We start from the raw sequence: 243,793 nt of genomic DNA, 5'->3' as shown, positions 1-243,793 counted from the left end.
GATTTGGCCGCGGAAAGAATCCCGTCCTTTCGGCGGCGTGATTTGGCCGCGGAAAGGGCGTCGGAGGATCCCGGATCCAATCCCGGCTCTGCCCCCTTCCCTGCCGGGTGACCTCGGGGACCTCACTCCTCTGTGCCTCAGTTCCCTCATCTGCGAAATGGGGAAAGAGTACCTCTTCAGGGAGGCGGCGTGGCTCAGTGGAAAGAGTCCGGGCTTTGGAGTCAGAGGTTGCGGGTTCGAATCCCCGGCTCCGCCAGTTGTCAGCTGTGTGACTTTGGGCAAGTCGCTTCACTTCTCTGGGCCTCAGTTACCTCATCTGGAAAATGGGGATTAAGACTGTGAGCCCCCCATGGGACAACCTGATCACCTTGGAACCTCCCCAGCGCTTAGAACAGTGCTTTGTACATAGTAAGCGCTTAATAAATGCCATTATTATTATTATTATTATTATTATTCTCCCTCCTACTTAGAATGTGAACCCCCTGTTGGGCCGGATTATCCTGTAGGACCCCAGCACTGTTTACAGTGCCGAGGAAGCGGCGTGGCTCAGTGGGAAGAGCCCGGGCTTTGGAGTCAGAGGTCGTGGGTTCAAATCCCGGCTCCGCCACTCGTCAGCTGGGTGACTCTGGGCGAGTCACTTCACTTCTCTGTGCCTCAGTTACCTCATCTGGGAAATGGGGATTAAGACTGTGAGCCCCCCATGGGACAACCTGATCACCTTGTAACCTCCCCAGTGCTTAGAACAATGCTTTGCACATAGTAAGCGCTTAACAAATACTATCATTATTATTATTATTATTATTATTATTATTATTATTATTAAGTAGAAACTCCTCACTACTGGCCCTACATCTCCTCTTGCCAACTTTCTTCCTCTAACAGGTCAGCTGCCTTCGCTTGTCAATCAGTCAATCAATCAATCGTATTGATTGCACATAGTAAGCGCTTAATAAATGCTATCATTATTGTGATGTCACTTCTGCACCTCAGTTCCCTCATCTGTAAAATGGGGATGAAGACTGTGAGCCCCCCGTGGGACAACCTGATCACCTTGTAACCTCCCCAGCGCTTAGAACAGTGCCTTGCAGATAGTAAGCGCTTCATAAATGCTATCATTATTATTATGTCACTTCACTTCTCTGCACCTCAGTTCCCTCATCTGTAAAATGGGGATGAAGACTGCGAGCCCCCCCCATGGGACGACCTGATCACCTTGTAACCTCCCCAGCGCTTAGAACAGTGCTTGGCACGTAGTAAGCGCTTAACAAATGCCATTATTATTATTATTATTATTAGCACACAGTGAGCGCTTTCATTCTACTTGTTCTGACTGTGAGCCCACTGTCGGGTAGGGACTGTCTCTATATGTTGCCAATTTGTACTTCCCAAGCGCTTAGTACAGTGCTCTGCACACAGTAAGCGCTTAATAAATACGATTGATGATGATGACTTTTGACACCCCTCCACGTGTTTTGTTTTGTCGTCCGTCTCCCCCCTTTAGACTGTGAGCCCGTTGTCCTGCAGGGATTGTCTCTATTTGTTCCTGAATTGTACTTCCCAAGCGCTTAGTACAGTGCTCTGCACACAGTAAATACGGTTGAATGAACGAAAGTAGGGCCCGTCTCCATATGTTGCCGATTTGTTCTTCCTAACCGCCTCGTACAGCGCTCTGCACACAGTAGGCGCTCAATAAATACGGCTGAATGAGTGCAAGTGGGGCCCGTCCCTATATGTTGCTGACTTATACTTCCCAAGCACTTAGTACAGTGCCCTGTGGGGCGGCTCGGTGGAAAGAGCCCGGACTTGGGAGTCCGAGGTCGTGAGTTCTAATCCCGCCTCCGCCACTTGTCAGCTGGGTGACTTCGGGCAAGTCACTTCACTTCTCTGGGCCTCGGTTCCCTCATCTGGAAAATGGGGATGAAGACTGGGAGCCCCACGCGGGACAGCCCGATCACCTTGTATCTATCCCAGCGCTTAGAATGGTGCTCGGCACATAGTAAGCGCTTAAGAAATGCCATCATCATCATCAGTTGTATTTATTGAGCGCTTACTGTGTGCAGAGCACTGTACTAAGCGCCTGGGAAGTACAAATTGGCAACGTATAGAGACGGTCCCTACCCAGCAGTGGGCTCACAGTCTAAAAATCATCATCATCATCACAGTAATTGCTCAATAAATACGGTTGAATGAATGAATGAAGAAAGTACCACGTGCTGTGTGCTGCTGTGTGACCTTGGCCAAGTCACTTTACTTCCCTGGGCCTCATTTCCCTCATCTGGAAAATGGGGATGAAGACCGTGAGCCCCCCGTGGGACAACCTGATGGCCTTGTATCCAGCCCAGCGCTTAGAACAGTGCTCGGCACTTAGTAAGCGCTTACCAAATACCATCATCATCATCACAGTAATTGCTCTATAGATACGGTCGAATGAATGAATGAAGAAAGTACCACGTGCTGTGTGCTGCTGTGTGACCTTGGTCAAGTCACTTTACATCCCTGGGCCTCATTTCCCTCATCTGGAAAATGGGGATGAAGACCGTGAGCCCCCCGTGGGACAACCTGATCGCCTTGTATCCAGCCCAGCGCTTAGAACAGTGCGCGGCACTTAGTAAGCGCTTACCAAATGCCATCATCATCATCACAGTAATTGCTCAATAAATACGGTTGAATGAATGAATGAAGAAAGTACCACGTGCTGTGTGCTGCTGTGTGACCCTGGCCAAGTCACTTTACTTCCCTGGGCCTCATTTCCCTCATCTGGAAAATGGGGATGAAGACCGTGAGCCCCCCGTGGGACAACCTGATGGCCTTGTATCCAGCCCAGCGCTTAGAACAGTGCTCGGCACTTAGTAAGCGCTTACCAAATACCATCATCATTATTATTATTAGTACCAGTACCATTATTATTATTCTTGAGAAGCAGCGGGGCTCAGTGGAAAGAGCCCAGGCTTGGGAGTCAGAGGTCATGGGTTCAAATCCCAGCTCCGCCACTTGTTTATTTTTAAATGGCATTTATTAAGCGCTTACTATGCGCCAAGCACTGTTCTAAGCGCTGGAGAGGATACAAGGTGATCAGGTGGGCCCACGGGGGGCTCACGGTCTTCATCCCCATTTTACAGATGAGGGAACTGAGACACAGAGAAGTGAAATGACTTGCCCAAGGTCACCCAGCTGACAATTGGCAGGGCCGGGATTTGAACCCGTGACCTCTGACTCCCAAGCCCGGGCTCTTTCCATTGAGCCACGCCGCTTCTCTTGTCAGCTGGGTGACTTTGGGCAAGTCACTTCACTTCTCTGGGCCTCCGTGACCTCATCTGGAAAATGAGGATGAAGAGCGTGAGCCCCCCGCGGGACCACCCGATCACCTTGTAATAATAATAATAATAATGATAATAATAATAGCATTTATTAAGCACTTACTATGTGCAAAGCACTGTTCTAAGCGCTGGGGAGTTTACAAGGTGATCAGGTTGTCCCATGGGGGGCTCACAGTCTTCATCCCCATTTTCCAGATGAGGTCACTGAGGCCCAGAGAATAAGAATAAGAATAATGATGGCATTTATTAAGCACTTACTATGTGCCAAGCACTGTTCTAAGCACTGGGGTGGTTACAAGGTGATCAGGTTGTCCCACGGGGGGCTCACAGTCTTCATCCCCATTTTCCAGATGAGGTCACTGAGGCCCAGAGAAGTGAAGTGACTTGCCCAAAGTCACACAGGTGCCAAATTGGCAGAGCCGGGATTTGAACCCATGACCTCTGACTCCAAAGCCCGGGCTCTTTCCACTGAGCCACACTCCTTCTCTTGTCAGCTGAGTGACTTTGGGCAAGTCACTTCCCTGGGCCTCCGTTCAACTTGGCCTTCCCAAGCGCTCAGTACAGTGCTCTGCACACAGTAAGCGCTCAATAAATATGAATGAATGAATGAATGACCTCATCTGGAAAATGAGGATGAAGAGCATGAGCCCCCCGCGGGACCACCCGACCGCCTTGTAACCTCCCCAGCGCTTAGAACGGTGCTTGGCACATTGTAAGCGCTTAATAAATGCCATCGTTATTATTATTATGTGCTTAGAACGGTGCTTGGCGCATTGTAAGCACTTAATAAATGCCATCAGTATTATTATGTGCTTAGAACAGTGCTTGGCACGTCGTAAGCGCTTAATAAATGCCATCCTTATTATTATTATGCGCTTAGAACGGCACTTGGCATGTCGTAAGCGCCTAATAAATGCCATCGTTATTATTTTTATGTGCTTAGAACGGTGCTTGGCACGTCGTAAGCGCTTAATAAATGCCATCGTTATTATCATTATGCGCTTAGAACGCCGCTTGGCACGTCATAAGTGCTTAATAAATGCCGTTGTTATTATTATGCACTTAGAACGGTGCTTGGCACATCGTAAGCGCTTAATAAATGCCATCGTTATTATCATTATGCGCTTAGAACGGTGCTTGGCACGTCATAAGCGCTTAATAAATGCCATCGTTATTATTACTATGCGCTTGGAATGGTGCTTGGCACATCGTAAGCGCTTAATAAATGCCATCGTTATTATTATTATGTGCTTAGAACGGCGCTTGGCACATCGTAAGTGCTTAATAAATGCCATTGCGATTATTACTATGTGCTTAGAACGGCGCTTGGCACATCGTAAGTGCTTAATAAATGCCATCGTTATTATTATTATGCACTTGGAATGGTGCTTGGCACATTGTAAGCGCTTAATAAATGCCATCGTTATTATCATTATGCGCTTAGAACGGCGCTTGGCACGTCGGAAGCGCTTAATAAATGCCACCGTTATTATTATTATGTGCTTAGAATGGTGCTTGGCACATCATAAGCGCTTAGTAAATGGCATTGTTATTAGTATTATGCGCTTAGTACGGTGCTTGGCACATTGTAAGCGCTTAATAAATGCCATCGTTATTATTATTATGCACTTGGAATGGTGCTTGGCACATCGTAAGCGCTTAATAAATGCCATCGTTATTATTATTATGTGCTTAGAATGGTGCATGGCACATCGTAAGCGCTTAATAAATGCCATCGTTATTATCATTATGGGCTTAGAACGGCGCTTGGCGCGTCGTTAGCGCTTAAGAAATGCCATCGTTATTATTATTATGAGCTTAGAACGGCGCTTGGCACGTCATAAGTGCTTAAGAAATGCCATTGTTATTATTATTATGCGCTTAGAACGGCGCTTGGCACGTCATAAGTGCTTAAGAAGTGCCATCGTTATTATTATTATGTGCTTAGCACTCTGCTTGGTGTGTCATAAGCGCTTAATATATGCCATCGTTATTATTATTATGTGCTTAGAACGGTGCTTGGCACGTCGGAAGCACATAATAAATGCCATCGTTATTATTATTCTGAGCTTAGAACGGCGCTTGGCACATTGTAAGCGCTTAGGAAATGCCATTGTTATTATCATTATGCGCTTAGAACGGCGCTTGGCACATCGTAAGCGCTTAATAAATGCCATTGTTATTATTATTATGTGCTTAGAATGGTGCTTGGCACATCGTAAGCGCTTAAGAAATGCCATCGTTATTATTATTATGTGTTTAGAACGGCGCTTGGCACGTCGTAAGCGCTTAAGAAATGCCATCGTTATTATTATTATGCGCTTAGAACGGCGCTTGGCACGTCGGAAGCGCTTAATAAATGCCATCGTTATTATTATTATGTGTTTAGAACAGCGCTTGGCACGTCGTAAGCGCTAAAGAAATGCCATCGTTATTATCATTATGCGCTTAGATCGGCGCTTGGCGCGTCGGAAGCGCGTAATAAATGCCGTCGTTATTATTATTATTCCCATAAAAAATGCCGAATATAGCCAAGGGCCAAAAGCGGGACTCAGTCTTTTTTTTTGCGTGTGCGTTTTCCCGTCCCGTGTCCTTTCAGGGGATCGAGGGGCCCGTTCCCATGGCGGCAGCGGCCAACTGTACTCCTCCGGGCTTGGCATGTTGGAATCGCTTAATAAATGCCATCGTTATTATTATTATTATTATGCGCTTAGAACGGCGCTTGGCACATCGTAAGCGCTTAATAAATGCCATCGTTATTAGTATTATGTGTTTAGAATGGTGCTTGGCACATCGTAAGTGCTTAATAAATGCCATCGTTATTATCATTATGTGCTTAGAACGGCGCTTGGCGCCTCGTAAGCGCTTAAGAAATGCCATTGTTATTATTATTATGCGCTTAGAACGGCACTTGGCACGTCAGAAGCGCTTAATAAATGCCATCGTTATTATTATTATGTGCTTAGAATGGTGCTTGGCACATCATAAGCGCTTAGTAAATGGCATCGTTATTAGTATTATGCGCTTAGTACGGTGCTTGGCACATTGTAAGCGCTTAATAAATGCCATCGTTATTATTATTATGCACTTGGAATGGTGCTTGGCACATCGTAAGCGCTTAATAAATGCCATCGTTATTATCATTATGCACTTAGAACGGCGCTTGACGCGTCGTAAGCGCTTAAGAAATGCCATCGTTATTATCATTATGCGCTTAGAACGGCGCTTGGCACATCATAAGCGCTTAATAAATGCCATCGTTATTATCATTATGCGCTTAGAACGGCGCTTGGCACGTCGGAAGCGCTTAAGAAATGCCATCATTATTATTATTATTATTATGTGTTTAGAACGGCGCTTGGCACGTTGTAAGTGCTTAATAAATGCCATCGTTATTATCATTATGCGCTTAGAACGGCGCTTGGCACGTCGGAAGCGCTTAATAAATGCCATCGTTATTATTATTATGTGTTTAGAACAGCGCTTGGCACGTCGTAAGTGCTTAAGAAATGCCATCATTATTATCGTTATGTGTTTAGAACGGCGCTTGGCGCGTCGTAAGCGCTTAATAAATGCCATCATTATTATTATTATTCCCATAAAAAATGCCGAAGATAGCCAAGGGCCAAAAGTGGGACTCAGTCTTTTTTTTTTTGCGTGTGTGTTTTCCCGTCCCGTGTCCTTTCAGGGGATCGAGGGGCCCGTTCCCATGGCGGCAGCGGCCAACTGTACTCCTCCGGGATCTTTAGACGTGCAGCAGCCCGGCTTTTCCAAGATTATCCTGGGAACGAAACTGGAGGATAAGTACCTGTGCTCCGCCTGCAAGAACATCCTGCGGAGACCGTTCCAAGCCCAGTGCGGCCACCGCTACTGCTCCTACTGTCTCAGCAGCATCATAAGGTATCGATCTTTACTCTATTTATTTATTTTACTTGTACATATCTATTCTATTTCTTTTATTTTGTTAGTCTGTTTGGTTTTGTTCTCTGTCTTCCCCTTTTAGACTCTTTACTGTATTTATTTATTTATTTATTTTACTTGTCCCTATCTATTCTATTTCTTTTATTTTGTTAGTCTGTTTGGTTTTGTTTCTCTGTCTTCCCCTTTTAGACTCTTTACTCTATTTATTTATTTATTTATTTTACTTGTCCCTATCTGTTCTATTTCTTTTATTTTGTTAGTCTGGTTTTGTTCTCTGTCTTCCCCTTTTAGACTCTTTACTCTTTATTTATTTATTTATTTATTTTACTTGTCCCTATCTATTCTATTTCTTTTATTTTGTTAGTCTGTTTGGTTTTGTTTCTCTGTCTTCCCCTTTTAGACTCTTTACTCTATTTATTTATTTATTTATTTTACTTGTCCCTATCTATTCTATTTCTTTTATTTTGTTAGTCTGTTTGGTTTTGTTCTCTGTCTTCCCCTTTTAGACTCTTTACTCTATTTATTTATTTATTTATTTTACTTGTCCCTATCTATTCTATTTCTTTTATTTTGTTAGTCTGTTTGGTTTTGTTCTCTGTCTTCCCCTTTTAGACTCTTTACTCTATTTATTTATTTATTTATTTTACTTGTCCCTATCTATTCTATTTCTTTTATTTTGTTAGTCTGTTTGGTTTTGTTTCTCTGTCTTCCCCTTTTAGACTCTTTACTCTATTTATTTATTTATTTATTTTACTTGTCCCTATCTATTCTATTTCTTTTATTTTGTTAGTCTGTTTGGTTTTGTTTCTCTGTCTTCCCCTTTTAGACTCTTTACTCTATTTATTTATTTATTTATTTTACTTGTCCCTATCTATTCTATTTCTTTTATTTTGTTAGTCTGTTTGGTTTTGTTCTCTGTCTTCCCCTTTTAGACTCTTTACTGTATTTATTTATTTATTTATTTTACTTGTCCCTATCTCTTCTATTTCTTTTATTTTGTTAGTCTTTTTGGTTTTGTTCTCTGTCTTCCCCTTTTAGACTCTTTACTCCTCTATTTATTTATTTATTCATTTTACTTGTCCCTATCTATTCTATTTCTTTTATTTTGTTAGTCTGTTTGGTTTTGTTCTCTGTCTCCCCCTTTTAGACCGTGAGCCCACTCTTGGGTCTAGATGTTGCCAATTTGTACTTCCCAAGCGCTCTGCGCATAGTAAGCGCTCAATAAATACGATTGATGATGACGACGATCTGTATATATGTATATATGTCTGTACATCTTTATTACTTTATTTTACGGGGACATATTTAGTTTATTTGGTTTCTATGTCTTGTTTTGTCGTCCGTCTCCCCCTTCTAGACTGCAAGCCCGCTGTTGGGTAGGGACCGTCCCTCTATGTTGCCGACTTGTACTTCCCAAGCGCTTAGTACAGTGCTCTGCACACAGTAAGCACTCAATAAATACGATTGAATGAATGAATGAGACCGCTGTTGGGTAGGGACCATCTCTCTATGTTGCCGACTTGTACTTCCCAAGCGCTTACTACAATGCTGTGCACAGAGTAAGCGATCAATAAATATGAATGAATGAATGAATGAGCCCGCTGTTGGGTAGGGACCGTCTCTATATGTTGCCGACTTGTACTTCCCAAGCGCTCGGTACAGTGCTCTGCACACAGTAAGCGCTCAATACATACGATTGAATGAATGAATGAATGAGCCCGCTGTTGGGTAGGGACCGTCTCTCTATGTTGGCAACGTGGCCTTCCCAAGCGCTTAGTACAGTGCTCTGCACACAGTAAGCGCTCAATAAATACGATTGAATGAATGAATGAGCCCGCTGTTGGGTAGGGACCGTCTCTAGATGTTGCCGACTTGGACTTCCCAAGCGCTTAGTCCAGTGCGCTGAACACAGTAAGCACTCAATAAATACGATTGAATGAATGAATGAATGAATGAATGAGCCCACTCTTGGGTAGGGACCATCTCTCTGTGTTGCCGACTTGTACTTCCCAAGCGTTCGGCACAGTGCTCTGCACACAGTAAGCGCTCAATAAATACGATTGAATGAGTGAATGAATGAGCCCGCTGTTGGGTAGGGACCGTCTCTCTATGTTGCCGATGTGGACTTTCCAAGCGATCAGTCCAGTGCTCTGCACACAATAAGCGCTCAATAAATACGATTGAATGAATGAATGAATAAGCCCACCGTTGGGTAGGGACCGTCTCTCTATGTTGCCAACGTGGACTTCCTAAGCACTCAGTCCAGTGCTCTGCACACAGTAAGCGCTCAATAAATACGACTGAATGAATGAAGGAATCTGGGTTTTTAACCCCCCGGGTCCACACGTGAGAAGCAGCGTGGCTCAGTGGAAAGAACCCGGGCTTGGGCGTCAGAGGTCGTGGGTTCAAATCCCGGCTCCGCCCCTTGTCAGCTGGGTGACTTTGGGCGAGTCACTTCACTTCTCTGTTCCTCAGTGACCTCATCTGGAAAATGGGGATGAAGACTGTGAGCCCCCCATGGGACAACCTGATCACCTTGTAACTTCCCCAGCGCTTAGAACAGTGCTGTGCACATAGTAAGCGCTTAATAAATGCCATCATTATTATTATTAAAATGGGGGTGAAGACTGGGAGCCCCCCGTGGGACCTCCTGATCACCTTATAACCTCCCCAGCGCTTAGAACAGTGCTTTGCACGTAGTAAGCGCTTAATAAATGCCATCGTTGTTATTATTAAAATGGGGATGAAGACTGTGAGCCCCCCGTGGGACCACCTGCTCACCTTATAACCTCCCCAGCGCTTAGAACAGTGCTTTGCACATAGTAAGCGCTTAATAAATGCCATCATTATTATTATTATTATTATTATTGGCAAGGGCACGAACTTTGGAGTCAGAGGTCGCGGGTTCTAATCCCGGCTCCGCCACGTGTCTGCTCTGTGGCCTTGGGCAAATCACTTCTCCGTGCCTCAGTTACCTCGTCTGGAAAATGGGGATGAGCCCCGTGCGGGACAGGGACCGTGTCCAACCTGATTGCCTTGTATTCATTCATTCAGTCATATTTGTTGAGTGCTTACTGTGCGCCGAGCACTGGACTGAGCGCCTGGAAAGTACAATTCAGCACCAAAGAGAGACAGTCCCTGCCCACAGTGGGCTCACAGTCTAGAAGGGGGGAGACAATATAAAAATAAGTAAACGGGCATCGATAGCATCAATATAAATAGAATTATAGATTCGTTCACTCATTCATTCAATCGTATTTATTCATTCATTCACTCAGTCGTATTTATTGAGCACTTACTGTGTGCAGAGCACTGTACTAAGCGCTTGGGAAGTCCAAGTTGGCAACATCTAGAGACGGTCCCTACCCAACAACGGGCTCACGGTCTAGAAGGGGGAGACAGACAACAAAACAAAACATGTGGATGTCCGAACAAATAGAATTAAAGCTAAATGCACAGCATTAGCAAAATAAATAAAATAGTAACTATGTATAAGTAAAATAAATAGAGTCATAAATCTGTACAAACATATTTCCAGGTGCTGTGGGGAGGGGAAGGACGTAAGGTGGGAGGGATGGGGAGGAGGAAAGGAAAAAGGGAGAGAGGAAAAAGGAAAAAGAATATTATAAATTGTTTCTATTAACTCCCGTCTCCTCTAGACTGTAAGCTCACTGTGGGCAGGGAACTTGTCTGCCAAGTGTGTCGTATCATCCTTTCCCGAGCGCTTAGTACAGCGCTCTGCACACATTAAGCGCTAAATAAAACACCCCAGACGGTCCATTGGGGGTGAAGGGTTTCTTAACGGCGCTGAAGAAATCTGAGATTGCCTTTTTGAGCAAAAACTTTCCGGAGGAACGGACTTAGGATGCATCTACAGGACATTCATTCATTCATTCCTATTTATTGAGCGCTTACCGAGTGCAGAGCACTGTACTAAGCGCTTGGGAAATCCACATTGGACAGAATCCGCTCGTACAGGCTCACGACTAGGGGAAGTTGGTGATCTCTGTGGGCCGTGGAAACGCGAGCGAGAAAATGGCTATATTTGAAAGCGTTGCTTGCTCTGTTAGAGGTCAGAGTCGTTTCTGAGGGCGTTTTTCCCACCTGGGATTAGGTACACAGTAGGCGCTCAATAAATACAATGGATGATGATCGGGGATTCGTAGTTTTGGTCGAAGTTAAATGGGGATGAAGACCGTGAGCCCCCCGTGGGCCAACCTGATCGCCTTGTAACCTCCCCAGTGCTTCGAACAGTGCTTTGCACATAGTAAGCATTTAATAAATGCCATCATCATCATCATTTATAAGCGCTTAGTACAGTGCTCCGCACATAGTAAGCGCTCAATAAATACGATGGATTGATTGATTGAAGTTGACGTGGCACGGGGGAAAAAGCCCCCGAGGAGCGGCGGCTGCGTGCGTCCGATTCTCCGGACGCTCACGGGGGTTCCTCTCTAGCGTCGAAGAAGATTCGGCGCTTAGAACAGTGTGCTTTGCACATAGTAAGCGCTTAACAAACACCATTATTATTATTATTATTATTTAGGCTTAAACTCCTGGTTTGTGATGCCCTGTGTGACACAACTGTATATATGTGTGTATATATGTATATATACATACATATATATGTGTGTATATATATGTACATATGTATGTGTGTATATATGTTTGTACATATTTATTACTCTATTTATTTATTTTACTTGTACATATCTATTCTATTTATTTTATTTTGTTAGTCTGTTTGGTTTTGTTCTCCGTCTCCCCCTTTTAGACTGGGAGCCCACTGTTGGGTAGGGACCGTCTCTAGATGTTGCCAACTTGTACTTCCCAAGCGCTTAGTCCAGTGCTGCGCACATAGTAAGCGCTCAATAAATACTATTGATGATGATGGAGATGACAACCACAGTGGCGGAAACCACCGGACGGACTTGCGTCGTCGGGCAGACGGCCCCTAATTCCCTAGAAGAGTCGTAGCCATAGCGCAGGGAAGAAAGAACAGTGCTTTACACATAGTAAGCGCTTAATAAATGCTATTAAAAAAAAAAAAAAAGAAAGAAACACACGTCCCGGCGGAGCCGGGTGTATATGGAAGGGGCTGCTTGGTATTATTATTATTATCGTTATTATTATTACTGCGTTTGTTAACGTTTGAGAAGCAGCGTGGCTCCGGGGAAAGAGCCCGGGCTTTGGAGTCAGAGGTCAGGGGTTCAAATCCCGGCTCCACCAGTTGCCAGCTGTGTGACCTTGGGCAAATCACTTAACTTCTCTGTGCCTCAGTTACCTCATCTGTAAAACGGGGGTTAAGACTGTGAGCCCACCGTGGGACAACCTTTTAGACTGTGAGCCCACTGTTGGGTAGGGACTGTCTCTATATGTTGCCAGCTTGTACCTCCCAAGCGCTTAGTACAGTGCTCTGCACACAGTAAGCGCTCAAGAAATACGATTGATGATGATGTTAAGCGCTTAGTAAGTGTCAAGCACCGTTCCAAGCCCGGGGTCGATGCAGGATAATCCGGTTGGACGCAATCCCTGTCCAAGAGGGAGAACGATATTTGTTCATTCAGTCGTATTTACCGAGCACTTCCAGTGTGCAGAGCACTGTACTGAGCGCTCGGGAGAGTACGATATAACAAGAAACCAGACACATTCCCTGCCCACGGTGAGCTTCCAGTGGTATTTGTTTAAACGCTTACTACTAGGTGCTGAGCATTGTCGTAAGCACTGAGAAATCGTCATGACCGAACTCCTTAAAATCAGCCTATTTCCCGGGTGCTTTCGTAAATCTGTAAATTCAGCTATTTACCGAGCGTGCCGAAATCCGTAAGATCCTCCTGTTTCCGGACCGCTTTCGGAAATCCGTCAAGTCGTCCTCTTTACCGAGCGCTCGTAAATCCCTAAGGCCGTAATGCCCGAGCGCTTCCGTAACTTTTTAAAACCAGCCCATTTACTGAGCGGTCTCGGAAATCCCTAAGATCAGCCCGCTTGCTGAACGCTTTCATAAATCCGTCAAGTCGTCCTGTTTACTGAGCGCTCTCGTAAGTGTTTTGTTGTCCGTCTCCCTCTTCCGGCCCGTGAGCCCGTTGTTGGGTAGGGACCGCCCCTATATGTTGCCGACTTGGACTTCCCAAGCGCTCAGTACAGTGCTCTGCACACAGTAAGCGCTCAATAAATGCGATTGAATTTGCCCCAGACTGAGCCCCTTCCTTCCTCTCCCCCTCATCCCCCTCTCCATCCCCCCCATCTTACCTCCTTCCCTTCCCTACAGCACCTGTATATATGTATATATGTTTGTACAGATTTATTACCCTATTTATTTATTTTACTTGTACATATCTATTCTATTTATTTTATTTTGTTAGTATGTTTGGTTTTGTTTCTCTGGCTCCCCCTTTTAGACTGTGAGCCCACTGGTGGGTAGGGACTGTCTCTATATGTTGCCAATTTGTACTTCCCAAGCGCTTAGTACAGTGCTCTGCGCTCAATAAATACGATTGATGATGATTGAATGAATGAATGAATGAATAAAAAAAGTCACCAGATTCCTTGTGATGGACAGGTTCCATACTAAACGTTTTTCTTCTCTCTCTCCCTTTCTTTTTCTCTTTTTCTCTCTCTCTCTCTGAGCTCTGGGCCTCAGAATTGTGCTGCTTGCGTTCAGGAGGGAATATTCGAAGAAGGCGTCTCGATTTTAGAAAGCAGCTCGGTAAGTACAACAGCCTTAAGCCCCGTTTTTCAGATGAGGTAACTGAGGCACAGAGAGGTGCCGTGACTTGCCCAGGGTCACCCAGCAGACAAGTGGCAGAGCTGGGATTAGAACCGGGTCCTTCTGGCGCCCAGCCCCGAGCTCTGTTCTTTAGGCCCATAAACAGGCCCACCTGTATATATGTTTGTACATATTTATTACTCTATTTATTTATTTTACTTGTACATATCTATTCTATTTATTTTATTTTGTTAGTATGTTTGGTTTTGTTCTCTGTCTCCCCCTTTTAGACTGTGAGCCCACTGTTGGGTATGGACTGTCTCTATATGTTGCCAACTTGTACTTCCCAAGCGCTTAGTACAGTGCTCTGCACATAGTAAGCGCTCAGTAAATACGATTGATGATGATATGTTTGTACATATTTATTACTCTATTTATTTATTTATTTGTGCATATCTATTCTATTTATTTTATTTTGTTAGTATGTTTGGTTTTGTTCTGTCTCCCCTTTTAGACTGTGAGCCCACTGTTGGGTAGGGACTGTCTCTATATGTTGCCAACTTGTACTTCCCAAGCGCTTAGTACAGTGCTCTGCACATAGTAAGCGCTCAATAAATGCGATTGATGATGATGATGATGATAAACCTGCTGTGCGCCCATGGTGTGTGGTTTTATTTTGTTAGTATGTTTGGTTTTGTTGTCTGTCTCCCCCTTTTAGACTGTGAGCCCACTGTTGGGTAGGGGCCGTCTCTATATGTTGCCAATTTGTACTTCCCAAGTGCTTAGTACAGTGCTCTGCACATAGTAAGCGCTCAATAAATATGATTGATGATGATGATATGTTTGTACATATTTATTACTCTATTTATTTATTTTATTTGTACATATCTATTCTATTTTGTTTTGTTAGTATGTTTGGTTTTGTTCTCCGTCTCCCCCTTTTAGACTGGGAGCCCACTGTTGGGTAGGGACTGTCTCTAGATGTTGCCAATTTGTACTTCCCAAGCGCTTAGTACAGTGCTGTGCACATAGTAAGCGCTCAATAAATACGATTGATGATGATATGTTTGTACATATTTATTACTCTATTTATTTATTTATTTTATTTGTACATATCTATTCTATTTATTTTATTTTGTTAGTATGTTTGGTTTTGTTCTCTGTCTCCCCCTTTTAGACTGTGAGCCCACTGTTGGGTAGGGACCGTCTCTAGATGTTGCCAATTTGTACTTCCCAAGCGCTTAGTACAGTGCTCTGCACACAGTAAGCGCTCAATAAATACGATTGATGATGATGATGATGATGATAAACCTGCTGTGCGCCCATGGTGTGTGGTTTTATTTTGTTAGTATGTTTGGTTTTGTTCTCTATCTCCCCCTTTTAGACTGGGAGCCCACTGTTGTGTAGGGACTGTCTCTAGATGTTGCCAGTTTGTACTTCCCAAGCGCTTGGTACAGTGATCTGCACGTAGTAAGCGCTCAATAAATACGATTGATGATGATGATATGTTTGTACATATTTATTACTCTATTTATTTATTTATTTATTTTATTTGTACATATCTATTCTATTTATTTTATTTTGTTAGTATGTTTGGTTTTGTTCTCTGTCTCCCCCTTTTAGACTGTGGGCCCACTGTTGGGTAGGGACTGTCTCTATATGTTGCCAACTTGTACTTCCCAAGCGCTTAGTCCAGTGCTCTGCACATAGTAAGTGCTCAATAAATACGATTGATGATGATGATAAACCTGCTGTGCGCCCATGGTGTGTGGTTTTATTTTGTTAGTATGTTTGGTTTTGTTCTCTGTCTCCCCCTTTTAGACTGTGAGCCCACTGTTGGGTAGAGACTGTCTCTAGATGTTGCCAACTTGGACTTCCCAAGCGCTTAGTACAGTGCTCTGCCCACAGTAAGCACTCAATAAATGCGATTGATGATGATGCCCGCAAGAATTTGGAAACGATCCGCAGGTGGTTTGGAGTCCTCTGTGGTTGGAAAGACCCCGGGGTGTCGACACCATCATCATCATCATCATCATCAATCGTATTTATTGAGCGCTTACTGTGTGCAGAGCACTGTACTAAGCGCTTGGGAAGTACAAATTGGCAACATCTAGAGACAGTCCCTACCCAACAGTGGGCTCATGGTCTACAAGGGGGAGACAGAGAACAAAACCAAACATACTAACGAAATAAAATAAATAGAATAGATATGTACAAGTAAAATAAATAGAGTAATAAATACGTACAGACATATATACATATATACAGGTGCTGTGGGGAAGGGAAGGAGGTAAGATGGCGGGGATGGAGAGGGGGACGAGGGGGAGAGGAAGAGTCTCCATCCATCCGGCGAGTTTTGCTTCCCGTCGCTCGCACAATCTCCCCGATCCGACGAAAGCCGCAGAACGGGATTCCTGGCGGGGCGGGCGGGGTGGGGAAGCCGCCCGCGTCGCGCGTTGAAACCGAAGTCAATCGTATTTATTGAGCGCTTACTATGTGCAGAGCACTGCACTGAGCGCTTGGGAAGTACAAATTGGCACCATAGAGAGACGGTCCCTACCCAACAGTGGGCTCACAGTCTAAAAGGGGGAACGTGTCTGCTAATCCTGCCATACCGCGCCCTTCCCGAGCGCTTAAAAGCGCTCATAGTAAGCGCTCAGTAAAGATCACTGATGGATGGATTTAATGAGAGAGGCTGTGGGGAAGAGTGCTTTTAGACTGTGAGCCCACTGTTGGGTAGGGACCGTCTCTATATGTTGCCAATTTGTACTTCCCAAGCGCTTAGTACAGTGCTCTGCACCTAGTAAGCGCTCAATAAATACGATTGATGATGATGATGATGGCTTAGGGCCGGCCTTTGCAAGCTGTTTGAACGGTGTTTCCTCTCCCCTCTCTTCTCTTTTCCCCCTCTCCTTCACTTCTCCCTGTGTAGTCATTCAGTCGTACTTATTGAGCGCTTACCGTGTGCAGAGCACTGTACTGAGCGCTTGGGAAGTACATCAGAGGAGGTCGAGGCGAGTCAGATTTTGGAGTCGTCCCCACAGATCCCGTAATTTTGGAAGCTTCTCTAAGGGCGAGACGGAAGGGACTCGGGACTGAGCCCTTAGACGGCAGCCGGAATGGGAAGAGCGCTTAGAACGGTGCTTTGCACATAGTCAGCGCTTAATAAATGCCATTGTTATTATTAGAAGAGGAGGACCAGGGCCGACTGTGACAGGGAAACTGAGGTAAAACGGACTCCAGACTGTAAGCCCGTGGGTGGCAAAATGGGGCGACGGCTATTTCGGTTGCATCGTACCCTCCCAAGTGCTTAGTAGCGCTTGGCTGCTTCCTCGAGGAAGCTCGGCGTGAAGAGCGCGGGCTTGGGAGTCCGAGGTCATGGGTTCGAATCCCCGCTGAGCCACTCGTCAGCTGTGTGACCTGGGGCAAGCCACTTCGCTTCTCTGGGCCTCAGTGACCTCCTCTGGAAAATGGGGATGAAGACTGTGAGCCCCCCGTGGGACAACCTGATCACCGTGTATCCTCCCCAGCGCTTAGAACAGTGCTTTGCACATCGTAGTGCTTAAATATTATATAATAATTATGATAATTAGTAGTAGTAGAAGTAGTACAGTGCTCTGCGCATGGTAAGCACCCGATAAACACGACTCATTGATCAAACGTGACTGCCAACTCTTTTATATCGTCCTGTCCCAAACGCTTAGTCCAGTGTTCTGCACACGGTAAGCGCTCAATAAATACGACTCATTGATCGACCGTGACTGCCAACTCTTTTATATCGTCCTCTCCCAAACGCTTAGTCCAGTGCTCTGCGCACGGTAAGCGCTCAATAAATTCAGTCGATGGGTCGGGTTTCCAGGTGCCGAGACTGGGCCTCAGGGTCAAAGGCCCCTGGTCATTTATTCATTCGTTCAGTCGTATTTATTGAGCGCTTACTGTGTGCAGAGCGCCGGACTAAGCGCTTGGGAAGTCCAAGCCGGCAACATCTAGAGACGGTCCCGACCCGACAGCGGGCTCACGGTCTGGAAGGGGGAGACGGACGACACAACAAGGAAACATGTGGACGGGTGTCAAGTCGTCAGAATAAATGGAATTAGAGCTTAATGCACGTCATTAGGAAAATAGGAGCGGAGGGTGCGGGCTGGGCCGGAGAAGGAGGGAAGGGAGGTGAGGTGGGAGGGGGCGACGGGATGGACGGGATTGAAGCCGAGGGTGAGGAGTTTTTTCCCGACGCGGAGGTTGACAGGCTCGAGGAAGGCGAGGACAGAGTCCGATTTTGGCAAGATTTGGCAAGAAGCCGGTCCCCTCGCTGACCTGGGGAAGAGTGTGTTCTCAGCGAGGCGGGAACGGGATTGCAGGAGGTCATCACCATCATCAGTCGTATTTATTGAGCGCTTACTGGGTGCAGAGCACTGGACTAAGCGCTGGGGAAGTCCAAGTTGGTAACATATAGCGACAGTCCCTACCCAGCAGTGGGCTCACAGTCTAGAAGGGGGAGACAGAGAACAAAACCAAGCATGCTAATAAATAGAATAGATATGTACAAGTAAAATAAATAGAGTAATAAATCTGTACAAACATATATACAGGTGCTGTGGGGAAGGGAAGGAGGTAGGATGGGGGGGATGGAGAGGGGGACGAGGCCGAAGGGGGTTGCGCGAAGGGCATGGCTCTCGGAAGAGCTGGGAGAGGGAGGTGTCCGAAGCGGGATTGAGGCCCGCGTTCCGAACCAGAATGCCCCCAGCCTGGTCCCCATCCCTCCCGAGACCCCTCGCCTAGAGTTTTCCCTGCTGATTCTGAGCTTCGTCTTTCCTCGACTACCGCCAGACCGCCGGCCCTTTGTCTTCTATCTGTCGGTCGATCCTATTTACTATCCCCCCCCTCCATCCCCCCCATCTTACCTCCTTCCCTTCCCCACAGCACCTGTATATAGTTTGTACAGATTTATTACTCTATTTTATTTGTATCTATTCTATTTTGTGAGTATGTTTGGTTTTGTTCTCCGTCTCCCCCTTTTAGACCGTGAGCCCACTGTTGGGCGGGGACCGTCTCTATATGTTGCCAGTTTGTACTTCCCAAGCGCTCGGTACAGTGCTCTGCACATAGTAAGCGCTCAATAAATACGATTGATGATGATGATGATGATTTACTGAGCGTACAGCGCCCGCCAGTCTCCTCCGGGCAGCCCCCTCGTTAGCACGCTCAGAAACCCAACAGGGACCGCAGCTACCAACTATGCTACATCATACTCTCCCAAGTGCTCCATGCAGTGCTCGGCGCACACGGACGGACGGAGTCGACGAAGGGGAGCGGGGGAACTTTCCGGTTTTCTAATCCTGCCCAAGGCAGGACCTCGTCTGTAAAATGGGGATTAAGACCACGAGCCCCCCGTGGGACAACCTGATCACCTTGTAACCTCCCCAGCGCTTAGAACAGTGCTTTGCACATAGTAAGCGCTTACCAAATACCATCATTATTATTATTATTATTAGCCCGCGGCCATTTGAGGTCGCGGGTAAACGGCTCTGTTCCTAAAGAACAATTCAAGATGGTTTCCTTTGTCCCAAGGGAACGGTTGCACTTCCTCGATGGGAAAATGCTTTCTGACGACGTCCGATTCACCCCGGACTGTGTCCGGGTTGGTAGTGATCGCATCCCGTTTTGTTCCTTTCTGTTGGAAGTCTGCGCGGCAGGTGTGTCTTCCCGAGGTTGCGGCTGGGCCCGGACAACAGCGGCTCCGTATCGTTCCCCGTCCGGCTGATGGACGCCCTCCACGCTTTACCGCGCCTCTAATCCCACTGTTGGGCTCTTCCAGTTGAATTTCCGCGAATTCAGCTCGCTTTTCCGTAATAATAATAACGATGGCATCTGTGAAGCGCTTACTACGTGCAGAGCACTGTTCTGAGTGCTGGGGTGGATGCGAGGTGATCAGGTTGTCCAACGTGGGGCTCCCAGTCTTCATCCCCATTTTCCAGATGAGGGAACTGAGGCTCAGAGAAGTGAAGTGACTTGCCCACGGTCACACAGCAGACATGCGGCGGAGCTGGGATTCGAACCCGTGACCTCGGACTCCAGAGCCCGGGCTCTTTCCACTGAGCCACGCTGCTTCTATAATAATGGTATTTGTTAACCGCTTACTATGTGCGAAGCGCTGTCCTAAGCGCTGGGGGGGGGGGGGGACGAGACGATCAAGTTGTCCCACGTGGGGCTCACATCTTCACCCCCGTTTTGCAGATGAGGGAACTGAGGCTCTGAGAAGTTAAGTGACTTGCCCAGGGTCACGCAACAGACGTGTGGCAGAGGCGGGATTCGAACCCATGACCTCTGACTCCAAAGCCCGGGCTCTTTCCACTGAGCCACGCTGCTTCTATAATAATGGTATTTGTTAACCGCTTACTATGTGTGAAGCGCTGTTCTAAGCGCTGGGGGGGGGGGACGAGACGATCAAGTTGTCCCACGTGGGGCTCACATCTTCACCCCCATTTAACGGATGAGGGAACTGAGGCTCTGAGAAGTTAAGTGACTTGCCCAGGGTCGCACAACAGACGTGTGGCAGAGGCGGGATTCGAACCCATGACCTCTGACTCCCAAGCCCGGGCTCTTTCCACTGAGCCACGCTGCTTCTATAATAATGGTATTTGTTAACCGCTTACTATGTGCGAAGCGCTGTCCTAAGCGCTGGGGGGGGGGGGGACGAGACGATCAAGTTGTCCCACGTGGGGCTCACATCTTCACCCCCATTTTACGGATGAGGGAACTGAGGCTCTGAGAAGTTAAGTGACTTGCCCAGGGTCACACAACAGATGTGTGGCAGAGGCGGGATTCGAACCCATGACCTCTGACTCCAAAGCCCGGGCTCTTTCCACTGAGCCACGCTGCTTCTATAATAATGGTATTTGTTAACCGCTTACTATGTGCGAAGCACTGTTCTAAGCGCTGGGGGGGGACGAGACGATCAAGTTGTCCCACGTGGGGCTCACATCTTCACCCCCATTTTACGGATGAGGGAACTGAGGCTCTGAGAAGTTAAGTGACTTGCCCAGGGTCGCACAACAGACGTGTGGCAGAGGCGGGATTCGAACCCATGACCTCGGACTCCAAAGCCCGGGCTCTTTCCACTGAGCCACGCTGCTTCTATAATAATGGTATTTGTTAACCGCTTACTATGTGCGAAGCGCTGTTCTAAGCGCTGGGGGGGGGGGACGAGACGATCAAGTTGTCCCACGTGGGGCTCACATCTTCACCCCCATTTAACGGATGAGGGAACTGAGGCTCTGAGAAGTTAAGTGACTTGCCCAGGGTCGCACAACAGACGTGTGGCAGAGGCGGGATTCGAACCCATGACCTCTGACTCCAAAGCCCGGGCTCTTTCCACTGAGCCACGCTGCTTCTATAATAATGGTATTTGTTAACCGCTTACTATGTGCGAAGCGCTGTCCTAAGCGCTGGGGGGGGGGACGAGACGATCAAGTTGTCCCACGTGGGGCTCACATCTTCACCCCCGTTTTGCAGATGAGGAAACTGAGGCTCTGAGAAGTTAAGTGACTTGCCCAGGGTCGCACAACAGACGTGTGGCAGAGGCGGGATTCGAACCCATGACCTCTGACTCCAAAGCCCGGGCTCTTTCCACTGAGCCACGCTGCTTCTATAATAATGGTATTTGTTAACCGCTTACTATGTGCGAAGCGCTGTCCTAAGCGCTGGGGGGGGGGGACGAGACGATCAAGTTGTCCCACGTGGGGCTCACATCTTCACCCCCATTTTACGGATGAGGGAACTGAGGCTCTGAGAAGTTAAGTGACTTGCCCAGGGTCGCACAACAGACATGTGGCAGAGGCGGGATTCGAACCCATGACCTCTGACTCCAAAGCCCGGGCTCTTTCCACTGAGCCACGCTGCTTCTATAATAATGGTATTTGTTAACCGCTTACTATGTGCGAAGCGCTGTCCTAAGCGCTGGGGGGGGGGGGACGAGACGATCAAGTTGTCCCACGTGGGGCTCACATCTTCACCCCCATTTTACGGATGAGGGAACTGAGGCTCTGAGAAGTTAAGTGACTTGCCCAGGGTCGCGCAACAGACGTGTGGCAGAGGCGGGATTCGAACCCATGACCTCTGACTCCAAAGCCCGGGCTCTTTCCACTGAGCCACGCTGCTTCTATAATAATGGTATTTGTTAACCGCTTACTATGTGCGAAGCGCTGTCCTAAGCGCTGGGGGGGGGGGACGAGACGATCAAGTTGTCCCACGTGGGGCTCACATCTTCACCCCCATTTTGCAGATGAGGGAACTGAGGAAGTTAAGTGACTTGCCCAGGGTCACGCAACAGACGTGTGGCAGAGGCGGGATTCGAACCCATGACCTCGGACTCCAAAGCCCGTGTTCTCGCCACTGAGCTACGCTGCTTCCATCCCAAGTCTTGGATTTCACCGGGGCGGCTCTGCCCAGGCCCAAGAAAGCTTTCCTACCGGAAAGCGGCATGCAGGGCATCCCGACGGGCATGGCGGTCCATGAATTAGTGCTCCGGGAAGAGTTTCGCGCCAAGGCCTTGGGAGAACGCGGCAGAATTATGGCCTAGCGGGAAGCGCCCGAGCCCCAGGTGATCGCGGGCGAGTCACTTAGCTCCTCTGGGCCTCGGTTTCCCCGTTTGTGAAAATGGGGATTCAGTACCTCTTGTCCTTCCAACTTGGACCGGGAGGCCCGAGCGGGCCGGGGATGAACTGGCGATCGGCCCCGGCGCTTAGTACAGTGCTCGGCCCGCCGCTTAACGAATACCGCGGTCCTCGTCGTGCCCCTCTCCCGCGTGGTCGGGCCCGGGGTCGCTGGCGGGACCACGAGGGAGGGAAGCACGATGGTGACCGCGGTATTTGTTAAGCCGCGTGGTCGCTAAAGCGGATGACAGTTAAGCGGAAGACATAATAATAATAATAATAATAATAATAATAATAATAATGATAATAATGGCATTTGTTAAGCGCTTACTATGATTACTTGTCCATATCTATTCTATTTATTTTATTTTGTTAGTATGTTTGGTTATAATGATAATAATAATGGCATTTGTTAAGCGCTTACTATGATTACTTGTCCATATCTATTCTATTTATTTTATTTTGTTAGTATGTTTGGTTATAATGATAATAATAATGGCATTTGTTAAGCGCTTACTATGATTACTTGTCCATATCTGTTCTATTTATTTTATTTTGTTAGTATGTTTGGTTATAATGATAATAATAATGGCATTTGTTAAGCGCTTACCATGATTACTTGTCCATATCTATTCTATTTATTTTATTTTGTTAGTATGTTTGGTTATAATAATAATAATAATGGCATTTGTTAAGCGCTTACTATGATTACTTGTCCATATCTATTCTATTTATTTTATTTTGTTAGTATGTTTGGTTATAATAATAATAATAATGGCATTTGTTAAGCGCTTACTATGATTACTTGTCCATATCTATTCTATTTATTTTATTTTGTTAGTATGTTTGGTTATAATAATAATAATAATGGCATTTGTTAAGCGCTTACCATGATTACTTGTCCATATCTATTCTATTTATTTTATTTTGTTAGTATGTTTGGTTATAATAATAATAATAATGGCATTTGTTAAGCGCTTACCATGATTACTTGTCCATATCTATTCTATTTATTTTATTTTGTTAGTATGTTTGGTTATAATAATAATAATAATGGCATTTGTTAAGCGCTTACCATGATTACTTGTCCATATCTGTTCTATTTATTTTATTTTGTTAGTATGTTTGGTTATAATAATAATAATAATGGCATTTGTTAAGCGCTTACTATGATTACTTGTCCATATCTATTCTATTTATTTTATTTTGTTAGTATGTTTGGTTATAATGATAATAATAATGGCATTTGTTAAGCGCTTACCATGATTACTTGTCCATATCTATTCTATTTATTTTATTTTGTTAGTATGTTTGGTTATAATGATAATAATAATGGCATTTGTTAAGCGCTTACTATGATTACTTGTCCATATCTATTCTATTTATTTTATTTTGTTAGTATGTTTGGTTATAATAATAATAATAATGGCATTTGTTAAGCGCGTACCATGATTACTTGTCCATATCTATTCTATTTATTTTATTTTGTTAGTATGTTTGGTTATAATGATAATAATAATGGCATTTGTTAAGCGCTTACTATGATTACTTGTCCATATCTATTCTATTTATTTTATTTTGTTAGTATGTTTGGTTATAATAATAATAATAATGGCATTTGTTAAGCGCTTACCATGATTACTTGTCCATATCTATTCTATTTATTTTATTTTGTTAGTATGTTTGGTTATAATAATAATAATAATGGCATTTGTTAAGCGCGTACTATGATTACTTGTCCATATCCATTCTATTTATTTTATTTTGTTAGTATGTTTGGTTATAATGATAATAATAATGGCATTTGTTAAGCGCTTACTATGATTACTTGTCCATATCTGTTCTATTTATTTTATTTTGTTAGTATGTTTGGTTATAATAATAATAATAATGGCATTTGTTAAGCGCTTACCATGATTACTTGTCCATATCTGTTCTATTTATTTTATTTTGTTAGCATGTTTGGTTTTGTTCTCTGTCTCCCCCTTTTAGACTGTGAGCCCACTGTTGGGTAGGGACCGTCTCTCAACGTTGCCAACTTGTACTTCCCAAGCGCTTAGTACAGCGCCCTGCACATAGGAAGCGCTCAATAAATACGATTGATGATGATGCAAAGCACTGTTGTAAGCACTGAAGGGCTAAAGAGTTGCGCGAACATAAACCCTAGGTGGTAGAGCCCCGCGTGGGACAACCCGATTACATTGTGTCCATCCCAGCGCTACGCATATAGTAAGCACTGAAATTATTATTATTATTATTAGAAAAGCGATGACGTGCGGAGATCAGAAGTGGATTGGGGAAGGCCTCCGCTGTGAATGAGGCGCCGTTCTGATGGGAGAAATCCTTGGCCTTCTGACTCCGGCGGAGGCCGGCCGGCCCGTGCCCCGTCTCGGAGCGGCCCCGAGGACCGATGTGGCGAGAGAGAAAGGAGAGCAGGGATTTGAGGGGAAGGGAGTGGATCAATCAATCAATCAATCAATCGTATTTATTGAGCGCTTACTATGTGCAGAGCACCGTACTAAGCGCTTGGAAAGTACAAATTGGCAACACATAGAGACAGTCCCTACCCAACAGTGGGCTCACAGTCTAAAAGGGGGAGACAGAGAACAGAACCAAACATACCAACAAAATAAAATAAATAGGATAGAAATGTGGAGCGGATTTGGGGGGCGACCTCGTTGGGACCCCGGAGTCACAGGCGCTGCCCCTTCCACCCCTTCCCGACAAACTCCGCACGGTGGAAAGGCGGCCCGGCAAAGATTGAGGGGAAAGCGGGCCGAAACCGAATCCTCAAACGGTATTCTGCACGCAGTAAGTGCTCGGTAAATAGGATCGGCCGACAGATAGAAGACAAAGGGCCGCAATTCAAAGGAGAAAACAAAAAAGACGCTACATTAAAAGCCGGATAAACGGCTCTCGGAACGGAAGAGCCGTCGTCCGTCGGTCACTGATCGAGCACGTGCCGTGTGCGCTTGGGAGAGTACGCTCCGAAAGAGATCGTAGACGTAATCCCCGCTCACAGGGAGCTTAGTCCGTAGGGGAAGACCGATATTAAAATCAATCTCAGAGAAGAGAAATGGGAAAGTGTGAGGTTGCCAATCAGTCAGCGGTACTTTGGGAGATGGTATTTTTCCACGCGTCCTTCCCAGTTATTGTGTGAAGCTCTCGAGAGCCGGGAGTGTATCCTTTCCTCCAACCGCCCGTTCCCAAATACCCCGTACGCCGCCGTCGGAGTGGAAGAAAAGCGATAAGGAACTAGTTACTCCCTGATTCACCTATTTAGAAAGTCCCCCGTCGGAAGCTGGAGTCCGAGATCTTGACTATCTCTTTTTTTCTTTCTCCCCAGGCTTTTCCGGATAACGCTGCCCGGAGAGAGGTAGAAAGCCTGCCGGCCTTCTGTGTCAACGATGGATGTGCGTGGAAGGGGACCATCAAGGAATATGAGGTAAATCCGTCAGTCGGTGAGGTAAAGTTTGGAATGCTCTCTGGTCTTGGCTCCGGCTGTGGCTTCTTGAAGTGGGATGTGAAGATTGTGTTGTTGCCCAGTCCCGCTTTAAGGAAAATTTGCCTCTTTGATCGCTCCGTGACGGACTTGAGCCGTTTTTTCTGACGCCGCGCCTCGGTATGGCCGAACGGGCTCCGGCGGCCGGGAGAACGTCCGCAGATTCCCTAGCGCGGGCGGAGTGGGCCTCAGGCCTCCCCCATTTTCCCTACGGAGAGCTCACCTCCTCCAGGAGGCCTTCCCGCACTCAGCCCCCTCCTCCCCATCCCCCCCTTACCTCCTTCCCCTCCCCACAGCCCCCTTCATACTCTCCTATTTCTCCTATCCCGTAGTGTGTTCTAATGTCTGCCTCCCCCTTATAATAATAATAATATTTATTATTATTAATAATAGTATTAATAATTACATTATTATTAATGTAATAATAATGGCATTTGTTAAGCGCTTACTATATATATATATGTATGTATATATGTTTGGACGGATTTATTCCTCTATTTTATTTGCACGTGTTTGCTTATATTTATTTGTACATTTGTTTATTTGTACTTTGTAATTTGTATTCATTTGTACATATTTATTCTGTCTATTATCTTTTGTTAATATGTTTTGTTGTCTGCCTCCCCCTTCTAGACCGTGAGCCCGCTGTTGGGTAGGGAGCGTCTCTGTACGTTGCCAACTTGGACTTCCCAAGCGCTTAGTACAGTGCTCTGCACACCGCAAGCGCTCAATAAATACCACTGAATGAATCCCCCCCCCTTACCTCCTTCCCCTCCCCATAGCACCTGTGTATATATATTTGTACGTATTTATTACTCTATTTTATTTGTACATCTTTATTTTATTTTGTTAATATGTTTCGTTGTCTGTCTCCCCCTTCCAGACTGTGAGCCCGCTGTCGGGTAGGGACCGTCTCTAGACGTTGCCAACTTGGACTTCCCAAGCGCTTAGTCCAGTGCTCTGCACACAGTAAGCGCTCAATAAATACGATTGAATGAATGAATGAATAGTGGGTGTTCACGCTGTGAAAACTCATCTTCTGGCGGAGAATCTTCGCATCTCAAGTCCCGGGTGACTCGGAAGAGTCGGGGAAATGAGGGTTTAAGGGAAGCCCTCATGGAGGAGGTGTGATTTGAAAAAAAAAAGCTTTCGGAATAGGGAAGGTGGTGGACTGGGAGATGGGAAAGAGGAGGGAATGCCGCGCCGGACGGAGGAGGAGGGAGGAGACCGGCGTAGGAGGAGCGGAGCGCGCGGGCCGCGTCGAGGTCGGCGAGGGATTTGTGTGATGCCGAAGTGGATGGACGCCACGTTTGACCTCCTTACGCTCGCCGTGGGCAGGGACTGTGCTTATCGTTGGACTCTCCTAAGCGCTTAGTACAGCGCTCGGCAGACAGTAAGCGCTCAATAAATACGACGGGCAGATCAGTTGGCGTTTGGGAACGGCTGGTGCCAGGAGTAGCTTTTCCCCGTGCGCCTTCGGAGTCCCGTCTCTCCTAGACCTCAGGTTGTTGCCGGCCGTGGGAAAGGAAATCATCAGTCGTATTTATTGAGCGCTTACTGTGTGCAGAGCACCGTACTGAGCGCTTGGGAAGTACAAATTGGGCATTTATTGAGCGCTTACTATGTGCAGAGCACTGTGAAAAGCGCTGGGGAATTTGCAAGGTGATCGGGTTGGCCCACGTGGGGCTCGCAGTCTTCATCCCCATTTTCCAGACGAGGGAACCGAGGCCCAGAGAAGTTAAGGGACTTGCCCAAAGTCACACAGCCGACGAGTGGTGGAGCCGGGATTTGAACCCGTGACCCGTGGAATCAGTCCAGAACTTCTGGGAAAGGCAGCCGAAAGCACAGCTGATAGCTTGGATATTCGCCGAGCGTTTTAGGATCGTTTAGGATCGTTTTTGGGATCTCCTAGACTGTGAGCCCGCTGTTGGCTAGGGACCGTCTCTATACGCTGCCAACTTGGACTTCCCAAGCGCCTAGTACAGTGCTCTGCACACAGTAAGCGCTCAATAAATACGATTGAGCGCATGAGGGAATGAATTGGGAATCGCCCAATTCCGCAGCCGCCCCGGAATTCTGATCCCCGGCTGCCCTTTGGACCGCAGATGGCAATCCCAGGTGGGCTTTCTGAGGGCAGCGGGGCTCAATGGAAAGAGCCCGGGCTTGGGAGCCGGAGGTCGTGGGTTCGAATCCCGGCTCCGCCGCTTGTCAGCTGGGCGACTTTGGGCAAGTCACAGCTACCCTGGGCCTCCGTTCCCTCATCTGGAAAATGGGGATTAAGATTGTGAGCCCCACATGGGACAACCTAGTCACCTTGTATCCTCCCCAGCGCTTAGAACAGTGCTTGGCATATAGTAAGCGCTTAACAAATACCAAAATTATTATTATTACTATTATTATTATCTTCCAATCAAGATTTGGAAGATATTTATTACTCTATTCATTTATTTATTTATTTATTTTACTTGTACATTTCTATCCTACTTATTTTATTTTGTTGGTATGTTTGGTTCTGTTCTCTGTCTCCCGCTTTTAGACTGTGAGCCCACTGGTGGGTAGGGACTGTCTCTATGTGATGCCAATTTGTACTTCCCAAGCGCTTAGTACAGTGCTCTGCACATAGTAAGCGCTCAATAAATACGACTGATTGATTGATTGATTGATTTGTCGCAGGGAGTATGTCCCAACTGCTCTCACCTCTGCCTCACAAATGCTTTTCAGTTGGGCATCACTTAAGCGTTTTGCTAGTCTCCCCAACCCCAAAACGCTTTCGTAAAACCCTTCATACTCTCCTATTTTTCCTATTCCGTAGTGTGTTCTAATGTCCGTCTCCCCCTTATAATAATAATAATATTTATTAATAATAATAATTATTATTAATATTATTATTAATGTAATAATAATAATGGCATTTGTTAAGCGCTTACTATGTGCCAAGCACTGTTCTGAGCGCTGGGCGGGGGATACAAGGCGATCAGGTTGTCCCACGTGGGGCTCGCAATCGGAATCCCCATTTTACAGATGAGGGAACTGAGGCTCAGAGAAGTGAAGTGACTTGCCCAAGTTCACACAGCAGACATGTGGCGGAGCCGGGATTCGAACCCATGACCTCTGACTCCCAAGCCCGGGCTCTTTCCACTGAGCCACGCTGCTTCTCTTTAGATTGTAAGCCCCCCGTGGGCCGGGATTGCGTCTACTAAAGGCAGTGCTCTGCTCATATTAGGTATCCAGTAAATACCATTGACTGATTGACAACTGGGTAATAATAATAATATAATAATAATAACAACTAATATCATTATCAATAATAATATGATATTATTATTATCATAATAATAATATATCACATTATATTATAATATATTATATTATTATTATTTTATTAATAATAATAGTAATAATGATGGTGGCATTTGTTAAGCGCTTACCATGTGCAAAGCACTGTTCTAAGCGCTGGGCGGGGGATCCAAGGCGATCAGGTTGTCCCACGTGGGGCTCGCAATCGTAATCCCCATTTTACAGATGAGGTAACTGAGGCTCAGAAGTGAAGTGACTTGCCCAAGTTCAATCAATCAATCAATCGTATTTATTGAGCGCTTACCGTGTGCAGAGCACTGGACTAAGCGCTTGGGAAGTACAAGTTGGCAACATATAGAGACAGTCATCATCATCATCATCAATCGTATTTATTGAGCGCTTACTACGTGCAGAGCACTGGACTAAGCGCTTGGGAAGTACAAGTTGGCAACATATAGAGACATCATCATCATCGTCAATCGTATTTATTGAGCGCTTACCGTGTGCAGAGCACTGTACTAACCGCTTGGGAAGTACTAGTTGGCAACATATAGAGACAGTCCCTACCCAACAGTGGGCTCACAGTCTAAAAGAGGGAGACAGAGAACAAAACCAAACATACTCACAAAATAAAATAAATACTAACAAAATAAAATAAATAGAATAGACATGTGGCAGAGCCGGGATTCGAACCCATGACCTCTGGCTCCCAAGCCCGGGCTCTTTCCACTGAGCCACGCTGCTTCTCTATAGATTGTAAGCCCCGTCGTGGGCCGGGATTGCGTCTACTAAAGGCAGTGCTCTGCTCATATTAGGTATCCAGTAAATACCATTGACTGATTGACAACTGGGTAATAATAATAATACAATAATAATAACTAATATCATTATCAATAATAATATGATATTATTATCATCATCATAATAATATATCATATTATATTATAATACATTATATTATTATTATATTATTATTAATAATAGTAATAATGATGATGGCATTTGTTAAGCGCTTACTATGTGCAAAGCACTGTTCTAAGCCCTGGGCGGGGGATCCAAGGCGATCAGGTTGTCCCACGTGGGGCTCGCAATCGTAATCCCCATTTTACAGATGAGGTAACTGAGGCTCAGAAGTGAAGTGACTTGCCCAAGTTCAATCAATCAATCAATCGTATTTATTGAGCGCTTACCGTGTGCAGAGCACTGGACTAAGCGCTTGGGAAGTACAAGTTGGCAACATATAGAGACAGTCATCATCATCATCATCAATCGTATTTATTGAGCGCTTACTACGTGCAGAGCACTGGACTAAGCGCTTGGGAAGTACAAGTTGGCAACATATAGAGACATCATCATCATCGTCAATCGTATTTATTGAGCGCTTACCGTGTGCAGAGCACTGTACTAACCGCTTGGGAAGTACTAGTTGGCAACATATAGAGACAGTCCCTACCCAACAGTGGGCTCACAGTCTAAAAGAGGGAGACAGAGAACAAAACCAAACATACTCACAAAATAAAATAAATACTAACAAAATAAAATAAATAGAATAGACATGTGGCAGAGCCGGGATTCGAACCCATGACCTCTGGTTCCCAAGCCCGGGCTCTTTCCACTGAGCCGCGCTGCTTCTCTATAGATTGTAAGCCCCCCCATGGGCCGGGATTACGTCTACTAAAGGCAGTGCTCTGCTCATATTAGGCATCCAGTAAATACCATTGACTGATTGACAACTGGGTAACAATAATAATAATAATATAATAATAACTAATATTATTATCAATAATAATATGATATTATTATTATCATAATAATAATGATGATGGCATTTGTTAAGCACTTACTAAGTGCAAAGCACTGTTCTAAGCGCCGGGGAGGATACGAGGTGATCAGGTTGTCCCCCGTGGGGCTCACGGTCTTCATCCCCATTTTCCAGATGAGGTCACTGAGGCCCAGTGAAGTGACTTCAATCAATCAATCAATCGTATTTATTGAGCGCTTACAGTGTGCAGAGCACTGTCCTAAGCGCTTGGGAAGTCCAAGTTGGCAACATATAGAGACGGTCCCTACCCAACAGTGGGCTCCCAGTCTAGGAGAAATAAGTAGAAATAAGAAATAAGTAGAAGTTTTCAGAGGTCATGGGTTCAAATCCCTGCTCCGCCACTTGTCAGCTCTGTGACTTTGGGAAAGTCACTTCACTTTCTCTGCGCCTCAGTTCCCTCTTCTGGAAAATGGGGATGAAGACTGTGAGCCCCCCCCCCCGCCCCGTGGGACAACCTGATTACCTTGCAACCTCCCCAGCGCTTAGAACAGTGCTTTGCACGTAGTAAGCACTTGATAAATGCCATTATTATTATTATTATCATTATATCCTGTGGTCAGGCCGCTTTGATCACCTTGCAACCTCCCCAGCACTTAGAACAGGGCTTTGCACATAGTAAGCGCTTAATAAATGCCATTATTATTATTATTATTATTATTATTATTATTATTATTGTATCCTACGGTCAGGCCGCTTTAATCACCTTGCAACCTCCCCAGCGCTTAGAACAGGGCTTTGCACGTAGTAAGCACTTAATAAATGCCATTATTATTATTATTATCATTATATCCTACGGTCAGGCCGCTTTGATCACCTTGCAACCTCCCCAGCGCTTAGGACAGGGCTTTGTGCGTAGTAAGTGCTTGATAAATGCCATTATTATTATTATTATTATCATTATATCCTGCGGTCAGGCCGCTTTGATCACCTTGCAGCCTCCCCAGTGCTTAGGACAGGGCTTTGCGCGTAGTAAGCGCTTAATAAATGCCATTATTATTATTATTATCATTATATCCTACGGTCAGGCCGCTTTGATCACCTTGCAACCTCCCCAGCACTTAGAACAGGGATTTGCGCGTAGTAAGCGCTTAATAAGTGCCATCATTATTATTATTCTTATCGTTATATCCTACGGTCAGGCCGCTTTGATCACCTTGCAACCTCCCCAGCGCTTAGGACAGGGCTTTGCACATAGTAAGCGCTTAATAAATGCCATTATTATTATCATTATATCCTACGGTCAGGCCACTTTGATCACTTTGCAACCTCCCCGGCGCTTAGAACAGGGCTTTGCGCATAGTAAGCGCTTGATAAACGCCATTATTATTATTATTATTATTATATCCTACGGTCAGGCCGCTTTGATCACCTTGCAACCTCCCCAGCGCTTAGAACAGGGCTTTGCACGTAGTAAGCGCTTAATCATCATCATCATCATCAATCGTATTTATTAATAAATGCCATTATTATTATTATTATTATTATTATTATCATTATATCCTACGGTCAGGCCGCTTTGATCACCTTGCACCCTCCCCAGCGCTTAGAACAGGGCTTTGCATGTAGTAAGCGCTTGATAAATGCCATTATTATTATTCTTATCCTTATATCCTACGGTCAGGCCGCTTTAATCACCTTGCAACCTCCCCAGCTTTTAGAACAGGGCTTTGCGCGTAGTAAGCGCTTAATCATCATCATCATCATCAATCGTATTTATTAATAAATGCCATTATTATTATTATTATTATCATTATATCCTACGGTCAGGCCACTTTGATCACCTTGCAACCTCCCCAGCGCTTAGAACAGGGCTTTGCGCGTAGTAAGCGCTTAATAAATGCCATTATTATTATTATTATCATTATATCCTACAGTCAGGCCGCTTTGATCACCTTGCAACCTCCCCAGCTTTTAGAACAGGGCTTTGCGCGTAGTAAGCGCTTAATAAATGCCACGATTATTATTATTCTTATCGTTATATCCTACGGTCAGGCCGCTTTGATCACCTTGCAACCTCCCCAGCGCTTAGAACAGGGCTCTGCACGTAGTAAGCGCTTAATAAATGCCATTATTATTATTATTATCATTATATCCTACGGTCAGGCCGCTTTGATCACCTTGCAACCTCCCCAGCACTTAGAACAGGGCTTTGCGTGTCGTAAGCGCTTAATAAATGCCATTATTATTATTATTATTATCATTATATCCTACAGTCAGGCCGCTTTGATCACCTTGCAACCTCCCCGGCGCTTAGAACAGGGCTTTGCGCGTAGTAAGCGCTTGATAAATGCCATTATTATTATTATTATATCCTACGGTCAGGCCGCTTTGATCACCTTGCAACCTCCCCAGCGCTTAGAACAGGGCTTTGCGCGTCGTAAGCGCTTAATAAATGCCATTATTATTATTATTATTATCATTATATCCTACAGTCAGGCCGCTTTGATCACCTTGCAACCTCCCCAGTGCTTAGGACAGGGCTTTGCGTGTAGTAAGTGCTTGATAAATGCCATTATTATTATTATTATTATCATTATATCCTACGGTCAGGCCGCTTTGATCACCTTGCAACCTCCCCAGCGCTTAGAACAGGGCTTTGCACGTAGTAAGCGCTTAATAAATGCCATCATCATTATTATTATTATCATTATATCCTACAGGCAGCTTTAATCACCTTGCAACCTCCCCAGCGCTTAGAACAGGGCTTTGCACGTAGTAAGCGCTTAATAAATGCCATTATTATTATTATTATCATTATATCCTGCAGTCAGGCCGCTTTAATCACCTTGCAACCTCCCCAGCGCTTAGGACAGGGCTTTGTGTGTAGTAAGCGCTTAATAAATGCCATTATTATTATTATTATCATTATATCCTTCGGTCAGGCCGCTTTAATCACCTTGCAACCTCCCCAGCGCTTAGAACAGGGCTCTGCACGTAGTAAGTGCTTAATAAATGCCATTATTATTATTATTATCATTATATCCTACGGTCAGGCCACTTTGATCACCTTGCAACCTCCCCAGCGCTTAGAAACAGGGCTTTGCGCGTAGTAAGCGCTTGATAAAGGCCACGATTATTATTATTCTTATCGTTATATCCTACGGTCAGGCCGCTTTGATCACCTTGCAACCTCCCCAGCGCTTAGAACAGGGCTTTGCGCGTAGTAAGCGCTTAATAAATGCCATTATTATTATTATTATCATTATATCCTACAGTCAGGCCGCTTTGATCACCTTGCAACCTCCCCAGCTTTTAGAACAGGGCTTTGCGCGTAGTAAGCGCTTAATAAATGCCACGATTATTATTATTCTTATCGTTATATCCTACGGTCAGGCCGCTTTGATCACCTTGCAACCTCCCCAGCGCTTAGAACAGGGCTCTGCACGTAGTAAGCGCTTAATAAATGCCATTATTATTATTATTATCATTATATCCTACGGTCAGGTCGCTTTGATCATCTTGCAACCTCCCCAGCACTTAGGGCAGGGCTTTGCGTGTCGTAAGCGCTTAATAAATGCCATTATTATTATTATTATTATCATTATATTCTACGGTCAGGCCGCTTTGATCACCTTGCAACCTCCCCAGCGCTTAGAACAGGGCTTTGCGCGTAGTAAGCTCTTAATAAATGCCACAATTATTATTATTCTTATCGTTATATCCTACGGTCAGGCCGCTTTGATCACCTTGCAACCTCCCCAGCGCTTAGGGCAGGGCTTTGCACGTAGTAAGCGCTTAATAAATGCCATTATTATTATTATTATTATTATTACGGTCAGGCCGCTTTGATCACCTTGCAACCTCCCCAGCGCTTAGAACAGTGATTTGCACGTAGTAAGCGCTTAATAAATGCCATTATTATTATTATTATTATTGCGGTCAGGCCGCTTTGATCACCTTGCAACCTCCCCGGCGCTTAGAACAGTGATTTGCACGTAGTAAGCACTTAATAAATGCCATTATTATTATTATTATATCCTACAGTCAGGCCGCTTTGATCACCTTGCAACCTCCCCAGCGCTTAGGGCAGGGCTCTGCGCGTAGTAAGCGCTTAATAAATGCCACGATTATGATTATTCTTATGGTTATATCCCCCGGTCAGGCCTCTTGGGAACATTTGACGAGCTCTCTCGGCCGGCCCCGGCGGGCGCGGTGGAAAGTCCCTCATTTTATCGTGCGATTCGCCAGCGGCCGCGGAAAGCACCTAGAAGACAGTCATTCTTTGTTATTTTGAAAAGGGCAGAATGTATTTCTGGAGGGACTCTTGTCTGGCCGCCCTTTGGCGGTGAGCGATAAATAAACCTCCTCCGGAGCTTCGAAAATGAGTAAGGCCGGAGGGATAAGCAAGAAACGAAACCCCCTCCCTCCCACTGCGGGTGGAAAAAACCCCAAAATTAGCCTGCTTCCTGTCATTTCTCAATGTTTTCATCATCATCATCATCATCAACCTTTACTTGTCCATATCTATTCTATTTATTTTATTTTGTTCGTATGTTTGGTTTTGTTCTCCGTCTCCCCCTTTTAGACCGTGAGCCCGCCGTTGGGTAGGGACCGTCTCTATACGTTGCCAACTTGTACTTCCCAAGCGCTTAGTACAGTGCTCTGCACGTAGGAAGCGCTCAATAAATACGATTGATGATGATGATGATGATCAGTCGTATTTATTGAGCGCTTACTATAATAATAATAATAATAATGATGGCATTTGTTAAGCGCTTACTATGTGCAAAGCACTGTTCTAAGCGCTGGGGGGGATACAAGGTGATCAGGTTGTCCCACGGGGGGCTCACAGTCTTAATCCCCATTTTCCAGATGAGGGAACTGAGGCCCAGAGGAGTGAAGTGACTTGCCCAAGGTCACACAGCAGACATGTGGAGAGCACTGGACTATGTGCAGAGCACTGGACTAAGCGCTTGGGAAGTACAAAGTGGCAACATATAGAGACGGTCCCTACCCAACAGTGGGCTCAGGCTTCAGAATACATTGCTACCACCGCTACTACTACTAATCAATCAATCAATCAATCAATCGTATTTATTGAGCGCTTACTATGTGCAGAGCACTGGACTAAGCGCTTGGGAAGTACAAATTGGCAACATATAGAGACGGTCCCTACCCAACAGCGGGCTCAGGCTTCAGAATGCATTGCTACCACCGCTACTACTACTACTACTGCTAATCAATCAATCAATCAGTCGTATTTATTGAGCGCTTACTATGTGCAGAGCACTGGACTAAGCGCTTGGGAAGTACAAATTGGCAACATATAGAGACAGTCCCTACCCGACAGTGGGCTCAGGCTTCAGAATGCATTGCTACCACCACTACTACTACTACCACCAATCAATCAATCAATCAGTCGTATTTATTGAGCACTTACTATCATCATCATCATCATCAATCGTATTTATTGAGCGCTTACTACGTGCAGAGCACTGGACTAAGCGCTTGGGAAGTACAAATTGGCAACATATAGAGACGGGCCCTACCCAACAGTGGGCTCAGGCTTCAGAATACATTGCTACCACCGCTACTACTACTACTGCTAATCCATCAATCAATCAATTGTATTTATTGAGCGCTTACTATGTGCAGAGCACTGGACTAAGCGCTTGGGAAGTACAAATTGGCAACATATAGAGACGGTCCCTACCCAACAGTGGGCTCAGGCTTCAGAATGCATTGCTACCACCACTACTACTACTACTACCAATCAATCAATCAATCAGTCGTATTTATTGAGCACTTACTATCATCATCATCATCAATCGTATTTATTGAGCACTTACTATGTGCAGAGCACTGGACTAAGCGCTTGGGAAGTACAAATTGGCAACATCTAGAGACGGTCCCTACCCAACAGTGGGCTCAGGCTTCAGAATACATTGCTACCACCGCTACTACTACTACTACCAATCAATCAATCAATCAGTCGTATTTATTGAGCACTTACTATGTGCAGAGCACTGGACTAAGCGCTTGGGAAGTACAAATTGGCAACATATAGAGACGGGCCCTACCCAACAGTGGGCTCAGGCTTCAGAATACATTGCTACCACCGCTACTACTACTACTACTGCTAATCAATCAATCAATCAATCAATCGTATTTATTGAGCACTTACTATCATCATCATCATCATCAATCGTATTTATTGAGCGCTTACTACGTGCAGAGCACTGGACTAAGCGCTTGGGAAGTACAAATTGGCAACATCTAGAGACAGGCCCTACCCAACAGCGGGCTCACAGGCTAAAAGGGGGAGACAGAGAATAAAACCAAACATACTAACAAAATAAAATAAAATAAATATACTAATAATGATGATGGCATTTATTAAGCGCTTACTATGCGCGAAGCACTGTTCTAAGCGCTGGCGGGGGGGATACAAGGTGATCAGGTTGTCCCTCGGGGGGCTCATTCATTCATTCATTCAATCATATTTATTGAGCGCTTACTGTGTGCAGAGCACTGTACTAAGCGCTTGGAAGTACACGTCGGCAACATATAGAGACGGTCCCTACCCAACAACGGCAGTGTACTAAGCGCTGGGGAGAGTACAAAACAACAGAGTCAGTGGACGCGTTACCTGCCAGTCAGTCAATCGTATTTATTGAGCGCTTACTGTGTGCAGAGCACTGTACTGAGCGCTTGGAAAGTACACGTCGGCAACATATAGAGACGGTCCCTACCCAACGACGGCAGTGTAGTAAGCGCTGGGGAGAGTACAAAACAACAGAGTCGGTGGACGCGTTACCTGCCAGTCAGTCAATTGCATTTATTGAGCGCTTACTGTGTGCAGAGCACTGTACTAAGCGCTTGGGAGAGTCCGATATAACAGACACATTCCCTGCCCACAACGAGCTCACAGCCTCGAGAGGGAGACAGGCATTAATAGCGTATAATATTAATTATACGATGGATTGACTGATCAATAAATTATAGCTCTGTACTTAATAATAGTCTCCGTCCCCATTTTCCAGATGAGGGAACCGAGGCTCAGAGATGTGGAGTGACTTGGCCAAAGTCGCCCAGCCGACAAGCGGCAGAGGTGGAATTTGAACCCATGACTTTGGCCTCCAAATAATAATAATAATAATGGCATTTGTTAAGCGCTTACTGTGTGCGAAGCACTGTTCTAAGCGCTGGGGAGGTTCCAAGGTGATCAGGTTGGCCCTCGGGGGGCTCGCAGTCTTCGTCCCCATTTTCCAGATGAGGGAACTGAGGCACAGAGAAGTGACTTGGCCAAAGTCACCCAGCTGACAAGTGGCGGAGCCGGGATTTGAACCCATGACCTCGGCCTCCAAATAATAATAATAACAATAATGGCATTTGTTCAGCGCTTACTATGTGCGAAGCACTGTCCTAAGCGCTGGGGAGGTTCCAAGGTGATCGGGTTGGCCCTCGGGGGGCTCACAGCCTTCGTCCCCATTTTCCAGATGAGGGAACTGAGGCACAGAGAAGTGACTTGGCCAAAGTCACCCAGCTGACAAGTGGCGGAGCCGGGATTTGAACCCATGACCTCGGCCTCCCAATAATAATAATAACAATAATGGCATTTGTTCAGCGCTTACTGTGTGCGAAGCACTGTTCTAAGCGCTGGGGGGGGATACAAGGTGATCAGGTTGTCCCACGGGGGGCTCCCAGTCTTCACCCCCATTTTCCAGAGGAGGTCACTGAGGCCCAGAGAAGTGAAGTGGCTTGCCCAAGGTCACAGAGCCCTCCCCGAGCGCTTAGTCCAGTGCTCCGCACACAGTGGGCGCTCCATCGATTCGACTGGATGAAGGAAGGAGGGAACTGAGGGCCGGAGAGGCGCCTTTTCCGAGCGCTCAGTACTACTAGCCCTTCATTTCGTTCAGTCCTATTTATTGAGCGCTGACTGTGTGCAGAGCACTGTACTAAGCGCTTGGGAAGTCCAAGTTGGCAACATATAGGGACGGTCCCTACCCGATGGCGGGCTCGCGGTCTAGTCACTTGCTGGGCGTCCTGGGGCGTCTCACGTATACGCTGATGTGGATAAGAAGCAGCGTGGGAAGAGCCCGGGCTTTGGAGTCCGAGGTCATGGGTTCGAATCCCGGCTCCGCCACTTGTCAGCTGGGTGACCTTGGGGAAGTCACTTCACTTCTCTGGGCCTCAGTGACCTCATCTGGAAAATGGGATGAAGACTGGGAGCCCCCCCCGTGGGACCACCTAATCCCCTTGTAACCCCCCCCAGCGCTTAGAACAGTGCTTGGCACATAGTAAGCGCTTAATAAATGCCATTATTATTATTGTTATTATTATTATTCTCTGGGCCTCAGTGACCTCATCTGGAAAATGGGGATGAAGACTGGGAGCCCCCCGTGGGACCACCTGATCACCTTGGGACCTCCCCAGCGCTTAGAACAGTGCTTTGCACGTAGTAAGCACTTAATAAATGCCATTATTATTATTATTATTATTATTATTATTCTCTGGGCCTCAGTGACCTCATCTGGAAAATGGGGATTAAGACTGTGAGCCCCACATGGGACCACCTGATCACCTTGTAACCTCCCCTGCTCTTAGAACAGTGCTTTGCACATAGTAAGCGCTTAATAAATGCCATCATTATTATTATTATTATTCTCTGGGCCTCGGTTCCCTCATCTGGAAAATGGGGATGAAGACTGTGAGCCCCCCGTGGGCCCACCCGGTCACCTTGTAACCTCCCCTGTGCTTAGAATGGCGCTTTGCACATAGTAAGCGCTTAATAAATGCCATCATCATTATTATTATTATTCTCTGGGCCTCGGATCCCTCATCTGGAAAATGGGGATGAAGACTGTGAGCCCCCCGTGGGCCCACCCGATCACCTTGTAACCTCCCCTGCGCTTAGAACAGTGCTTGGCACATAGTAAGCGCTTAATAAATGCCATTATTATTATTACTATTATTCTCTGGGCCTCGGTTCCCTCATCTGGAAAATGGGGATGAAGACTGTGAGCCCCCCGTGGGCCCACCCGATCACCTTGTAACCTCCCCTGCGCTTAGAACAGTGCTTGGCACATAGTAAGCGCTTAATAAATGCCATTTTTATTATTATTCTCCGGGCCTCGGTTCCCTCATCTGGCAAATGGGGATGAAGACCGTGAGGCGCCCCGTGGAACGACCTGATCATCTTGTAACCTCCCCTGCGCTTAGAACAGTGCTTGGCACATAGTAAGCGCTTAATAAATGCCATCGTGATTATTATTTTCCCGGCCACAGCGGTCCCCCAAAGACCGGGGACATGGTGGCGTCCATCTCATCACCCTGTCCTCTTTCTGGAGACCCCCTGGACAGAAAGCCGGAGGGGCCGGAGCTAACGACATCCCACCCACGGTGCCCTTTGGGAGACGAGGCCTCCACGAAGTGGACGCGCCTGCCGTCCACTCTGGTATTTATTCAGTTCCTTCAGTTGTATTTATTGAGCGCTTACTGTGTGCAGAGCACTGTACTAAGCGCTTGGGAAGTCCAAGTTGGCAACCTATAGAGACGGTCCCTACCCAACAGCGGGCTCACAGTCGAGAGGAAGAGTGTTTGGCCTTTCATCCATTCATTCCATCGTATTTATTGAGCGCTTCCTGTGTGCAGAGCACTGTACTGAGCGCTTGGGAAGTCCAAGTTGGCAACATATAGAGACGGTCCCTACCCAACAATGGGCTCATGGTCTAGAAGGGGGCTCACAGATTGGAAGACAGGGCTTCCTTTTTCATTCAGTCGTATTTATTGAGCGCTTGCTGTGTGCAGAGCACTGTACTAAGCGCTTGGGAAGTCCAAGTTGGCAACATATAGAGACGGTCCCTACCCAACAATGGGCTCATGGTCTAGAAGGGGGCTCACAGATTGGAAGACAGGGCTTCCTTTTTCATTCAGTCGTATTTATTGAGCGCTTACTGTGTGCAGAGCACTGTACTAAGCGCTTGGATAGTCCAAGTCGGCAACATATAGAGACGGTCCCTACCCAACAACGGGCTCACGGTCTAGAAGGGGGCTCACAGATTGGAAGACAGGGTCTCCTTTTTCATTCAATCGTATTTATTGAGCGCTTGCTGTGTGCAGAGCACTGTACTAAGCGCTTAGAAGGTACAATTCGGCAACAGATAGAGACGGTCCCTACCCAACAACGGGCTCACACTCTAAAAGGGGGTCACAGTCTAGAATAATAATAATGATGGCATTCGTAGCGCTCGGTACAGTGCTCTGCACACAATAAGCGCTCAATCAATCTGATTGAATGAATGAATGAACGTAGTATCCATTCAGTTGTATTTATTGAGCGCTTACTGCGTGCAGAGCACTGGACTGAGCGCTTGTATTTAACCCAGTGCTTAGTACTGCGAGGGACACACAGTGCGTGCTTAACAAATGCTCCAGTTGTTAGTAGGATCGCGGCCTCAAATAGAAGGATAGGACGGGGTAGGATAGGAGGAACTTTTTGAATCTGATATTTTCCCTATTTTTTATTGTGGCGTTTGCTAAGCGCTTACTATGTGTTAAGCGCTGTTCTACGCATTGGGGTCGATACAAGATAATCGGGTTGGACACGGTCACAAAACATTTTAGGCAGATGCAGGCCCCCCAACCTTACCTCCTCCCCGTCCCCACAGCACCTGCATATATGTCTTTTAGACATACCAAGAAAATAAAATAAATAGAATAGATACGTACAAGTAAAATAAAAAAAATAAATAAATAGAGTAATAAATATGTACAAACATACGTTGCTTTTAGATTGTGAGCCCACTGTTGGGTAGGGACCGTCTCTATAGGTTGCCAACTTGGACTTCCCAAGCGCTCAGTCCAGTGCTCTGCACTCAGTAAGCGCCCAATAAATACGATTGATGATATATGTTTGTACGGATTTATTCTATTTATTTGTACATATTCGTTCTATTTATTTTATTTTGTGAATACGTTTTGTTCTCCGTCTCCCCCTTCTAGACTGTGAGCCCCTTGTCGGGTGGGGGCCGTCTCTAGATGTTGCCCACTTGGACTTCCCAAGCGCTCAGTACAGTGTTCAGCACACAGTAAGCGCTCAATAAATACGATTGATGATATATGTTTGTACGGATTTATTCTATTTATTTGTACATATTCATTCTATTTATTTTATTTTGTGAATACGTTTTGTTCTGTTCTCCGTCTCCCCCTTCTCTACTGTGAGCCCCTTGTCGGGTGGGTGCCGTCTCTAGATGTTGCCCACTTGGACTTACCAAGCGCTCAGTACAGTGCTCAGCACACAGTAAGCGCTCAATAAATACAATTGATGATATATGTTTCTACGGATTTATTCTATTTATTTGTACATATTCGTTCTATTTATTTTATTTTGTGAATACGTTTTGTTCTCCGTCTCCCCCTTCTAGACTGTGAGCCCCTTGTCGGGTGGGGGCCGTCTCTAGATGTTGCCCACTTGGACTTCCCAAGCGCTTAGTCCAGTGCTCAGCACACAGTAAGCGCCCAATAAATACGATTGATGATATATGTTTCTACGGATTTATTCTATTTATTTGTACATATTCGTTCTATTTATTTTATTTTGTGAATACGTTTTGTTCTCCGTCTCCCCCTCCTAGACTGTGAGCCCCTTGTCGGGTGGGGGCCGTCTCTAGATGTTGCCCACTTGGACTTCCCAAGCGCTTAGTCCAGTGCTCAGCACACAGTAAGCGCCCAATAAATACGATTGATGATATATGTTTCTACGGATTTATTCTATTTATTTGTACATATTCGTTCTATTTATTTTATTTTGTGAATACGTTTTGTTCTCCGTCTCCCCCTTCTAGACTGTGAGCCCCTTGTCGGGTGGGGGCCGTCTCTAGATGTTGCCCACTTGGACTTCCCAAGCGCTCAGTCCAGTGCTCTGCACTCAGTAAGCGCTCAATAAATACGATTGAATGAATGAATAAATACGATTGAATGAATGAATGAATAAATAAATAAATAAATGAATAAATGTTAAGTGCTTACTCTGTGCCACACACTGTTCCAAGCACTGGGGTGATCAGGTTGTCCCATGCGGGGGCTCGCAGTCTTAATCCCCATTTTGCAGACGAGGTAACCGAGGCCCAGAGAAGTGAAGTGACCCGCCCGAAGTCACCCAGCTGCCAAGCGGCGGAGGCGGGATTTGAACCCAGGACCTCCGGTTCCCAAGCCCGGGCTCTTTCCGCTACATCCTGCTGTTTCGTCTCCTTCTTACGGATCTGTTCTCTTAATCCTCAGCGCTCTGGCCCGGGTTCTTCGCTCCTCCCGACCTAAACTTTGTACCGTCCTTCCTTCCTGCCTCTCCCTCCTGTATCCCAAATTCATCCTCCCGCCTCCTTCCCTGCCTGGAATTCTCTCCCGCTTCCAACCCGCCCCGACTCACCCTCCCCGTAATAATAATAATAATAATAATGATGGCATCCATTAAGCGCTTACTACGTGCCAAGCACTGATCCAAGCGCTGGGGAGGTTACAAGAAGCAGCGTGGCTCGGTGGAAAGAGCCCGGGCTTTGGAGCCAGAGGTCATGGGTTCAAATCCCAGCTCTGCCCATTGTCAGCTGGGTGACTTTGGGCAGGTCACTTAATGTCTCTGTGCCTCAGTTCCCCGTGGGCCAACCTGATCACCTTGTAACCTCCCCAGCGCTTAGAACAGTGCTTTGCACATAGTAAGCGCTTAACAAATGCCATTATTATTATTATTATTATCATCAGGTGGTCCCACGGGGGGCTCGCAGTCTTAACCCCCCAGTTTACAGACGAGGGAACTTTTTCATTTCAAGGAGACGAGATCCCAACAAGGATTCGTGGGAAATGAAAACACTTTTTCACTTCAAGGAGACAAGATTTCGTGTTTTCATTTGCCGCGGCTCCTTGTCGGGGCGGTCATTCCCGCTTTGAAGATGGCTCCGAGGACTTGCAGCTTTCTTTCCCACGAAGGAACAAAATGCGAGTGGCAGGATCACAACCCCACCGGGGTTGCCAGCCTGTACTTCCCGAGCGCTTAGTACAGTGCTCTGCGCGCAGTAAGCGCTCAATAAATACGCCTGATTGATTGATTGTGAATGCACCCCGGGCAGCAGGGCAGGAAATCAGGAACAGACGCATCCCATCCCACACAAGACCGAGACTTAAAATGATGATCAGTGATCAGTCGTATTTATTGAGCGCTTACTACGTGCAGAGCACTGGACTAAGCGCTTAAAATGTCTACTCTGCGCTGAGCGCCGGGGCCGATGCAGCACGGCCAGATCGAACCGCAGAGAAGTCGCGCGGCTCAGCGGAAAGAGTCACGGGTTCAAATCCCGGCACCGCCCACTGTCAAGTCACTTCACTTCTCCGGGCCTCAGTGACCTCATCTGGCAAATGGGGATGAAGACGGTGAGCCCCCCCCGTGGGACAACCTGATCACCTTGCAACCTCTCCAGCGCTTAGAACGGTGCTTGGCACATAGTAAGCGCTTAATAAATGCCATCATTATTATTATTATTATTATCCCCCATCCCTCACGGGGCTCACCAACGGAGGGAGGAGCGGTATTTCATCCCCATTTTACAGACGAACGGCATCTACTACGTGCCCGGCCCTCTGAGGACGCACGTAGTAGAACCCAGGTCTCAATCCGTCGTATTTATTGAGCACTTACCCGGTGCAGAGCGCTGGACTAAGCGCCCGGGCGAGTACGGTGGCAACATATGCTTATTTAATTAGGTTTGTAATATTTATGTAATAATTATGTAATATTATGTTTAATATTTATCACTCTATTTATTTATTTATTTTGCTTGTCCATATCTATTCTATTTATTTTTTTTTGTTAGTATGTTTGGTTTTGTTCTCTGTCTCCCCCCCTTTTAGACTGTGAGCCCACTACATGCGAAGCACTGTTCTAAGCGCTAGGGAGGTTACAAGGTGATCACGTTGCCCCACGGGGGGCTCCCAGTCTTCATCCCCATTTTGCAGATGGGGAACTGAGGCCCAGAGAAGTGAAATGACTTGCCCCAAGTCACCCAGCCGACAAGTGGCGGAGCCGGGATTTGAACCCACCACCTCGGACTCCAAAGCCCGGGCTCTTTCCACTGAGCCACGCTGCTTCTAATAATAATGATGGCATTTATTAAGCGCTTACTATGTGCAAAGCACCGTTCTAAGCGCTGGGGAGGTTACAAGGTGATCAGGTTGGCCCACGGGGAACTCATAGTCTTCATCCCCATTTTACAGATGAGGGAACTGAGGCCCAGAGAAGTGAAATGACTCGCCCCAAGTCACCCAGCTGACAAGTGGCGGAGCCGGGATTTGAACCCACCACCTCGGACTCCAAAGCCTGGGCTCTTTCCACTGAGCCACGCTGCTTCTAATGATAATGATGGCATTTATTAAGCGCTTACTATGTGCAAAGCACCGTTCTAAGCGCTGGGGAGGTTACAAGGTGATCAGGTTGGCCCACGGGGAACTCACAGTCTTCATCCCCATTTTACAGATGAGGGAACTGAGGCCCAGAGAAGTGAAATGACTCGCCCCAAGTCACCCAGCTGACAAGTGGCGGAGCCGGGATTTGAACCCACCACCTCGGACTCCAAAGCCCGGGCCCTTTCCACTGAGCCACGCTGCTTCTAATGATAATGATGGCATTTATTAAGCGCTTACTATGTGCAAAGCACCGTTCTAAGCGCTGGGGAGGTTACAAGGCGATCAGGTTGTCCCACGTGGGGCTCACGGTCTTCATCCCCATTTTCCAGATGAGGGAACTGAGGCCCAGAGAAGTGAAATGACTTGCCCCAAGTCACCCAGCTGACAAGTGGTGGAGCCAGGATTTGAACCCACAACCTCGGACTCCAAAGCCCAGGCTCTTTCCACTGAGCCACGCTGCTTCTAATAATAATGATGGCATTTATTAAGCGTTTACTATGTGCAAGCACCGTTCTAAGCTCTGGGGAGGTTACAAGGCGATCAGGTTGTCCCTCATGGGGCTCACAGTCTTCATCCCCATTTTACAGATGAGGGAACTGAGGCCCAGAGAAGTGAAGTGACTTGCCCCAAGTCACCCAGCTGACAAGTGGCGGAGCCGGGATTTGAACCCACCACCTCGGACTCCAAAGCCCGGACTCTTTCCACTGAGCCACGCTGCTTCTAATAATAGTGATGGCATTTATTAAGCGCTTACTATGTGCGAAGCACCGTTCTAAGTGCTGGGGAGGTTACAAGGTGATCAGGTTGGCCCACGGGGGGCTCCCAGTCTTCATCCCCATTTTACAGATGAGGGAACTGAGGCCCAGAGAAGTGAAGTGACTTGCCCCAAGTCACCCAGCTGACAAGTGGCGGAGCCGGGATTTGAACCCACCACCTCGGACTCCAAAGCCCGGGCTCTTTCCACTGAGCCACGCTGCTTCTAATGATAATGATGGCATTTATTAAGCGCTTACTATGTGCAAAGCACCGTTCTAAGCGCTGGGGAGGTTACAAGGCGATCAGATTGTCCCATGTGGGGCTCACGGTCTTCATCCCCATTTTCCAGATGAGGGAACTGAGGCCCAGAGAAGTGAAATGACTTGCCCCAAGTCACCCAGCTGACAAGTGGCGGAGCCAGGATTTGAACCCACTACCTCGGACTCCAAAGCCTGGGTTCTTTCCACTGAGCCACGCTGCTTCTAATAATAATGATGGCATTTATTAAGCGCTTACTGTGTGTGAAGCACCGTTCTAAGCGTTGGGGAGGTTACAAGGTGATCAGGCTTTCCCTTGGGGGGGCTCACAGTCTTCATCCCCATTTTACAGATGAGGGAACTGAGGCCCAGAGAAGTGAAATGACTTGCCCCAAGTCACCCAGCCGACAAGTGGCGGAGCCGGGATTTGAACCCACGACCTCGGACTCCAAAGCCCGGGCCCTTTCCACTGAGCCACGCTGCTTCTAATAATAATGATGGCGTTTATTAAGCGCTTACTATGTGCGAAGCACCGTTCTAAGCGCTGGGGAGGTTACAAGGTGATCAGGTTGGCCCACGGGGGGCTCCCAGTCTTCATCCCCATTTTGCAGACGAGGGAACTGAGGCCCAGAGAAGTGAAATGACTTGCCCCAAGTCACCCAGCCGACAAGTAGCGAAGCCGGGATTTGAACCCACCACCTCGGACTCCAAAGCCCGGGCTCTTTCCACTGAGCCACGCTGCTTCTAATAATAATGATGGCATTTATTAAGCGCTTACTATGTGCAAAGCACCGTTCTAAGCGCTGGGGAGGTTACAAGGTGATCAGGTTGGCCCACGGGGGACTCACAGTCTTCATCCCCATTTTACAGATGAGGGAATTGAGGCCCAGAGAAGTGAAATGACTCGCCCCAAGTCACCCAGCCGACAAGTGGCGGAGCCGGGATTTGAACCCACGACCTCGGACTCCAAAGCCCGGGCTCTTTCCCCTGAGCCACGCGGCTCCTTCCCTGCCTCATTTTAGACTGTGAGCCCACTGTTGGGTAGGGACCGTCTCTATATGTTGCCAATTTGTACTTCCCAAGCGCTTAGTACAGTGCTCTGCACGTAGTAAGCGCTCAATAAATACGATTGATGATAATTTGAGGCTCACGGTCTAATTGAGGGGAGAGCGGGGGTTGAATCCCCATTTTCCAGATGAGGAAACTGGGGGCGTAGAGAAATGAAGGGAGTCGCCCAAGGTCACACGGCGCTCAAGTGGCGGAGGCGGGATTGGAACCCAGGTCCTTCGCACTCCCGAGCCCGTGCTCTAGCCACGAGGCCGCATGCTATTTGTTAAACGTCCTGCCAGGCCGTCATAGCGGGGAAGCAGCGTGGCCCAGTGGAAAGAGCCCGGGCTTTGGAGTCCGAGGTCGCGGGTTCAAATCCCGCCTCCGCCACTCGTCAGCTGGGTGACTTTGGGCAAGTCCCTTCACTTCTCTGGGCCTCATCTGGAAAATGGGGATGAAGGCTGTGAACCCCCCGCGGGACAACCTGATCACCTTGTAACCTCCCCAGCGCTTAGGACAGCGCTTGGCGCATAGTAAGCGCCGACGGGGTCGGCGCCTGGGCTTTAGTTTCCCGTAAACCATCATGGGAATGAATTAACTTTCGAAAAGATACAGCGCTAAGCGCTTAGTACAGCGCTCTGCACATAGTAAGCGCTCAATAAATACGATTGATGACGATAAGCTCCCTGGACTGTAAGCTCGCTGTGGGCAGGGAATGTGTGTGTTTATTGTGGTGCTGTGCTCTCCCGGGTGCTTTGCACATGGGAAGCGCTCAATAAATACCACTGATTCTCTATTTATTTATTTCTTTTGCTTGTCCATATCTATTCTATTTATTTTATTTTGTGAGTATGTTTGGTTTTGTTCTCTGTCTCCCCCTTTTAGACTGTGAGCCCGCTGTTGGGTAGGGACGGTCTCTATATGTTGCCAATTTGGACTTCCCAAGCGCTTAGTACAGTGCTCTGCACATAGTAAGCGCTCAATAAATACGATTGATTGATTGATTGATTGATTGCTCTGCACATAGTAAGCGCTCAATAAATACGATTGATGACGATAAGCTCCCTGGACTGTAAGCTCGCTGTGGGCAGGGAATGTGTGCGTTTATTGTGGTGCTGTGCTCTCCCGGGCGCTTTGCACATGGGAAGCGCTCAATAAATACCACTGATTCTCTATTTATTTATTTCTTTTACTTGTCCCTATCTATTCGATTTATTTTATTTTGTTAGTATGTTTGGTTTTGTTCTCTGTCTCCCCCTTTTAGACTGTGAGCCCACTGTTGGGTAGGGACTGTCTCTGTATGTTGCCAATTTGGACTTCCCAAGCGCCTAGTACAGTGCTCTGCACATAGTAAGCGCTCAATAAATCCGATTGATGATGATGATGAATGAATGATTGGAGGGCAGGTCTTGGATTGCACTTTCCCAAGCGCGCAGTACAGTGCTCTGCGTACGGGAAGCGCTCAGTAAATAGTGAGAGGCAGCTGCAGTGGAAGCAGCGCGGCTCAGCGGAAAGAGCCCGGGCTTGGGAGCCCGAGGTCATGGGTTCAAATCCCGGCTCCGCCGCTTGTCAGCTGTGTGACTTGGGGCAAGTCACTTCTCTGGGCCTCGGTTGCCTCGTCTGCAAAATGGGGATGAAGACTGGGAGCCCCCCATAGGCCAACCTGATCACCTTGTATCCTCCCCAGCGCTTAGAACAGTGCTTGGCACATAGTGAGCGCTTAACAAATACCAAAATTATTATTATTATTATTATCATCAGCAGCAAACAGGGATGGACAGAGCAGTGACCTCATCTGTAAAATGGGGATTAAGATTGTGAGCCCCCCGTGGGCCAACCTGATCACCTTGTATCCTCCCCAGCGCTTAGAACAGTGCTTGGCACATAGTGAGTGCTTAACAAATGCCACAATTATTATTATTATTATTATTATCATCATCAGCAAACAGGGGTGGACAGAGCAGTTCCCTCATCTGTAAAATGGGGATTAAGACTGTGAGCCCCCCGTGGGCCAACCTGATCACCTTGTATCCTCCCCAGCGCTTAGAACAGTGCTTTGCACATAGTGAGTGCTTAACAAATACCAAAATAATAATAATAATAATAATTATTATTATTATTATCATCAGTAAACAGGAATGGACAGAGCAGTTAACTCATCTGTAAAATGGGGATTAAGATCATGAGCCCCCCGTGGGCCAACCTGATCACCTTGTATCCTCCCCAGCGCTTAGAACAGTGCTTTGCACATAGAAAGCGCTTAACAAATACCAAAATTATTATTATTATTATTATTATTATTATTATTATTATTATTATCAGTAAACAGGGATGGACAGAGCAGTTACCTCATCTGTAAAATGGGAATTAAGGTTGTGATCCCCCCGTGGGCCAACCTGATCACCTTGTATCCTCCCCAGCGCTTAGAACAGTGCTTTGCACATAGTGAGTGCTTAATACCAAAATCATTATTATTATTATTATTATTATTATTATTAGCATCAGTAAACAGGGATGGACAGAGCAGTTCCCTCATCTGTAAAATGGGAATTAAGATTGTGAGCCCCCCGTGGGCCAACCTCATCACCTTGTATCCTCCCCAGCGCTTAGTACAGTGCTTGGCACATAGTAAGCGCTTAACAAATACCACAATTATTATTATTATTATTATTATCATCAATAAACAGGGACGGACAGAGCAATGGCTGAGAGGCAAAGAGAGGGACAGGAGGTGCGCGTTTGTTGTGTTGAGAAGCAGCGTGGCTCAGCGGGAAGAGCCCGGGCTTGGGAGTCAGAGGGCGTGGGTTCTAATCCCGCCTCCGCCGCTCGTCTGCCGTGTGACCTTGGGCGAGTCACTTCACTTCTCTGGGCCTCAGTTCCCTCATCTGGAAAAGGGGGATGAAGACCGTGGGACCACCTGATTACCTTGTATCCACCCCGGCGCTTAGTACACTCCATCCCCCCCCATCTTACCTCCTTCCCTTCCCCACTGCACCTGTATATATGTTTGTTCATATTTATTACTCTATTTATTTTACTTGTCCATATCTATTCTATTTATTTTATTTTGTTAATATGTTTGGTTTTGTTCTCTGTCTCCCCCTTTTAGACTGTGAGCCTGCTGTTGGGTAGGGACTGTCTCTGTATGTTGCCAATTTGGACTTCCCAAGCGCTTAGTACAGTGCTCTGCACCTAGTAAGCGCTCAATAAATCCGATTGATGATGATGATGAATGAATGATTGGAGGGCAGGGCTTGGATTGCACTTTCCCAAGCGCGCAGTACAGTGCTCTGCGTACGGGAAGCGCTCAGTAAATACTGAGAGGCAGCTGCAGTGGAAGCAGCGCGGCTCAGCGGAAAGAGCCCGGGCTTGGGAGCCCGAGGTCATGGGTTCAAATCCCGGCTCCGCCGCTTGTCAGCTGTGTGACTTGGGGCAAGTCACTTCTCTGGGCCTCAGTTGCCTTGTCTGCAAAATGGGGATGAAGACTGGGAGCCCCCCATGGGACAACCTGATTACCTTGTATCCTCCCCAGCGCTTAGAACAGTGCTTTGCACATAGAGAGCGCTTAACAAATACCAAAATTATTATTATCATTATCAATCAATCAATCGTATTTATTGAGCGCTTACTGTGTGCAGAGCACTGGACTAAGCGCTTGGGAAGTCCAAGTTGGCAACGTCTAGAGGCGGTCCCTACCCACCAGTGGGCTCACAGGCTAGAAGGGGGAGACAGACAACAAAACCAAACATATTAACAAAATAAAATAAATAGAATAGATATGTTTTGTTGGTCCACATGTTTTGTTTTGTCGTCCGTCTCCCCCTTCTAATAATAATAATAATAATAATGAGGGCATTTATTAAGCGCTTACTATGTGCAAAGCACTGTTCGAAGCGCTGGGGAGATGCAAGGTGATGAGGTTGTCCCCAGGGGGCTCACAGCCAATCCCCATTTTATAGATGAGGGAACCGAGGCCCAGAGAATAATAATAATAATAATAATAATGATGACATTATTAAGCGCTTACCATGTGCAAAGCGCTGGGGAGGTTACAAGGTGATCAGGTTGGCCCACGGGGGGCTCACAGTCTCAATCCCCATTTTACAGATGAGGGAACCGAGGCCCAGAGAATAATAATAGTAATAATAATGATGGCATTTATTAAGCACTTACCACGTGCAAAGCACTGTTCTAAGCGTTGGGGAGGTTACAAGGCAATCAGGTTGTCCCGGGGGGGCTCACGGTCTCAATTACCATTTTACAGATGAGGGAACCGAGGCCCAGAGAATAAAATAATAATGATGACATTTATTAAGCACTTACTATGTGCAAAACACCGTTCTAAGCGCTGGGGAGGTTACAAGGTGATCAGGTTGGCCCACGGAGGGCTCACAGTCTCAATCCCCATTTTACAGATGAGGGAACTGAGGCCCAGAGAATAATAATAATAATAATAACATTTATTAAGCGCTTACTATGTGCAAAGCACTGTTCTAAGCGCTGGGTAGGGTACAAGGTGATCAGGTTGTCCCATGTGGGGCTCACAGTCTCAATCCCCATTTTACAGATGAGGGAACTGAGGCCCAGAGAATAATAATAATAATAATAATGATGGCATTTGTTAAGCGCTTACTATGTGCAAAGCACTGTTCTAAGCGCTGGGTAGGGTACAAGGTGATCAGGTTGTCCCATGTGGGGCTCACAGTCTCAATCCCCATTTTACAGATGAGGGAACCGAGGCCCAGAGAATAATAATAATAATAATAATGATGGCATTTGTTAAGCGCTTACTATGTGCAAAGCACTGTTCTAAGCGCTGGGGAGGGTACAAGGTGATCAGGTTGTCCCATGTGGGGCTCACAGTCTCAATCCCCATTTTACAGATGAGGGAACCGAAGCCCAGAGAATAATAATAATAATAATGATGGCATTTGTTAAGCGCTTACTATGTGCAAAGCACTGTTCTAAGCGCTGGGGAGGGTACAAGGTGATCAGGTTGTCCCATGTGGGGCTCACAGTCTCAATCCCCATTTTACAGATGAGGGAACCGAGGCCCAGAGAATAATAATAATAATAATAATGGCATTTATTAAGCGCTTACCATGTGCAAAGCACTGTTCTAAGCGCTGGGGAGGTTACAAGGTGATGAGGTTGGCCCACGGAGGGCTCACAGTCACAATCCCCATTTTCCAGATGAGGGAACTGAGGCCCGGAGAAGCGAAGTGACTCGCCCAAAGTCACCCAGCTGACAATTGGCGGAGCCGGGATTTGAACCCAGGACCCCCGACTCCAGAGCCCGTTGTCGGGTAGGGACCGTCTCCAGAGGTCGCCGGCTCGGACTTCCCAAGCGCTCAGTCCAGCGCTCTGCACACAGTGAGCGCTCAATAAGTGCGATGGAGGGAATGAACGAACGATCCCTGGTTTCTTCTCTTGGCAGGCCCACGATGAGACCTGCCCCCGGTTCCCCTTGACGTGCGAAGGCTGCGGGAAAAAGAAAATTCCGCGAGAGAAGGTAAATTGGGCTTTGGTCCGGAGTAGGGATTGGCGGGGACGGTGGCCGACCGATAGGCGAGAAGCCGCGGGGCTCAGTGGAAAACAGCCCGGGCTTTGGAGTCCGAGGTCCTGGGTTCAAATCCCGCCTCCGCCAACTGTCAGCCGGGTGGCTTTGGGCAAAGTCACTTCAATTATATGTATATATGTTTGTATGTATTTATTACTCTATTTGGGGAAAATTCACTTAAATTATATGTATATACGTTTGTATGTATTTATTACTCTATTTGGGGCAAATTCACTTAAATTATATGTATATACATATATATACATATATATACAGCGGGATTCTTTGGGCAAAGTCACTTCAATTATATGTATATACGTTTGTATGTATTTATTACTCTATTTGGGGAAAATTCACTTAAATTATATGTATATACGTTTGTATGTATTTATTACTCTATTTGGGGCAAATTCACTTAAATTATATGTATATACATATATATACATATATATACAGCGGGATACTTTGGGCAAAGTCACTTCAATTATATGTATATACGTTTGTATGTATTTATTACTCTATCTGGGGCAAATTCACTTAAATGACGTGTTTGTATGTTTGTACGTATTACTCTATTTTATTTGTACACGTTTCTTCTATTTATTTTATTTTGTTAATACGTTTTGTTCTCAGTCTCCCCCTTCTAGACCGTGAGCCCGCTGTCGGGTAGGGACCGTCTCTATGTGTTGCCAATTTGTACTTCCCAAGCGCTTAGTCCAGTGCTCTGCACATAGTAAGCGCTCAATAAATATGATTGAATGAATGAATGAATAATAATAATGATGGCAATCGTTAAGCGCTTACTATGTGCCAAGCACTGTTCTAAGCGCTGGGGAGGATACAATGTGATCAAGTTGTCCCACGCGGGGCTCACAGTCTTAATCCCCATTTTTACAGATGAGGTAACCGAGGCTCAGAGAAGTGAAGTGACTTGCCCAAGGTCACACAGCAGACTTGTGGCGGAGCCGGGATTCGAACCCATGACCTCTGACTCCAAAGCCCGGGCTCTTTCCACTGAGCCACGCTGCTTCTCTAATTTTATTCTCTCTGCTTCTCTATTTTATTTGTACACGTTTATTCTATTTATTTTATTTTGTTAATACGTTTTGTTTTGTTCTCAGTCTCCCCCTTCTAGACCGTGAGCCCGCTGTCGGGTAGGGACCGTCTCTAGGTGTTGCCAACTTGGACTTCCCAAGCGCTTAGTCCAGTGCTCTGCACACAGTAAGCGCTCAATAAATACGATTGAATGAATGAATGAATGAATAATAATAATGATGGCATTTGTTAAGCGCTTACTATGTGCCAAGCACTGTTCTAAGCGCTGGGGGGGATACAGTGTGATCGAGTTGTCCCACGTGGGGCTCACAGTCTTAATCCCCATTTTTACAGATGAGGTAACCGAGGCTCAGAGAAGTGAAGTGACTTGCCCAAGGTCACACAGCAGACTTGTGGTGCAGCCGGGATTCAAACCCATGACCTCTGAATCCAAAGCCCGGGCTCTTTCCGTTCCCCGTGCCCGTTCCCTCATCTGTAAAATGGGGATGAAGACTGTGAGCCCCCCGTGGGCCAACCTGATCTCCTTGTAACCTCTCCAGCGCTTAGAACAGTGCCTTGCACATAGTAAATGCTTAATAAATGCCATCGTTATTATTATTATTTAAGGAAGTCCAGAGGTCCCTGAAATTTCTATAGTTCCTCTCCTCCGAGGAGCTCCGAGGTCTAAATAATAATAGTGATTATGATAACTGTGGTATTTATGTGGTCAGTGCTTACTATATGTTGCCAACTTGTACTTCCCAAGCGCTTAGTGCAGTGCTCTGCACACAGTAAGCGCTCAATAAATACGATTGAATGAATGAATTAATGAATGAAATTCTCCATGCCTGTTACCTCATCTGTAAAATGGGGATGAAGACTGTGAGCCCCCCGTGGGCCAACCTGATCACCTTGTAACCTCTCCAGCGCTTAGAACAGTGCCTTGCACATAGTAAGCGCTTAATAAATGCCATCGTTATTATTATTATTTAAGGAAGTCCAGAGGTCCCTGAAATTTCTATAGTTCCTCTCCTCCGAGGAGCTCCAAGGTCTAAATAATAATAGTGATTACGATAACTGTGGTATTTATGTGTTCAGTGCTGTGCTATATGTTGCCTACTTGTACTTCCCAAGCACTTAGTACAGTGCTCTGCACACAGTAAGCGCTCAATAAATACGATTGAATGAATGAATGAATGAATGAATTAAATTCTCCGTGCCCGTTCCCTCATCTGTAAAATGGGGATGAAGACTGTGAGCCCACCGTGGGCCAACCTGATCACCTTGTAACCTCTCCAGCGCTTAGAACAGTGCCTTGCACATAGTAAGCGCTTAATAAATGCCATCGTTATTATTATTATTTAAGGAAATCCAGAGGTCCCTGAAATTTCTATAGTTCCTCTCCTCCGAGGAGCTCCGAGGTCTAAATAATAATAGTGATTCTGATAACTGTGGTATTTATGTGGTCAGTGCTGTACTATATGTTGCCGACTTGTACTTCCCAAGCGCTTAGTACAGTGCCCTGCACACAGTAAGCGCTCAATAAATACGATTGAATGAATGAATGAATGAAATTCTCCATGCCTGTTCCCTCATCTGTAAAATGGGGATTAAGACTGTGAGCCTCCCGTGGGCCAACCTGATCACCTTGTAACCTCCCCAGCGCTTAGAACAGTGCCTTGCACATAGTAAGCGCTTAATAAATGCCATCGTTATTATTATTATTTAAGGAAGTCCAGAGGTCCCTGAATTTCTATAGTTCCTCTCCTCCGAGGAGCTCCGAGGTCTAAATAATAATAGTGATTATGATAACTGTGGTATTTATGTGGTCAGTGCTGTACTATATGTTGCCGACTTGTACTTCCCAAGCGCTTAGTACAGTGCCCTGCACACAGTAAGCGCTCAATAAATACGATTGAATGAATGAATGAATGAAATTCTCCATGCCTGTTCCCTCATCTGTAAAATGGGGATTAAGACTGTGAGCCTCCCGTGGGCCAACCTGATCACCTTGTAACCTCTCCAGCGCTTAGAACAGTGCCTTGCACATAGTAAGCGCTTAATAAATGTCATCGTTATTATTATTATTTAAGGAAGTCCAGTGGTTCCTAAATTAATACAGTTCCTCTCCTCCGAGGAGCTCCGAGGTCTAAATAATAATAGTGATTATGATAACTGTGGTATTTGTTATGTGGTCAGTGCTGTGCTATATGTTGCCAACTTGTACTTCCCAAGCGCTTAGTACAGTGCCCTGCACACAGTAAGCACTCAATAAATACGACTGAATGGATGAATGAATGAATGAAATTCTCTGTGCCTCAGTTCCCTCATCTGTAAAATGGAGATGAAGACTGTGAGCCCCCCATGGGCCAACCCGATCACCTTGTAACCTCCCCAGCGCTTAGAACCGTGCTTTGCACATAGTAAGCGCTTAATAAATGCCATCGTTATTATGATTTAAGGAAGTTCAGCGATCCCTGAATTTCTCTAGTTCCTCTCCTCTGAGGAGCTCTGAGGTCTAAATAATAATAGTGATTATGATAACTGTGGTATTTGTTATGTGGTCAGCGCTGTGCTGTATGTTGCCAACTTGTACTTCCCAAGCGCTTAGTACAGTGCTCTGCACACAGTAAGCGCTCAATAAATACGATTGAATGAATGAATGAATACTAAGCACTGGGGTAGATACACTCCGGTGATAATAATAAATACAGTGCTCTGCACACAGTAAGCGCTCAATAAATACGATTGAATGAATGAATGAATACTAAGCACTGGGGTAGATACACTCCGGTGATAATAATAAATACAGTGCTCTGCACACAGTAAGCGCTCAATAAATACGGTTGAATGAATGAATGAATACTAAGCACTGGGGTAGATGCACTCCGGTGATAATAATAAATACAGTGCTCTGCACACAGTAAGCGCTCAATAAATACGATTGAATGAATGAATGAATACTAAGCCCTGGGGTAGATAGACTACAGTAATAATAATAAATACAGTGCTCTGCACACAGTAAGCGCTCAATAAATATGATTGAATGAATGAATGAATACTAAGCACTGGGGTAGATACGCTACGGTAATAATAATAAACATGATGGTATTTGTAAAACGCTTACTATGTGCCAAGCACTTCTCTGGGCCTCAGTGACCTCATCTGGAAAATGGGGATGAAGACTGTGAGCCCCCTGTGAGACCACCCAATCACTTGTAACCTCCCCAGCGCTTAGAACAGTGCTTTGCACATAGTAAGCGCTTAATAAATGCCATCATTATTATGATTTAAGGAAGTCCAGCGATCCCTGAATTTCTATAGTTCCTCTCCTCTGAGGAGCTGCAAGGTCTAAATAATAATAGCGATTATGATAACTGTGGTATTTGTTATGTGGTCAGCGCTGTACTATATGTTGCCAACTTGTACTTCCCAAGCGCTTAGGACAGTGCTCTGCACACAGTAAGCGCTCAATAAATACGACTGATTGATTGATTTCCAACCCAGTTACCTTAATAGTAATAACGATGGCATTTGTTAAGCGCTTACTATGTGCCAAGCACTGTTCTAAGCGCTGGGGAGGATACAGTGCTCCCCCTTCTAGACTGTGAGCCCACTGTTGGGTAGGGACAGTCTCTCTATGCTGCCAACTAGGACTTCCCTAGCGCTTAGTACAGTGCTCTGCACACAGTAAGCGCTCAATAAATACGATTGAATGAATGAATGAATGAATGGGATCAGGTTGTCCCACGTGGGGCTCACGGTCTTCATCCCCATTTTACAGATGAGGTAACTGAGGCACAGAGAATAACAAGAATAATGATGGCATTTATTAAGCGCTTACTATGTGCAGAGCACTGTTCTAAGCGCTGGGGAGGTTACAAGGTGATCAGGTTGTCCCACGGAGGGATCACAGTCAATCCCCATTTTCCAGACGAGGTCACTGAGGCCCCGAGAAGTGAAGCGACTCGCCCAAGGTCACCCAGCTGCCAAGCGGCGGAGCCGGGATTTGAACCCACGCCCTCTGACTTCCCACTGAGCCGCGCTGCTCCACCCCAGCGCTTAGAACAGTGCTTGGCACATAGTAAGCGCTTAACCGAAACCGTAATTCCCATCCACGGTCCTCAGGTCGGCCCCGGGCCCCGGCCTCTGTGGGAATTCCAGGTCTGGAATCCACAGATGAGGAACCCGTGGTCCAGAGAAGTGAAGCGGCTCGCCCAAGGTCACACAACAGGCGCGTGGCGGCGGAGCCAGGATTGGAACCCGGATCCTCCAACTCCCGGGCCCGGGCTCCTTCCACTAGGCCGCACTGCTCTGAGCGCGTGTTGCTTCTTCATTCATTCATTCATTCAGTCATTCATTCAGTCAGTCGTATTTATTGAGCGCTTACTGTGTGCAGAGCACTGTACTGAGCGCTTGGGAAGTCCAAGTCAGCAACCTATAGAGACGGTCCCTACCCAACGGCGGGTTCACAGTCCACTTCCCAACAAGCGCTTAGTCCAGTGCTCTGCACACAGTAAGCGCTCAATAAGTACGATTGATTGATTGATTAACAAAATAAAATAAATATATACAATATTTAAATATCTTTAAATTTCTGTAAATATCCGCTCGTGTCAGGTCAAATCGTCAAGGCAGGAGCATAGCGCACTCAACTGTTTTTCTCCACGGCCTTCCAAGGAATCCACACGCCCCATTCATTCATCCAGTCGTATTTATTGAGCGCTTACTGTGTGCAGAGCACTGTACTAGGCGCTTGGGAAGTCCAAGTTGGCAACATTTAGAGACGGTCCGTACCCAACAGCGGGCTCACGGTCTAGAAGGGGGAGACCGACAACAAAACATATTAACCAAATAAAATAAATCGAATAAATAGGTACAATATTTAAATATCTTTAAATTTCTTTAAATATCTGCTCGTGTCAGGTTAAATCATCAAGGCAGGAGCATATCGCACTCAACTGTTTTTCTCCACGGCCTTCCAAGGAATCCACACGCCTCATTCATTCATCCAGTCGTATTTATTGAGCGCTTACTGTGTGCAGAGCACTGTACTAGGCGCTTGGGAAGTCCAGTTGGCAACCTATAGAGACGGTCCGTACCCAACAGCGGGCTCACAGTCTAGAAGGGGGAGACAGACGACAAAATAAGTAGTGAATCAGAATGTTTATATGCTAAAAACGTCTCGCTGCATGGTATTTATTGAGTGCTTACTGTGTGCAGAGCACTGTACTGAGCGCTTGGGAAGTCCAAGTTGGCAACATATAGAGACGGTCCCTATCCGACAGCGGGCTCACGGTCTAGAGAGGGAGACAGATCTAGAAGGGGGAGACAGACAACAAGTAGTGAATCAGAATGTTTATATGCTGAAAACGTCTCGCTCCATGGTATTTATTGAGCGCTTATTGTGTGCAGAGCACTGTACTGAGCGCTTGGGAAATACCTGTCAGCAATCTATAGAGATGGTCCCTACCCAACAATGGGCTCACAGTCTAGAAGGGGGAGACAGACGACAAAACAAGTAGTGAATCAGGACATTTATATGCTGAAAACGTCTCGCTCCATGGTATTTATTGAGCGTTTACTGTGTGCAGAGCACTGTACTGAGCGCTTGGGAAGTACTCGTCGGCAACCTATAGAGACGGTCCCTACCCAGCGACGGGCTCACAGTCTAGAAGGGGGAGACGGACAACAAAACAAGTAGTGAATCAGAACGTTTATATGCCGAAAACGTCTCGCTGCATGGTATTTATTGAGCGCTTACTGTGTGCAGAGCACTGTACTGAGCGCTTGGGAAGTCCAAGTTGGCAACATCTAGAGACGGTCCCTACCCAGCAACGGGCTCACAGTCTAGAAGGGGGAGACAGACGACAAAACAAGTAGTGAATCAGGGCATTTATATGCTGAAAACGTCTCGGTCCATGGTATTTATTGAGCGCTTATTGTGTGCAGAGCACTGTACTAAGCGCTTGGGAAGTCCAAGCTGGCAACCTATAGAGACGGTCTGTACCCAACGACGGGCTCACAGCCTAGAAGGGGGAGACGGACAACAAAACAAGTAGTGAATCAGAACGTTTATATGCCAAAAACGGCTCACTCCATGGTATTTATTGAGCGCTTACTGTGTGCAGAGCAGTGTACTGAGCGCTCGGGAAGTACCCGTCGGCAACCTATAGCGATGGTCCCTACCCAACAACGGGCTCACAGCCTAGAAGGGGGAGACAGACGACAAAACAAGTAGTGAATCAGAATGTTTATATGCCAAAAACGTCTCGCTGCATGGTATTTATTGAGCGCTTACTGTGTGCAGAGCACTGTACTGAGCGCTTGGGAAGTACCCGTTGGCAACCTATAGAGACGGTCCCTACCCAGCAACAGGCTCACAGTCTAGAACGGGGAGACGGACAACAAAACAAGTAGTGAATCAGAACGTTTATATGCTGAAAACGTCTTGCTCCATGATATTTATTGAGCGCTTACTGTGTGCAGAGCACTGTACTGAGCGCTTGGAAAGTCCAAGTTGGCAACCTATAGAGGCGGTCCCTACCCAACGATGGGCTCACAGCCTAGAAGGGGGAGATGGACGACAAAACAAGTAGTGAATCAGAACGTTTATATGCCGAAAACGTCTCGCTGCATGGTATTTATTGAGCGCTTATTGTGTGCAGAGCACTGTACTGAGCGCTTGGGAAGTACCCGTCGGCAACCTATAGAGACGGTCCCTACCCAACAATGGGCTCACAGTCTAGAAAGGGGAGACAGACAACAAAACAAGTAGTGAATCAGGACATTTATATGCTGAAAACGTCTCGCTCCATGGTATTTATTGAGCGCTTATTGTGTGCAGAGCAGTGTACTGAGCGCTTGGGAAGTACCCGTTGGCAACCTATAGAGACGGTCCCTACCCAGCAACAGGCTCACAGTCTAGAACGGGGAGACAGACAACAAAACAAGTAGCGAATCAGAACATTTATATGCCGAAAACGTCTCGCTCCGTGGTATTTATTGAGCGCTTACTGTGTGCAGAGCAGTGTACTGAGCGCTTGGGAAGTACCCGTCGGCAACCTATAGAGATGGTCCCTACCCAGCAACGGGCTCAGTCTAGAAGGAGGAGACGGACAACAAAACAAGTAGTGAATCAGGACATTTATATGCTGAAAACGTCTCGCTCCATGGTATTTATTGAGCGCTTACTGTGTGCAGAGCACTGTACTGAGCGCTTGGGAAGTACTCGTCGGCAACCTATAGAGACGGTCCCTACCCAACGACGGGCTCACAGTCTAGAAGGGGGAGACAGACAACAAAACAAGTAGTGAATCAGGACATTTATATGCTGAAAACGTCTCGGTCCGTGGTATTTATTGAGCGCTTATTGTGTGCAGAGCACTGTACTAAGCGCTTGGGAAGTCCAAGTTGGCAACCTATAGAGACGGTCTGTACCCAACGACGGGCTCACAGCCTAGAAGGGGGAGACGGACAACAAAACAAGTAGTGAATCAGAACGTTTATATGCTGAAAATGTCTCACTCCATGGTATTTATTGAGCGCCTACTGTGTGCTCTGTACTAAGCGTTTGGGAGAGTACGATAGCCTAGATCGCCGCTTTCCCTTCCTTCGAGAAGCTAAGAGTCGAGCCGGGAAGACAAGCAGTGATAGAACTAAAACTAGGGAGAGGGACATTGAATGTGGCTCAGTGGAAAGAGCCCGGGCTTTGGAGTCCGAGGTCACGGGTTCAAATCCCGGCTCTGCCAATTGTCAGCTGGGTGACTTGGGGCAAGTCACTTCACTTCTCTGGGCCTCAGTTATCTGTAAAATAGGGAGTAAGACCGTGATGGGACAACGTGATCTCCTTGTAACCTCCCCAGCGCTCAGAACAGTGCTTTGTACATGGTAAGCGCTTAATAAATGCCCTCATTATTATTATTATTATTATTATTATTTATTATTATTATTATTAACACCTTGGAAGCTGAGTGGGATAGTAGAAAGAGCATTGGGCCCGGGAATCAGGAGACCTGGCTTCTGAGCTCCGTTCTACCGCTTCCTGCTGCTGTTGTCCTTAGACCAGTCACTTCATCATCATCATCATCATCATCAATCGTATTTATTGAGCGCTTACTGTGTGCAGAGCACTGGACTAAGCGCTTGGGAAGTACAAATTTTGGCAACATCTAGAGACAGTCCCTACCCAACAGTGGGCTCACAGTCGAAAAGGGGGAGACAGAACCAAACATACTAACAGAATAAAATAAATAACCTCTCTGTGGCTCGGTTTCTCTGGAATAATCCGGAACAATCGCTCCGGGTCCTTTTAAAATGCTGTCACCGGAAGCATGCAACAAGAGGAATCTAAAATAAAATTGGGATTAAATACGTGTTCTCCCTCCCCTTTAATCCGTGAGCCTCATGTAGCACAGGGATTGTGTCTCGTGGGCTTATTTCATTATCTACGCCGCGCATAGTACAGTGCTTGGCACCTAGAAAGCACTTTATAAATACCACAGTTATGATTAATATTATTTTAAGGAAATGTACATAAATGCCGAGTGGCCGGGGAGTGTGTGTACGGACTTCTCTCGTTCTCCCAAAAGTCGCAATTGGGGAGTAAAACCCGGGTATAAAATCCTTTCTTAGCCCATCAACCCCATCATGGGGTCATTCCCGGCCGATAACCCGGAGAAGTCTTCTCGGGAACAATCCGGAACAATCGCTCCGGGTCCTTTTAAAATGCTGTCACTGGAAGCATTCAACAAGAGGACTCTAAAATAAAATTGGGATTAAATGCGTGTTCTCCCTCCCCTTTCATCCGTGAGCCCCAGGTAGGACAGGGATTGTGTCCCATGAGCTTATTACATTATCTACGCCGCGCATAGTACAGTGCTTGGCACCTAGAAAGCACTTTATAAATACCACAGTTATGATTAATATTATTTTAAGGAAATGTACGTAAATGCCGAGGGGCCGGGGAGTGTGTGTACGGACTTCTCTCGTTCTCCCAAAAGTCGCGATCGGGGAGTAAAACCCGGGTATAAAATCCTTTCTTAGCCCATCAACCCCATCATGGGGTCATTCCCGGCCGATAACCCGGAGAAGTCTTCTCGGGAACAATCCGGAACAATCGCTCCGGGTCCTTTTAAAGTACTGTCACTGGAAGCATTCAACAAGAGGACTCTAAAATAAAATTGGGATTAAATACGTGTTCTCCCTCCCCTTTAATCCGTGAGCCTCATGAGCACAGGGATTGTGTCTCATGAGCTTATTTCATTATCTACGCCGCGCATAGTACAGTGCTTGGCACCTAGAAAGCACTTTATAAATACCACAGTTATGATTAATATTATTTTAAGGAAATGTACATAAATGCCGAGTGGCCGGGGAGTGTGTGTACGGACTTCTCTCGTTCTCCCAAAAGTCGCAATCGGGGAGTAAAACCCGGGTATAAAATCCTTTCTTAGACCATCATGGGGTCATTCCCGGCTGATAACCCGGAGAAGTCTTCTCGGGAACAATCCAGAACAATCGCTCCGGGTCCTTTTAAAATGCTGTCACCGGAAGCATGCAACAAGAGGAATCTAAAATAAAATTGGGATTAAATGCGTGTTCTCCCTCCCCTTTAATCTGTGAGCCCCATGTAGGACAGGGATTGTGTCCCGTGAGCTTATTACATTATCTACGCCGCGCATAGTACAGTGCTTGGCACCTAGAAAGCACTTTATAAATACCACAGTTATGATTAATATTATTTTAAGGAAATGTACGTAAATGCCGAGGGGCCGGGGAGTGTGTGTACGGACTTCTCTCGTTCTCCCAAAAATCGCAATCGGGGAGTAAAACCCGGGTATAAAATCCTTTCTTAGACCATCAACCCCATCATGGGGTCATTCCCGGCTGATAACCCGGAGAAGTCTTCTCGGGAACAATCCGGAATAATCGCTCCGGGTCCTTTTAAAGTACTGTCATTGGAAGCATTCAACAAGAGGAATCTAAAATAAAATTGGGATTAAATGCGTGTTCTCCCTCCCCTTTAATCCGTGAGCCCCATGTAGGACAGGGATTGTGTCTCGTGGGCTTATTTCATTATCTACGCCGTGCATAGTACAGTGCTTGGCACCTAGAAAGCACTTTATAAATACCACAGTTATGATTAATATTATTTTAAGGAAATGTACATAAATGCCGAGGGGCCGGGGAGTGTGTGTATGGACTTCTCTCGTTCTCCCGAAAGTCGCAATTGGGGAGTAAAACCCTGGTATAAAATCCTTTCTTAGGCCATCAACCCCATCATAGGGTCATTCCCGGCCGATAACCCGGAGAAGTCTTCTCGGGAACAATCCGGAACAATCGCTCCGGGTCCTTTTAAAATGCTGTCACTGGAAGCATTCAACAAGAGGAATGTAAAATAAAATTGGGATTAAATGCGTGTTCTCCCTCCCCTTTCATCCGTGAGCCCCAGGTAGGACAGGGATTGTGTCCCATGAGCTTATTACATTATCTACGCCGCGCATAGTACAGTGCTTGGCACCTAGAAAGCACTTTATAAATACCACAGTTATGATTAATATTATTTTAAGGAAATGTACGTAAATGCCGAGGGGCCGGGGAGTGTGTGTACGGACTTCTCTCGTTCTCCCAAAAGTCGCGATCGGGGAGTAAAACCCGGGTATAAAATCCTTTCTTAGACCATCAACCCCATCATGGGGTCATTCCCGGCCGATAACCCGGAGCAGTGTTCTCGGGAACAATCCGGAACAATCGCTCCGGGTCCTTTTAAAGTACTGTCACCGGAAGCATTCAACAAGAGGAATCTAAAATAAAATTGGGATTAAATGCGTGTTCTCCCTCCCCTTTCATCCGTGAGCCCCATGTGGGACAGGGATTTTGTCCCATGAGTTTATTACATTATCTACGCCGCGCATAGTACGGTGCTTGGCACCTAGAAAGCACTTTATAAATACCACAGTTATGATTAATATCATTTTAAGGATATGTATGTAAATGCCGGCGCGGGCCGGGAATGTGTGTACGGACTTCTCTCATTCTCCCAAAAATCGCAATCGGGGAGTAAAACCCGGGTATAAAATCCTTTCTTAGACCATCAACCCCATCATGGGGTCACGCCCGGCCGATCACCCGGAGAAGTCTTCTTGGGGCTCCCTCCAGGTTCGCGGCTGTAATTCATTCAGTCGTATTTATTGAGCGCTTACGGTGTGCAGAGCACTGTACTAAGCGCTTGGGAAGTCCAAGTCGGCAACGTATAGAGACGGTCCCTACCCAAAGTGGATTCACGGTCTAGAAGTCCGTAATCCAGACTCTCAACTTCCGAGTCGCGTGAAAAATATTAAAAAGCAAATTATTAAGTCGCCTTCGCGTAGCCGGCAGACTCGAGGGCCAGGGAGCGGGCGAGTCGGATTTCCCGGACCCCGGCGCAAAGGAGGATTTAGAACTGCCCACTTCCCGGCGAATTATCCCTTCCTGCCTCGTCTGGGACCGAGGGAGGGGAGCGGGAACGGCGGGATGGAGCCAAGCCGGTGACCGGCCGCGTGCCCGTCGTGTTGACTTTCTCTTCCTTCAGTTTCAGGACCACGTAAAGACGTGCGGCAAATGCAGAATTCCCTGCAAGTTTCAGGTGGTCGGCTGCCCTGAAATGGTAAGGGGGATTTTCGGGCCGGAACTAGCCGAGGAGGGCGTCCGGAACGATCGCTCCGGGTCCTTTTAAAATGCCCTCGTTGGAAGCGTTCAACAAGAGGAATCTAAAATAATAATAATGATAATATTTGTGAAGCGCTGGGACAGATTGTCCCACGTGGGGCTCACGGTCTTAATCCCCATTATACAGATGAGGTAACTGAGGCCCAGAGAAGTGAAGTGGCTCGCCCACGGTCACACAGCAGACGGGCGGCGGAGGCGGGATTAGAACCCACGTCCTCTGACTCCCAAGCTCGCGCTCTCTCCGCTAAGCCACTTGAGCCCCCCGTGGGACCACCTGATCACCTTGTAACCTCCCCGGCGCTTAGAACAGTGCTTTGCACATAGTAAGCGCTTAATAAATTCCATCATTATTATTATTATTATTATTATTATTCTCTCCTTTAGGACCCCGGACTGAGACCAATCATAAATTGATTTCTGATTTTAATCGTGGGAAGCAGCCTATTTGCCGGGCCTGGGATTCAGGTCCTGGGTTCTGATTCTGACTTTACGGGGCCTGTGGACCGGGTCCAACTTGATTAGCTTGTATCTACCCCTGCGCTTAGTACAGTGCCCGGCACGTAGTAAGCGCTTGAAGCAACTTGGTCTGATGGAAAGAGCACAGGCCCGGGAGTCGGAGGATTCATTCATTCATTCATTCAGTCGTATTTATTGAGCGCTTACCGTGTGCAGAGCACTGTACTAACCGCTTGGGAAGTACAAGTTGGCAACATATTCATTCATTCAATCGTATTTATTGAGCGCTTACCGTGTGCAGAGCACTGTACTAAGCGCTTGGGAAGTACAAGTTGGCAACATATTCATTCATTCAATCGTATTTATTGAGCGCTTACCGTGTGCAGAGCACTGTACTAAGCGCTTGGGAAGTACAAGTTGGCAACATATTCATTCATTCAATCTTATTTATTGAGCGCTTACTGTGTGCAGAGCACTGTACTAAGCGCTTGGGAAGTACAAGTTGGCAACATATCCATTCATTCAATCGTATTTATTGAGCGCTTACTGTGTGCAGAGCACTGTACTAAGCGCTTGGGAAGTACAGGTTGGCAACATATAGAGACGGTCCCTACCCAACAGTGGGCTCCCGGTCTAGAAGGGGGAGACAGACAACAAGACAAAGCATATTAACAAAATAAACTAAATAGAATAAATATGTACAATTAAAATAAATAAATAACTATCTTTAACAAAATATATAGAATAAATATGTACAATTAAAATAAATAACTATCTTTAACAAAATATATAGAATAAATATGTACAAATAAAATAAATAATTGAATGAATAAATATCCCTGTTCTGCCAGTTGCTCGCCATGTGACAATTTCTCTGGGCCTCAAGTAGCTCATCTGTAAAATGGAGATTAAATCTACCACCCTTCCCTCTGAGCCCTATTTGGGACAGGGACTGTGTCCAACCCGACTGGCATGAATAGCCCCGTTCTAGACTGTGAGCCCACTGTTGGGTCGGGACCGTCTCTATATGTTGCCAACTTGGACTTCCCAAGCGCTTAGTACAGTGCTCTGCACACAGTAAGCGCTCAATAAATCCAATTGATTGATTGATTGAATAGCCACCCAGTTTTAGAACACTGCTGGACACGTAGAAAGCACGTAGAAAGCTGCTTTAGAGAAGCAGCGTGGCTCAGTGGAAAGAGCCCGGGCTTTGGAGTCAGAGGTCATGGGTTCGAATCCCGACTCCACCACATGTCTGCTGTGTGATCTTGGGCAAGTCACTTAACTTCTCTGGGCCTCAGTTACCTCACCTGTAAAATGGGGATTAAGACTGTGAGCCCCACATGGGACAACCTGTTCACCCTGTATCCTCCCCAGCGCTTAGAACAGTGCTTTGCACATAGTAAGCGCTTAACAAATGCCAATTATTATTATTATTATTATTAAAATAATCGTTTAAAAAAGCGCAAAACAAAAAACCAGGAACCATACAACAGAAAATGTAAAACCGTAACTTTTTTTTTGGAGGTAGGAATCAGTAATAATAATAATAATAATAATGGCATTTATTAAGTGCTTACTATGTGCAAAGCACTGTTCTAAGCACTGGGGAGGTTACAAGGTGATCAGGTGGTCCCAGGGTGGGGCTCACAGTCTTAATCCCCATTTTCCAGATGAGGTCACTGAGGCCCAGAGAAGTGAAGTGACTTGCCCAAAGTCACACAGCTGACAAGCGGCGGGACCGGGATTTGAACCCGTGACCTCTGACTCCAAAGCCACACTGCTTCTCTGGTAAAGCCAGGAGATTCAATAAGGAAGATACCCCTCGCCCCAGAACCTCTTTTTCCGTCTGTTTTCCAAACTTGTCACAGAATTCCCTGAGGGATAAGTTCGGAAACCTCTCACCGTCCCTTTACAGTTTGTACTGAGCAAGTCTCTGAAACGGAAAAGGATGTCCCCTTCAAAAATGAAAGGCGGTTTCCCTGGAAGAAATGAAAAGTGCCAAATCTGGTTACGTTCCAAGGAAGAACTTCCGCTGGGCATCCGGATCTCTTCATTGGAATTTTCCTAGCCACTAACTCTTTTGACGGGCTTTATTTCTGGGGGGAAAATGGGCCTAAAATGACCTTAAAATGACCGGCACTTATATACACGTGCCTGATTTATTTATATTAATGTCGGTCTCCCCGCTCCAGGCCGTGAGCTCGTCGTGGGCAGGGAACGTGGCTCCCAAGCGCTTACTACAGTGCAGTAGACGCTCAATAAGTAGGATTGATTGACTGATTAAAGGGCCCGTTGTTGCCTGCTGTCCTCCTGAGCGCTTAGTACAGGGCTTTGGCCCGCAGTAAGCGCTCAGGAAATACTTTAGAGAAGCAGCGTGGCTCAGTGGAAAGAGCAAGGGCTTTGGAGTCAGAGGTCATGGGTTCAAATGCCGACTCCGCCACCGGTCAGCTGTGTGACCTTGGGCAAGTCGCTTCACTTCCCCGGGCCTCAGTGACCTCGTCTGGAAAATGGGGATGAAGACTGGGAGCCCCCAGTGGGACAACCTGATCACCTTGTAACTTCCCCAGCGCTTAGGACAGTGCTTGGCACATAGTAAGCGCTTAATAAATGCCATCATTATTATTATTATTATTACTACTTCTGATTGTTTGGGATCAGAGGCCCGACTTGGGAGCCGAAGACCCCACGGGCCGGAAAAGGGGATCAACTCTCGGGTTACTCTGTGTTTCCTCGGCGAGGACGGTATCTGTGAAGCGCTTACTACGCGCCAAGCACCGTCCTCCGCGCCGGGGTAGAGACAGGCTGGTTGGACGCAGTCCTGTCCCACGGGGGGCTCACGGGCTTAATCCCCATTTTACAGATGAGGGAACTGAGGCCCAGAGAGGCGAAGCGACTTGCCCTGGGTCACCCAGCAGACAAGGCTGGGATTAGAACTCGGGTCCTTCTGAATCCCAGGCCGGGGCTGTACCCACTAGGCTTGGGAATGTTAAAAATAAAGCCAAAAGGGGTGAGCAACTTCTCCGACCGGGCAGTTTGCATCCCAAAATTCCAGTTCAATCCCCGTTCTCCCTCCTGCTTGGCTTTCGAGGAGGACAGGGATTCTGTCCGAACGGCCGCTCTTGCGTCCATCCACCGTGCTCAGAACAGGGCTTGACGCGGAATACGCGCTAATGACGATAGTAGTCGGTGAGCCCACTGTTGGGTAGGGACTGTCTCTATATGTTGCCAACTTCATCATCATCATCAATCGTATTTATTGAGCGCTTACTATGTGCAGAGCACTGTACTAAGCGCTTGGGAAGTACAGATTGGCAAGATATAGAGACAGTCCCTACCCAACAGTGGGCTCACAGTCTAAAAGGGGGAGGCAGCGAACAGAACCAAACATACTAACAAAATAAAATAAATAGAATAGATATGTACAAGTAAAATAAATCAATAAATAGAGCAATAAATTCATTCCCTCGTATTTATTGAGCGCTTACTGTGTGCACGGCACTGGTCCTTCCCAAGCGCTTAGGACAGGGCTCTGCACACAGTCAGCGCTCAATAAATACGATTGATGATGATGAGGAGGAGGATAGTAATAATAATGATGGCATTTGTTAAGCGCCAGAGAAGCAGCGGGGCTCAGTGGAGAAGAGCGTGGGCTTTGGAGCCAGAAGTCGTGGGTTCGAATCCCAGCTCTGCCACATGTCAATAAATACAATTGATTGACTGATAAATGAATGAATGAACGAATGAATGGAAGAGGAATAAATTTATCCCCATTTCCCCGCCGTTTGTACATATCTATTCTATTTTGTACATATCTATCTTCTTGTATAAGCTCATCCAGCAAGCGGCCTCAGAGGATGGGGGCAGGGGCGGTGGAGCGATTAGCCCTGTATATATGGATATATGTTTGTACGTATTTATTACTCTATTTATTTATCTATTTATTTTATTTGTACATATCTATTCTATTTATCTTATTTTGTTAGTATGTTTGGTTTTGTTCCGTCTCCCCCTTTTAGACTGTGAGCCCACTGTTGGGTAGGGACTGTCTCTATGTGTTGCCAATTTGTACTTCCCAAGAGCTTAGTCCAGTGCTCTGCACATAGTAAGCGCTCAATAAATACGATTGATGATGATGATGTCTGCTGCGTGACCTTGGGCAAGTCGCGTAACTTCTCGGAGCCTCAGTCCCCTCATCTGTAAAATGGGGATGAAGACTGTGGGACAATGTAATCACCTTGTAGCCCCCCCAGCGCTTAGAACAGTGTTTCAATTTGTACTTCCCAAGCGCTTAGTAATAATAATAATAATAATAATAATAATAATAATAATGGCATTTATTAAGCGCTTACTATGTGCAAAGCACTGTTCTAAGCGCTGGGGGGATACAAGGTAATCAGGTTGTCCCACATGGGGCTCACAGTCTTAATCCGCATTTTCCAGATCAAGGAACTGAGGCCCAGAGAAGTTAAGTGACTTGCCCAACGTCACCCAGCTGACAAGTGGTGGAGCTGGGATTAGAACCCATGACCTCTGACTCCTAATAATAATAATAATAATAATACATTTATTAAGCACTTATGTGCAAAGCACTGTTCTAAGCGCTGGGGGATACGAGGTAATCAGGTTGTCCCACATGGGGCTCACAGTTTTAATCCACATTTTCCAGATCAAGGAACTGAGGCCCAGAGAAGTTAAGTGACTTGCCCAACGTCACCCAGCTGACAAGTGGTGGAGCTGGGATTAGAACCCATGACCTCTGACTCCTAATAATAATAATAATAATAATAATAATGGCATTGATTAAGTGCTTACTATGTGCAAAGCACTGTTCTAAGCGCTGGGGAGGCTGCAAGATGATCAGGTTCTCCCACAGGGGGCTCACAGTCTTCATCCCCATTCAACAGATGAGGTAACTGAGGCACAGAGAAGTGAAGTGACTTGCCCAGCGTCACACAGCTAACAAGCGGTGGGGCCAGAATTAGAACCCATGACCTCTGACTCCTAATAATAATAATAATAATAATAATAATAATGATAATAATGGCATTTATTAAGTGCTTACTATGTGCAAAGCACTGTTCTAAGCGCTGGGGAGGCTGCAAGATGATCAGGTTCTCCCACAGGGGGCTCACAGTCTTCATCCCCATTCTACAGATGAGGTAACTGAGGCACAGAGAAGTGAAGTGACTTGCCCAGCGTCACCCAGCTAACAAGCGGTGGGGCCAGAATTAGAACCCATGACCTCTGACTCCTAATAATAATAATAATAATAATAATAATGGCATTTATTAAGTGCTTACTATGTGCAAAGCACTGTTCTAAGCGCTGGGGAGGCTGCAAGATGATTGGGTTGTCCCACAGGGGGCTCACAGTCTTCATCCCCATTCTACAGATGAGGTAACTGAGGCACAGAGAAGTGAAGTGACTTGCCCAGCGTCACACAGCCAACAAGCGGTGGGGCCAGAATTAGAACCCATGACCTCTGACTCCTAATAATAATAATAATAATGATAATAATGGCATTTATTAAGTGCTTACTATGTGCAAAGCACTGTTCTAAGCGCTGGGGAGGCTGCAAGATGATCAGGTTGTCCCACAGGGGGCTCACAGTCTTCATCCCCATTCTACAGATGAGGTAACTGAGGCACAGAGAAGTGAAGTGACTTGCCCAGCGTCACACAGCCAACAAGCGGTGGGGCCAGAATTAGAACCCATGACCTCTGACTCCTAATAATAATAATAATAATAATAATAATGGCATTTATTAAGTGCTTACTATGTGCAAAGCACTGTTCTAAGCACTGGGGAGGCTGCAAGATGATCAGGTTGTCCCACAGGGGGCTCACAGTCTTCATCCCCATTCTACAGATGAGGTAACTGAGGCACAGAGAAGTGAAGTGACTTGCCCAGCGTCACACAGCCAACAAGCGGTGGGGCCAGAATTAGAACCCATGACCTCTGACTCCTAATAATAATGGCATTGATTAAGTGCTTACTATGTGCTTTCAGCGCTGGGAACGTCGCAAGTCTTCTAGACTGTGAGCCCACTGTTGGGTAGGGACTGTCTCTATATGTTGCCAACCTGTACTTCCCAAGCGCTTAGTACAGTGCTCTGCACACAGTAAGCCCTCAATACGATTACGGTGCCCTGCACATAGTGAGCGCTCAATAAATGCGATTGATGATGATGATGATGATGCAAAGCACCGTTCTAAGCGCTGGGAACGTTGCAAGTCTTCTAGACTGTGAGCCCACTGTTGGGTAGGGACCGTCTCCATATGTTGCCAACCTGTACTTCCCAAGCGCTTAGTACAGTGCTCTGCACACAGTAAGCCCTCAATACGATTACGGTGCCCTGCACATAGTGAGCGCTCAATAAATATGATTGATGATGATGATGATGATGCAAAGCACCGTTCTAAGCGCTGGGAACGTCGCAAGTCTTCTAGACTGTGAGCCCACTGTTGGGTAGGGACCGTCTCCATATGTTGCCAACCTGTACTTCCCAAGCGCTTAGTACAGTGCTCTGCACACAGTAAGCCCTCAATACGATTACGGTGCCCTGCACATAGTGAGCGCTCAATAAATGCGATTGATGATGATGATGACGATGCAAAGCAGTGTTCTGAGCGCCGGAGCGCTTTACTCCGACTAATAATCCCCCCCGTGGCCCTCCCGTCTCCCGTAGGTGGAGAACGAGAAGCTGCAGGAGCACGAGAGTCAGTGGGTGGCCCGACACCTCTGCATGCTGCTGAGCTACGTCCTGGAGACCGAGGCCCGGCACGGGAATGGCGGGAATGTCCCGGGGCCGGGCGACGGGAACGTCCCGTTGACCATCTCCTTCTCCGGCGGGCCCGGGCCGGCCCCCTCCGCCGAGCTCCTGCACAGGTGCGAAGCCCTGCAGAGGAAAACCGTCACCTTCGAGAACATCGTCTGCGTGTTGAACCGCGAGGTAGAGCGGGTCTCCGTGACAGCCGAGGCCTGCAGCCGGCAGCACCGACTGGACCAGGAGAAAATCGAAGCGCTTAGTTCCAAGGTCTGTAGCGTCGGCATTCCCGTCGGGAATCGGCTGGTCCGCGGGCGTCCTCTCCCTGGCAGCCCTCCTGCCGCTCTTCAGGGAAGCCGCCTCGGTGGCCCCGGCTTTCCCCCGTGGGACTCTCCTCTCCCATATTAAATGGTTTCCGTCCCTCGCGGTTTTCCTCCGGCTGTCCCGTCGTGCCGAGTGGATTATCCTCATCTGGAGCCGAGTGGAAGCTCGGAGAGGGGAAGCGGGGCCCGCGTTGGGGGGGACGTTGGTTTCTTCCTCTTTTCGATTTTCCTCGTCCTGGGGCGCCGAGCTGGGAGAAGCGTCCTCCGGAAGCCGCCCCCGGTTGAACGGGGACTGCGGTTGGGCCCCCACTCCTCCGAGGAGCCCCGTCTTCCGTGGGGGCTCAATCTGTACTTCCCAAGCGCTTAGTACAGTGCTCTGCACGTAGTAAGCGCTCAAGAAATACGATTGATTGATTGATTGGGGGGCGGGCTGTCGTGACCGTGTCTAACCAACCGTCAGGTCCAGCAGCTGGAAAGGAGCATCGGGTTGAAAGACTTGGCCATGGCCGACATGCAGCAGCAGATCCACGACATGGAGGCGTCCACGTACGACGGCATCTTCATCTGGAAGATTACCGACTTTGCCAGGAAACGCCAGGAGGCTCTTGCCGGCCGCTCTCCCGCCATCTTCTCCCCAGGTCGGAATCGAGAAATGGGCCCCCCGCGCTTCCGTCCCCCTTCCCGGGAATCCCCGGGAATCCCTCGCGTGGGCCTGGAGAGTGTGGCTGCTGAGATGGATCAAGCGGAGGGGCCGGGAATGAGCTGTTTTGCCAATCCGTCCATCGGCAGTACTTACCGAGCGCACTTCCGTCCCCCTTCCCGGGAATCCCCGGGAATCCCTCGCGTGGGCCTGGAGAGTGTGGATGCTGAGATGGATAAAGCGGAGGGGCCGGGAATGAGCTGTTTTGCCAATCCGTCCATCGGCGGTACTTACCGAGCGCCTACCGTGTACGGAGCACCGTACTGAGCGCTTGGGAGATCGCGGTACGGCAGAGTCGGGGGACGCGTTCCCTCCCCTGCTGGAGTTTACGGTCTAGAGGGGGAGGCCGGCGTGACTATAAACAAATATTCATTTATTTAGCGTGGCTCAGTGGAAAGAGCCCGGGCTTTGGAGTCAGAGGCCACGGGTTCAAATCCCGGCCCCGCCGCTCGTCAGCTGGGTGACTTTGGGCCGGTCCCTTCACTTCTCTGGGCCTCAGTTGCCTCGTCTGGAAAATGGGGAGGAAGACCGTGAGCCCCCCGTGGGACAACCCGATCACCTTGTAACCTCCCCAGCGCTAAGAATGGTGCTTTGCACGTAGTAAGCGCTTAATAGATATTATTTAAAAAAGAAAATAAATTACAGATGTGGCAGAAGGGCGGTGGGACGGAGGGAGGGGTGAGTGTCGAGTGTCTGAAGGGGACAGGTACGAGGGTGTAGAAGACAGAAGAGAGAGGGATTGGGGGAAAAGAGGTTTAATTGAGGAAGGGCTCACGGAGGAGTGGGATTTCAGGAAGGCTTGGAATGTAGGGAGGGTGGTGGTCTGTTGGATATGGAGGGGGAGGGAATTCCAGGCCAGAAGGAGGGCGTAGAAAAAGCCATCCCACTTTGTTTCGGGAGGGAAAAAGGGCTGATTCAGACTTGGCGTTCGCCTCTGCATCATCATCATCATCAATCGTATTTATTGAGCGCTTACTATGTGCAGAGCACTGTACTGAGCGCTTGGGAAGTCCAAATTGGCAACATCTAGAGCCAGTCCCGACCCAACAGTGGGCTCACAGTCTAAAAGGAGGAGACAGAGAACAAAACCAAACGTACTAACAAAATAAAATAAATAGGATAGATATGTACAAGTAAAGTAAATAAATAGAGTAATAAATATGTACAAACATATATACATATTTAGAGGTGCTGTGGGGAAGGGAAGGAGGTAAGATGGGGGGATGGCGAGGGGGACGAGGGGGAGAGGAAGGAAGGGGCTCAGTCTGGGAAGGCCTCCTGGAGGAGGTGAGCTCTCAGCAGGGCCTTGAAGGACTTTTTTGCACTTTTTTTAATCTTTTAATAGTAGTTGTTAAGCGCTTACAACGTGCCGGACGCTGTACTGAGACTGTGGGCCCCCCGTGGGACCACCTGATCACCTTGTGACCTCCCCAGCGCTTAGAACAGTGCTTTGCACATAGTAAGCGCTTAATAAATGCCATCCTCATCACTGGGATAGATTCAAGATCATCGGGGTGGCCATAGTCCGTGTCCCACATGGGGCTCACAGTCTTCATCCCATCCCCGTTTTCCAGGTGAAGTCACTGAGCCCCAGAGAGGTGGAGTGACTTGCCCGAGGTCACCCAGCAGAGAAGTGGCAGAACCGAGATTAGAACCCAGGTCTTCTAATTCCCAGGCCTGGGCTCTTTCCACTAAGCCACGCTGCTTTCATTCGTTCAATTCAATCCTATTTATTGAGCGCTTACTGTGTGCAGAGCACTGTACTAAGCGCTGGGGAAGTCCAAGTTGGCAACATCTAGAGACGGTCCCAACCCAACAGTGGGCTCGCAGTCTAGAAGGGGGAGGCGGGATTAGCAGACAGGTTCCCTGCCCGTAATGAGCTTACAGTCTAGAAGGGGAGACAGCCGTTAATATGAATAAACAATTTATAAGATAACGATTTAAAGATACGTAGGGAAGTGCTGCAGGGGTGGGGAGAATATCAAGTGTCCAAAGGTCGCAGATCGAAGTGCATAGATGACGCGGAAGAGAGAGCGAGCCAGGGAAGAGAGGGCTTAATTGGGGAAGGCTTCCTGGAGGAGGCGGGAAGTCGGTAATGCTCTGGAGGTGGAGAGGGAGGTCTACCGTATATGGAGGGGGTGGGAGTGGGAAAGGGGTTGGTGAGGAGCCCACTGTTGGGTAGGGACTGTATATGTTGCCAATTTGTACTTCCCAAGCGCTTAGTACAGTGCTCTGCACATAGTAAGCGCTCAATAAATACGATTGATGATGAGGAGGAGGAGGAGACGGGCGAGATGGGGGCACAGCGAGTAAACTGGCACGAGAGGAGCGGAGTGGGTGCGGGCCGGGCTGGAGTAGGAGATTAGCGAGGGGAGGTAGAAGGGGGCGAGATGTTTGAGGGCTTTCAAGCCGACGGGTAAGGGTAAGCTCGCTCTCTTCCTCCCTTCAAGGCCCTGCTGAGAGCTCACCTCCTCCAGGAGGCCTTCCCAGACTGAGCCCCTTCCTTCCTCTCCCCCTCGTCCCCCTCTCCATCCCCCCCATCTTCCCTCCTTCCCTTCCCCACAGCACCTGTATCCATGTATATATGTTTGTACATATTTATTACTCTATTTATCTTACTTGTACCTATCTATTCTATTTATTTTATTTTGTTAGTATGTTTGGTTCTGTTCTCTGTCTCCCCCTTTTAGACTGTGAGCCCACTGTTGGGTCGGGACCGTCTCTATGTGTTGCCAATTTGTACTTCCCAAGCGCTCAGTACAGTGCTCGGCACATAGGAAGCGCTCAATAAATACGATTGAGTTTCTGTGATGCCGGGCTAAATGGGCAGCCACTGGAGGTTCTCGAGGAGTGGGGGAGACGTGAGCTGAACGTTTTTGTTGCTAAATGATTCGGGTAGCAGAATCATTGCAGCGGGGAGAGACAGGAGGCCGGGAGGTCAGCGAGGAGGCGGTAGTTGGGGCGGCGGGGTAGGAAAATGCTCGAAATCGGTGTGGTGGCCGTTCGGATGGGGAGGAAAGACCGGATTTGAGCAACGTTGCGAAGGCAGAACTGAAGGGATTCGACGGCAGACTGGATACGGGGGTGGAAAGGGAGAGCTGAATCGAGGACAGTGCCCAGGTTGTGGGTCTGAGAGACAGGGAAGAGAGTGGTGTAGTCTACAGCGATGGAAAAGAGAGGAGGGGGACAGGGCTTGGGTGGGAAGATAAAGAAGTTCAGTTTGGGACGTGGTTAATTTCAGCTGCCCGCAGGACATCCAAGTAGGGATCATCATCGTCATCATCATCATCATCAATCGTATTTATTGAGCGCTTACTATGTGCAGAGCGCTGGACTAAGCTCTTGGGAAGTACAAATTGGCAACATATATAGAGACAGTCCCTACCCAACCGTGGGCTCACAGTCTAAAAGGGGGAGGCAGAGACCAAACATACTAACAAAATACAATAAATAGAATAGATATGTACAAATAAATAGAGTAAAAAAAATATGCACAAACATATATCCATATATCCAGGTGCTGTGGGGAAGGGAGGGAGGGAAGATGGGGGGATGGAGAGGGGGACGAGGAAGGAAGGGGCTCAGTCTGGGAAGGGATGTCTTGAAGGCAGGAGGAAAGGCACCGAGGAGGAAGCGTTCCGTAAACTGACCGACAAACGACAGTCTTCGTTAATCTTAAACCTTTTCCCGGGTCTCCGGAAAGCAACCCGTTCTTCCAAACACGAGGATCCCAGGCAGCAGTGCAGCAGCCCAACTCGGCTATGGAGTTGGGAGGAGAGGCCAGAGAAGCAGTGGGGTCTAGCGGGTAGAGCTCGGGCCTAAAGAACTTGGGTTCTAATCCCCGTTCCTCCCCTGGTCCGCTGCGTGACCTTGGGCGAGCCACCTTCATTTCTCTAGTAGGCCTCAGTGACCTCGTCTGTAAAATGGGGTTTAAATGCGTTTGGGGTTTAAACGGGCCGCTGCTTCCCACCTGGAAGACTGACGCTTTCCGCCTCCAAACCAACCCTTTCAGCCCCGACCGTAAGGAGAGGAATGAACAAATCCTAGTTGTCGATGGCAACCAGCGGGGAAACAAACTGTCCGCCCTTGCGGGAAGAGCAAACTCCCGATAAGATGTGGCCTTCAGGATTTGACTCCCCAGTTTAAAAATTCCAATTTAAAAATTCCCAAGTCCTTCAGGGGAAGGATAATAATAATAATGACATTTGTTAAGCGCTTACTGTGTGCAAAGCACTGTTCTAAGCGCTGGGGAGGGGAAACAAGGCAATGAGGTCGTCCCACGTGGGGCTCACGGTCTTCACCCCCATTTTACAGATGAGGGAGCTGAGGCTCGGAGAAGTTAAGTGACTTACCCGAGGTCACACAGCTGACGTGTGGCAGAGCCGGGATTCGAACCCATGATCTCTGACTCCAAAGCCCGGGCTCTTTCCACTGAGTCACGCTGCTTCTCCAGGATGACAAATCCGTTCAGGGGAGAGGTAGATAGTTACTGTCAGGACTAATACCTGCAATGCCTGTCTATGTGTTTTAATAATAATAATAATAATGGCATTTGTTAAGCGCTCACTATGTGCAAAGCACTGTTCTAAGCGCTGGGGAGGTTACAAGATGATCAGATTGTCCCACGGGGGGCTCACGGTCTTCATCCCCATTTTCCAGATGAGGGAACTGAGGCCCAGAGAAGTGAGGTTGTTGTTGTTGTTGTCCTCTCCCAAGCGCTTGGTACAGTGATCATCATCATCATCGATCGTATTTATTGAGTGCTCACTATGTGCAGAGCACTGTACTAAGCGCTCGGGAAGTACAAATTGGCAACATCTAGAGACAGTCCCTACCCAAGAGTGGGCTCACAGTCTAAAAGGGGAAGACAGAGAACAAAACCAAACATACCAACAGAATAAAATAAATAGAATAGATATGGACAGTGATCTGCACGCGGTCAGCGCTCAGTAAATCATCATCATCATCATCAGTCGTATTTATTGAGCGCTTACTATGTGCAGAGCACTGTACTAAGCGCTTGGGAAGTACAAATTGGCAACATATAGAGACAGTCCCTGCCCAACAGTGGGCTCACAGTCTAAAAGGGGAAGACAGAGAACAAAACCAAACATACTAACAGAATAAAATAAATAGAATAGATATGGACAGTGATCTGCACGCTGTCAGCGCTCAGTAAATCATCATCATCATCATCAGTCGTATTTATTGAGCGCTTACTATGTGCAGAGCACTGTACTAAGCGCTTGGGAAGTACAAATTGGCAACATATAGAGACAGTCCCTGCCCAACAGTGGGCTCACAGTCTAAAAGGGGAAGACAGAGAACAAAACCAAACATACTAACAGAATAAAATAAATAGAATAGATATGGACAGTGATCTGCACGCGGGCAGCGCTCAGTAAATCATCATCATCATCATCAATCGTATTTATTGAGCGCTTACTATGTGCAGAGCACTGTACTAAGCGCTCGGGAAGTACAAACTGGCAACATCTAGAGACAGTCCCTACCCAAGAGTGGGCTCACAGTCTAAAAGGGGAAGACAGAGAACAAAACCAAACATACTAACAGAATAAAATAAATAGAATAGATATGGACAGTGATCTGCACGCGGGCAGCGCTCAGTAAATCATCATCATCATCATCAATCGTATTTATTGAGCGCTTACTATGTGCAGAGCACTGTACTAAGCACTTGGGAAGTACAAATTGGCAACATATAGAGACAGTCCCTGCCCAAGAGTGGGCTCACAGTCTAAAAAGGGAAGACAGAGAACAAAACCAAACATACTAACAGAATAAAATAAATAGAATAGATATGGACAGTGATCTGCACGCGGTCAGCGCTCAGTAAATCATCATCATCATCATCAATCGTATTTATTGAGCGCTTACTATGTGCAGAGCACTGTACTAAGCGCTCGGGAAGTACAGATTGGCAACATCTAGAGACAGTCCCTGCCCAACAGTGGGCTCACAGTCTAAAAGGGGAAGACAGAGAACAAAACCAAACATACTAACAGAATAAAATAAATAGAATAGATATGGACAGTGATCTGCACGCGGGCAGCGCTCAGTAAATCATCATCATCATCATCAATCGTATTTATTGAGCGCTTACTATGTGCAGAGCACTGTACTAAGCGCTCGGGAAGTACAAATTGGCAACATCTAGAGACAGTCCCTACCCAAGAGTGGGCTCACAGTCTAAAAGGGGAAGACAGAGAACAAAACCAAACATACTAACAGAATAAAATAAATAGAATAGATATGGACAAGTAAAATACGACCGGTCGCTGAGTGGTCCAGCCTAGGCTCCGGCCCGCTCTCAGGGTTTCCGGAGAAACGAAAGCCCGGTCGGAGCTGAGATGGAGCCAACGCCAATCCTAGGGGAATAAAGTCCGGCTTGCTTCCTCCCTACCCGCTCTCCGAGTTTCGCACGGGTACAAACGCTTAGTACAGTGCTCTGCACACAGTAGGCGCTCAATAAATACGATTGAACGAATGAATTTATGTTTTTTTCCCGCCCCTCCCCGTTCCCGTAGCCTTCTACACGAGCAAGTACGGCTATAAGATGTGTCTGCGGATTTATCTCAACGGGGACGGCACCGGCCGGGGGACTCACCTCTCTCTGTTTTTCGTGGTGATGAAAGGACCAAACGACGCGTTACTCCGCTGGCCCTTCAACCAGAAGGTAAGCCCCCCGCGACGAGGGACCCCGCGGCTCCGGACCCTCCGTCGGTCATTCGTTCAGTCGTATTTATTGAGCGCCTACTGCGCGCGGAGCGCCGCACGGAGCGCTTGGGAGAGGGCGGGACGGCGGAGTCGGAAGACGCGATCCTTGCCCACAAGGAGCTTCGGTTTACGGGGGGACCTCAGAGGCCGTGGCATTCAAATAGATTAGTTAGAGTTCAATTTATTCTATTTTTTATTTTGTTAATTAGTTTTGTTTTTTATTATTAAGCGCTTACTATAATAATAATAACGATGATGGCATTTGTTAAGCGCTTACTATGTGCAAAGCGCCGTTCTAAGCACCGGGGAGCTTACAAGGTGATGAGGTTGTCCCACGGGGCGGCTCACGGTCTTCACCCCCATTTTCCAGATGAGGGAAGTGACTTGCCCAAAGTCCCCCAGCTGCCAAGTGGCGGAGCTGGGATTCGAACCCGTGACCGCTGACTCCAAAGCCCGGGCTCTTGCCACTGAGCCACTTTTGTGCTCGTTCTCCCCCCCCTTCTAGACCGTGAGCCCGCTGTTGGGTAGGGACCGTCTCTATATGTTGCCAATTTGGACTTCTCAAGCGCTTAGTACAGTGCTCTGCACACAGTGAGCGCTCAATAAATACGATTGGATGAATGAATGAATGAGAAGAGGGAATACAGCTTTCCCCTGGGAACGTGCGGTTTCTCTTTTCATCTGTAAAATGGGGATGAAGACTGTGAGCCCCATGTGGGCCAACCTGATCACCTTGTAACCTCCCCAGCGCTTAGAACAGTGCTTGGCACATAGTAAGCGCTTAATAAATGCCATCATTATTATTATTATTTCTCAGGACACAACAACATTAATGGCAATCTAAAACTGAAAACCCAAAGTGCAGTCCTCAACAAATTCCACTCGTCAGCGGCTCCCAAACAGAAACTCATCCATTGACGAGCACCGTCTTTGGCAGATCATTCATTCATTCAGTCGTATTTATTGAGCGCTTACTGTGTGCAGAGCACTGGACTAAGCGTTTGATCAATCAAAACGTAAGCCATTAAATCAAGATAATAAAAACGATAACGATGGTATTTGTTAAGCGCTTACTATGTGCAGAGCGCTGGGGAGGTGACAAGGTCATCAGGTTGGCCCACGGAGGGCTCCCAGTTTTAACCCCGTTTTCCAGATGAGGTCACTGAGGCCCAGAGAAGTTACGTGACTTGCCCCAAGTCACACAGCTGACAAGCGGCGGAGCCGGGATTTGAACCCAGGACCTCGGACTCCAAATCCCGGGCTCTTTCCACTGAGCCACGCTGCTTCACTATCCTACCCGGCTTTGTGGCTTTTATTTTTCACCCTGTTCCTTCTTTTTATTCCACTTGTGTCCCACCCAGCCAGGAAATCCACGTTTCTTCTCCCCTTCCCTGTTCTAATAATAATAATGACGATGATGGTATTTGCTAGACTCTCAGCCCGTTGTTGGGCAGGGACCGTCTCTATATGTTGCCAACTTGGACTTCCCAAGCGCTCAGTACAGTGCTCTGCACACAGTAAGCGCTCAATAAATATGAATGAATGAATGCTAAGCGCTTACTATGTGCCACGGCTCCAGTGTAAGATTGTTGTGGGCGGGGAATGTGTCCATTTATTGTTACATTGTAATAATAATAATAATAATGACGCTATTTGTTAAGCGCTTACTATGTGCCAAGCACTGTTCTAAGTGCTGGGGGAGATACAAGGTGATCAGGTTGTCCCACAGGGGGCTCCCAGTCTTCATCCCCATTTTCCAGATGAGGGAACTGAGGCCCAGAGGAGTGACGTGACTTGCCCAGCGTCCCACAGCTGGCAAGTGACGGAGCCGGGATTAGAACCCACGGCCTCTGACGTCCGAGCCCGGGCTCTTTCCACTGAGCCACGCCGATTCTGTTCTGTTTCGGGTCAAAACTCGCGTGAATATAAAGATATTCCTTCAATCGTATTTACTGAGCGCTTACTGCATGCAGAGCACTGTACTAAGCGCTTGGGAAGTCCAAGTCGGCAACATATAGAGACGGTCCCCACCGGACGACGGGCTCGCAGTCTAGAAGGGGGAGACAGAAGACAAAACAAAACAAGTAGACAGGTGTCAATACCCAGCGCTTAGAACAGTGCTTTGCACATAGTAAGCGCTTAATAAATGCCATCATCGTCATCATCATCAATACCATCAGAATAAATAGAATTATGGCTATATACACATCATGAATAAAAATAAATAGAATAGTAATCTTTATATCTGCCCTAAACCTCAACATCCCTACTAGGTTAGGGCCGTCGGAGAAATTGTAGAAGGGATCATCATCATCATCAATCGTATTTATTGAGCGCTTACTATGTGCAGAGCACTGTACTAAGCGCTTGGGAAGTACAAATTGGCAACATATAGAGACAGTCCCTGCACTGTACTAAGCGCTTGGGAAGTACAAATTGGCAACATATAGAGACGGTCCCTGCCCAACAGTGGGCTCACAGTCTAAAAGGGGGAGACAGAGAACAAACCAAACATACTAACAAAATAAAATAAAGGGATAATAATAATAATAATAATAATGGCATTTATTAAGCGCTTACTATGTGCACAGCACTGTTCTAAGCACTGAGGAGGTTACAAGGTGATCAGGTTGCCCCACGGGGGGCTCACAGTCCTAATCCCCATTTTCCAGATGAGGGAACTGAGGCCCAGAGAAGTTAAGTAACTTGCCCAAAGTCACCCAGCCGACAATTGGCAGAGGCAGGATTTGAACCCACGACCCCTGACTCCAAAGCCCGGGCTCTTTCCGCTGAGCCACGCTGCTTCCCAGGGATCTGGAGAGGCGTGGGCTTCCGGTTTGGGAAAAGCCCGGAGAACGACTCGTTTTTCTGGATGGCAGGCATGGACTGCCCGTGAGCCCGTTGTTGGGTAGGGACCGTCTCTATAGGTTGCCGATTTGTCCTTCCCAAGCGCTTAGTACAGTGCTCTGCGCACAGCGAGCGCTCAATAAATAGGATTGAATGAATAGAAGGATTTAGGCCTGGTACGGCAGTAGGAGGAAGAGGGGAGGGAGAGATGGAAACGGATCACGTGGTGGGGGTGGGCGTAAATAATGATACTATTTGTTAAGCGCTTACTATGTGCCAAGCACTGTACTAAGCGCTGGGGTCGATAGACGATGATTAGAGAAGTAGCACAGCCCGGGAGTCAGAAGGACCCGGGTTCAGATCCCGGCACGTAGCAAGTCCTTAACAAATACCACAATTATTATTATAATTCATTCATTCATTCATTCATTCGTATTTATTGAGCGCTTACTGTGTGCAGAGCACTGGACTAAGCGCTTGGGAAGTCCAAGTTGGCATAATTGCCGAAGTGCTTACTGTGAAGCAGCGTGGCTCAGTGGAAAGCGCCCGGGCTTCGGAGTCAGAGGTCACGGGTTCAAATCCCGGCTCCGCCGCTCGTCTGCTGGGTGACCTTGGGCAAGTCACTTCACTTCCCTGGGCCTCAGTCACCTCATCTGGAAAACGGGGATTAGGACCGCGTCCAACCCGATCGTGGGCCTGGGTTCTAATGCCGCTCGTCTGCTGGGTGACCTTGGGCAAGTCACTTAACTTCTCTCGTGGCTCAGTGAAAGAGCCCGGGGGCTTTGGAGTCCAAGGTCGTGGGTTCAAATCCCGGCTCCGCCAATTGTCAGCTGGGTGACTTTGGGCAAGTCACTTCACTTCTCTGGGCCTCAGTTCCCTCATCTGGAAAATGGGGATTAAGACTGTGAGCCCCCCTGTGGGACAACCTGATCACCTTGTAACCTCCCCAGCGCTTACAACGGTGCTTTGCACATAGTAAGCGCCTAATAAATGCCATTTTTATTATTACTATTATTACCTGTGTCAGCTAAAAGATAAAATCCTTTATCTCCGTGACACCACGGAGAAAGAAGCGTGGCTCAGTGGCTTTGGAGTCAGAGGTCGTGGGTTCAAATCCTGGCAAATCCCGACTTGGGGCAAGTCACTTCACTTCTCTGGGCCTCAGTTCCCTCATCTGGAAAATGGGGATTAAAACCATGAGCCTCACAGGGGACAACCTGAGCACCTTGTAACCTCCCCAGCGCTTAGAACAGTGCTTGGCACATAGTAAGCGCTTAATAAATGCCATCGTTATTATTATTATTATAAAATGAGTCTGGATTGCGCCCAGGAGAACGTACAAGTTCGTGGCGGCATCCGTTGGAGGTGTCGTAGAGGTGGCTGGGAAGCAGCAGGGGCCTGGGACTCAGAGGTTCTGAGTTCTAATCCCGGCTCCGCCACTTCCCTGCCGATTGACCTTGGCCAAGTCACTTCTCTGTACCTCACCTGCACGATGGGGAATAACCCTCCTCCCTCCGGCTTTGGAGTCAGAGGTCGTGGGTTCAAATCCCGGCTCCGCCACTTGTCAGCCGTGTGACTTGGGGCAAGCCACTTCACTTCTCTGGGCCTCAGTTCCCTCAACTGTAAAATGGGGATTAAGACCGTGAGCCCCACGTGGGACAACCCGATCACCTTGTAACCTCTCCAGCGCTTAGAACAGTGCTTTGCACACAGTAAGCGCTTAATAAATGCCATCATTATTATTATTATTCTCTGGGCCTCAGTGACCTCATCTGTAAAATGGGGATGAAGACTGTGAGCCCCCCGTGGGACAACCTGATCGCCTTGTAACCTCCCCAGCGCTTACAACAGTGCTTGCACATAGTAAGCGCTTAATAAATGCCATTATTATTATTATTGTAACCTCCCCAGCGCTTAGAACAGTGCTTTGCACTTAGTAAGTGCTTAATAAATGCCATCATTATTATTATTATTATTCTCTGGGCCTCAGTGACCTCATCTGTAAAATGGGGATTAAGACCGTGAGCCCCACGTGGGACAACCCGATCACCTTGTAACCTCCCCAGCGCTTACAACAGTGCCTGCACATAGTAAGCACTTGATAAATGCCATTATTATTATTATTATTGTAACCTCCCCAGTGCTTTGCATATTATAAGCGCTTAATAAATGCCATCATCATTATTATTATTCTCTGGGCCTCAGTGACCTCATCTGTAAAATGGGGATGAAGACCGTGAGCCCCCCGTGGGCCAACCCGATCACCTTGTAACCTCCCCAGCGCCTACAACAGTAGTTGCACATAGTAAGCGCTTGATAAATGCCATTATTATTATTATTATTGTAACCTCCCCAGCGCTTAGAACAGTGCTTTGCACTTAGTAAGCGCTTAATAAATGCCATCATTATTATTATTATTCTCTGGGCCTCAGTGACCTCATCTGTAAAATGGGGATGAAGACCGTGAGCCCCCCGTGGGACAACCCGATCGCCTTGTAACCTCCCCAGCGCTTACAACAGTGCTTGCACATAGTAAGCGCTTAATAAATGCCATTATTATTATTATTGTAACCTCCCCAGCGCTTAGAACAGTGCTTTGCACACAGTAAGCGCTTAATAAATGCCATCATTATTATTATTATTCTCTGGGCCTCAGTGACCTCATCTGTAAAATGGGGATGAAGACCGTGAGCCCCCCGTGGGACAACCCGATCGCCTTGTAACCTCCCCAGCGCTTACAACAGTGCTTGCACATAGTAAGCGCTTAATAAATGCCATTATTATTATTATTGTAACCTCCCCAGCGCTTAGAACAGTGCTTTGCACTTAGTAAGTGCTTAATAAATGCCATCATTATTATTATTATTATTCTCTGGGCCTTAGTGACCTCATCTGTAAAATGGGGATTAAGACCGTGAGCCCCACGTGGGACAACCCGATCACCTTGTAACCTCCCCAGCGCTTACAACAGTGCCTGCACATAGTAAGCACTTGATAAATGCCATTATTATTATTATTATTGTAACCTCCCCAGTGCTTTGCATATTATAAGCGCTTAATAAATGCCATCATCATTATTATTATTCTCTGGGCCTCAGTGACCTCATCTGTAAAATGGGGATGAAGACCGTGAGCCCCCCGTGGGCCAACCCGATCACCTTGTAACCTCCCCAGCGCCTACAACAGTAGTTGCACATAGTAAGCACTTAATAAATGCCATTATTATTATTATTATTATTGTAACCTCCCCAGCGCTTAGAACAGTGCTTTGCACTTAGTAAGCGCTTAATAAATGCCATCATCATTATTATTATTCTCTGTGCCTAGTTCCCTCATCCGGAAAATGGGGATTAAGATTGTGAGCCTCACATGGGACAACCCGATCGCCTCGTATCCTCCCCGGCGCTTAGAACAGTGCTTTGCACATAGTAAGCGCTTAACAAATGCCATCTTCATCATTATTATTATTATTATTACTTAGACCGTGAGCCCCATGTGGGACAGGGACTGCTTCGAACTAGTACGTTTGGTTTTGTTCTCCGTCTCCCCCCTTTTAGACTGTGAGCCCACTGGTGGGTAGGGGCCGTCTCTAGACGTTGCCAATTTGGACTTCCCGAGCGCTCAGTACAGTGCTCTGCACATAGTAAGCGCTCAATAAATACGATCGATGATGATGATGATGATGATGATGAACTGGATTATTTCATATCTTCCTGAGGGCTTCGAACAGCCCCTAATTAGGGCTTAACAAGTGCTGTAACAATAATGATAATTTTTTAACAAGTGCCGTAATAACAGTGATGATAATGAGGAAAAAAACCCCCACACCTCAGTGTGTGAGCCCTCGTGGTCGTGATGGCCTGCAAAGAGGCTCCCTAATAGCCTCGGGCTACATCCCGCGTGGACGGTAGCCACGTCTAGGAGCTGGGAAACGGCAACCCGAAAGACGGCCGGGCCTTCCCGGACCTGCCCAGCCGAGAGAAGGGCTGGGCGGTATTTATTTTACTTGTACCTACCTATCCTATTTATTTTATTTTGTCAGTATATTTGGTTTTGTTCTCTGTCTCCCCCTTTTAGACTGGGAGCCCGCTCTCCCCCTTCATCCCCCTCTCCATCCCCCCATCTTACCTCCTTCCCTACCCCAAAACACCTGTATATATGTATATATGTTTGTACATATTTATTACTCTATTTATTTTACTTGTACATACCTATCCTATTTATTTTATTTTGTTAGTATGTTTGGTTTTGTTCTCTGTCTCCCCCTTTTAGACTGTGAGCCCACTCTCCCCCTCATCCCCCTCTCCATCCCATCTTACCTCCTTCCCTACCCCAAAACACCTGTATATATGTATATATGTTTGTACATATTTATTACTCTATTTATTTATTTTACTTGTACATACCTATCCTATTTATTTTATTTTGTCAGTATGTTTGGTTTTGTTCTCTGTCTCCCCCTTTTAGACTGGGAGCCCGCTCTCCCCCTTCATCCCCCTCTCCATCCCCCCATCTTACCTCCTTCCCTACCCCAAAACACCTGTATATATGTATATATGTTTGTACATATTTATTACTCTATTTATTTATTTTACTTGTACATACCTATCCTATTTATTTTATTTTGTTAGTATGTTTGGTTTTGTTCTCTGTCTCCCCCTTTTAGACTGTGAGCCCGCTCTCCCCCTCATCCCCCTCTCCATCCCCCCATCTTACCTCCTTCCCTACCCCAAAACACCTGTATATATGGATATATGTTTGTAGATATTTATTACTCTATTTATTTATTTATTTATTTTACTTGTACATACCTATCCTATTTATTTTATTTTGTCAGTATGTTTGGTTTTGTTCTCTGTCTCCCCCTTTTAGACTTTGAGCCCACTCTCCGCCTCGTCCCCCTCTCCATCCCCCCATCTTACCTCCTTCCCTACCCCAAAACACCTGTATATATGTATATATGTTTGTACATATTTATTACTCTATTTATTTATTTTACTTGTACATACCTATCCTATTTATTTTATTTTGTCAGTCTGTTTGGTTTTGTTCTCCGTCTCCCCCTTTTAGACTGTGAGCCCACTGTTGGGTAGGAACTGCCTCTATACGTTGCCAATTTGTACTTCCCAAGCACTTAGTCCAGTGCTCCGCACATAGTAAGCGCTCAATAAATACGATTGATGATGATGATGATGATGATGTTGGGTAGGGACTGTCTATATATGTTGCCAATTTGTACTTCCCAAGCGCTTAGTCCAGTGCTCTGCACATAGTAAGCGCTCAATAAATACGATTGATGATGATGATGATGTTGGGTAGGGACTGCCTCTATATGTTGCCAATTTGGGCTTCCCAAGCGCTTAGTCCAGTGCTCCGCACATAGTAAGCGCTCAATAAATACGATTGACGATGATGACGATCGGTGGGCGGAATGAGGGCGACGTTTCGATTTTTTGTTCGATGGATTAGGTTTTGTTTCGATTTTGGCTGGACGACTTGACACCCGTCCGCGTGTCCGGTTCTGTCGTCCGTCTCCCCCTTCTAGACCGTGAGCCCGTTGTTGGGTAGGGACTGTCTCTATACGTTGCCAATTTGGACTTCCCAAGCGCTTAGTCCAGTGCTCTGCACATAGTAAGCGCTCAATAAATACGATTGATGATGATCGGTGGGCGGAATGAGGGCGACGTTTCGATTTTTTGTTCGATGGATTAGGTTTTGTTTCGATTTTGGCTGGACGACTTGACACCCGTCCGCGTGTCCGGTTCTGTCGTCCGTCTCCCCCTTCTAGACCGTGAGCCCGTTGTTGGGTAGGGACTGTCTCTATACGTTGCCAATTTGGACTTCCCAAGCGCTTAGTCCAGTGCTCCGCACATAGTAAGCGCTCAATAAATACGACTGACGATGATGACGATCGGTGGGCGGAATGAGGGCGACGTTTCGATTTTTTGTTCGATGGATTTTGTTTCGATTTTGGCTGGACGACTTGACACCCGTCCGCGTGTCCGGTTCCGTCGTCCGTCTCCCCCTTCTAGACCGTGAGCCCCTCGTTGGGCGGGGACCGGCTCTACAGGCCGCCGACCTGGACTTCCCAAGCGCTCAGTCCAGTGCCGTGCCCGCAGTAAGCGCTCAATAAATACGATCGGAGGAACGAATGACTTTTCCCCCCCCGCCTTCTCCCCGCAGGTGACCCTGATGCTGCTGGATCAGAACAACAGAGAGCACGTCATCGACGCGTTCAGGCCGGACGTGAGCTCGTCGTCCTTCCAGAGGCCCGTCGGCGACATGAACATCGCCAGCGGCTGTCCCCTCTTCTGCCCCGTCTCCAAAATGGAGTCCAAGAACTCGTACGTGCGCGACGACGCCATCTTCGTCAAGGCCATCGTCGACCTGACGGGCCTCTGACGGGAGCCCGGGGCCGGTCCGCTTCAGAAACGGCTCAGACGGGGCCCCGGCCGAGGCCGGAGGGCACGCTCCGGGGCCTCGGGGGGCTGGGCGGGGGAAGAGCCCTCGGCCCCCGCACCGGGAGAGGGGGTGGACGGAGAGGATGGATGACCTTAGGAGCGCAGACTCCGGCCGCCGGTCCCCGCGCGGTGCCGAGGAAGGGCTCCGTCGCCCGCCGGCTCCGGTCCTCGGAGGACTCGGATGGGGAGCCGGGCGACGGCGAGACGGAGGAGATTTCTCCGCAGGGGCCGCTCGGCGAGCCATCCGCGGCCCCTCCCGGGAAGACGCGGGAGCGGAAGGAAGCCGGGAGGACGGCTGTCCGCTGCCGGTGGCGGGAAGGACTCGTTCTTCTCTTTCTTCCCCCCTTTCAGGCCCGCTCCGGTCCGTCGGCCGCCCCGGACTCCGGGCGGGAAAGCCGGTTGGCGTTCGGTTCCAGAGAACCGCCTGGCCCCGTTACCGCCGTGGGCAGTAGGAAGTAGAGCGAGACGACTGAGGCGTCGGGGCTTTTTTGGCTTGGGTTTTTCTAAGGAAGTCCGGCCCGTTCGTGGGCGGGGCGAACCCGGCGGCGGTCAGCTCTGTTCCTCCTCGGGGGCTCCGGCCCGCTCTGGTGTCGGCCTAGGCGTCTTTGTGGGGGTAGGGAGGAGGAGCGTTCCGCACCGGACCGTCCCGGGATCCTCGTGCGGTGGGCCCGGGGACAGAGACCCTCCCTCTCGCCCACCGGGAAGAACCGGGGGCCGGTACTCGACGTGAATCCACCGTGGCGGCGGCGACTGGGCCGGCCCCAGGCCCGCGGGGAGAAAGACGAGGCCCCGAGAGTCTTCAGTTCTTCATCCCCGAGCCCCTCGATGGGCACGGGACCCTCGGATTGGCGTCTTCTTCCACCCAAGGGCCGGGAGAGCCGGCCACGGTCGCCCATCGGGCGCCCGGGGGGACCCCCGGAGTCCTCGCCGGACCGAGGAGCGGGGTTTCCTGTGGCACGGAGCGGGCCTCGGACCCCTCCCCGAGTACAGAACTTCCCCGCCTGTCTGCGGAAGCAGGAAGGAAGGGCTCAGGGCCGGGAATTCCCCCCGCTACCCCGCTGCTCTTTCCCTCTTTTCCCCTTCCCAAATCTGAACTCGATCCCAGAGAGTGCCTTAAAAGGAGCAAACCGTGGAGGCCGAAAGCCCCGGGCCTCCCTCCTCCGTGGGAAGCCCTCCTCATCACCTGCAGAGAGTTGAAGCGTCGGGAACACCCGTAGTTGGGAAAGCACCTGGATTGCCTCCGAAGTAGGTCGTCCCTGGGACTCCTGGCTTCTTTTTGGACCCAGCAACTTCCAGAGGCCCGTGGCTGCTAGGCGGGAGAGCGGAATCGCGAATCGGGCCTGTTCCGGGCCCAGGCGAACACGGGGAAATCCAGGGGGGCGGCCGGATTCGAGGGACGGGGCCGAAGACGGCGGACAAGGACGGGCGGACGGCGGGCCGGGAGGGTGATCTGGAGCCCCGGTTGCCCGCGCTCCCCGCTCCGAGGATCCCACGGCTCGGCTTGAGCTCCCGTCTCAGGCCGAATTCCCCGTGGCTCAAAGGAAGTCCCGGGTGGGTGTTTTGGGGGGACGAATGGGAATCGGAGCCCGTGTGCGCGCACCCGGGAAGCAGCCCGGTGTCCGCGCTCACCTTCCGACCGCTCCACTCTGTAGCATTAAAAAAAACCATCACCACCGCGCTCTCCTTTTCCTCGTGGGTGTCACCGGACCATGGAAGCACCCAACGTGTGGCCCGGGGCGGCTTAGGAACGGATCGTTCCTTCTCACCTGAAGCGGGTGGGGAAGAAACGGACGCCCTGTCCCTGCCTGAGCAGGTTTTGGGGAAGGAAAAGAGTGAGAGAGAAGTGTGAGTGTGCGTGTGTTTCGGGGGTGACACCGGAGAGGGCAGGAAGCGAACGCTTCCTCGGGTGGCAGGGCCATCCGATAGCGGGTAAACTGAGCCACATCCCGGGTGAGGTGTCTCGCGGGCATCCGGAGCCCCCGTTTCCGTTACGGGGCCGAGACCGTAGAGGCGCTTGAGGTGGGTTTTATTCAGTGAGGTTGTGAGAAACCGACACTCCGAGGCACTAGAAGGGGGTACATGCAGCGTGATTGCCACGTGGGCCCCTGGGGGCCCAGCCGAAAGGAGCAAAGGAGAGGGATGGTTCCCCCCCATCGCCCGCACCCCGCTTCCCCGAGGAGGCCAGTGCCCATCTAACAGGAAAACCAGGCAGAGGGCAGCCGGCTGGTGGTCAGAATAAGTTAGGGAGCGAGGAAGGGCGGGTAAAGTCCGACATAGAGGGGTAAGGGCTCCCTCCCGGCGGGGCGTGAAGGCAACGGGGGTGTCGTGAACACACACACACGCAAGAAAAACGAACTAGAAGTTCCGGATTTCCTTGTCCGCGACCCCGGGATCTGGGAGCAGAAAAAGGCCCGAACATCCACTGCCGCGCTCTCGCTCGGAGAGACGGCGCAGACGCCCGGGCCGGGCTTCAAAAACGATCCCGTCAAAGGAGGGCGCGGGCTTCTCCCCCGGTTCGGCGGGGACGGCGGTCTCTTTCGAGATCCGGGAAACGGCGAAACGCGGAGCGTCGAGCTCCGTCGGTGTCGCGGGCGGAACCGAGGTGAAAGGGAGCCCCACCGTCCGAGTGGTTTCTTCTCCGGTGTCACGGACGGAACCGAGGTGAAAGGAAGCCCCACCGTCCGAGTGGTTTCTTCTCCGGTGTCACGGACGGAACCGAGGTGAAAGGAAGCCCCACCGTCCGAGTGGTTTCTTCTCCCGTGGGGCTACGCTTCCACCGCCGATGGACGATTGGGACACTCGTGCCGCGCTAAGGGACGTGAGGCCGTCCACTTTCCCGCCTCCCTCGGACCAGACGAGCTTTGGGGAACCTCCAAGACGAGACACGGACGGGAAACCCACCCGCGCTCCGGCCCGTCTTCCGAGGTCAGGAGGGAGGGGACGGGGGCGGCAGTTTCTGAAAGCAAAACCCTTCGCGGCGACCCCGGCGCGGAGGTCGGAAGGCGCGTCTCCGAAGGCCCGGCGGGTTACGGTCCGGCCACCTTCCGAGGGGCCGCGGGTCTCCCGGAGGAAGCGGGCGAGCCCCGGCCCGGCGCGTCCGCTCCACGCCCCCGCTCCCGGGCCTTCAGGAGCCGCTCGGAAACGAGGGAGAGGCCGGATCCGGCGGCGGGGAAGGAGCCAGGAGCCAGGAGAAGAGGGGCCCGGGGGCCCGGGGGCGCGGCGGCCGGCCCACGCGCACCACGCGGGGGGAGCGCCAGGCCTTGATGGTGCCGTCGTCGCTGGCGCTCAGCAGGAGCTCCTGGTCCGCGGGGCTGAAGGCCACCGAGTTGACCACGTCGTCGTGCTGGAGTTTGGCCAGGCAGATGTCGTAGTGGCGGTCCCAGACGTAGCCGTGCCGGTCCTCCGCGCCGCTGCCGGCCGGACGGGACGAGGGGGGTCAGGCCCGCGGCCCTTCCCCCCGGGAGCCCCCGGGCCCGACGGCGGAGCGGGGCGGGGGACGGCTCCAACGCCCCCCCCCCACCGCGCCCTATCTACTGGGCGCCCGCGTCGGACACCGCGGCGGGGCTCCGTGGAAAGAGCCCGGGCTTTGGGGCCGTTCGTTCATTCCTATTTATCGAGCGCTTACGGTGTGCAGAGCGCCGGACTAAGCGCTTGGGAAGCACAGGTTGGCAGAGGTCGGGGGCTCCGTCAACTGTCGGCCGCGTGACTTTGGGCAAGTCGCTTCACCTCCCTGTGCCTCGGTGACCTCGTCTGGAACACGGGGATTAAAACTGGGAGCCCCCCGTGGGGACAACCTGATGACCTTGTAATAATAATAATAATTAAGCGCTTACTATGTGCCGAGCACTCTTCCAAGTGCCGGGGAGATCCAAGGTGATCAGGCTGTCCCGCGGGGGGCTCACGGTCTTCATCCCCATTTTACGGATGAGGGAACTGAGGCCCAGAGAAGTGACTTGCCCGAAGTCACCCAGCTGACAATTGGCGGAGCCGGGATTGGAACCCATGACCTCTGGCTCCAAAGCCCGGGCTCTTTCCACTGAGCCACGTGACCTCCCTGGCGCTTAGAGCAGTGCTCCGCACATAGTAAGCACTTAAGAAATGCCGTCGTTATTATTATTCCTGTAAAGCGCTGGTGGAAACACTCATGCCCTGCCCCCAGGGGGGTTACCCTCTATCGGTCAGACGGAAGGCTGGGGGAGTAGACTGGCCGACGGCGTTTATCGAGCCCTCCCCGTGGGCAGAGCGCTGTACTAAGTGGTTGGGAAAGGAGAATGGCACTGGATCAGTTATTAGTAATAATAATAATGATGGCATTTGTTCATCATCATCAATCGCATTTATTGAGCGCTTACTATGTGCAGAGCACTGTACTAAGCGCTTAGAGCTTACTATGTGCAGAGCACCGTTCTAAGCGCTGGGGGGGATACAAGGTGATCAAGTTGCCCCAAGTGGGGCTCACGGTCTTAACCCCCATTTTACAGCTGAGGGAACTGAGGCTCGGAGAAGTTAAGTGACTTGCCCAAGGTCACACAGCAGACATGTGGCGGAGTTGGGATTCGAACCCATGACCTCTGACCCCAAAGCCCGGGCTCTTTCCACTAAGCGCTTACTACGTGCCAAGCACTGTTCTAAGCACTGGGGGGGTTACAAGGTGATCGGGTCGTCCCACGGGGGGGCTCACAGTCTTCGCCCCCATTTTCCAGATGAGGGAACTGAGGCTCCGAGAAGTTAAGTGACTTGCCCAAGGCCACACAGCAGACATGTGGCGGAGTTGGGATTCGAACCCATGACCTCTGACCCCAAAGCCCGTGCTCTTTCCACTAAGCGCTTACTACGTGCCAAGCACTGTTCTAAGCACCGGGGAGGTTACAAGGTGATCGGGTCGTCCCACGGGGGGGCTCACAGTCTTCGCCCCCATTTTCCAGATGAGGGAACTGAGGCCCAGAGAAGTTAAATGACCTGCCCGAAGTCACCCAGCTAAGTGGGGGAGTCGGGATTTGAACCCGTGACTTCTGACTCCAAAGCCCGGGCTCTTTCCACTGAGCCCCGCTGCTTCTCTAGAAGTTGGCCAACCTCCCTCCCGTTCCCCTCGAGTGGGCACGGGGGCAGCCAGGGAAGGGAGCCGACCGGCCGATGGCATTTATTGGGCGCTCCCCGTGGGCAGAGCTCTGTACTAAGTGGTTGGGAAAGGAGAACGGCACTGGATCCGCTGGCCAACTTCCCTCCCGTACGCCTCGAGTGGGCACGGGGGCAGCCAGGGAAGGGAGCTGACCGGCCGATGGCATTTATTGGGCGCTCCCCGTGGGCTGAGCGCTGTACTAAGTGGTTGGGAAAGGAGAACGGCACTGGATCCGCTGGCCAACTTCCCTCCCGTACCCCTCGAGTGGGCACGGGGGCAGCCAGGGAAGGGAGCTGACCGGCCGATGGCATTTATTGGGCGCTCACCGTGGGCACAGCGCTGTACTAAGTGGTTGGGAAAGGAGAACGGCACTGGATCCGCTGGCCAACCTCCCTCCCGTTCCCCTCGAGTGGGCACGGGGGCCGCCAGGGAAGGGAGCCGACCGGCCGATGGCATTTATTGGGCGCTCCCCGTGGGCAGAGCGCTGTACTAAGTGGTTGGGAAAGGAGAAGGGCACTGGATCCGCTGGCCAACTTCCCTCCCGTTCCCCTCGAGTGGGCACCGGGGCCGGTCTGAGGCGCGGCCCCTTGGGCCTACCTGGCGACGAAGTCCCTGCTGACGTCGAGGAAGATGAAGAAGCACTCGTCATTGGGGGTGTAGGCCCGGTGGGCCCTCAGAGCCCGCTTCACCTCCCGCATGGTCTTCAGGTCGAACACGTGCAGGTCGATCTCCTCGGCGATGGGCGGCGGGTGCATCGGGTCGGACACCACCGACCCGCCGGGCCAGGACCGGCTGTTGACGTACAGGTACCTTGGGGCGGAGCCGCGGGGGATTCGGTGACGGGCGGGCGGGCGGGCCGGCGGGCCGGGGGGCGCCCGGCCCCCTCCCCCGGGGGCCCGGCTGGCGGGGTCGGGGTGGGCCGGGGGGGAGCCCTACCTCTGGTCGGGCGACAGGCCCATCCCGATGATGTGCCCGTGCACGTCGATCACGTGGTCCAGGGAGTCGAAAAACTCGTCGGACCGCCGCTCCTCTCCGAGGACCGGCCCTGCCGTGGTCATCTGGTGGGGCAGGATCTGTTTGATCCCTGGGGGGGGGGGAGGAGGAGGGGGAGGAGAGGTGGGGTGGGATCTCCTCTGACCCCCAGGGAGGAGGAGGAGGAGGAGGAGAGGTGGGGTGGGATCTCCTCTGATCCCCAGAGAGGAAGAGGAGGAGAGGTGGGGTGGGATCTCTGACCCCCAGAGAGGAGGAGGAGGAGGAGGAGGAGGAGGAGAGGTGGGATAGGATCTCCTCTGACCCCCAGAGAGGAGGAGGAGGAGGAGGAGGAGGAGGAGAGGTGGGATAGGATCTCCTCTGACCCCCAGAGAGGAGGAGGAGGAGGAGGAGGGGTGGGGTGGGATCCTCTGACCCCAAGAGAGGAGGAGGAGGAGAAGGAGGAGAGGTGGGGTGGGATCTCCTTTGAACACCCAGAGAGGAGGAGGAGGAGGAGGAGGGCGAGGAGAGGTGGGATCTCCTCTGACCCCCAGAGAGGAGGAGGAGGAGGAGGAGGAGGAGGAGGAGAGGTGGGGTGGGATCTCCTCTGACCCCCAGAGAGGAGGAGGAGGAGAGGTGGGGTGGGATCTCTGACCCCTAGAGAGGAGGAGGAGGAGGAGGAGAGGTGGGATGGGATCTCCTCTGACCCCCAGAGAGGAGGAGGAGGAGAGGTGGGGTGGGATCTCCTCTGATCCCCAGAGAGGAGGAGGAGGAGAGGTGGGATGGGATCTCCTCTGACCCCCAGAGAGGAGGAGGAGGAGGAAGAGGAGAGGTGGGGTGGGTTCTCCTCTGACCCCCAGAGAGGAGGAGGAGGAGGAGGAGGAGGAGGAGAGGTGGGGTGGGATCCTCTGACCCCAAGAGAGGAGGAGGAGGATGAGGAGAGGTGGGTTGGGATGTCCTCTGACCCCCTGAAAAGAGGAGGAGAGGTGGGGTGGGATCTCCTCTGACCCCCCCAGAGACGAAGAGGAGGAGGAGGAGAGGTGGGGTGGGATCTCCTTGACCCCCAGAGAGGGGGAGAGGTGGGGTGGGATTCCCTGACCCCCAGAGAGGAGGAGGAGAGGTGGGGTGGGATCTCCTCTGACTCCCAGAGACGAAGAGGAAGAGGAGAGGTGGGGTGGGATCTCCTTGACCCCCAGAGAGGAGGAGGAGGAGAGGTGGGGTGGGTTCTCCTTTGATCCCCAGAGCGGAGGAGGAGGAGAGGTGGGATGGGATCTCTGACCCCCAGAGAGGAGGAGGAGGAGGAGGAGAGGTGGGGTGGGATCTCTGACCCCCAGAGAGGAGGAGGAGGAGGAGAGGTGGGGTGGGATCTCTGACCCCCAGAGAGGAGGAGGAGGAGGAGAGGTGGGGTAGGATCTCCTCTGACCCCCAGAGAGGAGGAGGAGGAGAGGTGGGGTAGGATCTCCTCTGACCCCCAGAGAGGAGGAGGAGGAGGAGGAGGAGGAGGAAGTGGGGGAGAAGAAGTGGGGGGGTGGGGGGGGAACGATGTTTGACTCTTGAGGAGAAGTGGGGCAGGATCTGCTGGACCCCTGAGGAGGAAGGTGAGGAGGAGGAGGAGGAAAAATGGTGCAGGACTGCAGATCCCTCTCTCCAGGAGGGTTGGAAGGCCAGAAAATAATAATAATAATAATAATAATGATGGCATTTATTAAGCGCTTACTATGTGCAAAGCAGTGTTCTAAGCGCTGGGGTAGATACAAGGTAATCAAGTTGTCCCACGTGGGGCTCACAGACTTAATCCCCATTTTACAGATGAGGTCACTGAGGCCCAGAGAAGCGAAGTGACCTGCCCAAAGTCACCCAGCTGACAAGTGGTGGAGCCGGGATTTGAACCCGCGACCTCAGACTCCCAAGCCCGGGCTCTTTCCACTGAGCCACGCTGCTTCTCAGAGTGGCCTAGTGGGAAGAGCCCAGGCCTGCAAATCAGGAGACCCGGGTAGTGGTAATTAATAATAATAATAATGATAATAATAATAATGGTATTTGTTAATCCAATCAAATCCCAGCTCTGCCACTTATCTGCTGTAACTTGGGGAAGCAGCGTGGCCCAGTGGAAAGAACCCGGGCTTTGGAGTCAGAGGTCCTGGGTTCAAATCCCCGCTCTGCCAAGTGTCAGCTGTGTGACTTGGGGCAAGTCACTTCACTTCTCTGTGCCTCCGTTCGCTCATCTGGAAAATGGGGATGAAGACCGGGAGCCCCAAGTGGGACAACCCGATCACCTTGTATCCTCCCCAGCGCATAGAACAGTGCTTGGCACAGAGTAAACGCTTAATAAAATAATAATAATAATAATAATGGCATTTGTTAAGCGCCATTTGTTAAAATGCCATTATTATTAACTTCTCCAGGCCTCAGTTCCCTCATCGGCGAAACGACGGGTCGAAACCTGTTCTCCCTCCCCCGTTGGCTGTGAGCCCCGTGTGGCCCCCGATGCTTTTATCTCCCGGTGCTTGGCACATAGTGAGAGCTTACCAAATGCCTCAATTACTATTATTATCATCATCATCATCATTATCATCGGAGGGCGTCTCTGGGCTTCCCCCGAGTCAGCCCAGCAGGAACCGCGAGTCTCCTTTTCATTTTAATTTCCCCGAAGGGAACCGCGAGTCTTCTTTTCATTTTAATTTCCCTGAAGGCGAAGGAAAATCCCCGTGTGGTGGGAAGCGCGCCCCTCGGGCCATGTGGGACGCTTTTTAAATAATATAATAATAATGATGGCATTTATTAAGCGCTTACTATGTGCAAAGCACTGTTCTAAGCGCTGGGGAGGTTACAAGGTGACCAGGTTGTCCCACAGGGGGCTCCCAGTCTTAATCCCCATTGGACAGATGAGGTAACTGAGGCCCAGAGAAGTGAAGTGACTCGCCCAAAGTCACCCAGCTGGCAACTGGATTCGAACCCATGACCTCCGACTCCAAAGCCCGGGCTCTTTTCCACTGAGCCGCGCTGCCTTATTGCTCCTTCCCCACCGCCCCGTTAGCTCGAGGAGCCCCCACCCGAGCCCCTGACCCTCCGGGGCCGCTCTACGTCTCCATCCTCCAGCAGAGTCCAAGACCACCCAGCCGAGCCCACCCCTCCAGCCTGGTCCCCCCCTTCTAGCCCGTGAGCCCGCTGAGGACGGGGATCGTCACCAATCGTATTTATTGAGCGCTTACTGTGTGCGGAGCACTGGGCTAAGCGCTTGGGAAGTACAAGTTGGCAACACATAGAGACAGTCCCTACCCAACAGTGGGAGCCCCTTCTTTCCTCTCCCCCTCGTCCCCCTCTCCATCCCCCCCATCTTACCTCCTTCCCTTCCCCACAGCACCTGTATATATGTATATATGGTTGTACATATTTATTACTCTATTTATTTATTTATTTTACTTGTACATTTCTATCCTACTTATTTTATTTTGTTGGTATGTTTGGTTCTGTTCTCTGTCTCCCCCTTTTAGACTGTGAGCCCACTGTTGGGTAGGGACTGTCTCTACGTGATGCCAATTTGTACTTCCCGAGCGCTTAGTACAGTGCTCTGCCCATAGTAAGCGCTCAATAAATACGATTGATTGATTGATTGATTGATTGATTGGGAAGTACAAGTTGGCAACACATAGAGACAGTCCCTACCCAACAGTGGGAGCCCCTTCTTTCCTCTCCCCCTCGTCCCCCTCTCCATCCCCCCCATCTTACCTCCTTCCCTTCCCCACAGCACCTGTATATATGTCTATATGGTTGTACATATTTATTACTCTATTTATTTATTTATTTATTTATTTATTTTACCTGTACATTTCTATCCTACTTATTTTATTTCGTTGGTCTGTTTGGTTCTGTTCTCTGTCTCCCCCTTTTAGACTGTGAGCCCACTGTTGGGTAGGGACTGTCTCTATGTGATGCCAATTTGTACTTCCCAAGCGCTTAGTACAGTGCTCTGCACATAGTAAGCGCTCAATAAATACGATTGATTGATTGATGGATTGAGACAGAGAACAAAACCAAACCTATTAACAAAATAAAATAGAATAGATATGTACAAGTAAAATATATAGAGTAATAAATATGTACATACATATATACAGCGGATGGTCTCTCTCTGTTGCTAAGTTGCACCACCCAACCGAGCCCGCCCCTCCGGCGCGGTCCCCCCTTCTGGGCCACAGATGAAGCACTGACTCTCCGTTTCGCAGAGGAGGAAACTGAGGCACAGAGAAGTTAAGTGACCGGCCCCGAAGTCACCCAACGGACAGAACCGGGCTAGAATCCGGGTCCTCCAACTCCCAGTCCTGGGATCTCTCCATTGAGCCACGGGGCTTCCTTTTAATTATATTAACGCCCGTCTCCCCCTCCGGACTGTAAGCTCACTGTGGGCGGGGAACTTGTCTGCCAATTCTACTGTATCGTACTCACACAGTAGGCGCTCAATAAATGCCACCGATGGCCTGAAAGCCACAGCCGGACTCACTTTTGACCCACTTTCCGGGTTTCCTCGGGCTCCCCTTCTCGCTCAATAAATACGATTGATGATGATGATGATATGTTGCCAACTTGGCCTTCCCAAGCGCTTAGTACAGTGTTCTGCACACAGTAAGCGCTCAATAAATACGATTGATTGACTGATTGATGTATATATATATTTGTACGGATTTATTACTCTATTTTACTTGTACATATCTATTCTACTTATTTTATTTTGTTAATATGTTTGGTTTTGTTCTCTGTCTCCCCCTTCTAGCCTGTGAGCCCACTGTTGGGTAGGGACCGCCTCGATATGTTGCCAACTTGGACTTCCCAAGCGCTTAGTACAGTGCTCTGCACACGGTAAGCGCTCAATAAATACGATTGATTGATTGATTGATTGACTTTTCCCTTCGGACAGCCTAGAGGGTCTGTCCGCCTCAGTCTCTCCTCCAAAATGCAATTCTGACACTAGAGAAGCAGCGTGGCCCGGGCTTGGGAGTCAGAGGTCACGGGTTCAAATGCCGGCTCCGCCGCTTGTCAGCTGTGTGACTTTGGGCGAGTCACTTCACTTCTCCGGGCCTCAGTTCCCCCATCTGGAAAATGGGAAAATGGGGATGAAGACTGTGAGCCCCCCCGTGGGACCACCTGATCACCTGGGAACCTCCCCAGTGCTTAGAACAGGGCTTTGCACAGAGTAAGCGTTTAACAAATGCCATCATCGTTATTATTAAATGACCGGGAACGGGGGATTGATCAAGACTTAATTGCCTCGAGCCCCTGGAGTTTCCATCCCTCAGGCCCCAGTTCGTTCACTCATTCATTCAGTCGTGTTTATTGAGCGCTTACTGTGTGCAGAGCACTGTACTGAGCGCTTGGGAAGTCCAAGTCGGCAACATCTAGAGACGGTCCCTTCCCAACAACGGGCTCGCGGTCTAGAAGCGGGAGACAGGCGACAAAACATGGAGACATCCAAGTAGGCTCTGGATTTTCCCGCCTCCACTTTCTTTTTTTCCTCCTCCAAGCAGCTTTTTCCCTTCCTGTGGCGGGATCACTGAGGGCAGTAACATTTTTTTTTTTAAAACCAAAGATTTACCGAGTGCTTACTGTGCGCAGAGCACTGTACTAAGCGCTAGGCACAAAGAGTTGGTGGACGTCTTCCCTGCCCACAAGGAGCTTACGGTCTAGAGAAGCAGCGTGGCTCAGTGGAAAGGGCCCGGGCGTGGGAATCGGAGGTCGTGGGTTCAAATCCCGACTCCGCCACCTGTCAGCTGTGTGACTTTGGGCGAGCCACTTCATTGTGCCTCAGTGACCTCATCTGTAAAACGGGGATGAAGACCGTGGGCCCCCCGTGGGACAACTTGATTACCTTTGTATCCCCCCCAGCGCTTAGAATAGCGCTTACCAAATACCATTATTATTACTATTTTACTTGTACATATCTATTCTATTTATTTTATTTTGTTAGTATGTTTGGTTTTGTTCTCTGTCTCCCCCTTTTAGACTGTGAGCCCACTGTTGGGTAGGGACTGTATATGTTGCCAATTTGTACTTCCCAAGCGCTTAGTACAGTGCTCTGCACATAGTAAGCGCTCAATAAATGCGATTGATGATTGATGATGATCTAAATTCGAACACCAAAATGACAGCGGTCTTCAAATTCAATCCATCAATCGTATTTATCGAGGGTGTACTATGTGCAGAGCACTGTACTAAGCGCTTGGGAGAGTACAGCAGAATTAGTAGGTACGTTCCCTGCCCATAACGGGCTTACGGTTTAGAGGGGGAGACAGACGTCAATAAATTCCAATTGACTCTTCCCTCCAAAATGAAATCAAACTTTGGACAGCCTAAAAGGGGTCAAATTTCTCGTTATATTTGTGGCTCAGTGGAAAGAGCCCGGGCTTTGGAGTCGGAGGTCACGGGTTCAAATCCCGGCTCCGCCACTTGTCAGCTGTGGGACTTTGGTCAAGTCACTTCACTGGGCCTCAGTTCCCTCATCTGCAAAATGGGGATGAAGCCTGTGAGCCCCCCGTGGGACGACCTGATCGCCTTGTATCCTCCCCAGCACTTAGACCAGTGCTCTGCACATAGTTAGGCGCTTAACAAATGCCATCATCATCATCATTATTATTATTATTATTATCTGTACCTTTTATTCACCCCCTACTAGCCCGTTGTTGGGTAGGGACCGTCTCGATACGTTGCCGACCTGCATTTCCCAAGCGCTTAGTACAGTGCTCTGCACACAGTAAGCGCTCAATAAATACGATTGAATCAATGAATGAATGAATGTCCATATCCGTCTCCCCTTCTAGACTGTGAGCTCTACACTGGACTGGACAACCCTTCATTCATTCATTCAATCGTATTTACTGAGCGCTTACTGTGTGCAGAGCGCTGTACTAAGCGCTTGGGAAGTACACCGCTGCTTTAATTCTAAGCAAGTTGGCGATTCATTAGACTAGCAGCGTGGCTCAGTGGGAAGAGCCCGGGCTTGGGAGTCGGAGGTCATGGGTTCGAATCCCGGCTCCGCCACACATCTGCTGGGTGACTTTGGGCAAGTCACTTCACTTCCCTGGGCCTCCGTGACCTCATCTGGAAAATGGGGATGAAGACTGTGCGCCCCCCGGGGGGAACCATTGGATCACCTTGTAACCTCCCCAGCGCTTAGAGCAGTGCTTTGCACATAGTAAGTGCTTAATAAATGCCATCATTATTATTATGGTTATTATTAGACCATCATCCGATATTAACTTTTCTCTGCCTTCTTCTGGGCCCGCTTATTCTCAGTAAAATGAGATTCCCCCTGGTCTATCGAGGCATCTTTTAAAAAAAAAATGGTATTTAGTTAAGCGCTTACTATGTGCCCATCACCGCGCTAAGCACTGGGATAGATACAAGCTAATCAGGTTGGACCCAGTCCCCGCCTCACATGGGGGTCACCATCTTAATCCCCACTTTGGGCAGGTCACTTCACTTCTCTGGGCCTCAGTGACCTCATCTGGAAAATGGGGATGAAGACCGTGAGCCCCCCTCCGTGGGACAACCGGATCACCTCGTAACCTCCCCGGCGCTTAGAACGGTGCTTGGCACATAGTAAGCGCTTAATAAATGCCATTATTATTATTATTATTACTTTACAGAGGAGGTAACCGAGGCACAGAGGAGTGATTTACCCAAGGTGACACCCAGCGGGCAAGAGGCGGAGCCGGAATCCGAACCCAGGTCCTCTGACTCAGGCTCCTTCCATTAGCCCGCGTTGCTGCCCAAGGTTTCATCCAGCGCTTTGAACAGTGCTTTGCACATAGTAAGTGCTTAATAAATGCCGTCATTATTATTATAATCTGCAATATATCTACGAGGACGACTCCCCCTGCCCAACTTTTCCGTTATTTCATCCACGGTGTCCTGGCTTTTCCAATTCCTCCTCTTCCTAAACCTCACGTGCGACTAGCGTCCAGCGGGCTCCCGGAGCCCCCCCGACTCAGACCATCTTGGAGGACGCCTCCGTGAAGCCCTCCCTGCTCCCGCCGCCCCCGCCCCCTTCCAAATCCGCTGGCCGGTTGGGCTCTCCCGTTGGTATCGAGGCCCGATGCGGCCGGTATCCGATCCATTCCCCGCCGTGCTGTCCTCCGCTTCCGGAGCCGCCATCCCGAAGCGTTCCCCGGACGGGGGAAGAGTGCTCCGGGGACACCCGGGAGTGCCGGGAAAACCTTCGTGGCCCAGTTTTGGAAATCGCCGCTGGGCCGCCTCCCGCGGGGCCGCTCGGGCCCCCCATCCCGCCATCTCCATGAAGCCCGTAAGGTAAGCCCCCCGTGGGACCACCTGATCCCCCTGTAACCTCCCCAGCAGCGTGGCTCAGTGGAAGGAGCCCGGGCTTTAGAGTCGGAGGTCATGGGTTCGAATCCCGGCTCCTCCACGTGTCTGCTGTGTGACCTTGGGCAAGTCACTTTAACTTCTTTGAGCCTCAGTTCCCTCATCTGTAAAATGGGGATTAAGACTGTGAGCCCCACGTGGGACAACTTGATCACACCGTATCCCCCCCGGCGCTTAGAACAGGGCTTTGCACATAGTGAGCGCTTAACAAACGTCATCGTATTTTAGAGAAGCAGTGCGGCTCAGTGGAAAGAGCCCGGGCTTTGGAGTCAGAGGTCATGGGTTCGAATCCCGGCTCCTCCACGTGTCTGCTGTGTGACCTCGGGCAAGTCACTTAACTTCTCTGAGCCTCAGTTCCTTCATCTGCAAAATGGGGATTAAGACTGTGAGCCCCACGTGGGCCAACCAGATCACCTTGTATCCCCCCAGTGCTTAGAACAGTGAGCTTAGAACAGCTCACCTCCTCCAGGAGGCCTTCCCAGACTGAGCCCCTTCTTTCCTCTCCCCCTCGTCCCCCTCTCCATCCCCCCGTCTTACCTCCTTCCCTTCCCCACAGCACCTGTATAGATGGATATATGGTTGTACATATTTATTACTCTATTTATTTATTTATTTATTTATTTTACTTGTACATTTCTATCCTACTTATTTCATTTTGTTGGTCTGTTTGGTTCTGTTCTCTGTCTCCCCCTTTTAGACTGTGAGCCCACTGTTGGGTAGGGACTGTCTCTACGTGATGCCAATTTGTACTTCCCAAGCGCTTAGTACAGTGCTCTGCACGTAGTAAGCGCTCAATAAATACGATTGATTGATTGATTGAACAGTGCTTTGCACATAGTAAGCGCTTAACAAATGCCGTCATTATTATTATTGTTATTAGAACGGTGCTTGGCGCGTAGAAAGCGCTTAATAAACGCCGTTATTATTATTATTATTATTTTACGGAGGAGGCAACCGAGGCACAGAGGAGTGACTTACCCAAGGTGACACCCAGCGGGCGAGAGGCGGAGCCGGAATCGGAACCCAGGTCCTCCGATTCCCAGGCCCGGGCTCTTCCCGTCGGCCCGCGTCGCCGCCCAGGGTTTCGTCGGCAGGTGCTCCGAGAGGACGACGGCCCCCGCCCCGGCTTTTCCGTTATTTCACCCCCGGCCCGCCGGAGAGCTGGGAACCCTGGGCGGGCAGCCCCGGGGAACCAAAGCCGGGCCCTTGGGGGGCCTTATCCACCGATTCCGCAGCGGTCCGCGGGTCGCCCTCCCTCCCTCCCGATCCAATCCCCAGGTTCTGGAGCTGGGCGGCGAGCGGGGGGTCCCCCGAGTCCCGTGGCCTTACCTATCTGGTGCGGGGAATAGGTGAGGCAGCCAGTGGTGAAGATCAGATATTTCTTCTCGGCCTCCCGCTCGGCGGCGGGGGGCTTAGTCCTGCCCCTGGCCAGCAGCTCCGCCACTCGGCTCTCCAGCTCCTGCTCGCCGAGGAGGGGCCTCCCGCGCCCCTCCAGGAGGTCGTCCAAGAAGCGCCGCAGCCCCTCGGCCCCCGCGGGGAGCTTGGGCCGGCCCCCCTCCTCGTCGTCGTCGTCGTCGTCGTCGTCGCCCAGGTCGAAGACGCGGCAGGGCCCGGCGGCGGCCCGCTGCTCCCCGTAGTCCAGGAGGAGGTCGGGGGAGTCGTGGCGGCCGCAGTCGGCCACCATCACCGTGCGGATCGTGCTGGCGTTCAGGTTCTGGATCTTGAACAGCCGCTTCACCACGTTCACGTTCTCCGACTCGACGCCCTGCGGCCACGGGGACGGGCGCTGGACCCCCGGGGGGGAGGCCGGCCCGCGCCCGCCCGGGCCCCGACCCCGACCCGCCGGGGTGAGGGGAGGGTGGCCCCCGTGGGCCCCAAGACGACAAATGGGGGCCCGGCCCGGCTCCCCGCCTCACCTGGAAGGCGTTGTTGAGCCACAGCACGGAGCAAGACGTGATGTGGCCGATGCGGTGCAGGTTCCCGGAGATCAGGTTGGTTTCATTGAGCCAGCAGCCGAACACGTCGTAGGGCTTGTTCCGCACCCGGGACAGGAGGGTAAAGTTGTCTGCGGAGGAGGGACGGAGGGAGAGAGGGGAGTCGGCGGGACCGGCGGCGGCGGCGGGGGGACGGCGCCCGAGAGGGAGCCCTCTGCCCCCTTTCGATGCCCACTTCCCCCTGAATCGGGGCCCGTGGGGCCCGGCGTGGGCGCCGACTCCGTGAGCCCGTTTCGACCCCGCGAGCCCGCTGTCGGGTAGGGACCGTCTCTGTACGTTGCCGACCTGCACTTCCCAAGCGCTCAGTCCAGTGCTCTGCACACGGTAAGCGCTCAGTAAATACGACCGAATGAATGGATGAACTCTGAGGCCGGAGAGGACGGGGGGGAGGCTACCGCCCCTTCCCCGCCTTGAGCCAGCAGTAGCAGTAATAATAATAATAATAATAATAACGATGATGATGATGATGGGATTTGTTTAGCACTTACTATGTGCCAAGCACTGTTCGAAGGTGATCAGGTTGGCCCACGGGGGGCTCACAGTCTTCATCCCCATTTTAATAATAATAATGATGATGGCATTTATTAAGCGCTTGCTTGTGCCAGGCACTGTTCTAAGCGCTGGGGGGGGATACAAGGTGATCAGGTTGGCCCACGTGGGGCTCCCATTCTTGATCCCCATTTTAATAATAATAATGATGGCATTTATTAAGCACTTACTATGTGCCAAGCACTGTTCTAAGCGCTGGGGGAGATACAAAGTGATCAGGTTGGCCCACGGGGGGCTCACAGTCTTGATCCCCATTTTAATAATAATAATGATGGCATTTATTAAGCGCTTACTATGTGCCAAGCACTGTTCTAAGCGCTGGGGGAGATACAAAGTGATCAGGTTGGCCCACGGGGGGTTCACAGTCTTGATCTCCATTTTAATAATAATAATGATGGCATTTATTAAGCGCTTCCTATAATAATAATAATAATAATGATGGCATTTATTAAGCGCTTACTATGTGCAAAGCAGTGTTCTAAGCGCTGGGGTAGATACAAGGTAATCAAGTTGTCCCACGTGGGGCTCACAGACTTAATCCCCATTTTACAGATGAGGTCACTGAGGCCCAGAGAAGCGAAGTGACCTGCCCAAAGTCACCCAGCTGACAACTGGCGGAGCCGGGATTTGAACCCATGACCTCTGTCTCCCAAGCCCGGGCTCTTTCCACTGAGCCACGCTGCTTCTCTGCTTCTGCTTCTTACAGATGAGGGAACGGAGGCCCAGAGAAGTGAAGTGACCTGCCCCAAGTCACCCAGCCGGCAAGTTGCGGAGTCGGGATTAGAACCCACGACCTCTGTCTCCCAAGCCCGGGCTCCTTCCACTGAGCCACGCTGCTTCTTGTGCGCAACACCGTACTAAGCGCCGGAGCAAACACACCCAGGTCAAAAGCAGCCACGGTCATTCATTCCTTCATTCAATCGTATTTATTGAGCGCTTACTGTGTGCAGAGCACTGTACTAAGCGCTCGATCCCGGTCTTTGGGTGGTCGCGGCAGTGCCCGGTTCCGGCTTCAGTGAGGAAGAATCGATCAATCAATCGTATTTATTGAGCGCTTACTGTGTGCAGAGCACTGGACTAAGCGCTTGGGAAGTCCAAGTTGGCAACATATAGAGACGGTTCCTACCCAACAGTGGGATCACAGTCGAAAAGGGGGAGACGGACAACAAAACCAAACATGCTAACCAAATAAAATAAATAGAATAGATATGTACAAATAAAATAAATAGAGTAATAAATATGTACAAACATATATACATATATACTTCCCACTGACGCCTTCTCACGTCCTCCTAGCCACCGGTCTGGGCGACCCGGCCCCTCTCTGCGCACTCCCGCGTGTTTCGTGTTTTGTTCCGACGACTTTTTTTTTTACTCTATTTATTTATTTTATTTGTACCTATCTATTCTATTTATTTTATTTTGTCAGTATGTTTGGTTTTGTTCTCCGTCTCCCCCTTTTAGACTGTGAGCCCACTGTTGGGTAGGGACTGTCTCTACATGTTGCCAATTTGTACTGCCCAAGCGCTTAGTACAGTGCTCTGCACACAGTAAGCGCTCAATAAATACGATTGATGATGATGATGATGACTTGACACCTGTCCACATGTTTGGTTTCCTTGTCCCTCTCCCCCTTCTAGACTGCGAGCCCGCTGTTGGGTAGGGACCGTCTCTATGGGTTGCCGACTTGGACTTCCCAAGCGCTTAGTCCAGTGCTCTGCACCCAGTAAGCGCTCAATAAATACGACTGGATGTATTAATGATGGCATTTGTTCAGCACTTACTATGTGCAGAGCACTGTTCTAAGCGCCGGGGAGGGGAAGCGAGGTAATGAGGTTGGCCCATGCGGGGCTCACGGTCTTAATCCCCGTTTTACAGATGAGGTGACTGAGGCTCAGGGAAGTTAAGTGACTTACCCAAGGTCACACAGCAGACACGGGGCAGAGCCGGGATTCGAACCTATGATCTCGGACTTCAAAGCCCGGGCTCTTTCCACTGAGCCATGCTGCTTCTCCCTGTATGATGTATGTATGTATGTATGTATGAATGTATGAATGTATGAATGTGTGATGCCCGCTGGCCACGCCTGTCTCCGGTCTCCCCCAGGTTGGCACCCGGGCAGGTGAGTGTACTACCCTGTCCAGGCGTCCAATAAATACACCCGACTGACGAACGTTCCCCGGGGGTTCCAGGCCCGCGCTGCGGAGCCCCCCGCGGGGCCATAAGGCGGGAAGGCCCCATCCTTCCCCACTGATTCCGCATCCTCCACCCTGGTTCTGTGCCATAATAAGGGCATTTATGAAGCGCTTACTATGTGCAAAGCACTGTTCTAAGCGCCGGGGAGGTTACGGCGTGATCAGGTCTTATTTCCCATTTTCCAGATGAAGGAACTGAGGCCCGGAGAAGTGAAGTGACTCGCCCAGAGTTACACAGATGACAGATGGCGGACAGAGAAGCAGCACGGCTCGGTGGAAAGGGCCCGGGCTTTGGAGTCGGAGGTCACGGGTTCCAATCCCGGCTCCGCCAATTGCCAGCTGGGCAAGTCCCTTCTCTGGGCCTCAGTTCCCTCATCTGTGAAATGGGGATTAAGGCTGTGAGCCCCGTGTGGGACAACCTGAGCACCTTGTGACCTCCCCAGCGCTTAGAAGAGTGCCTCGCACATAGTAAGCGCTTAATAAATGCTATCATTAAATGAACCCCCGACCTCTGACTCCGAAGCCCGGGCTCTTTCCACTGAGCCAGGCCGCTCCCACGGCTCACCGGCGCTTAGAGTAGTGCTTTGCACATAGTAAGCGCTTAAATACCAAAATGATCATTCTTCTTCCGCGCAGGGAACCCGGAACGGCCCCGGCCCACCCCAGGATCTCCCTCCTTTCCCCTTGTCCGTCCCCGGCGCCCGGCCCGGGGGGCTCACCCAGGCTGATGACCGCGATCTCTCCCGAAGAGGAGTTGTGGGGTCCCACGAAGACCCCGGACACGAGGAGCAGCGTGTCGTCCCGGTTGAACTGGGAGAACTGGGTGTAGCTCCAGTTGTAGGGTCGCATGTTGGAGCTGTGCAGCAGGGAGATGGCCAGGTCATTGTCCCAGATCTGCGGGAGGAGGAGGAAAGAGCGGCCCAGGGAGCGTCGCCGCGGCGGAAAACCCGCCTCCCGGACCACCTGGAATTCAGCCGGTCCCAGGGGAGGATTAAGGAGGGGGGAAAAGCTGATTAAGAAGGGGGGAGAAGCTAATTAAGAAGGGGGAAAAGCTAAAGAGAACACTCCCCGTTCGGAGGGCGAGGCCGACCGATCGTATTCACCGAGCTCTTACGGCGTGCGTCCCTCTAGGTCGCCAACTTGTACCTCCCAAGCGCTCTGCACGCGGTAAGCGCTCAACAAATACGGTTGAACGAATGCGGAGCACTGTTCTAAGCGCTCGCGAGAGTCCAATGTATCAGAGTTGGTGGACACGTTCCCTGCCCACAGCCAACTTACAGTCTAGAGGGGGAGACGGACATTAAGGTAAAGAAGATAGGACGTTGGGATCATCATCATCCATCGTATTTATTGAGCGCTTACTATGTGCAGAGCACTGTACTAAGCGCTTGGGAGGTACAAATTGGCAACACATAGAGACGGTCCCTACCCAACAGCGGGCTCACAGTCTAAAAACGGAGGAGCGGCGTGGCTCAGCGGAAAGAGCCCGGGCTTGGCAGCCGGAGGACGTGGGTTCTAATCCCGGCCCTGCCACTTGGCTCCTGGGTGACCTTGGGCAAGTCACTTAACTTCACTGTACCTCGGTTGCCTCGTCTGTAAAATGGGGATGATAATAATGACGATGGTATTTGTTAAGCACTTACTATGTGCCAAGCACCGTTCTAAGCGCTGGGGAGGTTACAAGGTGATCAGGTTGTCCTACGGGGGGCTCACAGTTTTAATCCCCATTTTACAGATGAGGGAACTGAGGCCCAGAGAAGTGAAGTGACTTGCCCGAAGTCACACAGCCGACAAGTGGCGGAGCCGGGATTCGAACCCATGACCTTTGATTCCAAAGTGCAGGCTCTTTCCACTGAGCCACGCTGCTTCTGTGAGCCCCATGTGGGACAACCTGATCACCCTGTGTCTATCCCGGCGCTTAGAACAGTGCTCGGCACGCAGTAAGCGCTTAACAAATGCCATCGTTATTACTATCGTTGTTCTCCGTGACTCAGTGACCGCACCTGTAAAACGGGGATGAAGACCGTGAGCCCCACGTGGGCCAACCTGATTACTCTGTATCGACCCCAGCGCTCAGAACAGTGCTCGGCACATAGTAAGCGCTTAACAGACACCGTCGTCATCAACGATGAATTACGGCTATGGACGTAAGGGTTGTGAGGCTGCAGGAGGGATGAATAAAAAAGGGCGCGAATCCAAGCGCGAGAGTGACGCAGGAGGGAGCGGGAGAAGAATAAATGACGGTTCAGTCGGGGAAGGCCAGGGGCGACTGCGGCGATGGAAGTCGTCTCGGGCCGGCTGAAGTTACCCCTTTCGTTGTCCTCTCCCAATCAATCAATCAATCAATCGTATTTATTGAGCGCTTACTGTGTGCAGAGCACTGTACTAAGCGCTTGGGAAGTACAAGCTGGCAACATCTAGAGACGGTCCCTCCCCAACAGCGGGCTCACAGTCTAGAAGGGGGAGACAGAGAACAAAACCAAACATACTACCAAAATAAAATAAAATAAAGCGCTTAGTACAGTGCTCTGAACATAGTAAACGCTCAGCAAGTACCACTGACTGTAAAAGTATTAGCTTCAAGGACAGGCGTTGATGCCCGACTGTTTATAAAGAGACGCTGCCGATTACACCGTTGTTCCGGGCCCCGCTCTGGAGAAGCAGCGTGGCTCAGCGGAAAGAGCCCGGGCTTTGGAGTCAGAGGTCATGGGTTCAAATCCCGGCTCTGCCAACTGTCGGCTGGGTGACCTTGGGCAGGTCACTTCGCTTCTCTGGGCCTCAGTTACCTCATCTGTGAACTGGGGGTTAAAACTGTGAGCTCCCTGTGGGACTTGATCACCTTGTAACCTCCCCCAGCGCTTAGAACGGTGCTTGGCACATAGTAAGCGCTTAACAAATGCCATCATCATCCTCTGGTGACCTACTAGGGAGTGTCGAATTAAAAACTGGTTCTAATGAAGAGCCTCTGGGGTCCGCGTGAACGGCGGGAGGGTGGGTGAAGCGGTGCTGGGGGGCTCGGGGGGCGTCACGTCTGTTGGGCAGGAGTTACCAGAGGGCTGGGCAGGACCTCCGGACCCCTGGCCCACGGCATCCACGGAGGCGGGATCGGCTAGCTGGACGCCCGGGCCTGGAATGCCCCCAATCCCTCTGCCCACCCGCCAAGCTCGCTCTCTTCCTCCCTTCAAGGCCCTGCTGAGAGCTCACCTCCTCCAGGAGGCCTTCCCAGGCTGAGCCCCTTCCTTCCTCTCCCCCTCGTCCCCCTCTCCATCCCCCGTGTCTTACCTCCTTCCCTTCCCCACAGCACCTGTATATATGGATATATGTTTGTACAGATTTATTACCCTATTTATTTATTTATTTTACTTGTACCTATCTATTCTATTTATTTTATTTTGTTAGTATGTTTGGTTTTGTTCTCTGTCTCCCCCTTTTAGACTGTGAGCCCACTGTCGGGTAGGGACCGTCTCTAGATGTTGCCAATTTGTACTTCCCAAGCGCTTAGTACAGTGCTCTGCACATAGTAAGCGCTCAATAAATACGATTGATGACGATGATATATGTTTGTACATATTCATTACCCTATTTATTTATTTTACTTGTACCTATCTATTTTATTTTGTTAGTATGTTTGGTTTTGTTCTCCGTCTTCCCCTTTTAGACTGTGAGCCCACTGTTGGGTAGGGACCGTCTCTAGATGTTGCCAGTTTTTACTTCCCAAGCGCTTAGTACAGTGCTCTGCACATAGTAAGCGCTCAATAAATACGATTGATGACGATGATATATGTTTGTACATATTTACTACCCTATTTATTTATTTTACTTGTACCTATCCTATTTATTTTATTTTGTTAGTATGTTTGGTTTTGTTCTCTGTCTTCCCCTTTTAGACTGTGAGCCCAACGTTGGGTAGGGATGTCTCTGTATGTTGCCAATTTGTACTTCCCAAGCGCGTAGTACAGTGCTCTGCACATAGTAAGCGCTCAATAAATACGATTGATGACGATGATATATGTTTGTACATATTTATTACCCTATTTATTTATTTTACTTGTACCTATGTATTCTATTTATTTTATTTTGTTCGTATGTTTGGTTTCGTTCTCCGTCTCCCCCTTTTAGACTGTGAGCCCACTGTTGGGTAGGGACTGTCTCTAGATGTTGCCAATTTGTACTTCCCAAGTGCTTAGTACAGTGCTCTGCACATAGTAAGCGCTCAATAAATACGATTGATGATGATGATATATGTTTGTACATATTTATTACCCTATTTATTTTACTTGTACCTATCTATTCTATTTATTTTATTTTGTTAGTATGTTTGGTTTTGTTCTCCGTCTCCCCCTTTTAGACTGTGAGCCCACTGTTGGGTAGGGACTGTCTCTAGATGTTGCCAATTTGTACTTCCCAAGCGCTTAGTACAGTGCTCTGCACATAGTAAGCGCTCAATAAATACGATTGATGATGATGATATATGTATGTTTGGTTTGTTCTCCGTCTCCCCCTTTAAGACTGTGAGCCCACTGTTGGGTAGGGACTGTCTCTAGATGTTGCCAATTTGTACTTCCCAAGCGCTTAGTACAGTGCTCTGCACGTAGTAAGCGCTCAATAAATACGATTGATGGTGATGACGCCAGAAAGGCCCCTCGGGGAGGATGAAGTGCGATTCTTAGAGCTAAGGGGGGGCGGCAGGTGAGTTTGATGGGAAAACGTCGGGGTGACACTTAGGCCGGAACCTCAAATCGCTCCCGGAGAGGGCGGGAGTGATCGCCGGCGGGGCCCGGGATTCTCCTGTTGGTCGTTAGTTAGCAGGAAGGCCCATCAATCGTATTTATCATCAATTTATCATCAATCGTACTTATTGAGCGCTTACTATGTGCAGAGCACTGTACTAAGCGCTTAACACTGTACTAAGCCCAGTGGCAAGACCACAGGCTTGGGGGTCGGAGGACGTGGGTTCAAACCCCGGCTCCGCCAATTGTCAGCTGGGTGACTTTGGGCAAGTCACTTCACTTCCCTGGGCCTCAGTTTCCTCATCTGGGAAATGGGGATGAAGACTGTAAGCCCCCCGTGGGACAACCTGATCACCTTGGAACCTCCCCAGCGCTTAGAACAGAGCTTTGCACGTAGTGAGCACTTAATAAATGCCATTATTATTATTATTATTTGAGGTTCTCTACAGAGAAGCAGTGTGGGTCAGTGGAAAGAGCCTGGGCTCTGGAGTCAGAGGTCATGGGTTCGAATCCCCGGCTCCGCCAATTGTCAGCTGTGTGACTTTGGGCAAGTCGCTTCACTTCTCTGGGCCTCAGTGACCTCATCTGGAAAATGGGGATGAAAACTGTGAGGCCCCCGTGGGACAACTTGATCACCTTGTAACCTCCCCAGCACTTAGAACAGTGCTTTGCACCTAGTAAGCACTTAATACATGCCATTATAATTGTTATTATTATTATTATTGGCAAGACCACAGGCTTGGGAGTCAGAGGACGTGGGTTCAAATCCCAGCTCTGCCAATTGTCAGCGGTGTGACTTTGGGCAAGTCACTTCACTTCTCTGGGCCTCAGTTTCCTCATCTGGAAAATGGGGATGAAGACTGTGAGCCCCCTTGGGACAACCTGATCACCTTGGAACCTCCCCAGCGCTTAGAACAGTGCTTTGCACCCAGTAAGCACTTAATAAATGCCATTATTATTATTATTATTATTATTATTATTGTTATTTGAGGTTCTCTACAGAGAAGCAGCCTGCCTCAGTGGAAAGAGCCCGGACTCCGGAGTCAGAGGTCGGGGGTTCAAACCCCGGCTCCACCAATTGTCAGCTGTGTGACTTTGGGCAAGTCACTTCACTTCTCTGGCCCTCAGTGACCTCATCTGGAAAACGGGGATGAAGACTGGGAGCCCCTCGTGGGACAACCTGTTCACCTTGTAACCTCCCCAGCGCTTAGAACAGTGCTTTGCACCTAGTAAGCGCTTAACAAATACCATCATTATTATTATTATTAGTGGCAAGACCGCAGGCTTGGGAGTCAGAGGATGTGGGTTCTAATCCCGGCTCCGCCACTCGTCTGTTGGGTGACCCTGGGTGAGTCGCTTCACTTCTCTGTGCCTCAGTTACCTCAATCGGTAAAATGGGGATTAAGACGGAGCCCCACGGGGGACAACCTGATCACCTTGTATCTACTCCACTGCTCAAAACAGTGCTTGGCACATAGTGAGCACCTACCAAATACCGTAATTATTCTCATTACGGTTCGCTTTGAACAGTGCTTTGCACCTAGTAAGCGCTTAACAAATACCATCATTATTATTATTATTAGTGGCAAGACCGCAGGCTTGGGAGTCAGAGGACGTGGGTTCTAATCCCAGCTCCGCCACTCGTCTGCTGGGTGACCCTGGGTGAGTCACTTCACTTCTCTGTGCCTCAGTTACCTCATCGGTAAAATGGGAATTAAGATTGTGAGCCCCATGGGGGACAACCTGATCACCTTGTATCTACTCCACTGCTCAAAACAGTGCTGGGCACATAGTAAGCACCTACCAAATACCGTAATTATTATCATTGAGGTTTTCATCCGATTTCTCCGGAAGTAAAAGCTCTCAGGACGGCGAGCGGCTCCTCTTCAGCAGGGAGGGCTGCCACCCTCCTTCCCTCCTTCCCTGACTTGGCCTTTGGGAACAAAGCCCAGCGGAAAGATCCCCGGCCCGGCCTTCTCATCCCGACTCCGTCACTTCATCATCATCATCGATCGTATTTATTGAGCGCTTACCGTGTGCAGAGCACTGGACTAAGCGCTCGGGAAGTCCAAGTTGGCAACATATAGAGACGGTCCCTACCCAACTGTGGGCTCACAGTCTAGAAGGTCTAGCACTTGTCTGCTGTGTGGCCTTGGGTGGGTCACTCCCCTTCTCTGTGCTCCGGTCCCCTCACCTGCAAAATGAGGATTCAATCCCCGTTCTCCCTTCTCAAACTGTGAACCCGATTAATTTGCAGGGAGGGAACGTTTCTGCTAATTCTGTTGGATTGGGCTCCGCAGCGTGGAAACAGCCTGGGCTTTGGAGTCTGAGGTCAGGGGTTCAAATCCCGGCTCCGCCAACTGTCAGCTGGGTGACTTTGGGCAAGTCACTTCACTTCTCTGGGCCTCAGTGACCTCATTTGGAAAATGGGGATTAAGACTGTGAGCCCCCCGTGGGACAACCTGATCACCTTGTAACCGCCCCAGTGCTTAAAACAGTGCTTTACACATAGTAAGCACTTAATAAATGCCATTATTATTATTATTATTATTATTATTATTATTATTATTTGAGGTTCTCTACAGAGAAGCAGCGTGGCTCAGTGGAAAGAGCCCGGGCTTTGGAGTCAGAGGTCATGGGTGCAAATCCCGGCTCCGCCAACTGTCAGCTGGGTGACTCTGGGCAAGTCATTTCACTTCTTTGGGCCTCAGTGACCTCATTTGGAAAATGGGGATTAATAATAATGTTAATAATAATGTTGGCATTTGTTAAGCGCTTACTATGTGCAAAGCACTGTTCTAAGCGCTTGGGGGGATGCAAAGTGATCAGGTTGTCCCACGTGGGGCTCACAGTCTTAATCCCCATTTTACAGATGAGGTAACTGAGGCTCAGAGAAGTTAAGTGACTTGCCCAAGGTCACACGGCAGACACGTGGCGGAGCCGGGATTCGAACCCATGACCTCTGACTCCAAAGCCCGTGCCCTTTCCACTGAGCCACACTGCTTCTCGATTAAGACTGTGAGCCCCCCGTGGGACCACCTGATCACCTTGTAACCTCCCCAGCGCTTAGAACAGTGCCTTGCACATAGTAAGCGCTTAATAAATGCCATTATTATTATTATTATTATTATTATTATTATTTGAGATTCTCTACAGAGAAGCAGCATGGCTCAGTGAAAAGAGCCCGGGCTTTGGAGTCAGAGGTCAGGGGTGCAAATCCCAGCTCCGCCAACTATCAGCTGGGTGACTTTGGGCAAGTCACTTCACTTCTCTGGGCCTCAGTGACCTCATTTGGAAAATGGGGATGAAAACTGTGAGCCCCCCGTGGGACAACCTGATCACCTTGTAACCTCCCCAGCGCTTAGAACAGTGCTTTACACATAGCAAGCACTTAATAAATGCCATTATTATTATTATTTGAGATTCTCTACAGAGAAGCAGCATGGCTCAGTGAAAAGAGCCCGGGCTTTGGGGTTAGAGGTCATGGGTTCAAATCCCGGCTCCGCCAACTATCAGCTGGGTGACTTTGGGCAAGTCACTTCACTTCTCTGGTCCTCAGTTCCCTCATTTGGAAAATGGGGATGAAAACTGTGAGCCCCCCATGGGACCACATGATCACCTTGTAACCTCCCCAGTGCTTAGAACAGGGCTTGCACATAGTAAGCGCTTAACAAATACCTTTATTATTATTATTATTATTAATGCAATGCTCTGCATGTAGTAAGCACTCGATAAATACAATCGACTGACTATCTACCCAGCACTTTGTACAGTTCTTGGCACACGGTAAGCGCTTAATCCTACAATAATTATCGTTATTATTAGAAACCCTACCTCCGAGCCCATTTTACTGAGCGCTTACTGTTGGGTAGGGACCGTCTCTATGTGTTGCCAATTTGTACTTCCCAAGCGCTTAGTACAGTGCTCTGCACATAGTAAGCGCTCAATAAATACGATTGATTGATTGATTGATTACTACGTGCAGAGCGCGCGGGAGAGGACAACACAACCGAACCGGCAGACACGTTCCCTGCCCACAACTAGCAGCGTGGCTCAGTGGAAAAGAGCCCGGGCTTTGGAGTCCGAGGTCACGGGTTCCAATCCCGGCTCTGCCAATTGTCAGCTGTGTGACTTTGGGCAAGTCACTTCACTTCTCTGGGCCTCAGTTACTTCATCAGTAAAATGGGGATGAAGACTGTGAGCCCCATGTGGGACAACCTGATCACCTTGTAGCCTCCCCAGCGCTTAGAACAGTGCTTTGCACATAGTAAGCGCTTAATAAATGCCATTATAAAAAACAAACAAAAAAAAAAAAAACTAGCTTACGCTCTGGAATGGGAGACACTAATATAAATAATTTATTTCCAGCGGCCCCCAAGTGGGGACTGGATCGGACCACATCCTCTCCGTCCGGAGGCGAACCTCTTCTTCCCCAGAATCTTCCGGTCAAAAGGGGGAAGTTTGAAGTCTCCGGATGACACGAGCCGGGAGATTCCCGGCCCGCAGGACAACGGGTTCTGATGCGATCGGTTGGATGCCTGCCGCCTTGTCGACCGGAGGGAATATAGCGGAGGGATCAAGCGGAGGTGCCAATTTGTACTTCCCAAGCGCTTAGTACAGTGCTCTGCACATAGTAAGCGCTCAGTAAATACGACTGATGATGATTGATGATGATCAGGGTACGAGTTCAGGGGAGAGCAGCCGAGAGGGAAGTTGGTGAGCTCCCTGAAGCTCTCCCATGAGCTCTTGGGAGCGGGTGTAAACTGCCCCCGTAGACTACAATAATAATAATAATGGCATTTGTTAAGCGCTTACTATGTGCAAAGCACTGTTCTAAGCGCTGGGGCGGGATACAAGGTGATCAGGTTGTCCCACGTGGGGCTTCCAGTCTTCATCCCCATTTTACAGATGAGGGAACTGAGGCTCAGAGAAGTGAAGCGACCCAAGGTCACCCAGCTGAGGTGTGGCGGAGCTGGGATTCGAACCCATGACCTCGGACTCCCAAGCCCGGGCTCTTTCCACTGAGCCACGCTGCTTTTCTATAAGCTCTTTTTGGGCAGGGATGGGTCTCCCAATTGAAGCAGTATTCATTCATTCATTCAGTTGTATTTACTGAGCGCTTACTGTGCGCAGAGCACTGTACTGAGCGCTTGGGAAGTACAAGTTGGCAACATATAGAGACGGTCCCTACCCAACAGCGGGCTCACAAGCAGCATGGCTTGGTGGCTACGGCCCGGGCCTGGGAGACAGGGGAGATCACGGGTTCTCATCTGGCTCCAAAACCTGTCTGCTGTGTGACCTTGGGCAAGTCGCTTCGCTTCTCTGCGCCTCGCTTCCCTCGTCTGGAAAACGGGGATGAAGACCGTGAGCCCTGTGAGGGACAGGGACCGTGACCAACCCGATTATAATAATAATAATGATGGCATTTATTAAGCGCTTACTACGTGCAAAGCACTATTCTAAGCGCTGGGGAGGTTACAAGGTGATCAGGTTGTCCCTCAGAGGGCTTACAGTCAATCCCCATTTTCCAGATGAGGGAACTGGGGCCCGGAGAAGTGAAGTGACTTGCCCAAAGTTACACGGCTGACAATCGGCGGAGCCGGGATTTGAACCCATGACCTCTGACTCCCAAGCCTGGGCTCCAAATTGATTTTGGAGCAAACTAAGCCAAAGCGGTCTTTGGAAGGCCAAATGACCTGGGTGTATGTATATATGTTTGTACGTACTTATTACTCTATTTTACCTGTACATATTTATTCTATCTATTCTATCTTCCCCACAACACCCGTATATATGTTTGTACATATTTATTACTCTATTTATTTTACTTGTACATATCTATTCTATTTATTTTATTTTGTTAGTACGTTCGGTTTTGTTCTCCGTCTCCCCCTTTTAGACTGTGAGCCCACTGTTGGGTAGGGACTGTCTCTATACGTTGCCAATTTGTACTTCCCAAGCGCCTAGTACAGTGCTCTGCACACAGTAAGCGCTCAATACGATTGATGATGATGATGACCTTGCTTTATTTATTTATTTATTTATTTTACTTGTACATTTCTATCCTATTTATTTTATTTTGTTAGTATGTTCGGTTTTGTTCTCCGTCTCCCCCTTTTAGACTGTGAGCCCGCTGTTGGGTAGGGACCGTCTCTATACGTTGCCAATTTGTACTTCCCAAGCGCCTAGTACAGTGCTCTGCACACAGTAAGCGCTCAATACGATTGATGATGATGATGACCTTGCTTTGTTTATTTATTTATTTATTTATTTATTTTACTTGTACATATCTGTCCTATTTATTTTATTTTGTTGGTATGTTTGGTTCTGTTCTCTGTCTCCCCCTTTTAGACTGTGAGCCCGCCGTTGGGTAGGGACTGTCTCTATGTGTTGCCAATTTGTACTTCCCAAGCGCTTAGTACAGTGCTCTGCACATAGTAAGCGCTCAATAAATACGATTGATTGATTGATTGATTAACAGATGCCGTAACTGTTATTATTACAGTGCTGCGGACGCTGTGAGCGCCCGGTAAATCCCACCGACTGACTCGCTCGACTGACCGAGGTGATTTGGGGGAAGAGGGCAGAGGGGTCCCGGCGGGGAGGGGGCTTCGCGCCTTCGCCTGCCGCGGTCCCGGGGGGGGTGAGGAGCGCCCGTCTCACCTTGACGGTACAGTCCTTGGAGCAGGAAGCGAAGAGGAGGCCCTTTCGGGAGAAGCTGAGGTGCAGCACCTGGTCGCTGTGTTCCCTCAGGGTCTGGACTTCTACGCAGGGGATGGTGTCGGCGAGCCTCCGGAATTCCTCGTACCAGGAGACGGCAGCTGGGATACACCCAATCCCGCCGGTGACACGGGCGGACCGGCCGGGGGCCACGGGGCCTGCCAACCTTCCCTCCGGACAAACCGAGGAGAAGCTCCGGGCCGAGGGCGGGGAACCAATTCCGGGCGCAAGCGGGAGGAACGGGAAGCTCGTCCGAAGCGATTCGACGGGAGGCCCAAGAGGCGGCGAGCCCGGCTACTAATCCGGCCCCCGCCACTTGCCTGCTGGGTGACCTCGGCCGAGTCCCTTCCCTCTCCTGGACCGCGGCTTCCGAACGGGATTAAAGATCCGCCGTCTTTCCCTTTGAGGCCGGGAGCCCCACGTGGGACGGGGACCGCGTTCGGGTTGATGATCCCAAGCCGGGGCTTAGCCCTGAATTAGTGCTCAACGGATACCAGCGGGGCTCAGCGGGAAGAGCCCGGGCTCGGGAGTCAGAGGTCATGGGTTCAAAGCCCGGCTCCGCCAATTAATAATAATAATGGCATCTGTTAAGCGCTTACTATGTGCAGAGCACTGTTCTAAGCGCTGGGTGGGGGGGGTTACAAGGTGATCAAGTTGTCCCACGTGGGGCTCACGGTCTTAATCCCCATTTTACAGCTGAGGCTCAGAGAAGTGAAGTGACTTGCCCAAGGTCACACAGCAGACGTGTGGCGGAGTCGGGATTTGAACCCCCGACCTCCGACTCCAAAGCCCGGGCTTTTCCCGCTGAGCCACGCTGCCTCTCCAATTGTCAGCTGGGCGACCTTTGGGCAGGTCACTTCACTTCTCTGGGCCTCAGCTCCCTCACCTGTAAAATGGGGAAGACGACTGCGAGCCCCCCTGTGGGACCACCTGATCACCCTGTAACCTCCCCAGCGCTTACAACAGTGCTTCGCGCGTAGTAAGCGCTTAACGAATGTCACCGACAGTAATTATCGGTACTTTTAGACTGTGAGCCCACTGTTGGGTAGGGACTGTCTCTATGTGTTGCCAATTTGTACTTCCCAAGCGCTTAGTACAGTGCTCTGCACATAGTAAGCGCTCAATAAATACGATTGATTGATTGATTAATTATAATGATGAAAATAATGAGTGAAGCGTTACCCAGGTTGCCGCGCTGAGCTAGTTGGGCCCCATGCTCTGTTTCTCCGCGTCCATCCTCTCCAGACCCTACCCCGGGCCGACTTCTTGAGCCGGGTTCCCCCCCCCCCGGGTCCGTTTCGATCTTTTCATTCTTCACCGCCTCCCCTCGGGGATCTCAAAGCCCTCCGTACTGAGTTCTACTCTTCAATCAATCCATCAATCAATCGTATTTATTGAGCGCTTACTACGTGCAGAGCACTGCACAGCTTCTTCGGCGGCCCCCAGATCGACGGGACTGGGGGGGTCTGCCCAAGAGACAGTGGCCGGGCGGGGAAGGGAGGCTACAGAGCCGGAGTTTTGGGTGCCCAGTACGGAGAGGGTGAGGGGCAGAGACCCGACCTCTCCTCTCTCCTCCACCATCTAAGGCTGCCCCTCGCTGGGAACCCGTGACCCTTGACCTCCCGGCGTTCCCCCCCTGGAAATCCGGTCCTCCCAGAAGGGGCGGCGAGGTCTCGGAAGCGCGGCCCGCCCGGACTTTTCCAGCCGAAGCGACCCGGCCTCGAGGAAAGAGCCCGGGCCTAGGAGTCGGATGGATCTGGGTTCCAATCCCGACTCCGCCACCTGTGTGCTGGGTGACCTTGGGCAAGTGGCCTCGCTTCTCTGGGTCTTGGTTATTTCATCTGTAAAATAGGGATTGAGGCCTTCCCACACTGAGCCCCTTCCTTCCTCTCCCCCTCGTCCCCCTCTCCATGCCCCCCATCTTACCTCCTTCCCTTCCCCACAGCACCTGTATAGATGTTTGTACGTATTTATTACTCTATTGATTTTATTTGTACATATCTATTCTATTTATTTTATTTTGTTAGTACGTTTGGTTTTGTTCTCTGTCTCCCCCTTTTAGACTGTGAGCCCACTGTTGGGTAGGGACCGTCTCCATATGTTGCCAATTTGTACTTCCCAAGCGCTTAGTACAGTGCTCTGCACATAGTAAGCGCTCAACAAATACGACTGATGATGATGATGATGTGGGACGGGGACTGGGTCCCACCTGATAATACTCATTTTGGTATTTGTTAAGCACTTACTATGTGCCAAGCACTGTTCTAAGCGCTGGGGGAGACACAAGGTAATCAGGTTGTCCCACGTGGGGCTCCCGGTCTTAATCCCCATTTTCCAGATGAGGTCACTGAGGCCCAGAGAAGTGTAGTGACTTGCCCTGGGTCCCACCTAATAATACTCATTTTGGTATTTGTTAAGCGCTTACTATGTGCCAAGCACTGTTCTAAGCGCTGGGGGAGACACAAGGTAATCAGGTTGTCCCACGTGGGGCTCCCGGTCTTAATCCCCATTTTCCAGATGAGGTCACTGAGGCCCAGAGAAGTGAAGTGACTTGCCCTGGGTCCCACCTAATAATACTCATTTTGGTATTTTTTAAGCGCTTACTATGTGCCAAGCACTGTTCTAAGCGCTGGGGGAGACACAAGGTAATCAGGTTGTCCCACGTGGGGCTCCCGGTCTTAATCCCCATTTTCCAGATGAGGTCACTGAGGCCCAGAGAAGTGTAGTGACTTGCCCTGGGTCCCACCTAATAATACTCATTTTGGTATTTGTTAAGCGCTTACTATGTGCCAAGCACTGTTCTAAGCGCTGGGGGAGACACAAGGTAATCAGGTTGTCCCACGTGGGGCTCCCGGTCTTAATCCCCATTTTCCAGATGAGGTCACTGAGGCCCAGAGAAGTGAAGTGACTTGCCCTGGGTCCCACCTAATAATACTCATTTTGGTATTTTTTAAGCGCTTACTATGTGCCAAGCACTGTTCTAAGCGCTGGGGGAGACACAAGGTAATCAGGTTGTCCCACGTGGGGCTCCCGGTCTTAATCCCCATTTTCCAGATGAGGTCACTGAGGCCCAGAGAAGTGTAGTGACTTGCCCTGGGTCCCACCTAATAATACTCATTTTGGTATTTGTTAAGCGCTTACTATGTGCCAAGCACTGTTCTAAGCGCTGGGGGAGACACAAGGTAATCAGGTTGTCCCACGTGGGGCTCCCGGTCTTAATCCCCATTTTCCAGATGAGGTCACTGAGGCCCAGAGAAGTGAAGTGACTTGCCCTGGGTCCCACCTAATAATACTCATTTTGGTATTTTTTAAGCGCTTACTATGTGCCAAGCACTGTTCTAAGCGCTGGGGGAGACACAAGGTAATCAGGTTGTCCCACGTGGGGCTCCCGGTCTTAATCCCCATTTTCCAGATGAGGTCACTGAGGCCCAGAGAAGTGTAGTGACTTGCCCTGGGTCCCACCTAATAATACTCATTTTGGCATTTTTTAAGCGCTTACTATGTGCCAAGCACTGTTCTAAGCGCTGGGGGAGACACAAGGTAATCAGGTTGTCCCACCTGGGGCTCCCGGTCTTCATCCCCATTTTCCAGATGAGGTCACTGAGGCCCAGAGAAGTGACGTGACTTGCCCAAAGTTACACAGCTGACAACTGGCAGAGCCAGGGTTTGAACCCATGGCCTCCGACTCCAGAGCCCGGGCTCTTTTCACTGAGCCACGCTGCTTCTCTGTAGATAACCTCAAATAATAATAATAATAATAATAATGGCATTTATTAAGTGCTTACTACATGCAAAGCACTGTTGTAAGCGCTGGGGAGGTTCCAAGGTGATCAGGTTGTCCCACGTGGGCTCCCGGTCTTAATCCCCATTTTCCAGATGAGGTCACTGAGGCCCAGAGAAGTGCAGTGACTTGCCCTGGGTCCCACCTAACAATACTCATTTTGGTATTTGTTAAGCGCTTACTATGTGCCAAGCACTGTTCTAAGCGCTGGGGGAGACGCAAGGTAATCAGGTTGTCCCACCTGGGGCTCCCGGTCTTAATCCCCATTTTCCAGATGAGGTCACTGAGGCCCAGAGAAGTGAAGTGACTTGCCCTGGGTCCCACCTAATAATACTCATTTTGGTATTTGTTAAGCGCTTACTATGTGCCAAGCACTGTTCTAAGCACTGGGTAATCAGGTTGTCCCACCTGGGGCTCCCGGTCTTCATCCCCATTTTCCAGGTGAGGTCACTGAGGCCCAGAGAAGTGACGTGACTTGCCCAAAGTCACCCAGCTGTGTGAGCCCACTGTCTTTTAGACTGTGAGCCCACTGTTGGGTAGGGACCGTCTCTATATGTTGCCAATTTGTACTTCCCAAGCGCTTAGTACAGTGCTCTGCACATAGTAAGCGCTCAATAAATACGATTGATTGATTGACTGAGGAGTGGCGGAGCCGGGATTCGACCCCCCGCCCCCCGACTCCCAAGCCCGCGCTCTTCCCACTGAGCCAACCCCCCGGGGGTCGGCCCGCGGGGAAGTGCCGACGCGATTTGGGGGCCCCTCGCCCCCCGACTGACCCGGATGGCGGGGCACGTGCCGGTCCACGCGGTAGTAGCGGTAGAAGAGCGTCTTCCAGAGGAACTCGTCGCGGGCCACGGCCTGCCACTGGCGGCAAACCAGGCCGGCGGCCAGTACGTCGGCGTGGCCCAGGTTCAGGAAGATTTGGTAGAGCAGGCTGTCGGGAAGCAGGGCCGGGGCGCCCGCTTCATCCATCCTGGCTCATTCTGGCCCGGGGCCGCTCCCGGATCGCCGCCGCCGTCTCCGTCTCCCTGCCGGACACAACGCCCGCTCTCAGTAACGTCCCCGGCCCGGAGGGAGCCCGCGGTCCACCTCCGGCGGGCTCGGCGGCGGGGACCGGCTCATCATCATCAATCGTATTTATGGAGCGCTTACTATGTGCGGAGCACCGGACTAAGCGCTTGGGAAGTCCAAATTGGCAACATAGAGAGACGGTCCCTACCCACCAGTGGGCTCACGGTCTAAAAGGGGGAGACAAGAGAACAAAACCGAACGTACTAACAAAATAAAATAGAATAGATATGGACAAATAAATAGAGTAATAAATATGTACAAACATATATCCATATATACAGGTGCTGTGGGGAAGGGAAGGAGGTAAGATGGGGGGGATGGAGGGGGGGACGAGGGGGAGAGGAAGGAAGGGGCTCAGTCTGGGAAGGCCTCCTGGAGGAGGTGAGCTCTCAGCAGGGCCTTGAAGGGAGGAAGAGAGCCAGCTTGGCGGATGGGCAGAGGGATTGGGGGCATTCCAGGCCCTGGGGAGGATCAATCAATCAATCAATCAATCGTATTTATTGAGCGCTTACTATGTGCAGAGCACTGTACTAAGCGCTTGGGAAGTACAAATTGGCATCACATAGAGACAGTCCCTACCCAACAGTGGGCTCACAGTCTAAAAGGGGGAGACAGAGAACAGAACCAAACGTACCAACAAAATAAAATAAGTAGGATAGAAATGTACAAGTAAAATAAATAAATAAATAAATAGAGTAATAAATACGTACAACCATATATCCATATATACAGGTGCTGTGGGGAAGGGAAGGAGGTAAGACGGGGGGATGGAGAGGGGGGCGAGGGGGAGAGGAAGGAAGGGGCTCAGTCTGGGAAGGCCTCCTGGAGGAGGTGAGCTCTCAGCAGGGCCTTGAAGGGAGGAAGAGAGCTAGCTTGGTGGAGGGGCAGAGGGATTGGGGGCATTCCAGGCCCTGGGGAGGATCAATCAATCAATCAATCAATCGTATTTATTGAGCGCTTACTATGTGCAGAGCACTGTACTAAGTGCTTGGGAAGTACAAATTGGCATCACATAGAGACAGTCCCTACCCAACAGTGGGCTCACAGTCTAAAAGGGGGAGACAGAGAACAGAACCAAACGTACCAACAAAATAAAATAAGTAGGATAGAAATGTACAAGTAAAATAAATAAATAAATAAATAGAGTAATAAATACGTACAACCATATATCCATATATACAGGTGCTGTGGGGAAGGGAAGGAGGTAAGACGGGGGGATGGAGAGGGGGACGAGGGGGAAAGGAAAGAAGGGGCTCAGTCTGGGAAGGCCTCCTGGAGGAGGTGAGCTCTCAGCAGGGCCTTGAAGGGAGGAAGAGAGAGAGCTTGGCGGATGGGCAGAGGGATTGGGGGCATTCCAGGCCCGGGGGATGACGTGGGCCGGGGGTCGACGGCGGGACAGGCGAGAGCGAGGTACGGGGAGGAGATCAGCGGCGGAGGAGCGGAGGGTGCGGGCTGCGATGGAGAAGGACAGAAGGGAGGTGAGGTGATGGAGAGCCTTGAAGCCCAGGGTGAGGAGTTTCTGCCTGATGCGCAGATTGATTGGGAGCCACTGGAGACTTTTGAGGAGGGGAGTGATATGCCCAGAGCGTTTCTGGACAAAGATAATCCGGGCAGCGGCGTGAAGTATGGATTGAAGTGGAGAGAGACACGAGGATGGGAGATCAGAGAGAAGGCTGATGCAGTAGTCCAGGCGGGATAGGATGAGAGCTTGAAAGAGCAGGGGAGCGGTTGGGATGGAGAGGAAAGGGCGGATCTTGGCGATGTTGCGGAGCTGAGACCGGCAGGTTTTCGTCACGAGTGGGAGGACTTGGGGGGCAGCGCGACAGAGTCCCGACTTTCCCTCCAAACCAGCCCCCCGCTCCCTGCCTGCAGTGCGCTTGAAACGGGGGACGGGGTTGGGGTAGCCCAACAGGAAAGGGCAGAGACCCCCGAGCATGGTTTGGATACCCCCACCGCGATGGCCGAGAGAGAAGCGGCGGGGCCTCGGTGACAAGGGCCCAGGCTTGGGAGTCGGGGGTTCCCGGCTCCGCCACGGGTCAGCCCGGTGACTTTGGGCCAGGCGCTTCTCCGGGCCTCAGTTTGCCTCCTCTGGAAAATGGGGGCTGAAGACTGCGAAGGCCCACGTGGGATGACCGGATGACCCTGTATCTCCCCCAGCGCTTAGAACAGTGCTTTGCACAGTCAGAGCTTAGCAAATACCATTATTATTAGTAGTACAAGCGCTTAGTACAGTGCTCTGCACATAGTAAGCGATCAATAAATACGACTGATGATTATGATTATTACAATAAAAGAGAGACAATCCCTGCCCACAGCGGGCTCACCGTCAAGAACGGCGCTTAGAACAGTGTGCTGGGCACATAGTAAGCGCCTAACAAATGCCATCATCACCATCATCATCGCCAGGACTTCAGGTCTCCTCCATCCCTCGCCCCAACCCAGGCCCTTCACCAGTCACTTAATAATAATAATAATAATAATAATAATGATGGCATTTGTTAAGCGCTTACTATGTGCAAAGCACTGTTCTAAGCGCTGGGGGGATACGATGGGATCAGGTTGTCCCACGTGGGGCTCACAGTCTTAATCCTCATTTTACAGACGAGGGAACTGAGGCTCAGAGAAGTTAAGTGACTTGCCCAAGGTCACACAGCAGACATGCGGCAGAGTCGGGATTCGAACCCATGACCTCTGACTCCAGAGCCCGGGCTCTTTCCACTGAGCCTCAGTGACCTCAAATGTAAAATGGGGATTAAGACTGTGAGCCCCCCATGGGACAACGTGATCACCTTGTAGCCTCCCCAGCGCTCAGAACAGTGCTTTGCACATAGTAAGCGCTTACGGTGCTCTGCACACAGTGAGCGCTCAATAAATACGATTGATGATGATGATAAATGTCATTATTATTATATTATTATTCACTGGCTCTTCCCGTGAATAAGAAAAACCACCGCAATCTCGCATCTCGCGTTACCTACCGACACCCATTTTTTTAATGCTATTTGTTAAGTGCATATTATGTGGCAGGCACTGTACTAAGCGCTGGAGCAGATACGAGCTATTCCGGTTGGACAGAACCAAGGGCCCACAGGTGTCTCGGTTCCCTCATCTGTAAAATGGGGATTCTTGGACACGAGGAGGCACAGAGAAGTGAAATGACTCGACTAAGGTCACCCAGGGGTCCATCAATTAGTCTACACTGCTTCCTTTTCTCTTCAACTAAACACCCAATCCCCATGACACCCAATATTCAAACCTTATGATACTGACTGACCGCTGCTTGAGCCCGTTGTTGGGTAGGGACCGTCTCTATATGTTGCCAACTTGTACTTCCCAAGCGCTTAGTACAGTGCTCTGCACACAGTCAGCGCTCAGTAAATACGACTGAATGAATGAATGAAAAATGACTACGACTATGAGCCCTTTGTGGGACACGGACTGTGTCCGACTTTGTATCTACCCCGGCGTTCAATACAGTGCCTGGCACTGTAGCTAATAACAATAATAATAATGATGATGGCATTTATTAAGCGCTTACTACATGCAAAGCACTGTTCTAAGTGCTGGGGAACTTGCAAGGTGATCAGGTTGCCCTATGGGGGGGCTCCCAGTCAATCCCCATTTTCCAGATGAGGGAACTGAGGCCCAGAGAAGTGACTTGCCCAAAGTCCCACAGCTGATAATTGGCGGAGCTGGGATTTGAACCCACGACCTCTGACTCCAAAGCCCGCTGCTTCTCTGAGCTAGGGACATAGTAGGTGCTTAATACTATAAAAATAATAGTGGGCACTCGATAAACACCAGGATTGTTTCTGAAAATCTTCTAAGGCCTCTCTTTTTTATGGTATTTGTTAAGTGCTTATTATGTGCCAGGCACTGTACTAAGCGCTGGGGTGCTTACAAGCAAGTTGGGACACAGTCCTTATCCCGCAAAGGGTTTAGAGTTTTAAGCCCCATTTTGCAGACGAGGTACACAGAGAAGTGATGCGACACACCCACGGTCACACAGCAGACGAGTGGCGGCGTCGGGATTAATAATAATAATAATAATGTTGGTATTAAGTGCTTACTATGTGCCAAGCCCTGTTCTAATCAATCAATCAATCGTATTTATTGAGCGCTTACTGTGTGCAGAGCACTGTACTAAGCGCTTGGGAAGTCCAAGTTGGCAACATCTAGAGACAGTCCCTACCCAACAGTGGGCTCACAGTCTAAAAGGGGGAGACAGAGAACAAAACCAAACATATTAACAAAATAAAATAAATAGAATAGATATGTACAAGTAAAATAGAGTAATAAATATGTACAAACATATCATCATCAATCGTATTTATTGAGCACTTAGTATGTGCAGAGCACTGTACTAAGCGCTTGGGAAGTCCAAATTGGCAACATATAGAGACGGTCCCTACCCAACAGTGGGCTCACCGTCTCGAAGGGGGAGACAGAGAACAGAACCAAACATATTAACAAAATAAAATAAATAGAATAGATATGTACAAGTAAAATAAATAAAAAGAGTAATAAATATGTACAAACATATATCCATATATACAGGTGCTGTGGGGAAGGGAAGGAGGTAAGATGGGGGGGAATGGAGAGTCCCTTTCAGACTGTGAGCCCACTGTTGGGTAGGGACCGTCTCTATATGTTGCCAACTTGTGCTTCCCAAGCGCTTAGTACAGTGCTCTGCACACAGTAAGCGCCCAATAAATACGATCGATGATGATGATGGAGAGGGGGACGAGGGGGAAGGGGGAGATACAAGGTAATCCGGTGGTCCCATATGGGGCTCACAGTCTTCATCCCCATTTCCCAGACGAGGGAACTGAGGCCCAGCGAATAATAATAACACTGTTGGTATTTGTTAGCGAAGCAGCATGGCTTAATGGAAAGAGCCTGGGCTTTGGAGTCAGAGGTCACGGGTTCAAATCCCAGCTCCACCAACTGTCAGCTGGGTGACTCTGGGCAAGTCGCTTCGCTTCTCTGGGCCTCGGTTCCCTCATCTGTAAAATGGGGATGAAGACCGTGAGCCCCACGTGGGACAACCTGATCACCTTGTATCCCCCCCCAGCGCGTAGAACAGTGCTCTGCACATAGTAAGCGCTTAACAAGTACCATCATCGTCATTAAGCGCTTACTATGTGCCAAGCACTGTTCTAAGCACTGGAAGTGACTCGTCCAGGGTCACTCGGCTGACAAGTGAGCCAGGAGCGGAACCGCCGACCTCTGGCACCCAAGCCGGGGCTCTTTCCACTGAACCGCGCCGCCTCTCTTCCCGTCCGATCCCTTTCTCACCTCGGGATCCAGGGGTTATGGAAGCGGAAAAACGGGATCGGGGGCGGCCTGGCCCTGCGGAGGGAAAGAGCTATTGTTACCGGAGGAGACGAGCTGGCAGGAAAACCCCCCTCGTGCCCCTCGGCCTGGTGACCTTCCAAACACGCTTGGAACCAGGCCTCGAGACGCGTCTCGCTCCCGACACCGTCCCCACGGTGACGTTTTTCCGCCACCATTTTCTCGAGCTCCGGACGGCTTTTCCCACGTGACAGTCTATTCCTCGATGGGATTGATCGAGTGCTTCCGATGTGCGGAATACTGTACTGATCATTTTATTCCGTTAGGATGTTTGGTTTGGTTCTCTGTCCCCCCCTTCTAGACTGTGAGCCCACTGTGGGGTAGGGACCGTCTCCATATGTTGCCTACTTGGACTTCCCGAGCGCTTAGGACAGTGCTCTGCACACAGTAAGCGCTCAATAAATACAATTGATTGACTGATAAATGAATGAATGAATGAATGAATGGAAGAGGAATAAATTTATCCCCATTTCCCCGCCGTTTGTACATATCTATTCTATTTGTACATATCTATTCTATTTATTTTGTACCTATCTATTCTATTTATTTTATTTTGTTAGTATGTTTGGTTTTGTCCTCTGTCTCTCCCTTTTAGACTGTGAGCCCGCTGTTGGGTGGGGACTGTCTCTATATGTTGCCAATTTGTACTTCCCAAGCGCTTAGTACAGTGCTCTGCATGCAGTCAGCGCTCAATAAATATGATTGATTGATTGATTGATTGACTTCCCAAGCGCTTAGTACAGTGCTCTGCACACAGTAGGCGCTCAATAAATGCGACTGATGATGATGATGATAATAATCATGCTGGCATTTGTTAAGCGCTCACCGTTCTAAGCGCTGAGGGGATACGAGGTGAGCAGGTTGTCCCACGTGGAGCTCACGGTCTTCACCCCCATTTTACAGATGAGGGAACTGAGGCGCAGAGAAGTGGCTTGCCCAGTCACACGGCTGGCAATCGGCAGAGCTGGGATTTGAACCCATGACCTCGCTCTTTCCACCGAGCCGCGCTGCTTCTCTGCGGAATACTGCGCTAAATGCTTTTGGGAGAGGACAACACGGCACGGTTAGCCGGCGGATTCCCTGCCCGCAACGGACTTACGGTCCAGACTTGACCGCGAGCCCACTCTTCTACAATAACAACGTTGGCATTTGTTAGGCGCTTACTATGTGCAAAGCGCTGTTCTAAGCGCTGGGGGGGGGGGATACAAAGTGATCAGATTGTCCCATGTGGGGTTCACGGTCTTAATCCCCATTTTACAGATGAGGCAACTGAGGCTCAGAGAAGAAAAGTGACTTGCCCAAGGTCACACAGCAGACATGTGGCGGAGTCGGCATTCGAACCCATGACCTCTGACTCCAAAGCCCGGGCTCTTTCCACTGAGCCACGCTGCTTCTCGACTTCTTCTATAATAATAATAATAATAATAATGTTGGCATTTGTTAAGCGCTTACTATGTGCAGAGCACTGTTCTAAGCGCTGGGGGTGGATACAAGGTGATCAAGTTGTCCCACATGGGGCTCACAGTCTTAATCCCCATTTTACAGATGAGGGAACTGAGGCTCAGAGAAGTTAAGAGACTTGCCCAAGGTCACACAGCAGACATGTGGCGGAGTCGGGATTCGAACCCATGACCTCTGACTCCAAAGCCCGGGCTCTTTCCACTGAGCCACACTGCTTCCCAAGACTGTGGGCTTCTAGACTGTGAGCCCACTGTTGGGTAGGGACCATCTCTATACATTGCCAACTTGGACTTCCCAAGCGCTTAGTACAGTGCTCTTCACACTGTAAGCGCTCAATAAATACGACTGAATGAATGAATGGACAGGGAGATGGATCACCACCACAATTATTATTTCTTGCCGTGCACAACCAGGAGAAACTCTACAATCCAATCGGTAATTACCCGGCGTCCCGACCTATTTTTTGAGGTGATTGGGTGACCGAGGCCAGTCTCTACCGGTAAAAATGGGAATTTCCTGGGAATTCCTGGGAATTAGGAGATAAAAACCAACCCTGTCTTCCCGAACCGGAGCAAACAAGTTACTGGGGGAAGAGAAGTTCTCTCACGCTGTTTCGTCTACAGTGTGGCCTAGAGGGAAGAGTCCGGATATGGGCGTCAGGAGTCCCGGGGCTGCCGAGTGACCCTGGATAAGTCACCTAACTTCTCTGGGCCTCGGTTTCCTCAACTAATGATGATTCTGGTTAAGCCGTTACTATGTGCCAAGCACCGCACACGGACGGGGGCAGGTCACTTCACTTCTCTGTGCCTCAGTGACCTCACCTGTAAAACGGGGATGAAGACTGTGAGCCCCACGTGGGACAACCTGATCACCCTGTATTCCCTCCCCAGCGCTTAGAACAGTGCTTGGCACATAGTAAGCGCTTAACAAATACCATTATTATTATTATTAGATACAGGATGATAAAGTTGGACACAACGTCGCGGGGAAGATTTCTCCTTCTCCCTTAGAGTACAAGCCCCATGAGGTCCAGGGACTTTGTCCACTGAAATCATCCTATACCAACCACAGTGTTTAGCACAGTGCTTTTGTAAGTGCTTAATCCCATCTCTTTTTTCTTTTTTCGTATTCGTTAAGCGCTTCCCATGTGCCAGGCACTGTTCTAAGCGCTGGAGTAGATACGAAGCAGCGTGGCTCAGTGGAAAGAGCCCGGGCTTTGGAGTCGGAGGTCATGGGTTCAAATCCCGGCTCTGCCAATTGTCAGCTGGGTGACTTGGGGCAAGTCACTCCTCTGGGCCTCAGTGACCTCATCTGAAAAATGGGGATTAAGACTGTGAGCCCCCCGTGGGACCACCTGATCACCTTGTCACCTCCCCAGCGCTTCGCATGTAGTAATGATAGTGATGGCATTTATTAAGCACTTACTATGTACAAAGCAATACTATCATTATTATTATTATTATTATTATTACTACAATAAAGAGGGACAATCCCTGCCCACAACAGGCTCACAGTCTAGAACAGTGCTTAGAACAGGGTGCTTTGCACACAGCAAGCGCCTAACAAATACCATCATTATTATTATTATTATCATCATTATTATTACAATTAAGAGAGACAATCCCTGACCACAACAGGCTCACAGTCCAGAACAGCGCTGGGAGCCGGGTGCTTTGCACATAGTAAGCGCTTAACAAATACCATTATTATTATTATTATTATTACTATTAACCTTATTATTACAATTAAGAGAGCCAATCCCTGCCCACAACAGGCTCACAGTCCAGAACAGCGCTTAGAACAGGGTGTTTTGAACATAGAAAGAGCTTCACAAATACCATCATTATTATTATTATTATTACTATTACTATTAAGAGAGACAATCCCTGTCCACAACAGGCTCGCAGTCCAGAACAGCGCTTAGAACAGGGTGCTTTGAACATAGAAAGCGCTTCACAAATACCATTATTATTATTATTACTATTACCATTATTATTACAATTAAGAGAGACAATCCCTACCCACAACAGGCTCGCAATCCAGAACAGCGCTTAGAACTGGGTGCTTTGCACATAGTAAGCGCTTAACAAATACCATTATTATTACTATTACCATTATTATTACAATTAAGAGAGACAATCCCTACCCACAACAGGCTCACAATCCAGAACAGCGCTTAGAACAGGGTGCTTTGCACATAGTAAGCGCTTAACAATACCATTACTACCATTATTATCATTCTTATTACAATTAAGAGAAACAATCCCTGCCCACAACAGGCTCACAGTCCAGAACAGCGCTTAGAACCGGGTGCTCTGAACATAGAAAGCGCTTAATACCATTATTATTATTATTATTACTATTATCATTATTATTACAATTAAGAGAGACAATCCCTGCCCACAACAGGCTCGCAGTCCAGAACAGCGCTTAGAACAGGGCGCTTTGAACTAGGAAAGCGCTTAACACAACTTGTACTTCCCAAGCGCTTAGTACAGTGCTCTGCACACAGTAAGTGCTCAATAAATACGACTGATTGACTGATTAACAAAAACCATTATTATTATTACTATTATCATTATTATTACAATTAAGAGAGACAATCCCCGCCCACAACAGGCCCACAGTCCAGAACAGCACTTAGAACAGGGTGCTTTGAATTAGGAAAGCGCTTAACAAATACCACTATTATTATTATTATCACGATCATCATCATCAATCGTATTTACTGAGCGCTTACTATGTGCACAGCACTGTACTAAGCGCTTGGGAAGTACAAATTGGCAACATACAGAGACAGTCCCTACCCAACAGTGGGCTCACAGTCTAAAAGGGGGAGACAGAGAACAAAACCAAACATACTAACAAAATAGAATAAATAGAATAGATATGCACAAGTAAAATAAATAAATATTGTAATAAATATGTACAAATGTATATACATATATATATATATATACATATATTATTACAATTAAGAGAGACAATCCCTGCCCACAACAGGCGCACAGTCCAGAACAGCGCTTAGAACCGGGTGCTTGGCCCACAGCAAGCGCTCAACCAATACTTCTCTGGGCCTCAGTGACCTCACCTGTAAAATGGGTAGGGACTGTCTCTATGTGTTGCCAATTTGTACTTCCCAAGCGCTTAGTACAGTGCTCTGCACATAGTAAGCGCTCAATAAATACGATTGATTGATTGATTGATAAAATGGGGATTAAGACGATGAGCCCCCCGTGGGACAACCTGATCACCCTGTATCCTCCCCAGCGCTTAGAACTGTGCTTTGCACATGGTAAGCGTTTAACAAATGCCAATTATTATTATTACCACGATTATTATTAGGTACCACCCTTATTATTACTAATACCATTATTATTATTAGAAGGGGAGGGGAGGAGACAGACAACACAACCAGGAGCCAGGCCATCGGAAGCCAGAGAATTCTAGCTATGGACGCATCATTCCCAAGCGCTTAGTCCAGTGCTCTGCACACAGGAGGCGCTCAATAAATAGGAGTGAATGAATTTATTGAATGAATGATTAGTGAATGAATGAAATCAATACAGTAATAAAGGTGGGGGGAGGGGGAAGGGCAGAGGGGGGAGGAGGGGAGGAAAAAGGGGGTGTTGGGGGGGTGTCAGTGCGGTGACAGAGTGGCTACTTACTGGACAGGGGACCCCCCAAGGGGGCGGTGAGGACGCCTGGGCCCTGGCCCCGCCACCTTCCCGAAAACCCCCTTCCGCTCGGCCGGCCGCTCTTTCCCCCGCCGCCACTTCCGCGTCTCTATGGTCCTCGGCCGCCCGGCTCCGCGGCGCCCCCTACCGGCCGCGTCCTCAAATCCCACCGGCAACCGCTAGAGGGCAGCGCCTGCCCCGGGCGATTTCAATCAATCAATCATATTTATTGAGCGCTTACTGCGTGCACAGCACTGTACTAAGCGCTTGGGAAGTACAAATTGGCAACATCTAGAGACGGTCCCTACCCAACAGCGGGCTCACAGTCTAAAACGGGGAGAGAGAGGACAAAACCAAACATACTAACAAAATACAATAAATAGAATAGATCATCATCATCATCATCAATCGTATTTATTGAGCGCTTACTATGTGCAGAGCACTGGACTAAGCGCTTGGGAAGTACAAATTGGCAACATCTAGAGACAGTCCCTACCCAACAGCGGGCTCACAGTCTAAAAGGGGGAGACAGAGGACAAAACCAAACATACTAACAAAATACAATAAATAGAATAGATCATCATCATCATCATCAATCGTATTTATTGAGCGCTTACTATGTGCAGAGCACTGGACTAAGCTCTTGGGAAGTACAAATTGGCAACATATAGAGACAGTCCCTACCCAACAGTGGGCTCACAGTCTAAAAGGGGGAGACAGAACAAAACCAAATATACTAACAAAATAAAATAAATAGAATAGATATGTACAAATAAAATAAATAAATAGAGTAATAAATATGTACAAACATATATACATATATACAGGGCTAATCGCTCCACCGCCCCTGCCCCCATCCTCTGAGGCCGCTTGCTGGATGAGCTTATACAAGAAGATAGATATGTACAAAATAGATAGAATAGATATGTACAAATAGAATAGATATGTACAAACGGCGGGGAAATGGGGATAAATTTATTCCTCTTCCATTCATTCATTCATTCATTCATTTATCAGTCAATCAATTGTATTAATTGAGCTCTTACTGTGTGCAGAGCACTGTCCTAAGCGCTCGGGAAGTCCAAGTTGGCAACATATAGAGACGGTCCCTACCCAACAGTGGGCTCACAGTCGAGAAGGGGGAGACAGAGAACAAAAACAAATTAACAAAATAAAATAAATAGAATAGGTATGTGCAAGTAAAATAGAGTAATAAATACGTAAAAACATATATACATATATAATGATGGCGTTGATTAAGCGCTTATTGTGGGCCAAGCACTGTTCTAAGCGCTGGGGAGGTTACAAGGAGATCAGGTTGTTCCATGGTGGGGGGCTCACAGTCTTCATCCCCATTTTCCGGTAACTCATTCATTCATTCATCCAGTCATTTATTCATTCATTTATCCAGTAACTCATTCATTCAGTCATTCATCCATCCATTTATCCAGTAACTCATTGAAGATGATGATATTTGTTAAGCGCTTACTATGTGCAAAGCACTGTTCTAAATGCTGGGGAGGTTACAGGGTGATCAGGTTGTCCCACGGGGGGCTCACAGTTTTAATCCCCATTTTACAGATGAGGTAACGGGGGCACAGAGAAGTTAAGTGACTTGCCCAAAGTCACACAGCTGACAGTTGGCGGAGTCGGGATTTGAACCCATGACCTCTGACTCCAAAGCCTGGGATCCTTCCATTGAGCCACGCTGCTTCTCATTCATTCATTCATCCATCCATTCATTTATCCAGTAACTCATTCATTCATCCACCCATTCATTCATTTATCCAGTAACTCATTCATTCATCCACCCATTCATTCATTTATCCGGTAACTCATTCATTCACTGTCATTCATCCATCCAGTCATTCATTCATTCATCCAGTCATTCGTTAATTCATCCAGTATTCATCCATTCATCCAGTCAGTCTCCCCCTTTTAGACTGTGAGCCCACTGTTGGGTAGGGACTGTCTCTATATGTTGCCAACTTGTACTTCCCAAGCGCTTAGTACAGTGCTCTGCACACGGTAAGCGCTCAATAAATACGATTGAACGAATGAATGAGTCAGAGGTCATAGGTTCTAATCCCCCCTCCGCCGCTTGTCAGCTGGGTGACTGGGCAAGTCATTTAACCTCTCTGTGCCTAAATGACCTCATCTGTAAAAATTGGGATTAAGACTGTGAGCCCCACATGGGACAACCGATCACCTTGTAACCTCCCCAGCGCTTAGAACAGTACTTTGCACATAGTAAGTGCTTAATAAATGCCATTATTACTATTATTCTCTGGGCCTCAATTACCTCACCTGGAAAATGGGGATTAAGACCGTGAGCTCCCTATGGGACAACCTGATCACCTCGTAACCTCCCCAGCGCTTAGAACAGTGCTTTGCACATACTAAGCGCTTAATAAATGCCATTATTATTATTATTCTCTGGGCCTCAGTTACCTCACCTGTAAAATGGGGATTAGGACCGTGAGCCCCACATGGGACAACCTGATTACCCTGTACCTCCCCCAGCGCTTAGAATAGTGCCTTTGCACATAGTAAGTGCTTAGTAAATGCCATTATTATTATTATTCTCTGGGCCTCAGTTACCTCACTAGGAAAATGGGGATTAAGACTTTGATCCCCCCGTGGGACAACTACCTTGTATCTCCCTCATCGCTTAGAACAGTGCTTTGCGCATAGTAAGCGCTTAATAAATGCCATTATTATTATTATTATTCTCTGGACCTCAGTTACCTCACCTGGAAAGTGGGGATTAAGACCGTGAGCCCCACGTAGGCCAGCCTGATTACCTTGTGCCTCCCCCAGCGCTTAGAACAGTGCTTGGCACCTAGTAAGCGCTTAATAAATGCCATTATAATTATTATTATTATTCTCTGGGCCTCAGTTACCTCACCTGGAAAATGGGAATTAAGACCGTGAGCCCCACGTGGGACAAACTGATTACCTTGTACACCCCTCAGCGCTTAGAACAGTGCTTTGCACATAGTAAACGCTTAACAAATGCCATTATTATTATTATTACTATTTGTATGGGCCGCGTGCCAAGCCTCTCCCGGCCCACGTGACCCCTGGTAAAGTGACGTGCGCAACCCACCTCAGCGCCTCACCCAGACCACGTGACCACCTGGCGGAGTGACGTGCGCAAACCCGCCCGGTCCCTCCCAGCCATTCCCGGACCACGTGACCCCCAGTAGAGTGACGTGTGCCTCTCCCTCAGCTCCTCCCCGCTCCGCCAGGACCACGTGACCCCAGGGTAGCGTGACGTGCGCACCGTCCCTCTGCTCCCCGGCCCACGTGACCCCCCTGTTAGTGTGACGTGTGCAACTCCCTCGGCTCCTCCCTTCCCCGCCCGGACCACGTGACCCCCGGGTGACGTGACGTGCGCACCGCCCCTCTGCTCCCGGCCCACGTGATCCCTTGGTAGAGTGACGTGTGCAGCCTTCCCCTGCTTTTCTCCTCCATCTTTGGCCTAGGTGACCTTTCTCTGTAAGGGTGAAGGTTTCATTGTCTTTTCAGGGCCCAGGTGTGTCCCGAAGAACTAAACGAACCCTGGGCAGCACCCCTCTCCTTCCCATAAACCCTCCCAACCCTGTCGCAGAAAAGTCACCCTTTGTTGTCCGCCAGCGGACTTGGCATGACTGACTCCATTCCCCTGTTGGGTAGTGTTGTCCGCTAGCGGACTTGACGTGACTGACTCCATTTTGTGTATGCTGACAGCCATATATACGTTTATACAGGAGCTGGTGTTGTGCCGAGAATCAGCGAGTGAGACCCAGGTAGAAATTTAGAAGTGGATTTTATTAGCGCGCGACTGCAAGGGGCCAGGGACCCAGATCAAGCAGCCCTGATCCCATTCTCACTGTGTCTTTTATTCAGTTACAGCAACATGGGAGGGAGCATTTAGGAATTTCAGGAATCCAATTAGGACCAACAGGATGCTGTAAATTCTGTTTTTACTGCCTTGCAAAGGTTGTTGTTATCTGCCATATGGCCTTGTATAAATAGGTGTGTAAATTCTGTTATCTTCTGTTGTCACTGTCTTGTCAGGATGTCATCTGACCTACGACCTTACATAGATAAGTGTTACTTGTTTAATGGCCTTGAAGGCATCTGTTGCAGACAATACAAAAAGGAGTTGTTCTCTCAGCCTGCACAAAATGGAGTCAGTCATGTCAAGTCCACTAGTGGACAACAGGGATGGCTTTTGTCAGGCAGGTCAGGGTGGGGGAGGCCTTTGTTAGGCAGGTTTTGTGGCGAGAAGTTTTGGCGGGCATTCTTCTTCCATGAAGAAGGGTGTACAAAGGGATGGGAGGAAGGGATGGGAAAACAAAATGGATATCAGACAAACCCGATCACAACACTGGGAACACCGTGAGCCCGTGGAAAGACCGGGTGGGGGATGCCAAATGGGTAGCTCGGAAGCAGAGGCCGAATGACGTGCTCTCTAGGTGTAAAAAGAGAAGGGAAATCTAGTCAAAAATGCCCTACCGCTCTCTAACTTCATCTTGATCATAAGCTGTAGCCTTTGATTTTGTGTCTCACCTGCTGATGACATTGTGAGACCCTAGAGGACCAGGGACTATACACCTAATTTCCACCCGTGTATTGTTCCTCAGCGTTTAGCACAGCGCTATGTACGCGCTTAAATGCTATTCCTGCTAGTACTGTGTGCGCGCGCAGGATGCTACCCCATCGGTCTGTGAAAGTGGAGGGGCAGGGGCAGCGTGGCTTAGTGGAAAGAGCTAGACTGTGAGCCCACTGTCGGGTAGGGACCGCCTCTATATGTTGCCAGCTTGTACTTCCCAAGCGCTTAGTACAGTGCTGTGCACACAGTAAGTGCTCAATAAACACGATTGAATGAATGAATGAATGACAGTAACCCTCCATTTTGTGCAAGCCGAGAGAACAGCTCCTTTTTGTATTTTACGCAAGGCTCAGCAACAGATGTCTTCAAGGCCAGTAACAAGTAACAAGCAGCTATGCAAGGCCATAGGGCAGATAACAACAACCTGCACAAGGCAGTGAGAACGGAGCATAATGAGAATTTGTAACATCCTGTCCGTCCTAATCGGATTCCTGAAATTCCCAAATGCTCCGCTCCCATGTTGCTGTAACTCAATAAAAGACACAGTGAGAATGGGATCGGGGCTGCTTGTCACTCGTACCTCTCCCGGGAGGTGAACGGGCTGGTAGCCACTTTCCTTCTTTACTGCTCTATCTGAACTCACGTCTCCGAGTCATTTTTCCTATCTGCGTCACCACCCTGGGTACAAGAACCCTGCGGCCGATTTACACCGAGTTAACCTATTTTGCACCCTACTTGTCGACAACAGTAGGGACCGTCTCTATATGTTGCCGACTTGTACTTCCCAAGCACTTGGTCCAGTGCTCTGCACACAGTAAGCACTCAATAAATACGATTGAATGAATGAATGAATACCGGCAGTAACCCTTCACCTGTATATACGTTTATACAGATTTACTACTCTATTTATTTTACTTGTACATATTTACTAGTCTATTTATTTTGTACATGATGTGCATCTAGCTTTACTTCTATTTATTCTGACGACTTGACACCTGTCCACGTGTTTTGTTTTGTCGTCTGTCTCCCCCTTCTAGACTGTGAGCCCGTTGTTGGGTAGGGACTGTCTCTATATCAATCAATCAGTCGTATTTATTGAGTGCTCTATATGTTCTATATGCTGTATATGTTGCTGACTTGTACTTCCCAAGTGCTTAGTACAGTGCTATGCACACAATAAATACGATTGAATGAATGAATAAATGAATTTTGTGCAGGCCGAGAGCAACTCCTTTTCGTATTTATGCAAGGCTCAACAACAGGATGTCTTCAAGGCCAATAACAAGTAACACCTATCCATGCAAGGTCGTAGAGCGGATAACAACCTCCTGCACAAGACAGTGAGAACGGAGAGTAATGAGAATCCATAACATCCTGTCGGTCCTAATTGGATCCCTGAAATTCCCGTTGCTCGCCCCCGCGTTGCTGTAACTCAATAAAAGAGACAGTGGGAACGGGATCGGGGCTGCTCGCCACTCGTACCTCTCGGGAAGTGAAGGGGCTGGTAGTCAACCTTCCTCCTTTCCTGCTCCATCCGAACTCACGTCTCCGAGTCGTTTTTTCCCATCCGCGAAATCGAGCCCTGCGGCCCATTTACACTGGTTAACCTATTTTGCACCCCACACAAAAACAAGGTCACCCTTTCAACACGTTGGAAATTGCTCCGAATTCCTGATTTCTCAACTGGGTGTGTGTTGTGCAATGTGTATCTCAATAATAAACGTGAGGCAACTGAACAGGGCAGGGCTCCTGTCTGGTGAAAGACGGGGGAATTCAGGAAGGGGTTGATTGTGAGAAACCAAGGGACTAGAAGGCCCGGGGGTTTGGAAACTTTCTCGAGGGTGAAAGGACCGGAGACCCAAAGAACACTTCACCGTCATCAGCATCATCGATCGTATTTATTGAGCGCTTACTATGTGCAGAGCACTGTACTAAGCGCTTGGGAAGTCCAAATTGGCAACATCTAGAGACGGTCCCTACCCAACGGTGGGCTCACAGTCTGAAAGGGGGAGACAGAGAACAAAACCAAACATACTAACAAAATAAAATAAATAGAATAGATATGTACAAGTAAAATAAATAAATAAATAGAGTAATAAATATGTACAAACATATATACAGGTCATCAGCATCATCAACTGGTAGTATTTATTGAGCGCTTACTACGGATAGAGCACCGTACTAAGCACTTGGGAGAATCCAGTACGGCAGAGTTGGCACCTTCAGACAATCCTAGCGCGGCTCAGTGGAAAGAGCACGGGCTTGAGAGTCAGAGGTAGTGGGTTCAAATTCCGCTCTGCCAATTGTCAGCTTTGTGACTTCGGGCGAGTCACTTCTCTGTGCCTCAGTTACCTCATCTGTAAAATGGGGGTGAAGACTGTGAGCCCCATGTGGGACAACCCGATTACCCCCAGTGCTTAGAACAGTGCTTGGCACATAGTAAGCGTTTAACAAATACCAAAATCATTATTATTATTAATGGTGATTCTTTTTTTTCTCTAGATTGGAAGCAGTCAATTGTATTTATTGAGGGCTTACTGCCATTCGCTCATTCAATCATATTTATTAAGCGCTTACTGTGCTAAGCGCTTGGGAGAGTACAACAATAAACAGGCAGATTCCCCACCCACAATGAGCTTACAGTCTAGACGAGCTTACAGACTAGAAACAATGTGTGCAGAGCTTTGTACTAAGCGCTCAGGAAAGTACAATATAACAACATAACAGACACAGTCCTTGCCCACAATGAGCTTACAGTCTAGAGGGGGAGACAGACATTAATATAAATAAATAAAATTACAGATGTGTACCTAAGCACAGTGCCTGACACACAGTAGGTGCTTAACACATAATTATAAGTGTTGTGGGGCTGGGAGGGGGGATGAGCACCACACTAAGCGCTTGAGAAGGTAAAATATAACATAGAACAATATTCCCGCTCACTAGTTATTGGAGATGTCAGTGCTTAGAACAGTGCTTTGCACATAGTAAGCGCTTAACAAATACCATTATTATTATTATTATTATGTACTTTTAATAAAATTTTGGTGTGTGGAGACTGATCATCTGTCAGATCAATCGTATTTATTGAGCGCTTACTGTGTGCAGAACACTGTACTAAGCGCTTGGGAAGTCCAAGTTGGCAACATATAGAGACGGTCCCTACCCGACAGCGGGCTCACAGTCTAGAAGGGGGAGACAGAGAACAAAACAAAACATATTAACAGAATAAAATCAATAGAATAGATATGTACAAGTAAAATAAATAAAAAGACATGAAGAGGAAGGGAATTCTAGGCCAGAGGCAGTTTGGATGAAGAGAAAAGGGCCATCAATCAATTGCTAGTATTTATTGAATACCTACTCTGTACTCTTCTAAGGGGTTTGAGAATACAATGCGGTTGTTGGACGGGATCCTTGCATACAAGGAACTTACAAAATAAATTTACAAAGGAAATTACACGTCAGTGAGGCAACAGAACAGGAGGATATGTACATAACTAACTAAAGAAGCAGCCGTGGCTCAGTGGAGAGAGCCCGGGCTTTGGAGTCAGAGGTCACGGGTTCGAATCCTAGCCGCGCCAATTGTCAGCTGTGTGACTTTGGGCAAGTCGCTTCACTTCCCTGGGCCTCAGTTCCCTCATCTGGCAAATGGGGATGAAGACTGTGAGCCCCCCCCCGTGGGGCAACCTGATCACCTTGTTACCTCCCCAGCGCTTAGAACAGTGCTTTGCACATAGTAAGCGCTTAACAAATGCAATCATCGTCGTTATTATTATCATTAAGTCCCTGGGGATTCATTCATTCATTCAATAGTATTTAGTAAACGCTTCCTGTGTGCAGAGGACTGTACTAAGCGCTTGGGAAAGTACGATGCAACAATAAACAGCGACAATCCCTGCCCACAAGGAGCTCGCAGTCTAGCTTTGGAGCCCCTCATGGGACAACCTGATCACCTTGTCACCTCCCCAGCGCTTAGAACAGTGCTTTGCACATAGTAAGTGCTTAATAAATGCCATTATTATTATTATTAGAGGGGGGACAACCTGATCACCTTGTAACCTCCCCAGCACTTAGAACCATGCTTTGCACATAGTAAGGGCTTAATAAATGCCATCATTATTATTATTATTATTATTAGAGGGGGGACAACCTGATCACCTTGTAACCTCCCCAGCACTTAGAACCGTGCTTTGCACATAGTAAGCGCTTAATAAATGCCATCATTATTATTATTAGAGCGGGGACAACCTGATCACCTTGTAACCTCCCCAGCACTTAGAACAGTGCTTTGCACATAGTAAGCGCTTAATAAATGCCATTATTATTATTATTATTATTATTAGAGGGGGGACAACCTGATCACCTTGTAACCTCCCCAGCACTTAGAACCGTGCTTTGCACATAGTAAGCGCTTAATAAATGCCATCATTATTATTATTATTATTATTAGAGGGGGGACAACCTGATCACCTTGTAACCTCCCCAGCACTTAGAACAGTGCTTTGCACCTAGTAAGTGCTTAATAAATGCCATCACTATTATTATTATTATTATTAGAGGGGGGACAACCTGATCACCTTGTAACCTACCCAGCACTTAGAACAGTGCTTTGCACATAGTAAGCGCTTAATAAAGGCCATCATTATTATTATCATTAGAGGGGGACAACCTGATCACCTTGTAACCTCCCCAGCACTTAGAACAGTGCTTTGCACATAGTAAGCGCTTAATAAATGCCATCATTATTATTATTAGAGGGGGGACAACCTGATCACCTTGTAACCTCCCCAGCACTTAGAACAGTGCTTTGCACATAGTAAGCGCTTAATAAATGCCATCATTATTATTATTATTAGAGGGGGGACAACCTGATCACCTTGTAACCTGCCCAGCACTTAGACAGTGCTTTGCACATAGTAAGGGCTTAATAAATGCCATCATTATTATTATTATTAGAGGGGGGACAACCTGATCACCTTGTAACCTCCCCAGCACTTAGAACAGTGCTTTGCACATAGTAAGCGCTTAATAAATGCCATCATTATTATTATTAGAGGGGGGACAACCTGATCACCTTGTAACCTCCCCAGCACTTAGAACAGTGCTTTGCACATAGTAAGCGCTTAATAAATGCCATCATTATTATTATTATTAGAGGGGGGACAACCTGATCACCTTGTAACCTGCCCAGCACTTAGACAGTGCTTTGCACATAGTAAGGGCTTAATAAATGCCATCATTATTATTATTATTAGAGGGGGGACAACCTGATCACCTTGTCACCTCCCCAGCACTTAGACAGTGCTTTGCACATAGTAAGTGCTTAATAAATGCCATCATTATTATTATTATTAGAGGGGGGACAACCTGATCACCTTGTAACCTGCCCAGCACTTAGACAGTGCTTTGCACATAGTAAGGGCTTAATAAATGCCATCATTATTATTATTATTAGAGGGGGGACAACCTGATCACCTTGTAACCTCCCCAGCACTTAGACGGTGCTTTGCACATAGTAAGCGCTTAATAAATGCCATCATTATTATTATTATTAGAGGGGGGGACAACCTGATCACCTTGTAACCTCCCCAGCACTTAGACAGTGCTTTGCACATAGTAAGCGCTTAGTAAATGCCATCATTATTATTATTATTAGAGGGGGGACAACCTGATCACCTTGTAACCTCCCCAGCACTTAGACAGTGCTTTGCACATAGTAAGCACTTAATAAATGCCATCATTATTATTATTATTAGAGGGGGGACAACCTGATCACCTTGTAACCTGCCCAGCACTTAGACAGTGCTTTGCACATAGTAAGCGCTTAATAAATGCCATTATTATTATTATTATTATTATTAGAGGGGGGAGAGGGGATGCTCGGTGATAATTGGGTCAGGGGCTCAGACAGCTGACCCCTCCCCGGATCCGGCTCAGTCACAAGGTGGACCTTGGGTCTTCATGGGCGGGCGGAAGCGGCCTCCGTGATTCGGGTTGTTCTGGGGGACGGCCAGCCCGTGGGCCTTGAATCTTATCTGTTGGTTGGCGTGAGTCCGCGACTCAGTGACCCTCCAGTCCTCCCGACCTCCTGGACGCTCAGGCCCAGGGACTCGGAGCCATGCGGCAGGCCGGAGCCGCCGTGATCCTCGCCCTCCTCCTCGCGCCCGGATCTCCAGGCCAGAGGCAGAGGAAGCGTCCCCAGCCCAAGGCTCCCCTGGACGACGTCCGAGGGCAGGACCCCTTCGACCTTCAACAGGTCTGTGGGGCCGAAGCCCGGAGTGGGGGGCTATTTTAGGGGCTCCCGGGGGCGAGCGGGGAAGGAAGCCGGCAGAGATCGGTCCTCGGGCCGGCCAAGGCCGTCGGGCGACAGGGAGTGGCGACTCCAAACGGAGCTCCGAGAGGGCAGGGGGGCCCAGCTGTCAGCCCACTGTTGAGTAGGGACTGTCTCTATATGTTGCCAATTTGTACTTCCCAAGCGCTTAGTCCGGTGCTCTGCACATAGTAAGCGCTCAATAAATACGATTGATGATGATGATGATGAGGATGATGGAGACTTCGGCTTAAATCTCCGTGAACGAGCTACGGTAACACCCAGAAGGTTTAGCTTTCTGATCCCCCCCATCTTACCTCCTTCCCTTCCCCACAGCACCTGTATATCTGTTTGTACATATTTATTACTCTATTTATTTATTTATTTTACTTGTACATATCTATTCTATTTATTTTATTTGGTTAGTATGTTTGGTTTTGTTCTCTGTCTCCCCCTTCTAGACTGTGAGCCCACTGTTGGGTAGGGACTGTCTCTATGTGTTGCCAATTTGTACTTCCCAAGCGCTTAGTACAGTGCTCTGCACATAGTAAGCGCTCAATAAATACGATTGATGATGACGATGATGTCAGGGATTGGGGATTCCAGCTCCACCTTGGCCCAGTTAGCAGATCTGAGGATTGAGGGGGGGACTGGGTGGGGAGACTGAGGCAGAAGCGCACGCGCTGCGAGGGGATGGAAATGATCTGATTTTGGTCCGGCCTTCTCCGCTCCCTTTCTGGAAAGTCCAAGGGAGCCCCAAGCCCAGTGGAAAGAGCCCGGGCTTTGGAGTCAGAGGTCACTGGTTCGAATCCCGGCTCCGCCAGTCGTCAGCTGTGTGACTTCGCTTCTCCAGGCCTCCGTTCCCTCTTCTGTGAAATGGGGATGAAGACTGTGAGCCCCCCGTGGGACAAACTGATCACCTTGCATTCAATCAATCAATCGTATTTATTGAGTGCTTACTGTGTGCAGAGCACTGTACTAAGCGCTTGGGAAGTACAAGGTGGCAACGTCTAGAGACGGTCCCTACCCAACAGTGGGCTCACAGTCTAGAAGGGGGAGACAGAGAACAAAACAAAACACATTAACAAAATAAAAGCAATAGAATAGATATGTATTCATTCATTCGTTCATTCATTCAATCGTATTTATTGAGCGCTTACGGTGTGCAGAGCACTGGACTAAGCGCTTGGGAAGTACAAGGTGGCAACATATAGAGACGGTCCCTACCCAACAGTGGGCTCGCAGTCTAGAAGGGGGAGACAGAGAACAAAACAAAACACATTAACAAAATAAAATCAATAGAATAGATATGTATTCATTCATTCATTAATTCATTCAATCGCATTTATTGAGCGCTTACTGCGTGCAGAGCACTGTACTAAGCGCTTGGGAAGTACAAGGTGGCAACATATAGAGACGGTCCCTACCCAACAGTGGGCTCACAGTCTAGAAGGGGGAGACAGAGAACAAAACAAAACGCATTAACAAAATAAAATCAATAGAATAGATATCTATTCATTCATTCATTCAATCGTATTTATTGAGCGCTTACTGTGTGCAGAGCACTGTACTAAGCGCTTGGGAAGTACAAGGTGGCAACATATAGAGACGGTCCCTACCCAACAGCGGGCTCACAGTCTAGAAGGGGGAGACAGAGAACAAAACAAAGCACATTAACAAAATAAAATCAGTAGAATAGATATGTATTCATTCATTCATTCAATCGTATTTATTGAGTGCTTACTGTGTGCAGAGCACTGTACTAAGCGCTTGGGAAGTACAAGTTGGAAACGTATAGAGACGGTCCCTACCTAACCTCCCCAGCGCTTAGAACAGTGCTTTGCACATAGTAAGCGCTTAATAAATGCCATCATCCTCATCAATAAGAACAACGACGACTGTGGAATTGGTTAAATTGCACAAGCACTGTGCTAAGCGCTGGGATAGAATGACGTGGTGGTTAGAGAAAGGATCTGGGAGACAGAATAATAATATAATAATAATTATAGCATTTATTAAGCGCTTACTATGTGCAAAGCACTGTTCTAAGCGCTGGGGAGGTTACAAGGTGATCGGGTTGTCCCCTGGGGGGCTCACAGTCTTCATCCCCATTTGACAGATGAGGGAACCGAGGCCCAGAGAAGTGAAGTGACTTGCCCAAAGTCACCCAGCTGACAACTGGCGGAGCCGGAATTGGAACCCGTGACCTCAGACTCCAAAGCCCGGGCTCTTTCCACTGAGCCACACTGCTTCTCTAGGCAATAGGTTCCAATCCCAGCTCCGCCATTGTCTGCTGTGTGACCGTGGGCAAGTCACTTCACTTCTCTGGGCCTCAGTGAGCTCATCTATAAAATGGGGATTGAGACTGTGAGCTCCTCGGGGAACGGGGACTGTATCCAACCTGATTTGCTTGTATCCACCCCAGCGCTTAGAACAGTGGCCGGCACATGATAGGCGCTCAGCAAGTACCATAATCATTATCACTATTATTATTAATCGGTCACAGTTCCTGTCTCATCTGGCGGAGCTGGCAGGGAGGACGGGCATTGGATTCCCGTTTGTTATCATCATCATCAATCATCGATCGTATCTATTGAGCGCTTACTATGTGCAGAGCACTGTACTAAGCGCTTGGGAAGTCCAAATTGGCAACGTATAGAGACAGTCCCTACCCAACAGTGGGCTCACAGTCTAAAAGGGGGAGACAGAGAACAAAACCAAACATACTAACAAAATAAAATAAATAGAATAGATATGTACAAATAAAATAAATAAATAGAGTAATAAATATGTACAAACATATATACATATATACAGGTGCTGTGGGGAACAGAACATTTGTTCTGTTGTCCGTCTCCCCCTTCTAGACCGTGAGCCCGTTGTTGGGTAGGGACCGTCTCTCTATGTTACCCACTTGTACCTCCCAAGCGCTTAGTACAGTGCTCTGCACTCATTAAGCGCTCAATAAATACGATTGAATGAATGATTGAATTCCCATTTCGCGGACGAGGAAACTGCAGCCCAGGAAAGCCAAGTGACTCGCCCGAGGTCACAAGTCAGGCAAGCGATGGAGCTGGATTTGAACCCAGACCTCCTGACTCCCGGCTCTGGGCTCTTTTTTCCCAAGGTAGGGTCTGCGGCTCCAACCTGTACTTCCCAGGAAGTTTTCCCAGCTCCTCACCTTCCCAAGTTGGGGGCTGGAGATCGTAAACCTCTGTTTTCCTCCCAAATCTGGGAATCTGTGGCATGCCGTGGGGTGGGACGCATAGCAATTTATTTCTTTCTATCGATGTCGGTCTTCCTTTCTAGACTGTAAGATCGCTGTGGGTAGGGAATGTGTCTGTTTATTGTCATGTTGTACTCTCCCAGGCGCTTAGTACTTACTGTGTGCGGAACACTGTACTAAGCGCTTGGGAGAGGACACTACAACAAGAAGCAGACACATTCTCTGCCCGCAGTGAGCTACAGTTTAGAGGTGGGGAGACGGACATTAATATAAATAAATAGAGAAACAGCGTGGCTCGGTGGAAAGAGCCCGGGCTTTGGAGTCAGAGGTCGTGGGTTCAAATCCCGGCGCCACCACTTGTCAGCTGGGTGGCTTTGGGCAAGTCACTTAACTTCTCTGGCCTCAGCGACCTCATCTGGAAAATGGGGATGAAGACTGTGAGCCGCCCCCGTGGGACAACCTGATCACCTTGTAACCTCCCCAGCGCTTAGAACAGTGCTTTGCACATAGTAAGCGCTTAACAAATGCCATCATTATTATTATTATTATGTTGTACTCTCTCAGGCGCTTAGTACAGTGCTCTGCACACAGTAAGCACTCAATAAATATAATTGAATATCGAATGAACGGGGAGGCAACATGGCGTGATGGAAGTCGGACGTCCTGGGTTCTAGTCCCGGCACTGACACCCGTTCCCTCTGTGGCCTTGGCAAGCCACTTAACCGCCCCATGCCTCAGTTTCCCCAGCTGTAAATTGGGGATGATCATATTTGAATCCTACCTCGAGGGATGTTGTGGGAAGTAATGATATAGTGGATGGAGTCTTGGGCCCAGGAATCGGGAGGTCATGGGTTCTAACCCCGTCTCTGCCACTTGTCCGCGGTGTGACCTTGGGCGAGTCACTTCACTTCTCCGGGCCTCAGTGACCTCATCTGGAAAATGGGGATTGAGACTGTGAGCCCCCACCCCCCCCCACCCCCGTGGGACAACCTGAATATTGAATGAACGGGGAGGCAACATGGCGTGATGGAAGTCGAACGTCCTGGGTTCTAGTCCTGGCACTGCCACCCGTTCCCTCTGTGGCCTTGGCAAGCCACTTAACCGCCCCATGCCTCAGTTTCCCCAGCTGCAAATTGGGGATGATAATATTTGAATCCTACCTCGAGGGATGTTGTAGGACGTAATGATATAGTGGATGGCATCTTGGGCCCAGGAATCAGGAGGTCATGGGTTCTAATCCCGTCTCTGCCACTTGTCCGCGGTGTGACCTTGGGCGAGTCACTTCACTTCTCCGGGCCTCAGTGACCTCATCTGGAAAATGGGGATTGAGACTGTGAGCCCCACGGGGGACAGGCACTGCGTCCAAACCGATTTGCTTGCATCCACCCCAGCACTTAGTACAGTGCCTGGCACATAGTGAGTGCTTTACGAATACCATAATGATTATAATTATGATCATTATTGTATTATGTATTATTATGTATTATTGTATAATTATAATGATTATAATTATAATCATTATTATTAATAATGTAAGCTGCTTTGGTAATAAAAGCACCAAACAGAAACACAGGTATTATAATTTCCCTAGACTGTGAACTCGGGTAGGGAATGCGTCTGTTTATTGTCAAATTGTACTCATTCATTTATTCAATCGGATTTATTGAGCACTTACTGTGTGCAAGGCACTGTGCTAAGCACTTTGGAGAGGGCAATACAACAACCAACAGACCCAGGTAGACATGTACGTTTACTTGTACTCTCCCAAGAGCTTAGTACAGTGCTGTGCACACCGTGAGCGCAGATTGAATCCATTCAATCGGATTTATCGAGCGCTTACCGGGTGCAGAGCACTGTATTAAGCGCTTGGGAGAAGCAGCGTGGCTCGGTGGAAAGAGCCCGGGCTTGGGAGTCAGAGGTCGTGGGTTCTAATCCCGACTCCGCCGCTTGTCGGCTGTGTGACTTTGGGCCAGTCACGTGGCTTCTCTGGGCCTCAGTTCCCCCATCTGGAAAATGGGGATTAAGACCGTGAGCCCCACGTGGGACCACCTGATCACCTTCTATCCCCCCCCTCCAGCGCTTAGAACGGTGCTTCGCACCTAGTAAGCGCTTAAGCAGAGAAGCAGCGTGGCTCAGTGGAAAGAGCACGGGCTTTGGAGTCAGAGGTCATGGGTTCGAATCCCAACTCCACAACACGTCTGCTGTGTGATCTTGGGCAAGTCACTTAACTTCTCTGGGCCTCAGTTACCTCATCTGTAAAATGGGGATTAAGACTGTGAGCCCCACGTGGGACAACCTGATCACCCTGTGCACATAGTAAGTGCTTAATAAATGTCATCATTATCCAGCACTTAGAACAGTGCTTTGCACATAGTAAGCGCTTAACAAATGCCAATTATTATTATTAACAAATCATCATCATCATCATCAATCGTGTTTGTTGAGCGCTTACTGTGTGCAGAGCACTGTACTGAGCGCTTGGGAAGTACAAGTTGGCAACATATAGAGACAGTCCCTACCCAGCAGTGGGCTCACAGTCTAATTGTTATTATTATTGCAATATAACAATAAACAGACACATTCCCACCACGATCAGCGCAGGTATGTTGCCACCTTGTACTTCCCGAGCGCTCAGTACAGTGCTCTGCACACAGTAAGCGCGCAATAAATACGATCGAATGAGAGGTAGGGAGGCGGGCCTCATTATCATCATCATCAATCGTATTTATTGAGCGCTTACTGTGTGCAGAGCACTGTACTAAGCGCTTGGGAAGTACAAATCGGCAACATACAGAGACCCAACAGTGGGCTCACAGTCTAAAAGGGGGCGGGGGGGGGGGGAGTTAGCTTCAAAATCCCTCTTAGCTACAAAATCATTAGCTTCAAAATCCCTCCTGCGGCATCCATGCTCTCGGGGGAGAATCAATCAATCAATCAATCGTATTTATTGAGCGCTTACTATGTGCAGAGCACTGTACTGAGCGCTTGGGAAGTCCAAATTGGCAACACATAGAGACAGTCCCTACCCAACAGTGGGCTCACAGTCTAAAAGGGGGAGACAGAGAACAGAACCAAACATACCAACAAAATAAAATAAGTAGGATAGAAATGTACAAGTAAAATAAATAAATAATAAATAGAGTAATAAATATGTACAACCATATATACATATATACAGGTGCTGTGGGGAAGGGAAGGAGGTAAGACGGGGGGGATGGAGAGGGGGACGAGGGGGAGAGGAAAGAAGGGGCTCAGTCTGGGAAGGCCTCCTGGAGGAGGTGAGCTCTCAGCAGGGCCTTGAAGGGAGGAAGAGAGCGAGCTTGGCGGATGGGCAGGGAGAAGGAAGGGAAAGGACTTTCCCTCCTGGAGCGCTCAGCTTGGACGGAATAATTAATATTTATATAATTAACATAGAGAAGCAGCGTGGCTCAGTGGAAAGAGCACAGGCTATGGAGTCAGAGGTCATGGGTTCGAGTCCCGGCTCCGCCACACGTCTGCTGTGTGACCTTGGGCAAATCACTTAACTTCTCCTAGCCTCAGTTACCTCATCTGTAAAATGGGGATGATGACTGTGAGCCCCACGTGGGACAACCTGATCACCTTGTATCCCCCCCCCCAGCGCTTAGAACAGTGCTTGGCACATAGTAAGCGCTTAACAAATGCCATCCTTATTATTTACGGCGGATGGTTGGGCGACTGGCCCGAAAGCGCCCCGGAGGAGCCCACGGCTTCCGCTTCAGTTCACAGGGACTTGGTTCCTGGTCGGCATGGCCTCCGAATGCGGCTACCTGAGGGACCACAGCCATCAGCTGGAGGCCACAGCCCTGCACGCGGAGGCCGTGGACCGGTCTTTGGCCTTCGGCACCTTCCGTAAACTGTGAGTGGCCCTTCCCCGGCCCCTCCGGGGTCGGCGGGAAGACCCCCAAGCATCCCCCATTGACCGCGCCGGGCCGGTCCCACTCGTACCTCAGACCTGGGCTAAAGCGGCGGGGGGGGGGGGGTCTTCCCGCCCCCAGGACGGTGTGTATATATGTATATATATTTGTACATATTTATTACTCTATTTATTTGTACATCTCTATTCTATTTTATTTTGCAGTACGTTTGGTTTTGTCTCCCCCTTTTCGACCGTGAGCCCACTGTTGGGTAGGGACCGTCTCTATCGGTTGCCAGTTTGTACTTCCCAAGCGCTTAGTACGGTGCTCTGCACACAGTAAGCGCTCAATAAATACGATTGATGATGGTGATAATGAGGCCTGCCTCCCTACCTCTCATTCGATCGTATTTATTGAGCGCTGACTGTGTGCAGATCACTGTACTGAGCGCTCCGGAAGTACGAGCTGACAACATACCTGCGTTGATCTTGGTGAGAATGTGTCTGTTTATTGTTAATAAACAGCAATAATGATAACAATTAGACTGTGAGCCCACTGCTGGGTAGGGACTGTCTCTATCAGTTGCCAATTTGTACTTCCCAAGCGCTTAGTACAGTGCTCTGCACACAGTAAGCGCTCAATAAATACGATTGATGATGGTGATAATGAGGCCTGCCTCCCTACCTCTCATTCGATCGTATTTATTGAGCGCTGACTGTGTGCAGATCACCGTACTGAGCGCTCGGGAAGTACGAGTTGGCAACGTACCCGCGTTGATCTTGGTGGGAATGTGTCTGTTTATTGTTATATTGCAATAATGATAACAATTAGACTGTGAGCCCACTGCTGGGTAGGGACTGTCTCTATAGGTTGCCAACTTGTACTTTCCAAGCGCTTAGTACGGTGTTCTGCACACAGCAAGCGCTCAATAAATACGATTGATGATGATGGTGATGATGATGATGATGATGAAAAGGCCCGCCCCGAGAGTCCTTCAGCTGGCCACGGGATCCAACCCCCTGCCTCCCTTCCCCTAACCACCTTCCCCGCGCCCCGTGAGGAAGTTTTGGGTGCCCTTGGGTCAGCCTGGCGCCCGGGGGCTTTTGTCGGGGGGCCGTCCCCTCCCAAAGCCCCCGGCCGGGAAGCCACGACGCAGGAAACTGAGGCACGTCTCCCCCGTCTCCGCCCAGCGACGGGATCTGCTGGAACGTTAAACAGTGGTACGGCCCGACGAAGACCAACGCGAGGTTCCTCCTGAGAGGTGAGGGAGCTGACAGGAAGTTTCTTTTTATTTTTCGCAGCACGGCCTCGTGGATAGGGCCTTGGGAGTCGGAAGTTCTGATCCCGGCCCCGCCACCTGTCCGCTCTGTGACCTTGGGAAAGTCACTTCACATCCCCGGGCCTCGGTGACCTCATCTAGAGAAGCAGCGTGGCTCAATGGAAAGAGGCTTTGGGGTCAGAGGTCATGGGTTCAAAGCCCGGCCCTGCCAGCTGTCAGCTGTGTGACTTGGGGCAAATCACTTAACTTCTCTGGGCCTCAGTTCCCTCATCGGTGAAATGGGGATTAAAACTGTGAGCCCTCCATGGGACAACCTGATCACCTTGTAACCTCCCCAGTGCTTAGAACAGTGCTTTGCACATAGTAAGCGCTTAATAAATACCATCATTACTATTATCTGGATAATGGGGATTAAGATCGTGAGCCCCAGACTGAGCCCCCTTTTCCCTCTCCTCCTCCCCATCCCCCCCGCCCTACCTCCTTCCCCTCCCTACAGCACTTTTATATATATTTGTACAGATTTATTACTCTATTTATTTTACTTGTACGTATTTACTATTCTCTTTATTTTGTTAATGATGTGCATCTAGCTTTAATTCTACCTGTCCTGACGATTTTGACACCTGTCTCCATGTTTTCTTTTGTTCATTCAATCGTATTTATTGTCTGTCTCCCCCTTCTAGACTGGGAGCCCACTGTTGGGTAGGGACCGTCTCTATATGCTGCCGACTTGTACGTCCCAAGCGCTTAGTACAGTGCTCTGCACACAGTAAGCGCTCAATAAATACAACTGAATGAATGAACAGGGACTGTGTCCAACCTGATTAGGTTGTATCTACCCCAAAGCTTAGAACAGTGCTTAACACAGAGAAAGAACTCAGCGCTTAGTACAGTGTTCTGCACACAGTAAGCGCTCAGTAAATACGATTGAATGAATGAATGAACAAGTAACCATCATTATTTTTATCAACTCTGTCGTCGTGGACTTTCCCAAGTGTTTAGTACAGTGATCTGCACCCCGTAAGAGCTTAATAAAGACCATTGATTGAGAGAGAGAATGAGAGTTGGCAGTTAATTTCCCCTGACATGAAACTTCTTTTTTAAAATTTATTTATATGGCAGTTGTTAATTGTTTATGATGTGCCAGGCACTGTAATAATCATAATAAAAAAATTTGGTATTCGTTAAGCGCTTACTGCGTGCCAAGCACTGTTCTAAGCGCTGGGGGAGATACCAGGTCATCAGGTTGTCCCACAGGGGACTCACGGTCTTCATCCCCCTTTTCCAGATGAGGGAACTGAGGCCCAGAGAAGGGAAGTGACTTGTCCAAAGTCACACAGCTGACAAGCGGCGGAGCTGGGATTTGAACCCATGACCTCTGACTCCCAAGCCCGGGCTCTTTCCGCTGAGCCGCGACTGTACTAAGCGCTAGGGCAGATACAAGATACAAGGGTCACAGTCTATATTGGAGGGAGGAGGATTTAACCTCCATTTTACAGATGAGGTAACTGAGGCACAGAGAATTGAAGTCAATTGTGTCCTATTTTTTATGGTATTTTTGAAGCGCTTACTCTGTTCCAGGCACCGTATCAAGCGCTGTGGTAGAAAGAGAAGCAGCGTGGCTTAGCGGAAAGAGCCCGGGCTTGGGAGTCAGAGGTCGTGGGTTCGAATCCCGGCTCCGCCGCTGGTCAGCTGTGTGACTCTGGGCAAGTCACTTCTCTGTGCCTCAGTTACCTCATCTGTAAAATGGGGATCAAGGCTGTGGGACAACCTGATTACCTTGTGTAATAATGATGGCATTTATTAAGCACTTACTATGTGCCAAGCACTGTTCTAAGGGCTGGGGAGGTTACGAGGTGATCAGGTTGTTCCCTGGGGGGCTCACAGTCTTCATCCCCATTTTCCAGATGAGGGAACTGAGGCCCAGAGAAGTGAAGTGACTTGCCCAAAGTCACACAGCTGACAAGCGGCGGAGCTGGGATAGCACAGTGCTCTGCACGAAGTCTGTACCCAATAAATACGTTTGAATGAGTGAGTCAAAGATATTACTTTAAAAAGAACCTGGAAAACTTTTGTTTTGAAAAATAGAGAAATGCTTCTGAATCTACACAGAGAGAACAGTATCTGTCTCCCCCAGAATTCATTCATTCAATCATATTTATTGAGTGCTTACTGTGTGCAGAGCACTGTACTAAGCGCTTGGGAAGTACAAGTTGGCAACATACAGAGATGGTCCCTACTCAACAGCGGGCTTACAGTCTAGAAGCACTTGGAACAGTGCTTGGCACATAGTAAGTGCTTAACAGATACCATGATTATTATTATTATTTTTATTATTATTATTACAAGCTAATTGGGTTGTTTGCAGTCCCTGTCCCACACGAGGCTCACAGTTTTAATCCCCAATTTCCAGTTGAGGTAACTGAGGCCCAGAGAAGTGAAGGGGGTAACGGACGACAAAACAAAACACGTGAACGGGTGTCAAGTCGTCAGAACAAATAGAATTAATGCTAGATGCACATCATTAACAAAATAGAATAGGAAATATGTACAAGTAAAATAAATAGAGTGATAAATCTGTACAAACATATATACAGGTGCTGTGGGGAGGGGAAGGAGGGAGGGAGGAGGAGAAGAAAAAGGGGGCTCAGTCTGGGAAGGCCTCTTGGAGGAGGTGAGCTCTCAGTAGGGCTCTGAAGGGAGGAAGAGAGCTAGTTTGGCGGATGGGCAGAGGGATTGAATGAAATTCTGGGCCAGAGGTAAGATGTGGGCCGGGGGTTGATGGCGGGACGGGTGAGAATGAGGCCCAGTGAGGAGGTTAGCGGCGGAGGAGAAGCGGAGGGTGCGGGCTGGGATGGAGAAGGAGAGAAGGGAGGGGAGGTAGGAGGGGGCGAGGGAATGGAGAGTCTTGAAGCCGAGGGTGAGGAGTTTTTGCTCGAGGCGTAGGTTGACTGGAAGCCACTGGAGATTTTTGAGGAGGGGAGTAACCTGCCCAGAGCGTTTCTGCACAAAGATGATCCGGGCAGCAGTATGAAGTATAGACGGAAGTGAAGAGAGACAGGAAACAATACGTCCAGTCAGCCGCTACTGCTGGATGGAGAGGGCTCCATAATAATAATAATGATGGTATTTGTTAAGCGCTTACTATGTGCAAAGCACTGTTCTAAGCGCCGGGGAGGTTACAAGGTGATCCCCACGGGGGACTCCCGGCTCCCACGACCCGGCGTGCGGTGTGGCCTAACCTCCGAGCCCACGGCTCTGCCCCGCTTCCTGGTCGGGGGGCTCGGGGGGAGGCACTGGTGGGATCCTGAGCTCTCTCCGCGTGCCCGCCGTCTCCGCTCGCTCCAAGGTGGGCGAGGGGCCGCACGCCTTTTGAGCTGACGGTGGGCTCGTCTCCGCAGGCCGCGGCTCCGGTGGCTCCGTGGACCTCGTGGTGGGAGAGACGGATTACTCCCAGTACGCCATCCTGTACTTCCAGAAGCAGAGGAGACTCTCCATCAAGCTGTATGGTGAGCCCCCGGGAAGAGGGCCAGGCTGGGGAACGGAATCAATCAATCAATCAATCAATCAATCAATCAATCGTATTTATTGAGCGCTTACTATGTGCAGAGCACTGTACTAAGCGCTTGGGAAGTACAAATTGGCATCACATAGAGACAGTCCCTACCCAACAGTGGGCTCACAGTCTACAAGGGGGAGACAGAGAACAGAACCAAACATACCAACAAAATAAAATAAGTAGGATAGAAATGTACAAGTAAAATAAATCAGTTCACGCCTTTCTTGCCTAATAGATTTATTTCTCTTATAGTCTGTCTTCCCCTCTATTCAATCGTATTTATTGAGCGCGTACTGTGTGCTAAGCGCTTGGAAAGTACAATTCGGCGAGAGAGAGGGACAATCCCTACCCAACAACGGGCTCGCGGTCTAGAAGGGGGAGACAGGCAACGAAACGAAACAAGTAGACAGGCGTCAATGGCATCAGAATAAATAGACTTGTAGCCATGTGCAAATCATTAATAAAATAAATAGAGGGATAAATATGTACAAATGTACAAGAGGGAGTCGGGACGATGGGAAGGGGAAGAGGAGCAGAGGAAAAGTGTGGGAAGGCCTCCTGGAGGAGGTGAGCTCTCAGCAGGGCTTTGAAAAGGGGAAGGGAGCTAGTTTGGCGTAAGGGAAGCAGCGTGGCTCGGTGGAAAGAGCCCGGGCTTTGGAGTCAGAGGTCATGGGTTCAAATCCCGGCTCCTCCACTCGTCAGCTGGGTGACTTTGGGCAAGTCACTTCACTCCTCCGGGCCTCAGTTCCCTCATCTGTAAAATGGGGGCGAAGGCTGTGAGCCCCACGTGGGGCAACCTGATCACTTTGTAAACTGAACAGTGTTCTGCACGTAGTAAGCGCTTAACAAATCAATCAATCAATCAATCGTATTTATTGAGCGCTTACTATGTGCAGAGCACTGTACTAAGCGCTTGGGAAGTACAAATTGGCATCACATAGAGACAGTCCCTACCCAACAGTGGGCTCACAGTCTAAAAGGGGGAGACAGAGAACAGAACCAAACATACCAACAAAATAAAATAAGTAGGATAGAAATGTACAAGTAAAATAAATAAATAAATAAATAAATAGGGTAATAAATATGTACGACCATATGTACATATATACAGGTGCTGTGGGGAAGGGAAGGAGGTAAGACGGGGGGATAGAGAGGGGGACGAGGGGAAGAGGAAAGAAGGGGCTCAGTCTGGGAAGGCCTCCTGGAGGAGGTGAGCTCTCAGCAGGGCCTTGAAGGGAGGAAGAGAGCTAGCTTGGCGGATGGGCAGAGGGAGGGCATTATTATTATTATTATGTGAGGAGGGAGGGCATTCCAGGCCAGAGGCAGGAGGGCGGCAGGATGGGAGAGATGGAGGCCCAGCGGGAAGGTTAGCACTAGAGGAGCCACGTGTGTGGCCTGGGTTGTAGAAGGAGAGGAGCGAAGTGAAGTTGGAGGGGGCGAGGTGATTGAAAACCAACGCTGAGGAGTTTTTGTCCGTCGTTGCGGAGGCGGATGGACAACCACCGGCGTCTCTTGAGGCACGGGCCGTGTTATTTCCTCAAGCCTGATCCCGTTGCCCTCCGCCGTGCCCCATCCCGGTTCTCCCGGTCATCCCCCCTGTCCTGTCCTTCCGCAGTCCGGGCAGTCCCCGCCAGTGACCAAGTCCTCAGCAGGTTCGAGCAGCGGGTTCTGGATGCCAAACTGAGTGAAGACGTCACTTACTACTTCCCCACTTACGGTGAGGCTCCCCGGATGATGATGATGATGATGATCATCATCATCAATCGTATTTATTGAGCGCTTACTGTGTGCAGAGCACTGTACTAAGCGCTTGGGAAGTACAAGTTTGCAACGTATAGAGACAGTCCCTACCCAACAGTGGGCTCACAGTCTAAAAGGGGGGTCTAAAAGGGGGGGGATGATGATGTATATATCCTGTATATACACCTGTATATATGTTTGTACATATTTATTACTCTATTTATTTTACTTGTACATATCTATTCTATTTATTTTATTTTGTTCGTATGTTTGGTTTTGTTCTCTGTCTTCCCCTTTTAGACTGTGAGCCCACTGTTGGGTAGGGACTGTCTCTAGATGTTGCCAATTTGTACTTCCCAAGTGCTTAGTACAGTGCTCTGCACATAGTAAGCGCTCAATAAATACGATTGATGATGATGATGATGATGATGATGGTATTTGTTAAGCGCTTACTATGTGCAAAGCACTGTTCTAAGCGCTGGGGAGGTTGCAAGGTGATCCCACTGTTGGGTAGGGGCCGTTTCTATATGTTGCCAACTTGTACATCCCAAGCGCTTAGTCCAGTGCTCTGCACACAGTAAGCGCTCAATAAATACAATTGAATGAATGAATGAATCAGGTTGTCCCATGGGGGGCTCACAGTTTAAATCCCCATTTTACAGATGAGGGAACTGAGGCCCAGAGAAGTGAAGTGACTTGCCCAAAGTCACACAGCTGACAGTTGGCAGAGCTGAGATTTGAACCCATGACCTCTGACTCCAAAGCCCGGGCTCTTTCCACTGAGCCACGCTGCTTCTCCCAAATCACTCATTCCCTACCCAAACCGTCCTCCCGGCCCCCAACTCCATTCCCCGCCCTCCAAAACCTCAATCAATCATATTTATTGAGTCCTTACTGTGTGCACAACACTGTACCAAGCGCTTAGGAGAGTTTTGTTTTCATTCATTCGTTCAATCGTATTTATTGAGCGCTTACTGTGTGCAGAGCACTGGACTAAGCGCTTGGGAAGTACAAGTTGGCAACATATAGAGACGGTCCCTATCCAACAGGGGGTTTTGATGTCCGTCTCCCCCACTTCCGGACTGTGAGCCTGTTGTGGGCAGGGATTGTCTCTCTTTATAATAATAATAATAATAATAGTATTTATTATTATTATTATTATTGTTATTATTAATAATAATAATGGCATTTATTACGTGCTTACTATGTGCAAAGCACTGTTCTAAGCGCTAGGGAGGTTATAAGGTGATCAAGTTGTCCCACAGGGGACTCACAGTCTTAATCCCCATTTCACAGATGAAGTAACTGAGGCCCAGAGAAGTGAAGTGACTTGATTTGCACTTACTATGTGCAAAGCACTGTTCTAAGCGCTGTGGGGGATACAAGGTGATCAGGTTGTCCCACTGTCTTCATCCCCATTTTACAGATTTGTACAGATTTATTACTCTATTTGTTTTACTTGTACATATTTACTATTCTATTTATTTTGTTAATGATGTGCATCTTGCTTTATTTTTATTTATTCTGTTGACTTGACACCCGTCCACATGTTTTGTTTTGTCGTCTGTCTTCCCCCTCTAGACTGTGAGCCCATTGTTGGGTAGGGACCGTCTCTATATGTTGCCAACTTGGACTTCCCAAGCGCTTAGTCCAGTGCTCTTCACACAGTAAACGCTCAATAAATACTATTGAATGAATGAATGAATGAGGGAACTGAGGCCCAGAGAAGTGAAGTGACTTGCCCAAAGTCACACGGCTGACAATTGGAGGAGCCGGGGTTTGAACCCATGACCTCTGACTCCAATGCCCGGGCTCTTTCCACTGAGTCATGGTGCCTCTCTTTATTGCTGAATTGTAATTTCCAAGCACTTTGTACAGTGCTCTGCACACAGTGAGCGCTCAATAGATACGATTGAATGAATTTATTTTATTTTGTTAATACGCTTTGTTTTGTTGTCTGTCCCCCTCTTCTAGACTGTGAGCCCGCTGTTGGGTAGGGACCGTCTCTAGATGTTGCCAGTTTGGACTTCCCAAGCGCTTAGCACAGTGCTCTGCACACAGTGAGCGCTCAATAAATACGATTGAATGAATGAATGAAAGAATACAATATAATAGACACATTCCCTGCCCACCCATCCTCCCTCCCTTCCCCACCCCTCCTCTCCTAAGCAGTGTGGCCCAATGGATAGGGCCCAGGGCCTAGGAATCAGAAGGCCCTGGGTTCTAATCCCGGCTCAGCCACTTGTCCACTATGTGACCTTGGGCAAGTCACTTAAGTCACTTAGCTTAAATCAAGTCACTTCCCTTCTCCGTGCCTCAGTGACCTCATCTGTAAAATGGGGATTAAGACTGTGAGCCCCCCGTGGGGCAACCTGATCACCTTGTAACCTCCCCAGCGCTTAGAACAGTGCTTTGCACCTAGTAAGCGCTTAATAAATGCCACTATTATTATTATTATTATTATTACTATTATTATTATTATTATTATTATTATTATCTGTAAAATGGGGATTAAGACTGTGAGCCCTATAAGGGACAGGAATTGCGTCCAACCTGATGATCTTTTATCTCCCCAGAGCGATGACTGACACATTCATTCATTCAATCGTATTTATTGAGCGCTTACTGTGTGCAGAGCACTGTACTAAGTGCTTGGGAAGTACGGATCGGCAACATATAGAGACGGTCCCTACATAGTAAGTGGTTTAACAAATATCACAGAGCAGCAGCGTGGCTCAGTTGAAAGAGCCCGGGCTTTGGAGTCAGAGGTCATGGGTTCAAATCCCGGCTCCGCCAACTGTCAGCTGTGTGACTTTGGGCAAGTCACTTCACTTCTCTGGGCCTCAGTTACCTCATCTGGAAAATGGGGATTAAAATTGTGTGAGCCCCCCGTGGGACAACCTGATCACCTTGTAACCTCCCCAGCGCTTAGAACAGTGCTTGGCACATAGTAAGCGCATAAGAAATGCCATCATTATTATTATTATGTCACTTCACTTCTCTGGGCCTCAGTTATCTCATCTGTTAAATGGGGATTAAAATTGTGTGAGCCCCCCCGTGGGACAACCCGATCACCTTGTAACCTCCCCAGCGCTTAGAACAGTGCTTGGCACATAGTAAGCGCATAAGAAATGCCATCATTATTATTATTTTAAGTCACTTCACATCTCTGGGCCTCAGTTCCCTCACCTGTTAAATGGGGATTAAAATTGTGTGAGCCCCCCGTGGGACAACCTGATCACCTTGTAACCTCCCCAGCGCTTAGAACAGTGCTTGGCACATAGTAAGCGCATAAGAAATGCCATCATCATTATTATTATTATGTCACTTCACTTCTCTGGGCCTCAGTTCCCTCATCTGTTAAATGGGGATTAAAATTGTGTGAGCCCCCCCGTGGGACAACCCGATCACCTTGTAACCTCCCCAGCGCTTAGAACAGTGCTTGGCACATAGTAAGCGCATAAGAAATGCCATCATTATTATTATTATGTCACTTCACTTCTCTGGGCCTCAGTTCCCTCATCTGTTAAATGGGGATTAAAATTGTGTGAGCCCCCCGTGGGACAACCTGATCACCTTGTAACCTCCCCAGCGCTTAGAACAGTGCTTGGCACATAGTAAGCGCATAAGAAATGCCATCATCATTATTATTATTATGTCACTTCACTTCTCTGGGCCTCAGTTCCCTCATCTGTTAAATGGGGATTAAAATTGTGTGAGCCCCCCCGTGAGACAACCCGATTACCTTGTAACCTCCCCAGCGCTTAGAACAGTGCTTGGCACATAGTAAGCGCATAAGAAATGCCATCATTATTATTATTATGTCACTTCACTTCTCTGGGCCTCAGTTCCCTCATCTGTTAAATGGGGATTAAAATTGTGTGAGCCCCCCGTGGGGCAACCTGATCACCTTGTAACCTCCCCAGCGCTTAGAACAGTGCTTGGCACATAGTAAGCGCATAAGAAATGCCATCATCATTATTATTATTATGTCACTTCACTTCTCTGGGCCTCAGTTCCCTCATCTGTTAAATGGGGATTAAAATTGTGTGAGCCCCCCGTGGGGCAACCCAATCACCTTGTAACCTCCCCAGCGCTTAGAACGGTGCTTGGCACATAGGAAGCACTTAACAAATGCCAACATTATTATTATTACCATGGTTATTATTAGTATTCTCCCCTCCCCACCCCTCCTCCCTCATAGTAAGCACTTAACAGCTACCATCATTATTATTATTCATTCATTCAGTCGTATTTATTGAGCGCTTACTGTGTGCAGGGCACTGTAACTAAGCGCTTGGGAAGTATTATTGTTATTATTATTGTTACCAGGGCTATTATTAGTATTATTCTCCCCTCCCCAACCCTCCTCCCCTTCTCTCCTCCACACCCCTTCTCCTGATTCCTTCTTCCCACCTTTCCGCCCTGCCCTTCCTCCCTGCCTCTTATTCCCATCTCTTCCCTCCACCCATCCTCCCTATCCCTCTTCCCCGTTCCCCGACTTCTCCCCACCACCCCTTCCCATCCCTCTCCCAGCCTATCTGACAGTTTTCCTAACTCCTTCTCTCCCACGCGCAGGCTTCTGCGATTCCGCGGACGAATTCCACGTTCTTGATGGTGAGTGGCGATAGTAGGGGTGGGAAGGGGGTTTGGACTCAAAGGCCGCTCAATTATCCGCAGAGAAAGTTCCCTCAACTGTCCCAATCTCCCAAATCCGAATAAATAAATGAGGGAAGCATTGGGATCAGAGTTGGCTCCCGTGGCCGACGGTCCACGTTAGGATCTGGATTGGGATCAGGGCTTATAGCTGAGACCGGAGACCGGCAATCCGTCAGTCGATCTCATCTATTGAGCGCTTTCTCAGTGGAAAGAGCCCGGGCTTGGGAGTCAGAGGTCGTGGGTTCAAATCCCGGCTCCGCCACTTGTCAGCTGGGTGACTTTGGGCAAGTCGCTTCACTTCTCTGGGCCTCGGGTCCCTCATCTGGAAAATGGGGATGATCACAGGTGGGACAACCTGATCACCTTGTAACCTCCCCTGTGCTTAGAAAGGTGCTTTGCACATAGGAAGCGCTTAAGAAATGCCATCATTATTATTATTCATTCCTTCATTCAATCGTATTTATTGAGCGCTTACTGTGTGAAGGGCACTGTACTAAGTGCTTGGGAAGTACAAGTTGGCAGTGCTTTGCACATAGTAAGCATTTAATAAATGCCATTATTATATAAGTATAATAATTATTAATATTATATTAAGCGATTAACGAATACCAACATTATTAGGATTGTTAATATTCATTCATTCATTCAATCATATTTATTGAGCGCTTACTGTGTGCAGAGCACTGTACTAAGGGCTTGGGAAGTACAAGCTGGCAGTGCTTTGCACATAGTAAGTGCTTAATAAATGCCATTATTATTATTATTATTACATAATATAATTATAATAATTATCAATATTATATTAAGCACTTAACGAATACCACCATTATTAGGATTGTTATTACTATTAATAGTTGTCGTAATGGTTTTTATTAAGGGCTTACTGTGTACAGGGGACTACCTTTCATACTAGAAGCTGGGGAAAATGCACGTGTGAAAATCGGACAGGATCCCTAGGCCCCAAAGGAGCAACAGAGCAATGCGGCCTAGTGGTTAGAGCACAGATCCGAGAGTCAGAGAACCTGGGTTCTAATCCTGGTTCCACCACATGTCTGCTGTGGAACCTTGGGCAGGTCACTTCCCTTCTCTGTACCTGTTACCTCGTCTGTAAAATGGGGACTAAGACTAGACGCCCCACGTGGGACGGGGAAGGCGTCCACCCTGATTATGTCGTAGAATAATAATAATTATTATTATGACATTTATTAAGTGCTTACTATGTGCCAAGCACTGTTCTAAGCGCTGGGGTAGATACAAGGTGATCAGGTTGTCCCACATGGGGCTCACAGTCTTCATTTCCATTTTACAGATGAGGTAACTGAAGCACAGAGAGGTGAAGTGACTTGCCCAAAGTCACACAGCTGACAAGTGGCAGTGCCGGGATTTGAACCCATGACCTCTGACTCCAAAGTGCGGGCTCTTTCCACTGAGCCACGGGGTGCCTAGCACATAGTACTTAATAAATACCATGAAAAGCACTTAGTATGGTGCTCTTCACACAGTGAGTGCTCAATAAATACGATTGAATGGTCATGGGTCATGGGTTCAAATCCCGGCTCCACCAATTGTCAGCTGTGTGACTTGGGCAAGTCACTTAACTTCTCGGTGCCTCAGTTACCCCATCTGTAAAATGGGGATTGAGACTGTGAGCCCCATGTGGGAGAACCTGATCGCCTTGTAACCTCCCCAGCGCTTAGAACAGTGCTTTGCACATAGTAAGCACTTAATGAATGCTATTATTATTATTATTATTATTGAATGAACGGATGAATGAAAACTAAACAAAAGGCTCACAATCTAACAAGGGGGCGGGGAGAGGGGATGAGCGATGGACACATAAGGAAGGATGAAATGATCAACACATGAAAACAATATAAGAGACAAGGACTAGACACTGTGTCTGGAGGAGCAAAGTTTTGGACAAAAAGTGTCCATCACTCGCGGCGGTGGCATAGCCCTCCCTCACCACGTTCTCAGAGTTGAGAAGGCCTCACTCTGCTCCTGCTTCTCGCCCTTCCGGCTGGAGGAGCGGGGAATACCAGGAGTCCCGGTGGGGTGGGGAAAATGGTTGACCTCACTCTCTATGGATATTGTCATTCTCCCATCTGGAGAAGCAGGGGATGCTGGGAATCCCGGTGGAGCAGTGGGAAGGGGCTGGCCTCTCTCCGCTATGGATGGTGTCACTCTCCCAGCTGGAGAAGCAGGGGATGGTGGGAGTTTTGGTGGGATGGGAGGGAGAGGCTGGATTCTCTCCCTATTCCGTGGATGTTGTCATTCTCCCATCTGGAGAAGCAGGAGATGCTGGGAGTCCCGGTGGAGCAGTGGGAAGGGGTCGGCCTCCCTCGGCTATGGATGGTGTCACTCTCCCAGCTGGAGAAGCGGGGGATGGTGGGAGTTTTGGTGGGGTGGGAGGGAGAGGCTGGATTCTCTCCCTATTCCATGGATCTTGTCATTCTCCCGTCTGGAGAAGCAGGGGATGCTGGGAGTCCCCGTGGAGAAGTGGGAAGGGGTCGGCCTCCCTCAGCTATGGATGGTGTCACTCTCCCAGCTGGAGAAGCTGGGGATGGTGGGAGTTTTGGTGGGGTGGGAGGGTGAGGCCGGATTCTCTCCCTATTCCGTGGATCTTGTCATTCTCCCTTCTGGAGAAGCAGGGGATGCCGGGAGTCCCGGTGGAGCAGTGGGAAGGGGTCGGCCTCCCTCGGCTACGGATGGTGTCACTCTCCCAGCTGGAGAAGCGGGGGATGGTGGGAGTTTTGGTAGGGTGGGAGGGAGAGGCCGGATTCTCTCCCTATTCCGTGGATCTTGTCATTCTCCCATCTGGAGAAGCAGGGGATGCCGGGAATCCCGGTGGAGCAGTGGGAAGGGTCCGGCCTCTCTCGGCTATGGATGGTGTCACTCTCCCAGCTGGAGAAGCGGGGGATGGTGGGAGTTTTGGTGGGGTGGGAGGGAGAGGCTGGATTCTCTCCCTATTCCGTGGATCTTGTCATTCTCCCATCTGGAGAAGCAGGGGATGCTGGGAATCCCGGTGGAGCAGCGGGAAGGGGCCGGCCTCTCTCGGCTAAGGATGGTGTCACTGTCCCAGCTGGAGAAGCGGGGGATGGTGGGAGTTTCGGTGGGGTTGGAGGGAGAGGCTGGATTCTCTCCCTATTCCATGGATCTTGTCATTCTCCCATCAGGAGAAGCAGGGGATGCTGGGAGTCCTGGTGGAGCAGTGGGAAGGGACCGGCCTCTCTCAGCTACGGATGGTGTCACTCTCCCAGCTGGAGAAGCGGGGGATGGTGGGAGTTTTGGTGGGGTGGGAGGGAGAGACCGGATTATCTCCCTATTCCGTGGATCTTGTCATTCTCCCGTCTGGAGAAGCAGGGGATGCTGGGAGTCCCCGTGGAGAAGTGGGAAGGGACCGACCTCTCTCGCCCTATGGACGGTGTCACTCTCCCAGCTGGAGAAGCGGGGGATGGTGGGAGTTTTGGTGGGATGGGAGGGAGAGGCCGGATTCTCTCCCTATTCCGTGGATCTTGTCATTCTCCCGTCTGGAGAAGCAGGGGATGCTGGGAGTCCCGGTGGAGCAGTGGGAAGGGGCCACTGGGAAAGGGATCTGCTGGGAAAAGGATCCAATAGAGGCCTAGCCTGATTTCCGAGACTTCCAGAGGAGAGGAATTTGCTTCTCTTGAGGACAGTCACCTGCTGAGAACCGGGCTCTGCTGCGGCTGTTCTGCTGGAGGGCCAGGTGGCAAGATTCGTCTAACTCACCACTGACCTCGAACTCCCTCCCGCTTCACGGTGTTCTGATTTTCTCTCTCCCCACATTCAAACCTGTGGAAAGAGCCCGGGCTTTGGAGTCAGAGGTCACGGGTTCAAATCCCGGCTCCTCCACCTGTCAGCTGGGTGACTTTGGGCAAGTCACTTCGCTTCTCTGGGCCTCAGTTGCCTCATCGGTAAAAAGGGGATTAAGACTGCGAGTCCCCCGTGGGACAACCTGATTGCCTTGTAACCTCCCCGGCACTTAGAACAGCGCTTTGCACATAGTAAGCGCTTAATAAATGCCATTATTATTATTATTATTATTATTATTATTACTAAAGACCTTTCCCAAGTAAGCCCTCATTTGTCCTACTCCCTTTCCCTTCCATGTCACCCTTGCACTTGAATTTGCACACTTCATTCAACCCACCTTCATCCCCGCAGCATTTCCGTCTGTATCCGTAAACGATTTTAGTGTCTGTCTCCCCGTCTGGCCTCTAAATTCCTTGTGTGTGGGAAAATTATCCAACTCTGATATATTGTCCTCTCCTGAGCCTTTAGAACAGTGCTCTACTCTCCCCAGCTCTTAGTAGGGTGAGCGGTAGTAATGAAGCAGCGTGGCTCAGTGGAAAGAGCCCAGGCTTTGGCGTCAAAGGTCACGGGTTCAAATCCCGGCTCCGCCAATTGTCAGCTGGGTGACTTCGGGCAAGTCACTTCGCTTCTCCGGGCCTCAGTTCCCTCATCTGTCAAACGGGGGTTAAGACTGGGAGCCCACCGTGGGACAACCTGATCGCCTGATCTCCCCGGCGCTTAGAACAGTGCTTGGCACATAGTAAGCACTTAATAAATGCCTTTATTATTATCATTATTATTATTACAGTGCTTTGCACACAGTAAGCACTCAATAAATACGAGAGAATGAATGAATAAATATGATCGGTATGATAGACCGTTGAATGAATGAATAAATATGACTATAATATAATATAATATAATATAACATAATATAATATAATATATATGATATATATATAATATATACAGTAATATATATTATAATACATATTATGTATAATATATATCATTATACATTATTATATATTATATTACAATATAATACAATATAATATAATACAATAAAATACAATACAATATAACATAATATATAATATAACATAATATAACCTAAAATATAATATAATATAATATAATATAATATAATATAATATATAATATAATAATAAAATATAACGCATAATAAAATATACAATATAATACATAATCTGATATGATGCAATATAATACAATATAATATAATATAATATAATATAACATATTATATCACATATTATTTTATAATATATCATAGCATGATATAATATAACATAATATAATATAATACAATACAATACAATATAATATAATATAATATAATATAATATAATATAATATAATATAATATATAAGATATTTTTATAAATATAAATATATTATAATATAATATAAATATGAATAAATATGAAAAAATGAATAAATATGAATACATATGATCGATATGATAGATCGTTGATCGATTGGGGCCAACCGGGGGTTTCTGTTTCCAGAACGGAGAGGCTGACCGGGAGAGAGAAGGTTGGGAGTTCTGGCCACGACGGACAACGAAGGCTCCAAGAAGCAAGGTGTCAGCATCCGCCTAATTCTTCATCCCCGACTCCGTCCCCGCTACCCACCCTGTTGTATCGTCCTCTCCCAATCGCCCAGTTCAGTGCTCTGCACACGGGTAGTGCTCAATAAATAATTATAATAATAATGATGGTATTTGTTAAGCGCTTACTACGTGCCAAGCACCGTTCTAAGAGCTGGGGGGGGATACAAGTTGATCAGGTTGTCCCACGGGGGGCTCGTAGTCTTCATCCCCATTTTCCAGATGAGGTCACCGAGGCCCAGAGAAGTGAAGTGACTCGCCCAAAGTCACCCAGCGGACAAGCGGCGGAGCAGGATTAGAACCCACGGCCTCTGACTCCCAAGCCCGGTCGACTGAGTCTGGTCGGGGCCCTGATTCAGAACCTTGGCAGGAGCGGAGTGACCAAACAGAGGCCTAAAGATAATAATTACGGTTCTTGTAAAGCGATAGCTATGTGCCAAACACTGTTCTAAGCACTGGGGCAGATACAGTAATAATAATAATAATAATAATAATAATAATGGCATTTGTTCAGCGCTTACTATGGGCAAAGCACTGTTCTAATACGAGGTGATCAGGTTGTCCCACGTGGGGCTCACAGTCTTCATCCCCATCAGACAGATGAGGTCACTGAGGCACAGAGAAGTTAAGCAACTTGCCCAAAGTCACACAGTTGATAAGTCGCAGAGCCGGGATTCGAACCCATGACCTCTGACTCCCAAGCCCGGGCTCTTTCCACTGAGTTACGATACCACTCAGTGCTTAGACGCCATTGACCGATTCTGTCCCCTAACCCTTCGCCTTCCTGTTTGCGGCCTAGAGCTCGACTCCATCCAACACTCAAACAAGCCGTGGCATTTGTTGAGTGCTTACTCGGTGCGGAGCGCTGTGCTGAGCGCTTGGAAGAGTTGGGTTGAGTAAGTAGACGCTGTCCCTGCCCTCAAGGAACTTCCAGTCTACTCCAGGAGGTGACAGTGAAATATGTTAGAGGTAAGAGGAAGCAATGGAGTTGTAGGGAAGCTCCTTGTAAGCGGAGAATGTATCTGGTTATGGTTATATTGTGCTCTCCCTGGCGCTTAGTACAGTGCTCTGCACAAGATGGGCACTCAATAAATACGATTGAATAAATGAAGGAATGAATGAAGTGCTTAGAGGACGAGGACTTGAGGGTGCAGGTGACACAACACAGGGGGAAATCAGGTGAGGAGATGAGAAACTGCCATTTTCATCTGTGATTTTCACTTATAACTGGAGGAAAATAAGAACGATTCTGGTATTTGTTAAGCGCTTCCTCTGCCCCAAGCACTGTGCTAGACGCAAGAGATCAGATCGAGCCCAGCCCCTGCCCCCCATGGGGCTCTCCGTCTAAGAGGAAGGCGGAACACTTATCTTATTCCCATTTGGGAAGCGGCGTGGCTCAGTGGAAAGAGCCCGGGCTTTGGAGTCAGAGGTCGTGGGTTCCAATTCAGGCTCCGCCAATTGTCACCTGGGTGGCTTTGGGCAAGTCACTTCACTTCTCTGGGCCTCAGTTCTCTCATCTGTAAAATGGGGGTGAAGACTGTGAGCCCCACGTGGGACAACCTGATCACCTTGCATCCCCCCAATGCTTAGAACGGTGCTTTGCACAAAGTAAGCGCTTAACAAATACCATCATTACTATTATTATTTATTTTACCGATGAGGTAACTGAGGCACAGAGAAGTGAAATGAATTGTCCCAGGTCACACAGTAGACAAGTGGCATAGTGGTTAGATCCCAGGCCAGCGAGTCAGAAGGTCGCGGGTTCTAACTCTGGCTCCGCCGTCGGTCTGTTGCGTGACCTTGGGCAAGTCATTTCACTTCTCTGGGCCTCAGTTACCTCATCTGTAAAATGGGGATCGAGACCACTCGACCACTTGTCAGCTGTCCGGCTCCACCACTTGCCAGCTGTTTGACTTTGGGCAAGTCACTTCACTTCTCTGGGCCTCAGTTACCTCATCTGTAAAATGGGGATTAAGATTTTGAGCCCCATGTGGGACAACCTGATCACCTTGTATCCCCGAGTGCTTAGAACAGTGCTTTGCACATAGTAAGTGCTGTGTGGTATAATAATGTTATATAATATATTATATGTTATAATGTCATATAATATAATATTTATATAACAAATACCATTATTATTATTAGTAGTAGTAGTAATGGTGTATCTGGCCACTGAACGGAGTACTGAGGTAGACACATTCATTCATTCAATCATATTTATTGAGCGCTTACTCTGTGCAGAGCAGTGTACTAAGCGCTTGGGAAGTACAAGTTGGCAACATCTCCCATGAGGCTAAGTAGGAGGGAGACTAGGTATTGAAACCCCATCTTGGAGATGATGGGGGAAACTGAGGCACAGAGAAATTAAGCAACACTCCCAAGATCACATGGCAGGTAAGTGGCAGGAACAAGTATAGAACCTAACGTCCAGAGCCGTGCTCTTCGTACTAGCCGTTTCCCACGCTGCTGTTACTACCGGTAATAATGGAGAAGCAGTGTGACTCAGTGGAAAGATCCTGGGCTTGGGATCAGAGGTCACGGGTTCAAATCCCGGCTCCGGCAACTGTCAGACTTTGGGCAAGTCACTTCACTACTCTGGGCCTCGGTGACCTCATCTGTAAAAGGGGGATTAAAACCGTGAGCTCCCTGTGGGACAACCTGATCAGCTTATAACCCCCCCAGTGCTTAGAACAGTGCTTTGCACATCGTAAGCGCTTAACAAATGCCATAAAAAATAATGAGGATCTTTTTTAAGTGCTTTCCATTTGCCAAGCGCTCTGCTGAGCACTGGGGTAGATAGAGATGATCGTGTCGGATAGGGTCACATGAGGCTCACAGACTGAAAGGGGTTGGGATCACCTGGCCACGCAGTAGGGATCGCCCGGAGACAGGAGGGTGGGATGTGAGTGGCGAAAGGATTCTTCATCTAATTCCTCACCGAGCAGCCCAAGAGTGGGAAAAGAGCTCTGGAGCAGGAGGGGAATCTTATGCGTGGCTCAGTGGAAAAAGTCTGGGCTTTGGAGTCAGAGGTCATGGGTTTGAATCCCCGGCTCCACCACTTGTCTGCTGTGTGACCTTAGGCAAGTCACTTCACTTCTCAGAGCCTCAGTTACCCCATCTGTAAAATGGGGGTGATGACTGTGAGCCCCACGTGGGACAACCTGATCACCTTGCATCCCCCCCAGCGCTTAGAACAGTGCTTTGCACATAGTGAGCGCTTAATAAATGTCATTATTATTATTATTATTACTATTATTCTGCTTCCCCTTACGCCCCCAGCTCGACCCCAGCTCATTTCCTTCTCCCTTGAGCAATCCGGCTCAAGGAGAAATAATCCGGCCATCTACCAAGACTTCCCGTCTGTGGATTTACCAATCTTTCCTGGAGTTGGCAAAGACTGGCAAAGACACCTCCGTGCTCTCTCAACAGTTGGCGGACTTCCAGCTCGGGGTTATAAATAGCGGTCTGTGCAGATCTCACTTCGGTGGCCGCCCTCCCGCCTCCCGCTCTCCCTCGGTTCGTTCCCAGTCCCTCTCTCCGTGGCCGGCCCAGCGCTCCGGGGGCACTCCGGTCTCTTCCAGGAAGGCCCGGGCAGCATCGGGATGAAGACGGCCCTACTGCCCGTCGGGTTGGTGGCCTTGTTCTGCTCCCTGCAGACTTGGACCCAGACGTCGGCTCAGACCGACGTCCCCGTGCAGCCCGATTTTCAGCCGGACAGGGTAAGCCGGAAAGGCCCGCACTCTGAGCCCCGTGGTGGAGAAGCAGCGTGGCTCGGTGGAAAGAGCCCGGGCTTTGGAGTCAGAGGTCACGGGTTCAAATCCCGGCTCCTCCACCTGCCAGCTGGGTGACTTTGGGCGAGTCACTTCACTTCTCTGGGCCTCAGTGACCTCATCTGGAAAACGGGGAGTAAGTCTGTGAGCCCCACGTGGGACAACCTGATTGCCTTGTAACCTCCCCAGCGCTTAGAACAGTGCTTTGCTCATAGTAAGTGCTTAATAAATGCCGTTATTATTATTGGGGTAGGGGCTTGGGGCTGAGGGCAGCAGCAGTTATAATAATAATAATAATATTGATGGCATTTATTAAGCGCTTACTATGTGCAAAGCACTGTTCTAAGCGCTGGGGAGGTTACAAGGTGATCGGGGGCTCACCACGGGGGGCTCACAGTCTTCATCCCCATTTTCCAGATGAGGTCACTGAGGCCCAGAGAAGCGAAGTGACTTGCCCAAAGTCACACAGCTGACAATTGGCCGAGCCAGGATTTGAACCCATGAAATCTGACTCCAAAGCCCGGGCTCTTTCCACTATGTGCTTGGCACACAGTAAACGCTTAATAAATGCCATCATTATAATTATTATATTCACGGGGCCCGTGGCTCTTTGCCATTTGGCTCCGGTTTCCCGGTCTTCCTAGAGCTTCTGGGAATGTCGAAGTGCTGTACTCGTGGACACACACACATGTATGTGCGCCACTCAGCCAGTCCGTGACCTCCCCCAACCCGGCCGCACCACCCAGTTATGCGACGTTGACCCCCGTGGATGTATAGTGACTGACGCCGGAGCTCCCAGAAGGAAGGAAGGGGGGTTGCCCACCTGCTACTCCGCCCAGGCTCTCCATTTTTCTCTGCCACCTAGTCACTTAGTGATTAGGGGTCAGCCCCAAGTGCAACCGATAATAATAATAATGACGGCATTTATTAAGCACTTACTATGTGCAAAGCCCCGTTCTAAACGCTGCGGAGGTTACAAGGTGATCGGGTGGTCCCACGCGGGGCTCACAATCTTAATCCCCGTTTTACAGATGAGGGAACTGAGGCCCAGAGAAGTGAAGTGACTTGCCCAAAGTCACCCAGCTGACAAGTGGCGGAGCCGGGATTTGAACCCCTGACCTCTGACTCCAAAGCCTGCACTCTTTCCACTGAGCCACGCTGCTTCTCTAGATGGAATGACAGAAAAGCAGCATGGCTTAGGGGAAAGAGTACGGGCTCGGGAGTCAAAGGCTGCGGGGTCTGATCCCAGTTCCTCCTCTTGCCTGCTGTGTGACGTTGGGTAAGCCATGTCACTTCTCTGTGCCTCGGTTACCTCATCTGCCAAATGGGCATTAAGACTGTGAGGCCCATGTGGAACAACCTGATTACCAGGTATCGGCTCCAGCACTCAGAACGGTGCTTGGTGCGTAGTAAGAGATAAACCAAAACCAGAATTATTGTTATTATTATTATTATTAATAACCCTGCTTACCTGCATCATCAGATAAACACACACACACACACATTCTTATCTCTCTTGCCCAAACCCCCAATCCATCTGGTAGCTCTGAAGTTTGCAGGCCACTTTCACTCTCCTCCTGGTTGGAGGGGAGTAACTGAGGGTACTCAGGGTATCTCAATCACCTCAAGTTACCTCAGTAACTCAGGGAAACTGAGGACCAGAGCGGGCAAGCAGCTTTCCCTCGACACACAGCGGGCTGGTGTCCCCAAGATGCCGCCAGCGCAGGATGCTCTCCCTCTCCAACTGGCTTCGGGGAAAATCAGGGGCGGGATGGAGCGGGCGGGAATTGGTCCGAGCTGAGAGTCACAGGGCATCCTCCGCAGTTCCAAGGGAAATGGTACGTCGTTGGACTGGCTCTGAGCTCCAAGCCGGTCAAGGGGGGCTATTTCAAGATGTACTCCACTACCTACCAGCTGCTCCCTGACCAGAGCTTCAACGTCACCTCTATCCTGCTCAGGTGAGTGACACTGACATTCCCGCCTGTCCCGCCGTCGACCCCCGGCCCACGTCCTCCCCCTGGCCCGGAATGCCCTCCCTCCGCACATTCTCCAATCTTACTCTCTTCCTCCCTTCAAAGCCCTACTGAGAGCTCACCTCCTCCAAGAGGCCTTCCCACACTGAGCCCCCTTTTTCCTCTCCTCCTCCCCGCCCTACCTCCTTCCCCTCCCCACAGCACCTGTATATATGTTTGTACAGATTTATCACTCTATTTATTTTACTTGTACCTATTTACTATTCTACTGATTTTGTTAATGATGTGCGTCTAGCTTTACTTCTATTTATTCTGATGACTTGACACCCGTCCACGTGCTTTGTTTTGTTGTCTGTCCCTTTTAGACTGCGAGCCCGTTGTTGGGTGGGGACCGTCTCTATATGTTGCTGACTTGTACTTCCCAAGCGCTTAGTACAGTGCTCTGTACACAGTAAGCGCTCAATAAATACGACTGAATGAATGAATGAATTGGCTGAGATCGGCTTAGAATGGTGCTTTGAACATAGTAAGCGCTTAATAAATGCCGTCATTATTATTATCGGCTCAGAGATCCTGGGGCGGGGGGGGGAAGGAAAACCCACCTCCACCAGAGAGGATCCCTAGCGGCGTGGCTTAATGGAAAGAGTACAGGCTTGGGAGTCAACAATGGCTGTGGGTTCTAATCCTGCCTCCTCTGCTTGTCTGCTGGGTGACCTCGGGCAAGTCACTTAACTTCTCTGAGCCTCAGTTACCTCATCTGTAAAATGGGGATGAAGACCGCGAGCCCCCCGTGGGAAGACCTGATGACCTCGTGTCTACCTCAGTGCTTAGTGCTTGGCACATAGTAAGGGCTTAACAAATACCATTATATAGCATTTATTAAGTGCTTAGCATTATTAACCCTAACCCTTAACTATTATTACTATTATTATTATTATTCATTCATTCATTCAATCGTATTTATTGAGAGCTTACTGTGTGCAGAGCACTGTACTAAGCGCTTGGGAAGTACAAGTTGGCAAGATATAGAGACGGTCCCCACCCAACTACAGGCTCACAATCTAGAAGGCAGAGACAGAGGACAAACCAAAACATGTGGACAGGTGTCAAGTCATCAGAATAAATAGAAGTAAAGCTAGAAGCACATCATTAACAAAATAAATAGAATAGTAAATATAGTAAATTAGTAATATAGTAATACAGTAAGTAATATATTATAGTATAGTAAAATAGTAAATATAATAATAATGGCATTTATTAAGCACTTACTATGTGCAAAGCACTGTTCTAAGTGCTGGGGAGGTTACAAGGTGATCAGGTTGTCCCACATGGGGTTTACAGTCTTCATCCCCATTTTGCAGATGAGGTAACTGAGGCACAGAGAAGTGAAGTGACTTGCCCAAAGTCACACAGCTGACAATTGGTGGAGCCGGGATTCAAACCTATGACCTCTGACTCCAAAGCACGGGCTCTTTCCACCGAGCCATACTGCTTTACTTGTACGTATGTACAAGTAAAATAAATAAATATTCATTCATTCATTCATTCAATCGTATTTATTGAGCACTTACTGTGTGCAGAGCTCTGTACTAAGCGCTTGGGAAGTACAAGTTGGCAACATACAGAGACGGTCCCCACCCAGCAACGGGCTCACAGTCTAGAAGGGGGAGACAGATGACAAAACAAAACATGCGGGCAGGTGTCAGGTCATCAGAATAAATAGAAGTAAAGCTAGAAGCACATCGTTAACAAAATAAATAGAATAGTAAATATGTACTAGTAAAATAAATATTCATTCATTCATTCATTCAATCATATTTATTGAGCGCTTACTGTGTGCAGAGCACTGTACTAAGCGCTTGGGAAGTACAAGTTGGCAACATACAGAGACGGTCCCCACCCAACAACGGGCTCACAGTCTAGAAGGGGGAGACAGACGACAAAACGAAACATGCGGACAGGTGTCAAGTCATCAGACTAAATAGAAGTAAAGCTAGAAATACATCATTAACAAAATAAATAGAATAGTAAATATGTACAAGTAAAATAATTAGAGTAATAAATCTGTACATTATTAGAGTTCCCTTCTTGTAGCTGACCACTCCACCCCTCTGCTCGGTCCTCCCCTCTCCCTTACCTCCCTTTTCTTCCTTCTTCAACTGTCCCCCTTCCCTCTCCCCCATTATGGGCCTCTTTTCTCTGTAAGTTGGGGGGCTAGCAAGTGGCTTGGGAGAGGAGGCGGGGAGCCCTTGGAAGCCATCAGGAAGTGAAGGCGTTTGAAAAACCACATTTAGGGTTGTACAAAAAGTGACGGTGGCACAGGGTTATGGTAATTGTGGCAATTGTTAAGCAATTGCTATTCGCCAACCACTGGGGTCGATATACGATAATCAGGTGAGACACTGTCCCTGCCCCATATGGGAATCCCAATCTAAGGAGGAGGGGGGTGACAGGTATTGAACACCCATTTTACAGATGAGGAAAATGAGGCCCACAGAAGTTCTGATACCCAAGGTCACAACAACTAAAACCCAGGAGTCCGGGTGTCCAGCGCTGGGCTGTTTCCACTAAGCCAAGGCTGCTTCTTTAGAGTGGGGAATGACATACCTTGAATTAGGGAAGTGTTGTAGAGACTCTTCATTCTTTAATTCATTCATCGTATTTATTGAGTGTTGATTGCGTGCAGAGCAATGGGAGAGCATTTGGGAGAGTACAATCTAACAATAAACAGACACATTCCCCGCCCACGAGTACAATCTAACGTTCTCTGCCCACGACGAGCTTACGGTCTAGGGGGGAGACAGGCATTAATATAAATAAACAATTACAGATACGGACATAAGCGTTGTGGGGCTGGGATGGGGAGATGAATAACGGGAGCAAGTCAGGACAATGCAGAAGGGATTGGGAGAAGAAGAAAGGAGGGTTTAGTCTGGGAAGGCCTCTTGGAGGAGATGGGCCTTCAATAAGGCTTTGAAGGTGGGGGGAGAGTAAGGTCGGAGGCCTCCTGGCACGTCGGAGGCCGGAGAGGGAGATGGACGTGGGAGAGGCCGTGGAAGGGGTTGTTTGCCAGGAGAAATCGCTGATGTTCGGGGAGGCGGATACCCTGGGCCCCTTTGATGGCCGAGGGGTCTCAGGCTGGGTTTTGGCATCTCTCTGCCAAGCCACCTGGAAGGGTGGGACAAAACCTCTCTACCTGTGACAGTACATAGTAAGCGGTTAACAAATAGTAATAATAATAATGATGGCATTTATTAAGCCCTTACTATGTGCGAAGCACTGTTCTAAGCACTGGGGGGGATACAAGGATGATCAGGTGGCCCCACGTGGGGTTCACGGTTTTAATCCCCATTTGACAGAGGAGGGAACTGAGGCCCAGAGAAGTGAAGTGACTTGCCCAAAGTCACACAGCGGAGCTAGGATTAGAACCCATGACCTCTGGCTCCCAAGCCCGGGCTCTTTCCACTGAGCCACGCTGCTTCTCTATTATACCATACCATAAAAATACCGTAATAAATATTAATTCATTCAATCATATTTATTGAGCGCTTACTGTGTGCAGAGCACTGTATTAAGCGCTTACCTTTATTATTATTAGTAATCGTATCTGTTAAGTGCTTATTATGAGCCAAGCACTAGGGTGATACTCAATTACCAAGGGGGCATAGTCCCTGTCCTTCATGGAGCTCACAGTCTAAGTAGGAGACCGAACGGGTATTGAATCCCCGTTATACAGAGGAGGAGACTGAGGCACAGAGTAGTTAAGGTCACACACTTGGAGCGGGGGGGAGGGGGGAATGGAGGGGGGAAGTGGGGATCTTGAGGGGGTTGAACATGCTCACCCCAACGCCCCCCACTTCCTCCGGACCCCTTTCCCTCACGCCGGCCGACTTGGCCCACAGGGGACAGCGGTGTGACAAGTGGATCAGGACGTTCGTCCCGAAAGATCAGCCTGGCAGGTTCACCCTGAGCAACAAAGGGGGTAAGTCCAAGTTCCCCTTATCTCCTACCTCCCCTTGCCCTGAAGGTTGACCTTGAAGCCTCATTTTTGGGCCTCGTTTCTGGGCAGCTGTTTTTTTTGGGGGGGGAAAGGGGGTCACGGCATGGAGGGGAGGGTCCCGGGCTCCCCCCTTGCCTTGCTCAGCCTCCAGAAGGCCCTGATTGCAGAGGGGTGGGATCCTGGGGACGGCGGGGTGTGTGTGTGGGGTGTCTTCCAGTCTCCCCCTCTGTGTGATTGACTGATTAATTCCTTGCCGGCCTGACTGACCGAGAACAGCCCATAGAGTGAAGGACTACACTGTCAGTGTTATGGAGACAAACTATGAGGAATATTCCATCGTGCATTTTAGGAAGGACGTGGCCAATAAGACATTCTACAAGATAACCCTTTATGGTAAGCTCTCAGCTCCTTCCCTGCTCTACCCTCCCTTGGGGTATAATAATAATAATAATAATAATAAGGATGGCATTTGTTAAGTGCTTACTATGTGCAAAGCACTGTTCTAAGCGCTGGGGAGGATACAAGGTGATCAGGTTGTCCCATGGAGGGCTCACAGTCTTAATCCCCATTTTACAGATGAGGTCTTAAGTGACTGGCCCGAAGTCACACAGCGGGCAAGGGGGCAGAATTGGCATCCAAGTCTCTTGTCTTCCAAGACGGGGATTTTCCCACTAGGCCACGCTGCATCCCCGTTTCCAGTCCCAGCTTCCAAGGAGCTGATCCCAGCAACCCTCCCCCTCACCCCCGACGGGAAGCCTCCTCTAACTCTGCCTCTTCGGCTCCAGGGCGGACAAAGGAGCTGAGATCAGAACTGAAGGAGAGATTTGTCCAGGTGGCCGAGGAACAGGGCCTCAGAGATGACCACGTTGGTTTCCTGCCCAAAATTGGTAAGTCTCAGCTGGGATTGGAGCAGAGGTGGGATGAGGGAAATCCCCCAGAGGGGATTTGGAATCTGGGGCTTCTGCCATTCTGGAGTCGAGATTTCTGCTCCTTTATTCATTCATTCAATCGTATTTATTGAGCACTTACTGTGTGCAGAGCACTGGACTAAGCACTTGGAAGGTACAATTCAGCACTATAGTTATGGTATTTATTATTATTAAGCACTTACTATAGAGAAGCAGCGTGGCTCAGTGGAAAGAGCCCGGGCTTTGGAGTCTGAGGTCATGGGTTCAAATCCCAGCTCTGCCAATTGTCACTTCTCTGGGCCTCAGTTACCTCATCTGTAAAAATGGGGATTAAGACTGTGAGCTCCACGTAGGACAACCTGATCACCTTGTATCCTCCCCAGCGCTTAAAACAGTGCTTTGCACATAGTAAGCGCTTAACAAATGTCATTATTATTATTATTATTATTATTATCTGTTCTAAGCACTGGGGTGGATACAAGTTAATCAGGTCAGACAGAGTCCCCGTCCCACATGAGAGTGACCACTTAAGTAGGAGGGGGGACAGGTTTCTAATCCTCGTTTTACAGTTGAGGAAACTGAGGCACTGAAGTTAATTGACTTGCCCAAAGACATTCATTCAGTTCACTCATTCATTCAATCGCATTTATTGAGCACTTACTGTGTGCAGAGCACTGTATTAAGTGCTTGGGAAGTACAAGTTAGAAACTTATAGAGACGGTCCCTACCCAACGACAGTCTAGAAGGAGGAGAGAGACAACAAAACAAAACATGTGGACAGGTGTCAAGTCTTCAGAACAAACAGAATTAAAGCTAAATGCACATCATTGACAAAATAAATAGAATAGTAGATATGTACAAGTAAAATAAATATTCATTCATTCATTCAATCGAATTTATTGAGTGCTTACTGTGTGCAGAGCACTGTACTAAGCGCTTGGGAAGTACAAGTTGGCAACATATAGAGACGGTCCCTACCCAACAATGGGCTCACAGTCTAGAAGGGGGAGACAGACAACAAAACAAAACATGTGGACAGGTGTCAAGTCGTCAGAACAAGCAGAATTAAAGCTAAATGCACATCATTGACAAAATAAATAGAATAGTAGATATGTACAAGTAAAATAAATATTCATTCATTCAATCAATCGAATTTATTGAGTGCTTACTGTGTGCAGAGCACTGTACTAAGCGCTTGGGAAGTACAAGTTGGCAACATATAAAGACGGTCCCTACCCAACAATGGGCTCACAGTCTAGAAGGGGGAGACAGACAACAAAACAAAACATGTGGACGGGTGTCAAGTCAACAGGAACAAACAGAATTAAAGCTAAAGGCACATCATTGACAAAATTAATAGAATAGTAGATATGTACAAGTAAAGTAAATATTCATTCATTCATTCAATCGTATTTATTGAGCGCTTACTGTGTGCAGAGCACTGTACTAAGCCCTTGGAAAGTACAAGTTGGCAACATATAGAGACGGTCCCTACCCAACAACAGGCTCACAGTCTAGAAGGGGGAGACAGACAACAAAACAAAACATGTGGACAGGTGTCAAGTCATCAGAACAAGCAGAATTAAAGCTAAATGCACATCATTGACAAAATAAATAGAATAGTAGACATGTACAAGTAAAATAAATCTGTACAAACATCTCTATATGTTGCCAACTTGTACTTCCCAAGCACTTAGTACAGTGCTCTGCACACAGTAAGCGCTCAGTAAATACGATTGAATGAATAAATGAATGAAAGGAAACCATCTTCACCACGGTCTCTGTTTTTCCCTCAGATGAATGCATCGATGAGAACTGAGTGAGTATTCCTCTCTGGGAAAGAATTGGATTTTGGTGGGGGGCAGGATGGGAGGATGGAGAGGTGTGGGGGCTGGAAAAGGGAATGGCGAGGAGGATGGGAGGGAAGGGAGAGCTGGGAAAGGGGATGAGAAGGGGGAACAGAGGCCCCTCCTGGGATCAGAACCTCTCTGATTCTCTGGGGAGGGAGGAAAGGGAAACGGTGTCCCTTCCTTCTGGTCCTGTCTCTTGTTCTTTCTTCATCTTCCTTGTCCTTGTCATCTCAATTCTTTCTCTCAACTGTTTTTCTCCCTCTGCCTTCTTTTCTCCCCCTCCCCTTCCTGCCTGACTCTGTTGGTCTGCCTCTGTGTGTCTCTTTCTCACTGCCCAGGCCAAAACACGAAACGCGGCCCCAGTTTCCACGCTCAAAGGAAGGCATGAGATTCAGAGCTGCCCTGGGGGGGCTGCGAGGGGGTCTCCGCTCCCCTCCAGCCCCCCGCTCATCGCTGTCCCCCACTTGCTGCTTCTCTAAGCTCTTCCCCAACGTGACGCCACCAAATAAAGACGGAGTCAATGCAACCTGGCTGCCCAATCTCCTTGGAACCCTGAGTCATTCGTTCATTCATTCAATTATATTTATTGAGCACTTAATAATAATCATAATTATAGGATTTGTCAAGTGCTTACTATGTGCCGAGCACCTTTCTAAACACTGGGGTAGATATAAGGCCATTCATTCAATAGCATTTAGTGAGCGCTTACCATGTGCAGAGCACTGGACTAAACGCTCGGGAAGTACAGGTCGGCAACCTATAGAGACGGTCCCTACCCAACAGCGGGCTCACAGTCTAGAAGGGGGAGACGGACAATGAAACAAAACATGGGGACAGGTGTCAAGTCGTCAGAACAGATAGAATTAAAGCTAAATGCCCATCATTAACAAAATAAATAGAATAGTAAATAGGTACAAGTAAAATGAATAGAGTTATAAATCTGTACAAACATATATAAAGGTGCTGTGGGGAGGGGAAGGAGGTAGGGCGGGGGGGGATGGGGAGCCACAACGGGCTTACAGTCTACTGAGCGCTTACTATGTGCAGAGCACTGTACTAAGTGCTTGGGAGAGTGCAATTAAACAGAATAAGCAGACACGGTCCCTGCCCATAATGAACGTACAGCTTACTACGGGCCAAGCGCTGTACTAAGCTCTGGGGTCGAAAAGAGCTAATCAGGCTAAACACAGTCCCTGTCCCCCACCGGGCTCATAGTCAAAATAGGAGGGAATAAGATTCAATCCTCATTTTAGAGATGAGGTAACAGAAGCACATTCATTCATTCTCTCATTCATTCCTATTTATTGAGCGCTTACTGTGTGCAGAGGACTGTACTAAGCTCATGGGAAGTACAAGTCGGCAACATCTAGAGACGGTCCCTACCCAACAACGGGCTCACAGTCTAGATGGGGATGCAGACAACCAAACAAAACATGTGGACAGGTGTCAAGTCATCAGAACAAATAGAAATAAAGCTAGATGCAAATCATTAACAAAATCAATAGAATAGTAAATAAGTACAAGTAAGATAAATAGAGTAATAAATCTGTACAAACATATATCCAGGTGCTGTGGGGAGGGGAAGGAGGGAGGGTGGGGGGGATGGGGAGGAGGAGAGGAAAAAGGGGGCTCAGTCTGGGAAGCCTCTTGGAGGAGGGGAGGCCATCAGCTTGTCCCATGTGGGGCTCCCAGTCTTCATCCCCATTTTCCAGATGAGGTCACTGAGGCCAAGAGAAGTGAAGTGACTGCCCAGAGTCACAGAGCTGACGGGTGGCGGAGCCGGGATTAGAACCCACGACCTCCGACTCCCAAGCCGGTGCTCTTTCCACAGAGCCACGCTGCTCCTCCAGACTAGGACTTGGGGACGGATCAGAGCAGGGCTGGGGGTGGGTTGGCACAGTGGAAAGAGCCCGGGCTTGGGCGTCAGAGGTCGTGGGTTCTAATCCTGGCTCCGCCACATGTCTGCTGTGTGACCTTGTGCAAGGCACTTCACTTCTCTGGGCCTCAGTGACCTCATCTGTAAAAGGGGGATGAAGGCTGGGAGCCCCCCGTGGGACAACCTGATCACCTTGTGTCCTCCCCAGCGCTTAGAACAGTGCTTTGCACATAGTAAGCGCTTAACAAACACCATTATTATTTTATGGGTTAGGCCAGGGCCAGGGTTCGGTCAGAGGGGAAGAGCCAAGCTGGGGAGTGAACCAGAGTTCTCTGACCCAGCTCTCAAGCCATTCCTTCATTCATTCAATCGCATTTATTGAGCGCTTACTGTGTGCAAAGCACTGGACTAAGCGCTTGGGAAGTACAAGTCGGCAACGTATAGAGACGGTCCCTACCCAACAACGGGCTCACGGTCTAGAAGGGGGTGACAGACAACAAAACAAAACGCGTAGACGGGTGTCAAAATCGTCCAAACAAATAGAATTAAAGCTAGACGCACACATATAGTCATTCATTCATTCATTCAATCGTATTTATTGAGCGCTCACTGTGTGCAGAGTGCTGTACTAAGTGCTTGGAAAGTACAAGTAGAGAAGCAGCGTGGCTCAGTGGAAAGAGCCTGGGCTTGGGAGTCAGAGGTCACGGGTTCAAATCCTGGCTCCTCCACTTGTCAGCTGGGTGACTTTGGGCAAGTCACTTCACTTCTCTGGGCCTCAGTTACCTCATCTGTTAAATAATAATAATAATGATGGCATTTGTTAAGCGCTTACTATGTGCAAAGCACTGCTCTAAGCGCTGGGGGGATACAAGGTGATCAGGTTGTCCCATGTGAGGCTCACAATCTTAATCCCCATTTTCCAGATGAGGGAACTGAGGCCCAGAGAAGTGAAGTGACTTGCCCAAAGTCACCCAGCTGACAATAGGTGGAGCCGGGATTTGAACCCGTGACCTCTGACTCCAAAGCCCGGGCTCTTTTCACTGAGCCACGCTGCAAAATGGGGATGAAGACTGTGAGCCCCCCGTGGGACAACAGGACCACCTTACAACCTCCCCAGCGCTTAGAACAGTGCTTGGCACGTAGTAAGTGCTTAATAAATGCCATCATTATTTATTTATTTACAATACAGCAGTAGAGACGATCCCTTGCCCACAACGGGCTTACAGTCTAGAGGGACTGTGTCTCAGTGTCATCACGGTAAGATGACGACTGGGGTGCGGGGAGGGGACGGGATATGTTTCGCGGGTCCCAGAGCCCCTTTGAGCCCCCAACTCGAGAAGCAGCGTGGCTCAATGGAAAGAAGCCGGGCTTGGGTGTCAGAGGTCATGGGTTCAAATCCCGACTCCACCAATGGTCAGCTGTGTGACCTTGGGCAAGTCACTTCACTTCTCTGGGCCTCAGTGACCTCATCTGGAAAATGGGGATGAATAATAATAATAATATTATAACAATCATTGTATAGATCATTAAATAACCTTAATCAATTTTAATTAATTAATTGATTATTAACCAGAAATATAATATATAATAATATATAACAATAATATAATTATTCAATAACAACTATTAATTAATTAAACCAACAAATTAATTAATGAATTCATTGATAATAAATTATAGTTGTAATTAATTAATTAATTTAATATAAAATAATACAATATAATCATCATCATCATCAATCGTATTTATTGAGCGCTTACTATGCGCAGAGCACTGTACTGAGCGCTTGGGAAGTACAAATTTGCAACACATAGAGACAGTCCCTACCCAACAGTGGGCTCACAGTCTAAAAGGGGGAGACAGAGAACAAAACCAAACATACCAACAAAATAAAATAAATAGGATAGACATGTACAAGTAAAATAAATAAATAAATAAATAGAGTAATATAATAATATAGTATAATAATAATTACTATGTGCAAAGCACTGTTCTAAGCTCTGGGGAGGTTACAAGGTGATCAGGTTGTCCCATGTGGGGCTCACAGTCTTAATCCCCATTTCACAGATGAGGTCAGCGAGGCCCAGAGAAGTGAAGCGACTTGCCCAAAGCCACACAGCTGACAAGTGGCGGAGCCAGGATTTGAACCCATGACCTCTGACTCCAAAACCTATGCTCTTTCCACTGAGCCATGCTGCAGACTGCGAGCCCCACGTGGGATAACCTGATTACCTTGTATCTCCCCCAGAGCTTAGAACAGTGCTTGGCACATAGTAAGAGCACTTAATAAATACCGGAGAAGCAGCGTGGCTCAGTGGAAAGAGCCCGGGCTTTGGAGTCAGAGGTCATGGGTTCAAATCCCGGCTCCGCCACTTGCCAGCTGTGTGACTCTGGCCAAGTCACTTCACTTCTCTGGGCCTCAGTTCCCTCATCTGTAAAATGGGGATTAAGATTGTGAGCCCCCTGAGGGACAACCTGATCACCTTGTACCTCCCCAGCGCTTAGAACAGTGCTTTGCACATAGTAAGCGCTTAACAAATACCATTATTATTATTATTATGGCAAGTGAAGTGACTTGCCCAAAGTCACCCAGCTGACAAGTGGAGGAGCCGGAATTTGAACCCATGACCTCTGACTCCAAAGCCCGGGCTCTTTCCACTGTGAACCCCACGTGGGACAACCTCCTTCCCAGCGCTTAGAACAGTGCTTGGCACATAGTAAGCGCTTAACAAATGCCGTCGTTATTATTATTATTATTATTATTATTGGAGATGCTTTCTCCTGGTCCTCACCTGTCTACCCTTCTCTCATTTGAGGGGAGAGGGGGCCGAGGGGAGGGACACATTGGGGAGAGACAGTCTGGGGATCTGGATTACTTAATTTTCTCCGCCTTTATAGCCAGAACTTCAGGCCGGCATCATCGCCCTCCTCCTCCTCATCAAAAATGGTATTAATTCATTTTTAACGGTATGTGTTAAGCACTTACCACCTGCCAGGCACTGCGCTAAGCCCTGGGGTAGATACCCACCTATTCTATTTTATTTTGTAGTATGTTTGGTTTTGTCTCCCCCTTTTCGACTGTGAGCCCACTGTTGGGTAGGGACCGTCTCTATATGTTGCCAATTTGTACTTCCCAAGCGCTTAGTCCAGTGCTCTGCACACGGTAAGCGCTCAATAAATACGATTGATGATGATGATACAAGTTAATCAGGTTGGACACAGTCCCTGCCCAACCGGGGGCTCACACTCTTAATCCGTGGGACAACCTGATCACCTTGTAACCTCCCCAGCGCTTAGAACAGTGCTTTGCACATGGTAAGTGCTTAATAAATGCCATTATTATTATTATTAATAATCCCCATTTTACCGATCAAATATCTGAGGAACAGAGAAGTTAAGTCACTTGCCCAAGGTCACACAGCAGACAATAATAATAATAATGGTATCTGACGAGTGCTTACTATGTACCAAGCACTGTTCTAAGTGTTAGGGTAGGTACAGAGAAGCAGCGTGGCTCAGTGGAAAAAGCACGGGCCTTGGAGTCCGAGGTCATGGGTTCAAATCCCGGCTTGCCCATTGTCATCATCATCATCATCAATCGTATTTATTGAGCGCTTACTATGTGCAGAGCACTGTACTAAGCGCTTGGGAAGTACAAATTGGCAACATATAGAGACAGTCCCTACCCAACAGTGGTTGTCAGCTGTGTGACTTTGGCCAAGTCACTTCACTTCTCAGTGCCTCAGTTCCCTCATCTGGAAAATGGGGATGAAGACTGTGAGCCCGCCGTGGGGCAACCTGATCCCCTTGTAACCTCCCCAGCGCTTAGAACGGTGCTTTGCACATAGTAAGCGCTTAATAAATGCCATCATTATTATTATTATTATTACAAGTTGATCAGGTTGTCCCCCGTGGGACTCACAGTCTTCATCCCCATTTTCCAGATGAGGGAACCGAGGCACAGAGAAATTCAGTGGCTTGCCCAAGGTCACACAGCAGACAAGTGGTGGAGCTGGGATTAGAACCCATGACCTCTGAGGCCAAACTGCTTTTCGATTGAATGCTTAATACTTTGTGCGGAGCGATGTATTAAGCACTTTGGGAGAGGACAATACAATCGAGTAACAGTAATATTCATTCATTCATTCAATCGTGTTTATTGAGCGCTTACTGTGTGCAGAGCACTGTACTAAGCGCTTGGGAAGTACGAATCGATAACATATAGGGACGGTCCCTACCCAACAACGGGCTCACGGCCTAGAAGGGGGAGGCAGACAACAAAACTAAACCGGCAGATAGGTGTCAATACTGTCAGAATAAATCGAATTATAGCTTATAAATATAGTATATATTAATAAATATATTATTATATTATAATCCATAATAATTAATAATCATTAATGTTAATAATTAATAATAATAATTAATTAATAATAATTAATCAATCATAATTAATGATAATGGATTTATAAAGAGCCCGGGCTTTGGAGTCAGAGGTCATGGGTTCGAATCCCGGCTCCGCCACATGTCTGCTGTGTGACCTTGGGCAAGTCACTTAACTTCTCTGAGCCTCAGTTACCTCATCTGTAAAATGGGGATTAAGACTGTGAGCCCCACGTGGGACAATCTGATCACTTTGTATCCCCCCAGCGCTTAGAACAGTGCTTTGCACATAGTAAGCGCTTAACAAATGCCAACATTATTATTATTATTATTATTATTATTTATGATAGAATATATTATAAATCGAATAATAATAAAAAAGGTATTTGCTAAGCGCTTACCATGTACCGAGCACTGTTCTAAGCGCTAGGGTAAATACAAGGTAATCAGGTTATCCCACAGGGGGGCTCACAGTTTTAATCCCTATTTTACAGATGCGGTAACTGAGGCACAGAGAAGTTAAGCGGCTTGCCCAGGGTCACACAGGAGATAAGTGGCAGAGCCGGGATTAGAACCCGCGTCCTCTGACTCCCAAGAACGTGCTCTTTCCACTGCGCCATGCTGCTTCCCCACAAAACACCTGCCTAATATAATAACCATCGCAGTGTTTGTCTGGTGCTTACTACCAATCAGTGGTATTTACTGAGCACTTACTACATGCCCAGCACTGTACTAAATGCTTGGGAGAGGACAACACAACAGAATTAGCAGACACCTTCCCTGCCCACAACGAGCTTGCTTAAGAGCCGAGGTGGACGCGATACAGTCGGAAGAGGCGTTGAAGCCCCCATTTTCCAGATGAGTAAACTGAGGCATGGAGAAGTTAAGCAACTGGTCGAGGTCACCCGATCTCCCAGTCCCGCGCCTGCTGGGTGACCGCGGGCAAGTCGCTTCACCTCTCTGTGCCTCAGTTTACTCATCTGGAAAATGGGGATTGAGACGGTGAGCCCCATGGGGGACAGGGACTGTAATGAACATGATTTGAGTGTTTCCACTGGAGCGCTTAGTACAGTGCTTGGCATTAATTAATTAATGAATTAATTAATTAGGCTGTGAGCCCACTGTCGGGTAGGGACTGTCTCTATATGTTGCCAACTAGTACTTCCCAAGAGCTTAGTACAGTGCTCTGCACACAGTAAGCGCTCAATAAATACGATTGAATGAATGAATGAATGAATAATTCATTCATTCACTTATTCATTCATTCATTCACTCACTCACTCATTCATTCATTCAATCGTATTTATTGAGCACTTACCGAGTGCAGAGCACTGTACTAAGCGCTTGGGAGAGTACAATACAACAATAAACAGACACATTTCCTGCCTTCAGGGAGCTTACAGTCTTATTGAGTGCCTATTTCGCTCAGGGTTCTGTACTAATTTTTATGGTAATAATAATAATAATGATGATTATAATTATAGGATTTGTTAAGTCCTTACTATGTGCTGAGCACTGTTCTAAGCGCTGGGGGGGATACAAGGTGATAAGGTTGTCCCACATGGGGTTCACAGTCTTAATCCCCATTTTCCAGATGAGAGAACTGAGGCCCGGAGAAGTGAAGTGACTCGCCCAAAGTCACACAGCTGACAAGTGAGCCCACTGTTGGGTAGGGACTGTCTCTATATGTTTCCAACTTGTACTTCCCAGGCGCTTAGTACAGTGCTCTGCACACAGTAAGCGCTCAATAAATACGATTGATTGATGAGGATAAGTGCTCAGAGGTTGGAGCTTAGGAGTCAGAGGTCGTGGGTTCAAATCCCGTCTCCGCCGCTTGTCAGCTGTGTGACTTTGGACGAGTCGCTTCACTTCCCCGGCCCTCAGTTATCTCATCTGTAAAATGGGGATGAAGACTGTGAGCCCCCCGGGGGACAACCTGATCACCCTGTATCCTCCCCAGCGCTTAAAACAGTGCTTTGCACATAATAATAATTATAATGATGGTATTTGTTAAGCACTTACTATGTGCAAAGCACTGTTCTACGCACATAGTAAGTGCTTAACAGATACCAAAATCATCATTATTATTATTATTATTATTATTATTATTATTATTCGAACCCATGGCCACTGACTCCCAAGCCTGGGCTCTTCCCACTAAGCCACGCTGCTTCTCACGTGAAGCACTTACTACATGTCAGGCGCCGAAGTAATTCCAAGCTCACCAGGATGGACACATAGTAAGCACTTAATAAATATTTTTAAGTCCGTGCTGTTTTCACTATAATATTTCAGGGATCTCGCTACCTTAACCCTTACTTCCCCTCATCTCCATCCCCACCCCCAGTCCATTATCCCCGAAGGTTGAAGCCTTATTGAGTTCCCAGCCGTAACGCTGGTTTGCCCGCCCCTCCCTTCTCCTCTGTCCATCTATCCTCGGCCCACTTAATAATAATAATAACAGTGCTCTGCACACAGTAAGCGCTCAATAAATACGATTGAATGAATGAATAATGGCATTTTATGAAGCGCTTACTATGTGCAAAGCGCCGTTCTAAGCGCTGGGGAGGTTACAAGGTGATCCCATGGGGGGCTCACAGTCTTCATCCCCATTTTACAGATGAGGTAACTGAGGCGCAGAGAAGTGAAGTGACTTGCCCAAAGTCACCCAGCTGACGAGTGGCGGAGCTGGGATTTGAACCCATGACCTCTGACTCCAAAGCCCGGGCTCTTTCCATTGAGCCACACTGCCATCTTCTTGTGTAAGCCCCTTTCCGGTCCAGGCCTTCCGGGCGATGGGATTCCGACGGGATTAGCGAATCCCCAGTGGACACATGCATTCACGACCTAAAGATAGGAATGATTTCTGGAGTCTCGGAAGGATTGTGAGCCCACTGTTGGGTAGGGACTGTCTCTATATGTTGCCAATTTGTACTTCCCAAGCGCTTAGTACAGTGCTCTGCACATAGTAAGCGCTCAATAAATACGACTGATGATGATGATTGAGCAGGGGCCCAGCCTAAGGCCTCAGACGCTAGCCCAACAGATCAGGAGAAGCAGCGTGGCTCAGTGGAAAGAGCCCGGGCTTTGGAGTCAGAGGTCATGGGTTCAAATCCCGACTCCGCCAATTGTCAGCTGTGTGACTTTGGGCAAGTCACTTCTCTGGACCTCAGTTCCCTCATCTATAAAATGGGGATGAAGATTGTGAGCCCCACGTGGGACAATCTGATTACCTTGTCCAGTGCTTAGAACAGTGCTTGGCACATCGTAAGCGCTTAACAAATACCAACATTAATATTATTAGAACAGTGCTTTGCACATAGTGAGTGCTTAATAAATGCCATTATTATTATTATCCCACCCACCCCTGTGACCCTCCAGCACTGCAGATCAAGGGATTGGTGACCTTCAGTGACTGGGCTGGACTGGATAAGTGCAAGTGTGGTCAGGGGGTGTTTCGTTCATGTTCCAGGATCTCTCTAGCTTCATCCACCCGTTATCAATCGATAAACGATATTTACTGAGCGCTCCCTCTGTGGAGAACATGATACTACAGAGCAGTTAGACATGATCCCTGCCCATAGGAGCCTACAGTCCACAGAATAATATTAATGATGGTATTTGTTAAGTGCTTACTATCATCATCATCATCATCAATCGTATTTATTGAGCGCTTACTATGTGCAGAGCACTGTACTAAGCGCTTGGGAAGTACAAATTGGCAACATATAGAGACAGTCCCTACCCAACAGTGGGCTCACAGTCTAAAAGGGGAGACAGAGAACAAAACCAAACATACTAACAAAATAAAATAAATAGGATAGATAAGTACAAGTAAAATAAATAAATAAATAGATTAATAAATATGTACAACCATATATACATATATACAGGTGCTGTGGGGAAGGGAAGGAGGTAAGATGGGGGGGATGGAGAGGGGGACGAGGGGGAGAGGAAGGAAGGGGCTCAGTCTTGGAAGACCTCCTGGAGGAGGTGAGCTCTCAGCAGGGCCTGTTCTCTGTTCTAATAATAATAATAATAATGGCATTTATTAAGCGCTTACTATGTGCAAAGCACCGTTCTAAGCGCTGGGGGTTACAAGGTGATCAGGTTGTCCCACGGGGGGCTCACAGTCTTCATCCCCATTTTACAGATGAGGGAACTGAGGCACAGAGAAGTCAAGTGAGTTGCCCAAAATCACACAGCTGACAATTGGTGGAGTCGGGATTCGAACCCATGACCTCTGACTCCAAAGCCCGGGCTCTTTCCACTGAGCCATGCTGCTTTGGGGGGATACAAGGTGATCGGGTTGTCCCACGTGGGGCTTACAGTCTTAATCCCCATTTTCCAGACGAGGGAACTGAGGCACAGAGAAGTGAAGCGACTTGCCCAGAGTCACACGGCTGACGATTGGCGGAGCCGGGATTTGAACCCCTGAGTAGACAGATGTTTAAATAAATTGTGGCTAGGGTCACACTTGGAGAGTTTCCGGTTTTCCACCAGTCCCGACTATGGGAGGGAGAGTCGAGTAGAGGCCTTCCCACTCCATTCCCAGTTTGGCCAGTGGCTAGCGAGTGGCGAGCGATTTTCTACAAGGCTAAATTCGCCCATGCTGGGCAGCAGCGGCACGTGAGAGAGTCGAGGGTGGAAACTCGAGTTTACTGCGTGGAAGGAGGCAATGGTGAACCGCTTCCGGATTTTTACCAAGAAAACTTTTACGGATCTATTACCGGAACAACTGCAGATGGAGGTGGGGCGTTCTTGGAGAGATAATAATAATAATAATGGCATTTATTAAGCACTTACTATGTGCAAAGCACTGTTCTAATTGCTGGGGAGGTTACGAGGTGATCAGGTTGGCCCACGGGGGGCTCGCAGTCAATCCCCTGGTGAGGTAACCGAGGCCCAGAGAAGTGAAGTGACTTGCCCAAAGTTACCCAGCTGACAACTGGCGGAGCTGGGATTTGAACCCATGACCAGTGACTTCAAAGCCCGTGCTCTTTCCACTGAGCCACGCTGAGAGATAGGCCCCTGGTGTCCAAGTTGGACTTCCCAGGTGCTTAGTCCAGTGCTCTGCACACAGTAAGCGCTCAATAAATACGATTGAATGAATGAATGAATGAATGAATGGTACCAGCATAATAATAATAATGATAATGATGGCATTTGTTAAGCGCTTACTATGTGTGAAGCACTGTTCTAAGTGCTAAGCACTGTTCTAAGCGCTGAGACAAGCAAGAGGGGAAACAGTAGAGCATAAAGATATGGATGAAAGTGCTGTGGGGCTGGGGTGATGATCAAAGTACTTGGAGGGTAATAATAATAATGGTATTTGTTAAGCGCTTACTATGTGCCCGTCACTGTACTAAGTGCTGGGGGTGGATACAAGCAAATCAGGTTGGACACAGTCCTTGTCCCACATAGGACTCTATTTATTGTTACTCTATTTATTTATTTATTTATTTTACTTGTACATATCTATTCTATTTATTTTATTTTGTTAGTATGTTTGGTTTTGTTCTCTGTCTCCCCCTTTTAGACTGTGAGCCCACTGTTGGGTAGGGACTGTCTCTATATGTTGCCAACTTGTACTTCCCAAGCGCTTAGCACAGTGCTCTGCACACAGTAAGTGCTCAATAAATACGATTGATGATGATGAAGATAGGACTCCACAGTCTCAATCCTCATTTTACAGATGAGGTAACTGAGGCACAGAGAAGTTAAGTGACTTGCCCAAAGTCACACAGCTGACAAGTGGCAGAGCCGGGATTAGAACCCACAACCTCTGACTCCCAAGCCCGGGCTCTTTCCACTAAGCCATGCTGCTTCTCATAATAATGGAATTTATTAAATGCTTACTATGTGCCAAGCACTGTTCTAAGCACTGGGGGAGATACATGGTACTCAGGTTATCCCACGTGGGGCTCGCAGCATGGCTCAGTGGAAAGAGCCTAGGTTTTGGAGTCAGAGTTCATGGGTTCAAATCCCGGCTCCGCCAATTGTCAGCTGTGTGACTTTGGGCAAGTCACTTCACTTCTCTGGGCCTCAGTTACCTCATCTGTAAAATGGGGATTAAGACTGTGAGCCCCCCGTGGGACAACCTGATCACCTTGTAACCTCCCCAGCGCTTAGAACAGTGCTTTGCACAAAGTAAGCGCTTAATAAATGCCATTATTATTATTAATCTCCATTTTACAGATGGCACAGAGAAGTTGTGACTTGCCCAAAGTCACACAGCTGACAAGTGACGGAGCCGGGATTAGAACCCACGACCTCCGACCCCCAAGTCCATGCTCTTTCCACTAATGATGATGACATTTATTAAGCACTTACTATGTGCAAAGCACTGTTCTAAGCGCTGGGGAGGGGACAAGGTGTTCAGGTTGTCCCACGGGGGGGCTCACAGTCTTAATCCCCATTTTACAGATGAGGTAACTGAGGCCCAGAGAAGTGAAGTGGCTTGCCCAAAGTCACCCAGCTGACAGTTGGCGGAGCCGGGATTTGAACCCCTGACCTCTGACTCCGAAGCCCGGGCTCTTTCCACTGAGCCACGCTGCTTCTCCAGCCACGCTGCTTCTCCACACTGTTTCGTTCTCCCATTTCCCAAGATGGCTATTCCCTGGGCAACACTTACCCTTCTCTGGACCCCACCCCCAGTTCGAGGGTCCCCACTCTGTTCCTGAGTCCTAATTAGTGGGGGCCTAAGAGCCAGATCATCATCATCATCATCAATCATATTTATTGATTTATTGATTTATAGATCGAACCTATAATCCTGATGGTCTCAGTTCCGTTCGTGTCCCGAGATCGACATTTGGATCACAACATTCCTCCACGCAGAAACCTCCCCAGACCCATTCCTTCACTCGGAAAAGGAAAAGCTTTAAGTCTCTCCACCAACTATCCGGCCTAATAGTGAGAGCCTTTTCCCGGGAGTCAGGAGACCTGGGTTCTAATACCGACTGCCATTTGCCTGCTTGCGGCCTTGGGCAAGTCTTTTAACCTCTCTCGGCCTCAGTTTCCTCCTCTGTAGAAAGGGAATTAAATTCCCCTTCTTTCCCATTACATCGTGATCCCAATGTGGGACGGGGACTGTGTGTGACCTGATTATTTTGTCTTATTAGTATGGTATTTGTTAAGCACTTACGAAGTCTACTAAGCAATGGGATTCAATCAATCGTATTTATTAAGTGCTTACTGTGTGCAGAGCACTGTACTAAGTGCTTGGGAAGTACAAGTTGGCAACATAAAGAGACGGTCCCTATTCATTCATTCATTCATTAAATCATACTTATTGAGTACTTACTGTGTGCAGAGCACTGTACTAAGTGCTTGGGAAGTACAAGTTGGCAACATAAAGAGACGGTCCCTATTCATTCATTCATTCATTCATTCAATCGTACTTATTGAGCACTTACTGTGTGCAGAGCACTGTACTAAGCGCATGGGAAGTATAAGTTGGCAACACAAAGTGATGGTCCCTACCCAACAAAGGGCTCACAGTCTAGAGGTGGGAGACAGACAACAAAACAAAACATGCGGACAGGTGTCAAGTCATCAGAACCAAACAACGGGCTCACAGTCTGGTTAATTAGGCCAGACACAGCCCCAGTCTCACACAATGCCCATGGTCCCCAACGCTTAGCAGACTGCTTAATACATGGTCATTGCTTAATCAATCAATCAATCAATCAATCGTATTTATTGAGCGCTTACTATGTGCAGAGCACTGTACTAAGCGCTTGGGAAGTACAAATTGGCAACACATAGAGACAGTCCCTACCCAACAGTGGGCTCACAGTCTAAAAGGGGCTCACAGTCTAAAAGCTTAAAGAATGCTACAATTATTATTATGAATTGCATTTCATAAGTGTTTACTTTTTGCAGAGCATTGCGTTGGTGAAAAAAGGTGAAGGATAATAAATCAGTCCAAGATCCTAAAACCCAAAGGGAAAAACCCCATCCTCTTTTTTCTCCTCTCTTTTCCCAGCTCTAGCCTTTTTACTTCTCTCAACCGAAAATAAAATAGCAACTGCGGCATTTGTTAAGCTCTTATAATGTGCTAAATTCTGTACTAAGCGCTGGGCTAGGTAATCAGGTCGGACACAGTCCCTGTCTCGGATGGGGCTCACAGTCTAAGGGGGAGGGAGAACAGGTATTTTATCCCCATTTAACTGAAGTCACAAAAAAGTGATTCGCAGAAGGTCACACAGAGGGCAAGTGACAGAACCGAGATTAGAACCCAGGTCCCTTGAATCCCAGGCTCCTGCGCTTTCCACTAGGTTACGGTGCTTCCTTTAGTCACTTGCAACTCTCCCATCTCCAACCCACTGCCGTCATCTTTCAATCAAGATGGCATTTATTAAGCGCTTATTAGGTGCAAAGCACTGTTCTAAGCACTGGGGAGGTTACGAGGCGATCAAGTTATCCCACGGGGAGCTCACAGTCTTAATCCCCCGTTTTACAGATGAGGCAACTGAGGCACAGAGAAGCGACATGACTTGCCCAAAGTCACACAGCTGACAATGTCAGTCATATTTATTCATCATCATCATCATCAATCGTATTTATTGAGCGCTTACTGTGTGCACAGCACTGTACTAAGCGCTTGGGAAGTACAAGTTGGCAACATATAGAGACAGTCCCTACCCAACAGTGGGCTCACAGTCTAAAAGGGGAAGACGGAGAACAAAACCAAACATACTAACAAAATAAAATAAATAGAATAGATGTGTACAAGTAAAATAAATAAATAAATAAATAGAGTAATAAACATGTACAAACATATATACATATGTACAGGTGCTGTGGGGAAGGGAACGCTTACTGTGTGCAGAGCACTGTACTAAGCGCTTAGCACTGTACTAAGACTGTGAGCCCGTTGTTGGGTAGGGACCATCTCTATATGTTACCAACTTGCACTACCCAAGCACTTAGTACAGTGCTCTGCACACTGTAAGCGCTCAATAAATACGATTGAATGAATGAATTGGCGGAGCCAGGATTTGAACCCATGACCTCTGACTCCAATCCCCTCCCCGCTTAAATCTGTCAAATCTTGTCCCGCGTCACCTTCGAAGCCCTCCTAAAAGCCACCGCTTCCAAGAGGCATTCTCGGATGAATTCTCCACCTTTTTGGGCATGTTTCCTCTCAACAACTTGTAGACCTCTTTATTTATTTAATCACTTGCTTTAAAAAACTCATTTGTACCTACGCTCAGTCTCCTAGCATTGAAGCTACCCTGGCCTTAACACAGAAGCAGCGTGGCTCAGTGGAAAGAGCCCGGGCTTTGGAGTCGGAGGTCATGGGTTCAAATCCCGGCTCCGTCGATTGCCAGCAGGGTGACTTTGGGCAAGTCACTTCACTTCTCAGTGACCTCAGCTGTAAAATGGGGATGAAGACTGTGAGCCCCCTGTGGGACCACCTAATCACCTTGTAACCTCCCCAGAGCTTAGAACAGTGCTTGGCACATAGTAAGCGCTTAATAAATGCTATTATTATTATTATACCACATGGGAGACACGGAGAAAATCAGCCCAGCCCATGGAGAGAACCCAATAGCTGCTGTATGGACAGCGTAAGTCGTGAAACCAAAAATGATAATAATTATTCATTTAGTCGTATTTATTGAGCGCTTACTGTGTGCAGAGCACTGTACTAAGCACTTGGGAAGTACAAGTTAGCAACATATAGAGACGGTCCCTACCCAACAGCGGGCTCTGGTACTTGTTCAGTATTTATCATGTGTCCAGCACTGTTCTAAGCCCCTTTGCACATAGTAAGCGCTTAATAAATGCCATTATAAGATAATCACGTCGGGCACAGTTCCTGTCCCACAAAGGGCTCACAGCTTAAGTAGGAGGGAGAACAGGTTTTCAATCCCTGTTTTGCAGTTGAGGAAACTGAAGCACAGAGAAGTTAAGTGACTTGCCCCAGACAGCATAGTCTTCCTTCCAGGACCCTGCGCTTTCCACTAGGCCACACCGCTTCCTAAAAGGCACTGCAAACATAAACTTCATGACAAAACAAGAAACGTCCTATGTGTGAGAGCCCAGTGTGTCCGAGTTGTGGGTACAGAATTGACCTTTCCACTCAGGTAAATTTCGCCTGGGCTTGCGAGTCATGGGTTCAAATCCCAGCTCTGCCAGTTGTCAGCTGTGTGACTTTGGGCCAGTCACTTCACTTCTCTGGACCTCAGTTCCCTCATCTGGAAAACGGGGATGAAAGACCGTGAGCCCCACGTGGGACAACCTGATGACCTTGTATCTACCCCAGCGCTTAGAACAGTGCTTGGCATATAGTAAGCACTTAACAAATACCAACATTATTATTATTGTACTTGTACTTCCCGAGTGCTTAGTACAGTGCTCTGAATATGAGGCCCACGATGAGACCTGCCCCAAGTTCCCCTTGACCTGCGAAGCCTGCGGCAAAAAGAAAATTCAGCGAGAGAAGGTAAATTGGGCTTTGGTCCGTAGTAGGGTTTGGCGGGGACGGTGGCCGACTGATGTGAGAAGCAGCGTGGCTCAGTGGAAAAGAGCCCGGGCTTTGGAGTAGGAGGTCATGGGTTCAAATCCCGGCTCCCCCAATTATCAGCTGAGTGACTTTGGGCACAGTCACTTAAATTATATGTTTGTATGTATTTATTACTCTATTTTATTTGTACACGTTTATTCTATTTATTTTATTTTGTTAATACGTTTTGTTTTGTTCTCTGTCTCCCCCTTCTAGACTGTGAGCCCACTGTTGGGTAGGGACCGTCTCTGTATGTTGCCAACCTGTTCTTCCCAAGCGCTCAGCACAGTGCTCTGCCCACAATAAGCGCTCAATAAATACGATTGAATGAATGAATGAATGCACACAGTAAGTGCTCAATAAATACGATTGAATTGAATTATTATTATCATCAGTTCTCCATCTGCGGTGCCTTCCGGATATTTTGGGTCTTCTGGTCTTCCCCATTAAAGTATCCTTTCTCTGAGGGCAGGGATGGGCACTTGGATTTCTCTTACCTGCCCTGGGCACTTTGCAAAGGATTGTCTACACCTTTGTTGCCTCTGGATCCCAGTGGGAACGTGACTGAAGAGAGATGAGAAAGTGAAAGGGGACCTAGAATCAATTTCCCGCTGCAGGCTCTCAATCTCGAAGTTTCAGGATCAAGACTCGTCCCCTATTCCTGTTGGGTGTGAGGGTGGCCTGGTTCTGGATGGGAGGGGAGCGGGATAACAGGGACTCCTGGCTTGCAGTGGGGAATGGGGCTGGAAACCTGCATTCTCCTCACTTCTCTGTGCCTCAGTTTCCTCATCTGAAAACTGGGGATTGAGACTGCAAGCCCCTGGTGAGACAGGGACTGTGTCCAACCCAATTTGCTTGTATCCACCCCAGCGCTTAGTAAAAATAATAATAATAATGATGATGGCATTTGTTAAGCGCTTGCTATGTACCAAGCACTGTTCTAAGTGCTGGGGGAGATACCCGGTAATCAGGTTGTCCCACGTGAGGCTCACAGTTTTAATCTCATTTTACAGATGAGGTAATTGAGGCACAGAGGAGTTAAGCGATTTTCCCAAAGTTACACAGCTGCCAACTTGTACTTCCCAAGCGAGTGCTTAGTACAGTGCTCTGCACACAGTAAGCGCTCAATAAATACGATTGATGATGATGATGATGATGACAAGTGGCAGAGCTGGGATTAGAACCCACATCCTCTGACTCCCAAGCCCAGACTCCTTCCATGGAGCGACGCTGCTCCACACTGCCCCACACAAAGTAATAATAATAATTATGGTATTTGTTAAGCTCCTACTATGTGCCAAGCACTGTTCTAAGCACCGGGGTAGATACAAGGTGATCAGGTTGTCCCACGTGGGGCTCACAGTCTCAATCCCCATTTCACAGATGAGGTAACTGAGGCCTAGAAAATAATAATGATGGTATTTGTTAAGCGCTTACTATGTGCCAAGCACTGTTCTAAGCGAGGGAGGGGATGCAAGGTGAGCAGGTTGTCCCACTTGGGGCTCACAGGCTTAATCCCCATTTTACAGATGAGGTAACTGAGGCACAGAGAAGTTAAATGACTTGCCCAAAGCCACACATCTGACAAGCGGCGGAGCCAGGATTAGAACTCATGACCTCTGGCTCCCAAGCCTGGGGTCTTTCCACTGGGGCACGCTGCTCCCCACTGCCCCACACTTAGTACAGTGCCTGGCACATAGTAAGCACTTAGAGAAGCAGCGTGGCTCAGTGAAAAGAGCTCGGGTTTGGGAGTCAGAGGTCATGGGTTCTAATCCCGGCTCCACCCCTTGTCAGCTGTGTGACTTTGGGCAGGTCACTTAACTTCTCTGGGCCTCAGTGACCTCATCTGTAAAATGGGGATAAAGACTGTGAGCCCCATGTGGGACAACCTGATCACCTTGTATCCCCCCCAGCACTTAGAACAGAGCTTGGCACATAGTAAGCGCTTAACAAAAGCCATCATTATTATTATCAAATGCACTATTATTATTATTATTATTATTATTCAGCACCTCACGCAGTGCTCTGCATGCAGTGCTTGGTACAGGGTTTTGCACACAATGTCAAGTAAATGCTTCTGTTCCTAAGGAAGTGAGTCGCAGGATCTGGGTCTCTCCTAATAATAATAATAACGATGGCATTTGTTAAGCGCTTACTATGTGCAAAGCACTGTTCTAAGCGCTGGGGGGATACAAGGTGATCAGGTTGTCCCACGTGGGGCTCACAGTCTTAATCCCCATTTTCCAGATGAGGTAACTGAGGCACAGAGAAGTGAAGTGACTTGCCCAAAGTCACACAGCTGACAATTGGCAGAGCCGGGATTTGAACCCATGACCTCTGACTCCAAAGCCCAGGCTCTAATTCCAATCTCAACACCCAGAATGATGCAGAGCCCCCCAGGGCCTACTGACTGGGCTGCTGGATGACCTTGGGCAAGTCACATAACTTCTCTCTGACCTCAGTTTCCTCACCTATAAAAAGGAGATTAAAGACCTAATGAAGTAGTAGCGCTTACTATGTGCTCCACACTGAAGTAATGTGGCTCAGTGGAAAGAGCCCGGGCTTGGGAGTCAGAGGTCGTGGGTTCTAATCCCGGCTCCGCCTCTCATCAGCTGTGTGACTTTGGGCAAGTCACTTCTCAGGGCCTCAGTTCCCTCATCTGTAAAATGGGGATTAAGACTGGGAGCCCCACGTGGGACAACCTGATCTTCTTGTATCCACCCCAGCGCTTAGAACAGTGCTTCACACATAGTAAGCGCTTAGCAAATGCCATCATTATTATTATTATTACTAAGCACTGGGCTACATACAAGCAAATCAGGTTGGACACAGTCGCTCTGCTGCGTGGGGCTCGTGGCCTTAATCCCCATTTTACAGATGAGGTAACTGAGGCCCAGGGAAGTTAAGTGACTTGCCCAAAGTCACAGCCCCATGTAGGGCAGGGACTGTATCTGCCCTGATTGCATAATCTCTTCCTCGGTGCTTGGCACGGAGTAAGTGCTGAACAAATATTATTATTATTCTTGTCAGCGCTGGGCATCATTTCTCTCAGATCCCCAAGCCGGCCCCACTCACGGCATTCCCTGAAATTGTTTTCTCAGATGTTTGCTCTCTTGTTTTGCTTCAGTCCCACGCCCAGTGCCAGCTCCCCTGCTGTGGCCGGGATTCTCCCAGGCCCCGGAATGGGCCTTCCACGTCTGGCCTCCTGGTCCCTTCCGACCCTTTCCGCTTGGTTCATGTCCCAGCCCGCTTTTCTGCCAAAACCTAATTAATTCAATCGTATTTATTGAGCACTTACTGTGCACAGAATACTGGACTAAGTGCTTGGGAAGTAAAAGTCAGCAACATATAGAGATGGTCCCTACCCAGCATTCATTCATTCATTCATTCAATCGTATTTATTGAGCGCTTACTGTGTGCGGCGCATTGGACTAGACGCTTGGGAAGTACAAGTCGGCAACAAATAGAGACGGTCCCTACCCAACAACGGGCTCACAGTCTAGAAGGGGGAGACAGACAACAAAACAAAACATGTAGACGGGTGCAGTCCTCCTCCTCCTCATCATCATCAATCGTATTTATTGAGCGCTTACTATGTGCAGAGCACTGTACTAAGCGCTTGGGAAGTACAAATTGGCAACACAATTTCAAGTTAAGTCTCCTTCCTTTAACCTACCAATTCCTCCTCATTTCAAGTTGTCTCCTTCCTTTAACCTACCAATAAATGGCATTTATTGAGTGCTTATTGTCTTCCCCTCCACCTCCACCTTCATTCTGTTACCAAAACCTGTCGGTCTCACCTCCACAACATCGCCAAGATCTGCCCTTTCCTCTCCATCCAAACTGCTACCTTGCTGGTTCAATCTCTCATCCTATCCCGACTGGATGACTGCATCGGCCTCCTCTCTGATGTCCCATCCTCCTGTCTCTCCCCACTTCAGTCTACACTTCACTCTGCTGCTCGGATCATCTTTGTGCAGAAATGCTCTGGGCATGTTACACCCCTCCTCCAAAATCTCCAGTGGCTGCCTGTCAACCTACGCATCGAGCAAAAACTCCTCACTCTCGGCTTCAAGGCTGTCCATCCCCTCGCCCCCTCCTACCTCACCTCCCTTCTCTCCTTCTCCAGCCCAGCCCGCACCCTCCGCTCCTCTGCCGCGAATCTCCTCACTGTGCCTCGTTCTCGCCTTTCCCACCGTCGACCCCCGGCCCACGTCCTCCCCCGGGCCTGCAATGCCCTCCCTCCGCCCATCCTCCAAGCTAGCTCTCTTCCTCCCTTCAAAGCCCTACTGAGAGCTCACCTCCTCCAGGAGGCCTTCCCAGACTGAGCCCCATCTTTCCTCTCCTCCTCCCATCCCCCCTGCCCTACCTCCTTCCCCTTCCCACAGCACTTGTATATATATTTGTACAGATTTATTACTCTATTTTACTTGTACATATTTACTATTCTATTTATTTTGTTAATGATGTGCATATAGCTTTAATTCTATCTGTTCTGATGATTTTGACACCTGTCTACATGTTTTGCTTTGTTGTCTGTCTCCCCCTTCTAGACCGTGAGCCCATTGTTGGGTAAGGACCATCTCTATATGTTGCCGACTTGTACTTCCCAAGCGCTTAGTCCAGTGCTCCGCACACAGTAAGTGCTCAATAAATACGATTGAAGGAATGAATTCCTTATAAAAACACTTGCATCCACTCTTCTAACCTCCCTGACTGTCATAGAGAAGCAGCGTGGCTCAGTGGAAAGAGCCTGGGCTTGGGAGTCAGAGATCATGGGTTCAAATCCTGGCTCTGCCAATTGTCAGCTGTGTGACTTTGGGCAAGTCACTTCACTTCTCTGTGCCTCAGTTCCCTCATCTGTAAAATGGGTTTTAAGACTGTGAGCCCCACGTGGGATAACCTGATCACCTTGTATCCCCATAGTGCTTTGCACATAGTAAGCACTTAACAAACACCACCATTATTATTATTATTATTATTTTCTTCAACCACTCACCCTCGATGACCCCTTTTCTCCTGCTCTCAAATACACCCGCCTATCTCTTATCCTAAAAAACCCTCCCTTGACTCACTGTGTCAGACAGTATTCACCCTACCTCCCTCAATCAATCAATCAATCACATTTATTGAGCAGAGCACCGTACAAAGCACTTGGGAGAGTACGCTATAAAGGAGTTGATAGACACATTCCAAGCCCACAACGAGTTTACGGTCCTGTTCAAATTCCTCAAACTAGCTGTTTAAATCCACTGCCTCTACTTCCTCTCCTCCACCTCCCTGCAAACCGTCTTCGGTCCCCTCTGCTTCACTGAAACTGCTCTCTTCAAGGCCCAGTGACCTCTTTCCTGACAAATCTAGTGGCTCCTACTCCATCCTATTCCTCCTTGACCGCTGAGCTGTTGGCGACACTGGGAATCAACTCCTTCCCCTGGAAACAGAATCCTAACCTTAATTTTACTAACACTGCTCCCTCCTCGTTAGCCTCCTACCCTTCGGGCCCTCCTTCTCTGTCTTTTTCCCTGATTCCTCCTGAGCCTCTCACCCCCTAATTGTGGGGGTCCCTCGAGGCTCCCCTTCTATTCTCAACCCAGTCCCACTCACTGGGAAGCTCATTTGATCAAAAGTCTTCAACTAGACCGTTGGCTCATTCTGGGCAGGGAATGAGTCTACCAACTCTGCTGTATTGTACTATCCTTGGCGCCTAGTAATGTGTTCTGTGCAAGATAAGTGCTCCATAAATACCGTCGATTGATTACCACCTCTATGTGGATGCCCCAGACTAGTCCTGACCTCTCTGCTTCTCTGCAATCTCATATAATAATAATAATAATGTTGGCATTTGTTCAACGCTTACCATGTGCCAAGTATTGTTCTAAGCGTTAGGGGGGATACAAGGTGATGAAGTTGTCCCACGTGGGGCTCACAGTCTTCATCCCCATTTTACAGATGAGGTAACTGAGGCTCGGAGAATAATAATAATAATGGCATTTATTAAGCGCTTACTATGTGCAAAGAACTGTTCTAAGTACTGGGGAGGTTACTTGTACTTCCCAAGCACTTAGTACAGTGCTCTGCACACAGTAAGCGCTCAATAAATACGATTGAATGAATGAATGAGGTGATCAGGTTGTCCCACATAGGGCTCACAGTCTTCATCTCCCTTTTACAGGTGAGATAACCGAGGCTCAGAGAATTTAAGTGACTTGGCCATAGTCACCCAGTTGACAAGTGGCGGAGCCAGGATTAGAACCCATGACCTCTGACTCCCAAGCCTGGGCTCTTTCCACTGAGCCACCTCTGGGACAACTTTACATGAAGTACCCACTGGCACTTCAACTGTATCATGTCCCCAAATGAACTTCTCATCAGACCCTCCCAAATCCTCTCTTTCCTATAACTCTTCCTTCATTGTTTCCAGTTCCACTATCCTCCCCATCTCTCCAGAGAGCCACTTCGGGATTATCTTTGACTTTGGGCAAATCACTTCGCTTCTCCGTGCCTCAGTGACCTCATCTGTCAAATGGGGATGAAGTCTGTGAGCCCCCCGGGGGACAACTCGATCGCCTTGTAACCTCCCCAGCGCTAAGAACAGTGCTTTGCACATAGTAAGCACTTAATAAATGCCATTATTATTATTATTTTTTTTTCCCTTTCAACCCCTGTATTCAGTTTAGCTGCCAAATCTTGCCAGTTCTTTTTTTTTACATTGTACTTGTTAATAATAGTAATAATGTTGGTATTTGTTAAGCACTTACTATATGCCAAGCACTGTTCTAAGCACTGGAGGAGATGCAAGGTAATCAGGTTGTCCCATGTGGGGCTCACAATCTAAATCCCCATTTTCCAGATGAGGTAACTGAGGCTCAGAGAATAATAGTAATAATGGCATTTATTAAGCACTTACTATGTGCAAAGCACTGTTCTAAGCACTGAGGAGGTTACAAGGTGATCAGGTTGTCCCACGGGGGGCTCACAGTCTTAATCCCCATTTTCCAGATGAGGTCACTGAGGCTCAGAGAACTTGCCCAAAGTCACACAACTGAAAAGTGGCAGAGCCGGGATTAGAACCCATGACCTCTGACTCCCAAGCCTGGGCTCTTTCCACTAAGCCACGCTGCTTCTCTAAGTGATAAGTGCTTACTATGTTAATTCATTCATTCAGTCGTATTTATTGAGTGCTTACTGTGTGCAGAGCACTATACTAAGCGCTTGGGAAGTACAATTCAGCAACAAATAGGGACAATCCCTGCCCACAGCGGGCTCACAGTCTAGAAGGGGGGAGACAGGCATCAAAATAAGTAAACAGGCATCAGTAGCATCATTGCAAATAAATAGAATTATGAATATGTACACATCATTAATAAAAATAAATAGAATTATAAATATGTACCTATATGCACAAGAGTTGTGGGGCAGGGAGGGGGGTAGAGCGAAGGGAGTGAGTGGGGACAATGGGGAGGGGAAGAGGAGCAGAGGACAAGGGGGACTTAAGTCTGGGAAGACCTCCTGGAGGAGGTGAGCTTTCAGTAGGGCTTTGAAGGGGGGAACTGTGTTTGGTGGATGTGCCAACTTGTACTTCCCAAGCGCTTAGTACAGTGCTCTGCACACAGTAAGCACTCAATAAATACGATTGAATGAATGAATGAATGAAAGAACTTAACTTCTCTGTGCCTCAGTTACCTGATCTGTAAAATGGGGACTAAGACTGTGAGCCCCATGTGGGACAACCTGATCACCTTGTATCCTCCCCAGCACTTAGAACAGTGCTTTGCACACAGTAAGCACTTAATAGATGCCATCATTATTATTAATAATAAATGCCATTATTATCATTAATAAATGTTGTTATTAATAATAATAAATGCCATTATTATTAATGATTGTGGTATTTGTTATCCAGTGTTTAGCACAGTGCTTGGCACCTAGTAAGCACTTAACAAATACCATCATCATTATTATTATTCCTCTGAGTCAAGCACTGTGCTAAACACTAGGGTAGACAATCAGGTTGTCCCACTGGTGGGAGGACAGGTATTGAATCCCCATTTTATAAATGAGGAAACTGAGGCACGGAGACAGTAAATGAGCTGCCCAGGATCACACAGCAAAGTGGCAAAGCTGGGATTAGAACCCAGGTCCTCTGACTCCAAAGCCTGGGCTCTTTCCAACTAGGCCACACTGCTTCACTGCTGCCTCTTGATCACTTCCATGTTTAAATACTTGGCTCCCATCCCCCAGCCCTACCCTCACTTCCTCCCTGCACCTGAATTTGGACTCAATCAACCAATTAATCAATTGTATTTATTGAGCATTTATTTATTTATTTTATTTTGTTAGTATGTTTGGTTTTGTTCTCTGTCTCCCCCTTTTAGACTGTGAGTTCACTGTTGGGTAGGTACCATCTCTATATGTTGCCAACTTAGACTTCCCAAGCACTTAGTACAGTGCTCTGCACACAGTAAGCGCTCAATAAATACGATTGATTGATTGAGCATTTACTGTGTGCAGGGCACTGTACTAAACACTTGGGTGTTGCTTCCCTCTCCTTGTAAATTTTCTGCATGCCTGTCTTCCCCACTAGATGATAAATTCCTTGAGGTTGGAGATTACGCCTACCAATTCTATGGTGCTTTCCCAGGTGCTTAGTACACTGCTCATTCATTCAATCGTATTTATTGAGCACTTACTGTGTGCAGAGCACTGTACTAAGCGCTTGGGCAGTACAAGTTGGCACAAAGTTAGCACTCATTGAATATTATTAATTGATTGAAAACAGATTTTCATTTCTGTGGCTCTCATACCGAGGGCTTTTCGTGTGAGAGAATTTCTGGGTTATCTGGAGGAGTTGGGGAGACGACTTATAAGAGGCAGCGTGGCCCAGTGGAAAGAGCCGGAGCTTGGGAGTCAGAGGTTATGGGTTCTAATCCTGCCTCTGCCACTTGTCAGCTGGGTGACTTTGGGCAAGTCACTTAACTTCTCTGTGCCTCAGTTGCCTCATCTGGGAAACGGGGATTAAGACTGTGAACCCCATGTGGGAAAACCTGATTACCTTGTACCTACCCCAGCACTTAAGAACCGTGTATGGCACTTAGTAAGTGCTTAACAAATACCATCATTATTATTACTTATAATAATAAATTATTATTAATAATAATAATAATAAAATGCCATTATTATTATTATTATTACTACTTAGTGAGATTTCCTGTTTGGGGGATTAGGCCTGGGCTGACAGTGCCTGCTCTCTCTATTATGTGAACCTGGGCAAGTCACGTCACTTCTCTGTGCCTCAGTTTGCTCCACTGTACAATGGGAATTCAACACGTTCTCTCTCCTATATCTGCCCCATGTGGGACAGGAGTTGTGTCTGACCTCAGGATCTTGCCTCGCCCGCAGAGGTTGGTACAATATTCATTCATTCAATTGAATTTATTGAGTGCTTACTGTGTGCAGAGCACTGTACTAAGCGCTTGGGAAGTCCATGTCGGCAACATATAGAGATGGTCCCTACCCAACAATGGGCTCACAGTCTAAAAGGGGGAGATGGACAACAAAACAAAACATGTGGACAGGTGTCAAGTCATCAGAACAAATAGAATTAAAGCTAAATGCACATCATTAACAAAATAAATGGAATAGTAAATATGTACAAGTAAAATAGAGTAATAAATCTGTACAAACATATATCCAGGTGCTGTGGGGAGGGGAAGGAGGTAGGGCGGGGGGCGATGGGGAGGAGGAGAGGAAAAAGGGGGCTCAGTCATGGAAGGCCTCTTGGAGGAGGTGACTTCTCAGTAGAGCTTTGAAGGGAGGAAGAGAGCTAGTTTGGCGGATGTGCGGAGGGAAGGCATTCCGGGCCAGGGGAAGGATGTGGGCCGGGGGTCGATGGCAGGATGGGCGAGGATGACGATGAGGAGATTAGCGGCAGAGGAGCGGAGGGTGCGGGCTGGGCTGGAGAAGGACAGAGGGGAGGTAGTAAGCGCTTAATAAATACCATTATTGTCATTAGGAAATGAAAAGTAGTGTGGCTCAGTGGAAAGAGCATGTGCTTTGGAGTCAGAGGTCACGGGTTCAAATTCCAGCTCTGCCCATTGTCAGCTGTGTGACTTTGGGCAAGCCACTTCACTTCTCTGGGCCTCAGTGACCTCATCTGTAAAATGGGGGATGAAGACTGGGAGCCCCCAGCGGGACAACCTGATCGCCTTGTAAACTCTCCAGCGCTTAGAACAGTGCTTGGCACATAGTAAGTGCTTAATAAATGCCATCATTATTATTAGAAGCAGCATGGCTCAGTGGAAAGAGCCCGGCCTTTGGAGACAGAAGTCACGGGTTCAAATCCCGGCTCTGCCCATTGTCAGCTGTGTGACTTTGGGCAAGTCACTTCACTTCTCTAGGCCTCAGTGACCTCCTCTGGAAAATGGGGATGAAGACTGGGAGCCCCCCAGTGGGACCACCTGATCACCTTGTAACCTCCCCAGCGCTTAGAAAAGTGCTCTGCACATAATAAGTGCTAAAGAAATGCCATTATTATTATTATTATTATTATTATTAGGAGAGCCCCTCACTGTCCTGTGTACTGGGGGAGGGGAGGAGGTTTAGAAGGCTCCCTCCTTGCTGTTTGTGGTAAAATAGGGGAGGAAATGGAGGGGCAGAAACCACCAACACTAAATTCCATCTTCTTTAGCATGCTGCTCCCCCAGGGAGATGAAGCCCCCAGGAACAGGGGGAAAAGCACACTCCGAGGGCTGCTTAATTAAATCTGTCATTTGGTGAAGTAATTTCTCGGCACGGCCTAATGAAAACACAGAGAACTGGGAGTTAAAGGACCTGGGTTCTCACCCGGCTCTACCGTTTACCTGCTGTGTGACCTTGGACAATAATAATAATTTTGGTATTTGTTAAGCCCGTACTATATGCCAATAATAATAATCATCATTTTGGTATTTGTTAAGCACTTACTAGGTGCCAAGCACTGTTCTAAGCGCTGGGTAGATACGAGGTCATCAGGTTGTCCCACACAGGGCTCACAGTCTTCAGCCCAGTTTTCCAGATGAGGGAACTGAGGCCCAGAGAAGTGAAGTGACTTGCCCAAAGTCACACAGCTGATAGTGGCGGAGCCGGGAATAGAACCCACGACCTCTGACTCCCAAGCCTGGGCTCTTTCCACTGAGCCCCGCTGCTTCTCTTAACTTCTCTGTGGTCTCAATTTCTTCATCTGTAAAATGGGGATTCGGTACCTTTCTCCCTCTCTAGATCGTGACTTCATTCAATCGTATTTATTGAGCGCTTACTGTGTGCAGAACACTGTACTAAGCGCTTGGGAAGTACAAGTTGGTGACATAAAGAGATGGTCCCTACCCAATAACGAGCTCACAGACTTCCAAGTGGGACAGGGATGGTTCCCAATATGAGCAGTGTGGCCTAGTAGATAGAACACGGTTCTAGAAGACAGAAGGATCTGGGTTCTAATTCCAGCTCCACCACTTGTGTACTGTGTGACTTGGAACACATCAATTAACTTCTCTGGACCTCAGTTAACTCATCTGTAAAATGGGGATTAAGACTGTGGGCTATGGACTGTATCTAACTGATTAGCCTGTATCTATCCCAGCACTTAGTTCAGTGCTTGGCACGTAGTGAGCGCTCGACAAATTCTATAAAAACAAGCAAACAAAAGTTGTATCTACCTTAGTTCGGTGCTTGGCACATGGTAAGTACTTAACAAATATTATTATTATTATTACTATTATACTAATCCACTCCCACGGTTTCAACTATGACTCTTTCCCCTTTCTTCCACTCCCTTCTGCATTGTCCTGATTTGCTCTCTTTATTCATCCGCCCGGCCCAGCCCCACAGCACTTAATAATAATAATAATAATAATAATAATAATAATAATAATAATAATAATAATAATAATGATGGCATTTATTAAGCTATGTGCAAAGCATTGTTCTAAGCACTGGGGAGGTTACAAGGTGATCAGGTTGTCCCATGGGGGGCTCACAGTCTTCATCCCCATTTTCCAGATGAGGGAACAGGCCCAGAGAAGTGAAGTGACTTGCCCAAAGTCACACAGCTGACAATTGGCGGAGGTGAAATTTGAACCCATGACCTCTGACTCCAAAGCCCGGGCTCTTTCCATTGAGCCACGCTGCTTCTCACTTATGTACATACCTGTAATTTATTTATTTATATTTATGTCTGTCTCCCCTTCTAGACCGTAAGCTCCTTGTGGGCAGGGAATGGGTCTGTTTATTGTTGTATTGTACTCTCTCAAGCACTTAGTACAGTGCTCCGCATACAGTAAGCGCTCAATAAATACGACTGTATGAATGAAGGAATGAATGAGTCTATGTGAATGATTCCCAAGCGTACCTTGCTATTCGCACACCCTCTTCTCTGCAATCTCACATTTCCTTTCGCCTCCGGGATATCTTTTCACGAATGTCTCACCGACTTGGCACATAGTAAGCGCTCAATAATTACGATTGATGATGATGATGACTTCCAATTCAGCCTGTCCAAAATTGAACACTTCAATCACTGATGGAGGAGTCTGACGAGCAAGTTGAGGGCTCCTGGCTCCTTTCAGGCTGAGAGATCTAGCGTTAACCAGAGTTGCTTAACTGGGCAGGGAAAGGAAGATTATCCCATGCCTTTTCAGGGAAACTGAGGCTCCTCAGTGGGCTGTGAGCTTGACCAGTCACGGGGCAAACGGGGAGGGAAGCTGTCTGCTGAACCCAGAAGTTCTGACCTCAGCCCGGGCTCGGATTGACTCTTGAGCGGAGAGAAAGCCGTGTGATTTTCCTTGGAATTCTAGGAACGCCGCCTGGTTCCAGCCTCCTGGGGCAGGGAGACGAGCGGCCCAAGTCGAGATCAGAGATCACAGACTCTGGGGCCCGGGGCATGGACAGGGCCGCTGGACTCCAGGCATGGGATGATTGGATTTCTTTACCTTGGCTCTGGTTTCCTCCCTGCTCAGCAAGTTCCCGGAATTCAATACACTTACATCTGCCTCCCAGCTGCATCCTACTGGATGCAAATCAGTAAATGGATAATTGGGGAATTAGGAACCATGTGGGATCCTTTATCTCCCCTTCCAGAAAATTTCGGACATCTGGGGTGTTGTGCAACTACTAGGCTCAGGGGACCAAAAGATCATTTGGTCCGTCCCCCTGCCTCTTGCCTCTAATTTAGCCCAGGCAGGTGAGCGTCCTCCAATCCCAGCGCTTAGAATGGTGCTCCAGTGCTTGGAACAGTGCTTTGCACACAGTAAGCGCTTAACAAATGCCATCATTTTTATTATTATTATCCTGGAAATCTCCCAGGAAGGCAATTCCACCACCTCCTCCGGGAATGACCGGCCTCTGGACAGTCAGGAAGTTCTAATTTTCTTCTTTCTCTCTTCCCCATTTTACAGAATCAATCGATCAATGGCATTTAATGAGTGCTTACTGCGTGCAGAGCACTGCACTAAGCGCTTGGGAAAGCACAATGATAACAGAGTTGGTAGCCACGTTCCCTGCACAGAAAGAGCTTATACAGTCTAAAGAAAGGGGAAGTTGAGGAGTGAGGAGTTTATAGATGATTTAAGCGGCTGATTTACAAATCGTACTGGGATCTTATGGGTTCCCTCACCAAATCGGGTCTTATCTGCCTCACCATTCCCTGCGGGACCAAGATTTGGGGCAAAGTGAATTCACCTCAGTAACAGAAGTGGATGTCGAGAAGCAGAGTGGCTCAGTGGAAAGAGCCTGGGCTCTGGAGTCAGAAGTCATGAGTTCAAATCCCGGCTCTGCCAATTGTCAGCCGTGTGACTTCGGGTGAGTCACTTCACTTCTCTGTGCCTCAGTTCCCTCATCTGTAAAATGGGGGATGAAGACTCTGAGCCCCCCGTGGGACAACTTGATCACCTTGTAGCATCCCCAGTGCTTAGAACAGTGCTTTGCACACAGCGCTTAATAAATGCCATTTTTATAATTGTTATTATGTCAGGGCTGACCTGGTACAGAAGCAGCATGGCCAAGTGGAAAGAGCACATGTCTGAAAGTCAGAGGACCTGTGTTCCAATTCCGTCACCGCCACTTGTCAGCTGTGTGACCCTGGGTAAGTCACTTCACTTCCCTGGGCCTCAATTTCCTCCATGTAAAATGGGGATTCAGAACCCATCCTCCCTCCTACATGGAGTGTGAGCCCCACTCCCCGAGTAGCGGTGTGGCTCAGTGGAAAGAGCCCGGGCTTTGGAGCCAGAGGTCATCGGTTCAAGTCCCGGCCCCGCCAATTGTCATCTGTGTGACTTTGGGCAAGTCACTTCACTTCTCTGTGCCTCAGTTACCTCATCTGTAAAATGGGAATTAAGACCGTGAGCCCCCCGGGGGACAATCTGGTCACCTTGTAAACTCCCCAGTGCTTAGAACAGTGTTTTGCACATAGTAAGCACTTAATAAATGCCATTATTATTATTATTGTGTGGGACAGAGACTGTGTTCAACCTGAGGAACCTGTTTCAACCCCAGGGCTTAGAACAGTGCTTGACTCGTAGTAAGTGCTTCACAAAACCACAAAAAAACCCAAAAAACAGCATTTTGGAAGAGGGTGAGGTGAGGGTTGTTGTGTTCTTTGACCACTCCAAGCAGTTCAACCCTGGCTAAGTGTGATAACTGTTCTGCTTCTCACTTCAGCGCTTAGAACAGTGCTTTGCACGAAGTAAGCGCTTAACAAATGCCATTATTATTATTATTATTATTATTATTGACCAGTCAGTCAATCAGTGGTATTTATTGAGAGCATTTAGTGTGCGTGCTTAGAACAGTGCTTTGCACGTAGTAAGCGCTTAACAAATGCCATTATCATTATTACTGACCAGTCAGTCAATCAGTGGTATTTACTGAGAGCATTCAGTGTGCCAAGCTCTGTATCAACTTCCTGGGAGGGTACAATAGAGTCAATAAGGCGCCATCCCTGCCCTCCGGGAGCTTATAATCAATAGTATTGATGAGCCTAGTCAAACAGGGTCCCCTCTCAGGGTCGCACCTGGAGAGTTTCCAGTCCCCTAGCAGTCTCGGCTACGGGAGGGAGAGTCAAGCAGACGCCTACCCATTCCATTCCTAGCCTGGGCAGTGGCTAGTGACTGAAAGGCGATCAAGTCAAAACTCACCCATGTTGGGCAGCAGCGGCACGGGAGAGAATCGAGTGTGGAGACTCAAGTTTACTGCACGGAAGGCAGCAGTGGTAAACCATTTCTGTATTTTTACCAAGAAAAGTCTATAGATCCACTTCCAGAACGATTGCAAATGGAGAGCGGGGAGAGATTATTATCATTAGTATAACAATAATGTCATTTATTAAGTACTTACTATGTACAAAGCACTGTTCTAAGCGCTGGGGAGGTTACAAGGTGATCCAGTTATCCCACGTGGGGCTCACAGTCTTAATCCCCATTTTACAGATGAGGTAACGGAGGCCCAGAGAAGTGAAGTGATTTGCCCAAAGTCACACAGCTGACAATTGGCGGAGCCGGGATTTGAACCCATGACCTCTGACTCCAAAGCCCGGGCTCTTTCCACTGAGCCACGCTGCTTCTCATTTTACGTGTCCGTGGTGTCGCTCGGAAGCGACTCGACGGCGTAAGGCAAGACGAGTCAAGCAGGGAGGCTAATGGGTTGGAGTCAGGGCCATTTATCATCATCATCATCGATACCGACTGGTCACTACTGTATCGGGAACTCGGGGGATGGGCCGGAAGAAGTGCGTAGGGAGGCAGCAAGCACAATTAGGGAGAAAGCACAGATTAGGGAGTGAACAGATGCGGAATCTAGTCCCAGCTCTGCCGCTAGTTTCCTAAATAACCTCAGGCTAATCATATAATAATAATAATTGCAACAATAATAGCAATCATGATACTAAAATTTGTGAAGTCCTGACTCTGTGCCCTGCATTGGTGTTGAAATAAGTTAATTAGGTCAGACACGGCCCACATGGGACTCACAGTCTAAATGGGAGAGAGAACTGATATTTGATCCCCATTTTACTAGTGAGGAAACTGAGGTTCAGAGAGGTTAAGCAATTTGCCCGAGGTCACACCACAGACAAGTTGGGGAGCTACAGTTTGAAACCAGGTCTTCTGACTTTCAGGCCTGGGCTCTTTCCACTTAGCCATGCTGCTTCTCACTTAGCCTCTCTGGGCTCCAGTTTTCCTCATCTGTAAACATAAGGATAATAAATCAACTTCTCCGATGTAAAATCTGATTACACCCTAGTGTGCTTTGGACAGAACAAAAGTTCTCTACAGATTGAAGGGTAGATTATTTGATCCTAGAGGAGGCAGTAAACAAATACTGAGTAAAGGGGGAGAAAACAGATAAAAAGAATAAATTCAGTTGAATTACTAACTAGCAAATCGGGGCTTAGAAGTGCTGAGCTGGCTAACGGAATGGTAGGACTCGGAAGGCGACGGGATTCTACGGGATTAATCTAGAAGTGGTGGGAGTCGGTTGGGGGAGAATTGACAGCAAGGGACAGATTAGAGTGAAAACCTTGAAGGAGCAGAGTGTGGTGGGAGAAGAGAATGGGCTGATGAGACTCCGGATTTGTCCCTCCCATCTTTGCCGTAGGTTACTTAATAGCCAGGCCCTGGGCCTGGAAGGGAGATAGGGTCAAAGTTCAGCTGGAGATCACTCTAGTCTTTAAACTCGAGGAGGGCAAGGAAATGTGTCTGTTTATTGTTATATTGTACTCTCCCAAGAGTCTAGTCCAGTGCTCTGCACATAGTGAGCGTTCAATAAATACAACGGAATGAATGAATGAACAGCAAGGTGAGTGAAGTGGGATGGGGAAGAGTGAGAAGGACAGAGAGGGAGAAGAGGAGGCTGGTGAGAGAGGAGTAAGGGAAGGGGGAAGGAAGATCAGGAAAGAAAAAGGAAGGAGAATAATTGACTCCTCTGTCGCCTCCTGGGTAGAAGCAGCATGGCTTAGTGGAAAGAGCTGTGACCTTAGTGACCTTGGGCAAGTCACTTCACTTCTCTGACCCTCAGTTACCTCATCTGTAAAAATGGGGATTAAGACTGTGAGTCCCACATAGGACAACCTGATCACCTTGTAACCTCCCCAGCGCTTAGAACAGTGCTTTGCACATAGTAAGCACTTAACAAATGCCATCATTATTATTATTATTATTATAGAAGCAGCCATGGCTCCAGTGTAAGATTGTTGCGGGAGGGGAATGTGTCCATTTATTGTTACATTGTAATAATAACAATAATGATAGTATTTGTTAAGCGCTTACTATGTGCAAAGCACTGTTCTAAGTGCTGGGGGGGACACAAGGTAACCAGGTTGTCCCACATGGGGCTCACAGTTTTAATAATAATAATAATAATAACTTTGGTATTTTTAAGCACTTACTATGTGCCAAGCACTGTTCTAAGTGCTGGGGGGATACAAGGTGATCAGGTTGTCCCATGTGGGGCTCACAGTTTTAATAATAATAATGATAATAATAATTGTGGTATTTGTTAAGCGCTTACTATGTGACAAGCACTGTTCTAAGTGCTGGGGGAGACACAAGGTGATCAGGTTGTCCCACGAGGGGCTCACAGTCTTCATCCCCATTTTCCAGATGAGGTAACTGAGGCCCAGAAAAGTGAAGCGACTTGCCCAAAGTCACACAGCTGACAAGTGGCGGAGCCGGAATCAGAACCCGTGACCTCTAACTCCCAAGCCCGGGCTCTTTTCACTGAGCCAAGCTGCTTCTCCTAAAGGCTTCCAAGGGCTGTGTGCTTTGCACACAGTAAGAGCTCAATAAATACGATTGAATGAATGAATGGAATGGGCTCAGTACAGTGCTTTGCACACAGTAAGGGCTCAATAAATACGATTAAATGAATGAATGGAACGACCCAGCCCCGGGAAGGCCAGTTCGGCTACGCCAGCCCCTGCCCATCTTCCTCGAGGGAGGTGGGACCAGGGGAGGAAGATGACCCCAGTTGGACGGGCCCAACTTCTGTTGGGACTGCTGCTATCAACCTGGGCATCACTGCGCATCGCCAGAACTGGTCCATTCTAAGCAGCATGGCTCAATGGAAAGAGCCCGGGCTTTGGAGTCAGAGGTCATGGGTTCAAATCCCGGCTCTGCCACTTGTCAGCTGTGTGACTTTGGGCAAGTCGCTTCACTTCTCTGGGCCTCAGTGACCTCATCTGGAAAATGGGGATGAAGACTGTGAGCCCCACATGGGACAACCGGATCACCTTGTAACCTCCACAGCACTTAGAACAGTGCTTTGCACATAGTAAGCGATTAATAAATACCATTATTATTATTATTATTATCCTAAGCCTCGGCACGGGAGTTTCCGGCTGTGGTCCTGGAAATTCTTGTGAATAGCTCTAGGATGGGCTAGCTCTCGTGTGTGACAACCGTGGAGGGCACAGTGGCTCTGAAACTTGTCTGCTGTGTGTCCTTGGGCAAGTCTGGGCCTCAGTTACCTCATCTATAAAATGAGGATTGGGATGGTAAGGCCCACGTGGGACACGGACTGCTCGTGTGTGACAATGATAATAATAATAATAATAGCATTTGTTAAGTGCTTACTATGTGCAGAGCACTATTCTAAGCACTGGGGAGATTACGAGGATATCAGGTTGCCCCACAGGGGGCTCACAGTCTTCATCCCCATTTTACAGATAAGGTAACTGAGGCACAGAGAAGTGAAGTGACTTGTCCAAATTCACACACCTGAGAGTTGGCAGGGCCGGAATTTGAACCCATGACCTCTGACTCCAAAGCCCGGGCTCTTTCCACTGAGCCACACTGCTTCTCTACCTGGAGGCAACAGTGGCTCTGAAACTTGTCTGCTGTGTGTCCTTGGACACTTGTCTGCTGTGTGTCCCTGATCACCGTGTATCCTCCCCAGCGCTTAGAACAGTGCATTGCACACAGTAAGCACTTAACAAATCATCATCATCATCATCATCATCAATCGTATTTATTGAGTGCTTACTGTGTGCAGAGCACTGTACTAAGCACTTGGGAAGTACAAATTGGCAACATATAGAGACAGTCCCTACCCAACAGTGGGCTCACAGTCTAAAACAAATACCAAAATTAGTATTGTTATTATTATTACAGTGCCTGGCACATAGTAAGCGCTTAACAAATACCATTATTATTACAAGTTAATTAGGTCAGATACAATCCCAGTCCCGCACAGGGCTCCCCTTCCAAACAGGAGTGACAACAGGTATCCCCACTTTATACACGAGGAAACTGAGGCTCAGAGACTTGCCCGAGCTCACAAAGCAAGCAATTGGCAGAGCTGGAATTAGAATTCAGGTCCTTCTGGCTGCCAAGCCTGTGCTCTCTCCATCGAGCCACGCCGCTTCTCGACTCTCTTTCCCTGCCAGGGGCCGGGACCGGGCTTTTCCAAGGAAGGGGGAGGTTGCCGGCTACGAGATTTGTCCTGAAGGGCCGCGGTGGGAGCGTGGGGCTGACTTCTCTCCAGAGGTGGATCAGCATCATCATCAATCGTATTTATTGAGCGCTTACTATGTGCAGAGCACTGTACTAAGCGCTTGGGAAGTACAAATTGGCAACATATAGAGACAGTCCCTACCCAACAGTGGGCTCACAGTCTAAACCTTGTATCCCCCCCAGCGCTTACAACAGTGCTCTGCCCGTGGATGTCCCAGCTGCTTCTACTTGGGCTGGTCCTGGGGCCCTGAGAGGGATGAGGTGACCGGACAGCTGCGGGGAATCTCAAAGGAAAACACTGGTAGGGCCGGGGGCTGGGAATGGGCCCAACTCCCATGCGGTCTTTAGAGCTGGCCCCTGACGGCCTATCCGCTCTCTCTCTCCCTCTCTTTCTCTCCCCCAACTTTCGGTTGCATAACCCTGCCTCTGTGGGGGGTGGGGGCTGGCCTCCTCACTTTTAAGCTGGTTGGGTGCCAAGCCGGGGCCATAAATAGGGAGTCTGAGGCTTTCTCTCATCACTCGAGTTCCCGCCTCCGCCCCTATCCAGTGCACCCAGGGACCGGATCAGGATGGCCATCTGGCTAAACGTTGGGCTGAGCCTCCTCTGTGTCCTGCCGACCCAGGCTCAGAGCGAGTCTCCCCCGGCTATTCCGGTGCAGCCCAATTTCCGACAGGATGAGGTAAGCGGGAGCCCCGGATCTCTTGGGAGAACAGGCTGGGCCCGCGCTGGTCATGGGGGAGTGGAGATGGGACAGAAGGAGGGACAGGGAGGTAAAAGACAGGATGCCAAGGAGGGCGACTCGCGTCCTCTCTTTGAGCGCCTTCTTTGGTATGTCCCCCTGGGTGATGCATCGTGTGACACCGCTCACAGCCCGGGTGGGGGGAGTGGGGGTGTCCTGCACTCTTTCTTTTAACCCCTCACTCGTCCTCCTTCCCCTCCTTTTTATTTCTTTTTCATGATGTTTGTTAAGTGCCCACTCCATGCCGGGCACTGTCCTAAGCGCTGGGATAGATACGAGAGAATCAGACTGGACACAGTCCCTCTCCCACCTGGGGCTCCGTCTAAATTGGGGTTAGGAGGATATAATCCCCATTTTACAGCTGAGGTAACTGAAGCACAGAGAAGTTAAGTGACTCATCCCAGGTCCCACCGTAGACAGGGAGCATCGTGGCCTTCTTCTAGACTGTGAGCCCACTGTTGCGTAGGGACCCTCTCTATATGTTGCCAACTTGTACTTCCCAAGCGCTTAGTACAGTTCTCTGCACACAGTAAGCACTCAATAAATACGATTGAATGAACAAATACAGCAGTGGCCTGGTTCTGATCCCCGTTTCACCACTTGCCTGCTCTATGATATTGGACAAGTCACTGAACATCTCTGTGCCTCAGTATCCCCTACTGTAAAATGGGGATTTAATACCTGTTTTCCCTCCTTCATAATATAATAATAATAGCATTTATTAAGTGCTCACTATGGTCAAAGCACTGTTCTAAGTGCTGAGGTGGTTACAAGGTGACCGGGTTGTTCCACGCGGGGCTCACAGTCTTAATCCCCATTTTTACAGATGAGGTCACTGAGGACCAGAGAAGTGAAGTGACTCGCCCAAAGTCCCACAGCTGACAATTGGCAGAGCCGGGATTTGAACCCGTGACCTCTGACTCCAAAGCCCGGGCTCTTTCCAGTGAGCCAGGCTGCTTCTCCACTTCATAGACTATGAGCCCTATGTGGGACAGGGACTGTGTCGAACCTGATTATCTTGAGTTGCCCCAAGCATTCAGAACGGCGCTTGACATATACTAAACACTTAACAAATACCATAAAAGAAGTGGCGGAGTGGGAATGAGAACCCAAGTCTCCCTCCTCCTCCTGCTCCTCCGCTCCCGGGCCCGGAGTCTGGTGGTTCCCTCCCCTGGTGCCCAGGGCCCCGACCTGGACATTGAAGAGGTTTGTTTGCAGTTTACAGGAAAGTGGTATAGCATTGGCATGGCCTCCAACTCCCAGTGGTTTAAGGACAAGAAGCACCTCATGACCACATGCGTCTCCATCGTGAGCCCTGTGGGGGACGGCAACCTGAACCAGACTTCCACCTTTCCTAGGTATGAGCCTCCCTTCCCTCCCCTCCAATCCCCTCCCCCTGGGAGAGGGGTTACTTCCCGGTGTTTGCCTTCTTCCTAACATTTCAGCCTGCTGTCTCCTCCCACCCTGGTCCCTTGAGGGAATTCCTAACAAATTATCATCAGGGTATTTGTTAAAACGCTTACTATGTGTCAAGAACTGTTTTAAGTGATGGGGTAAAGTCAGTCAGTCTGGACACAGTCCCTGTCTCACATGGGACTCCCGATCTAAATAGGACGGAGAGCAGGTATTGAATCCCCATTTTACAGATGAGGAAACTGAGGCCCAGAGAAGGTCCACGGCAGGCAAATGGCAGAACTGGGATTAGAATCCAGGTCCTCCCTCTCAGGCCACCCTGTGTGTCGCCCCCCCCCCCCCCCCAACCAACTCTCTGCAGCTCCTGGATTAAGGCCAGGAAACCTCCTAACCAGCCCTACTTTCCTCATCCTTCGACTCAGGTTTGGATTTCAACCAGAAGCAGCATGGCTTAGTGGACAGCATGCAGGACGGGGGGCCAAGATCACCACGGGGTGACCCTGGGCAAGTCACTTTGCATCTCTGGGCCTCAGTTTCCTCATCGGTAGCCTGCTATTGGATAGGGACCGTCTCTATATGTTGCCAACTTGTACTTCCCAAGCGCTTAGTACAGTGCTCTGCACACAGTAAGCGCTCAATAAATACGATTGAATGAATGAATCTGTAAAATGGGGATTCAAAACCTGTCCTCCCTCCCATTTAGACTGTGAACCCCACTTGGGACAGGGACTCTATGTAGTGCAGAGGAAGCAGTTCACAAACACCACGGTTATTATTATTAACTTCCAAACGGAGGAAGGCAGGGCTTGTCAATCGGTCCTCCAATCGGTGGTATTTATTGGTCGCTTAGTGTGTGCAGAACACTTTACTAAGCACTTGGGAGAGCAGAACACAACAGAGCTGGTAGACACGTTCCACGCCGGTAATGAGCTTCCAGAGTAGAGGGACGGAAGAGCTCCCTGGGGTGCAGAAGGGCAGAGCAGCACGGCTTAGTGCTGCCAAGGGATTGTGCTTAGTGCTGCTAGGGATTGTATGTTCTAATCCCGGCTCTGCCAATTTATCTGTTGTGTGACCTTGGCAAGTTTACTTTACTTCTCTGGGCCTCAGTTACCTCATCTGTAAAATGGGGATTAAGACTATGAGACCCACGTGGGACAACCTGATTATGTTGAATCTACCCTAGAGAACAGTGCTTGGCACATAGTAAGTGTTTAACAAGCACTATTATTATTAGCTCCTCCCCCTTCTTCCCTGCAGCCGCAAAGCAGCAAGGGAGCATCCAATATCAATGTGGGTGATCACCCAGTCATTCCCCACCCTGGTTCCATTTTTTGACATTGATCTCCTGCTGCATTCCCACAGAAGCTACTGATTTCCCTCTCTCAGTCTGCCCTGCCTTAATTCCTTTCCTTTCCTTTCCTTTCCTTTCCTTTCCTTTCCTTTCCTTTCCTTTCCTTTCCTTTCCTTTCCTTTCCTTTCCTTTCCTTTCCTTTCTTTCCTTTCCTTTCCTTTCCTTCTTTCCTTTCCTTTCCTTTCCTTTCCTTTCCTTTCCTTTCCTTTCCTTTCCTTTCCTTTCCTTTCCTTTCCTTCCCTTCCCTTCCCTTCCCTTCCCTTCCCTTCCCTTCCCTTCCCTTTCCTTTCCTTTTCAATCTTTCTTCCTTTCTTTCTTTCTTTCTTTCTTTCTTTCTTTCTTTCTTTCCTTCCGATTTATTAAGCGCTTACTGTGTGCAAAGCACTGTACTAAGTGCTTGGGAGAGGAAAATATAACAACAAGCAGACTCATTTCCTGCCCACAGTGAGCTCACAGTCTAAAGGGGGAGACAGACATCAATATACTTATGTAAATAAATAAATTACAGATATATACAAAGATGCTTTGGAGATAGGAGGGAGGATGAATGAAGGAGCAAGTCAGGGCGACACAGCAAAGAGTGGGAGAGGAGAAGAGGAGGGCTTAGTAAGGGAAGGCTTCTTGGAGGAGATGGGCTTTCAATAAGGCTTTGAAGTGGGGGAGAGCAATTATCTGTCTGACACGAGGAGGGAGGGCATTCCAGGCCAGATGTAAGATGCTGGCGAGAGGTCAGCAGCGAGACGAGATGGAGGTACAGTGAGAAGGTTAGCATTAGAGGAATGAAGTGGACGGGCTGGGTTGTAGTAAGAGTAGCGAGGCGAGGTAAGATGGGGTGAGGTGATTAAGTGCTTTAAAACCAATGATGAGGAGTTTTTGTTTGCTGCGGAGGTGGATGGGCAACCACTGGTGTTTCTTGAGGAAGGGGGAAACGCGGTCTGAACTTTTTTGAAGGAAAATGACTCGGGCAGTAGAATGGAATACTAACTGGAGTGGGGAGAACCAGGAATCAGGGAGGTCAGCTAGGAGGCTGATAAAAATAATAATAATGATGATGGCATTTATTAAGCACTTACTATGTGCAAAGCACTGTTCTAAGCGCTGGGGAGGTTACAAGGTGATCAGGTTGTCCTATGGGAGGCTCCCAGTCTTCATCCCCATTTTACAGATGAGGTCACTGAGGCACGGAGAAGTGAAGTGACTCGCCCAAAGTCACACAGCTGACAATTGGCAGAGCGGGGATGAATAGGGGAGGCGGGGCGGGGGGGGGCGGGGGCCTGAGGAGGGAGTTAAATGTCTGGAACAACCGATGAGGGCGATGGGCACGGGTGTCAATAAGGGTGGAGAAATAGTTTTGCCGGGCCGAGAAGAGGGCAGAATTAAAGCACTTTTAGACAGTCTTTTAGACTGTGAGCCCACTGTTGGGTAGGGACTGTCTCTATATGTTGCCAATTTGTACTTCCCAAGCGCTTAGTACAGTGCTCTGCACACAGTAAGCGCTCAATAAATACGACTGATGATGATAAACCTGAAGTGGACAAAATCAGCCTGATATATAGATTTCCATCAACCACGCTCTGCAGGTTGTGCACAAGAATGAAGGAGGGGGACTGCAGAGGTGATCCGGATTCCGATCGGGGCCTGGCTGGGATCCTAACTGCCGGCCGGTCCTCCCTCCATCCTCCCCTGACGGTGACCTTCGGTCTCCCCTCTGGGGATGCGCAGAGAGGGCCGACTGAGGCTTCTCCTTTCCACCCTCTGTTCACTCCGGACAGAGGAAGAGTCTGCTTCCCGGAGGGGCCTGGGAATCCCTGGTGCAGGCTTATGGGCTACGGGATACTGCAAGTGGGGAGCAGAGTGGAATCTCCAGGGGGAAACTTGCATGGTTCTTCGAAACCTCCAAAGGGACTCCATTGCCTCGTGAAAAACAAAAGGTTTGGCCCATTGGCTTCAAGATTCTTCCTCATTTGGCTTCTCTGGCCTGTCCTAGGCTCTAAGCTTGTTGTGGGCAGGGAAAATCTCTGTCAACTCTCTCATATTGTACTCTTCCAAGCTCTTAGTTCAGTGCTCTGCACCCAGTAGGTGTTCAATAAGTACTATTGATGGATTAATTGATTTATCTGCGCCCTTCTGCACTTCTGTTCTAGCATGTGTTATTTTTGCCTCCAAAGAGAAGCTCCTAATTGTCTCTGCTCTGGACTCTCTCCCCCCGACCCACTGTCCACACATTTCCCCGGGCCTGTAACACCCTGTTTGCTCTCTCAGTTTCCCCTGAGTAGAAATAATAATCATCAAAAAATGTGACATTTTTTAAGCACTAAGAGCCTAGCACTGTACGAAACACTGGAATCCACACACAGTAAGTGCTCGATAAATAAGATTGACTGTCTGTCTGGGATAGATGCATGATAATCAGGTCAGTCACTACCCCTGCCCCATTTTGGATTCACCATCTAAATAATAATAATAATAATAATAATACTTATGGCATTTGTTAAGCACTTATTACACACTGGGCAGTGTACTAAGAGCTGGAGTAGATACAACCAAATCCGGTTGGACATGTGGGGCTCACAGTCTCAATCCCCATTTTACAGATGAGGGTACTGAGGCCCAGAGAAGTGAAATGACTTTCTCAGGGTCACACAGCAGACAAATGGCAGAGACGGCATTAGAACCCGTAACCTTCGGACTCCCGGGCCCATGGTCTAGCCACTACACCGAGTTAATCCCCATTTTACAGATGAGGATACTGAGACACAGAGAAGTTAAGGGGACCTGCCCAAGATCTCACAGCAGGCAAGCAGCAGAGCCAGAATTAGATCCCAGGCCCTCGGACTCCCGGACTTGGGTTTTCCACTAGGGTACATGTCTCTTCTCTCCTTCAAGCTCCTTCTAGAATGTCTTCTACTCCATGACTTTGGGTAAGTCACTTCACTTCTCTGGGCCTCAGTTCCCTCATCTGTAAAATGGGGATGAAGAGTGGGAGCCCCCCATGAGACAACCTGATCACCTTGTAACCTCCCCAGAGCTTAGAACGGTGCTTTTAACACAGTAAGTGCTTAATAAATGCTATTATTATTATTTTATTATTATTATTATTATTATTATTATTATGAGGCATCCCCTGATTAATCACTCCACTTTCTCATCAACTCTCATAATAATGATACTAATGTTGGTATTTGTTAAGCACTTACTATGTACAAAGCACTGTTCTAAGCACTGAGGGGGGATATGAGGTGATCAGGTTGTCCCACGTGGGGCTCACAGTCTTATTCCCCATTTTACAGATTTGGTAACTGAGGCCCAGAGAAGTTAAGTGACTTGCCCGAAGTCACACAGCCCAAAGACACACAGTCATCCCATCCACTCTCTCTGCAGGCACGGATTTTCCGGTTTATCGATTCATTAGCCTCTATTTTTTGTCTCTGCTGGGGTCCTAGCCACTTGTCTTCTGTGTGCTTTGGGGAAGTCACTTCACTTCTCTGTGCCTCTGTTCCCTCATCTGTAAAATGGGGATTAAGACTGTGAGCCCCACGTGGGGCAACCTCATCAATTGCCCCCGGTCCCCACTCTTTGCTGGGTCGTCAATGAACGACGCATCTCCCCAGTTCAACAGTAAATTCCTTGAAGGTAGGGATCATCCTTTTATCACTTTCATCATGAATCCAAGTGCCATGCTCTGTCCACCGACATGGTTCCCCCCAAGCCTTCCCTTGCCCCCCACTCCCCACAGCCCAAGGGGAGCACCATCCCACCATCTTCTAGACTGTGAGCCCGGAGGGACCATCTCTATACGTTGCTGACTTGTACTTCCCAAGCGCTTAGTCCAGTGCTCTGCACACAGTAAGTGCTCAATAAATACGATTGAATGAATGAACTACCAACATTATTAACATTATTATTTTTATTTCCCTCTGCCACTCCCTGGGACAGCCCTCCAATCCCCGCCCTGGGCATCCCAGTGGTGGGAGGATCAGAGGAAGGGAGAAAGGCTCAGGATGGGATGGGGAAGGCGGGCAGCAGTGGCATGCTGCTTCAGCCGCCGGGGCAGGATGGCGGAAGGTACCCAGAAACAGAGCAGGAGAGGCCACTGTGACAGTGTTTGGCTATGGGGTGGTAGCTATGAGCAGTTTAGGGGCTTTCTGTTCCCTCAGTGAGTCTGAGAGACCAGGGCGGGTGTTGGGTTGGCAAGTGACTCGGAACTTGGCTTCTGGGAGCTAGAAAGTGGCTGATGGCTTATGTTGCCAACTTGTACTTCCCAAACGCTTAGTACAGCGCTCTGCACACAGTAAGTGCTCAATAAATACGATTGATTGACTGATTGATTGATGGACTGGGCTGACCGGACTGGATCAGACTGGAGCGACCCCGAGCTCCTAACCCCGGCTCCACGGCCTCTTCTGTCTGCCGTCCACCGTGGTCCCAGGCCACTGCTGCCTGCCATCCCCCATCCCATCCTGAGCCTTTCTCCCTTCCTCCGATCCTCCCACCATTGGGATGCCCAGGGCGGGGATTGGAGGGCTGTCCCAGGGAGTGGCAGAGGGAAATAACAATAATAATGTTAGTAATGTTGGTATTTCATTCATTCAATCGTATTTATTGAGCGCTTACTGGGTGCAGAGCACTGGACTAAGTACTTGGGAAGTACAAGTTGGCAACATATAGAGACGGTCCCTACCCAACAACGGGCTCACAGTATTTGTTAAGTGCTTACTATGTGCCAAGCACTGTTCTGAGCTCTGGGGTAGATACAAGGTTGGCCCACATGGGGCTCACAGTCTTCATCCCCATTTTCCAGATGAGAGAATTGAGGCCCAGAGAAGCTAAGCGACTTGCCCAAAGTCATACAGCCAAGTGGAGGAGCCGGAATTAGAACCTTCCCAGACTGAGCCCCCTCCTTCATTTCCCCCTCCTTCCTTTCCCCATCCCCCACTTACCTCCTTCCCCTCCCCACAGCACCTGTATATATGTATATACGTTTGTACGGATTTATTACTCTATTTATTTATTTTATTTGTACATATTTATTCTATTTATTTTATTTTGTTAATATGTTTTGTTCTGTTCTCTGTCTCCCCCTTCTAGACTGTGAGCCCACTGTTGGGTAGGGACCATCTCTATATGTTGACAACTTGTACTTCCCAAGCGCCGAGTACAGTGCTCTGCACACAGTAAGCGCTCAATAAATACGATTGAATGAATGAATGAATGAACCCCCAACCTCTGACTCTCAAGCCCAGGCTCTTGTCACTGAGCCACGTGGCTTCTCTGAAATCTTGGGTCTGGCCTTGCCCCGCAACACCCTGAACTGTAGGATTCATTCCTTCATTCAATCGTACTTATTGAGCGCTTCCTGTGTGCAGAGCACTTGAATAAGCGCTTGGGAAGTACAAGTCGGCAACATATAGAGATGGTCCCTACGGGCTCGCAGTCTAGAAGATGGCGGGATGGTGCTCCCCTTGGGCTGTGGGGAGTCGGGGGCACGGGAAGGTTGGGGGGAGCCCGTCCCGGGATAGGGGAGAGTCCTACCCACTGCTCAACTGGTGGGGAACTGAGTCCGCGACATCACCCCATTAATGCTGTGCTTCAGTGACCCCTGATGTCACAGGCACACAGGCAAGAATTTTCCTTTCATGGCTACGAGTGTGACTATTTTAGGCCAGTTCTCTCCGAGTCTCGGGTTGAAGCCAGAGTGAGTGATCTCTGACCTCTCTGATCTCCCATCCTCGTGTCTCTCTCCACTTCAATCCATACTTCATGCTGCTGCCCGGATTATCTTTGTCCAGAAACGCTCTGGGCATATCACTCCCCTCCTCAAAAATCTCCAGTGGCTACCAGTCAATCTGCGCATCAGGCAGAAACTCCTCACCCTGGGCTTCAAGGCTCTCCATCACCTCACCTCCCTTCTGTCCTTCTCCAGCCCAGCCCGCACCCTCCGCTCCTCCACCGCTGATCTCCTCACCGCACCTCACTCTCGCCCATCCCGCCATCGACCCCCGGCCCACGTCCTCCCCCGGGCCTGGAATGCCCCCAATCCCTCTGCCCATCCGCCAAGCTAGCTCTCTTCCTCCCTTCAAGGCCCTGCTGAGAGCTCACCTCCTCCAGGAGGCCTTCCCAGACTGAGCCCCTTCCTTCCTCTCCCCCTTGTCCCCCTGTCCATCCCCCCATCTTACCTCCCTCCCTTCCCCACAGCACCTGTATGTATGTATATATGTTTTTACATCTTTTTTACTCTATTTATTTATTTATTTAATTTATTTGTACATATCCATTCTATTTATTTTATTTTGTTAGTATGTTTGGTCTCTGTCTCCCCCTTTTAAACTGTGAGCCCACTGTTGGGTAGGGACTGTCTCTATATGTTGCTAATTTGTACTTCCCAAGTGCTTAGTACAGTGCTCTGCACATAGTAAGCGCTCAATAAATACGATTGATGATGATGATAATGATGATGATGAGTGACCTGTTGGTCAGCCTCAGCTAAATCCGCGTCTGTGTGTCTGTGCCCGGGACTGGCGGGCTTTAGGAATGACCGTTGTGAGAAGAGGACCATGCTGTTGGAGAGAACCTCACAACCAGGTCGTTTCAGCTACAAAAGCCTCCGTAAGTAGTGCTTACCCCCTTCACTCAGCACCCCAGATCCCCGCTCTGGCGCTTAATCTTGATAATTGAGACATTTGTTAGACACTTCCTGCGTGCCCAGCACTGAATTAAGCACTGGGGTAGATACAAGATAATAATAGTAATAATGATAGCATTTATTAAGTGCTTACTATGTGCCAAGCACTGTTCTAAGTGCTGGGGAGGATACAAGGTGATCAGGTTGCCCCACATGGGGCTCACAGTCTTCATCCCCATTTTACAGATGAGGGAGAAGTAAAGTGATTTGCCCAAAGTCACACAGCTGACCAGTGGCAGAGCGGGGATTTGAACCCATGACCTCTGACTCCAAAGTCCGGGCTCTTTCCACTGAGCCACACTACTTCTCATCAGATCATCAGATCATCAGAACAGAAGCAGCGTGGCTCAGTGGAAAGAGCCCACTTCTGGGAGTCATGGGTTCTAATCCCGGCTCCGCCACTTATCGACTGTGTGACTCTGGGGAAGTCGCTTCACTTCTCTGGGCCTCAGTTACCTCATCTAGAAAATGGGGATTAAGACTGTGAACCCCCCGTGGGACAACCTGATCACCTTGTATCCCCCCAGCGCTTAGAACAGTGGTTTGCATGTAGTAAGTGCTTAACAAATATTATTATTATTATTATTATTATCCATAGGGGATTCACAATCTAAGTAGGAGGGAGAGCAGGCCCCACTTCACAGATGACGAAATGGAGGCCCAGAGAGGTTGAGCGGTTTGCCCAAGGACACCCAGCAGGCATTAGAGAAGCAGTGTGGCTCAGTGGAAAGAACCTGGGCTTTGGAATCAGAGGTTGTGGGTTCAAATCCCGGCTCCCCCACTTGTCAGCTGTCTGACTTTGGGCAAGTCACTTAACTTCTCTGTGCCTCAGTTTCCTCATCTGTAAAATGGGGATTAATCAATCAATCATATTTATTGAGTGCTTACTGTGTGCAGAGCACTGTACTAAACGCTTGGGAAGTACAAGTTGGCAACATATAGAGACAGTCCCTACCCAACAGTGGGCTCACAGTCTAAAAGAGAATAATAATGATGGCATTTGTTAAGCGCTTACTATGTGCAAAGCACTGTTCTAAGTGCTGGGGGGGATACAAGGTGATCAGCTTGTCCCATGTGGGGCTCACAGAGTTCATCCCCATTTTACAGATGAGGTAACTGAGGCTCCAAGAAGTTAAGTGACTTGCCCAAGGTCACACAGCAGACATGTGGGGGAGCTGGGATTCGAACCCATGACCTCTGACTCCAAAGCCCAGGCTCTTTCCACTGAGCCACGCTGCTTCTCTGCTTAAGACTGTGAGCCCGACCTGGGGCAACCTTGATTACCTTGTATCCCCCCCAGCGTTTAGAACAGTGCTTGGCACATAGTAAGTGCTTAACAAATACCAACATTATTATTATTAGAATCCCGATCCCCTGAGTCCCGGGCCTGGTCTTTTCCCACTAGTCCGCGCTGCTTCTCTGTGTTTCGAGCTTTGGTGGGAGGATGGCAACTGTCCATAGTTTTCCTTCTTCCCACTCCTCCAGGGGCCCCTGAGCCACCCCCACTTCCTCCTCCACCTCCAGAGCCCCAGGATCATCGAGGATTAGGGATTTGAAAGGGAAAGAGGATGAGGATGAGTTACTGAAGCCTGCCTGGCCACAGCCCACTGGCAACAGCACCACAGGCCCCAGTGTATGCCGGGCGGGCAGGGCGGGAAGCTGAGAGACTCCTGAACCAAGGTCTTGGCCTGAGCACGCTCAGATAATAATAATAATAATCATTATTATTATTATTCCTCTCCCCCTCCCCATCCCCCCGCCCTACCTCCTTCCCCTCCCCACAGCACCTGTATATATATATATATATATATATTTGTACAGATTTATTACTCTATTTTACTTGTACATATTTACCTCCCCATCCCCCCTCCCTACCTCCTTCCCCTCCCCACAGCATCTGTATGTATATTTGTACAGATTTATTACTCTATTTTACTTGTACGTATTTACTGTTCTATTTATTTTATTTTGTTAATATGTTCTGTTTTGTTGTCTGTCTCCCCCTCCTAGACTGTGAGCCCGCTGTTGGGTAGGGACTGTCTCTATATGTTGCCAACTTGTACTTCCCAAGCACTTAGTACAGTGCTCTGCACACAGTAAGCACTCAATAAATACAATTGAATCAATGAATGAATAATAATGATGGCATTTGTTAAGCGCTTACTACGTGCAAAGCACCATTCTAAGCGCTGGGGGAGATAAAGGTGATCAGGTTGTCCCACGTGGGGCTCACAGTCTTCATCCCCATTTGACAGATAAGGTCACTGAGGCTCAGAGAAGTGAAGTGACTCGCCCAAGGTCACACAACAGACGCTCCTTTAAGGCATCTGAGGACGCAGCAGGGCTCAGTGGATTGCACATGGTCCTGGGAGTCAAAAGGACCTGAGTTCTAATCCCTGGTCTGCCACATACCTGCTGTTTGACCTCAGTCAAGTCACTTCTGTGCCTCAGTTACCTTATCTGTACAATGGGGATGTGTGTGAATCCCATGTGGGACAGAGACTGTGTCCATCCTGAATAACATTTATCTTCCCCACAGCTTAGAACAGTGCTTGGCACATAGTAAGTGCTGAACATGTACCTGAGCCGACCTTCCAGACCGTGAGCCCACCTTCTAGACTGTGAGCCCACTGTTGGGTAGGGACCGTCTCTATATGTTGCCAACTTGTACTTGCCAAGCGGTTAGTACAGTGCTCTGCACACAGTAAGCGCTCAATAAATACGATTGAATGAATGAATGAATGTGGGTTCTAGACTGTGAGCCCATTTTTGGGTAGGGACCGTCTCTATATGTTGCCAACTTGTACTTCCCAAGCGCTTAGTCCAGTGCTCTGCACACAGTAAGCGCTCCATAAATACGATCGAATGAGTGAATGAATGAATGTGGGGGAGCCGGGATTAGAACCCATGACCTCTGACTCCCGAGCCCACGCTCTTTCCACCGAGCCACGCTGCTTGGATTTCCAACTCAGGGGAGAAGAGGGGAAGGGACAGGTAGGGGGGATTAGAGAGTAGGGGGCAAGATGAAGAGGGGAGGGGTGAGAGGAACAGGGGAGGGGGCAGGAGCAGAGACTCAGGAGCAGGGTGGAGGGCATTCGGAAAAAGGGGCAGGGAACAGGGGGTAGGGGGTAATAATAATGATGGCATTTGTTAAGCGCCTACTATGTGCAAAGCACTGCTCTAAGCGCTGGGGAGGATACAAGGTGATCAGGTTGTCCCACGGGGGGCTCACAGTCTTAATCCCCATTTTGCAGATGAGGAAACTGAGGCACAGAGAAGTTAAGTGACTTGCCCATATAGAGACGGTCCCTACCCAACAAAACGGGCTCACAGTCTAGAAAGCACTGTTCTAAGCACTGGGAAGGTTACAAGGTGATCAGACTGTCCCCCGTGGGGCTCACAGTCTTCCTCCCCATTTTCCAGATGAAGGAACTGAGGTCCAGAGGATAATGCTAATGCTAATAATAATAATAATAATAATAATAATAATAATAATAATAGTATTTGTTAAGTGCTTACTATGTGCAAAGCACTGTTCTAAGCACTGGGGGAGGTTACAGGGCGATCAGGTTGTCCCACGGGGGGCTCACAGTTCTAATCCCCATTTTCCAGATGCGGTGACTGAGGCACAGAGAAGTGAAGTGACTTGTCCATATAGAGACGGTCCCTACCCAACAAAACGGGCTCACAGTCTAGAAAGCACTGTTCTAAGCACTGGGAAGGTTACAAGGTGATCAGACTGTCCCCCGTGGGGCTCACAGTCTTCCTCCCCATTTTCCGGATGAAGGAACTGAGGCCCAGAGGACAATAATAATAATAATAATAATAATAATAATAATAATAATAATAATAATAATAATGGTATTTGTTAAGCGCTTACTATGTGCAAAGCACTGTTCTAAGCACTGGGGGAGGTTACAGGGCGATCAGGTTGTCCCACGGGGGGCTCACAGTTCTAATCCCCATTTTCCAGATGTGGTGACTGAGGCACAGAGAAGTGAAGTGACTTGCCCATATAGAGACGGTCCCTACCCAACAACAGGCTCACAGTCTAGAAAGCACCGTTCTAAGCACTGGGAAGGTTACAAGGTGACCAGACTGTCCCACGTGGGGCTCACAGTCTTCCTCCCCATTTTCCAGATGAAGGAACTGAGGTCCAGAGGATAATAATAATAATAATAATAATAATAATAATAATAATAATAATGGTATTTGTTAAGCGCTTACTATGTGCAAAGCACTGTTCTAAGCCCTGGGGGAGGTTACAGGGTGATCAGGTTGTCCCACGGGGGGCTCACAGTTCTAATCCCCATTTTCCAGATGTGGCGACTGAGGCACAGAGAAGTGAAGTGACTTGCCCAAAGTCACACAGCTGACAAGTGGCGGAGCCGGGATTTGAACCTTTGACCTCTGACTCCCAAGCCCGGGCTCTTTCCATTGAGCCACGCTGTTTCTCTAAAGAGCGGGGGCTTGGGAGTCAGAGGTCATGGGTTGATGAAGATAGCATTTGTTAAGTGCTTACTACGTGCCAAGCACTGTTCTAAGCGCTGGGGGAGATACGAGGTGATCAGGTTGTCCCACATAGGGCTCACAATCTTAATCCCCATTTTACAGATGAGGTAACCGAGGCACAGAGAAGTTAAGTGACTTGCCCAAAGTCACACAGCTGACGAGTGGCGGAGCTGAGATTAGGGCTTGGGAGCCAGAAGATGTGGGTTCTAATCCCTGCTCTGCCACTTGTCTGCTGTGTGACCTTGGGCAAGTGGGAAGAGCCCCGGCTTTGGAGTCAGAGGTCATGGGTTCAAATTCTGGCTCTGCCACTTGTCAGCTGTGTGACTTTGGGCAAGTCACTTCACTTCTCTGGGCCTCCGTTACCTCATCTGTAAAATGGGGATTAAGACTGTGAGCCCCTCATAATAATAATAATAACGGCATTTATTAAGCGCTTACTATGTGCAAACCACTGTTCTAAGCACTGGGGGGAATACAAGGTGATCAGGTTGTCCCACGTGGGGCTCACAGTCATAATCCCCATTTTACAGATGAGGGAACTGAGGCCCAGAGAAGTGAAGCGACTTGCCCAAAGTCACACAGCTGACAAGTGGCGGAGCCGGGATTTGAACCCATGACCTCTGATGACTCCAAAGCCCATGCTCTTTCTGCTGAGCCACGCTGCTGTCCCTCATGGGACAACCTGATCACCTTGTAACTTTCCCAGTGCTTAGAACAGTGCTTTGCACATAATAAGCACTTAATAAATGGCATTATTATTATTATTATTATTCTCCAGCGCTTAGAACAGTGCTTTGCACATAGTAAGCACTTAATAAATGCCACCATTATTATTCTCCAAGCCTCAGTTCCCTCTTCTTTAAAATGGGGATTGAGAGTGTGAACCCCACACGGGACAACCTGATTACTTTCTATCTTCCTCGGAAGCAGCGTGGCTTAGAGGAAAGAGCAGGGGCTTGGGAGTCAGAGGTCGTGGGTTCTAATTCTGACTCCACCACCTGTCAGCTGTGTGACTTTGAGCAAGTCACTTCACTTCTCTGTGCCTCAGTTACCTCATCTGTAAACTGGGATTAAGACTGGGAGCCCCACATGGGAGAACCTGACCACCTTGTATCTATCCCAGTGCTTAGAACAGTGCTTGGCACATAGGAAGTGCTTAACAAGTACCATCATGTTTATTATGATTATTGTCCCTGTTGGCTATCTCCCTGGAAGATTCCATTTCTGTCTCAGGGATGGCGATGCCCCATTTGAATCCGATCGTGGTTGAGAAGGGTCTTGGCAGATTCTCACAATCTGGGAAAGGCTGCATCCGTGGGCCCTCGATTTCCATCAACCGATAAGTAATTAGAATAATAATAATTAGGGTATTTGTTAAGCGCTTACTATGTGCCGGGCACTGTACTAAATGCTGGGGTGGATACGAGCAAATCGGGTTGGGCGCAGTCCCTGTCCCACGGGGGGCTCACAGTCTCAATCTCCATTTTACAGATGAGGCACAGAGAAGTAAAGCGACTGCCCGAGGTCACACAGCAGACAAGTGGCAGCGTGGCTTAGTGGAAAGAGCCCGGGCTTGGGAGTCAGAGGTCATGCGTTCTAATCCTGACTCCGCCATTTGTCTGCTGTGTGACTTCGGGCAAGTCACTTCACTTCTCTGTGCCTCAGTTATCTCATCTGTAAAATGGGGATGAAGACTGTGAGCCCCATGGTGGCCTTCCCAGACTGAGCCCCCTCCTTCCTCTCCCCCTCCTCCTCCTCCCCATCCCCCCCCACCTTACCTCCTTCCCCTTCCCACAGCACCTGCATATATGTATGTATAGATTTATTACTTATAGATTTATTATTTACTTATTTATTTTATTGTACATATTTATTCTATTTATTTTATTTAAATGTTTTGTTTTGTTGTTCATGAATGAATGAATGAATGAATGAATGAAAAGTAGGAGGGACAACAGTTATTAAATCCCCACTACAGTTAGTAGACATCATCCTGGTCTTTGAGGAATTTCCAGTCCACTGTGTGCAGAGCACCGTAGTGGGTGCTTGGGAGAGTCCAATAAAGTTAGTCATTCATTCATTCATTCATTCAATCGTATTTATTGAGCACTGACTGTGTGCAGAGCACTGCACTAAGCGCTTGGGAAGTACAAGCTGGCAACATATAGAGACGGTCCCTACCCAACAGCGGGCTCACAGTCTACAAGGGGGAGACAGGCAACAGAACAAAACATATTAACAAAATAAAATAAATAGAATAAATATGTACAAATAAAATAAATAAATAGAGTAATAAATACCTACAAACATATATACATATATACAGGTGTTGTGGGGAGGGGAAGGAGGTAAGGCGGGGGGATGGGGAGGGGGAGAAGGGGGAGATAGTCGACGTGATTCCTGCCCTCAAAGAGCTTACCCTCTGTGGTACGCAGAAAGCACGGTTTTGAGCACTTGGGAGAGTACAGTAGAGTTAGCAGGCGTGATCCATGCTCTGGAAGTTTACAATCCCGGGGATGTACAGTTCAGAGAAGTACCTCCCAAACTTTCATGGCCTACAGAATCATCACCCAGAGCTTCTCACTGGCTACCACACAGGTGGGTCTCCACCCTGATGAGGGGGCCGGGGAGACTGGGAGGCCATCTGATGCCCAGTTTGGCAATTTGATGCTCCCTCTGCAACTACAACTGGGGATAAAGAGGGGAAAGGACTGGGATTTCAGGTTACCTTGGATTGGGACCGGGGATGGGGACTGGATGGCCCCCGTAAGAGCTCTTGTCCGTGTTTCCTCCAGGGTGGGGCAGTGACCATGAAGTCCGGGTGGTGGAAACCAACTACGATGAGTATGCAGTGATGTTCACGACGAAGTCCAAAGGTTCTGGGAATTTCAGCATGGCCATTCTCTACGGTACGTGCCCCAAGCTCTCCCCTTGGCCGGCTCTGGAGAGTCCAATTTTCACCCAGGACATGAGAATAATAATAATGGTAATGGCATTTATTAAGTGCTTACTATGTGCAAAGCACTGTTCTAAGCTCTGGGGAGGTTACAAGGTGATCAGGTTGTCTCACGGGGGGCTCACAGTCTGAATCCCCATTTTACAGATGAGGTAACTGAGGGCCAGAGAAGTTAAGTGACTTGCCCAAAGTCACACAGCTGACAATTGGCAGAGCCGGGATTTGATCCCATGACTTCTGACCCCAAATATGAACCTGCCCCGAAGCGAAAGCAATTTCAGTTAGACGGGAGCCAGCGTGGTCAGACTGTACGGCCCGGGGAAGATCCGTCTGCAAAAACTTTTTCAAAAGAAGTACCGGGCCGCTGATCCACGGTCATTTGGGTTTGGCCCGATGACCTCTCCGAGGCCTTTATCTCCTGATTCCATTTTGCTTTCTTAGGTCGGAGCAAAGACTTAAGACCTGAGCTGAAGAAGAATTTCATCGAGTTTGCAAAGTCTCAAGGCTTCACAGATGATTCTATTATCTTCCTGCCAAAGACTGGTAAGGACGCTAGGGAAGATTAGGGCCTCAGATAAGATAAGGATAGAAGCAGGGTAAGGCAGAGATATAGGAACTGGGGAAGATGTGAAAGTGGCAGGGAGCCACAGGATAATTCTGGAATTTTCTGGACGTCCCTACCCCCTCACAATCCTCCCTTGCCGGAGGGAAGAAATCCTGGTGTGTTAGAATCTTCAGTGGAGGCTGATGGACGAGTCTGAGGATTTTTGTTTTCTCCCTCTGTGTTAGGAAGGTCAGGGTTAGACACTGTAATCAGTCTGCTAACAAATCTGAATTAATCCACTGGGGCCCCAGCCCTGATCCAGGCCAGAGAGTCGATGCGGGGCGGGTTATGGTTTAATCCCCATCCGACTGCCTGACACCTTGATAAGAATTCTCCTTGTACAAAGTTCTCGCCTTGAATAAAAACATTCTCCAAAAGGGGAATTTTCAAAATGGGGGTTGGGAAATGCTGTATCCTTCTGAGGTGCGACCATTTGAGGAGTCCCACACCTCTAAATCTTCCCTTCCTCCATCTCTCCCTCCCTTCCCCCCTCCTATGTCCCTATGGGTCCCGAACCTTGGGAGGCCCCTAAGGAAGGACCTAAGAGGTGGATTTGGGGGTTCACTCCATCCTAAACAACCTGCCACCTCACAGAAGCTAATCAGAGCTCCCCAGATCCCGGCTTCCCGATGAGGATGGTTTTCTACTGGCTACACTCTATTTGCAAATTGTGTGTGTGTGCTTTTTATTTCCCCAGACAAGTGCATGGAGGAGACCGAATGAGTGAGTATCCTGGATTCACTGAGGTTTGCTAGGCCCTCCCCGATCCCTCTAGGGTGGCCACTCCTGCTGATCTTCTTGCTGCAGGGCTTCTGATCTAATAATAATAATCATGGTATTGTTGAGCGTGTGGTATGTGCCAAGCACTGTACTAAGCGCTGGGGGTGATACAAGATTATCAAGTCTGATAGAGTCCCCATCCTTCATGAGGCTCACTGTTTAAAGGGGAGGGTGAACAGGCACTGGGTCTCCCTTTCACAAATGAGGAAATGGAGACACAGAGACCTTAAGTGACACAGCAGGTGAGGGGTGGAACCGGAATTAGAATCCAGGTCCTCCGACTCTCGGGCCTGGACTCTTTCCATTACGCCACAATGCTAGTCCCCTGTGTCTCCTGGGCCAGAGCTCGTAGCTCCTGGGGAGAGGGCAGGGAAGGGACAAGCAGGCCTCCCCGTCTCCCAACCGCCTGAATTCATTTAATTGTATTTATTGAGCGCTTACTGTATGCACAGCACTGTACTAAGCATTTGTAAAGTACAATTCAGCAACAAATAGAGACAATCCCTGCCCACAACGGGCTCAAAGTCTAGAAACGGGGAGACAGGCATCAAAACAAGTGAACAGGCATCAGTAGCATCAATATAAATAGAATGATCTATATATACACATCATTAATACAAATCAATAGAATTATAAATATAATAATAATAATAATGGCATTTATTAAGTGCTTCCTATGTGCAAAGCACAGTTCTAAGTGCTGGGGAGGTTACAATGTGATCAGGTTGTCCCACAGGGGGCTCACAGTCTTAATCCCCATTTTACAGATGAGGGAACGGAGGCCCAGAGAAGTGAAGTGACTCGCCCAAAGTCACACAGCTACACAAGTGCTGTGGTAGAGAAAAGGGAGTGAGATGGGGCAATGGGGAGTGGAGAAAAAGGGGGGCTCAGTCTGGGAAGGTCTGCTGGAGGAGGTGAAACTTCGGTCGGGCTTTGAAGGGGGAAGTGCGATTGTTTGGAGGATTTGAGGAGGGAGGGCAGCCCAGGCCAGCGGTAGGACGTGAGCCGGGGGTCGACGGCAGGATAGGTGAGAACGAGGCCCAGTAGACTGTGAGCCCACTGTTGGGTAAGGACTGTCTCTATATGTTGCCAATTTGTACTTCCCAAGTGCTTAGTACAGTGCTCTGCACATAGTAAGCGCTCAATAAATACGATTGATGATGATGAGGAGGTTAGTGGCACCAGAGGAGCGGAGTGTGCAGGTTGGGCTGGGGAAGGAGAGAAGGAAGGTGAGGTAAGAAGGGGCGAGGTGATGGACAGCTCTGACGCCGATAGTGAAGAGTTTTTGCTTCAATCATCTCCATTCCCTCCTCCTGCCCAGGTCTGGCTGTGAAACGATGCCGTCGACCTCTGCCCCCGAAGACTCTCGCTAGGTCCGGATCCACCTCGAATGGAACAAGCTTTTCGGGTCCCCTGCCGGGACCTCCAGCCCCGACCCCATCGCCGCCCCCTTGGCTTGCTGCTTCACCCTGTGACTCCCCAAATAAAGAGATGAACCTTACGCGACAACCCCTGATTTCAATCAGTGGTACTCACTGGGTCTCAGAGAAGCAGCGTGGCTCAGTGGAAAGAGCCCGGGCTTTGGAGTCAGAGGTCATGGGTTCAAATCCCGGCTCTGCCACTTGTCAGCTTTGGGTAAGTCACTTCACTTCTCTGGGCCTCAGTGACCTCATCTGGAAAATGGGGATGAAGACTGTGAGCCCCCCGTGGGACAACCTGATCACCTTGTAACCTCCCCAGTGCTTAGAACAGTGCTTTGCACATAGTAAACAATAAATGCCATTATTGTTATTATTATAAGGCTCATTGTGTGCAGAGCATTGTACTAAGTGCTTGGGAGATTATATTATAGTAGGGTTGGTCGACGCATTCCCTGCCCACAACGAGCTTACGGTCTAGAGGATTTCTGTGTCTCCTCCAGTGCATAGACCGGCGCCTGTCCCCTCTCTCTGTTTCGGTCACCCAACCGAAATGGTCTAGTGGTGGTCAAAAACAAGCAAGGCCATCGGAGAGTGGTGGGTGGATTTTTAAGTTTCTGCTTTCTCTCTTGGGTCTCAGTAAGCGCTCAATAAATACAGTGGAATGAATGAATCTTAGAAACTAGGGGCAGCTGTGTGCAGAACACTGTACTAAGCGCTTGGGAAGAACAAATCGGCAACATATAGAGACTGTCTCTACCCAACGACGGGCTCACAGGCTAGAAGGGGGAGACGGACAACAAAACAAAACTTCTGCACCCACCACATCTCCTGCTCTGAAGAATCCATTTCTCTTTCCCCACTGTGCTCTTTCCTTTCACTCTTCTGTACTGTGAGATTCACTGAGAAGCAGCATGGTTCAGTGGAAAGGGCCCGGTCATGGGTTCTAATCCTGGCTCTGCCACTTGTCTGCTGTGTGACTCTGGGCAAGTCACTGCACTTCTCTGGGCCTCAGTTCCCTCATCTGTAAAATGGAGATGAAGACTGTGAGCCTCACATGGGACCACCTGATGACCTTGTATCCCCCCCAGCGCTTAGAACAGTGCTTGGCACATAGTAAGCGCTTAACGAATACTAACTACTAACTACTAAACAAATACTAAAATACCCCATTTTCCAGATGAGGTAACTGAGGCCCAGAGAAGTTAAATGACCTACCCAAGGTCACACAGCTGACAAGCAGCGGAGCGGGGATTAGAACCCCTGACCTCTGACTCCCACAGCTGTGTGACTTTGGTCAAGTCACTGCACTTCTCTGGGCTTCAGTTACCTCATCTGGAAAAGGGGGATGAAAACTGTGAGCCCCACGTGGGGCCACCTGATTACCTGGTATCTACCCCAGCACTTAGTACAGTGCTCTGCACACTGTAAGTGCTCAATAAATACGATTGAATGAATGAAGGGCGGGAGGGAAGGAGGAGGTCAAAGGAGAACTCTGTCCTACTGGACTTGAGCAAAGACTGTTGGGGGGTTTTCCTGTCCCAGCAATAATCACTGTGCTCTTTGCCAAGCATTTCCTAAGTGCTAAGTGTTGGGGTAAGTACACGCTAATCAGATTAGGTTCAGTCCCTGACCGACCTGGGGCTCACGATCTAATGGGAGGGAGAACAAGTGTGTAATCCCCAATTGAGGAAACTGAGGCCCGGAGAAGCCCAACATCACCCTACAGGCAAGTGTCAGAGCCAGGATTATAACCCGGCTCTCCTGTGCTCTTTCCACGAGCCCACACTGCTTCCCCACACCAGAAGTAGGTTAAAAAGGCCTGCCTGGTTGGGTGAGCTCTGTTTCCTCCATTTCATAGAAAGCACGGTTTTTAATCCATTTTCTTAGGCCAGATTCCTCTTGGGCCCTACTCTCTAGTCTCTCCCTTTTCCTCTTCTTTCTCTTCCTCCACAAAATGCTATGACTGTTCAAAGTTCACACAGGTCCCTGCTCTGATAATCACTTACTGTGAGACCGTCTCTGTATCTCAGTTTCCCCAGCTGGCCAAAAAATGAGGATTCATTAGTTGCTCTCCCTCCTACTTAAACTGCGAGCCCCACGTGATACAGGGACTAGGTCTGACCTGCTCAAATTGTTTCTACCCCAGTGCTCTGAACAATGTTCATCACATTGTTAGGGCTTAACAAATGTAATAATAATGATGATGATAAAGCAGAAGTATAGAAGGATAAATCAGTACAGAGGGAAGCAGCATGGCTCAGTGGAAAGAGCATGGGTTTGGGAGTCAGAGGTCAGGGGTTCAAATCCCAGATCTTCCAATTGTCAGCTGTGTGACTTTGGGCAAGTCACTTAGCTTCCCTGTGCCTCAGTGACCTCATCTGTAAAATGGGGATTAAGACTGTGAGTCCCCCGTGGGACAACCTGATCACCTTGTAACCGCCCCAGTGCTTAGAACAGTGCTTTGCACATAGTAAGTGCTTAATAAATGTCATTATTATTATTATTAGAGAGCACAGGACTAGGCAGTTGGGAGAGTATGAAAGAATTAAAAGTCACCATCCCTGTCCCCAGAGAGCTAACCCGGAGACAGACAGGGATCAATTCCCAAAAAGAAGAGGGAAAAGAAAGCATTGGTATGTAGTTGAGAACATACAGGGAATCAGCATGGCTCTGTGGAAAGAGCACGGGCTTGGGAGTTGGAGATCATGGGTTCAAATCCCAGCTCCATCGCTTGTCAGCTGTGTGACTTTGGGCAAGTCACTTAACCTCTCTGTGCCTGTTACCTCATCTGTAAAATGGAAATTAAGATTGTGAGCCCCACGTGGGACAACCTGATCACCTTGTATCCACCCCAGCGCTTAGAACAGTGCCTTGCACACAGTAAGTGCTTAACAAATACCAAAATTATTAATTATCACGCAGGATAGATGCAGGTATGTAAATTGACATGAGCAGAAGGATTTTAGGTGCTAGTTCCCAAGTGCATGGCTGGAGCGGAAGTATGGTGGTACTTGGAATATATGGCCAGGAGAGAAGAAATCTCTCACCTCACAGAAGTGAGATTAAAGAAGAAAGAGAAGGGAACCCAAAACACTAGCTAAGCAGCATGTCCTAGTTGATAGAGCACTGGCCTGGGAATCAGAAGACCTGGGTTCTAATCCCAGTTCCACCACTTGTCTTCTATGTGACCTTGGATAAGTCTCTGTACGGCAGTTACTTCATCTGCAAAATGGGGATTTAGACTGTGAGCCCCATGTGGGACAGGGACTGTGTCCAACACAATCATCAATCGTATTTATCTTTAATTAACACAATTATCTTGTACCTAGTGCTTAGTAAAGAGCCTGGAATTTAACAAATTCCATTCAAACAAATAAACAAAAAAACCCCCCAGAGCCTTGAGGGACTCCTACAGTTAAGGAGCAGCGTGGCTCAGTAGGAAAGAGCTTGGGCTTTGGAGTCGGTGGTCATGGGTTCAAATCTCGGCTCTGCCAATTGTCAGCTGCGTGACTTTGGGCAAGTCACTTCACTTCTCTGGGCCTCAGTGACCTCATCTGTAAAATGGGGATTAAGACTATGAGCCCCCCGTGGGACAACCTGATCACCTTGTAACCTCCCCGTTCT

General features: G+C 48.4%; 5 protein-coding genes across 7 annotated transcripts; 4 read left to right on the top strand and 1 right to left on the bottom strand.

The window, feature by feature from the left end:
* Positions 1-7,021: 7,021 nt before the first annotated feature.
* On the top strand, positions 7,022-91,289 carry TRAF2 (TNF receptor associated factor 2). Its single transcript, XM_038767768.1, has 9 exons — positions 7,022-7,217; positions 13,866-13,944; positions 25,942-26,040; positions 53,108-53,182; positions 65,838-65,912; positions 73,122-73,469; positions 73,983-74,160; positions 80,771-80,919; positions 89,991-91,289. The coding sequence occupies exons 1-9, from the start codon at positions 7,027-7,029 to the stop codon at positions 90,207-90,209; spliced, it is 1,413 nt and encodes a 470-aa protein (XP_038623696.1). The 5' UTR covers positions 7,022-7,026; the 3' UTR covers positions 90,210-91,289.
* A 990-nt stretch (positions 91,290-92,279) lies between these two features.
* FBXW5 (F-box and WD repeat domain containing 5) lies at positions 92,280-136,303 on the bottom strand. Of its 3 annotated transcripts, none has more exons than XM_038767765.1 (10): positions 136,254-136,303; positions 131,068-131,121; positions 125,475-125,726; positions 120,861-121,018; positions 110,187-110,361; positions 106,646-106,794; positions 106,059-106,494; positions 96,324-96,471; positions 95,985-96,197; positions 92,280-93,678 (listed from the first exon to the last, which is right to left on the bottom strand). In XM_038767765.1, exons 3-10 carry the CDS (start codon positions 125,668-125,670, stop codon positions 93,393-93,395), a joined length of 1,761 nt encoding a protein of 586 aa, XP_038623693.1. In that variant the 5' UTR covers positions 125,671-125,726; positions 131,068-131,121; positions 136,254-136,303; the 3' UTR covers positions 92,280-93,392. The 3 variants fall into 3 exon arrangements, with proteins under 3 accessions (XP_038623693.1, XP_038623695.1, XP_038623694.1); XM_038767767.1 differs by having other exon boundaries at positions 95,985-96,179; XM_038767766.1 differs by having other exon boundaries at positions 125,475-125,720; positions 136,254-136,286.
* Positions 136,304-146,871: 10,568 nt separating this feature from the next.
* Positions 146,872-171,058, top strand: C8G (complement C8 gamma chain). The gene is made up of 7 exons (XM_038767923.1): positions 146,872-147,121; positions 154,142-154,278; positions 155,467-155,537; positions 158,957-159,064; positions 160,730-160,831; positions 165,433-165,471; positions 170,859-171,058. The coding sequence occupies exons 1-7, from the start codon at positions 146,984-146,986 to the stop codon at positions 170,870-170,872; spliced, it is 609 nt and encodes a 202-aa protein (XP_038623851.1). The 5' UTR covers positions 146,872-146,983; the 3' UTR covers positions 170,873-171,058.
* A 3,394-nt stretch (positions 171,059-174,452) lies between these two features.
* On the top strand, positions 174,453-184,010 carry LOC119946576 (neutrophil gelatinase-associated lipocalin-like). Its single transcript, XM_038767975.1, has 7 exons — positions 174,453-174,678; positions 176,554-176,687; positions 180,605-180,684; positions 180,979-181,095; positions 181,488-181,589; positions 183,407-183,429; positions 183,799-184,010. The coding sequence occupies exons 1-6, from the start codon at positions 174,562-174,564 to the stop codon at positions 183,427-183,429; spliced, it is 573 nt and encodes a 190-aa protein (XP_038623903.1). The 5' UTR covers positions 174,453-174,561; the 3' UTR covers positions 183,799-184,010.
* A 36,182-nt stretch (positions 184,011-220,192) lies between these two features.
* On the top strand, positions 220,193-240,249 carry LOC119946613 (lipocalin-like). The gene is made up of 7 exons (XM_038768025.1): positions 220,193-220,390; positions 221,669-221,808; positions 229,744-229,820; positions 237,204-237,317; positions 237,806-237,907; positions 238,666-238,691; positions 240,070-240,249. Exons 1-6 carry the CDS (start codon positions 220,280-220,282, stop codon positions 238,689-238,691), a joined length of 570 nt encoding a protein of 189 aa, XP_038623953.1. The 5' UTR covers positions 220,193-220,279; the 3' UTR covers positions 240,070-240,249.
* The last annotated feature ends 3,544 nt before the right edge of the window (positions 240,250-243,793 follow it).

The sequence above is a fragment of the Tachyglossus aculeatus genome, chromosome 27 (assembly GCF_015852505.1).
Source record: "Tachyglossus aculeatus isolate mTacAcu1 chromosome 27, mTacAcu1.pri, whole genome shotgun sequence".
Lineage (NCBI taxonomy): Eukaryota > Metazoa > Chordata > Mammalia > Monotremata > Tachyglossidae > Tachyglossus > Tachyglossus aculeatus.
Note: the sequence above shows the minus strand (reverse complement) of the source record. Positions and strands in the feature narration are given on the sequence as shown.

Excerpts from the sequence above, each read along its gene's own strand:
- TRAF2 (XM_038767768.1), top strand. The coding sequence starts at position 7,027 with ATGGCGGCAGCGGCCAACTGTACTCCTCCGGGATCTTTAGACGTGCAG. Across the intron at positions 53,183-65,837 it reads AGAAAATTCCGCGAGAGAAG|TTTCAGGACCACGTAAAGAC; the intron begins GTAAATTGGGCT and ends CTCTTCCTTCAG. Across the intron at positions 80,920-89,990 it reads GCTGGCCCTTCAACCAGAAG|GTGACCCTGATGCTGCTGGA; the intron begins GTAAGCCCCCCG and ends TTCTCCCCGCAG.
- FBXW5 (XM_038767765.1), bottom strand. The coding sequence starts at position 125,670 with ATGGATGAAGCGGGCGCCCCGGCCCTGCTTCCCGACAGCCTGCTCTAC. Across the intron at positions 121,019-125,474 it reads GCACGTGCCCCGCCATCCGG|CTGCCGTCTCCTGGTACGAG; the intron begins GTCAGTCGGGGG and ends GGTGTATCCCAG. Across the intron at positions 96,198-96,323 it reads GGCCTGTCGCCCGACCAGAG|GTACCTGTACGTCAACAGCC; the intron begins GTAGGGCTCCCC and ends CTCCGCCCCAAG.
- C8G (XM_038767923.1), top strand. The coding sequence starts at position 146,984 with ATGCGGCAGGCCGGAGCCGCCGTGATCCTCGCCCTCCTCCTCGCGCCC. Across the intron at positions 154,279-155,466 it reads TTCGGCACCTTCCGTAAACT|CGACGGGATCTGCTGGAACG; the intron begins GTGAGTGGCCCT and ends GTCTCCGCCCAG. Across the intron at positions 155,538-158,956 it reads CGCGAGGTTCCTCCTGAGAG|GCCGCGGCTCCGGTGGCTCC; the intron begins GTGAGGGAGCTG and ends TCGTCTCCGCAG.
- LOC119946576 (XM_038767975.1), top strand. The coding sequence starts at position 174,562 with ATGAAGACGGCCCTACTGCCCGTCGGGTTGGTGGCCTTGTTCTGCTCC. Across the intron at positions 174,679-176,553 it reads CCGATTTTCAGCCGGACAGG|TTCCAAGGGAAATGGTACGT; the intron begins GTAAGCCGGAAA and ends CATCCTCCGCAG. Across the intron at positions 181,096-181,487 it reads CTACAAGATAACCCTTTATG|GGCGGACAAAGGAGCTGAGA; the intron begins GTAAGCTCTCAG and ends CTTCGGCTCCAG.
- LOC119946613 (XM_038768025.1), top strand. The coding sequence starts at position 220,280 with ATGGCCATCTGGCTAAACGTTGGGCTGAGCCTCCTCTGTGTCCTGCCG. Across the intron at positions 220,391-221,668 it reads CCAATTTCCGACAGGATGAG|TTTACAGGAAAGTGGTATAG; the intron begins GTAAGCGGGAGC and ends GTTTGTTTGCAG. Across the intron at positions 221,809-229,743 it reads CAGACTTCCACCTTTCCTAG|GAATGACCGTTGTGAGAAGA; the intron begins GTATGAGCCTCC and ends GGCGGGCTTTAG.